The sequence below is a fragment of the Bidens hawaiensis genome, unplaced genomic scaffold, assembly GCF_021521415.1.
Source record: "Bidens hawaiensis isolate Kalapana, Puna unplaced genomic scaffold, B.hawaiensis_p1.1 tig00003141_1, whole genome shotgun sequence".
NCBI lineage: Eukaryota > Viridiplantae > Streptophyta > Magnoliopsida > Asterales > Asteraceae > Bidens > Bidens hawaiensis.
Genome location: NW_027491170.1, coordinates 670,064 through 958,421, shown reverse-complemented (window position 1 = coordinate 958,421; position 288,358 = coordinate 670,064). Strand labels below are relative to the sequence as shown.

General features: G+C 37.6%; 2 protein-coding genes and 1 pseudogene across 2 annotated transcripts; all 3 read right to left on the bottom strand.

Annotated features, from left to right (window-relative positions):
* Positions 1-48,902: 48,902 nt before the first annotated feature.
* Positions 48,903-224,900, bottom strand: LOC143622458 (TMV resistance protein N pseudogene; annotated as a pseudogene).
* Positions 49,436-51,366, bottom strand: LOC143622445 (disease resistance protein RPV1-like). Its single transcript, XM_077093592.1, has 3 exons — positions 51,151-51,366; positions 50,907-50,995; positions 49,436-50,389 (listed from the first exon to the last, which is right to left on the bottom strand). Exons 1-3 carry the CDS (start codon positions 51,364-51,366, stop codon positions 49,534-49,536), a joined length of 1,161 nt encoding a protein of 386 aa, XP_076949707.1. The 3' UTR covers positions 49,436-49,533.
* Positions 86,785-91,275, bottom strand: LOC143622411 (TMV resistance protein N-like). The gene is made up of 4 exons (XM_077093570.1): positions 90,169-91,275; positions 89,779-90,072; positions 88,755-89,685; positions 86,785-86,876 (listed from the first exon to the last, which is right to left on the bottom strand). The coding sequence occupies exons 1-4, from the start codon at positions 91,093-91,095 to the stop codon at positions 86,785-86,787; spliced, it is 2,244 nt and encodes a 747-aa protein (XP_076949685.1). The 5' UTR covers positions 91,096-91,275.
* Positions 224,901-288,358: the final 63,458 nt, after the last annotated feature.

The window sequence follows — 288,358 nt, the reverse complement described above, 5'->3', positions numbered from 1 at the left end:
TAAGTACTCTAAAACTTTTTTTTGTAATACATGTAATAAATTGATTATTAATTAACGAGTATTTTAATTTCTTCAAAAGTCATATAACCACACGATAAACATTTGCCACAAATTGTAATTTGGCAAACTACCCATATATTTAGGGGTGAGTTTGCCATGCGGTAAACTTACCCATGAACCTTACCCACACTGATACCCACGGGCGGATCCACATAGGTTAGATCATACCGGGACCCAATGTTTTTTTTAAAAATTTTTTGACACAGTATATTAAATTTTGTAAGGACCCCACAAAATTAATACTTGGAACCTATATTGTTGAATCTGAATTGGTCGGGTGAAAACTCCCCTTGTTTCATCTTTAATTTAAGAGGTTACGGGTTCATGCCTCACCTTGTTTTTTTTTTCAATTTTTAAATCCTAGTCAATATTAGTTATTAAGTTAGGGTATATGTTCAATATATATAATGGCAACATGGGTTTTGCATGTTCTTTTAGTATTTATTTTGTTTATGCGTATTATAATTAATTATTTCTTTGTGTTAGAATTAGTTTTTCATGTTTTGTTCTTGTATGCAAAACTATATATACAGTTTACGTTTATGTTTTCTGGGTATTTGAATAAAAATGAATTAAAAAGTCTATTAGTTTTTCATGTTTTGGTTCCGTATGTAAGACTACATATATAGCTTACGCTTATGTTTTCCGGGTACGAAGAAAAATGAATTAAAAAGTATATGTTCCATCTAGTATTGTATTAATAAACTTCTACATGCTTCTATAAGTTACAACTTCTGTTGTAATAATAATTGATATTTATAGTGCCACAAACCTTGGCCTTTAGAGATAATGATAGAAACGGAAATGTAGCTGTTTGATTGAGCAAAGTTAAATGAACGGAAACAAGTAAAAGCCATTAATATTAATGTTTTGATTTTAAGAGGAAAAAGAGGGTTACGTACCATCAGTCAAATAGCAGGTGTCAAACAGCTTCCTCCGTATCTCTCATTAAAGAGATGTGCACCCAAAAAAGGCTGAAAGACTTATCATAAACTAAAAATGGCTGAAGGGCAGCTCTCAACTTTACCCGAATGAGACCAAATAACCTACTGGAAACTGATACGTGCCCACGTTCTAGTCTTCATGCACATGCAAGACCCTTTGGCTACATCCCACGTTCACCATGCAACTTGTTCTTTTAATTAGTTTTCTTTCAATATCTTTACTAGTTTGTTTATTTTATGTTAGTGAGAAGTTATCTTAGGTTAGTGGTTTAGTTCATGCTTATGTTAGTTTTACCTTTGCTTTTGGTTTATCACTTTCAAATGTAGCCTATAAAAGGAATTGCAAGTTTAAGAATGAGTTAGTAAGAAAATTGTTTAACAATGTCCGGTTCTCTCTATTATTTCTTTGGAGTCTAACCCGCTCAAAGGGTCATTATCTTGGGAGATTAGCCATCTCAAATCGGCCTCTATCAGAAACACCCGAGTCCGGAACGAAATCCAAGCAGTTGGGTAGTTTGGTTTGGTATCCGGAACAAAAGGGGCAGTCACCTTTTTCTGGTCACAATCCAGACAACAAATATTAAAAATAATGGTTTAAAGATGAAAATTCTCACAAGTGCATTTCGTCGAGCAGTGGAGCTCATAAATTAAATATGATTTGGACATATAGTATTTGATTCAGTTCAGCCTCATAAATATGGACAGTGTATGGATCAATGAATTTAATCAAGTTTGTGTTACAATTTCTTCAATCAGTTTAATATTAGAATAAAAAACTTAATAAAAAGTTGACCTTTGTAGACTCGTTTAACCGATTTGTTGCAGCTCGTCCACCCGTTTACAACTTGATTACAACTCACCAAAATCGCCACAACATTTGACTCATTAGATATATGGGTTACACCTTCATATTAATGTTCCACATTTTAAGCTTGTCCTTCGGGATACCAGATCAGCACCAGTCGGGTCGTTTTAAAATTGACATGGATCAAAAAAAGATTTTTACACAATTATAACCACCCGAAAAACCAGTTTTAAAACCCACCAAACTTGTCAACCTATTTACCTCAGATTCACAAGTTCCGGTAGCAAGGTGATTGTCGAACTTTTTATACTATTAGTGAACCAGCATACAAGTTCCTCTAAATCTTTATAGAAAAACTGCAAAAGTGTTATTTTTCGTTTAAAAGTAAATACCTGATTATTTTTCGTTTGATAATTTGACCTAACAAATCCAAAAAATAAAAAATAAAAAAACAATACATTTCATACAAATAAGAAAGACTTAATACAAAATGGGCCCAACATACGGAATTTTGATTTACCGTTTTCACCGAAAAAGAGTGTAAGAAGATATTAGACGTAGCTATCATGACTGAGATACTCATGTTATTCACAGCTCTACCCGGTAGAAGACGCCACTAATCAATTCTGTCATGGATGAAAAACCATTCAACTCAAGTTGCTCCCTGGACCCATAAATACGCAGACCTTTCAATTGATAAATGCTCTGTGGAAGACAACCCATGCCCGTACCATCTATGTCTAACACTTTCAAACATTCTAAACTCCCAAATTCCTCCGGCAATTTCTTAATTTTATCACAAAATCCGAGCTGTAAACATGTTAAACATTTCATCTTACATATGTTGTCTGGAATATCTAGTAACGATTTGCACATCCATATGATTAAGTTCTCTAAACACTCTAATCTGCATATATTCTCAGGTAACTGCTCAAGAAGAAAACACTTAAAAAGTTTAAGTGATTTTAGATGTTTCAACATACAAATGTTATCCGGAAGATGTTGAAACTGTGTCACCTTCAAAGATTGCTTCTCTAGACTTTCTAACCGCTGCATGTCCCAATTGCTTTAAATCACCAATTGTTGCTAAAATATACACGAGGTTTTCACAAATGCATGGACCAAAAGAAAGAAGTTTCTCAGCATCTAGGTTTTCATTGACTTGATTTCCTAGTAAAAGTTTAAACACAAATACAACTATTCTGTTATTTAGAAATTATTTAGAAGTTTTCGATAATTAGATAAAAGCATTTGCATTATAATAAAGTGCTCCAGGGACTTGATTGATCTTTTTAGAAATTTAAAGCTAAAATAGTGAATCATAATTTTAAACGTATTGTGTATCAGTTAAAAAATTAATTAGTTTAGCTGACAAACAATATATGAAATTTATTTATATATACTTTTATTTAACTTTAATATATTTTCCATATAACTCAACGCGGGGCAAGGCTCGTTTACACCCATTAGCCAACCCTCACAACATTGTGTGAATAAGACATTTTGAGCCGCTCTTCTCGACTCAAGATTAATATAGAGAACCTTGGGCTCTTATAGTGTTACTATGAAGTAGTTATAGAAAATCGGTTCAGTTTAAACAAATCTTTTTGAGGGGGGAGATATGATTGGTTCGGGTTTTAGCCGGTTCAATTCAGATTTGAGCGGTTTCAAATGAAGGTTAAGAAACCAATCAATCCACCGGTTTGGGTCAGTTGGAAACGGGTTTTAAAATTTCCTTAGGTTTGGGTTAAAATCAGTTCAGTTTTCGAGCTCCTTTTTCTGTTCACTTATTTGTGGATCTCTTAATTGATTTTAGGCAGACTTGACATTCATTAAAAAACAAGAGAAGAGGTTAATATAAACAGGAGCAACAACTTTTTTTTCGAACAGTAAACCGGAGCAACAATGGTGATATAATAAGGAACTTGTTTTGACCATTTTACTCATTTGATTTTTAGCAGTTGACATGTTATCACATAAATAAGATGAAGTTGTACCATCATGCCCCATTTTCAACTGTTCCTGGTCTTCTTCTCTTAAATATTTCCAAGATGAGTAATATGTACCATCAGTTGACATGAAGATTGAAGAAAACGGATTAATATAAAAATAGTTTTAGCACATTGTCAAATAATGAATCTTCAAATAAAAGTTACAAAAATTCTGGTTAGTATTCAACTGAAAGTTTCCATTGCGAATTGCAATTATTGGGTGTGAATGTATGGGTTTATGTGTTAATGTACACGCCATCTTTTAAGCATTCAATATATGAAATGGTATATGTTTGATATTGAGAAGGTTTATCAGAATAGAAATGAGATACTAAACCCGTCACCCGTTCACCGGCCCGTTTAAATTCGTTCAACCCATTTATATAATCCGCCATCCTGTCTAAAATCAACCAAACCCGTCAACCCGTTCGACTCATTCAGATATATGGGTTAAAATAAGTACATAATTCTAAAAAATATATATGTTTATAAATACTCAATTTTAGCATGGAAACTACTATGGTCATTGTCATTTTGGGCTATTTTGCCAAAATTGACTTTTTTTTTGTTAACATTGACTTTTTTGTGGTCAACTGCACATGTTGATGGTTCCTTATTGTCAGAATATTTCAACTACAATTTTGTTGCTGGCAGCTTAAGATCAATCTTGGTACACAATCACAAAATCAATCTATTAAAGCCATTGTCATAATGGAAGTTATTAAGGATCAAAGGTTGATTTTTGTGATTAGTGTTTTAAGTCAATCTTTGTCTGATTTCTATTAGACTGAAAATTCTGTACTAGAGGTCCTCACAGTACGTATGTCCAATTTTGAACTTTTTCATAGTAAGGGTATTTTGGTCATTGGGCTCTATAATATAATATTTGGTTTTGAGACGACAAAGTTTAAAGATATGAGTATTCAATGGCTTGTGTTGTAGGAATTCTTAACTAATAGCAGCATTTTGGTTAAACATGAGTTTTTGGTCATGTTTGACGTTTTGCTGGTCAAACATGACATGCGGAACATTTAAAAGATTTGGATCAATTTTGACAATAATTGGGGAATTTGGTAGATTAGTTGTATTGTTGATTCTTACAATACATGCAATATTGATACATGCAGGGGTAATTTTGTCATTTGGTACAATAGTCAAAGCTTAAGTCTAAATGGAAGTCAACAAAAGAATCTGCAAAATGGTAAGCAGCTGGTTTGGACTTATTTGACTTTCTTCTGGTCAAACTTGACATGGGGCATACTGTTGACTTACCTGATTTAATAGTTGGTTCAAATGGCATTAAACTAGTAACAGGACCGGATATGAATGGAGGGGTAATTTGGGAAATATAATTTCAGCTGTTACCAATTCCAGTACCCTAATGAGACCTAATAACCGACCCAAAAACCCGACCCGGACCAAAATTCCAGCAGTTCAGTTACTATCTGGTTACTGATGTGGGCATAAATCAGTTTTGGTTATGGACCAAGGAAACCGAAAACTTAACCTCTGTTCACATGACAAATTGAAGCTGAAAGCAGATTAAATAAGTAAATAAAACAAATACCAATATTAAATTACATAAAAGCCACTCAGAAATAAACTTACGGATACTTTAGAGATCCTTCATCCTTCAATCCTTACCATTGAGCCGGCCATGCAAACCATCAATATACGTTATATAAGAATGTATTGAGATTAATGCTACGAAATGTCAACACACAAATCATGGAATGACAGGTTTCGGTCAACTTCATTTTCATTTAATTGTGCACATCATAAAATGAAAGTACAGAAAAACCAAAAAGAGACAGAAAAACTCCTGCAGTTAGCAGGTTTACCCGAAAGAGACTGAATAAATATCGAGATCCCAGTAGCAGTTCTGATCTGTTCAAATCACCACATAAATGGAAAGTACAGAAAAAGATAAATGGTCCCCTGAAGACGACTTATGCCCGTGTATTTTATCCATGACTCTTTCAGACATTCTAAACTCCCAAGTTCCTCCGGAAATTTCTTAATATTATCATAAGAAATGACAAGAATTTATTCTTAAGTACTCTAAACACTCTAATTCGCATATACTCTCAAGAGCAAAACAATAACCAAGTTTAAGAAATTTTAGATTTGTCAACATACAAATGCTATCCGTAAGATGTTGAAACTGTTGCGTGTCCAAAGATGGCTTCTCTAGACATTCTAACCGCCACTGATCAGATCATGAGGAATACTTCCTTGAAGTTTAAGCTTTCTTAAATGTTGTAAATCACAAATAGTGGCACTTTTTTTCGTCTACCACTACAACCTTTGGACTTTTAGTGACATTTTTTTCCTACCACTACAAACTTTTGAACTAGTGACACTGTTTTCCTTTGCCAATGCAAACCTTTGACCCTTATTGCACTTTTCTAGTCTGCAGCTACAAACTTTTGAGCTTTTAGTGACATTTTTTTTTCTTTCACCACAAATTTTTGGGATCTTATTGCACCTTTTAACAATATAAAATAAAAATAAAACTCTTAAATATAGAAATTATAATCTCATCACCACAACTAAAAGCTCGATCACAATCCAAGCACATACCAAATGCCTAATAACTCTCGGATTAAGTCAAAATATCAAATATATAAAAAGAAAAGTAACATGTTACTTGAATAAAAACTGAAAACTTCACTGCGCTCATTAATCACTTTCACCATCTTTAATAATGCAAAATTAACAAGTACCAGGTCAATGACTTTCATATGGTGGGCTTCTAATGGGCCGGCTGGAGAAGCATAAGACAAGCCTTTCTTTTTAGCAGTAAGAATTAAAGACAAAAGCTGTAACCGCAGCTGCACGCTATGAACCCCAAGTCAGTACTTTTTGAGTTAAAAGCCGAGTTCAAGGCTGCCAATGCTGAAGCTCTTTGTGTGGGCTCACCTGTCCTGTTTGACTTATCTTGACTCTGTAAACAAGTAAAATAAACCTATAACTTTAGCCCACAACCATTAAACTCTTAAGATTCATTTACCTCTGCAGAATGGCCACCAAGCCCACTAACCCAGCCAACTTTCTGAGTCAACTTTTTATTTGAAGATCAAAATACCCTAAAATGCATCACAAATGTGTGCCGCTAAATGACATTTTTTTTGTAGTGTCCAACTATATATATCAAATTAAATGATTTAATTGTAAATATATACATACAAATCCCTTAATTTATCAAAAAAAAATGTTTTGTGGCCGTAGCCATTAATAGGAACCAATTGTAGAAATCATGTTACATCTGCAATATAAACATTTTTCATCATTTTATAAATGCTTAGCAACATGATTAGTATTATCATAATAACAACAATCATATCAACAAAATAACTGCAGCAACTTAATAATAGAAAATAAGAACCGAGGATCAATACTATCAAAATAACAACAACAATCTAGAAACACACAATGTGATCATTTCAGAAAGTTTCTTTCTTTTTACAATAGTAAACGGTGAGATCCCTTAATAAGCAAAACTTATTAGGAACAACAACCCACAAGAATGTATGACAAAATACAAAGTCTCAAAATCCATACAAGAGTATGTTGAGTCTCAAAACTTATTGGATTCTTTTTGCTGGTCAAACATGACATATGGAACTTTCAAAAGATTTGGATCAATTTTGAAAATAATTGAGAAATTTGGTGAATCGGTTGTATTGTTGAGTCTCATGCAATATTGGTATAGAGTTTAGGTATAAATGGAAGTCAACAAAAGAATTTGCAACTGTTGGCTTATCCTGGAATGACCTGGATTAATAAAGTTGTCAATATCTACATCATTTTCTACATCATTGGTTTATTGGACTGTATTTGACTTTCTCCTATATCCGGTATACAGTTGAATTATCCTGGATTAATAGTTGGTTCAAATGGCATATAATAGAACTGGATATAGATGTAGGGGTAATTCGGGAAATATGGAAAGTGTTATTTGGACTAAAGGCGTTCAGTTTTGACCATAAGAGTTGTGTTGAATTTATTATAGTCAAAATTGAGCAGAAAGGTATGAATTGGTTTTGGATCTTAATGCCATGATCACCTGTTTGCGTTATGATAGAAGAGACTACACTCCATGAAAACAAGACAACAAACGATAGGCGTTTGATTATGAAACCCATCTGCACTAAACTTTGTATTTTCATCATTTTATAAATGCTTAGCAACATGATCAGTATTATCATAATAACAACAATAATATCTACAAAATAACTGCAGCAACTTAATTATATGAAATAAGAACCGAGGATCAATACTATCATAATAACAACAATCTTGAACCACATAATATGATCATTTCAGAAAGTTTCTTTCTTTTTACAATAGTAGACGGTGAGATATCTTAATAAGCAAAACTTATTAGGAACAACCCCCCACAAGAATGTATGACAAAATACAAAGTTGCAAAATACAAAAAGACTCTTTAGCATCTCATATCTCTTTTCACAAGACAAATTGAAGCTGAAAGCAAATAAATAAATAACAAATACCAACATTCAATTATATAAAAGCCTCTAAGAAATAAACTTACGGAGAGTTTAGCTCTCGCACCATCAACGAGTATTATTGCAGCTAATAGTACAGAGCTCCGTCAATCCTGCAATGAGATTTCCCAGTCCAATTTAGACTCCTAATAATATTGTTGGCCCTCAAAGATGGCCTGCAAACCATAAATTTACAAGTTTTATACGTGTTTCAAAACACTGCTTAGCAAACATGACATAAGTATTTATTGAGATTAATACTGATTTAGAAAGAAAAAAATAAGGCCTGAAAATGAAAGAACATAACAAGGTCTTTTCATCGATTTTGATTTAAAGATGAAAATTTCTTACACAAGCATTTAGTCGAGCAGGTGGTGTGCATGAATTAAAAAATACGTGAATATGTATAATTTGATTCAATTGAGCCTCATAATCACGAGTGTAAACAGACAACATCGTTAAATTGTGAATTGTACCTGATTAAGACAAATACTCATGTTGTGGCTGACAAGCTTATTTACAGCTCTACGTAGCACTTGGTCCATGGTGGATTCAAGATTTCCTCCGCCAAAATGGATGTAAAACCATAGGATTCAAGTTGCCACATGGACCCATAAATACGCAGACCTTTCAACTGATAAATGCTCTTCGGAAGATGACTTATGCCTGAAGAAGCAGATATATCTAACACTTTCAAACATTCTAAACTCCCAAGTTCCTCTGGCAATTTCTTAATACTACCACAAGAGCTGATCTCTAAAAGTTTTAAGCATTTCATCTTACATATGTTTGAAAATTAAATATTCTAAACTCCCAAGTTCCTCTGGCAATTTCTTAATATAACCAAACAAGATTCGAGATCTCGGTCCTCACTAGTGATTTCCGCTATCTAGTGGGGAGGTTGATCCAAGTAGACTAGTATTCGTGTTGTTTGATCCGTCCAAGGGACCTACATCCCTTTCAAGTATAAACATTTATTCTCTGCACCCTTCCTGTACAGAGCCAGCTAACAAAGATGGCATTCTCATTCAGAGGTCAATGTAAGATCTTTTAGTTTTGTTTTAACGAATCTTATTTGCCTCAATCGTTCTTTACATGTTTGAAAATTAAAGCTTGTTTTGCAAAAAAACATATTTGTGAATTTTTAATTTTGATGTTTTTATGAACATATATCCATTAATTTAGTTGCTATTTAATGTAGCATATTTACTTATGTTTGAGAAACTAGTAAATCGATATCAGACACATTTCCTTTAATATTTTGGGAATTTTGTTTCGCTACGTGCATGTTGTGATATAGATCTCAAACAATGGATGAATAATTTGTAATGGAAATATCTTTTTTTGTTTCATATTTGGTATGCTTAAAATATTGGAGATTTAACGTTTTCTACTTGTTTTGTCCAATTTAAATGTGAGGTTTGATGTTACGCATCACACGTTACCGACAGATTTGGGTAATCAATTAGGAGGGGATTATAGCATGTTGGTTGTTTATAGAGTCTTGATGGTCATCATTCAGAAAGGTAACAAGATTCTCGACTTCATTCTTTATGGTCTCATAATTAGCAACCAACTTTATTATGGTCGCAAAAAGAACAACCTCAATAAACTTTTTCTTTTATGTTTTTTATTCTTTCAATTTTTAAGGTAGCCAAAGGGAAATATATTACAAGTATTCTTGAAGTCCAATATATATTGATCTCTAAGCAGAAGTTTCCTTGTAGTGTAAAATGTATTATATCATAATTCAACTTCTTTATGTAACATGACAGCAAAGGAAACTTTGACTTTGTGTTATTTTGTTGATGCTGACAAACCAAAAATCTTGACTGGTCCCCAAAATTCGATTCTGCAGTTAAAAGGTGGCTCGTAGCCAGATAAAACAGACCCAAATTAAGTGAACTAAACAATTGACAGACATCTCTGTTTTAGTTTTGGGAATAAAAACACGAATTTAACCAAACCAACAAGTTAAAAACCGGTGCCAGTCAGAATGGGTGCAGGACAAAACGGGCCGATTTAGAAAATGGTTACTCACCAAACCCATCAACCAGTTCATTGTTAAAAGTTCTTACAGGTTTTGCTTCATAATTTGTTTATAAATTTAGCTCCTTCCTAAAAGCTTTTAATTTTTCACTATCATAGTAAACAAATATAACCAAAAATCTAATAAATATATATTCAACCTAAAATACCATGCAAATCTAATAAACATAAATTAACTAGAATTTTTTAACCAGTTCTTTGTAAGCAGCTCGGTTAGTATCTGGTTACTGATCATATAGATACTAATCTGGTTTTGGTTTTAAATGGACCAAAAAATTAGGCAATGATTTCTTTTTCTGGCCAGAATCAGGACATAAATATTTTAATTTTAATTCTGATTAGAAGATGAAAAAAAAATCGTAACAAACATCTTAAGCACCAGTGTAAACAAACATTTTGAATTGATTAATTGTGATAAGATATTCAAAACATATGTGCAAATATATGTAGAGATTACAGGCCCTTATTTTGACTAGTTTGTGGTCAAAACTGTTTTTTTTTGTTTATTTTATTATTTTATTTTTTTGTCAATTCTGAGTTTTTTGATCAAAATTGACCTTTTGACTATGGTTGACTTCCTTGTGGTGAACTGCACATGCTGGTGGTTCCTTATTGTTAGAATATATCAGCAACTAGTTTTTTGTTGACAACTTAAGATCATTCTTAGTATACCCGGTACATAATCACAAAAACAAACTATTGAAGCCATTGTCTTACTGGAAGTTATTAAAGATCACAAGTTTATTTTGGTGATTAGTGTTATAAGTCAATCTTTTTCTGACTTGTATTGGGCTGAAAACTCTGTATTGAAGGTCCACTTTTGAACTCTTTCATAGTAAGGGTATTTTAGTCATTGGGCTGTATAAAAAAGTTTAAGGATATGATAATTCAGTTTAATTGGGAAGTGGATGAATTGTTACTTAATAGCAGCAATTTGATTAATCATGACTTTTCACAAGACAAATTGAAGCTTAAAGCAAACAAATAAAATAAATAAATAACCAACAACCAATATTCAATATTCAATATTCAATTATACAAAAGCCTCTCATAAATAAACTTACAGAGAGTTTAGCACCATCAACGAGTATTATTGCAGCTAATAGTATAGAGCTCCATCAATGAGTATACGTGTTGGCCCTCAAAGATGTCCTGCAAACCATAAATTTACAAGTTTTATATGTGTTTCAAAACGTTACTTAGCAAACATAACATAGTATTTATTGAGATTAAATACTGATTCAGAAAGAAAGAAATAACACACACATCATGGAATGACAGGTTTCGGTCTACTTCATTTTCTTTTAATTATGCTTTACTAATGTTCTCGGTTTACCCGAATAAATGACATGATAAACCCGAGCCTGGGTCGAAATCCCAGTAGCAGTTCGCTTGGTATCCGGGAACTAATATGTTCCAATCACCATATAAAATGAAAGAACATAACAAGGTCTTTTCATCGATTTTGATTGAAAGATGAAAAACTCTCACACAAGCATTTCGTCGAGCAGGTGGTGTGCATGAATTAAAAAATACGTGAATATGTATGTATAATTTGATTCAATTGAAGCATTCATGATTAAATTGTGAATTGATTGCAAGTATAAATTCGTATATGATTAATAAAGAAGTGATTATTCTGTTTTGATGTACCTGATTAAGACAAATACTCATGTTGTGGCTGACAAGCTTATTTACAGCTCTACGTAGTACCATGGATTATTTTCATCAGTCAAAATGGATGTAAAACCATACGACTCAAGTTGCTCCCTGGACCCATAAATGCGCAGACCTTTCAATTGATAAATGCTCTGCGGAAGACGATTAATGTCTGTATCTTTTATCCATAACTCTTTCAAACATTCTAAACTCCCAAGTTCATCTGGCAATTTCTTAATATTTTTACAACAGGAGAGCTCTAGACGTTTTAAACATTTCAAACTACATATGTTGTTCGGAATACTGAGCAATAATTCACAAGCACTTATGATTAAGTTCTCTAAACACTCTAATCTGCATATATTCTCAGGTAACTGCTCAAGATTTGGATCAATTTTGAAAATAATTGAGAAATTTGGTGAATCGGTTGTATTGTTGAGTCTCATGCAATATTGGTATAGAGTTTAGGTATAAATGGAAGTCAACAAAAGAATTTGCAACTGTTGGCTTATCCTGGAATGACCTGGATTAAGATAATGTACTTAAGTAAATTGAGAGAGTATAGTGGGAGTGAAAGAATACCTCATAACGATTGAGAGGGTATTTATAGCCGAAGGGTGTGGGAAGATGATTGAGCCAGCTGTCCATTTGGAAGATACTTTCGTAACCACCTAGACACGTGTCCTCATGTAATAGGTTCATTTTATACGTTGCATGTGCATGTATAACAACCTGGACACGCGTCTTCCTATAATAGGGTAGTGGATTATCCCTTGCCATGTGCACGGTTATAACGGCCTTGCCAGGTGTCCTTTTCTGGTTGGTTGAGAGATCACGTATTGCTCAAGAAAGCATCTTGGTAGATCTTCTAGAATGTCACTAGTTAATGAAAGCTGTCCCGGGACATTACCTTGCAGTTATTTATGCGGATGCTTTCTCCGTCTTGCGGCTGACTTTTGAGGGTGCCAGGATGCTTTCGCATGCCTTGTGGGGGTGTTTCTCCCGCCAACAATTATGCGGGCGTTCCATATGTTCCGCGGGTGCCTTATGGGGGACTTTTGGTTGACCCGCGGGTAACACTTAATGGTATTTGGGTCTTTTTAGTACCCTACCTCTATAAGTTCCCCAAGTCCAGTGTTTCTTCCGTGTGAAGTATTTTATGCGGGTGAAATTCTGGACTTAATGTGTATTTGGGGATTTTTTATTCTGCAAGTTGGTGAGAAATATCTTTTGTTGCTGTGGATAATCATGAAAAAGGACAAGTTGACCACTCGCAAGCGCGTGTGTCAGAGGATATGAAGTCTATGCCGGCTGTCACTGTACCCGACTGTTCACCTTTTTCTCTTTTTCGAATTTCCCGCGTGATGTGGCGTTCATCTATTGGGTGATTTTTCTTCTCTCTAGTGTTCATATCCCATCGTATTAATTGCGACGGGTATAAATAGTGGAGTTTAACTTCTCGTTGAAGTTTTATTACCTTTTGAATCCTGAATGTTGCCTTACATTCTTTATTTGAAAACGTCGATTAGTCACCCAACCATTTGAAATTTTATTGAACCATATTATAATGACGAGTACACAGTCTGAAATTGACGAGATAGAGGTCCAATGGGACCAGCCTGAATATCAGAAACTCCTTGAGACGTATGGTATTCCACCAGAATGGGGGCCGGAGTTCCCTTCTGCTAGTTCTATAGCCAGTTTCCCACCTCCTGGGAAAATGGTTGTTTATTCTGATTTCTTTGTCCATGGAAATTTCCGTTTCCCTGTGACAAAGTTTTTTATGAGGATATTGGGTGCTTTTGGGGTCCATTTGTCCCAGTTGCATTCTCGTGCTGTCATGCGAATTCGTCATTTTGAATTCGTGTGTATAGCTCACGATATGGTACCACGTCTTGACCGATTTGTTGTCTTTTACCGGATGATCAACCGGAACGGGTGGTTCACCTGCCAAGCTATACCGGGTAGGCGAATCGGCCAGGAGGTCGAGGACGGTTCTCCGAATTGGAAGAACAAGTTCTTCTGGATTTCCGAGGATGTGGTACCGGGCTGAATGATACGCCGTCCAGTTAATGAGGCGCTTCTTGATATCACCCCTGCCGCCCATGAAGGACAAGAGTGGTTCCGCGTCCTGACTACCAATCCAACTCCTATGTGGTCATTACCCGAGGAAGCCCTTGTATGGGCAGGCATGAGCCTTCTATTTACATGGAGCCTGTTTTTATCGGGCTAGACGAACGTAAGTTGTCTTTCTCCTCTTATTACAAGGGAATTATATGACTGATTTTGGTGTTTTTTCTCTCAGGTCCCGGACCGATGTTGAACGCACTGTTTGATGACAGAGGGCATGTTATGAAAAGTATCTGAAACGCAAAGGATATGCCTGTCCTTGAGAAGACAGCAAAATATTTCCTTTTTCCCGGTGAAGGTGCGTGCCGAATCCGTTGTTTCGGATGCTACCTTTCAAACAGGTGCGTACACTCTAAATCCTCTTCCTCTTACTACGCTTACCTCTGAGGGAGTATTCGTCATTCTGTCGTCGAGTGATGATTCATCGTCCTCAAAGGAAGAAAACTTTGACGATGCTTCTGAGGTTTCATCTGTGTCGCACTTGTTGGCAGAATTAGCTCAAAAAAGGACTTTTGGGTCTGTCCAAGCTAACAAAGCAGGCTCGAGTGCTGCGACTACTGCAGATGAGCCGGTGACTAAGAAACGACGGACGCGTCGTCCTAGGCAACCCCAGTATGTTCTTGCGAACCGATTGACGACGGTGACTGGTATGCGTTTTATTTTCTAACTCTTATTATTTTAAGACGTTATTTGAATGTGATCTTCTTTTGTAGATCCGTCTACAGCTAGGGACGACAATTCTGAGAAGTTACCGACACCTACTCCTATGGCTGAAAAACAACCATTTCCTCCTCCGCAGAAGGAGGCGGAAGGCAAGTCTGCTACCCCTCCTCTTGAAACACATGTGGAGGGGTCCAGTGTTCAAAACGGAAATAACGAATCGTTGGACTACCTTTTCCAGGCTGGAGGAGCCACTAGTTATGAAGGAAATAACCCAGCGATGGATGAGGCTGGGTTCAGGATTCATGAGTCTCCCTCCCGATCTGCTCCTCAGATGTTCTCTCCCTCCTAGCCATTGACGACGGGTGCGGGAGGTGGTTTCCAATTTGGCCCATCTGTCCATGAGGTTGGAGGAGGTTCAATACAAGATGGTCCACACCCTTCCTTCTCGATCCCTACTCGCCTCGAGACTTCAAGTTCCCGGTACTTTTGGGATGCGGTTCTGGGAGGAGGTTATAACCTATTTGTCCCTCCTTGGGACATTGTCAATGGGTCCCGGTTTTCTGAACCCGGGACTTGTGTTAATTTCATCAAGCATTGTGTGCCTCCGGCGGAGATGGCGTATTTGGTGACGGACTTCAGTGGGTTCCACATCAAAGAATATGGGGTAAGCAGTCTGCTCCTTTGTCTTTTGGCACTCGATAATCTGTACGAGCTCCTCCAAGCACCATGATGAAGATGCATAGTTCTTGGAGAAAACAATGATGTGAAATCTCGAGTCTTTAATGGATCTGATGAGTTGCTCACTTATTCTTTCCCCTTTCTGGATTTTTTCATCATCTTTGTAAGTTATAATGCCTTTCTGGTGAAGAGCATGATAAAGATGATCAACAAAGTTCTTGCGGGTGTCTTCACCCCGAAAGCTTAAAAAGACATCATACTTGAAGCTCTTTTGAACTAATGAAGCTGAAGTAGATGCCATTGAATGTATGCTTAAAGGGTCAGATAAAACGAATTTGTTTATATGGGGAATTTGTATAATCAGAATGCAAATGAATTAACTTGTAAAGAGATGATCAAATAAGACCTCACAAACTGATATTTTGAGTGGAAAATTTGTGCAATTACGTGGAGGTAGTAAAACCTCTTATTTGGTCAATATAAGATAAGGATCCTTAACTGAATTAAAAAAATAATAATAAATAAAAAGAAGTTATGCTAGTCTGTTATAAACCTAAAATAGTAAAATAATTATATTAAGCATATTAAGTTGATTATAGAAAAAAAATGAGACACACTTTAAACACTGGTACAAAAATGATTTATTTGGGCGGTTGGCTAAACTATTTTGGGCGGTCCATATCTTAAAACCGCTTGAAACATGTATTGTTTATTTCCTACCCAAGCTAACCGCCCTAAACAAAGAAATGACAGCCTAAAATACTTATATTTTCAACCTACAAATGGATTTTGAGCGGTGACTTTTTGAACCGCCTAAAAGAGTTCTTTTTCATTGGTTTAATTTGATGCCATAATCTCCAATAAAATATTTTATATAATTTTTTAAAAAACCTTTAACAACTAATTTTGGGTGGTTTATAGTTTAAAAGAATAAAAGCCATAAATAACAGCTTAAAAATATCTCCAACTGTTTCAACATATTTTGGGCGATGCCTTTTAAAACCGCTCAAAAGGATGGTTTGTTACCTATTTTTTAGTATTTTTTGATAAACTCTAGATATTTTTAATATAAACTAGAAATCCGGCTAATGATCTCATCTTCATACTCCCATACTCTTAGTCACTTCTACCTAGGTAAATTCACTCTTTCTTCACTAAAGTCATTTTTCATAATAGCAGGTATCAAAATATAAACTTTATTATATAATTTATTGTTCATATATTTAACTATTGATTTTATATGTATTAACTGATTGTATTTTGTTCATTGTAGATAATCAAATAGTTGTAGCCTTTTCTTTTCTTTATTCAATATCACCGCGTTAAAGGTACGAACAATTTTAGCTTCATTACTGGCCTTTATTGTTGATCTATATGTGTTATATGTGTGTGTATATATAAAATTGACCTTTAGAGTATACCGTCCAAAATTGATCTAATAGAGATAAATTTTGAATTGTCCCTGTTGGGAACTGCTTTTTGAATATTCAATCTCATTAGGACGTGTATACATTTTAACTTGTTGACTATTTAAGAAAAAATCGACAGTTGTTTCTTCTACTCCTTCGGGTGTGTGGCTTATCCGCATACTTGGGGAGTTAAGGGGAAACGTTGCCGATTTTTCTTAAATAGTTAACAAGTTAAAATGTATGCAAATGAGATAGAATGTTTAAAAAGTGGGTTAGGATCCACCGCCTTATGTACCTATTAATGACCCGTGCATAAATTGCATATAACTTATTTGATTTTATTTTATTTTCATATGGAATGTAGAGAATATTGGATGTACAAAAGTGGACGTCCTTCTGAAATATATACGAATGGCTTTTATACTTTTCTTAAGGCTGCTGAATCCAATCGGAGGAATGTAGGCTCTAAAATGATATGGTGTCCTTGTGTGACTTGTAAAACTTTGCAGAGATTTGAAAATATTAATGGTATAGAGCATCATTTGATTGTGAATGGTTTTATGCCTAATTACACATGTTGGTACAGGCATGGGGAACAACGGATTGACGGTGTCACAACATCTGTTAATTTAAATGATGACAATTTAAATGAGAACAATTTAGATGACATGTTTAAGGATATAGAGAATGAAAATGTTGGCAATTTAGATGACATTTTTAAGGATGTAGAGAATGAAAATGTTGACAATTTAGATGACATGTTTAAGGATTTAGAAAATGATATTGGCGATGATGATAAAGAAAAATTACAACATCTATTTGAAGATGCACAAAAGCCATTATATAACGATTCTGAGATTTCAAAACTTGAAGCTGTTTTGATGTTGTTTAATGTGAAAGCGAAAAACAGATGGAGTGATACAAGTTTCACAGATCTATTATATGTTTTGCATATTATGCTTCCGAAAAGTAACGAGTTGCCAATTTCGTTTTACCAAGCAAAAAAAATGATGAATCCAATGGGATTGGAAGTTGAAAGAATACATGCATGTCCGAATGATTGCATGTTGTATAGAAATGAGTATGCGAACAATCATGAATGTGTTTACTGTGGTGCATCAAGGTATAAGAGGGAAAATAAAACTGGTAAATATGAAAATGATGTGAAGAAAAATGGACCACCGGCAAATTATTGTGGTATTTTCCCATTATACCGAGACTAAAACGATTATTTTCAAATGAGAAAGACGCAAAATTATTACGTTGGCATTCAAATGAGACGCAAAATTATTACGTGACGGAAAATTAAGACATGTGGCAGATTCACCTCAATGGAAAAATATTAATAGAAAATACCCAAATTTTGGTAATGAAGTTAGAAACATAAGATTTGGGCTTAGTTCCCTTCGGACAATTTCGTAGTCAGCATAGTACGTGGCTGGTTTTTCTTTGCATCTACAATCTTCCACCGTGGTTATGCATGAAACGAAAATACATAATGATTTCGTTGTTGAATCAGGGTCCGGAACAACCTTGTAACAACATTGACGTTTATTTGTCCCCTTTGATTGCTGACCTAAAACTCTATGGAGTTCTGGTGTAAATGTGTATGATGCTTATAAGAAGGAATATTTTTGAATTGCATGCCATGATATTCTGCACCATAAATACGAAAGGTAAGAAAGCTTGCCCTGTTTGTGAAGATGAGACAAGTTCAGTGTGGTTAAAAAATTGTAATAAAACAGTATACATGGGACACCGAAGATTCCTTCCAACTGGTCACGGTTATCGAAAAAACATGACGGACTTTAATGGAAAGACCGAGACCGGAAGAAGACCCTTGATGCTTTTTCAAGAGTTAAAAATCTAAATATTGTTTTGGGAAAACAAAAACGAACTAGCTCTAAGAAAGGATCCATTTGGGAAAAAAGCTCACTCTTTTGGGACTTGCAAGAGATTTAGAGGTTAGACATTGCCTAGATGTTATGCATATCGAAAAAAATGTATGTGATAGCTTGCTCGGGTTATTGTTAAACATTCCTGAAAAACAAAAGATGGTATCTATGCTCGTAAAGACATGAAAGAAATGGGAATACGTAAAGAGCTTGCCCCTGTTGATACCGGTACTCGCGTTTATCTACCCCCCGCGTTTTATACAATGTCAGAGAAAACAAAGTTTTGTAAATGTTTACATGATATTAAGGTTCCATCATGCTATTCTGCAAACATTAAAAGGTTGGTGTCCATGAAAGAAAATAAACTACTTGGTATGAAGTCTCATGATTGTCATGTTTTGATGACACATATGATTCCTATTGCAATCCGTGGATTGCTACCAGAGAGCACACGACATACCATCACAAAACTTTGTTGGTTTTTGAACATGATTCACTCAAAATGTATTGACCCCGAAGAATTGGATGCATGGCAAAATGAAATTATCATCACACTTTGTGAACTAGAGAAGTACTTCCCACCGTCCTTTTTTTATGTGATGGTTGATCTCGTGATTCAAATTGTTGGAGAAATCAAGGCTTGTGGTCCTGTATTTTTGCGTTACATGTACCCTTTTGAAAGATACATGGGGTTCTTAAAATCCTAAGTAAGAAATCGTAATCGGCCTGAGGGTAGTATTGTTACTGGATATGCTTCCGATGAGGTGATTGAGTTCTGTACAAGTTATTTGGAAGGCGTTAAAAATATTGGTTTGCCACAATCTCGTCACTGTGGTAAACTTCAAGGGGAAGGAGGTGTTGGTATGAAATGGCTCAACCCAGCTAAGGAGAATTTAGAACTTGCACATTTTTATGTTCTGAAACACATGACTTCTCTTGCTCCGTATGTTGATGAACACTTAAAGTTATTACAATCAACATATCCGAATAAGAACAAAATGTGGCATGAAATTCAGCATAACAAAGAGTTTTCTTCATGGATGAAAAATAAGGTCACTCGTTGATACAATTGTGAAATCATTGGGGCAAGGTCCGGAATTTAGAGTAAAATCTTACCAAGGGTATGACATTAATGGGTATACATTTTACACAGAAGACCAAGATGAGAAAAGCACAATGCAAAATAGTGGAGTTACAGTAATAGCAACAACAACCAGATTCGACAGAACAAATCGTGATACAAGGTTAGAAATCGCCAAAGACTCTTATTATGGTGTCATCCAAGAAATATGGGAGCTGAATTAATGAATTTTCACAATTCCTATGTTCAAATGTAAGTGGGTGAATAACAAAACAGGTGTTCAAGTTGACAAATATGGTTTTACACTTGTTAACCTTACAACAAATGGATATGCATCTGAACCGTTTATTCTTGCTTCACATTGCTCACAAGTGTTCTTTGTAAATGACCCGAGTAAACCAAGATACCACATTGTATTGCAAGGTAAACGGTGTATCCTTGGTGTTGATAATGTTGTCGACGAGGAAGAATACGACCATTTTGACGACCTACCACCATTTTCAGTTGGTGTTGAACCGTTAGATAATCCAACTGACGGCGCTACATACTTACGATCTAATCACAACGATGGGATATATGTTGATCCACTGTCAAACTAGATGATCAAGGTTTGTAATGTATATAATTCTTTTGGTATTGAACCGTTAGCATTTCTATATTATCTTTTAAATTGTTGTCGGTAACTTAGATTTTTAAATAATTGTAGGATTTTGAAATAAAGGTGCACTTCAAGAATACGTGGCTCAAGTAAACAGGATCGAATTGAGAAATATTTTTAGCTCATTATTTTTTTTATTTTTTTTATTTTATTTGTTTATTTATTTTAAATACTTTGGTTTGGCAAGTTTATTATTTGGGTTTATTCCAAGAACCATTTTGAATATATCCGCTACCAGTAGATTTCATGTAGAGTCGTCGTTGCAATACCCACGTTTTACTGATTGAATAAAAACCGTTTTAGATGTTTTTTTATGTATATAAGTTATACGAGTTCCGCTACTAATATTATTGGTGTGGACTTAGTGCGGGTACCCCAACAAACCTAACCAACAAAGACTAGGGATGAGAAAAATTGGTACCGGTACCGATTGGTACCGGGACGGTACCGGTACTGATTTATGTACCAATTTGGTACCGTCGATACCATATCAATACTAAAGTTTTAAGTTCCGGGATCGGTACGGTACCGGTATTTCCCGACTTTTTACCCTCGGTACCGTACCGATACCGAACTTTAAAATGATCTTATGACACCGGGTCTCATTTACTCAATATATATACATGTATATACAGAAAGGAAAAAGAAAAATAGATAAAAACTCAAATTACAAAAAGACCAAAAAAAATTAAATAAAACTAAAAACTTGAGTGGGGGTTTGCACATCCGCCACTGCCATATAAACTCTAGAAGACTAGAACTATCTAAAACACACTTTATATCTTCTAATTCCACTCCATCCCTTTCTTCTTTGAACCCCCAAATTTAATCAGTAACCACCCAAATCAAGCCTAAACCCGCCACAATTTTCATCCTCCCATGCACGCACATGACCAAAATTAAAAAGTCCTAACTCACCATCGCAAAACATGTACAGTTACATTCTAATTTTGCGCAAAATTTAAAGAAGCCCATAATTTTCATCCTCTATCGTTACGGCAATGGTAAGAACCCTTCTTCTTCATTGTCCGTTAATTTTGAAAGAAATTCCATGTTGTTTGTTGTGGAATTGTGTAGGAGCTTATAGTGAAAAAATTGGTCAATTTTGAGCTTTGAAAGGTTACGGTTTCTCCTTTATGTTTGGGTGATTTAGATTTGTTGTGGACCCTTGATGTCAGATTATATTATGTTCTTGAGATTTACTCAAGAGCCATTATGTGCCCCATGTATGATTTTAGTGCATATGTAGAAACCAGTACCTGTTAATTTATGAATCGGTGAACCCTTGAAACCGGTATTTGTAAGTATATTAATTTCCTCTTTTAAGTGTTTAGTTTAATATTCTAGCTAGTTTTGTGTGTAAGCATGTCCTATTTGTTTCTTAATTTGTTTTTGAATTGCTGTTTAGTGGGTAAAATGACGCAACGTAGGAAACGTAAGGGTGCTACCTTTTCAAAGAAGGACTGTGATTACACAACTGAATTAAATAATGATATGCAAGCAGTAGGGAAGAACACAAACGATTTCACTACATGGTTCGGAGTGAAATTAAAGGCCGACTTTCCTTACCATATTATGTGCGATAAAATTGAAAATCATAAATGGGAAGAGTTATGGATGGATATCAAGGTATTATATATTATATTATTTTTTATAATTTATTAGAAACATGAATTATATTATGTACAGTTTTTTGTTTTATAAATATTTAGACAACATGGAATATTAAAAGTGATGCTCCTAAACATATGATGCTTAAAAAAACAAGAAAAGATTATACATGATTGGCGAAGTTATCTTACAACACACTATGTAAAGAAGCAACTAAAACCTTTCGACATGTACCCAAATCTCGAAAAAGAACATTGGGAAGACTTCGTTATCGAAAGAACTAGCCAAGAATTTTTGGTACATGTGAATTAATTATTAGTATAATTATAATTATTATTATTATTACTATTATTATTATTATGTTATATATCTATAACTAATAATAACTATTTGTTTATTTATGTGAAGAAAAAAAGTGGAAAGGCAACGGCAAGTGCGAACGCGAACATAAATCATAATTGCTTAGGGAGCCATGGGTTTGCAAATTTGGACGTATATGGTTTCAACTTTTACCAAAGTATACATGTCTTCAAAATATTCAAGACAAGCGTCCAAAATGTGGATTGCGAGCAAAGCAACAAGAGACAAATTAACTAACGAGTATAAACTTGAAGAAAATACAAAGACATCATCTGAATATCTAGTAAGTATATATGAATATATATATATATATTATAGTAAGGTTTAAACGGTTGTATATGTGCGGGCGGATCGTCATCTGCATCATCCCACGGGTCCACAGGCTGCTACTATGTGATAATCAACAAGGCTGGGAGCGGTACCTGCAAGGCAGTAAATAATAATCGAAAATAATCATCATAACGGGCTCGCTGTGCCATTTGCTCCATCTGCATCACCAACTACTGCTGATAAATCATAGCCAATGTCACTGGCCGTTGTGGCTACTGCTGTGATGATGATGATGATGCCTCTCTCAGTGGATGTTGCTGCTGAGGGCACTCAATGCGCGGGATCCAAATGACGATGAGTAGGAATCCCCCTCTGCATAGCCATATCAGCTGCACTACCCTCTGGTGGCGGTACCTGTGGTCCCTGTCAGACCGGGATGAGCCTTGGTGGATCGTCATAGTCATAGATCCCGACCCTCCGAGCATCCGCCAACCCAAACGGCTCTGTAGCCGGGCCCGGGTGAAGTACTCGACCAGATATCTATCAAATACACCCTGGCTCTGCAATCCTGGTGATATATGACCCCAATGCTAACTGGGGCATCGCACCCTGTAAGGTCCGGCCTCTGGTAAAAGATGTACGGAGCAGCATTGCGATGTTGGCCTCCCGATGATAGACAGGAGGCACAACAGATCTAAGTTGCTACACTTATCGCGGCCCGAATGACGACCAACGATAGTGAAAGGAACTATGCGGTGTAAGTATCGGTGGACGGGGTTCCTGATAGCGGATGCCACTACAGAACTCGAGTGGCCCCGCCCGCGATCTGCCCCAAAACTGAGCCAACTGAGGCTCAGTGAGCCAAAACTGTCGATCCCGCTATTGATGCGTCGTGTAATCGCGAAATCTCTCTAAGAACGCGGGAGTCTAAACATACTCCCGCGTGTAGAAGCTAGTCGCCACAGCAAAATCAGGGACCGACATCTCATACACGTGTCGTCCAAGTGAGAATGACACGACATGTGGCTCGTCGAAATCGGTGGCCGTGAATGAGAATGTCGAGTAAAACTCGCGTGTGAGCTCGACATATGATCTCGAGTCACACTCGAGTACTGCCAACCACCGATCCGTCATCAATCCCTGAAGCCTGGTCTCCGCCTCTAAAGTACCAACCCCAATCGAACGTCCTCATACCTAATAGCTGCATACCTGGAATGCAAGTAAACCGTGTGTACTTCTCGGTCGTGATGAGGAGCCTAAGCACCTGGTGCTGCGTACGGCGTGCATCGGCCTTGATATCCGCTGGATCGATGCCAGTGGTAATCGGCACCTCCTCACCATCGTACCGTATGGTGCGGGGCACAGTCCTCTGTCTCTTGCGCCCAGTAGCGCAAGAGAAGACTTCTGAGCGTCAGACATATATGCAAAATCAACATGTAAGTTACATATGTCAACGATCAACGTGGCGACGACCGTATAGCATTTCAGTCGCGGTCGTCCCACCTAATAAAATAATATTAAAATAATATAAATAAATAAGAATAAAAATAAACGAAGACGAAAAATTCGGGGACACCCTTTGCTTATTTCTCAAAACCGGATTATCGTGAAAAACGGTATAATCAATTTTCAATTCAAAACCAACTACTTTCAAACTATCAAAAGCTCCCCGTGACTCGATTAAAAAACGCACAATCGACACGATTCGACTAAGTACAAACGGACGCTATTGATAATCTGACACAACAAATGAAACAAAACATAACAAGCCAACTACTCGAACAAACCAGACGAACAAACAGACTGACTCGATTAAAGTGCAAACAAAACAATCAACACGTCGGTTAAAATGAACTTATGCGACGCTTCGGATTTAGGATTAAATGTATTCTCAAATTAATTTCAAAAATATTCTTTTTAATTCCGCACCTTCACTATCATTAAATTAATAATAAAATAATGATTTTATACTTTTGAACTTACCCGACACGTCACATTAATTAGTTATAACAAAACCACCACTCAATGACTCATTATTCAACCACCCAACAAACCCGGCAAAACTAACTATTCAACTACCCACAATCAAACCAAACCGACCCAATATGAATTAACAACTTCAACTAACCCGACATCCCTTCAAACACGCGAACCCGACTATACTTACACGCAAACTTTCGATTATCAAACTAACCAATCAACAAATCAACCCCGACAAGAAAATTATAATAAAGCTGAAATTAATACCTCAATGTCGAAAAGAAGGAAATATGAGTGAAGATGAGAATACCGACAACGGTGGCCGGTGGTGACGTAAAGGGTGTGCGAGTGGACAGTGGAGGTTTGTGGCAGTAGTGATAATGATGTGGGTGGTTGCGGCGGCGGAAGAGATGGCGGTGAGAGGGTAGCAGTGGTGGTGGGTTACGGTGGTTGGGAAGGACCTAGATGGACGGCGGTGAGTTGTGAATGGCGATGAGGTGATGGAATGTTAAGTGGTGACGGCGATGTATGGTGGTGGTTGAAAGAGGAGTGTGACGGGATGGTAGAGGTAGGTGATGCGGATGAGCGACGGTGGTGGAGTGGTACTGATGGTGGCCGCCGGTGGTCGGAGAAGAAAACGATAAGATTAAGACGGGAAGAAGAAAAGAAAAGAGAAGAAGAAGAAGAAGAAGAAGAAGAGACATTTAATATAAAGGATGAAACGGGTCAACCACGACCCATCGCGATACGCGATGGGTCGCCGCCAGTTGTAATTCAATTAAGGTTTTGACCCATCGCGATACGCGATGGGGTGTTGGTGATGACATTGCATATCACGATGACATCATCAATTCTGGGATGCCCGACCTCCGTTGCGATACACAATGGAGGTAGTAACAAGCCCATCGCGGGGCTCTATTAAAAGAAACAAAATTTTACAAAAACGCACTTTTCGGCATCCCGGCATCACCCTGAACATGTTCCAAACTCAAAATACCTTTACGTACCTGGAAAGACGTGTAATTTGACCAACGCTTACCGAACTTCTCAAACTTCCAACTCTTCAATGAGCTTCCCCACACTTGGCGTTTGCTGCACAAAATTCGAGACGACACTAAGTACAAGACACAACAAAATGAAAACAAACTGGACAGACACTTACAAACCCCGGGTTGCCTCCCGTAAGCGCTGAATTTAAAGTCTACAGCTCGACATTGCCTCGAACTCAATTATCTTCATAAATCGGTGAAGTCACAATAAAATTCACCAATTCCTCATTCATCTCGTGTATTTCTTTCATCTCTAAATATGGCTTCAGTCTATAGCCATTTACCACTTGCCTCAAATGATCATCAAAGTCTTCAACCTCGTACTGACCATGATTCCCGACTCTTATAATCGAATACGGGCCCGTCCACTTACTTTTCAACTTACCCGGGAAGAGCTTCATCCTTAGGTTGTACAACCACACTCGTTGACCAACTTTAAAATTCTTTAACCGGATGTTAGTATCGTGAACTTTCTTCATATTTGCTTTGTAAGCGGACGCGCAATCGTATGCCTCGTCTCTCAACTCCTCGATCTCGCACAAAGTCAATTTTCTCTCCTTACCTGCATCATCGTAATCCATCTTAACCTGTTTAGTAGCCCTAAACGCTCTTTGTGCAATTTCAACCGGTAAATGGCAATCCTTTCCGTACACAATTCTATAAGGAGTGGTTCCAATTGGCATTTTATAAGCGGTTCGGTAGGCCATAGAGCATCGGTCAACTTGATTGACCAATCCTTTTGGTCCGCCCGAACGGTTTTCTACAAAATATGTTTTATTTGCCTATTGGAAACCTCAACTTGTCCACTCGTTTGTGGATAGTAAGGAGTTGCTATCCTATGATCAACACCATATCGTTTAAGTAATTTCCCGAATTTAAAATTCTTAAAATTAGATCCCCCTCACTTAAGATGGTTCGGGGGACTCCAAATCTAGAAAATATGTTACTTTGAATGAAATTGCAAATGACTATGTGTTCATTTGTCCTAGTAGCTATTGCCTCAACCCATTTAGACACATAGTCAACAGCCACTAGGATGTACAAATTATCGTGTGAATTCAGAAACGGGCCCATGAAATCGATCCCCCAAACATCAAAAATGTCAACAACTAGGATCGGGTTCAAGGGAATCTCTTTCCTCTTAGAAATGCTCCCGAGTTGTTGACACTTTAAACAGTGTGTCGCAAACTCGTGAGCATCCTTAAACAATGATGGCCAAAAGAAACCACTCGTTAAAACTTTTTGAGCGGTTTTCTGGCCACTAAAATGACCACCACACGCAGACGAATGTGCGTGTTCCAACACCGATCTGACGTCCTCCTCAGGTATGCATCGTTTGATCATCTGACCTGCATCAATCTTGAACAAGTCTGGATCATCCTAAATGTACTGTTTAGCTTGGGATATCAATTGTTTCTTCTTTCTCCTTGGCCAATGCTCCGGTAGGTCACCTGAAACTTTAAAATTAACAATATGAATAAACCCGGGATTTTGTGAGACTGCCAAGATGTGCTCGTTTGGGAAGGACTCGTTAATGGGCCCGTATGTGTTCCCATCTTCCAACATTATTCGAGACAAGTGATCTGCAACAACATTTTCAATTCCTTTCTTGTCCCGAATCTCTAGTTCAAATTCCTGCAGCAACAATACCCATCTGATGAGCCTCGGTTTTGCGTCCTTCTTATCCATGAGGTACCTTACTGCAGAGTGGTCAGAATAAATGATTACTTTACTTCCCTAAATATATGACCTGAATTTATCTAGAGCATATACTACTGCCAGTAACTCTTTTTCGGTTGTTGTGTAATTCAATTGTGCATCCGAGAGATTTTTACTCGCATAGTATATGGCAACAGGTTTCTTGTCAACCCGTTGACCCAAAACAGCCCCTACCGCATAATCACTTGTATCACACATTATTTCAAAATGTAAACTCCAATCGGGTGATTGCAAGATCGGGCTTCAACTAATTTCATTTTCAAAATATCAAAGGCCTTAGCACATTCATCATTAAAGTCAAATGGGAATCCTTAAGTAATAAACTACATAGGGTTTGGTAATATCATTAAAACCCTTAATAAACCGTCTATAAAACCCAGCATGCCCCAAAAACGATCTAATGCCTTTGATATTGGTGGGATGAGGTAGAGTAGCAATGACTTGGACCTTAGCCCGGTCCACCTCGATCCCACGACTCGACAAAACATGGCCAATACAATTCCCTTTTGGACCATAAAATGGCTCATTTCCCAACTAAGAACCAAATTTGTTTCAACACATCTTTTCAAAACTCTTTCGAGTTGATTTAAACATGACTCAAAGAATGTGCCAAAAATCGAAAATCATCTATAAAGATTTCCACCATATCTGAAAAGATACTCATCATGAACTTTTGAAAGGTGGCGGGGGCGTTACATAGCCCGAATGGCATTTGCCTAAACGTGAATGTGCCATACGGGCATGTAAACGTTGTCTTCTCCTGATCTTCAGAATAAATAGCTATCTGGTTATTCCCGGAATAACCAACTAAAAAGCAATAAAATTTCTGACCAGATAGCATTTCGACAATTTCGATGTTGCCGCATTCAGTTTTAGATAATCAATACAAATGCGCCACCCTGTTACCGGCCGGGTGGCGACATCGTTACCCGAGTCTTCCTTGACAACTTGGATGCCCACCTTTTTCGGTACTGTCTGTGTCAGGCCCACGTGTTGTCTGAGATAGCAAAAATAATCCCAACATCCAACCATTTCAGCACTTCTTTCTTCACCACTTCCCTCATGTTCGGGTTCAACCTCCGCTGAGCATCGTGTGCGGGTTTGACAGCCGGATCTGTTGTGCATTACAATTGAGGGACCGATTCCCTTCAAATCCGCTATCGTCCACCCGATTGCTTCCTTGTTTGCAACCAGCACCGCCATCAAAGCATTATCCTATTCAACAGATAAGTTAGAAGCTATAATAACAGGTAATGTATCATTCTTACCAAGAAAAGCATATTTTAAATGCTTTGGGAGCTCTTTCAACTCAACTTTCGGTGCTTCCAGCATTGATGGTTTCAACCCGGTATAAATCTTCTCGGGAAGCGGTTCCACCTGAACTGACCATGGTGGGCGATTTCCTCGAACAGCTACGATCAACATCTGTTTCTCCTCCTCTTCCAGCAACTTGTCGGTTTCCACCTGTAACCTATCAAACAAAAAACACGTCTCCGTTGTGCCATCCGTGCTGACAACAGAGTCTTATAGCGGGATGCACTCGTCAATGACATCGGCCATGAAGCACTCTTCATCGACCGGAGAATTATCTCCACGTGTGAAAACATTAATCCTCAACTTATGGTTACCGAATATCATGTCAACAGTTCCATTTCTACAATTAATGTTGGCATTTGTGGTAGCCAGAAATGGTCTACCGAGGATAACCGTAGGCTGTTTGATCCTTTCACCCGAAACATAATCGATGACCAAAAAGTCAACTGGAAAATAAAAGTCTTCCACCTTAACAATAACATCAGTCAGTATTCCTCGGGGAAGTTTCTGTGTCTCAGCCAGGACAACCGTGGTGGCGTCTGCCCGAAGCGGTCCAAAGTCATATTGATCGTATAGACTTCCCGGGAGAATACTGATGCTAGCTCTAAGATCTAAAAGCGCCCGAGTCATTTTAAAATCACCCACTTGAATGGTATAATGGGCGTTCCCGGATCTTGTAGCTTCGGTGGAAGGAACATGTGAGAATTGCACTCACATTGTCGGTAAAATCAATTTGTTTACGAATCTTATGACTCCTTTTCTGTGTGCATAACTCTTTCAAGTACTTAGCATAGGCGGGAATTTGTTTTATGGCATCTAAAAGAGGAATGTTAATTTTCAATTGTTTAAACGTTTCCCACATTTCTTCTTGTTGCGGGCCTCGTTTTGATGCCATCTTCGCCTTCGATGGCGCCAACAAAGCATCGGGATAGGGAACTGTTTTCACATTCTCCTTGTTCTTAGAGTTGTTGATGTCATCCTTCGGAACCGATTTGTTAATTTTAGTTTCATTTTTATTAGATCCAGTTAATTTTACCGGTTCTGGCTCGTCATCATTAACGAGATTTTCATTAATTTCTTCCACCAGCCCCCCCCCCCCCCTCAACCAATGGTGGTGGAACCCCAACTTTATTATCATACTTTTTACCACTATGTAAAATACTTACCTGGTTAATGTGCTTTTTCGAACTCGAGCTGTAGTAGTTCGGGTTGATCGTGGTGTCGCACGGGAGTTGGCCCGCATTCTTATGTAACTTTGCCATGTCTTCAGCGAGCTGACCGATCTGCTTCATTATTGCCTCTGGCGACTTATCCCGTAACTCGAACTGTTGCTTCGTTTCGATTTTATGATCAGTCATCACTTTCAACCACGCATCCAACTTTGAGTGCACCGACTCACCCGAATTTCCCGAAGACCCTTTCTGATGATCCTGATTACCCGAAGAATTACCACCCCGGTTATAGTCTCTGTTATATCCCCGATTCTGGTTATACGAACCCTGCTGATAACCGCTCTGGCGGTAATTACCCTGCGATTTGTTCTGGCTCGACCCCTGAAAGTTCGGGTTCAACTGAGAAGACGCGTTCCCGTAACGAAAGATCTGGTGATTCCTAGGCTCGGGTGATATGTGTTTGAATTGAACCCTTAGCCTTTGGAATCCCCATAAGCATAGTTAACCTCCTCAGTATCATCCTCCTCGTCATCATAAAACTCGAGACAATTTTCTGCCTTATGCCCGAGTTCACCACAATCTTCACACACCGGGAATTTAACATCAAATTTCCCGACTTCTTTCTTCTTACCCTTTCTATACCCAGCCAGTTCACGTTCTAACTCAGAAATTCTTTCAAATTCACTCGTGACTGACTTAACTGACCTGGAGGAATTACCACGTCTTCGTCTCTCAGCTGTTGTTTCTGATTTCAAGTCTTTACACATAATCTCAAAAAAATCCCAATCATGCTCCTCATGCTGATTCAGTAACTGACCATTACACGAGGCCTTAAGATGCTTTCAGTCCTCGTATGTCAAACCATAAACAAAACACTTTACCAGTTCCCACAGTTCGATTTGGTGATGTGGGCATTTTCTGATCATATCTTTATACCTGGTAAAGGCTTCATGGAATAATTCGCCAGATAACTGTGAAAAGTTGCGAATTTCCGAACGGGCCTCGCTAGTCTTCGAATGTGAATAAAACTCGTTTTGAAACACCTGCTGCATCTCGGCCCAATTTCTGATACTATGCAGAATTAAACCAGAGTTTTGCTTTGTCTTTTAAGGAAATGGAATAATCGCAACCGGACCTCATCCTGATCAAACGTACCATCACCAATAGACCCGCAAATAGCCACAAAATTGGTCAAGTGAGAATACGGGTCCTCCGAAGCCATCCCGTGGAAATGAGGAACAATGTTGATGTATGATGGCCGGGACTTAAAAGTTTGATGTCCCGACACTCGTTCCTGTGGGACCAACGGGGATGCTCCATCTGAGATAGCTGGTCTGACTGTTAACACCATGAACAGGGGCCATATAATTCCTCCTGAGCCCCGGGGTTCGCCAAACTGCCCCGGTTAACCTGAATACCACGAACTCTTTCGGGCCGTTCCGCCCGATTCACCCTGTCTCGACCCCTTCTGTTTCTGTTAACTGCTTCAGCCCGTCTACGATTAACTGACTCTTCTACCTCTTCATCCCCATTATCATCACCCACTTCTTCCGGCTCCACAACCTCGTTCTCAGGCTCAACCGCCCGATTTCTCCAAACCCACTACCTCGTGTTCAATCTCAAAATCCTCGTTCCTATTATTATTTTCCCATCTTCTTCATCTTCTATCGGAATACTCGGTTAAACATCATCGATATTTATCCGCACTTTGCAGTTGGAGTTATTATTTGGAACTGATGGTCCGACTTGGTCAAAGTTGAGGTTTAGTTTTTGGTATAGATTTCGGTTTCAGTTTTGGTTTGGGGTTCTGGAAGCACGAGCTGAGTGATTTTGGTCATTTTGGTTATTGAAGTTTGGTGGGTCAGGTATGTTGTCTGGTGAAATGCGTTATTTTGTGGGAGTGGGTCTTCGTTTTGGTTTTCGTTCTGGTTCTGGTTCGTTTTGGTTCTGGTTTTGGTTTTGATCTTCCATATATGAATTTCTGTTTTGAACTTGGTTCTGCCGATCTGACCTCTCGATTTTGGGCTCGAAAATTAACGGAGACTGTCGGCCCGAGTGGCGGGTGCGCATAAACCTGTTATCTGTACAACTAACACAACCCGCGTAAAATAAAGAAAAAAAATTAAAACTAAAACTGAAAATCAAATCTAACATTAAAACTAAAATAAACACAAAAATTAACTAACACGAACAACACTAAGCGCACTAACTCCCCGGCAACGACGCCATTTTGATGACCGTCGTTTGAGTCAATCAAAAACCTAATTAAATTACCTAGATATGATAAGTAAGGTATCGTATCCACCAGGAGTATGTGGTCAATGTGATTCGTGTACAGATTTAATATTATGAAGTAACTGATTTTTAGTGCTGATCACACAAGCGAATAAAGTGGATTTATGGAACTGCGCAAGTAAGCAAATAAACGAGTTTCAAGAAATTAGCAAAGCAAATCACACCCGGGAATTCAAGTAAGCAACCTACAGTAATCTCATGCAACCTAATAGATAAATTATTAATGATTAACTACAGACTGATCAATCAGACAAAACCTTAGATATCAACAATCACTTTACACACGACACTGGTTATCAAACAGTCCTTGCCAGTGTGACTCAGTTAAGGGCAATCATATGTTTTATCTTATTCAATCTAACCAACAGTCATATGATCAGTTAGCTAGCAACTGGTAACAAATTATTCAGACTAACATAAACCTAAACCGATTGAGCACACAGAAATACTAAACATCAATAATAATATATCAACCATCAATAATTATACAAGAATGTTCTTAATCACATGAGAAAAACTGTAAAATTTACAAACTATACATCCCGGGTGAGATTCGAGGAAATTAGTTGAGCCTTGACATTGTTAAATTATCAATATGGATGATATGGATCATGTGTAAGGTCTTGGCACGAGCTATGATGGTGAAATCGCCTTTTGGAGTTGTTGGAAACCGCCTCTTTTCGCCGAAAACGAGTTAGGGTTGTTTATGATGAAAAGTTTGATTTAAAACCCTAACTCCCGTCTGACCACCCCATCGCGATACGCGATGGGGTCTTCAATGTATCGCGATGGACCAGAAAGTCAACAGATAATTTAAATCCCATCGCAATACGCGATGGGTCCTCAAGCACACCCATCGCGTATCGCGATGGGTCTTGTCACCAGAAAACATTATTACTTTGTCTCGTTTCGCGTTCTGGACGTCCCGGGTCTTCATTCCGTGTCACAATAGGTCCAAATTGAGTACTTTAACGCCTGTGACCTGAAATCCAATAATACATGTATGAAGTATTGAAGTTCCTAAAATAAACGATTAAAACTAAATAATAAACTAACTAAAACATGTACAAATTAACCAACCATCATGCGGTCACGGGTCGAGTCAAAACCGCGGTCATCAAGAAAACCCCATGAACCGAGAAAACCGTGAGCATAAGGGAAAAACCTGGGACCTCTCAAAGGTTCAATGTTATCGATGTGATGAGTTTGGACATTTTGTCCATAAGTGTCCCAGTCGAAAACAAAAAGTTAAAGGTGAAGCAAAGCTAGCTGAAGCATCCGGGACAAGGAATCCTGCTTTGTTTATGATGAAGTGTGTTCAAGAAACGGTGTTCTTGAATGAAAAGAAGGTTATACCCGGAAACTACGAGTCTAAAGATGGTGATGAATGGTACTTAGATAATGGCACAAGTAACCACATGACGGGTAACAAGTCTTTCTTTTCTGAACTTAACAATCGTGTCATGGGAAAGGTTAAGTTTAGCGATGACTCTTATGTTGATATAAGCGGTAAGGGGTCGATTTTATTTGAGGCTAAAAGTGGTGAACATCGTTTGTTTACGGATGTTTATTTTATACCGAGTCTTCAAAGCAATATTATTAGTCTCGGTCAAGCCTCGGAACACGGATGTGATATTCATATAAAAGATAACTACCTTACGATGCATGATGGGCAAGGTAGGTTATTGATGAAGGTGACTCGTATCGACTATACCAGATACAATTAAAGATTGGTAAACCGGTTAGTTTACTTAGCCAAATTGAAGAAACAAGTTGGTTGTGGCATGTTAGGCTTGGCCACATGAACTTTGAGTCAATAAATCTAATGGCTAGGAGGGATATGGTTGAAGGAATGCGTGGCGTTACCCATGAAATCAAGTTATGTGAATCTTGTTTGGTCAGGAAGCAAACGGGGCAATCCTTTCCTAATTTGGCGGTGTTTAGGGCAACTCGAGCCTTAGAACTTGTGCACGGTGATCTGTGTGGACCGATTACCCCAACAATAGCGGGTAACAGGTACGTTTTTGTTTTAATCGATGATTACTCACGATTTGTTTGGGCGTATTTGTTGAAGGCTAAAGATGAGGCATTTGATGCTTTTAAGAAGTTTAAGGAATTGGTTGAAAGTGATGTTGGGAATAAGATCAAGAAGTTTCATACCGACCGAGGTGGTGAGTTTACCTCAAATGAGTTCAACCAGTTTTCTAACATGGAAGACATTCAAAGACATCTAATGGCACCATACACACCTCAACAAAATGGGGTAGTTGAAAGATGGAACCGAACCTTATTGGAGATGACACGGAGCATGTTGAAAGCAATGGGTGTTCCGAATTACTTATGGGGTGAGGAAATCCGACATGCAACGTACATTGAGAATCGGATTCCTACTCGTGCCCTAAAAGAGAAAACGCCATACGAGATGTTGAAAGAAAAGAAACCGAATATTGCTCATCTAAAAGTATTCGGTTTTATGGAGTATGCAAAGATAGTGGGCACTCACTTGAAAAAGCTCGATGACCGTTCGAGGATTTTAGTGCATATCGGAGTCGAGACCGGGTCCAAAGCTTACCGGTTGTTCGATCCGAAGCTCGTGATGTGGTTTTTGATGAGAAGAAGACATGGGTTTGGTCTAATTCGATGCAAAACAATAAAGAAATGGATCTTGCACCGGGTTTATTTTGGGTTGATTGGAACGGGGTTATTGATACCGGAGTTTGGGCAAGTTGTAACCGAGCCTATTGGAAGCAACAGCATTAGCGACGACTATTCAGCTTTGTCGCCAAATTCTGAAACAGAATCAGCTACAGCTTCTGTCGCTAATTCAAACAGCCCATCAGCACCTTTAGCGACAGATTCTGACACTCTGGTCGCTAATTCCAACAACTCAGCATCCAGTTTAACGACACCAGCAGTAACTGATTTAGCGACATCAGCACTTGTTGAACCAGAAAGTAACTTACAAAGATCTACACGTGTTCCGATCGCACCGGTTAAGTTCAATGATTAAGTCCTATGTTCAGAATTGGAAGACATTGAACTTCTTTTGTTAGAAGTTGGTGAACCGAGGAATTTTGGTGAAGCAAAATCCAAACCGGAGTGGATAAAGGCTATGCAAACAGAACTCGAATCCATTAAACGAAACAACACATGGAAGTTGACCAAGTTACTGAGAGGGGCTAAAGCTATCAGATTGAAGTGGGTTTTCAAGGTGAAAACAAATGCAGATGGCTCAATTAATAAATATAAAGCAAGACTCGTGGCAAAGGGTTATGTGTAACGACCCGGAGTCAATTTTGACAAGGTCTTTGCTCCGGTGGCGAGACTTGAAACCATATGTATGCTCATTGCCATTACAGCTACTGAAGGATGGCAATTACATCATTTGGATGTAAAGTCGACATTTTACAGGGAGCTACAAGAAGAGGTCTTTGTTTCTCAACCCAAATGGGTTCGTTAAAACCGGGGAGGAAAACAAGGTCTATAAGCTAACCAAGGCTTTATACGGTTTGAGGCAAGCACCACGGGCGTGGAATACCTAGCTTGATGGTATTCTCACGGGTTTGAAATTTGTGAGGTGTTCGAATGAACAAGCAGTTTATCGGAGATTGATTGGAACCGATATTATTATTATCGGCGTGTATGTCATTGATTTGGTCCTTACGGGTTCGAACAACGATCACATTAATCTGTTCAAACTTGCGATGTCTAAGAAGTTTGAAATGTCTGATTTTGGAATGCTCACTTACTATCTCGGAATCGAAGTCTCATAGTTAGAGAATGGGATTTAAATCCATCAAAGTGCTTATGCTCGAAGGTTATTGAAAGAAGCCGGGATGGAGGATTGTTATCCTAAAGATGTACCCATGGATCCTAATGTGAAATTGTCTAAAGCTGAGGGATGTTGAAAGTTGGTTGGGTGTCTTCGTTACCTGTTAAACACTCGACCTGATTTGGCGTTTTCGGTTGGCATGGTTAGTAGATATATGCAAACTCTAAGAAGTCTCACTTGGCTGTAATTAAGCAAATTCATCAGTTTATTCAAGGAACTGTTGGATGGGGATCAGGTATAAACGAGGTGGATCAAAGGAGTTGATCGGGTACAGTGATAGTAGCCATAATATTGATGAGGATGATGGAAGAAGCATTACCAGTCATGTGTTCTATTATGGGGGAGCCCCGATTTCTTGGTGCTCACAGAAGCAATGCACCGTATCACTTTCATCATGCGAGGCGGAATACATGGCGGCGAGCTCAGCTGCGGGACAAGCCATATGGTTAGGTGAATTGTTGGCAGAATTGACCGGAAGGAAATTTCAAGAAGTGTTGTTAAAGATTGATAACACATTGGCGATTGCCTTGGTTAAAAATCCCGTTTTTCATAGTCGGAGCAAGCACATAAAGTCCCGATTTCACTATATACGGAATGTGTGGAGCGGAAGGAGTTAGCGGTAGAGCATATTAGTGGCAAGGAACAACGAGCTGACATTCTTACGAAAGCACTTGCGAGAATCAAGTTTGACGAGATGAGAAGATTGCTCGGTGTTGAAGATCTCCTAGTTTCGAGTAGGAAATTAGGGGGCGATTGTTGGTAATTTTCATCAATATCGGCCCGTCACGTTTAGGTGACCGGGTTGGACCTATTGGGCCTATGGAATTCATTAATGATGTAATGAGTTTATGGGGTTACAATTGGGCTTTACCTTTGGTAATTACTTATTGACCAAGTTAGGGTCTCTCTATATATACATAGCCATGTTAGGGTTATTGTATAAGTGAGAGTAATTATTGTATTCAAGTTTTGTGATAGTTTCTTGATTATAACAATACGTGAGTTTACCCTAAATATTGTGTGCTCGTTTGTGTTTCCGTTATCAATTCGGGAAAGTGGATGAATTGTTACTTAACAGCATCATCTTTGTTAATCATGAGTTTCTGGTCATGTTTGGCTTTTTTTACTTGTCAAACATGACATGTGGAACTTGGTGGATTTTGGATCAATTTTGATAATAATTGGGGAATTTGGTGGATCAGTTCAAGTACAAGGTAAACAATATAATCTTAAGCTGCGTAAACTGGTTTGGACTTCTAATAAAGTTGTCATTATCTGCAGTTGATTCTACATATTTGACTTTATCCTCGAGTGAAATTTTGAGAACAATATTTTGTTTGATTTGTGTATGTATTTATTTTGTGACTTTATGAAAAAGCAAAAGTAAAGCAGAATTTCAGAATTTTGTAAAAAGTTGAAAATAATGCCGGGTATAATCTTAAACGGTCAAGTTGGTCAGGGGTTCAGAAGTTAATGGGTCAAGTGGTGTAGGATCGAGTCAAGCTGGATTAAAGGGATTTATGTTTGTTTTGAAGTGTATGTTGCTTTGCATTTTTCTTTGTTTTATTGTTTATTATAGTTATTAAGTAACATAACTCTTCTGGTAGGTAAACAGTGACCATCTTCTGTCGTACATAACACACTTAACATATTTCCCAAATTAACCATCCATCCATATCCAGTCCTTTTACTATTCTTATGCCACTTGCGCAAACTATGGGATAACTCAACAGTATACCACCAGATGCCAAGTTTGAAAAGGAGAAAGTCAAATGAGTCCAATAAACGAAAGATGTAGAAATTGCTGCAGATATTGACAACTGATCCACCGAACTCCCCATTTATTGTCAAAGTTAATCCAAATTTATTGAAAGTTCCATATGCCATGTTTGACCAGAAAAAAGTCAAACATGACAAGAAACTCATGATTAACAAAAATGCTGCTATTAAGTAACAATACATCCACTTCCCAATCCAGTTGAATGCTCATATCCTTAAACGTTATCTTCTCAAGCAAAATTTTTCCAGAGCCCAATTACCAAAATACCCTTTCTTTGAAAAAGTTCAAAATTGGACATACCAACTGTTTGGATCTCTAATACGCGTAAGACAAGCATTTGTTGGAAAAGTGTCCCAAAAACAATCAATTACATGTTTCTTTTGCAAACACATGTTAGATTTTTGTGTAGTTTCTGGCCTGAACCAGCATCATTGACTTATAACAATAATCACAAAAATCAACCTTTGATCTTTAATAACTTCCATTAAGACACTGGCTTTAACGGATCGATTTTTGTGATTATGTACTATATGAATGATCTGTAGCTGCCAACAACTGAAAAGTAGCTGATATATTTGTTGGATATCAAGCCTTTAAACCTCACTCTCTCAACTCACGAATAGAAATGAACAGATAACTTGCAAAAGGTAAACTGTAACAATTCTCAAATATATATATAAAGAGATGTTTGAAACATGCTAAAAAGAAAAGATTCAAAGGATACACTACTACTTCATACTTTATTGAATAAAGATGGGGCTATTTATAGCCGGTACAAAACAAACGTGCAACAATACCAACCAATGAAAATACTAGTACTCCTAGAGAACCGGTACACCTAATGACCCACTCCTCAGTCCTCAACGTCCACCTCCATAATATCCGGTCAAATAAGAACATACCAGTTCTGACTTACAAACTATTAATTATACCATAAAATGAAATCACAAATAAATGCTTTTGTCTTCAAGTCCACTCATGCAACATCCACGTGACCTTTGAATCCTAGCTTATTCCATGCAATCACAAATAACCTTAAACCATAAAATACTTAATAATAAAACTAATAATAAAACCAATAGTCAAGATTAAAACCCAACAATATTATGACAAGAAAGTCCACCATAGTCAAAAGGAGTATTTTGACCAAAAATCGGTTTTGACCTAAGAAAAGTCAATGTGGAAAAAAAAAGTCAATTTTGGCAAAATAGCCCAAAATGACCATGACAACAGTAGTTTCCATCCAATCCAAATTCCCAGATTACCCCTACCCCTGGCAGCCCATATTATTACCAAGATGGCCAACCTGTCATAGTGTCATGTCACACAAATCAACCTCATATAAAAAATAAAATAATATAAAGACAAAATAAATTTATTAATTAAAAAAATCATATTAAGTAATTGATTAATTACATTAATCATGCAGCCTAGATAATCGGTTTATTGTTTGGTTTTTCACTAGAAGATGATGTTGTTTGTCTGTATTCATATTGTAATTCAAACTAAAATTTGTCTATTTTTTAACGATCTAATTTATTTTTTTTACAAATTAACTTTAGTGAGCAATGCATGCTAGTAAGAAGATGATGTAATTCTCTTGGGCATTCATCATTAGACGATTACTCAATTGCTATATAGCCCTTGACCGAATGTTGTTTATGATATCATTTCAAGAAGATGATATTTTTTATATGCAACAAGACAAGAAAATGGAATTGATCTAGTAAGAAACGGAAATACTTTGCGAAACCATATATATATAATCTTATGTAAATGAACTAAGAGTGAAAAGGGTAATAGATAGAAAGTAAAAATATAGGGGCCAAATTAGAGGACTAAGTTCACCACCGGATTGCGTCACATACAATTATAAAGAAAACCCTAAGCCTCATGTATTTTCACAAGTGACGTCTAATTAAATGTTTAGAAATCGATACATAAGCGAAAAGCTCCAAATACGGAAAAAAATCTTTATTCCCCACTACTCTAAATGATGAAAGCACGAATCTTGACGGGATACGAAGTGAAATATTAATAATTAAGAAGAATCTAAGAAATCTCTCGTTCACTTCTTTTGTGATTGTTTTTAGAGTGTAGCATTACTATCTACACTAGCCAGCATATGTAATACAACTTGAGGAGAGACACTTCTTATGTGGGAGAAGTGTGTGGTTGGCACGCCAGTATAAGTAATTCTTTATGTACGTGAATGTGTAATTAAGACGAATTTGGTGATAAGTAAAATATAATACATACAACTATTAGCTATATATATGCATTTAATGGTTGTTATAAATCAAAAACCAGAAAAATGAATAGATTAAGAAACTAAATAATAACAATAATAATAATAATAAACAAAAAAGAAAAAAAGTAAAAAATTATTTTTTATACGGACTGGTGAGCCTATATATAAATGTAACCCTAATACTCTTTTCATAAACACATAAAACCCTAATCTCTGGTGCTTATAACGCCGCACCTGCCATTGTTTGATTGTTTATGGTGGAGAGAACTGAAGAGCTGATTGTTAATTACTAATAACATGTTGATTGTTCATAGGGTTTTACACAACGAATTAATCAGGTACGTATATACATCCTATAATAATGTTTACTGAACTTTACTTCTTAGATTATTAACTCATTGTTACAGATTGTTCCTAACAATACTTATTAATTTCAGATGGGGTTGTGAGATTACATCTAGATTCTTGTCAGCTTCAGGTGCGTATATTTATGTCAGTTGTTCTTAACATGTTCAAACGTTAATTCATCCAAAACCTGAGATTCCATACGGTGTTAAAAAACATGTTGTTAAGATTTCTCAAATTGATAAAATTAATGTTTGAAACCTCAGCTTTTATCCGAACACCTCAGATTTCATGTGATGTTGAAAAAAATTTGTCTTAGCATTTATTCTCAATAATCATCTCATTTTATAACTAGAATGTACTTCTATTCATTTTATGCTTGCAAATATAATTTGTCATCAAAATTTAATATCACGCAACCCGTTTTATTACATCTAATCACCTAATTCTAGTATTCTTCATTATCTATACATCCAAAATGCAGTAAGGGTTGGGGTGGGGTGTATATGGTCCGGTCTGGTCGGTTTTGGGCTAAAACATAACCAAACACCAAGAAGTCGGTTTTTGAAACTGTTGGGTTTTTATTTCTTTTGGCTACCATTTGGGGGAAAATTTTAGGCCGAAAGAAAATTGGCCAAAATAATGAGTTTAGGTCTTATGTTTTTACCAATTAATGATTAATTGATTATTATATATTTGGGCTTAAATATTTGTTAAACACTACTTGTTAAATTCTTACAAAATTACTTAACATTAATCTATATAGTCTGCAGTTGTGTTTTATTTTTTTAACATGCAAAACCGAAAATGAATCAAAAATTCAGTTTTTTCGGTTTCATGCAAGCCAATAGATTGTTGTAATAGTTAAATTAAATTGGTGGATAAGTTGTTAAAAAAATACGAGCAAGAAAAGACAATATCATTCCCATATTTATTTATTTATTTTTTTTTTGAATTTCAGGCTGAAAGTTTTGGGCCTTAACCAATAGATTATCTTTTCATGAATGTGGGCTTTCGTCGGTGGTTATAACAAATTATGGATTAGGGTTACGCAAACTTTCTATATATACAAATGAAACTCCATTGTTAGGCTCATTTTGTGATTAATCTTTCGTATTTGTTTGTAATGCTATGTCCATGTATGTTAGCTACTAGGTTTGTGTTTATTTGTATGTTTGGGGCAATGCCATGTATTTTGGAGCCCATTGGGCCGTAATAACTAATAGAAAGTGCATGAGCATACATTATATATAATGTGTATATCTTATGCACACAATAACCTTTTGCTATTTGCTTATCTAATCCACAAGTTCAAAACTTCTTCTCTCTTCTCGTCTCTAACTTTCACGGCAATAATAACCAAACAAGATTCGAGATCTCAGTCCTCATTAGTTTTTTCCGCTATCTAGTGGGAAGGTTGATCCAAGTAGACTAGTATTCGTGTTGTTTGATCCGTCCATGGGACCTACATCCCTTTCAAGTATAAACACTTATTCTCTGCACCTTCCCTGTCCCGGCTACCAAAGATGGCATTCTCATTCATAGATCAATGTAAGAGCTTTAAGTTTTGTTTTAACGAAACTTATTTGCCTCAATCGTTCTTTACATGTTTGAAAATTAAAGCTTATTTTGCAAAAAAAACATATTGTTGAATTTTTAGTTTTGATGTTTTTATGTACATATATATCCATTTATTTACTTGCTATTTAATGTAGCATATTTACTTATGTTTGAGAAACCAAGCAAATCGATATCAGACACATTTCCTTTAACTAGTATTTGAGCCTGCGTGTTGCGGCGGGGAGGAAATGGTTTTTATAAAAGTATAAATATGATATATATAATAAAAGTTAAAAAATAATAGGCTCACGAACCAGCTCGAGCTTCACAAGTGAAGCCCGCGCTCGTTTCTGAAACATGCTTAGCTTGACTGGGTTGAGCTTTTAGCGAGCCAATCTCGAGTGCTCAGGCTTGGGTCTTGTGCACCCACTGAACCGAAATGTGCACACTCATATCAATATGAGAATATTAATATTCTGAGAGAAGGAGCTTGCCTCATGACATTGCACTGCAGTTAGCAAGTGACCTTAGGACACTTAATATCTTTGCATTTGTTGTGCTAACACTTTTGCTTCATCACACAACCTGAAAGAAGTTGATGTTAAATATTATCTAAACTTCAAAATTGCTACAAGTACTGGAGAAGCTTTCAAAAACGTGCAAGCTAATGCAACTAGTTGTGTTTCACCACCGCTAAGCTGTAATTAGTAAAAACATCACAAAGATAAAGATAGAAAATAAATAACAATAAAAAAAACAATTATATTCTTTAACCTTAAGGTCTCGCTCGCTAACAGGTGTGACACATTGTTGATGGAATTTCATTATTACCTTTTATTGTATGTTTTAAAAGTTAGTTTTTTATTCGAAACATAATCTTAACATGGCCTTTTCATAGTCTTCTCAATTGAGAGTCCTATTCAGAAAAGTTCTTTATTGTTTCAATCTGTCACACGATATCATTGTTTCAACCTGTCACACAATATCATAAGCAATTCATATTTAAATTTTTATATATCATACACACAGTGAGATACAAATACACACTTATATACATCAGTAGCTATGATTTTTACCTGCTCGACAAGAAATTCACTCCCAACGAAGTTTGCCATTTGTGGATCATAAAAAAGTTATTATATTATTCCAATGATAGTTAAAGTAATTCAAGGAATATGAAGTGTTATATGATGTGTACAATTTTTATCAACTGGACTCAAACTTGTGAACCATTTCAAGTGCCAATTAACAGCTTCAAAATTTACAGTGTATCTTGAATTAGGGATTTACCAAAAACCAAATTGAGTATACGAGCAAGAAACCAAAGAGATATGGATATCAATTTTCAATTAGGGGTTTAGCAACAAGAATCGGCAGACAATCTAAAATCGGAGAAAAGGATTACATACCTGGGTTTGGTGATGCGATTGGGGGTGGGGGCTGAAACGACGAAACATACTTATAGCAATGAACGGTTCGTAGTAGAAGAAAATCGTCAAACATGATGTGTAACGGCGCTCTGACCTAATGTGACCTAAATCGTGTGGTTGGGTTCAAACATGGAGATTCAATCGGCCCGTTTATTGCACCATAATGGATGAAACTGATATTGATTGCAATTGAAGTCACCTCTGAGTTAATATCGCTTGAGATGAGTTGAAAGGTCGCCGAAGAGGGACGATTGCAGTGGAAGTCGCCAGAGTCAATGAACTACATTTAATTTAACGGCGTCTCCCCACAGATGGTTTAATTACTATTTTATCCCTTCAATATGCTTTATAGATAATATATAGATATTTTGGGAATTTTGTTTCACTACGTGCATGTTGTGATGTAGATCTCAAACAATGGATGAATAATTTGTAATGGAAATATCTTTTTTTGTTTCATATTGGGCATGTTTAAAATATTGGAGATTTAATGTTTTCTACTTGTTTTGTCCAATTTAAATGTGAGGTTTGATATTACGCATCACACATTACCGTCAGATTTCGGTAATCAATTAGGAGGGGATTATAGCATGTTGATTGTTTATAAAGTCTTGATGGTCATCATTCAGAAAGGTAACAAAATTCTTGACTTCATTCTTTATGGTCTCATAATTAGCAACCAACTTCATTAAAGTCGCAAAAATAACAACCACAACAAGATTTTGCGTTTATGTTTTTTATTCTTTCAATTTTTAAGGTAACCAAAGGGAAATATATTACAATTATTCTTGAAGTCCAAAATATATTAATCTATAAGCAGAAGTTAACAAGTGTAAAATGTATTAATTTATAATTCAACTTCTTTATGTAGCATGACAACAAAAGAAACTTCGACTTTGTGTTAATTTGTTGATGCGGACAAACCAAAGTATCTTAACTATCATGAGTTAGTGATGAAACTGGTGAAGGTGAATGGGTTCATCGTGTATGACAACACACTCTGGAATGGATTTGTTGCCATGTCTAAGGATTCTGTTACAAGGCAACTGAACAAAGCCGAATGGATACTTCAAAATTTAACAAAGCACCTTGCAACGAACCCTCACGTGAAGATTGTTGGAAGTTTTAAGTGTGTGAATGAAGGAAGTGGTGGAAGTGGTGGAAGTGGTAAAGGTTTGTCCCACATCGGTTTGGGAACAAAATAATGAATGGTTTATAAGGTAGTGATCTTACACCCATTTGATTTTTTTATAACATGTTTTACCACAAGTCCTACGCGCGCGCAGGGGGGGGTGCAAATTTGGGTTTCTGGACTAGAAATCCATCGAACTCTTGCGTGCCCAAAACCCGAGCCCGCGTATTATTTAAGTTTCAATTCTGCACTAATGGTCATTAGATGATCTTTTGTCAAGACACACCAACGAAAAATCACACTTCATCTTCTTCCTTTTTCTACAACAACATTGTTACGGTTTTCGTTTCGGGTAAGTGATCAAGTCCGGCAGTACTACGCTTCTGTTTCGAACCGGAGTACCCTGGGAACAGACCGCGAATCTTTAGATGATCTTTTGTCAAGACACACCAACGAAAAATCACACTTCATCTTCTTCCTTTTTCTACAACAACATTGTTACGGTTTTCGTTTCGGGCAAGTGATCAAGTCCGGCAGTACTACGCTTCTGCTTCGAACCGGAGTACCCTGGTAACAGACCGCGAATCTGTTTAAGGGAATTGTGTTAAACACAAGCCCGGTTTACCGTGTCGATTATTTCTTATTTCTTTATATTTCTTATTATTATTAATACAAGATTTCCAACAAAGATCTCATGGCTCTGTTAGGTAATGGTATCACCATTTACAGACATCTGTATTAGATTCAAGTCGTTCCTTTTGTGTTTATTTTGTTTTTGAAGTTATTGTTATGGCGTATGCCTGTTAATGTTTTAATTATGGAACAATGTTTGATGGTATTGAGTGAATGGAGTTATATATGGAACTTAATGATGGTGGAGAATTGATTCCTTTGATAACGTGTCGGTTAAACGCATACTTTTAAGAAATACGTTTGTGAAAAACATACTTAAGTTATATAAATAAATGTTGTAAACACGTGATCCAAGTTTAAGAGACAGAGTAAGTAAATTTTGTATTTTTATTTTTATAATGAGACTCGAATTTAGATAACCCCCACGAATTAACGCTGCACATGACATGTGACTCATTTTCCTATTAGCCAATGTTGTATTTTTCATTGTATTATTTAATAATACGAATTTTATCAGTAAATGATGGATTACTTACAGTTACTTAGTGGTGAATTTTATCAGTAAATGATCGATTCTGCATCGTAGCCAAATAAAACCGACCCAAATGAACTGAACTAAACAATTGACAGACATCTCTGTTTTAGTTTTGCGAATAAAAACACGAATTTAACCAAACCAGCAAGTGATTATGTTAAACAGGCCGATTTAGAAAATGGTGCCAGTCAGAATGGGTGCTAGACAAAACGGGCCGATTTAGAAATGGTTACTCACCAAACCCATCAACCAGTTTTAACCTGTTTAATATAACTCACCAAACCCGTTAAACTCATTTAGATGTATTGTGTTTTTGTTACAAGTTTCTACAGGTTTTGCTTCATAATTTTTTATAAATTTAGCTCCTTCCTAAAAGTTTATAAATATTTCATTATCATAGTAACCAAAAATCTAATAAATACATATTCAACCTAAAATACCATACAAATCTAATAAACATAAATTAACTAGACTTTGATAGTTAAATATTCATCATCATTTTGACTATTTAAAAGCTCTAACAAGATTTTTATCCAAAATACACGGATAAAGACCTAAGACATTGGTTGAAAACAAAGGTTAATATAGAGGGACATCAACTGCAGGAATCATGATACATATGCAATGCATACATTTTACATCATTGTATAGATGCTTAGCAACATGATCATAAAACTTCTTATAAACACTTACAGTTGAGAGTATTTTGTGTTATGGAAATTAAAGTGAAATAGGGATAAGACTTTAAACTCCACAACAATATCAACAAAATAACCGCAGTAACATTATTATGGTAATCACAGCAACAATCTAGAACCACATAATTTGATAATTTCAGAAAGTATCTTTCTTTTTACACTGTTTGAGTTTGATGTTAAATCAGCTTTTTTGAACGGTGAGATCACATAGGAAGTCTATGTCAAACAACCAGAGGGTTACATAATATGATAGTTTAATAAGCAAAATATACTAGATGAACCTTGGAACCTGCTTTTTTAAACATAGTTTGAGCCAAATGAACAAAACAATCTGCCAAATTTTGGTGACTCAAAAGCCTTTTATTTATTTATTTTTTTTTTGAAAAACTCAGAATTAACACAGAAATAAATAAAAATTCAAAGCAAACAAATGCATGACAAAATACATGTGGCGTGGATGATGTTGACATCACAAAATACAAAATGTCTCTTTCAGAGGACAAATTGAAGCTGTGAGAAATAAACTTATAATCTTATTATTGCAGCTAATCATTTAGAGCCCCTACAATCTTACCGTTCATATGCAAGTGTCATACAACCACACGTAAATATTGTTGGTTCATGACACTTTGAAACACAGAATACACAAACTATTGAACTGAATATAACTTGCAGAGAAGAAAGCAAAAAAGGGGTACTATTTTAATTAAACAAATAAAAAACAGTGGATAATAAAACAATTAACTACGAATTTCGATCCTAACGAATCAGTACAAGTAACTGACTGATTCTTTTACCCAACGTGCACCCTAACATCCATTACTAAATCCAACAAACTCGGTCTGCTCTTATTCCCACAACAGCTGACCCATTAACCCTTTAATCTGTGACCGTAAACGAACCAATTAACCCAACAAATATGATGAAGGCACAACTAATGTTTTACGGGGAATGTATGAAGAAGGTAATAAAATCAGAAAAGATATATTAAGAAATTCTCACACGTGCATTTCATCGAGCATTCATGATTATGTAGAATTTGATTCAGCTCAGCCTCATAATCACCAGTGTAAACAAACACCATTATTAAATACAAGCATTCATGATTAATTGTAAATTGATTGTAAGTATAACCTACTGCATATATGTTTTTGACATGATCAGAGATTAAAAATAATAATGAGGAGTTTTGATGTAGCGTTCTCACCTGATTAAGATATTAGGCGCTGGACTAACTGAGTCAACGTCTTATTCACAGCTCTATGTACGCGTATTCTAAACTGACTTCCACAACAGAATCAATGACTGATGTAAAACCATACGACTCAAGTTGTTCCCTGGACCCACAAATACGCAGACCTTTCAACTGATAAATGCTTTGCGGAAGAAGACTTATGTCGGTACCTTTTATCCATAACTCTTTCAAACATTCTAAACTCCCAAGTTCCTCTGGCAATTTCTTAATATTTTTACAATTGGAGAGCACTAAATGTTTTAAACATCTCATCTTACATATTGTGCTAGGAATATCTCGTAACGATTCAGAACCAATTATGCGTAACACCTCTAAACACTCTAATCTGCATATATTCCCAGGTAATTGCTCAAGAGCCAGACATAAATAAAGTTCAAGTGATTTCAGATTTTTCAATAGACAAATGCTATCCGGAAGATGCTGAAACTTTTGCCACCACAAAGATAGCTTCTCTAGACTTTCTAACCAATGCTGAAACTTTTTTCAAGTGTAAGCTCTCTTAAATGTTGTAAATCACATATAGTTGCTAGAAAATACTCTGGGTTTTCACAAGCGCATGGACCAAAACGAAAAAGTTTCTCTAAATTTCCACTCCATGAGGATCTAGGTTCATCATATATACATGTAAACTTAAACCCTAGAAAATCATTTGTAGCATGCAGTGGGTATACATCTACACAACTTACATTAATTTCTACTGTATCTATTGAAGCTGATTCATGTTTTTTGTCAACAGTATAATATACAAGATTTAAGCATTCACTTGAGAAAAGGTGGACAAGCTTTATTAGACATTCCACCGGAGCGTGAATTTCTTTAAGATGAGAGCATCCTTCAAGATATAATCTCTCAAGATTTGGAGTCAGCCCAATGTTAAGGTTAATTACCTTAGACCGACTTAGGTTGAGGGATTTGAGGTTCGGAAACTCAACTGGCATGCAGAGTTCTACAAGGTCTTCACATCTTGTAAGATTTAACAATTCAAGATGTGGAGTTATGCTAAGGTCAAAGGTTCTTAACTTCGAAGAATTAGTTAGGTCAAGGTATTTAAGCTTATTAAAAACCTGCATAAGAAAAAATATAGGATGAGAATCAGTGTGATGACAATATATAACATATATGCATTATACAGAACAACCAATCAACCATTATTCAACCTTTCTTTCTCCACCTTCCCACAATTCAGTTATATTGCTATGACACATATCAAGGTTAACAAGGTTATTTGCTTGAAAAGTTTCAGGTAAAGACTGAAAAGGGTAGTTAGTCCAACAAAGATATTGTAAAGCATCAGGTAAGTATTTGTTAACTTCATCAACTTCTGTTACTTTGCATTGCACATTAAGTAGTCTAAGTTCTTCTATCTTTCTAATACCTTTCGTAATAATATCCGAATGGAGATTGGAATATCCCAGATTTATACTTCTTGTTGCTTTGGTGCCCTGTACATAATAAAAAAAATGCGGGTGTGAAAATTTGTCATAGAAAATAAAATTTCCTAGTTGTTCACATTTCATATAAACTTAAAATTTACCAAATCCTTAACCAATATGTCTTCAATTTCCTTTTTAATCCATAATCGACTATGTCTGCTAGGCTCGTTAGGATGCAAACGACGTACTATATTCCAGCCCATTTCTTCTATATGGTCATGGAAACTTGTACGGTCAAAATCAGAAACAGTTATCAAAGATTTCTGCTCAAGAACACTTAAACCAATTTCAGCATAATATCCACAACCGTCAAGTATTCTGATTGCATAATCTTTTCTCTTATATTTCAGCATGCAACAACATCTAGAAAGATTTCTTTCTGATCGTCCTCTAGACCATTATAGCTTATCTCCAATCTTTTCAAAGTTTGAGCTTCAGGGATAGTTTTTAGCCTTTCTATGGCACCTTCCCATATATGATCACTTCTACCGCAAAGACGTGAACCCAAAACTTTGATTGTTATGGGAAGCCCAGCAGCATAGCGTACAACTTTTCTAGACATATCTTCATACCCTTGATATGGAATCTCTCTCCCAAATGCATACCTATTAAAGAGGCAAATTGCTTCCTCATCTGATAACAGATTAACATCATGAATGAAGTTTACTCGTTGTGATATCAACACCTGTTCATCTCTTGTTGTGATGATGATTCTACTTCCTGGCTTAAACCACGTAAGCTCACCAGCTAACGCCCCAAGCTGGTCAATATCATCCACATCATCTAGAACAACAAGTACCTTTCTATTCGGCATCATCCTTTTCATCGTATTTTTCCCATCAGAAACGCCTGTTACGACTATGCTTTGATCATTTAAGACATCTGACAGCACCTGTTGTTGTAATTCCTTCAAACCAGATATTGAGCCTTTTGAGACTTCTCTAACATTCTCAACAAAGCTTTTAGCTTCAAACCAAACAGATATTAGATCGAAAACAGCTCTTGCCAAGGCGGTCTTCCCACCACCTCCCATTCCCTTGATCCCTATCATGCGAACATCATCGGAATCAGTTTCTAAAGATGAAACTACACTCTTTACCCGGGTCTCCATGCCTACTAACTTCCCATCAATGCTCGAGTTAATGAAATGTAGCTTTAGTGAAATTTCTTTAACAATTTGTTGGATAAAATTTGCTTCATGCCTGTGTGTTCAAGAAGATTCAATCGTATTACTTAAAATCCCACATGAACAGTTAATTTTAAATATATAACATACAATGAACAAGATAATGTTATTAATAGGCAGCAAAATCTTGTTTACCATGACTTTTGAGAATGGATGGGACACTATTCAAAATTTTGAGGGGGGGGGGGAGGGGGGGGAGGGGGGGGGGGGACCTGAAAGGAAATATGACAATCTTGAGATTTCATAAGTAACTAAAGTTTTAATATACTTTAACCATCATAATAGAAGTATTTATGAACCAGTGATCCTTTTTGTTGTTAATATTGAAATTTTAATCTTATTTTATCATCATTTGTTGGTCTTTAACCAATGTATATGTTTAACAGGGCTCATTTTGACACGACCATATTTTGCCTCTTAAGAAAATCATCTATCTGCCACTCCATAAAATCATACGTGGAGCATCAATATAGTGATATACCCATCAAGATTCGAGTTAGAATTTGACAATAAAAATGCAAAGAAGGAATTACCCATCAACTGTATTATTCAATTCCCACCCAACGAGGCCGGCTGTATCTTTCATAGCAGTTCTCCATCTTGAAACATCATCTTCATTTTCCTGTGTTCGTATAGTGCAAAACCTTCTGAGTATTAACAGGATTTAAAACCACAAACACTAAACAATTGATCAGAAAACATCGTCTACTTTAAAACATGAATTGTTCACGATTAACACAAATAAAACATATACAGATGCACAGATAAAGATGTTACTGAATCTGCTATGAATCCGTTCAGTAATGAACATTTGTTGCAGCAAGAGGCTACAACAGAACAAATACAGTCGAGAGGTAAAACAGAGCTCCGACTGCCCCTTTCATGTTTGGCAAAGGCATTCCCATCCGCCCCACTTTGGTGGCGGACTTCGGTGGATTCCACATCATAGAAGATGGGGTAAGCAGTCTGCTCCTTCGTCTGCTGGCACTCCATAATTTGTACAAGCTCGTCTAAGCACCATGACGAAGATGCATAGTTCTTGGAGAAAACAATTATGTGAAATCTGGACTCTTCAATGGATCTGACAAGCTGCTCACTGATCCTTTCCCCTTTCTGGATTTTTTCATCATCTTTGTATGCTATAATTTATTTTCCTTGAAGAGCATGGTAAAGATGATCGACAAAGCCCTTACGAGTGTCTTCACCCCGAAAGCTCAAAAAGACATCATACTTGAAGCTCTTTTGAACTGATGAAGCTGAAGTAGATGCCATTGAATGTAAGCTTAAAGGATTGATAGGATAAAATGAATTCTTTATTGATTGGGGAAACGGTTTATGAAATGAATGGAAAAAGAGATGGAAGAGAAGGTCGAATAATTAACTTGAGTGGAAAAACATGTGGAGAAAGTAAAGGTTCTTTATATGCATTTCAACCAAAATATAAGAACAAGAATAAGAATTTAGAAAAGATAAGATTCTAAATAACACTTAAACCAAATATTTGTTAAATAGCTCTGTTACTGTTCAATTTTCAAAGTAATTATATGAAAAGGAAGAACTCAAGCACTCGCATGCCTACTACTTGCTTGCATTAACTTGTTTGTTAATAAAGGTTTATATACAAAAATACTAATGTTAAACATTAAAATAGAATAGCTGAATTTATAAACAATATAAAATACAATTATAAAATATATTATTAAAATTTAATTTCGTTTCATATAAGGTTCCATATGCTTTAAGAGAATTCAATCACCATGACTCTAGGATCCATCATAATAGAAGTATATATGAACTAGTGATCCTTTTTGTAATTACTATTGAAATTTTAATCTTATTTTATCATCATTTGTTGTTTCTTAACCAACGTATTTGTTTGGCACGGCTCATTTTGACACGACCCATATTTTGCCTCTTAAGAAAATCATCTATCTGCCACTCCATAAAATCATATGTGAAGCATCAATATAGTGATATACCCATTAAGATTAGAGTTAGAATTTGACAATAAAAATGCAAGGAAGGAATTACCCATCAACTGTATTCTTCAACTCCCACCCAACGAGGCCGGCTGCATCTTTCATAGCAGTTCTCCATCTTGAAACATCATCTTCATTTTCCTGTGTTCGTATAGTGCAAAACCTTCTGAGTATTAACAGGATTTAAAACCACAAACACTAAACAATTGATCAGATAACATCTTCTACTCTAAAACATGAATTGTTCACGATTAACATAAATAAAACATATACAGATGCACAGATAAAGATAATACTGAATCTGCTATGAATCCGTTCAGTAATGAACATTTGTTGCAGCAAGAGGCTATAACAGAACAAATACAGTCGAGAGGTAGAACAGAGCTCCGACTGCCCCTTTCATGTTTGGCAAAGGCATTCCCAACCGCCCACTTTGGTGGTGGACTTCTGTGGGTTCCACATCATATAAGATGGGGTAAGCGGTCTGCTCCTTCGTCTGCTGGCACTCCATAATTTGTACAAGCTCGTCTAAGCACCATGACGAAGATGCATAGTTCTTGGAGAAAACAATTATGTGAAATCTGGACTCTTCAATGGATCTGACAAGCTGCTCACTGATCCTTTCCCCTTTCTGGATTTTCTCATCATCTTTGTAGGTTATAATTCCTTTCCCTTGAAGAGCATGGTAGAGATGATCGACAAAGCCCTTACGAGTGTCTTCACCCCGAAAGCTCAAAAAGACATCATACTTGAAGCTCTTTTGAACTGATGAAGCTGAAGTAGATGCCATTGAATGTAAGCTTAAAGGATCAATAGGATACAATGAATTTTTATTGATTGGGGAAACAGTTTATGAACTTAATGGAAAAAGTGAAGGAAGAGATGGTCGAATAACTTGAGTGGAAAAACATGCGGAGAAAGTAAATGTCCTTATTTGGTGAAGATAAGAATAAGATTCTTTATATGCATTTTCAACCAAAATATAAGAACAAGAATAAGAATTTAGAAAAGATAAGATTCTAAATAACACTTAAAACAAATATTTGTTAAATAGCTCTATTACTGTTCAGTTTTCAAAGTAATTATATGAAAAGGAACAACTCAAGCACTCGCATGCGTACTACTTGCTTGCATTGACTTGTTTGTTAATAAAGGTTTAAATACAAATACTAATGTTAAACATTTTATAAGTTAAACATTAAAATATTATAGCTGACTTTATAAACAATATAGATTACAATTATAAAATATATTATTAAAATTTAATTTCGTTTCATATAAGGTTCCATATGCTTAAAGAGAATTCAATCACCATGACTCTAGGATCCGGTTACACAGTCGCATGGTTATAAAGACGAAATCATTCTTTAAACGGCTATTGGTTCTTGAGCATAGGTATATAGTATATCATATTATGAGTTCACTATAATTGTTGATCATGCTTTACTTTATTAAAGATTTTATCCAAAATGATTTCAATTACACTGATCTGGTCCAGAAGGGTGTTAATGGTGTGTAAATGTGTATAATATTATCACACATTATCATTAATTTATAAGGAAAACACTTGATAGACGAAATTCCTAATCAAATAGACTATTGGTGTTCCACAAGACATAACAATCCATTCAAACAGCCAGGGATTAAACAAGTGTAACTCAAACCGAGACTAAAACATGGGAATTAAAGAGCTTACTCGGGTCAAATGCCTCGTGTTCAGGTCAGCAAATATCATGTTTAGTGTAGTTTAGGGGGAAATGTTAAATTATAAACTATAACTCCTGATTATTCAGTTTATGTATATACGTTGTAGGATTGAATAACTTTATATTAGATAGAGTTATGCATTTATTTGGTCACAGAAGTTGATAAACATCAAACTTCTGGTACTAGCGGTTATTGACAATTTCTGTTACACAAAGCGAACTGGCGTAATATCGTTGTATGCACCAGTTCATAGCCTGTACATGAGCACAAAATTGTAAGATTCTCGGATCAATTATATAACTAAAAATGGTCTCTTTGACTTTCGCTGGCAAGCTAGATTCATCATAACGATTCCACTATTCTTGATTATAAATTTATAATCTTGCATATATGGATGACTAGTTCGTGATTGAGTGTTCTTGATTACCAACAGGGTTGGGGAGAAATGGTTCTGCATTACATAATAAAAAGGTTAAAGCAAATAAAGATAAAGAGTATTTCCTTGTCATTTTAGTGGTTTTTTTTTCTCGGTAGTTGTTAAAGGTGTGTAAATGTATATAATATTATGAGCTCCTTGAGAATCGTTGATCGTGATTTACTTTATTAATTATTTAACTAAAAATACTTTAACTTACAATTGTCTTGGCAGCGAAAACCTGGTGGAAGGCAATAGGTCCTTTTATGCCTTTTGTACTTTTCACTTTTGAGCCTTTGGTTACTGAAGTACTGGGAAAACAAGGACAGATTGGTCATTTTGGTAATAATATGGGTTGCCATGGGTAATCTGGGAATTTGGGACTGCATGGAAACTACTATGGTCGTCGTCATTTAGGTCTATTTTGCCAAAATTTACTTTTTTGTCAACGGTCAGGTACTACTTTCTTGTTAGCAGCTTAAGATCATTTTTGCTGTACCTAGTACACAATCACAAAAACAAGCTATTGAAGCAATTGTCTTAATGGAAGTTATTAAGGATCAAAGGCTGATTTTTGTGGTTAGTGTTATAAGTCAATCTTTGTCTGACTTGTATTGGACTGACAATTCTGTATTGGAGGTCCAAACAATTGGTATATCCAATTTGAACATTTTTTCATAGTAAGGGTATTTTGGGCATTGGGCTCAATGGTAAACTTTTCGGTTTTGAGAAGAGAAAGCTTAAGGATATGAGCATTAAGTTGGACCGGGAAGTGGATGAATTGTTACTTAATAATAACAGTATTTTTGTTAATTATGAGTTTCTGGTCATGTTTGACTTTTTTTCTGGTCAAACATCACATGTGGAACTTTCAAAAGATTTGCAATCTGCTTTTAAAATTGCCTTTGGTTCGGGTTAAAAATAGTCCAGGTTTTGAGCCCCTTTGTTTTCACCTCTCTTAATTGATTCTAGTCAAACGTACATGACAATCATTTTGAAACAGGAGAGGTGGTTTAAATAAACCGGAGCAACAACTTTGATTTTACCCATTTGACTTTTAGCAGTTGACATGTTATCACATAAATGAGAAATTGTACCATCATACTTTTAGCAGGTCTTTCTCTGAAATATTCCCGAGCCGAATAAGAGCAAAAGCAATGGCTCCCAAGATTTTTATAATTTGCTGATCAAGAAGAACATAATCAACCTGTCATGTGTGAGACAATCATCCCCGCAGTATTTATAAGAACGAACTATATTTGACTACCGAAAGTAGTTAATATTTTGTGATCAATAACACATAAAATTGAGCCCACGTTATTGAACGGTTGGAATGCACGATGCATCCGATATTTCATCTGTCTAAGTGAAACAACCAGTGAAAATTGTAAATACAGCTTCAAAAACATTAGTTATAAAATATGTGAGTCAAGTAAACCAATATTTTTTTTTAGAAAAGGAGATTGTGCCTACATTAATTGAGATTCATCACAAAATGGAAATCATGATCAAAAGGCTAGATTCGGTACACTCATAAGTCATAATCACAACTTACCAAGTTATAGAAACAGTTAAATAGGAGAAATGCATTGGATTCAATATTCAATTAGTTTGACGGTGCACTCGATCAAGAGCTTGATGAAATGCCCAAGAGAAAAATTGAATGCAACAAAGGTGATTTTGAAGAATCGGTTATTAAATGAAATGGATGTCGATGTTACAGAAAATGAACACAGAATAAAACAAATGTAGAAACAAATAAGAACGAGAAACTGGAGTGTTTCGATGTTTTGGAAGAGGGTGTGTCACTGGTTGATATTGATGATAAATTGATCGGTTCGATTACTGAGGTTGCATTGGAACATGCAGACATCAATATCCTCGTTGAATCAGCATTATTACTCGACGTTTGCTCATATGATGTGTGTTAGCAATTTAGCATGCTCAGTGGCAGCCCAAGGTTTTCGGAGGCCTTAATCGAACTAAAAAGTTGGGGCCTTTGATAATAAAAATGTCGTAAACCATCTTTCCCCGAACTTGGTACCGACAATTGAATTATTAATTTAATAGTAATAAATTTTAACTATTCAACAAAGTTCAAATATATAATGTTTAAGTGTTCAACTAAGAAGTAGAGAACAAATTAACAATATTCTAATCATGACGTAGCAAATAACAAGCAACTCAAATAATTGAATAGATAATTAGATTTATATACCCAACCTTGAAAGTTTGGCACAGTCAATATGAGGGTTCTAAACCTTTGGTAATTGGCAATTCAAAATTTGACCCACACAAAAAATAAATAAATAAATAACGGTAGGTCCCGTGACCGGATCAAACAACACAAGAAACTAAGTACTAGTCGTTCTTAGATCAACCTCACAACTAGTTGGCGGAAACAACTAGTTGGACCGAGATCTCGGATCTTGTGTGTGTATGGGAGGCCGAAACTTGAAGGTGGGGTGAAGGGTTAGAGAGTTTTGGAGTTAGAGAGAATACTTGGATGGAAATAAAATGCAAAAGGTTGTATTCACAAAGGTTGTGGAAAAATGGGTTAAGTGACCTTATATAGGGTCCCCATTTCTCCAACAATTACATTTTGTCCTTACAAAATAAACGTACTGAGGTACGTACACTCTAAGCAAATATAAAGACATACGCAATCCTAAAACTAATATAGAATATTGGCCCTACAATCTCCCTCTAGGATTGTGTATGTCCAGAAACCTTCAACAATTTTTTTGCTTCGTCTTTATTTCTAGAAATCTAGTAGTTGTCTTGATCCAAGAGCTTGAACGAGATTGGATCTTGACAATTCTTTATTTTCCGATCTTGAAGACTTGAACTTCAATCTTATTTCCTGGGATGAATCGGCAACGGCAAATTTTAGAAACATCAGATGCGGGAGGCTCGACATTTAGTTTTCTTTTGTTGACTTTCTTGTGCGAATTGTTTCTTTGCTTTGTCCTTTGACTGATCTTAGACACGATCAGTTCATTTTTGGGTTCAACCGCCAAATGTCACGTTCTTGTTTTCTTTTAAGCGCTTCAGCATCGGCAACTTCAGTCTGTGCAACCCAGGACACTTGATCTTGATCTACCTATCCATGTACTGCTGTACAAAACTTAGAGCGAATAAGATTCGTTCACAGACCCTCTTGAGGGTCAAAGAAGAATATTCTTTTTCAAAACATGCCCTTAGTTTGAAGTATTTGCAGAATACCACTGAAATTTTATTTTATCTTGACTTTTCGTAAAATATTAATTTCAGTCCCTTAACTTGTAAATGATTTATTTAAGTTCCAGGTTTCCAACGAACTTTGCATAAACGACCTTGACAACAAAACACATGATTTGAATAAAACAAAGATTAATAAAATATGTACCAACTCATAAAAACTTAAAATATTTTTGGAATTTCAAATATTATAATACTTCGAATATATATATATATATATATATATATATATATATATAAATACATAATATTTTGAAGTTGACACATAAAATAAAACAAGACAAATGAAAAAGATAGAAGTAAAGATGAATTTAATATTATATAACAATAATATTTACATAATTTTCTAATGACTTTAATATTTTTGCGAGAAAGATCACAACATGGAATCACGTTGTCTATAATGTCCTAGATCACACTTCTATTTGGATATTATTATGCCAAGAACCCAAAGTCGATTGTAGATATACTCGTCCACTTTAAACTTAACAAATATTTTGATTTCATCGTGATACGTTAAGGTACAATTTGGCACAATACTTGTGTGGTCCCCTGTTGATCCGACTCGTTACAAACTCCATCATACCTCGGGCATAGTTTGTGTTCATCAGTATCACCCCGAATTGACTCAGACCCCCTAATGATTGATCAAAACATTTTGAGCTTCGTATAATTTTTGCAAACTTTTCTTTCAAACAATATGTAAAGGTTGAACCATGGACTTACTAGCCTTGTTGGCTTATGCCTTCATATAAAGTGTTTAGGACTTACTTGTTTGCCCCACGTTACGTGGTTCTAATATAGCCCTTTTTTGTTTGATAAAATTATCAACATTTTTGTTGTTGATTTTGAATACTTTTTGAGTATTTTGCAGTTTTTCTGCTTTTTCAATAATTTTTTTTTATATTTTCATTATTTGAAGCTAAAGCAAGAAATAATTTTTCATTGTGACCAATCACTAACAGACTCGTGTATGACTGACTATTAGGATTTTTGCCTTTCATTAATATGACTTATGAGTCAGCAACCGCTTCATAAGAGTGTAACCACTAGCATATGCAGATATTTAAGTTTATATCACTATGATACTTACTCATTTGTTAAGCCTATCTACACATTAATCAATGATTTTGTTGGCTTTTGATATACTCTTCTCATGTGCTAGGATCACCTAAGACACTTTTCTATCATTTTCCAAAGGTCGGATTAATTTCTCAAAATTTTTTGATATTTTAATGTTATCCGACTCCCTCTAAGCAGGAGCTCCCTCTAAATGAGAAACTATATTTTTTTAAAGTCTTTTTCAGATTTTCTTAAACAAAATAATAATATAAAATATTTTTGAAAAGTCAAGTGACTTAATTTTTGTTTTTCTTAACAAAGGTAGAATCTTTTTGGCGAGTTAAAGTTAACTCATTTTCAAATAATAATATAAAATATTTTTGGACAGTTAAGTGACTTAATTTTTTATTTTCTTAACAAAGGTAAAATCTTTTTTGGCGAGTTAAAATTAACTCATTTTCTCCCTCTAAAATTGTGACATATTTGAAAAATATTTACAATTTTATATACAAAAAGATAGATAGTTTGTTTTAATCAAAATTGGACGATGGCTTTAGTGAAAAGGTCAGCAAAGCTGTTGTCAGATGGACTACCATAAGTATGCATTATCACATCATATAACAAAGTTGAAGAGATTCAAACCGAAGCCCATGAGCTGATGTTGGATCCATCACTTAAGAAGCGCTCGACAAGTTGTGGTTGGTACATTTGAACATGGTTGGCATTGTTGAAGCACAAAGTATGAAACATTTCCCAGTCCCTGAAGTTTGTCATCCCATGTCGCTTATGAAAGACTCGAATCCGCCATCGAATGGTTTAGCATCAAATAGCAAGGGTTCGTCTCCCATCATATGTCGTAGGGTGCAACCACTATCTAAGTACCGAATACTCTCGATAGTCCTCCTTGATTGACCCTACATGCACTAAGCGTTTAAATGGACACAGGTTCCCGAGACTTAGTTGTCTCGGGAAAGTCGACCATAAATCGACAAAACTTGATTTTATTTCTTGAAAACAAATTATTTCTTGGCGTCTCGTCGCTTGAAGAACAGTCCTTAGGAATCCAAGCACAAACTTGTTCCTTGATTTTGGCAATTTTGGACTTTTGTTTTCTGAATTTTAAAACTGTTTTTGTGAATCTTCAGACTTTTCAGTCTTAGGATTCTTTTTGATTTTATCCTTTTTAGATCTCCAAAAAGGTTTTCTCTTGTGTTTTACTTAATTGACTTTGGATCTCACATCCAGTTCACTAGCTTCACTATCAGCTTGATCAGTCCTTGAATTTGGGCTACTAAAAGCACCTTTTGTGGACTGACTAAGCCGCCTTTGAATATCAAGTTATTGCTTTAACCAGTGCTTGCAATGTCTTGCAAGGTGAGACGGATTACCACACACAAAGCAAAGTTTTCTTCTATCTTCCCTATAGAAACCGTCAGAATGATAATACATGGGTTGAGGCGAATAAGGAGATGGTTATACGGGAACAAACAAGCTGTCAAATCTATGACCTCGATCATCAAAAAAATTTGTATAGAAAGAGTTAACATAATCTTGTGGATAATAACCATAGTAGCTATTATCAAATTGATTGTACAGTTGAGGTTGATAATATTGATTAGTAGATTGATAAAAATTGTTTCTATGAGGTGGGACATATTTACCCGATGTACTTGCATTTTCCTTTTCAAAACAATTTTCATTAACTTTGGTTTCCTCAACTTTACAACTATTTGGCGAACAACTAGGTAAGTCAGTATTCACATATACCTTTTCATGCACGTTTTTATCAATAATGGTTTCATCAAAAGTAGTTTCACAGTCACTATCAGAACTGGAATCATCATTTTCATTTTCAATAGTCGTGCCAACATGAACACTCTCATCAAATACATCATTGTTCAAAATGTTTTTGGAATCAATAGATGAATCAAAAAGTATGTTTTTATCTCCACAAACCTTGTCTGTTTCCACACACCCCTTATCTTCTACACAACCCGCTACAGAATATGAACTACTATTAGGACTACTAACTTAAGGAACAGCTGAATCAACAGTCTTTGGAGCAGCAGGAACAAATGTCTTTGATATGGGCACATAACCAATACCATAGACCATTTCTTCCTCTGGAGGAGAATTAAAGTCAAAGTGAGGAAGGCTAGTATAGTTATTGTTAAACGATGGAGGTACATCAGAACTATCATAGCCTAAACCAGTCTTTAATCTTAATTCCATTTGTGACCCAATTAGTTTATTCAGTTTCTCAGAACTAACTCAAAGTTTTCTATGGCAACTTTTCTTTGGGTTAATTCAATCTCTAATTTGGAAATTTTAGCGTTTAGTTCAATTACATGATTTTCATGACGTTTTGCCAAATTTCTAGCAATGGAAACTTGTTCCCTAAGATCGGCCGTATCATTACCATGAGTGTTAATTCTGATAGTGTAAATCTTTGTAGCCTTTTTAAGATCATCATTTTGAACTCTAATGCTCTCAATTTGTTCAAGAATTTTAGCATTATAGTTTCTATAGTGAAGAACTTTATCTATGCAAGCTTATGAGCAAAGTTTGTGTACCTCGGGAATGAGAGAGGCAGGTGTAGGAATCCCATTAGTGGAGCTTGACGAGGTGTTTGCTTGACTACTTCCACTTGCAGCACACTCGGGGATTATAGGACTTTCTTGACTGCTCACACCCGCATCACTAGTCTCATATTTATTTTCTCTGCACCAAAACTTGATGGTAGAAGTCATCTCTGAGATTGTTAAGGTATCCAGGTTTATCATTCTCTTGATGATAATCACACTGCTATTCCATGTATAAGGCAATGAATCCAACAACTTCATGTTGATCTCAGACAACTCATGGATGATATCGACACTTCTCATTTTAGTAACGAGTGACTCAAATCTGTTGATGAGAGAGGCAACCGATTCTACTTGAATATGTTTAAAGTTGTTGAATTCTTCTTTTAATATTCCTTTGCGGTTGTTTCTCATTTCCAGGTTCCCTTCAAATTTGTTCACTAAGGCATCCCATAGACCCTTAGCAGTGGTGTAGTCTCTCAGTGTCAATGAAATTTCTCGTGAAAGAGATACAGTTAGAATACCAAAAGCCTTTTGATCTTCGGCAAGCATTCTTCGATCATTATCATTGTAGTTAGTCACTGTTTTGGGAACCTCACCATCAGTACCAGTTGTCATAGGACGGTGTGGACCCTGTTCAATAGGTCTAATAAGATTGTAATCAATGATCTTGAGATAATTGTAAAACCTCCACTTAAACTCATCGAAATCACAGTCCCATTTCATCAACTTTGGAGGCTTAGAAGTGGTTCCGGCCTCGTTCTCAAACATCACATATTGAATAGCTTCAGCACTAGCAACAGTGGAAATTGGATTTGCCATTTCTTAAAATCTGCCAAAAACTAAGCTGATCTAATGAAAAGTGATCCTTTTGAAAAGGGATCTAATTTTGAAAACTGAGCGATTTGAAAACTGAGCGATTTTGAAAACCGAGCGATTTTGAAAACCGAGCGATTTTGAAAACCGAGCGATTTTGAAAACCGAGCGACTTTGAAAACCGAGCGATTTTGACAAAGTAGGCGAAAATTTTAAACAAATCTAGTAAGTCACCAACCCACTTTCCTTGTCACCTTTCTCAACCATATCCAAATACATGCAACTATACAAACACAATTTCTTGAGAATCACACACCACAAACACAACCTTTAACCCATTTTCAACATCTTCATGAACAAAAACAACTTAAATTTCTTAAGAACTTGAAGAACACAAAAATCCGAAAATCACTTATTTTCTCGAAAAATCCGTCTTTTCACACACAAGACCAAAATCCAAGGTTGTGACCCAAGATCTACAACTAGTAGAGCCCGAAAGCTTTGATACCAATTGTAGGTCCCGTGACCGGATCAAACAACACAACAAACTAAGTACTAGTCGTTCTTGTATCAACCTCACAACTAGTTGGCTGAAACAACTAGTTGGACCGAGATCTCGGATCTTGTGTGTGTGTAAGGGAGGCCGAAACTTGAAGGTGGGGTGAAGGGTTAGAGAGTTTTGGAGTTAGAGAAAATACTTGGATGGAAATAAAATGCAAAAGGTTGTATTCACAAAGGTTGTGGAAAAATGGGTTAAGTGACCTTATATAGGGTCCCCATTTCTCCAACAATTACATTTTGTCCTTACAAAATAAACGTACTGAGGTACGTACACTCTAAGCAAATATAAAGACATACGCAATCCTAAAACTAATATAGAATATTGGCCCTACAATCTCCCTCTAGGATTGTGTATGTCCAGAAACCTTCAACAATTTTTTTGCTTCGTCTTTATTTCTAGAAATCTAGTAGTTGTCTTGATCCAAGAGCTTGAACGAGATTGGATCTTGACAATTCTTTATTTTCCGATCTTGAAGACTTGAACTTCAATCTTATTTCCTGGGATGAATCGGCAACGGCAAATTTTAGAAACATCAGATGCGGGAGGCTCGACATTTAGTTTTCTTTTGTTGACTTTCTTGTGCGAATTGTTTCTTTGCTTTGTCCTTTGACTGATCTTAGACACGATCAGTTCATTTTTGGGTTCAACCGCCAAATGTCACGTTCTTGTTTTCTTTTAAGCGCTTCAGCATCGGCAACTTCAGTCTGTGCAACCCAGGACACTTGATCTTGATCTACCTATCCATGTACTGCTGTACAAAACTTAGAGCGAATAAGATTCGTTCACAGACCCTCTTGAGGGTCCCCATTTCTCCAACAATTACATTTTGTCCTTACTAAATAAACGTACTGAGGTACGTAATACACTGACTCTAAGCAAATATAAAGGCATATGCAATTATAAAACTAATTTAGAATATTGACTCTACAATAACTGAAGGCAATTGGCAATTAATATGGAGTGGCAGATGCTAATTCCGATTTATGTTAATTTCCAATATCAATTAAATGCACTTTAATTTGGAGTAATAGCAATTTCCATTTTGACAACATGCTTGGCGTTCACGTGTCTGACTTCTCAGCATCTTTTCTCGATCAATATCGCAAATAAAAAAAAGAAAGAAAAGCCCTAATTTATACAAAAACAGTTTTAATAAAATGGGGGCCTTTTCTTGTTTGGAGGCCTCAAGCTAGGGCTTGGCCCATTAAAGCTATTGGACCGGCCCTGAGCATGCTGCTGATCATGAGATGCAACACAAACAGGTATGGCCCAAAGTTGGTTCAAATGATGGCCTGTATATAAAAAGGCTTGAAAACGTAAAACGAGAACAAGATATATGCACCAACATAATGAACTGGAGCTATTTCTGCCAATTACTCTTAACGCATCAATTAATCTTTGTTTATCAAACAAAAAATCATTACTAATATGTAATGTAAAATTTTAGTTAGTGAAGTGTGGGTCGGTCAACGTAAGATTTTATTGATATATAATGTAAGATTTTGTTAGTTGCATTTCTTGGCATGTTTTATAACACTTAAACACTCAATTTTCGCCATATATAATGCGTTTATCGTACATATATCAAATTCTTTTGTGAATATCTTGTTTCGTGGAGTGGAGTCTACTTTGGATCGTTTTATTGTTTTGTGTAGGTGCGGGGCAGTTGGGAGTGACAACAAGGGGTCTTAGAAAGAATTGACAAGCCAAAACGTGTGATCGGTTTCAAGAAAAACGAAAGTAAAGAAATTAAGTGAAACACGAGATACAAAGATAAGCTAGTGGAGTATGGAGCTCAAGATAGTATGGGCTGAAACTTATAATCTAATTATTCAAGTGGAACTAAAGTTATATCACAAGATAGCTTATAAATCGTTCATGGGCTGCGCAAGGAATTTAGACGAAAGATTAAAGATGGGCTCTATTTAATAAGTAGGCTTGACAATTAATTAAGAGTGACCAGATCATGCACTTGGGCTAGTGGGCCTCAATCGAAATTTATTTGTGTGAGCAGCAAGAATATTAAAGAAAACATTCGTTAGGGATTTGGGATGGATCATCGTTTTGACGGCAGAGAGCATACAACCTTTGGGTTTTTGTTTCTTGTTTTGTAAGCTTTATTATTTTTAATGTTTTGTTTATTGAACTTTTTGATTGTTTTAGCCACCATGTCCGGCTAGATCAATTTAATTTCAACACTAGGGTTTGATTGATTCGAAACTTATGTGAAACGTTTATGTGATTCGTTTGTTTTAATGGTTTGTTTGTTTAATTCTTGTGCTTAAACGAGGTTCTATTCCGGTATATATTAGATTGTTAATAAACTTGATCACCTTATTAATTTTTCTAATAAAGTTTATCAATATTTAAAACCCTAATCAGTTTTTAAGTTTTGGTAAAAGAAACAAATAATATTTTGTATTTGTCTATGAACCCAAAATCATTATAGAATTAAACAATATAATTATACACTCCGAACGGCGTGGGTGTTTGATTATAATCGATATTTCTATCACGCGACCCGCACACTAAGATCCGAACGGCGTGAGATTGGAGTAGCGGGTTGACTCTAATCACTGAACGGCGTGTGATTAGACATTAGATAGAGTGGATGTCCGAACGGCGTGACGTCTAGTATTGATACAAACCGTTCAACTAAAAAGTCATTGCACCATAATTGTTAATGATCATAAGCTAGAATTAAATCAAGTAATTGCCTTAGTGTTGGAATTAGTTTTTATATATTTGAATTCACTTTTCTTTTATAAATTTGTTTTCGTTAATTTCAAATTTAAATCAAAACCCCCTTTTAAAACAATCGTGTCTAGACCTGAAATATTTCTGGTATAATTTAGTTAGGACACGAACCTTACTTTCGCTCATACTATTCTTAGTGTGTTAAGTTGGTTTATTTTATTTGCTGGATTCGACACCCAACAAATTGGCGCCGTTGCAGGGGATACGGCGATTTTAACCCTTTTATGCCAAGATTCTTTCATTCAGGTACATCCAGGTCTTTTTGTTCAGGTACACCGCTTGAGATTGACCCAGAGATTGAGAAAACTTCTAAGAAATTAAGAAAGCAAGCAAAACTCCAAAAGAAGTCAGCAAGCTCCTCAAACTCTACATCCTCATCTCTCGTCATCAACACTAGGCAAGACACTCCCTTGCAAGTGAACCCGAAACCGTATCACCACAAATAACTCCACCATAATCACCAACCCCAGAACCTAACTCACCTACTAAAACCACCACCATGGCAGCTGAACAAACCCTTAGACAATGGGGCACCCATGATGTCACCCAACAACCACTTTGCATTAACTACCCTGCTATGGAGAACTTCGAGCTGAAATCCGGTCTCATTCACTTATTACTCTCCTTCCGAGGTTTAGAAAATGAAGACCCTCACAAGTTCCTCAAGGAGTTCCATGTTGTGTGTTCTGGCATGAAGCCACACAACATCACTGAAGACCAAATCAAGCTAAGGGCATTCCCCTTTGCTCTCCAAGACTCAGCAAGAGAGTGGCTCTATTACCTACCACCGGGGTCGGTAACTACTTGGAATGGTCTTGCAAGGCTTTTCCTAGACAAGTACTTTCCAGAAGTTAAAGCATCCCTCCTACGTAAAGAAATTATCACGATCAAACAAGCAAAAAGGGAAGCTTTACACACTTACTGGGAAAGGTTCAAGAAATTATGTGCAAGGTGCCCCCAACATGGCATATCCGAGCATCAACTCCTTCAGTACTTTTGTGAAGGATTGGCACCGATGGAGAGATGTTTAATAAATGCATCTAGTGGAGGGGCTCTACTCGATAAAACACCAACTCAGATCCGAGCCTTAATCACCTCAATAGCCGAAGATACAAAGCATTGGGCACAAGAAGACGGATGGTATGATGACACACCACGAGGAGTCAATGAGGTGAACACTCCTCGCATTGAAACTCAACTTGCTGAACTAACGAAAGTCGTCATGCAATTGAAAAGCAAAGGTACAGAACCACAAGCCCAAGCTTGTGGTATATGTCTACAATTTGGGCATCCTACAGATATGTGTCCCACACTACAAGAAGATGTTGAACAAGCACAAGCAATGGGAGGTTACTCGGGACAAAATTCAAGACATTATGAGCCGCCCCGAGGTAATTTAGGGAAATACTTCTAATATGAGCTACTTGCAAAGACCTCCACCATATCACTCACAGCCTCCATTCCAAATGCCTATTCAATAACATAACTTCCAACCTCAACAATAAATACCCGCACAACAACAAGTGAGTAGCTCAGGTATGTCTTTAGAAGATATCGTGAAAAGTCTAGCCACAAGTACTCACACTTTCCAGCAGAAGACTGAAGCTAGCATCAAAAACTTGGAACAACAAATGACTCAGCTTGCTAGCTCGGTGAGCAAGATAGAATCTCAAGGTAAATTACCCCCACAAACCGAGAAAAACCCAAAACACAATGTTTGTGCCATTACCTTGAAATACGGTGAGGAAGAAGTTGTTATAGAAGAGAAGGATAATAAAAAGGATGAAGCATCAAAGCCGGTTAAAAGTGAAGCAAAATTTTATCCTCCACCTCCATTTCCTGAAAGACTTCGAGGCACAAGGAAAGAACGGAAGAACAAGAAATCATGGAGACGTTCCGGAAGGTAGAGGTAAACATTCCACTCCTTGATGCCATTAAACAAGTTCCACGGTATGCAAAGTTCCTAAAACAACTGTGCACATCAAAGAAAAAGCTCAAAGGTACTGAAACAGTCAAGGTAAGTGAAAATATTTCAGCAGTGTTACAAAAGAGATTACACACAAAGTGCAAGGATCCGGGTGTTTTCACCGTTCCTTGTAAATTGGGGAATATTACTTTGCCTCATGCTATGTTGGACCTTGGAGCCTCTATTAACGTCCTACCCTACTCAATTTTCAAAACACTTAATGTTGGACCGTTAAAGAGGACCGAGGTGACCATTCAATTGGCCGATCGATCCGTAGTATACCCAAAAGGTGTATTAGAGGATGTGTTGGTCCAAGTGAATGAACTAGTATTTCCAGCTGATTTTTATGTGCTACACATGGAAGATGATGACAAACCAAATTCCAGTTCGATTATACTTGGTACGATTATACTTGGTAGACCATTTTTAAAAACTTCAAAGACTAAAATCGATGTTTATAATGGCACTCTTTCAATGGAATTTGACAGGGATGTTATAAATTTTAATATAGATGATGCTATACGTTACCCGAGTGATGTCTCATCTTTGAATTATATAGATTTCGTTGAACCACTCATTGATAAATGTGTTGAGTTGTCTAACAATGGTGTTTCAGTCTTAGTTTTAAACAGAAGTACATATGGAGTTTCATCAAATGAGCATAATGAAAAATTCAAGCTTGGGGAGGAATTGACGGAAATTTATAAACAGAAGAAAGAAAGGCCAAAAGCACGAAAACTAAAGTTACCGAATATTGGCAAAAGGCTTCTTCCGTTTATGGTGGCACCCGATTAAACAAAACTCTAACGAGGAATAAGTCTAGCCAAAGACAATAAAGAAAGCCGCTTCACGGGAGGCAACCCGTGGTTTCGTTTTTTTTTTATTTTTGTTTAATTTTAATAAAAAAATTATAAAAAAAAAAGTTTTCAACCAGGTGGTGTGAAAGTAGTTTTGGTCAGAACGTTTACCCCGCTGTGTTAAAATTCTCTACAAAAGTGACCCGGCCGCGTAGAAATTTAATAAATCATTTATACCACTGACCTGGGCGTGTCAAAATCTACCCGGCCGGGTAAGGGTTCTTGAAAAAAAATAGTTTTGTTCTTGAAAACCCTAACACCCAGGTCTTCAGGTCTTCATCACAACTTGTTTATCCCAAACCTAAGTCTAGCCACAGCCTACCTTCAACACACCACCACCGATGAGCCTCACAAGTTTCGTCTCCGATTACCAGCAAGCCGACCACCACCACATCGGTCACTGTTAACTCCGCCTACCTTCTCCACCCCGGCTGTACCTCTGTCGCCGCCGCAAACCGCCATCTCACCCACAGATTTAAACCCTGAATCCACACCTCTATCTTTGTCCAGCTTAAACTTCAAGCAAGCTTCAAGATTTTGATCATCAGTTTTGGGATTTAAAATTGTAATCACACAATTTCAAGAGTTTAATAATCACTTTCGGTGGTGACCATGTTCACAGAAGAGTTCCTTTATTCCTTATTTTACAACTTGGTATTGCATCACAACCACTTGGTTCTGTTGGTCGTTGACTCATGGGTAGATACAAAAGATTGGTTTGAACCGTTTCGCCACCACCGGCTATTTGTTTGTTGAAAGAAATTTCAATCCGAACTGCTCCTTCCACTTCAGTAGTTCCGTTTCACGCCTCACTTCAAGCCTCGAGGACGAAACCGAATTTTAAGCTTGGGAAGATTAAAAAGGTATTTTCGTTTCATGCATTGAATTTAAAGTTGTATATAATTTGCATTAGTACCATATGTGAAAAAAAAGAAAAAAAAATGAAAATGTTTTAAAATGTTCCTTGAATATAGTTTTTTGCGTTAAAGTGGGAGATGATGATATTTATCGGAAATTGGTTTTTCAAATTACAAATAATATGAGATAAATAAAAGAAAACGTACTTAACTTGGGATGTGTCGGTAGGCTCAGCCTTGAAAATGAAAGGGCAATTTTATAAAATGGGTCGGAAATCTCTTGTGGGTAAAACGTTTTGTCCGTGGAAGATAAGTAATGAAAGGTCTGGCATACTCAAGCCTCAATTCTTGGTATGAAAAATGAAAATATTATAAAGTTTTAAAATTTGAATACGTTATCATATGATTCTTGGGTAGGTTTAACGTTAGAGTATGTCGTGTAGCCTGTGATATAAATCGTAAACTGCTTAGCTTTAGTGTTTTACACATCATTGGCGTATGGTTTTATAACCTTAAATCTTGTATTGATGGGATGCCCGGGTCCGGAGACTATGGGTCTGTATGCCGACTATTCATCTAGGTATTCACAATTCCTAAGTGGGGTTGTGAATATTTAAAATAAAGCTAAAAAAGAGCAAACCCGCAGTTTTCTACCACATAAGTCTTTAAACATGATCACAAAAAGTACAAAGTACAAATACATTCCAGACTTGATCATCCACGCTGTTAGCCATGTGGGGTCCCCTTGCTCGCGTCTCATTACCATTAAGAAACGGACCACAAGGGACACGCCAAATGTAAGCCCTATGGATGAAATTTTGCATACTCACCTATGGTAATGGTTCGGTGTATTGCTTGATAACGAGGGTATGTTATGTTGTGGGGAACACTAGCTATTAATTAACTGAACCTTAATCATATCTAATGGCTGCTTGGTAGACTTTGATGCTTAGCTTAGGTGGATAAACAATAGCCTTGATCATCTTAACTATTCATTAAAAATTAGAGCAACAAAAGTTTTAAATTTGCTAATTTTGAGGTTTAAGTCAACTTGGGGTGGTCTGGTCCGGTAAAAGCTGAAAATAAGCGGGTCTTAATTGTGCAAACCACTAAGTAATGTTAATGTCGGATCATATTTGTCCCGGTAAAGATTAAGGCATGGGTTTAAGTGGACAACGGTGATCGCGGTTTTTGTGTTTTTCTAAGCTTTAAAAATTAACCTATATGTTTTTAAGACTGAATTTTCCGATTATGATCCAACTGCATCAACTTTTTTTCCGGACGCATAATATTAAGAATCGTAGTTACATGTGTCGGTACTTCCCGAATTCAAATGAATGAAAAATGACATGTTAGTTATGATCTCATTACAAATCATTCCGGTACCAAAACGGGCTTTAAAAAAATGAAATAAAAAAAAAGAAATTTCCCCTAGATTTTTAGTTCTTGGTTTATACTATTTTTGACTTCCTTGAGGACAAGGAAAGGTTTATCGTACATATATCAAATTCTTTTGTGAATATCTTGTTTCGTGGAGTGGAGTCTACTTTGGATCGTTTTATTGTTTTGTGTAGGTGCGGGGCAGTTGGGAGTGACAACAGGGGTCTTAGAAAGAATTGACAAGCCAAAACGTGTGATCGGTTTCAAGAAAAACGAAAGTAAAGAAATTAAGTGAAACACGAGATACAAAGATAAGCTAGTGGAGTATGGAGCTCAAGATAGTATGGGCTGAAACTTATAATCTAATTATTCAAGTGGAACTAAAGTTATATCACAAGATAGCTTATAAATCGTTCATGGGCTGCGCAAGGAATTTAGACGAAAGATTAAAGATGGGCTCTATTTAATAAGTAGGCTTGACAATTAATTAAGAGTGACCAGATCATGCACTTGGGCTAGTGGGCCCCAATCGAAATTTGTTTGTGTGAGCAGCAAGAATATTAAAGAAAACATTCGTTAGGGATTTGGGATGGATCATCGTTTTGACGGCAGAGAGCATACAACCTTGGGTTTTTGTTTCTTGTTTTGTAAGCTTTATTATTTTTAATGTTTTGTTTATTGAACGTTTTGATTGTTTTAGCCACCATGTCCGGCTAGATCAATTTAATTTCAACACTAGGGTTTGATTGATTCGAAACTTATGTGAAACGTTTATGTGATTCGTTTGTTTGTTTAATTCTTGTGCTTAAACGCGGTTCTATTCCGGTATATATTAGATTGTTAATAAACTTGATCACCTTATTAATTTTTCTAATAAAGTTCATCAGTGTTTAAAACCCTAATTAGTTTTTAAGTTTTGGTAAAAGAAACAAATAATATTTTGTGTTTGTCTATGAACCCAAAATCATTATAGAATTAAACAATATAATTATACACTCCGAACGGCGTGAGTGTTTGATTATAATCGATACTTCTATCACGCGACCCGCACACTAAGATCCGAACGGCGTGAGATTGGAGTAGCGGGTTGACTCTAATCACCGAACGGCGTGTGATTAGACATTAGATAGAGTGGATGTCCGAACGGCGTGACGTCTATTATTGATACAAACCGTTCAACTAAAAAGTCATTGCACCATAATTGTTAATGATCATAAGCTAGAATTAAATCAAGTAATTGCCTTAGTGTTGGAATTAGTTTTTATATATTTGAATTCACTTTTCTTTTATAAATTTGTTTTCGTTAATTTCAAGTTTAAATCAAAACCCCCTTTTAAAACAATCGTGTCTAGACCTGAAATATTTATGGTATAATTTAGTTATATTTCAGGTATAATTTAGTTAATCTGTATCCCTGAGGACACGAACCTTACTTTCGCTCATACTATTCTTAATGTGTTAATTTGGTTTATTTTATTTGCTAGATTCGACACCCAACAGATTTTAGTATTAAATATATTAAAATGTTAAAAAAACATAAAGGTAAAATTGATATATAATGTAAGATTTTATTTTTTATTCTAAAAAAATAAAATATTACATAAGTTACAAGTCTTATGTATGTAAAGACAAAATTATATACATACAAACATGCACATTATCAGTATTTTAACCAAGTGTTGATTGATATTCATCGGCGGATTTAAGGGAGGGTCAAGAGGGTCCATTGACCCTCCGGCCAAATTTATAGTAGATCGGAGTAGGTTTTTTTTTCTTTTTTTATAGCTTGACCCTCTCGTTTACTTCTTACAAAGTGCTTAGAGTAAAAAAAAATAAGTAGATATATTGTGTTTCTGGCAAGTGTTGGCCCTGCAAAACTATGAAAGTGAAGAATGAAGAAGATGAAAAGAGTTGTGGGCATGAAGAAGATGACAAAAGTTGTTGGCTCCGTATTCTTAAATTAAATGGGTTTATGGGAATGTGGGCCATTTAAATGAATCAATTTAATATAAGCCCATATTCAAACCTAATATCTTATTGGTAATTTATTTTCACTTTTCACCTAGTGCATAGTAATCAGAAGTCAGCCGTCACTTTACAACTACTACTTTTCAATTTTTTTGGTGTTTCTTTTCCCTACTGTGGCCCCATCTCAAAAGACAATATGAAGTAAGTTAACTCTATTGTATTTTGGTTTCTGTTTTAATTAATTGTTATTATATAGTATGTTAATACTTTATGATTTTAACCATCGTAAATTAGGAATGTTGTTGTGTAGTTATCTTTTACGTAGTTAATTTACAAGATCGGTTAATATTTTATATATGATCTAATCTTGAACTTATTGTTTTATATAATGATTGCGATATTAGTTTTTAGTATTTGTGTATGTAGAAACGCTTCCATCACAAACTATTTTGGTAAAACACCCCAACCAAGCGTCGAGACTCCATCAAGTTCGTCAAATGCCAATGAAAATAATAATAAAAGAAGTCGAGAACAAGTTGAAGTATTGGAAGATGAAATTGTTGGTGACGCAGCCTTGCGCAAACCAATAAATGATTATTCGATTAATATCTGAGATGGAGTAAGGAGACGTTATATAACGAAAGGTGCTTGCCAACCGAAAGGTCATAATTTTCCCAAAACACAAATTTGTGGACAATTGAGGAAGGTTCAAAAAACATGGTTTGATCGTTTTTGTTGGTTAGAATATAGCGCATCAAAAGATGCGGCGTTTTGTTTGTGGTGTTATTTGTTCCCTACCGGTAATAGACATGGGGATGAAGTATTTATCAAGCATGGTTTTAGAAACTGGAAAAGGGCATTTGAAAATTTTCGTGATCATGAAGGAGGTCAAAATAGTAGACATAATCATGCTAGAGTTCAGTTTGAGTTATTTAAAGATCAAAGGAACAATCTTGAAAATGTATTGTCACAACAATGTAAGCAAGATGAGATTGTTTATCGTGTTCGATTAACCGCTGTTGTTGATGTGATTCGATTCCTTTTAATTCAAGGTTTGGCTTTTCGCGGGCATGACGAGTCTATAAGCTCTAATAGTCGAGGTAATTTTCTTGAACTTGTCAAATGGTATTGTGAGCGTAATGAGGAAGTAAATAAGGCGTTTAATTCAAAATCACATGGAAATAATCAGTTGACTTCGCCTAAAATCCAAAAAGAAATAGTTAATGCATGTGCTACTGAGGTAAGAAAGATTATTGTGAACGAGGTTAAAGATAAGTTTTTTTTCTATTTTAATTGACGAGTCTCGTGATTGTTCTATAAAGGAGCAAATGGCGGTGGTTTTGAGATATGTGGATGATGGTGGAGAAGTGATTGAACGGTTTGTCGGGGTAGTACATGTTACTGACACCATTGCATCATCCCTAAAAAGTGCTATTGATAATTTTTTTGCAAAAAATAATTTAACAATGTCAAAAGTTAGAGGTGGAGCTTCCAATATGCGTGGAGAGCTAAATGGATTGAAGTAAAAAATTTTAGCTGAAAATAAGTTTGTGTTTTATATACATTGTTTTGCACATCAGTTACAACCGGTAGTTGTGGCCACGTCATCTAAATATGCATCTACAAGTTCTTTTTTTGATTACCTTACAAAGATTGTGAATATTGTCGGAGCTTCATGTAAAAGGAAAGATTTGATTCAACAAAAACAACATGATGATTTTGTGAAACGAATTGAAATGGGTGAAGTATGTACAGGAAAAGGTAAAAACCAAGAAATGAGTTTAGCCCGAGCTGGTGACACTCGTTGGGTTTCCCATCTTAAAACTATACTTCGACTTTTAGACTTGTGGAAACCAGTGAGAGAAGTGCTTATTTGTCAAGAGAGCACTGATGCAAAAACTCGAGGCAATGCGCTTGGTATGGCTGAGAAAATGAAAACTTTGAGTTTGTCTTTATTGCCCATTTAATGTTAAACTTGTTAAGAAAGACAAATGACCTATCACAAGCCCTACAATTGAAGAATCAAAATATTGGTAGTGCGGTTCGATTGATTGAAGATATGAAATATGTTATAAAAAAATACAGGGATGATGGCTGGGTGGAGCTATTGAATGAAGTCACCACATTTTGTTCTAAAAATGAAATTTATTTGCCTAATATGGAAGACGTTATTCCAGGTCGAGTTAGAAGGACAATTGATGATGAGCCACAAACATATCTCCATCGCTTTCGCGTTGATATTTTTTATCAGGTGCCTTACTCTCATTTATTTTTGTTTTTGTTAATAAAGTTCAGCTTATAACATTTTTTGCTAGCAAACTTTTTATATTTTATTTCCACATGATTCTAGGTTGTTGATCTTCTTCTTAATGAAATGAATGAGCGTTTTACTAAGGCAAACTCGGAGTTGCTTACATGTATAGCGTGTCTAGACCCTAGAGACTCATTTCAAACTTTTGACCATGAGAAGTTACTACGGCTTGCTGAGTTATATTCAGATGATTTTAATGGTTTTGATCTCGGACAACTAAGGATACAACTTGATTAGTACATTTCAAATATGAAAAGTAATGAAGTTTTTTCCGGTCTTCATAATATTGGAGAACTTGCAAAGAAAATGGTTCAGATGAAACATCATATTACATATGACCTTGTTTATCGACTAGTTGAGTTGGCTTTGGTCTTGCCGGTTGCAACAACTCCTGTTGAAAGATCGTTTTCCGCGATGAAGTTTATCAAGACTGATTTACGTAATAAGATGGGTGATAATTTTCTCACAGATGCATTGGTGTGCTATGTAGAGAAAGATATCTTTGCAAGTGTTGAAAATGAAGCAATTCTTCGACGATTTCAAGCTATGGACCTCGAAGATGCCAGTTACCGACTATCGGTAAAAAAAGTAATATGTGTACACTTTTGAATTACGAATGTAAAACAATTATATTACAACCCCCATTTGGAATTTTCTGGTTCCTCCACTGTTGATATTGAATACGATAAGTAAACTATAGATGAAGGTAATAGACTCAGACTTCTCAGCCGCTTGGCAATGTCCTTATTCAACTTGAACCCCTTAAGAACCGGTAGACCCAATCACCCATATTAATTTGAATTACATGTTAATACCCTCCCTTAATTCAAATTCCTGAACTCCCAACTGATGTTTGAAGTACACAAACTTTTCTAGAATTGACCTTTTTATCAACGTTGACTTTTTTTTGGTTAACTGCATTGTGGTCCATATTGACTTTTTGACTATGGTTAACATTCCTGTTGTCAACATCACAACATAATGGATAACAAAAGCATTCTTGGTATGCCCGGTACACAATCACCAAATCAATCTATTGAAGCCATTGTCTTAATGAAAGTTAATGAAAGTTACTTAAGATCAAACATTTAACTCAATAAATATATGGATTATATGGGCAGAGTTGTGGAGATTTTAGCGGGTCGGTTCGGGTTTAGAATTAGCATCGGGTGGAAAATTGATAATTTGGGTAAAGGCTGAAAATAAAAAAAAGGTTGAGGGTAGTTCTCAGCTTTACCCGAATGAGACCGAATGACCTACAGATAAACCCGAGCCCAGAACAATATCCAAGCAGTTCGGTTTGGTATTCGGAACAAACGGGCCAGTCACCTTTTGCTGGTCACAATCCGGACAACAAATATTGAAAAAGCTGATTTTAACATGACAATTTTCACACATGCATTTCATCGAGCAGTGGTGTGCATATATTATATACGATCAGAACAGAATTGGTTATCGTTTTTTATTTCAAGTATAACCTGTAAATATGTTTTTGACAGAATTGATTATTGTTAGTTCAGCACATTCGAAAGTATATTTCGTAATTCTATACAAATTGTCCATAAATTTTTAATAAACTACTTCAAATTTACTTGATTAAATTTTCAATAAAACATTACACCTTCATGATATTGCTTGACAAATCCCTAAATAAAGAGAAAATTTTGAATAAATCGATAACCTTTATTTGTTTTAAATACTTGTATATTGTAACCGTACATTATTACTAAATTTACTAAATTAACATATACATTTTAAATTTTTATAAATAATATTTTATTGTTTTAATTTATAAGGTCAACGAAATTGTATGTTAATACAATGTACAAATTAAATTACGTAATAACGTTTTTAAATATATTTTCAAAAGTTAAAAATATTATTTTGAAAGATGTTATATATACTTGTGCTGTCAATCAACTAAACTGTTGGGATTTCGGTTCAATGCGTTACTTGGCGTGCAATGTTAAGTAACATGATTTAAATATGGAGTGGATAATTGCAAACAATTAAATGTGCTTAGATTTAATTGTTAGTATAATTATTATGTCCTATTATTTGGCAATCATAGTTGTAGTCTAAACGCGTGCTTTGGGGTTAGAGATTGTAATTGAGTTTTGTGAAGTTTCTCAATAATAATATTCGTATTCGTGTGCGAGTTCGTGTTCGATACTGGTATCAGAGCCTTAAAGAAGAAGACCTGCGACCTGCATCTGTGATCACATTCATACTCCAACAGTAGCCTGCAATCAACGATCGACGTGTACCTGCCACCGGAAACAAAACCCGCGACGTGAGGGAACTTTGTCCGATTATCAGAAACCTGCAATTGTGCAATTGTCGAAGGTTCGTTCAGCTAAATCAGAGCAGTAATAACCTGAGTTCTGATTTGGAGAGTTCAATCGGTGGACGATTGAGTTGTTTGAATCTGGTCAGCAAAAGAAAAGAATATCAAGTGGTGGTTGGTGATTAGAATCCTGTTATTTTGTTGAGGTAACTTTAAAGAAGGTACAATTATCAAGGTGGAGGTTGTTCAACCTCTCACGTGACTTATGGTTTGTTTTGACCAAGGAGTTTAGTTTGATAAAAAAAACCATTCAGTAAAGTGAATTCCATTATTGCATTATTTATTAATAATTCACCAAATAAATAGAGTCCATGATCTGGAAGGCTCAAAAGCAAAACTAGTGCTGTTTCAATTGAAAGAGAATCACTTGTGTTTGCTTCTGAAACCGAAAGGCATGTTCGGGTCAGATTCGGAATTGGGTTTAATCGTGTAGGCTGGAAAATTGAACCAGTTACACCAAAGGATTTTTCAAAAACATGCAGCCGTAAAAACAAGATGGGTGACGCGAGCCAAACGGGAAAAGAGACGATCTCTGGTCGTTTAAGTGTCCACGTTTGAAGAAAACGAACTACATGATTTGGAATATGCATATGGAGGTTATTTTTGGGATTCATGGAGTTTGGGATGTAATTAACCCGGGCTCTAATGACGCGAAGAAAAATAACATTGCGAAGGCGCTTCTGTTTCTGTCGATTCCCAAGGAACAAATACTCCAAATCGGTAATTTTAAATTGGCAAAAGAGATGTGGGATGCCATAAAGTCAAGAAATATGGGTGCGGAACGTGTGAAGGATGCTAGACTTCATACGTTAATACATGAATTTGACGGTATGATGATGAAAGAAACCGAAACCATTGACGAGTATGCCTCGAGAATGACCGCGACCCTTCTAAAGCAGCCACACTTGGACAACCGTATGAAGAAAGGAAGCTAGTCCAGAAATTCTTCACAAGCCGGCCGAGCCGGTTTATCCAAGTTGTAGCATCCCTCGAGCAAGTGTTAGACCTTAAAATAGTCGGTTTTGAGGATGTTGTCGGGAGGTTCAATGCTTATGAGGAGCGTATCAAAGGGCACGTGTTGCGTTCTGAAGAAGGTAAACTTTTGTTTAATAATTTTGAATCCTCTTCGAATTCGAATCAGTTTTCACGCGAATCGAGTAGGGGCGCGAGAAAGGTTCGAACCGATGACGTGGTAATGGACGTGGTGGTGGACGTGGGAGTTAGAACCGTGGTTCACAAGGAGGGTCAACGAAGGGGATAAACGAAAGGGTAAAAAGGATTACTCAGAAGTTCAATGCTTTAGTTGTGATGTACTTGGTCACTTCGTTTCGAGGTGTCTGGTACGAAGGAAAGAGAGATAAGCACATTTGGCCGAAGCAAAAGAAAAAGACCCGTCCCTCTATATGGTGCAGTGTGTTCAAGAAAAAGTGTACTTGAATGAACATAAGGTTATACCAAAATATTATGAGGGTGGTTCGAACGAACAAAACTTGTGGTATCTGGATAATGGAGCGAGCAACCATATGACGGGTAGTTTATCTATTTTCTATGAGTTAAATAAGCGTGTTAGTGGCAAACTTAAATTTGGAGATGGGTCTTATGTTGATATTTGCGGAAAAGGGTCGATATTGCTAGTCGATAAAATGGGGGAGCAACAATTATTGACCGACATTTATTATATTCCTAGTTTATAAAGTAATATTATTAGTCTTGGGCAAGCAATGGAAAGTGGTTGTGATATTCGTATGAAAGACGATTACTTGTTGATGTATGATGATCAAGGAAAATTGTTGATGCGGGTTACTCGATCCAAGAATCGTCTTTATACGATAAAATTAAAGACGGGAAACCCGTGTGTTTACAAGCCGGGATTGATAATTTGAATTGGCTTTGGCACGCGAGAATAGGAAACCTAAATTTCGAGTCTATGAAACAAATGGTGAAAAATAATATGTCGTTAGAATGCCAAAAGTTGATCAAGAAAATCAAATTGTGACTCGTGCTTAGTCGGTAAGCAAACGAGGAAACCGTTTCCGAAGTCGGCGAATTTTAGAGCAACCTGAGCGTTGGAACTAATCCATGGAGATTTATGCGGCCCCATTACTCCTAGTACCATAGCTGGAAATAGGTATGTGTTTGTCTTGATAGATGATTTTTCACTTTTCATGTGGACTTTTTTGTTGAAGGAAAAAAGTGAAGCGTTTGATTCCTTCAAGCGATTTAAAGTCATGGTGGAAGCGGAAAATAGTGAGAAAATAAAGACGTTTCGATCGGGAACCGATTGAGGGGGAATTTACCTCTCGTGATTTCAATCGGTTCTCTGAAAACGAGGGGTTTATTGGCATTTAACCGCTCCATATACACGTCAACAAAACTGTGTCGTGGATAGGCGAAACCGCAAGGTATTGGATATTAGTCGGAGCATATTAAAAGCGAGACAATAACCGAATTATATGTGGGGTGAAGCGGTGAGGCATTCAACCGATGTGATTAATAAAATTCCAACTCGATCGTTAAAAGACAAAACACCGTATGAAATGTTACAAAAAAAGAAATCGAATCTTAAATTTCTTAAAGTTTTTGGATGTGTTGCGTATTCAAAAGTAGTTGCGGGAAATATTAAGAAGTTAGACGATCATTTGACTCGTTTAGTTTATCTCGGGAGTGAGAAAGGTTTGGCGGCGTATCGTTTATACAATCCATCGACTAAGAAAATTGTTGTGAGTCGAGAGGGTGACACGATGATTGACGAAAAGCAAAGTTGGGATTGGGTAAAAGTACCGAGGCAATCAATGAGAAGGATCGATCACCTGGCATGTTTTGGGTTAACTTTGGTGATGAAATTGATACCGGAGAAGGAACCGTTAATACCGAAAACATCGGGTCGAGCCCTGAGTCAAACTCTACGAGTTCAAGTGGTGACGGGGGTGAAGAAGACGACGAAGAACCGATAGTCGAAAATGCTCCAACAAGCCCGAATGGTACAAGCAACACAGTTACACCTGAGCCGGGTGTCCGGAGATCATCTCGAGCCACGGTTACCCCGGTACATTTTAATGATTATGTCTTGAATTCGAGTATAATTGATGAAGATTTGTTATTGCTTGCTGATGATGAACCGGTTTGTTTTGATGATGCAAAATCGAAACCGAAGTGGGTGTCGAAATTGAGTCGATTAATAAAAATAATACGTGGACGTTGACCGAGTTACCACGTGGTGCAAAGGCGATTGGTTTAAAGTGGGTTTTCAAGGTTAAAAGAAACGCGGATGGCTCGCTTAATAAACACAAGGCGAGACTCGTGGAAAAGGGTTATGTTCAGCAACCCGGAGTCGACTTTGACGAGGTTTTTGCACTAGTGGCTAGACTCGAAATGGTTCGTTTATTATTATCTCTCACAGTGAATGGAGGTTGGGAATTGCATCACCTCGATGTCAAATCCGCGTTCCTACATGGCGAGTTAAAAGAACAAGTTTTTGCTACTCAACCGCTCGGTTTTGTTAAAAAGGGTGAAAAGCACAAAGTATATAACTTATCCAAAGCGTTGTACGGCTTAAGGCAAGCTCCGAGGGCGTGGAATACAAAGTTGAATGGTATTTTGTTAAATATGAAGTTTCACCGGTGCATAGAAGAACAAGCGGTATACCGAAAGAAAATTGGAGCCGATCTTTTAATAGTCGGTGTGTACGTTGATGACTTAATCGTGACGGGTTCCAATTTAAACTTAATTATGGAGTTTAAGCGCGAGATGGCTTTAAACTTTGAGATGTCGGATTTGGGAAAGCTAACTTATTATCTCGGAATTGAAGTTTCACAAAGCAACGATGGGATAAAAATTAAGCAAGAAGCGTATGCGAAGAAAATTTTAGCAGAAGCGGGAATGGAGATTTGCAATCCTGATCAAATTCCGAGTATAAAAGTTTCTATATTTGAAGACGAAGAAGATTTTGATGCTACGAGATATCGAAAGATTGCCGGGTGTCTCCGGTACCTTTTACAAACTCGTCCCGACTTGGCGTATTCTGTAGGAGTCGTAAGCCGGTACATGCAAAGCCCGAAGAAATCTCATGCAACTCTTATAAAGAAAATTCTTCGTTATATTCAAGGTACTCTCAGTTTTGGTATTTTTACACTCGTGGGAAAAACGTGTTACTTGGTTATAGTGATAGTAGCCATAATATTGACCAAGACGATGGAAAAAGCACTACGGGGCACATGTTTTATCTTGGGTCTTCACCAATTACTTGGCGTTCTCAGAAACAGTGTACGGTTGCACTCTCATCGTGTGAAGCAGAGTATATGGCGGCAACTCGGCAAGCGTGATCGATGTCGAAAGTTCAATCAAAAACATTTATAAAACCTTTACTAGCTAGGGCAAGTAAGGTGTCTAATCCACAGGGAATCAGTGGAACGTGTTAATCAAGTTTAATGGCTTTCTAATTAATTATTCTAGGGTGGAAAAACGATGTCAAGTAGATTAAATAATGATTTGTTTGTAAACAGTTAGAGAAAAGTAACCAAACTCCAGGTTTCAGGTTGTGAAGCAGACTAGACCAATTGTTAAACCTATCTGGGAAACTCGATTGATTACACTTATAATCAAAAGACTAAATATTTGACCTCACTAATTGACATAACTTAATCCGAACAATTGGTTTGGATGAATAATAACATGATTGATTACCAGTTTTAAGGTTTGATAAATGTAAGTGATTTAATGGTAAATGATAAATGGGCCAATGACTCAAAGAACTTAATCCTAAAAGTTGATGACCACAAATCAATAAACTGATAAAAACACAAACATTCAATTATGAAAACTTGTTGAATGCATAAACAAATGTATAGATTCAACTAACCGAATGATTAACCAAATCCAAATCCAATATTAAGGTTCAAAATACCAAAAGATCTTGCTTACAAACACCACCCTACGCCCGAAGATGGTCACTAAAACTTTAGCCTAGCATATGCATCTTGAAGATCTTGATTCTTGGTTGAGATGATGAAAACATGGATGATTGTGGTGATTGGTAGGTGTTAGGATGGTATATGATGGCCTCCAAGAAGTCCCAAGACTGATTATGATTGAATGATTTCGATATTAGGGTTTTTTGGCCTTAAATATGGAAGAAAAATCACCAAAATCTCTTTTTTCGTCAGACCAGACCGTAAGCTACTAAGCTACGACCAGACCGTAAGCTACGGTCTGGCCACCGTAAGCTACTGTCAGACCGTAAGCTATGGTCTGGTCACTCTGCCTTACGGTCCTTCTAGGCCAAAACTGTTTTCTTCATAAAATCTTCGTTTCAACTCCGTTTTCCTCCCCGTTTGCGGCCACGTCTTCGTATTTCAATTCTCTATATTCTCATGGATCATCACTTTCATTTCACTCCATCATGAATGCTCCAAATTAGCTCTTTAAGCTCCGTTAAGCTCCGCACACCTATAACCACCAACGCACTCAAAGTAATCATGTTCACAATATATAACTAATCAAAACACACGACTTTACACACTTAATACACATATTTCTACCCACACATCACATCCCCACACTTATCATTTGCTTGCCCTCAAGAAACTCTCATGCAACATATACACCTCGATCGACGGTTCATCAATTATAAGTATTAATACTAGTGAGGTATAAGGTCATACCCGATTCCCAAGAATTGACACTGTCAAGGTTGATAACCCACCAAATAATTTAATGATACATTTTAAAACTTTTGAAACTGCCCAAACGAGTGTACTTTGTTTCCGGTTAAGGCACACATGGTCATACCCCTCATAATATAATATCTCTCCTCTCGGTTTAATATCTGGACTAGCAAAAGATGTGCTAGTATCATTCTGCTCTCAATATCACTCATAAGCAAATATTCATCCATAAAGCTGCTTTGACACAAATGCAAATCAAGAGGTCTTAAAAAGGGTTGTAACGGGGCCAAGTGTAACGGTATGGAAAGGAATTTTTGAAGTAGCTAAGACGATCCGATCTGGCTTATTACAAAACAACTAAATAAACAATGAATTAATTTATTCCAACGACTAAACAACTAAACAAACTCACTGACTTTCATTTACAACCAATACTGACTAGAACATTGACTCTTTTTGAGCTTTTCTTTGACTTTTATTATTATTATTATTTTGCTTTTTTTTTTCTCCTTTTTTTTTACATAAACAAACTACTAAATACATAACTGAATATACATTGACATATTTTTGGCTTTTTCCTCAATTATTTTTAAAATCATAACAATGAAATGCTTAATACCGGAACAAATACAGATACACAATCAAAAACAAATGCAATTACAAATAAACCTAGTAAGCCGGATTGTCTCGTAACATAATGTCGGGGTTAACCAAATTAAAAATAAGTCCAGAAAAAGGTTTTCTAAGGGACCCAACCCCCCGCCCCTCTCATTAGCCATCCTCATATGTATAATGTATGTGGCCCCAACCCCCCAGTACCCACACTCTCGCTCATCCAGATGAGGCTTAACCTAATTGCCTCTATCACTTTTGCATTTTGCCAACTACGATCCCGTAATCCATGAACATCAATGAAAGCACTCAAATGACATGTGTGTACTATATATTATATGTGTATTATATATATTTGGGTCAACTCACACACGTACCGGAGGAATAGGGTTGACGATATAAACATGTGTACCTGTTCCCATGACTCGTTATGCCCATCTAGACGGTTCATTTTAATTTTCTATTTTTGAAAACCATTTGCATGGGAAGACTTTCGAGAAGCTTAAAAACTGACCATGACCAAAGACCTCTACTTGACATTAATACTAGCAATTAACAAGTTAGAATTCCGCTATTTGCGCACAATCAAGGTACTCTAAGGCCAAAATTTTCAATTTTCCCCATCCCCACACTTGAGGTTGACATTATCCTTAATGTTTAAAAATATAACTTTTAAAAGAACATTAACGAGGACGGGTTAAAATTCACTGCTTATTATTTTATTTTTTTAAAACGGGCGTAATGTGATTGTCATAACAATTTATACAATTACACTTTTAACAATGCAACTAATAAAACAAAGAAAACTATGAAAGCGAAATCACCTGATATAGGTAACTCGTGTGCACTCGTGCTTGCTCCAGATGAACATGTCTCCTCAACTCACTCAACAATATCTGCAAACTCTCACACGTGTAGAAGCATGCTTCTCACAATACTAGAATATGCCTTTTAAACTGTTTGCAAAACTGTTGATTATAATTACCAAGCCGAGTTAAATAAATTTCATAATTGAATTTGTTAAACGAGTAAAAATGTTAAAAGACCTAACTCACTTTCGTAGGACTCACGATTGCATTTAGCATATGCAACAAGCCCTTTAAACCCCCCGTAGCCCGGGTGGACGAGTAAGGTCTCGTGAGGGTTTATAGTGAACTACACCCACAAAGTTCAAATACAACAAAAATATACACGTACCTGAATCAACTGTAGCAAAGGGAACATGAAAGCACGTCGGATATCCGAAACCTCATAACTTAAAATTCTTTCATCGAAACACCATAAAACTCCGAATTTTCCGTGTGGCATCCCCACACTTGAATTTTTCTACAGTGGTACGCTTGAAATAAAACGGTTAAACAAACAAAAAAATAAAATAAAATACAAATTGAAATTAAAATCCGGGTTGCCTCCCGATTTGCGCTAAGTTTTTGTTAAGGTCTTCAGTCAGGCCGTTACCTGGTATGACATTTACGGTGGTCTAAGCGGACACTTTCCTACCGAATTCCCTGTAAAAGCTCGGTAGTTGACACATCTTGGCTCCTCTTCTTCCTTCATGTTCAAGATGTCTAATAAACAATTATGAGTCGATGTGAATGAACATTTACCTTCAATGTTTCCCACATATGCCCGGCAACTCACACATCGAGCCCACACCCTCTTTCTTGAGATTAAAACACTAGGATTCGATCGTGGTCGAACCAAACATTTTCCCATCGAATTTCCCTTGTATGCTCGGTAATTAAAATTTTGTGCCCATACCTTCTTCTCTGTGGTGGACATGTGTGTAAACCGAATACAAGGCTACTTCACCATATTTTGTTCAAGGTCTTCCAAACTCACTTTCCTCTTCTTTGAACTTGCACCATTACCCCAATCTTCATTTATATGCGTGACCAAAATGGGAGAACGACTGGGATTCACCTTCACCTGGACCTGGGTTACTTCAGTCACCGGTTCTTTAAAGGTTACTATGTCTTCAATCGGGTCTAAACATTCAACTTCATGCCCCAAAAGATCCAAACTCTCCCCCTTTATATCCTCATCATTAACCACAACTGATGCATTCATTGGCTCTTCGGTAACTAGAGGAATTGGTGTGGTATTATTCTCCAAAATCAGATCCTCAAATTCATTCTCTGAAAGATCTAGAGCCTCTTCTATCACTTCCTCATTAACCATGGCACCACTAGCCAACTTTTCTTGTTCTCGTTCAATTTGAGCCACCTCTTCTAATAGCTGACTCACCAGTTTATCTTGAGCGTCATTAAACGTCTCCTGGAGTTCTAACCTCTGATTATTGTGAGCTTCTTGATCTCTCTTCATCTCCTTCAGAAAATCTATAACATCTTTCCAAAAAACTTCTTTGTTACCCGAAGAATCTTCTTGATCTTGTTGATAATTTCTTTGATATGTACCACCATGATTATAATGTTGAGGTACTTCCTCGTATATTGGTTGAGGATGTTCATGGCAGTAGTAGTCATCCTCCTCTTGATAACTTACAAAACTTGGCGTATCGGACCCTTCACTATCATAGTCCGAATCATCCTCAAACTGGTAACAATTAATTCTCTTCTGAGATTGAGAATTACTTTGATACGAGTTTTCGTGGTTACCTTTTGTTGACCCATAATAACCCTTATAATCAGATTGAGGCGATGAATAATTTTGGTACCGCATGTTGCGACCCTACTCGTTGAAGCTCCTTTGGTTATGACTTGTAGAAGCCTTGAGAGTTTGGTGAAGGTGGGCCATGATATGAATGTGTACGTTACGGGTCATCATCCTTCACGGCCTTATATCCTTCATGTGGGTCATAGACCCAACTCCACGTCATACTGAGTGCACATGAAACACACAAATACCAAACATAAAACTGACAAAAATAAAATAAAACTAAAAGTAAACAAAACACTAAACTAACACTTTGCGTGTTGATTCCCCGGCAACGGCGCCATTTTGATCGATGTCGAAAGGTCAATCAAAAACATTTATAAAACCTTTACTAGCTAGGGCAAATAAGGTGTCGAATCCACAGGGAATCAGTGGAAAGTGCTAATCAAGTTTAATGGCTTTTTAATTAATTATTCTAGGGTGGACAAACGATGTCAAGCAGATTAAATAATGATTTGTTTGTAAACAGTTAGAGAAAAGTAACCAAACTCTAGGTTTCAGGTTGTGAAGCAGACTAGACCAATTGTTAAACCTATTTGAAAACTCGATTGATTACACTTATAATCAAAAGACAAAATATTTGATCTCACTAATTGACAGAACTTAATCCGAACAGTTGGTTTGGAGGAATAATAACCTAATTGATTACCAGTTTTAAGGTTTGATAAATGTAAGTGATTTAATGGTAAATGATAAATGGGCCAATGTCTCAAAGAACTTAATCCTTAAAGTTAATGACCACAAATCTGATAAAAACACAAAACATTCAATTACGAAAAACTATTGAATGCATAAACAAATGTATAGATTCAACTAACCGAATGATTAACTAAATCCAAATCCAATATTAAAGTTCAAAATACCAGAAGGTCTTGCTTACAAACACCACCCTACGCCTGGAGATGGTCACTAAAACTTTAGCCTAGCATATGCATCTTGAAGATCTTGATTCTTGGTTGAGATGATGAGAACATGGATGATTGTGATGATTGGTAAGTGTTAGGATGGTGTATGATGGCCTCCAAGAAGTCCCAAAAGACTGATTATGATTGAATGATTTTGATATTAGGGTTTTTGGGCCTTAAATATGGAAGAAAAATCACCAAAATCTCTTTTTTTGTCAGACCAGACCGTAAGCTACGGTCTGGCCACCGTAAGCTACTGTCAGACCGTAAGCTACAGTCTGGTCACTCTGCGTTACAGTCCTGCTAGGCCAAACTGTTTTCTTCATAAAATCTTTGTTTCAACTCCGTTTTCCTCCCCGTTTGTGGCCACGTCTTCGTATTTCAATTCTCTATATTCTCATGGATCATCATTTTCATTTCCACTCCATCATGAATGCTCCAAATTAGCTTCTTTAAGCTCCGCACACTTATAACCACAAACGCACTCAAAGTAATCGTGTTCACAATATATAACTAATCAAAACACACGACTCTAAACACTTAATACACATATTTCTACCCACACATCAAAGCGCAGCCGCGTGTCAGGCAGTTTTGCTAAAAGACTTGATAAGTGAGTTATTCGACAAGGATATTCAAGCAGTGGTGTTACGTATTGATAATACATTAGCAATAGCTCTTGTGAAGAATCCATTTTTCCATGGAAAGACCAAACTCATTAAATCTCGGTTTCACTACATTCGGGAATGTGTTGATCGTGAAGAGGTAAGTGTCGAGCATGTTACTGGTGTTAAGCAATGTGCCGATATCTTGACGAAGGCTCTTGGGAGAATCAAATTCAAGGAGATGCGGGAATTACTTGGAGTTGAAGACTTGTCGGTTTCGAGTTCAAAATTCCGGGGTGATTGTTGGGAATTTCGGTTCAAGGCGTTACTTGGCGTGCAAGATTAAGTAACATGATTTAAATATGGAGTGGATAATTGTAAACAATTAAATGTGCTTAGATTTAATTGTTAGTATAATTATTATGTCCTATTATTTTGCAATCCTAGTTGTAGTCTAAACGTGATATGTTAGATTATAAATACCCTTGCTTTGGGGTTAGAGATTGTAATTGAGTTTTGTGAAGTTTCTCAATAATAATATTCGCGTTCGTGTGTGAGTTCGTGTTCTATACCTGGTACCAGTTCCATTACTAAACATATGGTTACAATGTACAAGAATGTACGTGTTTCTATCTATAATCTTTACGAAAGAGTCACAACATGGAATCTGTGTTGATAAATACTTTTAAAAAGTTGCAGGCTTAAGTTAAAACTTAGGATCAGATTATTTGTTGTAAACCTGGCAAACCGATGAGGCTGGTCAGGACGAGTCGTTTTAAAAAAATAGCATGGGTCAAAACGGGTTATTTTACAAATTAGAAAGAATTACTGATAAGAAAAATACAAGGGTTCTGAAGCTAATTTGTCTATCATCATACTAAATACATGAAAAATGAACAATGAAAGTCGCTTTATTGTGAAATCAAAGCTAAAAAGAGTAGCGATTAACATTGTAAGGAGATACTCATGTTGTGACTGATTAAGACCGAGTATCTGTTGCACCACTGTTCTTTCAAGATGGTTGTAAAACCATACGACTCAAGTTGCTCCCTGGACCCATAAATACGCAGACCTTTCAATTGATAAATGCTCTGCGGACGACTTATGCGTGTACCTTCTATATCTAACACTTCCAAGCATTCTAAACTCCCAAGTTCATCCGGCAATTTCTTAATATTATCACAAAAGGTGATCTTCAAACGTTTTAAACTTCTCATCTTACATATATTATTCGGAATATCTAGTAAAGATTCAGAACCCGTTATGCGTAAGACTTCTAAACCCTCTAATTCACATATATTCTCAGGTAACTGTTCAAGAGCCAAACAAGAATAAAGTTTAAGTGATTTTAGATGTTTTAACATACAAATGCTATCTGGAAGAAGTTGAAATTGTTGCCTCCACAAAGATAGCATCTCTAAACTTTCTAACCGCCACAGGTCCTGAGGAATACTTCCTTCAAGCGTAAGCTCTCTTAAATGTTGTAAGCCACAGATAGTTGCCAAAATGTACTCAAGGTTTTTGCAAACGCACGGCCCAAAAGAAATAAGTTTCTCAAAATTTCCACTCCACGAAGGTCGAAGTTCAACATATTTACATGTAAACGTAAACGTTGGCAAACTATGTTTACGATGCAGTGGACATAGATCAACGCATTTTACATCTATTTCAAATGTAGCTACAGAATCAAGATAAGCTGAGTCATGCTCTTTGTCAACCCTAAAATATGCAAAATTTAAGCAATGCTCTAATTTAAAGTCGACTAGGTTTTTTAGACATGCCACCGAAGCATTAATTTCTTGAAGATAAGAGCATCGTTCAAGATATAATCCCCGAAGATGTGGAGTCTTCCCAAGGTTAAGGCTACTCACCTTAGAATGGCTTAGGTCGAGGACCTTGAGGCTTAGACATTCAACGGGCATGAGGAGTTCAACAAAGTCTCTGCATTCTCTAAGATTTAACATTTCGAGATTTGGAGTCATACTAATGTCAAAAGTTCTCAACTTTGAATTACTGAGGTCAATGAACTTAAGCTTATTGAGAATCTGTCATAAGGAAAAAAATTGATGATTATTAGGGCAATGACAAAATATAACATTAAATGCGATATGCAAAACAACCAATCAACCATTATTTACCTTTCTTTCTCCCCCTACGCAGAGTTTTGATATATTTCCACCACGCATGTCAAGGTTAACAAGCCTATTTGCTTGAAATGTTTCAGGTAAGGACCGAAAAGGGTATCCATGCCAGCATAGAGATTGTAAGGCATCTGGTAAGCATTGGCTAACTTCTTCGTTTTTTAAATATAAATATCTAGAATCCATGTAAAGTAATCTAAGTTCCTTCATCTTTCTAAGACCATTTATGTTAATGATTTCTCGATCAACATACGTAAAATTTAGTTGTATACTTCGTTTTGCTTCGGTGCCCTGTAAATAATAATAAAAAGAAGTTGTTATGAAAATGTGAAATAGAAAATAGAAAACATTCTAGTTTTCCACCATTCATATAAGCTTGAAACTTACCAATTCATTGACCAATATATCTTTAATTTCCTCTTTAATCCATAATCGACTATGTTTGCTAGGTTCGTTAGGGTGCAAACGCCGAACAATATTCCTGCCCATTTCTTCTATATGATCATGGATGTCCAAACCGTCTCCATTGGAAATAGTTATTAATGATTTTTGCTCAAGAACTCTTAAACCAATTCGAGCATTAAATCCACAACTTTCAAGTGTTCTGATTGCTCTGTATTTTGTTTCACCTTTCAGCATGCATACAACATCTAGGAATATTTCTTTCTGGTCATTTTCTAGACCATTATAGCTTAGTTCCAATTTTTCTAGAGTTTCTTTCAACGGAATATTTTTTAGTCTATTTATGGCATCTACCCATTCAAGTTCACTTCTACCACAAAGATGTGAACCCAAAACTTTGATTGTTAAGGGAAGACCAGCAGCGTAATGTACAACCTTTTCTGATAACTCTTTATACCCGTTAATTGGAATCTCTCTCCCAAATGCATGCCAACTGAAGAGGCAAAGTGCTTCCTGATCTGATAGCAGATTGACATCATGAATGTTGTTCACTTTGTGTGCTTTCAGCACTTGCTCATCTCTTGTTGTGATGATGATTCTACTTCCTGGCTTAAACCAATTAGGCGTACCTGCTAACGCAGCAAGGTGTTCGATATGATCCACGTCATCTAGAACAAGAAGAACCTTTCTACCATGTATCATCTTTTTCATCATACATTTTCCATCATAAACACTTTTTACATCAAGTTTTTGATCATTTAAGACATCTTGAAGGACCTGCTTTTGCAATTCCTTCAAACCAGAGCCTTGTGAACGTTCCAGGACATTCTCAACAAAGCTTTTACTTTCAAAATGAATGGATATATGATCAAAAATAGCTCTGGCCAAAGTCGTCTTTCCACCACCTCCCATCCCCCTGTCCCAATCATAAGAACATCATTGGAATCAAGTTCTAGAGATGAAACCACGTTTAATAGCCGGGTCTCCATGCCTACTAAGTTGTCATCAACATTCAAGCTGATTAAATGTAGCTTTGGTGAAATGTCTTTAATAATTTTCTCAATGAACTTAGCTTCATGCCTGTGTTTTAAAGAAGATTCAATCAGATTAGTGAACATCTCACATGGACAGTTATTTCAATTCTATATCAGAGCACCGTTATTGGACCCACCTTCTATGAAAGGCAAACTACAAAGATAATTGTTGAAAAGATTTTTTCGTTAATGGAAATCAGACAATCTTGGGATTTTATAGAAGAAGTATCTTTGAAATAGTGATCCTTCTTATAATTCCGACTAAAACTTAAATCTTTTTGTTATTAATTTATTAAAAGAAGCAATATTTGAATAAATAAATCTCATGGGTGGCTTTGAGGAGAAATCAAATAATAATTTATTTATTATTTATTAATTAATAAGGTAGTCTTATTTCAGTTTAGTCTTATCCTAAACTCTATTTGTATTAGATACAAATTATATACTATTTGATTAGGATTAGAACCGTCTGGGTGTATGTAATTACGATTGAGTTTTTAAGTTTGTAATTTATCAATAAAAAAATTGAACCGTTTGTTGGTGTATTGTGGTGTTTTATTAGTAGCTTGTAGCCAAAGGTTTCTTTTGTTCGTTCAAGAAGTAAATGCAGGTTGAAGGTTCGTGTTCTTGTAATCTTATTTGTGTTGCAGAATCTAGCTCTTCTTCTACTGTTAATCACTAGTGAAACCGGTTCTAAGGTTAACACATTTCTTATTTTTTAAACAGATTTTGAAAAACCCTTATTTTTATTGCCCTGTGCGTATATACTCATGTTTAAACTAGGAATATGACAATATAAACGAGATGAAGGTATTGCCCATCAAAGGTATTCGTCAATTCCCATCCGGCAAGACTGCTTGCCTCTTCCATGGCACGTCTCCATCTTGCAACATCATCTTCATTTCCTGTTTAACAAATTGCAAAACTTTCTTAGTATTAACTTCTACAACTATAAAACAAAAATATTTTTATTTTTTATGTTAACAAATGCAATATGCAATGATAAAGATACTACATCTTCCACCATCCTCTTCCTCTTTCGAGTGAACCACTTAAAGAAGGAGAACAGCCCGCTGCCCTTTTCATGTTTGGCAACAAGTTTTGCAAAGGCTTCTCCAACTGCCCCACTTTGGTGGCGGACTTCGGTGGGTTCCACATCATAGAACACCGGGTAAGCAGTCTGCTCTTGCGTCTTCTGGCACTCCATAATCTTTACAAGCTCGTTTAAGCACCATGATGAAGACGCATAGTTCTTGGAAAAAATAATGATGTGAATTCTCGAGTCTTCAATGGATCTTACGAGCTGCTCATTGATTCTTTCCCCTTTTCGATTTTTTCATCATCTTTGTATGTGGTTATGCCTCTATTGCAAAGCGCATGATACAGATGATCAACAAAGGTCTTACGGGTGTCTTCTCCCCTAAAACTTAAGAAAACATCATATTTGAAGTTTTTTTCAAATGATGAAGCTGAAGTAGAAGCCATTGAATGTACGCTTCAAAGCCTTAAAAGGATCTTAATAAAACGAAATCTGATTGCAAACAAACTTGTAAGAAATGATAGAATAACTCTTCAAGGGTTGATATTTTAAGTTGAAAAACACGTGCACTAACGTGGAGAGAGTAAAGCCTCTTATTCGATCAGATAAGATTCATGTTCTTTGTAAGTTGTAATGCCTTTTTGGTGGAAGGAATGCTTAAAGGCGGATAAAACGAAATCTGTAATAACATAAAATAGAAAGATTAGTTACACAAATAACACATAAAGTACATATGTGGAAAGTAGATGCCTTCAAGAGCTGATATTTTCAGTGGAAAAAATTGTGCAGGTCATGTGGAGAGTAAAGGCAACTTTTTTGGTCAAGATAAGATAAGATTCCTTGTCTGCTTTTATAACAAAAAAAAAGAGTATAAATAATTAGTTACACAAATAACACATAAAGTAAATGTGTTAAATAGCCTTGTTACTGTTCAATTTTCTAAGTAACTCCTGAAGTATATAAGAATATATAAATATTTGATGTATTTTAGGAATCATAACAGGGAAACAAAAACATATATTTAATGTAGGACCATGATTAAAAACATATATATTGTATGAAAAGGAAATAACAGTTTAAAGAAATCACAGACCTTGCTAACTACTTACTTCTTCATTGACTTGATTTCTTAGCAAAAGTTTAAACACAAATACAACTGTTCCTTTATTTAGAAGCTTTTGATAATTAGATAAAATCATTTGCAATATAATAAAGTGCTCCAGGGACTTGATTGATTTTTTTACAAGTTTAAAAGCTAAAATAGTAAATTCATAATTTTAAACATATTGTGTAACGGTTAAAAATAATCAGTTTAGTTGACTTAAAAAAATATAATTGTAGGAAAACCTTAGGGGTCTGCAGGTCAAATGGTCAACTATAAGAGAAGTATAGACAGGAGACATACTAGCAATTATAAGAGGAACTGGTCAAATGGTTTAAATCATGGTTTAAACTACTTGTTTAAATATTAGTTGTAAACTTTAGGGGTCTGCAGGTCATTTCTCAAAGTTGTTAGAAAGGTAATGAAAGTACTAGTTTGAGTTATATTGTTTTATTGTTCTCACTAGGTTATTAACCGTGTACGACACGAGTGAAAATATTGAAATTTTCAAACTAACACGTGTCATTTGAAAGGACAACATAAGTTGTTATATTTTATTCAGGACGACAATATACTTTAAGTTGTAAATAATATTTGTACGAAAACAAATGATTGTGAAATACAAAGATAAACCAAAATAACATTCAAATTACAGTAAAAATATAATCAAAAGTTAAAAATGTAAAATACATAAGCTATTAAAAAGACTTCCTTATAAACCATATTGATTCTTTATTTGTAACTCTGTCTTCCTTTTTTAATATAAGAATTTTGACACAACTCTTCGCTCTTGATAAAGCTACATAGAGTTGTCCATGTGTAAACACCGGGTCTCTGAGATATATGTCAACTTTTGCTAGAGATTGACCTTGACTTTTATAACTACATTCACTTCAGTTTAACCGAAAGTTTCTTATCTGAAGGTGTTACACCGTAACGAATTATATAAGTGCAATAACCAGTATTAGTACTTGAAATAACTTTTACTTCAACAAAACACCTACCCAAATTAATTACTCGCAATCTAGTTCCATTACACAAACCGTTCTTCTAATCCATATTCTTTAGTAACATTATTGGCACATCTTAGAACCAATCTATGAGTCAAAATAATTTTGGTCTTTCTGATTTATTTAGCATAATGTGTTTTTGAAAATTTTAGTTCAAATTAAAATATAAAAATGTAATTGGTATGGTCTTAATTAAAAACCAAAAAATTGATTTTTTTATATGGAGCACAACTAAATTTGTTAATTTTGTTGCTAAGTGTGGAAACAATATAAATTGAGTATACCAGATATAAGTAAAAAAAATAATGGAGAAATATCTTTGTGCCTCTAATTAACAAAAAATTATTTGTACACACATCTTAATTAAAACATATATTTTAATTGGTTTTAAGAAGATGAAATAGTATGGATAACTGGTAATTATGTTTCCTATCAATTCTAAAAAACAAAATAGAAAAAAGAAATATGTAAACATACATTAAATGTTATTAAAAATTCGTTTATTAAAAAGTTATAATGTAGTTAATAATAAAAATATCAAAAATCGTTTATAAATTTCTGTTACAAGTGTCAAATTTTTAGGTAATAACATATTAATTTTTATTTCCTATTAAAATTAAACCGGTTAATTTTAATTTTATTACATAGAAGTCATTCCCTAATTAAAGTCTATTAAAGTGACTGCAATCTAAGGTAAATTATGTTTTAAACTTTTTAACATCATTACATTATTTAAAATCAGTTTCATTATATAACTATTCTTTCAATTGTATACATTAATCTGAACATTTATGCGTAATTAAAAATTGTTCAAATATAAAAGATGGAAACTTTGTTGAGATTGGAGACTATTAAAAAGTACAAAAGAGTTGTTAAATTCGGTTATTAAAACATAAATAAATAAAAGTGTAAATGATTGGAATGTATCATTAAAATTAAAGATGATGATTATTTAGCATTAATAAGCAATTATAGTGAATATCTAAGATTTTTAAAAATAAATTTGAAATAAGTAATTAACAATATATTAAATTGGTCAAATAGATTAATGGGTATTTAATAAAAAATATATTAACTTTTTAGTAAAGTAAATTATTTAAATTTCCAATATACATTAACTTTGTTATTTATGCTAATTAAAATTTGGTCAAATATAAAAGATGGAAAGTTTGATAACATTGAATACTATTAAAAACTATAAAAGATTGTTGCAAAAGTCGTCAATTTCGGTTTTGTAAAAATATAAATAAATAAATGTGTATATTATTATAAAAAAATTACCATTTTCTTGGAAATTCAGTAACTAAACAATATACTGTTAATTTTTTTTAATTATCACGCTATTATTGTCAACACTTTAGCATCATTACCTTATTTAACAATAAATTTCATTAGATAATTCATTTTTTCAATTTTATACATTAATCTTGACATTTATGCCTAATTAAAAATTGGTCAACTATAAAAGATGGAAAGTTTTATTTTCTGTTTACTTTATTAGTTTATTTTTTAATATAGCCTAAATAAATTAGACAAATTGGTAATTCTTGACATTTATGCCTAATTAAAAATTGTTCAAATATAAAATATAGAAAGTTTATTGAGATTGGAGACTAATAAAAACTACAAAAGAGTGTTCAAAATTTGGTTCTTAAAAACAGAAATAAATAAATGTATAAATGATCGGAATGTATCATTTACAATTAAAGATGATGAATATTTATCATAAATAAGCAGTCATAGTGAATATCTATGATTTTTTAAATATAAATTTGAAATAAGTAATAAACAGCATATTAAATTTGTCAAATAAATTAATGTGTATTTAATATAAAACTTATTAACTTTCGAGTATATTCAAAAGTAAAGTATTAAAATTTTTAATATATATTAAATTTGTCATTTATACTAATAGAAAATTTGGTCAAATATAAAAGATGGAAAGTTTGTTGACATTGAAAACTATTAAAAACTTCAAAAGATTGTTGGAAGAATGCTCAATTTCGGTTTTTAAAAAAAAAAAATAAAAGTAAATATTATTATAAAAAACTTTCCTTTTTTAGAAATTTACTAACTAAACAATATACTATTAATTTTTTTAATTATTACGAAATTATTGTCAAGACTTTAGCATCATTAACTTATTTAACAATAAATTCATTAGATAATTCTTTTTTCAATTTTATACATTAATCTTGACATTTATGCCTGATGAAAAATTGGTCAAATATAAAATATGGAAAGTTTTTATTTTCTATTTAGTTTATTAGTTTATTTTTTAATTTGAATGAAATAATTTAGACGAATCGGTAATTCTTGGAATTAATGCCTAAACAAAAATTGGTCAAATATAAAATATTTAAAGTTTATGGAGATTGGATAATATAAAAATTAAAAAAAGAGTGGTCAAATTCGATTCTTAAAAATATAAATAAATAAATGTATAAATGATTATAATGTATCATTAATTTAAAATTAATGATGATGAATATTTTAAAATAAATAAGCAATTATAGTAAATATCTAAGACTTTTTAAATATAAATTTGAAATAAATAATACACCATATATTAACTTGGTCAAATAAATTAATGCGTTTTTAATACAAAACTTATTAACTTTCAAGTATACTCAAAAGTAAATTATTTAAAATTTCCAATATATATTAAATATGTCATTTATGCTAATTAAAATTTGGTAAAATATAAAAGATGAAAAGTTTGTTGAGATTGAATACTATTAAAAACTAAAAAAAGATTGTTGTAATAATGGCTAATTTTGAATTTTAAAACATAAATAAATAATTGTAAATATTATTATAAAAAACATTCCATTTTTTGAAAGTTCAATAAATAATTGTTAAAACTTTTAATATAAGATTCAAAAATTTTAACACACAAAAAATAAAGATTGTTATTCATATAAAAATGAATTAATGTATATAAATTATCTAAACTACATAAAATAAAAAATGATAGAAAATTAATAACTAAAATACATTAGTAATGACTAAAACAAACACAACCAACTTACTCTACATCAAATACTTTTTTTCATGCAATTAGCCAATTTACCAATTTGGGCCGTCATAAACTAAAATTATTAAAAATAACGTAATGTTAGATATACTGAACTATTAAAAGCAAATTAGTAACAATTATCAATGAATATAATCGGAATCATTAGCATGATAACTTCGATAATGAAATAAATCAACAATATTTTCGTATATCTCAAAACCTTCAACATGCCTATTGAATCTTGGAAGAAGTAGGTGGAACTTTGGTGATCCAGTCCTACCATGGCTAGAGCTAGTCTCCAAATCGTCCTTAAACTGTAAATATAAATAGAGAGAGCCCTCAACATATAAAAATAAAATTGTAAATATGAATTTCAAGAAATCTTACATCAGTAAGAACACGCATTTGGTGACCAGGTCCTACCATGGCTAGAGCTATACTCTGAATGGTCCTCAAACTTCATGTTACTTGCCGTATATCTCATAAAATTTTAGATCTAATAAAAAAATACGGTTATAAAATATTAACATTTTAAATCAATTGATGGTTTATAAAAACATTATTACCGTTGGATATGATACGCAATGGTTGTCTAGACGATGACACTGCACGTTTTGCAAACAAAATTATTATTATTATTATAACATAATATTTAGAGAGTAACCTTAAATTATTAAACTCACTAACCATTTGTATTATTCCTCTTATTGGAAGATGATGATTAAAAATTAGTTCGTCTCTTGGATCTTGAAGAAATCTAAAATATAAAATAAAAAATAAAAAAATACGATTAACATGAGAAAATTTTAGAAATCTTATATCATGCAGAGAACAATAAGTTAAATAGACTGACGTATAATTATATCGATTATACAAAGTAGCGTATTTTACAAACAAATCGTACATACCTTCAAACTTATAATATCATTCAATTTAAAATGTTATCAACACTTCCAAATTATTGAATCTCCGAGTTAATAACCCACCAAGTATTAGGAGTGACAATTTAAGAGTGACATATTTTGTAAGCTCAAGTATTCAATATATAGGCTTGAAGTTTAAGTGTGAAAGTTTATGGTAAAAGTATTTTAAGGGAAGACCAAGTTTCTATGGTTAACATAAATTATGTTCTTTCTATATAAATAATAATTCAATAAGTTACGAAAAGTTTGTTTGAATTTTAATTTGCATAAATTAAGTTTCCTTTTTTGAAATAATCATTATGATTGTTCAATTTGTTTGACCAAATCAATATACTATAGTATATGGTGTATTTTATATAATATTGAGTAGGTTGAAAAATTAATTTTCAACTATATTTATTAAGAATTAAAAAGAATGACCGAGATTTTTGTTAATAATGACATATGTAAAACAAAATTATTGTTCATTATAAATAAATAAAATCTAATTACCATAAATTTTGATGATAATTTGAACGAAAAACTTAAATGAAATTACATTTATTGATGAATTTGGTCCAATTTTAACTAATTAAATGTGAACATTAAGAAAAAATAACAATCTACATGATGAATTTGTTTATATTTTAAGTGATTGTTAGTTACAAATTATATGTAACTCTCAAAATAAAAAAGTAGTTAAAATCTAAAATTAGAAACCGGTATATTGAACTAAATGAATACATTAAGTATTTTAATTATTAGGAATAAAATTTATTTTTGATTTATTTAATTGGTAAGAAAAATAGAGAAGTGAAAGATAATTTTGGAAGGAAAGGCAATCGTCGCAAACGACATGTGGCACCAAGCTAATTTGTTTTAATAGTATAGTAGGATTACTCTTCACTCATCGATTAATCTTACTTTTATTGCATACCTTTGATATATCGTCTAACTTTCGGGATTCTAATAGCCATGTGTGATTATGATATGTTATAAATGTTATAAAGATAATGAATGACATTGTTTTGTCGGTAAAGTTGCATATAATCAGCTCATCGCTGCTGGCTGAAATACTTATTGTAATAAATCTTAGGACAAATTTTTATCTCTGATAATCTCTGTTAATCTTGACAAGCTCGTCTAAGCACCAGATGCATAGTTCTTTGAGAAAACAATGATGTAAAATCTCGAGTCTTCAATGGATGTGATGAGCTTCTCACTGATCCTTTTCATCATCTTTGTAAGTTATAACACGTTTCTGTTGAATTTAACGAAAACAGAGTTGGAAGAGATGATGAAATAAATCCCTTATTAATTGGGAAACGTTTATGAACTTAACAAAAATAGAGTTGGAAGAGATGATTAAATAAGCCATTAAGAGCTGATATTTTGAGTGGAAAAATCTGTGCAAATACATGTAGACAGGGGCAGATCTACGAAGGGTTGAGGGGTAACCACCTTGTCAGTAAGGACCAAAATTAGTGTAAAATTATTTTTTTCTTCTATGTTTTACATACGGGTTACCCTGAGACAAAGAGAAAGTGAATTGTAAAGTTTGTATTACCGGGTTTCTTTTCCGTCGTGGAATTGCAGGTGGCAGGAGAGGCATGATATTCATGGATATGCATATTGTTGGAGGAGAAAGTTAAAAAAAAAAAAAAAAGTCTTTACATTAATGGTTGGAAATTTAAAAAGTGTAAAATGGCATAGCAAAAAAGTATAGTTGGTGGAAACCTTATTTAACATTTACTATATTTAATTATTATTTATAAGTAATAGGTTATAATTAGTAATCGAGTATCAAAATTCAAAAATAAAGAGTTTATTATTTTAGTAACGTATTAATTTAGTTCTTTTTTTTCCAAATTTGATGACATTTTTATTTATTTACAAAATTTTCAACTATCTTATTAAAAACATAATAGTAAGTGTTTAACATATTTTTAAAATACCAATAATCATTACCAAGAGAGGTAAAAGAGGTTTAATTATTAGAAATTTTTGTTATTAGTGATCGATGTCGAAAAGTCAATCAAAAACACTTATAAAATACCATTACTAGCTAGGGCAAGTAAGGTGTCGAATCCACATGGAATTAGTGGAAAGTGCTAATCAAATTTTGTAATAAAAAAAATTAAAGCGGACAAACGATGACAAGCGATTTAAAATAGTAGTTTGTAAACACTGATGTGAAAATAACCAAACTCCAGGGTTCGGGTTTTGCAACAAGTTGAGGAATTGATAAACTTCTTTGGACGGTTTCTTGTTAAAATATGTAAATCAAAAGACTTAACTATTGGCTATGTTGATCGTCAGAACTGAATCCGAACAATTGACACGGCTTAATGAAAATCTAATTGATAATTGGTTTTACTTATTGAAACACAAAATCAATAATATGGTTAATGATAAACGGGTCAATGACGAAAGAACTTAATCCTAATTGTTGATGACCACATAACTGACAAAAGATTAAGAACTCAATATATAAAAACTGTTTAAGCACAAAAGCAAACACAAAGAATTGATCAACCGAATGATTAATCAATTACAAATCCAAAGTTTAAAGTATAGAATATCAAAACCTAATTATGAAACTCAACCCTACACCCGAAGATGGTTATGAAGCCTTTAGCCTTGCATGTTGATCTTCATGTTCTTGATTATGATGTTGGAAAAGGTGTTCATGGATCAATCTTCTTATTAGAATGAGTTATGATAGTGTTTGATGGCCTCCAAGAAGTCCCCAAACTGATAATGAATGAATCGCATCGACCCTAGGGTTTTTTGGGCTTAAATATGGAAGAAAAATCACCAAAATCCCTTTTTCCGTCAGACCAGACCGTAAGCTACGGTCTCGTAAGCTACGGTCTGGCCACCGTAAGCTAGGGTCTGAAGAGAGTGCCTTACGGTCCTGCTGGGCCAAAACTGTTTTCTTCATAAAATATTCGTTTCAACGCCGTTTTCCTCCCCGTTTGCGGCCACGTCTTCGTATTTCAATTCTCTATATTCTCATGGATCATCACTTTCATTTCCACTCCATCATGAATGCTCCAAATTAGCTTCTTTAAGCTTCATTAAGCTCTGTTAAGCTCTGCACACCTGTAAACATAAAACCTATCAAAGTATTTGTGTTCGATACATATAAACAAGTAAAACACACAATATAAAACACTTAAGGCGTGCACTTTTACCCACACATCACATCCCCACACTTATCATTTGCTTGCCCTCAAGCAAACTCTCATGCAACACATACACTTCGATTGACGGTTCATCAAGTATCAGTATTAATACTAGTGAGGTATAAGTCATACCCAATTCCCAATAACTGACACTGTCAAGGTTGATAACCCACCAAATAATTTAATGATACATTTTAAAACTATGAAACCGCCCAGACGAGTGGACTTTGTTTCCGGTTAAGGCACACATGTTCATACCCCCTCATAATATAATATCTCTCCTCTCGGTTTAATATCTGGACCAGCAAAAAATGTGCTAGTATCTCTCTGCTCTCAATACCAAGTATGAACACAATGTAATAAGCTTGGTATTAAGTCATATCTCCACCCATTATCCACCGGTTGCATAGAGAAAAGAACTAAGGGTTTTGCTGTGGCTTAGATTAGGGTGTGGAAGTGGATTTATTTAATGACTTATGGTGGATGAAACCTAATTTATTGACACCAACAAACAAACGAACAAACAAACTCACTAACTATTATTTACAACCAATAACGACTTTAAACACAACTATTTTTGAGTTTTTCTTTGATTTTTCTTTTTTTTTTCTCTTTTTTTTTTTCATTTTTCATATTTTTTAAACAAAAACTAACATCAATATACACAAACAAATGACCCGAGACATACGTACATTGTGTATTATGCTCGACAAACAACTTAAATACAACTCTTAACATACCAAGTTTCATCCACTGGGTTAAAACAAAAGGCCAAGGCAAACACGGCTTGTAATGTGGGTTTAAACAAACGAAATGGAAAAGGCACAAACTTGGCTCCTAAGGGATAATGTAGGGTATGGAGTATTATTTTGTTTTTTTTTTTTAATATGTAAGGCCAATATAAAGGGTTTTCTACAGTTCTATTTTTCCATACAGTTGGTGGTATTAAGATCTCGAAATGCATGAGACAACCAAGTTCTAGATATCATGGACATACCGTTACTCTCGATAATGGCACTCAAATGTCATGTGTATATACTATATATTATATGTGTGTTATATATAAAGAAAATCTCACACACATACCGTAAATTAGGCTGCCGACATGAAACATGTGTACCTGTCCCCATGACTCGTTATCCCCATCTAAACGGTTCATTTTAATTGTCTAACCTTTGAAAAACATTTGCATGGGAAGACTTTCGAGAAGCTTAAAAATTGACCATGACCAAAGACCTCTACTTGGCATTAATACTAACAATTAACAAATTACAATTTCGGCTTTTGCGCACAATCAAGCTACTCTTAAGGCTAAAAATTTTTAATTTCCCCATATTTTTCCATCCCCACACTTGAGATTTACATTGTCCACAATGCAACTCAGATTTTCAAAAACAGATGCAAACACGGGATATTCATACCAATTTCAATTCAAGGGACAACCAATTACCCATCTCCGAATTTAAATAAAGTTGCATACCATTAAACGAAACACATAAAGTTTTTAAACATAAGCATAAACACCACCCGCACTACCAAAAAGTTCATCACGCCACCCAACCACCCATAAACACAAATATTAAACAGTCAACAGAAAATAAAAGATAGGGAGAGACACATGGACCTGATTCAAATCTCTTATGTCAATCGGGTCCTGTTGATGAGTACTTTTGCAACCTTGACCCATACTTCTTGAATATGATACGACAATATCTATTTCACCGAATCTTGACAAAACCACCATGAGCTTCCCCACACTTATGGTTCACTATGACCATAAAACACAAACAAAAAGTAACACACAAAAAGAAAACCAAAAATAAAGAAAACAAAACAAAACAAAACAAAAGATCGGTTTGACTCTCGATCAGCGCTAAGTTTTTGTTAAGGTCTTCAGCCAGACCATTACCTAATTTGGCGATTATGGTGGTCTAAGCGGACACTTCCCTACCGAATTCCCTATAAAAGCTCGGTAGTTGACACATCTCGGCTCCGCTTCTTCCTTCATGTTCAAGATGTATAATAAACAGTTATGAGTCGGTGTGAATGAACATTTACCTTCAACGTTTCCCACATATGCCCGGTAATTCACACATCGATCCCGCACCCTCTTTCTTGAGATTAAAACACTAGGATTCGATCGTGGTCGAACCGAACATTTTCCCATCGAATTTCCCGTGTATGCTCGGTAATTAAAATTTTGTGCCCATACCTTCTTCTCTATGGTGGACATGTGTGTAAACTGAATACAAGGCCACTTCACCATATTTTGTTCAAGGTCTTCCAAACTCACTTTCCTCTTCTTGAACTTGCACCATCACTCCAATCTTCATTTATATACGTGACCAAAATGGGAGAACGACCGGGATTCACCTGGGTAACTTCAGTTACCGGTTCTTTAAAGGTTACTATGTTTTCAATCGGATCTAAACATTCAACTTCATGCCCCAAAAGATCCGAACTCTCCCCCTTTATATCCTCATCATCAACCACAACTGATGCATTCATTGGCTCTTCGGTAACTAGAGGAATTGGTGTGGTATTAGTCTCCAAAACCAGATCCTCAAATTCATTCTCTGAAAGATCAAGAGCCTCTTCTATCACTTCCTCACCATGGCATCACTAGCCAACTTTTCTTGTTCTCGTTCAATTTGAGCCACCTCTTCTAATAGTTGACTCACCAGTTTATCTTGAGCATCATTAAACGTCTCCTGGAGTTCTAACCTCTTATTTAAAGCCTGATTGTGAGCTTCTTGATATTTCTTCATCTCCTTCAGAAAATCCATAACGTCTTTCCAAGACACTTCTTTGTTACCCTAAGAATCTTCTTGATCTTGTTGATAATTTCTTTGATATGTACCACCATGATTATAATGTTGAGGGACTTCCTCGTATATTGGTTGAGGATGTTCATGGTAGTAGCAGTAGTCATCCTCCTCTTGATAACTTACAAAAGTTGGTGTATCGGATCCATCACTATCATACTCTGAATCACCCCAAACTGGTAACAATTAATTCTCTTCTCAGATTGAGAATGCATGTTGTGACCCTGCTGGTTGAAGCTCCATTGGTTATCTTACTCGTAGGAGCCTTGAGAGTTTGGTGAAGGTGGGCCATGATATGTATGTGTACGGTACGAGTCATCGTCCTCCACGGCCTTATATCCTTCATGTGGGTCATAGACCCAACTCCACGTCATCTTTAGTTACCTGCACACATGAGACACACAAATACCAAACGTAAAACTGACAAAAATAAAATAAAACTAAAAGTAAACAAAACACTAAACTAGCACTTTGCGCGTTGATTCCTCAGCAACGGCGCCATTTTGATCGATGTCGAAAGGTCAATAAAAAACACTTATAAAATACCTTTACTAGCTAGGGAAAGTAAGGTGTCGAATACACAGGGAATCAGTGGAAAGTGCTAATCAAATTTTGTAATAAAAGAAAATTAAAGCGGACAAACGATGACAAGCGATTTAAAATAGTAGTTTGTAAACACTGATGTGAAAATAACCAAACTCCAGGGTTCGGGTTTTGCAACAAGTTGAGGAATTGATAAACTTCTTTGGACGGTTTCTTCTTAAAATATATGTAAATCAAAAGACTTAACTATTGGCTATGTTGATCGTCAGAACTGAATCCGAACAATTGACACGGCTTAATGAAAATCTAATTGATAATTGGTTTTACTTATTGAAACATAAAATCAATAATATGGTTAATGATAAACGGGTCAATGACGAAAGAACTTAATCCTAATTGTTGATGACCACATAACTGACAAAAGATTAAGAACTCAATATATAAAAACGGTTTAAGCACAAAAGCAAACACAAAGAATTGATCAACCGAATGATTAATCAATTACAAATCCAAAGTTTAAAGTATAGAATATCAAAACCTAATTATGCAACTCAACCCTACACCCGGAGATGGTTATGAAGCCTTTAGCCTTGCATGTTGATCTTCATGTTCTTGATTATGATGTTGGAGAAGGTGTTCATGGATCAATCTTCTTATTAGAATGAGTTATGATGGTGTTTGATGGCCTCCAAGAAGTCCCCAAACTGATAATGAATGAATCGCATCGACCCTAGGGTTTTTTGGGCTTAAATATGGAAGAAAAATCACCAAAATCCTTTTTTCCGTCAGACCAGACCGTAAGCTACGGTCTGGCCACCGTAAGCTACGGTCAGACTATAAGCTACGGTCTGAAGAGACTGCCTTACGGTCATGCTGGGCCAAAACTGTTTTCTTCATAAAATCTTCGGCTCAACTCCGTTTTCCTCCACGTTTGCGGCCACGTCTTCGTGCTTCAATTCTCTATCTTCTCATGGATCATCACTTTCATTTCCACTCCATCATGAATGCTCCAAATTAGCTTCTTTAAGCTTCATTAAGCTTCGTTAAGCTCTGCACACCTGTAAACATAAAACCTATCAGAGTATTTGTGTTCGATACATATAAACAAGTAAAACACACAATATAAAACACTTAAGGCGTGCACTTTACCCACACATCAATTAGCGTAAACCAATTAACGAAAAATAGACGAAAAAGTAAGCATAAGATACTTGATAAAATGTTTTTGGCATACCCGTGTATTGTTATGGAAACTCTGAGAGACTAGTGCTAAAATATTTTATTTTATTATGAATTTATAATTATAATAGACATGTTTTTATTATTTATTAGAAAATTGGATTTTTATCTATTCATTATGTAACACGAACCTACCTGATTTTGTTTTTAACATTTAGGGATAAATCAACAACTCAGCCCCCCACCCCCCCCCAACGGGAAATCGACGGCTCCAGGACTAATTTGTTTTGGGTTACCCCTGACGTATTTTTCTAGATCCGCCACGATAAGATAAAGATTCCATATCTGCATTTACAATGAGAAAAATAGGAGGCTAAATAACTAGTTACACATATAACACTTAGTGTTCAATTAAAATAATTTGGTTGAGTTTATAAAGAATATGAATTAAAAATCATTTTATTGAGCTTTAATATATATATTCATATTTCCGTTCTATGGGGATAAAAAAAATCAGTCTTCATGACTCTTGAATTTGGTCACACAGTCGCTCGGTATATCAATTCAAATATAGGCTCGAGCTCGGATATATGTGTTGGTTCAGGCCCCTTAATTTAATTAAGCACACAAAACACACGTATGCGAAGATAATATGCAGATATAACAAAACCTTGTTGTATTCGATAAAGGGGCTACAATTAAGAAAAGTAAATAACTCTTAAATAGCTAAACAATTAACGTAAGCCGCTAAAAACCACCTAAAGACTCGGACTTGATAAACAAGTCCCGCGAACCTATTAAAAAAACTACGAATAACATGCAGATACCCCTGGACCATTTAGTATTTTGACCTACAATCTGCTGATACATTTGACCCGCTGACCCGATCAAGATTATTCACAACATTAAGCTCCTTTAAGTAGAGCTTAATTCAAATTTGTTGGGCCTAGTTTTGTGGTTTGAGCTTGTTTGCACTTAGTTATAGTTGTTTGGGCTTGGGTTTTTGGGTGTATGTGTAAACCGAGAACACTCATGTGTTCTCGATGGGATTTTGGTGTTTGGGCCGGCCTATTGGTTGTTATGACTATATATAGAGATGTGATGTATAGGGTTAAGGTTGTTCATTCCTATTCTTATCAAGTATTGTAAGTGCTTAAGCACCCGACGTATTCAATAATGTACGTGTGTTTTGAAGCAGTTCCGTGTATTTACTTGTTCGTGTTTGAGTTCTTGAATCACCGAGTGTTGGTATTCCGCACCAATACTCGTTAGGTTGATATCAATTTGTAGTGATCCAAATTCGGGACTTACAATTGGTATCATAGCCTTTGACGAATTCAGGCTCGTTATTGTGATATCAACGATTCAAAGATATTAAGGTTGGGTAGCCCTTTGCGTTTTTCGAGCGAGTAATTTGATCGGAGAAGAAAATTGAATTGTTTTTGGGTAAAGATTGACTTTGATTTGGAAACAAATCAAACATCCAAATTTCTCGAAAGTTTGTTGCAACAAAAACTGGAAAGTTTGGAGTATTCGGCCAAGATCAGTTCCATTAAAACATTGGTTTTCGGCTACAATTAGTTTTCGGCTGAAATCTGCTCAAAATCAAAGATTTCGGTTAATTGATTTGGTCAAAATACCTAGTTTTCGGTCAAACAGCTTATCAGCACTTTGAGTTCTCGGCCAAAGGTGGTTTTCGATCAAAGAATTGGTCAACGTTGGTGTTTTCGGTCAACCCTTGTTTTCGGCCAAAGAGTGTTCTCGATCAGCTTTTGTTCTCTGTCAACAACTGTTCTCGGCTATCTGTAGTTCTCGGTCAAATTTGGTCTTTACCTTGGTTCTCGGCCTACGAGTTTGAGTGTGCTCAGCCCAGTCTGTTGATTTGGGCTTATTTTGTTGGACTTAATCTTTAATTGGATCTAAAACAATCTGTAATTAAATTACAATGGCCCAGTTAACAAATGGCAGCAATTCAACCTACTCGTCACTTCACCAAGAACTTGATTCAATCATGGGTACTGCTACTCGTGTACCTCGTTTATTATCCCCTGAAGGGTTCAATGAATGGAAATTCCGTTTTGAACACTATGCCAAGATGAAAGACTCAAAATGTTGGAAAAGCATTGTGAGAGGACCTCAAAGAATCACCTACCAAAAGGATGGATCAACCGAGGTCCTTATAAAACCAGTTGCTCAATATGATGATGCTGACTTTGAAAAGGTCGAAGAAGATGAGAAAACTCTTTCAACTCTAACTATGGCACTCACACCCGAGATTGCGCTTCAGTTTAGAGAACTTCAATCAGCTAAAGAGTTATGTGCAGCGCTGATAGAAGTTTATGAGGGAAATGAGGATATGAAAAGAAGTCGTCAAGATCTGCCGCGTCAGAAGTTTAATATGTTTAATCATGTTCTAGGAGAGACACTGGAATCCCAGCTTCAAAGGTTTATATCCCTTGTAACTGAAATGAGAACTGCAGGAATCTTTCTACAAACCTCAGAGATTAACAACAAGTTGGTGAATTCTCTGCCAAAGAATTGGGACATGCATGTTGCAGTCATTAAAAAGACCAAAGATCTTAACAGAATGAGCATGACTGAAATGATTGCAACTATTAAGGCCTGCGATATTGATGATAAACAGCGGGCAATAAATCATGCCTATTCTTATAGCGCTGCTGGATATAATGTTGCTTCTAACAGTGCTCTCGTGTCTCAAGATAGCTTCTCTCTATTCAAGCCCTCTCAACTACCACCATAAGGAAACTTTCAAATGTTCTCATCCACCCTCGGTCAATCATCGTCATCAAATTCACCTAATCCAGCTGTTTCGGTCAAAAATTAATGAACTAACTTTTGATCAAAATCGTGCGTGAGGCTAGGTGCTAAATGGTAAAAAGATTGAACACGAGGATATGACTACGAGGGAAAAAACCCTTGAATATAATAGTCTTCATTTCGGTCAAGAGTTTACAACTTAATCTTTAGTCGAATACCTTCGGTTAAAGATTATGAGCCTAACTTTTAGTCGAATTACGCGTGATTATTATAATATCCGGCACAAAAAACCCCGAACGGTGAAAACTATCACCGTCAAGATTATTAATATCAAAAACGGGTGATTATAGAGGTTGGAACTGATATAATATTGAGAGCTAAGTGTTACAGTGATTGCTAGTAAGCTAGATGAGCGAAAGTGTGTGTGACCTATCGATATTATCAGCTCAATATATAATAAGAGATTACAACTATTATCCCGAAATATCCGGAAACCCTAGACTACTTCTTCAACAAGCCGTTACTGCCCACGTTGTTATTTGACGAAGTTCAAATAGCATTCTGTTGCAATCCACGTTCTCATAAACATATTTAACACGTGATCTTATCTGCAAAACAGTTAGATAATATAGGACAATTGAATTAGTCAACGTACCTTCCTCAGAATAACCGTTTGAGTCAACATCCCTAAGTTAAGCTCAATTCCGAGGATAAAAATCTGCACCCAACAATTGCCCCCAATTTTTACTACATGACAGCTGTAAAAATTTCAAATTTCAAAAGCAATAATATCTCTGAAATGTGAAGTGACGTGCGCGGGAATCAAGGAGACTCTAAAACCGCCCTTCTAGGTTATAATTAAAGCCATTTCCTTCTTCTACACCACAATCCTCTTCCACCGATCCATAACCAGGTTAGTTTCCATCTCCCATCTTCTTTATTTTCTTGAAATTTTTCTTTCGATCCATACCGAAGATGAGGAAAAGAACCCCTCGTGCCCCCAATCCTTTCTCTTTCGCGACCTCAGACCATTTCGTTGACCAAGGTCTCATCCCGGCGACCGATGAAGATCAATGCCTGTTCAAAGATTTAGATATTAGGTTTCTGAAAGAATCGGGTTTATTACCTGTGGAAGCCGTCATTAGGCCGTATGACCCCCAAACCAAAGCCGATTTTTCTTTAAAAACCTGGGTGTGCTTCTTCTATTATCCCTTTTCGATTGGCCTTTCATACCCATTTTCCCCTCTCATCCAAGAGTTCTTTGACGTAACCGGATTCTCGTATTCGCAAGTCATGCCAATGGTGTCCATAGGTGTGCCCGAGATAGCCGCAACTTACAACCTTCGAACCCATGGATCCTTCCGCTATTGCCTCCAATCTAAGTCCAGTCGTCTTTACATGATTCCCAAGGTGTCTGGTAGCGATCCCGATTGGAAAAACACTTCTTTTTCGTTCGTCGGGATTCTATTCCTGATGGGTTTAGCTTGCCTACTAAATGGGTTCATAAGGGTAGGAGATTTGTAGGATAAAGCTTTTTTTGTAAATGATTTATTCTTATATGGTTTTGTTTTTCGGCAGTTGTATTTGAAGATTTGATAAAGCTTAGGAAGGACACGACGAAAAGGCTCAAAGAGTTGTTCAAGATTCCAGCAGAGGAAAGGGAGTTTTGGTTAGAGGAAGAAACAGGAGAAACGAGTGTGATTGCTGAGAAACCTGCTGAGAGTATGACCTCTGGTAAGTGTTTTGGGGATTTTAGGATTTCTAGGGATTTCGTTATTTTGAAAATAACTTGATAAATTATTGTGTAGGAATGCCGAAGCCAAAGTCTTTTAGCTTGGTGGTTTTGGATGATTTTATTGAGGATAGGCCTGTGGTGAAGCAAGAACATTCCAAGACACTTTCCCCTTCGGTGAGAATTCCAACTACTCGCCAAAAAGGTGTTGCACAAAAGAAGAGGAAAGCCACCACTTCGGCTGAAACTGAGCCCTTTGCTGATATGACCACCTACGATGCTGTAGAGAAGCTTCAAGCTCTTGCTAACGTCAGATATCCCAAGATGTTGAATTGTCCAAGAAAGAGGCCGAAGCCAAGCTCGCCGATCTCCTGAAAGCTGTTAGCATCAAGGACTTACTGCTCAAAAAGAAGGACAAAGAGATTTCGGATCTCAAAGCCTCATTTGAGTCAGAGAAAAATGAGTTTCTTGAAGATGCTAAGAAGTGTGCAGCTGCTAGCATTCTGGAGTACATGATCAAGATGTCCAAGAAAGTACAAGCGAAGGGTCATGTGATGGAGTCTTGGAATTCTGGAGCTTGGAAGAAAAAGCTCAAGGTGCTAAGAGGGGAAAATATTGAAGAGGGTGAGACGGCTGGGACTTCTGAGGTGATCAAGGATGCTGGAGCTGGTGAAGATGTGAAGGAGACTGTGGTTGGGGAGGCGACGGAATTTGAGAAGAAGAAAGGTGATGATGCTGAAGGTGGAAAAGCTTGAACGTGGTTTCCAGGTTGTTTTTATGTGTTTTGAATGGTTGTTCTGAACAATTTCTATTTTGGTTGTGTATGGATAATGTAGTATGCTAAGGATAATGGTTTGGGTGGAGGGATCCTGGTTCAGGACGAAGCCCAAACTGCTTTTTACTTTCTGCACTAAAAACAATTATGATAGTTCGGGTGGATGGGCTCTGTTTTGAGTGAAACCCGGACTATCTTTTTCTGCATAATAATATTAGTATAACTTTTTATGACTTATATTGGCATGCTTTCATTTTTTCCGTTTTTAGAAAAATCTAAGTTTCATAAAAAATCCCTTAGTAATAGTTTAAATTTACCAATAAACCAATATTAAGTCATAAGCTTTAAATAAAATGATAAACGAAATATTTGCAAATAGTAAATCATACCAGAACCGTGTATCAGTAACCCTGAAAACTGTTCAGGCCATCTTATCTTTGAAATAAAATCATCGTTTGGGATATTCTTCTAATCCTGGGAATATAACAATATGATTGTAATATTAGCATTATTTTGAAAATATTCTTAGAAATTCTGGCGACAATGCCCTTTAGAAGAGATGTAAATCTCTTAAACCTTAAGAATGAACTGGCGTCAAGGCCTTTTAGAAGAGATGTAAATCTCTTTAACCTTAGATTATGGTACATCTACCATAAACTTATGATTCAAACCATTAGCCGAGGATAACGAGGTAACAAGTCGCTATATTTCATGTGCTGGCCCCGCCTCTCAAACTAAGGCCGAATAAATCATGCGCTACAGGCGTCTTGAGAAGAGATGAAGATCCCTTGAACCTCCAGATCCAAACCATTAGCCTAGGATAACGAGGTAACAAGTCACTATATTTCATGTGCTGGCCCCGCCTCTCAAACTAAGGCTGAATATACGTGCTCTACAGGCGACTTAAGAAGAGATGAAGATCCCTTAAACCTTAGAAGAGGTGAAAACCCCTTATACCTTAAGGATAAGCTGGCGACGAAGGCCCAAGTTAATCTACAAATTAGTCAACTCTAAGTGAGGGGTGGGTGTTAACCTTGCTAACACCCCTCCGATGCTTAAGTCAGTATCTTGTTTGAAGAATAATAATAATAAAAAAAATGAATAAAAGTTTAAGTTTGAATACATACCTTAACTGTTTAGTATAACAGTTATCCTCGGGATAGAAATCTTACATGAAATATTTTTTGAGATGAATAGCATTCCAAGCCCTTGGTAGTAGGTCACCATCCAAAGTAGATAATTTGTATGCCCCCTTTCCTGCTTCTGAATCGATTAGGTAGGGACCTTCCCACTTTGGTGCGAGCTTTCCATCCGTAGGATTGATAGTATTCTGAAAAGCTTTTTGGAGAACCAAATCGCCTTCTTGAAACCTTCGAACTCTAATATTCTTGTTGTAGGACTTTTTTATCTTCTGTTGATAAGAAGCCATTCTAATTTTTGCCAAATCCCGGAGTTCTTCTACTGCATCTAGATCTTCAAGTAGGCTTCGAGTGTTATCTTCGGGATTTTGATGAATGATTCTGGCCGTTGGGATAACCATCTCTGTGGGGATAACTGCTTCAACTCCAAACACTAATGAGAAAGGAGTCTGACCAGTAGCATTTTTCGAAGTGGTTCTATCTGCCCAAAGAACTAAAGGAAGTTCCTCGGCCCATTTTCCTTTCTTAGACCCCAAATTTTTCTTCAGCTTATTGATGATGATTTTGTTGCTTGATTCGGCCTGTCCATTAGCCTGAGGGTGGACTGGTGTTGGTGTGATCATCTTGATTCCCCAACTGGCACAAAAGTTGGTTGTTCTCTTGCCGATGAATTGCGATCCATTGTCACATGCTATCTCTGCCGGGATCCCAAATCTTGTCAGGATATTGCGCTTGATAAATGAGATAACTTCTTTTTCTCTGACTTGAACAAAGGCTTCCGCTTCAATCCAATTCGAGAAATAATCTGTCATAGCCAACATAAAGACTTTTCCTCCTGGAGCTCTTGGCAGTTTCCCCACGATATCCATCCCCCACTTCATGAAAGGCCAAGGGGATATAATAGGAAATAATGGTTCTGCTGGCTGGTGCAAAATGTTGTTATGTCTCAGGCATGCATCACATTTCTGAGAATAATTCATAGCATCCCTCTTCATCGTTGGCCAGAAGTACCCTGTCCTCAGGATTTTGGAGAATAGAGCTCTGCCTCAGTGTGGTTCCCACAATCTCCATCATGGATATCTTGAAGAACTTCTTGAGCTTCTGCTTTCTCCAAGCACCTAAGATCAATGTTGTAAAAGTAGGTCTACAAGGTCGTGTACTCTCTGAGTACTCGCTACAAGGTATGGTGCCAAGGGGAGTTTCTTTAACTCCGCCTAATTGCTAAAAATTGGTCAAAGGTGGTCAACATTAGACTGAATCACATCTAGTCGGTTAACTTGGTTCTATTTTGACTTAAAAAGTACAACATAATTCGTATTTCTATAGTATTAAAGAACGAATATAATTATTTTTAAATAATGATTTAACATTTTTTAGAATAATTTAGTGTTTAAAAATGTATTTCTCTTATTTATATTGATATCCATTTATTTTGTTATAAATATTAATAAACTTATGATATTTGAAATATATATATTACCCAAAATCTAATTTTCTTTATATTTATAATGTCCAAGTACTCTCCGAGTACTCCCCGAATACTCCGAGTACTCCCTCCAAGGGGGTCGGCCGCCTAGGGACCGCCTAGCGACTTTTGCAACCTTGCCTAAGATATGGTCCTGCAAGAGATTTTCTGTATAATATATCATTCATTATAGTATATGGGATTACCTTTGTGCGAAAAGCTCTTGGGTTTTCATCCTTGGGGATAACCCCGTCCTTAATATATTCTTTGATTGGGATAATCCAGGAATTTTCACTATTCTCGGGATTCTTGGCTCCCAAATCTTCGCCATCTTTTGATATTTCATTGACACCTTGCTCTTCTATTGCCGGGCTCAGGATATGTACGATAGGGATCTTGGCACCTTCTGGTATCCTGAATGATGAAGCCAAATATGCTAGGGCGTCTGCTTCAACATTCTCTTCCCTAGGTACCTGGGCAATATCAAACATTTCGAAATACTTTGCTAGTTTTTTTACTAGCTCTAGATATTTCATTAGTCTTTCTCCTCTAACAGTATATGAACCATTAAAATGATTAGTTAATAACAATGAATCAACATGTACTTGAATAAACCTGATTTTTATGTCGATTGCTAGTTGTAATCCTGCTATCAAAGCTTCATATTCTGCCTCATTATTTGTGGCTTGAAATCCGCAGGATATGGATTGAGGTATAATGTCCCCCTGTGGCAATTTCAGCATAATCCTGAGACCTGTTCCTCTAACATTTGAAGCACCATCAGTGTATAGAGTCCATTTATCTTTGGTTTCTTCAAGTTGTTGGACTTCCAAGTTTGCCTTTTCTTTTAGTTCGCTGGTGAAATCAGCCACAAAATCTGCTAATGCCTGGGATTTGATAGCAGTCCTAGGTTCATATGTTATATCATATGCACTTAGCTTTACTGCCCATTTTGCCATTCTACCTGACATTTCTGGTTTTCTCAAAACAAACTTAATAGGATAGTTAGTTTTAACACATATAGGGTGAGTTTCAAAATAATGTCTAAGTTTGGTAGATGCCATAATAAGGGCTAAAATTAATTTCTCAAGATAAGAATACCTGGTTTTAGCATCCAAAAGACTTTTACTTACATAATATATGGGTGCTGTTAACCTTCGAGATCCTTAGCCAAAACTGCACTTATAGCATTATTTGATACAGCAAGATATAGAGATAGAGATTCACCTTCCTCGGGTTTTACCAGTAGAGGAGCAGAAGAAAGATAAGCTTTTAAGGATGCTAAAGCTTCCTTATGCTTACTGGTCCACTCGAACCTCTTGTTTTTCTTCAGGATATCATAAAATTCTTTGCACTTTTCTGAGGATTTGGATATGAATCTGTTGAGCGCCGCTATCCTGCCGGTTAGCCTTTGAACATCTTTGACCAATTCTGGGGATTTCATATTTAGGATAGCTTGTATCTGCACTGGACTCGCCTCTATCCCCCTTTTGGTGACCATATATCCCAAAAATTTGCCAGCCTTCACTCCGAAATGGCATTTCGAAGGATTCCGCTTCATGTTGTATTTTTCGAGGATATCAAATGCTGTCTCGAGATCTTGAAGGTGATCTTCAGCTTTCTTGGACTTCATCACCATATCATCAATATAGACCTCCATTGTGTCCCCCAGTTGCTCTTTGAACATCATGTTAACTAACCTCTAATAGGTTGCACCTGCATTTCTAAGTCCAAAGGGCATAGCAATATAATAATAAATACCTGTGGGAGTCATGAAGGCCGTATCTTCTTGATCTGAGGGTTCCATCTGGATTTGCTGAAATCCTGAGGATGCGTCCATAAATGTCAGCATCTCGTGGCCGGCTGTAGCATCCACCATTGAATCGATGTGTGGTAGAGGGAATGGATCTTTGGGATAAGCCTTATTCAAGTATGTGAAATCTACACAAACTCTCCATTTTCCATTCTTTCTCTGTACAACCACAACATTTTCTAACCATCAGGGATATTGAACTTCCCTAATCATTTTTGCCTTCAAGAGTCTTTCTACTTCTTCTTGAATAATTATATTTCTTTCAGGTGCAAACTTTCTTCTTTTTTGATGGATTGGCCTGAAAGAATTATCAATTCCAAGTTTATGTGTTATAATATCTTTGGAAATACTTGTCATATCTTCATGTTTCCATGCAAATGTTGACAGTCTTGAATTGAGGAAATCGAGCAATTTTGACTCAATATCCTCAGGAATGCTAGTTCCTATCAGCATTTTGACTTCAGGATCCTCGGGTAAAGAGGTACTTCTTTAATTTCTTTTTCCCTGGCCTCCATTACGCATCGTTCTGGCTTCTATAATTTCTACGCTTGCTGGGGTTTGGCAGTACACTTCATGGAAGACGTGTAGCAATTCTTTGCGTCTTGTTGGTCACTGATGATTTTGATAACTCCCCACGGACTTGGGAGTTTCACACATTGGTGATAAGTGGAGGGAACTGCTTTCATCTCGTGTATCCAGGGCCTGCCTAATGTAATATTGCAACAAGACAAACAGTCAATAACACAAAATTTTTGCATTTTATTTACCCCTTCGACATATATTGGGAGCTTAATCTCCCCAATAGTATTCTTAGTTTCTTCACTGAATCTAACCAATACTGAGGAACTGGGAATGATCTCATCCTCAGGAATATTCATCTTTTTCAGCACGTCTAATTGAATAATGTTGACAGAGCTTCCGCCATCTATGAGGATCCTGCGAACATAATGGTTAGCCACATATAAAGTTATTACCAAACTATCATGATGAGGATCCTGAACATCCACTCTATCACTTTCATCGAAGGATATAATCCTCTCTTTAGTGAGAATAGATGTCTTTGTTGGCCGGTCAGCCACTTCTAACTTTCTTTGGTCAGCATTTCTCTTTGCAGCAGAATAAGAGGTTCCACAGATGTCGGATCCTCCGGATATGAACATGATTGTTCTCGCATCTGTTGGTGGAGGAGTCGGCTTTTCAGGAATTTTATCAGGATCCTGCTCTCTTCCCTTCTTCTTGCCAAGTAGCTCTTTCAAGTGGCCCTTGCTGAGAAGATAGCTGATCTCCCTTCTGAGTGCATGCAATCATCGGTAAGGTGCCCAAAGTCTTTGTGGAAAGCACACCATTTTGATTTGTCTTTCCAGGCTCCTGGTCTCTCCATTTTCCTTGGCCACCTGGCTTTCTCACCTAAATCCTGCATAGCACACATTAATCCACCAATATCAACAGAAAAACAATATTCAGAGATCTTAGGATATTCTTCATCATTTTCCTCATCTACTGCATTAATCCTGGGGTTATCAGGCTTGTAGTAAGGTTCGCTCGATACGATTTTCCCGGAGATTCGGATTTCGTGTTCGTCTGGTTATACTTCAAGATATCGACTTTGGAGTTTTTCTTGTCGTCTTCTAGCCTGATAAACATTAAATCCCTGCTTCTTGCTTCGTCTAATGACCTGCATGGAGTCATAACGAGACCATCATAGAAAGAGAAGCCTTTTTCTAACCCCAACTTGAGAGCTTCTACTGCTGAAGCTGTGTTTAGATTCGGAATTTCCAACGACTCCTTACTAAACCTGGTAATAAAATCTCTTAAGGATTCCCCAGGATTCTGGGTAACCCTATACAGATCACCTGTCATTTTCTCAAAAGTTCTACTGCAAGAAAACTGGTTATTAAACAGGTTAACTAAGTGAGAAAAATAGTTGATAGTGTTAGGAGGAATACTCAGTAGCCATTTCATGGCTACTCCGGTCAAGGTGGATCCAAACCCTTTGCAAAGACATGCCTCTTTGATTTCCATAGGGATTGGATTGACCTCCATACGTTCTCTATATTGTGCGACGTGTTCCTCGGGATCCGTCGAGCCATCATACAGCTTCATGTTCGGAGTTTGAAATCGTTTTGGGATATGTACGTCGCTAATCGATGGCACAAACCGGGATATCCTGTGACTATCAGTGAGAACTTCAGCTATGGGACGGATTACGCGGGGACATTCAATATCATGTCCTTAAGTTTCTGCAATTCTCGGGCTAAGCCCGGACTTATGCCTGCATCCTGCAAAAATCCTTGATTAGCATTAAATGAAATCGTATTGAAAGAGTTACCCTGGTTAACATTCTGAGGAACGGTCTGGGCGTTGTAGCTCGTATTCCCAAACATAGTATTTCCAGGATATGTAAGTGGAGCAGTTGGAGTGTTAGCTTGCATCGGGATAAAGTCTACCTGGTGCACATCAGAGGATCCCGATGGCTGCTGAGTTTGAGCTAATCCTGAAGATGCCGCCTGCTGACAAGGACCAGCCTGATGGAACAATCCTGAGGATCCGGACTGTTGGAACAATCCAGAGGATCCAGACTGTTGAAACAATCCTGAGGATCCAGACTGTCGAAGCAATCCTGAGGATCCTCCCAGCTGTGACAATCCTGAGGATCCTAGATGTTGAAAACGCCCAGCAGATGACGAATACGGGTATCCTTGTCACACCCTCAAAATCCACTAACGGAGTTTTACCGTCAGAGGGTGTGAACTAACATGATCGGAATCATTAGTTATAATCAAACCATAAAAACGTTTAAATGAAAATAAGTGCGGAAGCGTAAAAACCAAAAGACAAAAGTTACGTCACGCATGACGACTTAAAAACCCAAGTAATAATAGTTAAAAACATGTTTGCAAATCAGAATGTTCAAAAACCATGCATGATCCTATACCGCGTGCCCGCCTCGGCTACCTGAGAATAACATACTAAAAGTGTCAACACGAGGTTGGTGCGTTCACAAGTTTATATAAAATAAAGCGTTTAGCGTTTGCGTTCAGCGTTTTGCGTTCAGCGTTTTGCGTTACCAGATAGTGTTAAATCAATTATATATCGATAGGTAGCTAGCCTATACAACAAGTATTACTAAGTGTTCGACACCGAAGCTGACTGTTTATCAAGTGCCTTGTCACCAGGTCATCCAGACCATGGTACGTGTTAGCCAAAATTACACCCGCTCGACCTCCAGTCGAGTTTAGCATTGGGTGGGGTTTGTCAAACCCGGTAGTACTACTCAACAGTGACTCGCTATTATCCAAATATTAACCGGTTCGATGTGTAGGACTTCAATTGTTTCGTTTGCCACTTAGCCTTTACAAGTGATATATAATTTACTAACAAAATCTTAAATGCGTTTTTCGGAGTATGTTATCTCCCCTAAGTGAAAAGCGTTTGAAAACAGTTTAAAGGGGTAAGTGAAACTCACTGTTTGCGAAGAATTCCCAAAATAAATCACCAAAGGATGCGCGTCACAGAAAAACTCTCTCTAGCGTTCTAAAACAACAAAGAGATTTTTTAAGTGTCGGAACTATTATCGAGTCTCTAGACTCGGCACATAATAACTATGCACACAATATGTTTCGTGTTTCGTTTGTGAATCGTGTGTGACTTTAACAAGTACATCTGTGATACATTACATGTGTGAGCAATTATTTACGTGTCATGTATTAATAATGTACATCACTAGCAATTACTCCCCGTGAGGGCAATTTGGTCACACATAACAATTAACTAGCAATTATTCCCCGCAAGGGCAATTTGGTCACTTAACTAGCAATTATTCCCCGCAAGGAAATTTGGTCACTTAACTAGCAATTATTCCCCGCAAGGGCAATTTGGTCAAAACACGACAAGTAGCTAGCAATTACCATGTTTCATGCAACTTTTACAAAATTCAGCAACTAGTTTCTTAACGACAGAATTCTACTTGTAAAACTAGTCTATTCCACCGATCATAGCATCTCAATTAATTTACCAAAAATCATCACAAAAGAATGTATGTGTTAGGTTTCCAGAACATATTTTGTTGTATTTTTATTCCATATATATTTTTCACAATGATCGATTTACCACAGCAAACTCATAACAGTCAAATTTATGCGCAACAGAATGTTATTTGAAATTCCTGTTAAACGAAAAATCCAACAAATGCAAGACCACTTGGGTTAGGTTCCTAACTCAACAAGTCAACTTCCAGAAGTGGAACCAACCCAATTGGTCTCGTAGTTCATGAGATACATTTACAAAACAAGCTAACAGCAGGTCTAACAACTCAGCTTTGCACAACGTTTTTGTAAAATCATAAAGGTTAACTTTTACACGTCCAAAAATTGCAAATTTATATTCTTTAGAAACTAGACTCAACCTAGTTTACTGTAGTTTCAATAATCTCAACCAATTTTCAAATTTACACCCCGTTACAGTCAATTGAACATCAACAACATAATCTGTTCAGAAACTATTTGCAACAAAACTCAACCTATTAACTATCTATGGACCATAATCCGTTCATATGACCTTATAGACACCATAATCTTTATCCATGCACATCAAATACACATTACATCCATGATTAGGGTTTTACTTGAACTCAAAATCAAGAAACAAACGATTAACATGCAATAACACCAATACTAGCTATCAATTCAACAATCAATACATCTTTCAATCAAAACAAGACATATGAACATCATGTATATAATTTCCAGATTCTAGGGTTTATAATTATACCTTCCAAAGCACAAAAATAAGCAAGGGGAAGGTAGAAGATGACTAGAATCGGGTGTAGGATGCTTCAATTGTGAAAGATGAGATCAAACAATTGTAGTATGTGTGTGTATGAGGGCCGATCGCAAGGAGAGGGGGGGGGGGGGGTAGGCTGCCGTCGGGTATGAGAGGAAGAGAGAAGAGAGTTTAGGGTTTAGGTTAATATTAATAATAATAATATAATACACTTTGGTCCCCTAACTTTCAAATGTTACTTTTCTAGCTTAATTAACTAGTTCTAGCAAATTGAGTTAACGTTTATACAAATGTTATCACATAACACATAAGTCTAACACATAATTATCACATAGTTATTGTTTTGACGTTTTTCGTTTTGTCACCAATTGTTTGCGTCAACTCGTTTGCGTTTCGGTGCAAATTCCCGAAAGACTACACGTGTAGTAATTGTCAAGCGTCATTTAAACCCTAGCTTAAGTGTAGTGAGGTGTGCGTTATAGATTCAATGGTCTTAAGTTTTAATTGACGGAGTTGAGTTAACGGAGTTAACCTGAAATTGACGATTGTCACATCATTCCCATGTTAAAGAATTTTCGTCCCGAAAATTTGAGTCAAGTTGTGCTGAGTGTCTGAAAAAGTAAGAAAAATTTTCAGTTTGTCATATCATCCCCTAGTAGAAAAAATTTTCGTCCCGAAATTTAATTCATACCTCCGGTGATTTCTGACGGTTTGTCGGGTTTCGCGGTTTTCTGTGTTTGGTCAGCCCTTCAAAAAGGTGAGGATACTTTTTCATCATTTGATCCTCGCGTTCCCACGTGAACTCTGGTCCACGTCTCGAGTTCCAACAAACCTTAACAATTGGAATTTTGCTGTGCTTGAGCGTTTTGGTTTCCCAATCCAAAACCTCAACTGGCTCTTCAATGAAGCGTAACTGTTCATCAACTTGCAGTTCATCCAAAGGGACTACTTGGGTTTCATCAGATAGGCATTTCTTCAAATTGGATACGTGGAATACATTGTGTACGCCACTGAGTTTCGTTGGTAGGTCCAGTCGGTACGCCACCGGACCAATGCGTTCAGTTATCCGGTAAGGACCAACGTATCGTGGGTTGAGTTTGTTTCGATTCCCAAAGCGAACCACACCTTTCCAAGGTGAGACTTTGAGTAATACTTGGTCATTCACTTGAAATTCGAGAGGTTTTCGGCGCTTGTCGACGTAACTCTTTTGGCGATCTCGTGCTGCTGCCATGCGGTTTCGGATTTGAACAATCTTTTCCGAAGTTTCGAGTACCAGTTCTGGACCAGTGATTTGGCTGTCACCCACCTCTGCCCAGCAGAGGGGTGATCGACACTTCCGTCCATACAGTGCTTCAAACGGCGCTGCTTTAATACTTGCGTGGTAGCTGTTATTATACGAGAATTCTACCAAAGGTAAGTGAGGTTCCCAACTTTTTCCGAAATCCAATACACATGCACGCAACATGTCCTCTAAGGTTTGAATAGTTCGTTTGCTTTTCCCATCCGTCTGAGGATGGTATGCTGTGCTCATATCAAGACGGGTGCCTAGTGCGCTTTGTAGTGACTTCCAAAAGTGCGAAGTGAAACGGGAGTCTTGATCGGAAATGATTGAGACAGGCACTCCGTGTCTAGACACCACTTCTTTCATGTAGACGCGAGTCAATCTTTCCATTTTGTCTGATTCCTTAATCGCTAATAAGTGTGCTGATTTAGTCAACCGGTCAACAATCACCCAGATGGTATCGCATCCTGTCGGTGTTTTAGGTAATCCCGTGATAAAATCCATTGAAATGTGTTCCCATTTCCACATTGGAAGTTCCGGTTGCTGTAGCAGGCCAGATGGTTTCTGGTATTCTATTTTGACTCTGGCACAAGTCAAGCATTTGCTCACATAGGTGGCAATGTCGGCTTTCATATTTGGCCACCAGTAAAGTGCCTTTAAGTCATGGTACATTATATCTGAGCCAGGGTGGATAGAATATCGGGACTTGTGTGCTTCGTCCATCACTAGAGTTCTCAACTCTCCGTATCGTGGAACCCAAATCTGGTTCTCAAAGTATCGGACCCCGTCCAATTTGGTTTCAAGTTGTTTGTTCATGCCCCGCATGAGTTCCGATGGAAGATTATCATCTTTCAAAGCTTCGAGTTGGGCATCGCGAATCTGATCGGGTAAGTTGGTATGAATCGTGAGTTGCAATGCTCGCACTCGCCTGGGTTTATCGGTTTCTTTTCTGCTGAGGGCGTCGGCCACTACATTGGCCTTGCCATGGTGGTACTTGATGGCACAATCATAATCCTTAATCAGCTCGACCCAACGACGCTGTCGCATGTTCAGCTCCTTCTGATCGTAGATATGTTGGAGACTCTTGTGGTCGGTGTAAATGGTAAACTTGGTACCGTACAAGTAATACCTCCATATCTTAAGGGCAAACACCACAGCTCCGAGTTCCAAGTCATGGGTTGTGTAGTTCTTCTCGTGAACCCGTAGTTGTCGAGAGGCATAAGCTATAACCTTCTCGAGTTGCATCAGCACACAACCGAGACCTTGTATCGATGCGTCACAATGTACCTCAAAATTCTCTGTTCCCTCGGGTAGGGCTAGAATAGGGGCGCTACAGAGTTTGGTTTTCAACAGTTGAAAAGCGGATTCTTGTGCGTCACCCCAATTGTACTTAGTGCCTTTGTGAGTCAAAGCGGTGAGGGGTTGAGCAATCTTTGAAAATCCCTCGATGAAACGCCGGTAGTAGCCGGCCAGTCCTAGGAATTGCCGCACCTCAGTCGGAGTCTTAGGTGCTTCCCAGTTTTTGATGGCCTCTACCTTACCGGGATCGACATGGATTCCGTTCTCGTTGATCACATGTCCTAAAAAGTGAACCTCGCGAAGCCAAAATTCGCATTTCGAGAGCTTAGCGTACAGTTGCTCCTTCTTCAATAATTCCAGAATTACCCTCAAGTGTTCTTCATGATCTGCCTTGTCCTTGGAATAGACCAGGATATCATCAATAAACACAATCACAAACTTGTCGAGGTACGCCTTGCATACTCGATTCATGAGATCCATGAATACGGCTGGTGCATTGGTTAAGTCAAAAGGCATAACTGAAAACTCATAGTGACCATACCGAGTCCTGAAAGCCGTCTTTGAAATATCTTCTTCGCGTACTCTTAGTTGATAGTAACCAGACCGCAGATCGATCTTCGAGTAGTAACTCGATCCTTGGAGCTGGTCAAACAGATCATCAATCCGGGGTAAAGGATAACGGTTCTTGACCGTCACCTTGTTCAACTCCCGGTAGTCGATACACATGCGGAAAGTCCCGTCCTTCTTTCTGACAAATAAGACAGGGGCTCCCCATGGCGATGAGCTAGGTCGGATAAAACCTTTGTCCAATAAATCTTGCAACTGAGTGGACAGTTCTTGAAGCTCCGCCGGTGCGAGCCGATACGGGGCTCGTGCTATGGGTGCTGCACCGGGGGTCAATTCAATTTGGAATTTGACTTGTCGTATAGGAGGCAGTCCGGGCAAATCCTCCGGGAAAACTTCCGGAAAATCTCGCACAATCGGTATATCTTCAATTCGTTTCTCCTCCGCGGGTTTCTCAACAATCTGCGCCAAAATTGCCGGATGACCCTTTCGTAGATACTTCTGCGCCTTCATGAGGGTAATGACGCTGGTGGTCATGCCGCTTCTCTCACCTCGGATCGAAATGATCTCGCCGGAAGGGGTAGTAATGTGGACTATCTTGTCGTGACATATAATCTCCGCTCGGTTCTCGGATAACCAGTCCATGCCGACCACGACATCGAAACTACCAAGCGTAAAAGGAATAAGGTCGATATCAAAAACATGACCTGACAGTTTTAACTTACATCCCGCAAGTACATGAGTCGTTTCTACAGACTTTCCGTCGGCTAATTCTACTGGAAACTTAGCATCTAACGGGGTTGGAGTTAAGTCTAAGAGTTGACTAAAGGCTTTCGACACAAAACTCCTATCAACTCCAGTGTCAAACAATACCGAAGCAAAACAATCGTTCACAGGGAACTTACCAGTCACCACGTACGGATCATTGCGGCCTTGACCCGACCCAATAACAAAAGCTCTTCCTTTACCATTGTTTCCACCACCACTGCCACTTCCATTACCTCCATTGTTGTCGTTCGGTTTCAGCCTGGGACAATCTTTCCTGAAATGACCTTCCTGCCCACATTCGAAACATCCCTTCGTCGTCATAGATGGTCTAGGAGCACCCTTTTCCGCAAGGTCTCTTCTACATTCCTTTGACTGGTGACCCATCTTTCCGTATCTCAGACACTTGAGACGGTCACACGGGCCAGCATGATGATAGTTACACCTGTTGCACTTCGGGTACTTCCCAGCATAGCCGCTCAAACCCTGCCCGCTACCGTTGTTATTGTTGTTGTGACCCTGATTGTTGAAGCCCCGAGTGAGTTCGGGCTTAGGGTAGTGTTGTTTCTGTGGAGGGTTCGAGGATAAGGATCTGGTGTTGTCAAACTTTCTCTTTCCATTGCTCGGGTTATTGTTTCTGTTGCTGTCAGTACTCGGGTTGTCACGGGCTTTAGTGGTTGAACCCCTAGGTGGTAACGCACCTTGGGTCACAGCTTGATCCGTCAGTTTGTGAACTAAACGGATCACTTGTTGAATCGTGGCTGGTCTGGAAGACTGTAGGTTCCCTGGACGGATCGCACGGGATATCTCGATCTACTCAGGTGCGGAATCCCTGCGTAGGTCGTTACGAGCGTAGAACACGAATCAAACAAACACACGATACGAACAACCGAACACACGTTATATTATAACTCAAACACGTGATATAATCACTGAATACACGTCTCTCGACTCACACACTTCTGTATCGATAACTTGAACAACTGAACAAACAACTCGATTAACCTCTAAACAATCCGTAACCTAGGAATATATATACACATCAACTTCGCCTGATATGTTCAGGCGAAGTTGTTGCTAACTTCGCTTAACTAACAAGTTCGCCTGATAAGCGAACTTGTCAGTAACTTCGCTTAAACATATAAAACATAATTAATCATTACAGACTCGATTACAGACACTAGACTATGAACTACTGACATTATGCACCAACAGACTCCCCCTTGGCAGTAGCTTCATGTCTTGATCTTCAAGCACGTGTCTTGTAATCTTCAATCTCTTGGTCTTCATGCATGTACTCCTTCTCTCATGCATACCGTGACTACTCGCTGATATTTCCTCGCTTCGTCTTTCCAAGCCGGAATATAAAATATCTTCTTTTCATTTAACACCTGCAGATCAGCTTTCGATAAATTAACAAGATGCATCGGATCATACACTCTTAGCACTTCTTGTTCATCTTCGTCTTCCATCACGGCTTCAGCAGTCTGGCAATCTACATACCACCATTTAAGATTCTTCAACACATCTTGAGGCATTGTCTTCATTGGAACCTCCTTAATGCATCGAATCGGTTTGTACTTCATTACCATCCATGGCTTGCCATCTGCTCTCATCCCTCTTTCCTTATCTTCCACTAGCTTTCCCTTCTGTGGCTTCAATAACTCAAACCTTTTCTCTTTAATACTTTCTTTCCACACAATTTTCCCAATAACTCTCGCCATGTTGTCGTCGCTTCTATTAATCAACCCCAATCTAGCCAAATCCTTTACCTCACATTCAGGCAATGTATTGAGAGACCTCAACGTCCTCTTAAAGTATTGGATCCCATCATATCTTTTCACCACGAACACTTTTAACTGTTCATCATATAGCCAACAGATAATTCCTTTCTTCGACTCAGCGTACCCTTTAATATTATAACTTTTCTTGAACATTGTAGGTACCACTGGCTTCTTCGTTTTGATAAACCAATGAGCATAGCCTTCCTTCCATCTAGGCTGCTCCTCCCATTCTGTATCATCAACTACTGTATCTTCACATACATTTGACTTTTCAACTTCAGGGATCTCGTGTTCAACATTCTCCTCTACTAATTCACCCTCTTCAAGATCATCTTCAATTACTATTTCAGCACCAATCTTTTCAATCTCTTCGACTGGTAGAACATCATCTTCACACACATCATCAACATCAAACATATCATCATCCAACTCCTTCAAGGCATCGATCACATCATCTCCCATCTCCTCGTCATCTACCATCACCACCTCATCACCACCAGAACCGCCAGCTTCACCTGCAGACTCCCCCTGAGCTGTGGAAGTCCCAAGAGCTTGAGTAGTTCTTGGCAACTCACCACCTGCACCTTTCGATGCATTGGGATCATCGTCTCTGTCATTCTTCTTCTTTGTCCTGAGCTCGTCGCCTTTACAGCTTGTCTCCCCCTGAGATGCCAAGAACTCCTTCATAGCATCTATAATTTTTCCATGTTCAACCAGGAGGGACGACTGTAGTTGATTTTCTGCTACTAGGCGCTGAATAGCCTGGGTCTGGATAAGATTTATCCTCGTTTGCTCTGCCACGACCCGTTCAAGTGCAGCTATTCTTTCCGAGTCAGATAGGGTTGCATCGAAATCAAACCTCATGTGAGATATGTCTTGAGTATACTGAGGAGGGATTTCAAATGAAACCGGGACATCAGAAGCAGGCGTAACTGCAGGTGGTATCATACCTGATAACCCTGCAGTTGCAACGACTGTCGACTCAACAAATCGTGCAACCATCTCTGAAGGAGTAAGAGTTGGAGGTGGTAAAGACACAATCTCCGGAGTCGTCAGGTGGAAAGTAGTGGATGGGATGCCGAAAGAAGATGATGTAGCCACCACGGGAACATCCGCAGCGCTTAAACTTGTAACTTGTACTGATGTAGGGACAATCGACATACCGGACAGTGCGGGTGGAGCGAAACGTACTACTCTTGAACTCTCACCTGCTCCCATACCTACACATGTCCTGTCCCTTCTTGAACGTCTGATCAACTTATGAATGTCTTCTTCTTCTTCTGACTCACTGTCATCATCTGTCCTCTTTCTCTTCCCATACGTCCTTTCTTGAGTCACCATCATACGTCTTGCCTCATCCATTACATCATCAAAATCTGAGTCAGCCACCGTCGTAGCTGCTCTAGAACATCCACCCTCGAAACTTGTGCTACCGAGACCTGTACATCTGCTTGAGGATCAACTCGGTCCATATCGAAGTAGCCTTGACCTCCAAACACTTCATCAAGGTCTATGTTCTCCTCTATTGACACAACAGGCGCAACAGGTACAGCTTGAGGTGCTCCCGCCTGTTGTGGTTGAGGATCTCTAAACTCGTCCCCATTGGCAGGAACATACTCTGGGTTGATTAAATACCCAAATAGTGGAGTATGCCTAGGACGGAGCTCAGGTTTGCTCCTCGCACTTGACGTCCTGCACTGAGCGAAGATACGTTTGTTCACACTCTCCACGTATCTGATCGGGCGTCGCTGAGGTAGATTTGGAGCCACATGGTTCAAGATCATCTGGATGAATCTTGGATACATGATGAACCGCTCACGCGCCACTGCCCGTCTTTGTCTATCGATCTCATAGAAGACCATCTGACTAAAGCTATAGCGTTTATTATAAGTCAGAGCAGTCATTGCTGACTGCATGGTCGCGCCCATCCCGTCAGTGCCCGCCTTCCTCCCTGTCATGTAGACAATCATTACGTGCATGAGGAAGCGCCACTGATCGAGTAGGAAACCCTTCCTTCTTTGTGTATCGCCTAACGGACCAGAATAGCCCATTCGTAAAAACGCTCCATCTCGGAAAGGAGCCACAAAGTCCGTCGGGTCATCCCTGGTCTCATTCCCGAAACGTAAAGCCGCCCGAATTTGTTCAGAAGAGAACTAAACTTCTTGATTGTTGACGGTTGCTCGCATAACCGGGGGCTCAACGCGGCAATCGTATTCCACCGTCTGCCAAAAATCCTCAATATTGGGTAAGGATATGGGCAGAGTCGTAGTGATTGCGTGGAATATCCTCGAGCGAAGGAGGAATGTGATTATCTCGCGGTAATCCTCAACACCGCTCGCTTCCGGGTCTAAGGTGATATACATGTTGTGACCCGGGAAGAATTGCCTCTGATTATCTCCTCCATCATCTCCTCCAGCACCTCCAGCACCTGCTACTACAGCCATATCTGCAACAAACGAACCAAGTTAGATAAACGTTAAGGCATAACACAAGTTCGCTTGTTACCATGAGCGAAGTTGTGATAAAATCTGTATAGGCGAAGTTAAAGGTGAGGCGAAGTTGGGAACAACTTCGCTTCATCTTTAAGTTCGTCTAATAACTGAAAAGTAAAAAGGTCCAGGCGAAGTTAATGATAACTTCGCCTCACCACAACATCGCCTCAGGCGAAGTTAAGCTTCAGGCGAAGTTATGGATAACTTCGCCCAAACCCTAAGTTCGCCTGAATCTGAATCGGCGACAGTAAGCAGATTCAAACTCGGAAATCTGATGTTTCATGGTTAGTTTGACGATTGAGGGGTCCGAAACACATGTTTTTAAGGTTATTTAGACGATCAGGTTGATTAGACCCACGTAAAACAAGTTTGAAAAATCCGATTGAACGGTCCGACGGTTCGAGGTCCATAACCGGGTTGAAACGACCTTTGATAAACAAGAAAGAACATGGGTTATACGATATATCGACACCACGAACCTTGAATCGTAACGGAATCTGGAAAAATAACAAGGAATCGGAAAGAACGACAAGTTCGCCAGAAAACTGATAAATTCGCCGATAAATACGGAGAATAAGTTCACTGTGTTCTTGGAATAATGAATCGTTTGACTTTAAAAATTCCTTTATATAGGGGCGGAGTTATACAGACGAAGTTGTGGATAACTTCGCCTAGGGAGGCGAAGTTATTCACAAGTTCACCGAATTTACAAAATAAACCCCTATAGTTTGAACATTTTGCATTTAAGTTTTAAAACTTCCCTTTAAGAGGTAAATGACACGATCAAGTCTAAGTAACCAAGTATAAAATCATACAACTACATAAATAGGAAAAACTTTTTTTTTAAAAAAAATTAAAGTACAAGGGATCAAATTTCAGTCTAGGCAGGGACTACCATGTTTTAGAAAAGATTCGAACAGGAATCATACTAATTACGTGACTGTCACATAGATTCGTGTTTAGCTGTATTATGACATAAAGAAACAGGTTGTAAGCAGGTAAATAACTTAAAATGGTTTTCATCATTTCTGTGATAAGAGTTAGGTTCAATTATGCCTCAAAATTTAAGTGGGCAACAACTCAGAGATTATGATGCCTCCTATCTATTCTCAAAGCGTATTTGGCTTTCCCCAAGTCACCCCGAATTGACCTCGACCCATAGTGTCTGATTAAGTTTGTAAGTACTCTTCATCTGCTTCCCGTTCTCTTTCTTACTCCATGATTGAGAAGTCTTGACATTATTAGCTCTAGAATGATTCAATAACTCATAAGGTTTTTTTTTTTTTTTTTTACGATAAACATTTACATAGACTTCAGAGTAGTAAACAACTGCAAGTCCCGAATCTGGATCACTGCAGTTTCTTGAAATGCTATCTTCACGGGAATCAGAACACTTACGGGCTCGTGTATGACTGGGTAATTGCTTTTCTGCCTATCATTTGGAAAGATATATATGAAGACAAGCAAAACTCTTAAGGAGTTTCCACGTAAAATCGAGTAGATTTAGTTTGAATCACATCTACTTTTACGCAACATAAAAAGCTACCATGACATACAATGACTGTTCTAAAGCCTTTTAAGCCTAATAACTTCACTAGTTAAGCACACAGAATCAGTATATCTATCATTTTCCAAGGTTGGATCAATTTTCTGTTAAACATAGCAAACGAACTTCATACGAAGTAGTAGACTTGAAAAATAATTTCATTTCCCCCAAAGAAAAAAGAAAAATTTAACTTCTATCGCCCCGACCAAATCAAAGTCTTCAGGTTAACGGCTATCCCGAAGATCCAATGGATCAGCTGGACCGACCACATACTAGTATGTGTCCTTTTAACTAAGTATGATCGACTAATTTTAAGCGAAAGAATGAAAACTCATCATAAACCGCATCGGTCACTTTCAGTCATCTGGTTAATGGCTATCCTCATATTCTACAAGTAGAAATGAGGACCAAACATATCTGAGGATATGTCCTTCAAACTGAGGTAACCGACATAATTTTAAGCGATAGTGACATTTTTTTTTTTAAACGAACATAAAAAAAACATGGTTACTCGGGATTGATCATCCCATTCAGCTCAATAAGGTTTTGAAATCTTGATTGTCAAACGCTTTAGTATATAAATCAGCGAAATTATCAAGCGTATCCACCTTTTCAAGCACAATCAGTTTCTTCTCAGCACAATCCCGTATAAAATGATGACGTATGTCAATATGTTTAGTTTTACTGTGCTTCACGGGATTGTTAGTTACTGAGATAGCAGCTGTGTTATCAATCCAGTAGTTGACTTCCGACTCTGATTGCACCCTCCATAATCAGAATCTGTGTAAGCGACTAGCTCCAAGTCTCCTCCTCTCGGGTACCACAACCCTAGCTTCGGCTTGCCCTTGAGATATCGCAGTATCCTCTTCGCACCCTTCAAATGAGATTCTTTTGGGTTTGCCTGAAAGCGTGCACAAAGACAAACAGCAAACATTATATCAGGCCTAGAAGCAGTTAAGTACATTAAAGAACCTATAATAGCCTGATATTGAGTTGGGTCCACGTCTGCATCGTTGTCTGAATCAGCACCCAATTTGTGATTGACGCAGACTGGAGTATCGAATGGAGTGTTGTCCTCCATCTTGAAGTGTTTGAGCACATCATGGACATACTTGGTCTGATGAATGAACATCCCATCCTTCTTCTGATCAACCTGCAATCCTAAAAAGAAAGTTAGTTCACCCATAGCACTCATTTCAAACCTTTTCTTCATGACGGCCTCAAACTCCTGACACATGGAGACTTTTGATGCAGCAAAGATAATGTCATCCACGTAGACTTGCACCAGCAGGAAGTCGCTTCCTTCTCTCTTGAAGAACAACGTGCTATCTATCTTCCCTCTCTCAAACCCATTTTCAAGCAAGTAATCTGATAAAGTTGAATACCAGGCACGAGGTGCCTGATGTAGTCCATACAACGCCTTGCTTAACTTGTACACGTGGTCTGAAAAGTCTGGGTCAGGAAAACCCGGAGGTTGCTCAACATACACTACCTCATCGACTTTCCCATTCAGAAACGCACTCTTCACGTCTAACTGAAATACCTTCATCTTCTTATAAGCAGCAAACGCCAAAAACAATCTAATGGCTTCCAATCTTGCCACAGGAGCGAACACTTCATTATAATCAATTCCCTCTTGCTGATTAAATCCTTTCACAACTAGCCTCGCCTTGTTCCTTATGATAATCCCTTTCTCATCTCTCTTGCACTTGAAGACCCATTTTGTGCCTATCGCATGCACATTCTTTGGTTTTTCAACCAAAGTCCATACTTCCATTTTCTTAAATTGAGCCAACTCCTCTTGCATGGCTTCGACCCACGAGCTGTCCTTGAGAGCCATTTGATAATTCTTCGGTTCAATCTGGCTGATAAAGCAGGTGTACAAGCATTCGTTGATTATGCCTGTCTCCTTAATGCTTGTGTAAACACAGGTGTGCTCATTCAAGCTACGTCTTGTTTGTACACCGGAGGACACATCACCAATCACATTCTCCAAAGGGTGATCTTTATGAATTCTCGTGGTCGGAACAGAACCGACATGCAAATTGTCTTCCAAGTTAGAAGAGAGCTCGTCAATGGTTGTTTCTTGCTGAGAGTGAAACGGATTGAAAAATTCTTCTTCAGGAGAGGTAGCAGGGGTATCGATAGCATTTGATGAGGAGGGTTGACATTTATCAAACAGCTGTCTTTGCACTAGATTTTCTTCCTCATCCAGGATCATCTTCGTAGCAACTCTCTCTTCTTCTTCTGCACTATCCAAGTACGGTATATTAAAAGACTTAAAAAGTCTAACATAGTCGAAAAACTCAGCAGGTCCGTTGCTTGGTTTTGGCGGTTGGTAACTTGTGATATCGGTGTTACACACCACCTCAACCTTGCTGGTCGATGTATTAAAGACACGTCTGTTGAGAGTCCCAACAACATAACCGACTAAGATTCCTTCATCGGCTACTTCACCAAATTTAGAATTTGTCTTTAAAATCGAACAATGGGACCCGAATGGTTCAAGACCACTCAAGTTGGGTTTCTCCCATGCATAAGCTCATACCACGTTTTATTAAGTCTTTTAACAGTCAAGACTCTATTCAGGATATAACAGGCTTTAGCAACAGCTTCAGCCCAGAACACCACAGGTAGCTTCGAATCAGCCAGCATGGTTCTGGCTCCTTCAATTAACGTTCTATTCTTCCTTTCAGCCACTCCATTCTGTTGTGGTGTATACGGAGCGCTGTATTGGTGTTCAATCCCTTTCTGAAGGCAGAAGATCTCCATCTCAAAATTCTTGAACTCCGTTCCATTGTCACTCCTGATGAACTTAACCCTTTTATCCATAACGTTCTCAACTTTGGTAATCAAATTCTTCACCATCTGAGCCGTTTCATCTTTTGATTTCAGGAAATATACCCACGAATATCGTGAGTAATCATCAGTGATCACCAAGCAATAAGAAGTACCTCCTAGACTTTTTGCATTCACGGGACCGAAGAGATCCATGTGAAGCAATTCTAGAGTACTGACAATAGAATTGACCTTCTTGGTGTGATGGGATTTCTTGTGCTGCTTTCCCTTCTTGCACGCTAGACATTTGTCTTCAAAGTTGAAACTTTTCAAGGGAACGTCCAGCACAAGTCCATTCTTGACAATGTGGTTCATCTTCCGAAGATGAATGTGCCCCATTCTCCTATGCCACAATTTGGACTCCGATTCGCTCGCTTTTGACATAAGACATGATTCTTCCGTGGCCATTTCAGTCGACCTCATATCCATAATATATGTATTCCTCTCACGTGGAGCCTTCATCACAATCCACTCCTCTGGTATCTGAAAACCAGGATGTAACACAATCGCCTCGTTCTTTGTAAAATGTACGGTGTACTCCTTATCACAGATCTGCGACACACTCAGCAGATTGTGCTTCAATTCTTCGACAAAGTTTACTTTCTCTAGAGTCATCTTTCCGTTAGACACCGTTCCCATTCCTGTAATCTTGCCTCCACTTTCTCCGGCAAAGCTCACTCTCCCTCCTTGAACAGGTTTCAAATCGTGTAACAAGTTTTTGTTACCCGTCATGTGCCGGGAACAGCTGCTATCCACAACCCAAAGATTATTGGCAGCCCTGTTCAACTGTTCCTGCACGATTAAAGCAAAAGATTAGAATCTAGGGACCCAAGACCAATTGGTCTTGGATCTATACATCCCGAACTTTGGCTTTCCAAAGTTAGTCACTGGATAATTCCTGTAAGTCCTATTAGGATACCTCCTTGTAGATTGATTGTGAGGCCTTCCAAACCTTTGTGAATTGAAAGAATTATAACTTACGGTTTGGTAATTAGCAGTGTAAAACTGAGATTTGTTTCTATGAAAACCTGAATTAGTCACATTTCTGAATTTTGAATGGTTTTCATTTTTACCAGTATTATGATTACCATTAGTCTTATTCTCAGTTTTAGTAGGCCTCACACCTCTGAATCGCTGCTTCGGAGGGTAATCTGCAACTAGGTGCCCTAATTGATTACACCTAAAACAACACCTATGCTCAACTTTCTTTTCAACAGTTGTTTTGGATGTCGAGGCTGTATTACCGCCCGTTCGTCTCACATAAGGTGGGACATACGGGTTTAGTGGAGTACTATTTTTATTTGTTTTATCTTTCTCTCCACCATTTGGCAATACCGCCTCCTCTTTTGCCTTACCAGGCTCGGATGACTTATCCGAACTTGATGAGACTGGACTCGGATCAGAAATTTTAACACTTGAAACGGGCGAACTTGTTTACTAGATACCTTAATTGGAACTGTCTGAACAACCTCAAAGTCAACAGATTTCTGAACACTAGGATTAAAAGTGTAATTATGGTTGTAAGGTGGTGGAACCTCATGATAACCAATTCCTCCCCTCTTAGCAGAGGAACCTTGATCACTAACAAGGTGATCAAGAATAGCAGAGGAATTTCTGAACTGCACAAGTTTTCTATTCAGTTCCACCACTTTCACCTGGTGATCAGCAATCTGTTTTTCTCTTTCAGCTATTAGTTTGGTTTTTTCTTCCAAAACTTCATAGCTTAGATCAATCACTTCAATTTTTTTAGCAAGTTTTGCTTTTAGACTTTTAATATCTTTTTCACAAGCTTTTATTTTAACTTTATAGCTATTTTCTCTTGCTTTTGTAAAATGATGATCTTCTTTTAGAGTTTTAAATTCAGCATCCAAACTAACATACTGATCAGTTATAGTTGCTAATTGCTCAGACAAGTTTTCACATTTAGAACAAGTAGGTTTAGAACATACCTCGGAGAGCTGGTCTTTAACATCAGCCATGAAAGCTTTTTCTTCTCCGGTAACCTTCTCACTTCCTTCAGTTTCAACCTTCGCCAAATTGGCCTGTTCGAAAGTTTCTTCAGAATGCAGGTCCAGTTGTATTCACCATCTCCTCTGGAAATCATGGCACTATAATCTTTAGAACCCCCACTTTGCTGTGTAGACCTGCCCTGACTTCGTTCTACACGCTCATTCCTGCATTCCTTTGCAAAGTGACAGTTTTGCTGACAATTGTAGCATCTTACCTTCGTCTTGTCAAACCCTGGCCTTCCACCGACAAACTTTCTTCCGGTCTTTTTCATAAACCGTTTCACCCTTCTCACGATCATAGCCATCTGCCATTGCAGATCCATTTCTTCCATATCATCAGCATCAATCTGGTCATAATCTTCATCCAACATAGCTGGATCAACAATCTTCACCTGAATGTAGTTCTCATAGGAAGCAATAAAAGAAGCATAGAGAGCAAACTGCTCTTCAGCAGATTTGACACTCATAGGCATCTTAGAGTAGTTGTTGCTAGGAATACTTGGAGAGCAACTACTCTTGCTTGCTTGCGGTTTAGAAGCACTAGATCCACCTGCTACAAAGCAAACATCACCATTTGTGTTGACTGACACATGCCCCTCATGTGATGAGTTGGCGCCCGACTCTCCCTTCGAGTAGTAGGCAGCTGATTCAGTCTTCGAACCTGAACTAGAGTTGACTTTAGCACCATACATACCTGGATCTTGAACCTGATCCGTAGGTGTCTCCTTTCTAACCATGTTAAGCTCAAAGGTTCGGAGCTTGTTGACTGCCGTTTCCAGATCATATTGGGGAAAGTCTTTGTCTTCCCTCATCAGCACCGTGTACATCTCCCATTTTGGTGGGAGAGCATCAAGAAGCTTCTCAACTATCTCTTCTTCTCGGTAAGAAATTGAATAGTTGCTCAGTTCAGTCATCAGATGATAATATCGGGTGATGATATCATCTAGAGATTCATTCTTCAAATACTTGAAGACTGAGAACTGGGTTTTGAGCAATTTGATCTTCGAAGCACGGATTCCCACATTTCCTTCAAACTGGTTCTCAAGAGCTTCCCAAAGCTCTCTTGCTGACGTGTACTTTCTAAAAGTATGAAGGATCTCTTGTGGAAGAGCCAGAGTGATAGCAGCATGAGCCTTGCTCTCGGCCTCATACATCTTTTTCTCTTAATCTTCCATTTTGCTCTACTTCTTGATCTGATCACGACCTTCGTACTCCATAACTGGTGGAATATAACCATCCTGGATGCACACCCACATCTTCGCATCCTGGTACTTGACATATTGTATGAACCGATCCTTCCATGCAACGAAATCGGTTCCCTTCAGCAACCTTGGGGCCTTAGTAGCTGACCCTGCTTCTACTTCCATCTTTACTAACTCAGAGATGTTAATTGACGACATCCTTTCTCGAAAACTAAGAAACCCGAAAAATTAAAAAAAAAAAATTTTTGAAAAGTACTGTAGGCGAAGTTACGGATAACTTCGCTTAAGTCTTAACTTCGCTGAAGAACTTCGCTGATTCTGGATAACTTCGCTTAAGGTAAGCGAACTTAGGAGGTAGGCGGAGTTGTAGAGAACTTCGCTGAGTTAGGCGAACTTGAGAAGGTAGGCGAAGTTGTGGATAACTTCGCTTAACCTTATATCTTCGCCGAAACCCTACGAACAGTGACGGCAACTTCACCTGATGAACACGGACGTTTCTGCAGATCTGAAATCTGGATTTTTCGAGGTTTTTGACGGTGTAAAGGGTTGAATACGATGGTAGAAGGTAAGAATGACACAAAACACAGAAAACACGTCCCGCGAATAGTCGAAACGGGACGATTTCTACACCCGCGTGAATATCCCGAACCACACAATCGAGCAAATGCTCTGATACCAATTGTAGGTTCCCTGGACGGATCGCACGGGATATCTCGATCTACTCAGGAGCGGAATCCCTGCGTAGGTCGTTACGAGCGTAGAACACGAATCAAACAAACACAATACGAACAACCGAACACACGTTATATTATAACTCAAACACATGATATAATCACTGAATACACGTCTCTCGACTCACACACTTCTGTATCGATAACTTGAACAACTAAACGAACAACTCGATTAACCTCTAAACAATCCGTAACCTAGGAATATATATACACGACAACTTCGCCTGATATGTTCAGGCGAAGTTGTTGCTAACTTCGCTTAACTAACAAGTTCGCCTGATAAGCGAACTTGTCAGTAACTTCGCTTAAACATATAAAACATAATTAATCATTACAGACTCGATTACAGACACTAGACTATGAACTACTGACATTATGCACCAACAAAGACGTCACCATGCCCTGAATTTGCGGTGCCAACCCATCAATATACATTTCAATCCTCTTACTCGGCGGGTCTACCATCCGTGGACACATCACAGCTAACTCGTGAGAACGGGTAGTGTAGGCTTCGATTTCTGAACCCACCATCTTCAATGACCAAAACTCTGACTCCAACTTTGCAATCTCCTCTCTCGGACAGTACTCTTCTCGCATCATGTTTTTGAACTCCTCCCAGTTCATAGCGTTAGCCAGTTCCAATCCAAGGATCTGCACGTTTGAATTCCACCAAGTGAGGGCAGAATCTTCAAGTGTTCCAGCAGCAAATTTGACCCTACTGGCAGGGGGCAATTACACATTTCAAACGCCGATTCGGCCTTCTCAGTCCAACGCATGAAGCCTATAGCTCCCTCAGTGCCCTTAAACGTACTGGGCTTGCAGTCAAGGTAATTCTTGAAGGTACACGTTCCAATTGGACCTCCAGCTTGGTTCTGAACATGTGCGGCTAGAGCGGCCGCCGCGTGGTCATTCAGCAGAGTTTGGAGTTCTGCTGCAGTCAGGTTGATGTTACCACGTCCGTGTCCAGCGTTTCTTCCTGCCATTTCCTAGAATCACAGCATAAAATGTTAAACATGAATTTTTCTTTCATATGCAACACGCCATACATGTAATAAAAAGATAGGTCAGAGAGAAATAAGAAACAAACATCACATCACAACCATATATTAATCCCAATAATAATTCATGATTAAAACCATTGTATTCGCTACAAAGTATTTAAAACCAATCCTTAAAATCATAGAAAATAATAGTTTGGATGGAGACAACCCCTCCATCTAGGTGTTATCATCACTAGATTTCATCATCTGAGGACACCTCTAAGTGTGCCTCCTCCTCAGCCGGTTCTTCCTCCGGTTCTTCTTCAGGTTCCTCCTCGGGATCTTCCTCGGGATCTTCCTCGGGATCCTCCTCAGGCTCCTCTTCGGGATCTTCTTCGGGTTCCTCTTCAGGCTCTGCCTCAGGTTCTGCCTCAGGCTCTGCCTAAGGTTCGGCTGCGTTCTGAGCAAGTTGCATTTGTAAGACATCGCAACGCTCTAAAGCTATCTCGGTTCGAGTCCTTGCTACTTGGAGTTGTTCTTGCAAGTCTATCATCTCGGCTTGCATCTTTCTCATGATCTTCATCTGTTGATCACTAGCCTCTTGCATTTCCTTCATGGCCGCTGTCATGCGAGAAATTTCCTCTTTAGTCTCGGTTCCATCTTTTAACAGTCCAAAAACGTTAGCTCTCGTATAGCACATGTAACCCACGTCACGCTCCAAACAAGAAACAACAGCTGCGAGCACACGCTCTACAGGTTCGGTTATGGGTGGTAGGGTGTTGGGGTAAGCAGGATGGTTCGGGTGAGGTAATGGGGGAACTTGTTCACGATAAACCATACGCCTGATCATATTAGGGTACCAATCCCAGCTAACTTCGTTTTCGTACATGCCTCCGGATAAGCGATACCTCTTCGGCGCAGGAGCTTCGAGTTCCGGGACTACACGGGGTGGGGATGAGGTACGTAATTGCGGTTCCTTCCCATGAGCATGAGTCATCGGATTGGATGGTGATGATGGTGGCGTCGACATCCCTACAGGTAAGCCGTGTATGCGCGCGTATGAGTGAAAGGGGTAAAGAGATAAGATAACAAAGACTATACAAATCTATGCAGTGCGTATCATTATAACTAATGGGTCACCGCGGTTATAGTCTAGTATGCATGCAGCTTCTAGTTCGCTATAACCAATGGCTCTGATACCAATCTGTCACACACTCAAAATCCACTAACGGAGTTTTACCATCAGATGGTGTGAACTAATAGGATCGGAATCATTAGTTATAATCAAACCATAAAAACGTTTAAATGAAAATAAGTGCGGAAGCGTAAAAACCAAAAGACAAAAGTTACGTCACGCAGGACGACTTAAAAACCCAAGTAATAATAGTTAAAAACATGTTTGCATATCAGAATGTTCAAAAACCATGCATGATCCTATACCGCGCGCCCGCCTCGGCTACCTGAGAATAACATACTAAAAGTGTCAACACGAGGTTGGTGAGTTCACAAGTTTATATAAAATAAAGCGTTTAGCGTTTGCGTTCAGCGTTTTGCGTTCAGCGTTTTGCGTTACCAGATAGTGTTAAATCAATTATATATCGATAGGTAGCTAGCCTATACAACAAGTATTACTAAGTGTTCGACACCGAAGCTGACTGTTTATCAAGTGTCTTGTCACCAGGTCATCCAGACCATGGTACGTGTTAGCCAAAATTACACCTGCTTGACCTCCAGTCGAGTTTAGCGTTGGGTGGGGTTTGTCAAACCCAGTAGTACTACTCAACAGTGACTCGCTATTATCCAAATATTAACCGGTTCGATGTGTAGGACTTCAATTGTTTCGTTTGCCACTTAGCCTTTACAAGTGATATATAATTTACTAACAAAATCTTAAATGCGTTTTTCGGAGTATGTTATCTTCCCCAAGTGAAAAGCGTTTGAAAACAGTTTAAAGGGGTAAGTGAAACTCACTGTTTGCGAAGAATTCCCAAAATAAATCACCAAAGGATGCGCGTCACAGAAAAACTCTCTCTAGCGTTCTAAAACAACAAAGAGATTTTTCTAAGTGTCGGAACTATTATCGAGTCTCTAGACTCGGCACATAATACCTATGCACACAATATGTTTCGTGTTTCGTTTGTGAATCGTGTGTGACTTTAACAAGTACATCTGTGATACATTACATGTGTGAGCAATTATTTACGTGTCATGTATTAATAATGTACATCACTAGCAATTACTCCCCGTGAGGGCAATTTGGTCACACATAACAATTAACTAGCAATTATTCCCCGCAAGGGCAATTTGGTCACTTAACTAGCAATTATTCCCCGCAAGGAAATTTGGTCACTTAACTAGCAATTATTCCCCGCAAGGGCAATTTGGTCAAAACACGACAAGTAGCTAGCAATTACTATGTTTCATGCAACTTTTACAAAATTCAGCAACTAGTTTCTTAACGACAGAATTCTACTTGTAAAACTAGTCTATTCCACCGATCATAGCATCTCAATTAATTTACCAAAAATCATCACAAAAGAATGAATGTGTTAGGTTTCCAGAACATATTTTGTTGTATTTTTATTCCATATATATTTTTCACAATGATCGATTTACCACAGCAAACTCATAACAGTCAAATTTATGCGCAACAGAATGTTATTTGAAATTCCTGTTAAACGAAAAATCCAACAAATGCAAGACCACTTGGGTTAGGTTCCTAACTCAACAAGTCAACTTCCAGAAGTAGAACCAACCCAATTGGTCTCGTAGTTCATTAGATATAACATTTACAAAACAACCTAACAGCAGGTCTAACAACTCAGCTTTGCACAACGTTTTTGAAAAATCATAAAGGTTAACTTTTACACGTCCAAAAATTGCAAATTTATATTCTTTAGAAACTAGACTCAACCTATTTATTGTAGTATCAATAATCTCAACCAATTTTCACATTTACACCCCGTTACAGTCAATTGAACATCAACAACACAATCAGTCCAGAAACTGTTTGCAACAAAACTCAACCTATTAACTATCTATGGACCATATGTTGGGTTTTATACAAGTTTATCAAAGTCAAGTTAACCATATTTAACTAGAAAACGCAACGGAAGCTTAGATTTTAAATCTAGTTATGAACATACCATTATGTTAAAATCAAAACCCAATGAACAAGGATCAAAATTACAAGAACAATATGCTCACAAAATGTAAATGTACCTTCTTCTACCTTTAGAAGAATAAGTAAGATATTGAAGATGATGGTGGATGAATGGCAAGCCTCCAAAGAAGAAGACCTCAAGATAGTGATACCCCAAGCTATTTGTGACAACACCAACTTGATTGCTAGGATTTATGAACACTTAAACAAGCTCACCAAGCTCTCCCAAAATCCCCAAATGAGCCGTGGGGTGTATAGAGAGAAAAGAGTTTGAAAAATTCAAAAGTTTACTTGAGAATCCAAGAAGGGGACAAGACACAAATGCATGTAATTTGAATGGAGATATAAAGGGATGGTCAACACAAAAGGACAAAACATTTGGTTGGACCAAAACCTCCACCCACATGGGGTGGCCGGTTTTTTTTTTTTTTTTTTTTTTTTTTTATTTATTTTACTTTTGTTTTAACCATTAAAACATCTCCAATTTATTTTATAAAACTCATTTCATAAAATGCACATACATTTATATAATTATTTAACCAATTAAATAATTAATTTATATAAACAAATTATCCACATAATTTATTTAAATCCTCAAGTTTGTTTGTTTAGAAAACCAATTTTCTAAACAAGTAGTGTTCGGTATTCGTTTAAATGATCAAATCACTAAAAGAATACATTTGGTGTCGTCTAGCTTGTTATTGGGTATGACCCGACTTGGATCAAACACAGTTAGCCACATTAGTATAAGTATGTGTCTCGGGCATACGTAATTCCAACAATCTCCCACTTGCACGAGATACATAGAAAATTAATGCAAGTGGTGAATACCGCCTAACAACAGTTCACCACCCCTAATGTGTTTGACGAAGTGCCATTCAATAACATCATCCCTTCAAGTTCCTTACTTGATATGATTTAGGTGAATCTATCATTATATCCCTTTGTTACTAGATGTCATGTTGGATCTAAGAGACATAGGCGATCATTCTCTTTACAATTCAACTTTATCAGGCCTTAGACATCTAAACTCTCAACACATAAGAGGAACAAATTCCTTCTTGACTGTATACGCCTCTCACTATCACTTTTATACTCCACCTGAGCTCATCCTTATGTACCATCTTTTACGAATAGCGAAGGGGAGAGTCAAAGTGTAATACTTGGTGAAAATCAAGACCCAATATACATCTCAGGTCTAAGGATAATATGAAATTCTCCTTTACTCAAGATTACTAATGATCAAGTCAATCGACTCCATGTAGTAATATTGAGAGCGGGTCAGTCCAATATTTGTATCCCACAAATATCTATGAACTTTGGCAGCAAACCTATGCTCCATATTCATTTCTTATGAATATCCACCAAACCTAGTTCATAATAGTCTTGCTTCATATTTGTTCCCACAAATGTGATCGACTACGGACTTTTAGAATAAGATAACTTATTCATGGATTAAACATGCAAAATTAGAATTTAACTCAAGATTCCATAATCATATAAAAGAGTTAAATTACAAAAGTCTTTTAAACTTTAATACAAAATAGATCAAATCCAATTACTAGAATATCGAAGTCCTAAGCCACTCGCATGACGCTCATGTTTAGGTCTTTCTAGGAGCTTCGTGAATGGATCCGCAAGATTTTGATCAGTTCCAACTTTGCGAATACATATCTTTCCCTTTTCAACTTCATCCCTTATGTAGTTGAATCTCCGCTCTATGTGCCTTGTCTTTTGGTGCGAACGAGGTTCCTTGATTTGTGCAATCGCACCCTCGTTGTCACAAAAGATTTCTAGGGGGTCTTGAATGGAAGAGACCACCCCTAGATCAGTAATGAATTTCTTCAACCATGCAGCTTCCTGAGCTGCCAATGAAGCGGCGATGTATTCTGATTCTGTAGTGGACAATGCTACCACTTCCTGTTTTGAGCTCTTCCAAGAGACAGCTCCTCCATTAAGTGTGAACACATACCCAGACTGTGATCGAGAATCATCTCGATCAGTTTGGAAGCTCGCATCCGTGTAACCTTTTATAGCGAGTTCCTCCTCACCAGATCCATATATCAGAAACATATCCTTAGTTCTCCTAAGGTATTTCAATATGCTCTTAACAGCCATCCAATGACTGTTTCCTGGATTCTGTTGGTATCTGCTTGTCATGCTCAAAGCGCATGACACATCCGGTCTAGTACATATCATCGCATACATGATGGATCCTATAGCAGAAGCATATGGGATTTGTTTCATCATCTCTTGCTCACCCTTTGAGCTTGGACATTGATCTGAACTCAATATGGTCCCTCTTTGAATAGGTACAAAACCTTTCTTGGAGTTTTCCATCTTGAACCTTTTCAAGATCTTATCAATGTATGTACTTTGGTTCAAACCTATCAAGCGCCTTGACCTATCCCTATAGATCTTTAATCCCAAAATATAGGCAGCTTCACCAAGATCCTTGATGGAAAATCTACTTCCAAGCCAAGCCTTAACGCTTTCCATGGTTGGAATGTCATTTCCAAATAGTAGAATGTCATCGACATACAATACTAAGAAGGTAATTATACTCCCACTAGCCTTTTTATACACACAAGCCTCATCAGCGTTCTTGATGAATCCAAAATTTTTGATTTCTTCATCAAAACGATGATTCCAAGTTCTAGATGCTTGTTTCAATCCATAGATTGATTTCTTTAACTTGCATACTTTATTAGGATGTTTTGGATCGACAAAACCTTCAGGCTGAACCATATAGACATCTTCCTCAAGATATCCATTTAGGAAAGCGGTCTTGACATCCATTTGCCAAATTTCATAATCATAATGTGCAGCTATGGCAAATAATATCCTAATGGACTTTAGCATTGCCACAGGCGAAAAAGTTTCATCATAATCAACCCCTTGAGTTTGAGTGAAACCTTTAGCTACAAGTCTTGCTTTATAAGTATCCAAGTTTCCATGCATATCAGTTTTCCTTTTGAAAACCCACTTACTTCCAACAGCTTTGGAGTTGAGTGGTGGTTCAACCAATTCCCAAACTTGGTTGTCATACATGGATTGCATCTCAACGTTCATGGCTTCAAGCCATTTGTCACAATCATTCTTGGACATTGCATCACGGTATGTGGTCGGTTCATCCGAATCTACCACGTAGCAACCTTCTACAAAAAATCCATATCTTTCGGGTGGATTGCTAACTCTACCAGATCTGCGAACGTTTTGTGTGTTTTGATCAACCACTTGATCACTTTCAACAACCTCTTGTTGAGTGCTAGTATCAACCAATTGTGTATCATCTTGTGATTCTTGATCCTCATCAAATTTTACTGTTCTACTATTAGTTCCTTCCTGAAGGAACTTAGTTTCCAAGAACTTACCCTTTCGAGCAATAATAACATTTTGCTCACTAGGATCGTAAAAGTAATATCCTATATCATCTTTAGGGTAACCAATAAAGATACACTTAGTGGATCGGACTTCTAATTTGTTTGGGGTGTATTGCTTTACATAAGCTTCACAACCCCAAACTCTTAAGAATGATAGCGATGGAGCCTTTCCATGCCATACTTCAAAAGGTGTCTTCTCCACTTTCTTGGTTGGAGCCATATTCAATATGCGAACAGCGGAAAGTAAAGCATAGCCCCAAAATGATAGAGGTAAAGTGCTTCTAGCCATCATCGATCGAACCATATCTAATAGGGTACGATTTCTCCTTTCAGACACACCATTATGTTGTGGTGTTCCAGGTGGAGTAAGTTGTGAAATAATTCCACAACTCTTAAGATGATCTTGAAAAACACCACTTAGGTATTCACCTCCTCTATCACTACGAAGTACTTTGATTGTGGTCTTGAGTTGTCTTTCTACTTCAGTTTTGAAGTCTTTGAACATTTCAAAAGCTTCATCTTTGTGTTTCATTAAGTACACATAACCATATCGACTATAATCGTCAATAAAGGTAATGAAGTATCTTTCACCATTCCTAGTCATTGGTCTAAAAGGACCACATACATCCGAATGTATGATACCCAATAATTCTTTTGACCTTTCAAAAGTTTTATTAAAGGGTTGCTTTGTCATTTTGCCTTGTAAACAAGATTCACATACATCAAATGAATCAAACTCATTGGTTTCTAGAATACCACTCTTGCGAAGAGTTTGCATGCGATTCTTGCTTATATGTCCAAGGCGACAATGCCAAAGATAGGAATCACCCAAGTCCTTCTTGAGTTTCTTGGTGTTGACATTGTACATTGAACTACTATGTGACATACCACTTTGATCTATTTCATATATACCATTCATGGGTATAGCTTTAAAATAAAACATGCCATTCATCAAAACATGAATATCACAATTTATAAATTTAAGATCAAAGCCACATTGTTTTAAAAGAGACACGGAAATAATGTTTCTCCTTAACTTAGGAGCATACAAAACATTCTTCAAAATTACTTCCAAACCACTTGGAAGCTTTAACAAGTAGTCTCCTTGGGCTTGGACTTCAACTCTTGCTCCATTGCCCATAAAGAGACTAATGTCCCCTTTGTTGAGTTGTTTACTTCTTTTGAACCCCTGCAACAAATTGCAAATGTGAGTTCCACATCCGGTATCAAGTACCCATGTATTTGAAGAAATAACATTTAGTTCAATATGTATAGTAAAGATAATACCTGAGGTATGCCCCGCATCCCTCTTATCTTTTAACGCATTGAGATAGGTCGGACAATTCCTTTTCCAATGACCTATCTCTCCACACTCAAAGCATGGATCTTGCGCCGCAACCTTTTGCTTCTTTTCCTTCGGTTTGATGGGCGTGATGGCTTTCCTCTTTCCCTTTCCTTGGACGTGGCCCTTGCCCTTAGCAACACTTGCTTTGGGGTTGGAGTTATGTCCCCTTTTCCCTTCATTGATTGTTAGAACGGGTAAAACCCTTTTACCCATTCCCGCTTCGGCCGTTCTTAGCATTGCGTGAAGCTCACCAATGCTTTTGTCCCATCCATTCATGTTATAATTCATGACAAAAGTTTCAAACCTTTTGGTTAATGAGTTGAGGATCAAATCCGTAGCCAACTCATTAGATACGGGACAATTCAACCTACGAAGCTTTTCAATGTAGCTTTTCATTTTTAGGACATAAGATGAGACGCTTTGGGTTTCCTCCATACGACATGCATGAAACGCTCGAACCGTTTCGAAACGTTCCGCTCTAGCTTGTTGAAGGAACATTTCCTTCAATTGAGTTATCATGTCGTATGCCCCATGATGCTCGAAATCCTTTTGGATTTCGGGAATCATAGTCCCTAACATGAGGCAAGAGGCTTGCACCGAATCTTTGGTGTACTTGACCCAATCGTTATAAGCCTCCTCATCTTCCACGTTAGGCTCGTCGGGAATGGGATCGTCTAAGACATATGATATCTCTTCTTGTTTGAGAACTATTCTTAAGTTGCGATACCAATCCATAAAGTTATTATGGTTTAGACGATCCTTTTCAAGGATGGTTCTTAAGGATAGGTTACGGGTGTTATGGGTAGAGGTGTTTGCATTGTTAGCGGCCATCTACAAAATTTAACAAAGTTTTATTTTAGTATTATAAACAATTTAATTATTAATACCCTTTTATTCCAAATTTTAAAATAATAATTAAATTCTAGAATCCAACGATAAATCAAATTTCGGTTAGGTGACCTTTATCCCGTTATTTGATTTAACAAGGTAGTCAACCTTGACAATTGCAACCCTTTGCAACTTCTAGAGGTATGGGACCATTCGAAATCCTTATTTCGTGTTGGCATGTTTATCCCATCAACACCATTGGACCCCATGCTTAGGTGACCTTTATCACATGGTTTCCAATTCAAGTCGTCCTACTTGTATAAACATGTAAGATTAACATACAAGTGGTTAGGTGACCTTTATCCCACAAATATGTTAATATTACCTTAAGTATATTAGTTTGCTCTAAAATGGTTAGGTGACCTTTATCCCATTTAAAGTTTCCTAATACGTTAAGTGTCTTACAAAAGGATGGTGTTAGACTTGTTTCCTTGGTAATTATGAAAAAGGGATTTTTAAGTTTTCCAATATTCTAGTATGAAAAACATTATGCCATATCCTAACATGCATTTAGAAATATGGCGATTTTGAAAACCAATTTTCAAGGTTCTAGTTATAATAAAACCAATTTTATTATATGTGAGTAATCGCTTAGTTTTAATAAACCCATTTAATTAAACTAATTGACGCGATATTACCAAATATATATTAGAACCCGTTTTATGCTTGTTGTCGTTCCTATGTGACGGTTTGGATATCCTAATATCTATCAACCACACATTACATAAAGTAAAACAAACAACCAAGCATACACATGCAAAATATAGTCATAACCGAGAACCGCTAAGTTTGACCATACTTGTTAGCCGAAACAAGTATAGGTCATAGGTCACACCTAAGGGACAAAACATGACACAAGGATGGAATGTTGACTCCCACTTGATCTTGCATCCAAATGCTTCAAGTATCCTCTCCAAGTTGTTGTGTTCTTGTTGGGCTTGTTAATGGGCTCCAAACTTCCAAAAGTCTTCTTGGGCCCAAGAGTGAAATTTATGGGCCTAATGGGCTTGAATCCCATGATGGGCCGGTGAGGCCCAATAAGCCCAAAATTTTCGGCCCAAGGCCCAAATCCACCAAAACTTGCATCTTCAAAATTTTTTTTTTTTTTTTACAAAATGTATCCTAATACATATTTTTCTAAAAAAGGAAAATGCAATTAATCTATTTATTACAAACCAATTTATGAATAAATAAATTACACAAGCCTAAGATTATGAATTATTACAACCATATTGAATAATAAACATAATCAACATACACAAACAACACATCCAAGGTCTAGGTTTCGGTTATGACACATCCAAACATACCAAATGTTCTAAGCATGCAACCTAAGCAACCAATGCCCAAAACCACCAAATAAAATCGGCCCCCCCCCCCCCCCCCAAGAGGCTACGGCCCAAATTATTTTATATATATTTTTTTTTTATATTTTCAACATCCAAATGTTAATAATGGTTTCCTAAGATCTTTGCATGCATGTCAAGATCTTACAAAACCATGGGGTAAAATCCACCAAAAATTCGGACCCCTTTTTCACCCATGAAAAACCCGAAATCTATGAACATGCAAGGAGCATAAGTCCTTGTAACCGGCTCTTGATGCCATTGTTGGGTTTTATACAAGTTTATCAAAGTCAAGTTAACCATATTTAACTAGAAAACGCAACGGAAGCTTAGATTTTAAATCTAGTTATGAACATACCATTATGTTAAAATCAAAACCCAATGAACAAGGATCAAAATTACAAGAACAATATGCTCACAAAATGTAAATGTACCTTCTTCTACCTTTAGAAGAATAAGTAAGATATTGAAGATGATGGTGGATGAATGGCAAGCCTCCAAAGAAGAAGACCTCAAGATAGTGATACCCCAAGCTATTTGTGACAACACCAACTTGATTGCTAGGATTTATGAACACTTAAACAAGCTCACCAAGCTCTCCCAAAATCCCCAAATGAGCCGTGGGGTGTATAGAGAGAAAAGAGTTTGAAAAATTCAAAAGTTTACTTGAGAATCCAAGAAGGGGACAAGACACAAATGCATGTAATTTGAATGGAGATATAAAGGGATGGTCAACACAAAAGGACAAAACATTTGGTTGGACCAAAACCTCCACCCACATGGGGTGGCCGGTTTTTTTTTTTTTTTTTTTTTTTTTTTTATTTATTTTACTTTTGTTTTAACCATTAAAACATCTCCAATTTATTTTATAAAACTCATTTCATAAAATGCACATACATTTATATAATTATTTAACCAATTAAATAATTAATTTATATAAACAAATTATCCACATAATTTATTTAAATCCTCAAGTTTGTTTGTTTAGAAAACCAATTTTCTAAACAAGTAGTGTTCGGTATTCGTTTAAATGATCAAATCACTAAAAGAATACATTTGGTGTCGTCTAGCTTGTTATTGGGTATGACCCGACTTGGATCAAACACAGTTAGCCACATTAGTATAAGTATGTGTCTCGGGCATACGTAATTCCAACACCATAATCCGTTCATATGACCTTATAGAGACCATAATCATTATCCATGCACATCAAATACACATTACATCCATGATTAGGGTTTTATTTGAACTCAAAATCAAGAAACAAACGATTAACATGCAATAACACCAATACTAGCTATCAATTCAACAATCAATATATCTTTCAATCAAAACAAGACATATGAACATCATGTATATAATTTCCAGATTCTAGGGTTTATAATTATACCTTCCAAAGCACAAAAATAAGCAAGGGGAAGGTAGAAGATGACTAGAATCGGGTGTAGGATGCTTCAATTGTGAAAGATGAGATCAAACAATGGTAGTATGTGTGTGTATGAGGGCCGATCGCAAGGAGAGGGGGGGTAGGCTGCCGTCGGGTATGAGAGTAAGAGAGAAGAGAGTTTAGGGTTTAGGTTAATATTAATAATAATAATATAATACACTTTGGTTCCCTAACTTTCAAATGTTACTTTTCTAGCTTAATTAACTAGTTCTAGCACATTGAGTTAACGTTTATACAAATGTTATCACATAACACATAAGTCTAACACATAATTATCACATAATTATTGTTTTGACGTTTTTCGTTTATTCACCAATTGTTTGCGTCAACTCGTTTGCGTTTCGGTGCAAATTCCCGAAAGACTACACATGTAGTAATTGTCAAGCGTCATTTAAACCCTAGTTTAAGTGTAGTGAGGTGTGCGTTATAGATTCAATGATCTTAAGTTTGAATTGACGGAGTTTAGTTAACGAAGTTAACCTGAAATTGACGATTGTCACAATCCTTGAGATCCAGATAAGTGCAATCCCGCAGACCCCAAATGCTGGAAAGATGGGAGCCCAGAGTTGTACGCTATGGTTGGCTCCGGATGCACTAATCCTGAGGATCCTGGAGGAGTGAAATCCAGAGATCTCGGGATTAGTGGTGTCAATTCTTCCGCTGGCTTCTTGGCTTTCTTGAAATCTTCTAGTTCCCTTACGAGCATCTAGTTGGTCTTGTTCTGGCGATCCATCTGTTCCTGTAGCCGTCTGTACAGAGACAAAAGGTCGTTGTTGGACACCATGATGGGATCTTGGGAAGATGGTTTCGATCCCGAGAATACAGGAGTAGTAGTCTTCTTTTGGACGTTATCTGGCTTCTTCGGGATACCACCAGTAGGAGGAGGCATGGGCGGCCTCGCTGAGGATTCTGAGGCTGCAGCAGAAGATGAAACAACCTTGGGTTGTAAAGACATATTGTGGATATTGAGAGTAGGGTTTCGTTTGAGAATAATGATCAAAGCACCGTTTTCCCCACAGTGGGCGCCAAATTGTTTCGTTCAAAAATTAACAAACTAACTTTTGATCAAATTAGTGCGTGAGGCTAGGTGCTAAATAGTAAAAAGATTGAACACGAGGATATGATTACGAGGGAAAAAACCATTGAATATAATAGTCTTTGTTTCGGTCAAGAGTTTACAACTTAATCTTTAGTCAAATACCTTCGGTTAAAGATTATGAGCCTAACTTTTGGTCAAATTACGCGTGATTATTATAATCTCCGGCACAAAAAACCCCCGGACGGTGAAAACTATCACCGTCAAGTTTATTAATATAAAAAACGGGTGATTACAGAGGTTAGAACTGATATAATATCGAGAGCTAAGTGTTACAGTGATTGCTAGTAAGCTAGATGAGTGAAAGTATTTGTGACCTATCGATATTATCAGCTCAATATATAATAAGAGATTACAACTGTTATCCTGAAATATCCAAAAACCCTAGACTACTTCTTCAACAAGCCGTTACTGCCCACGTTGTTAGTTGACGAAGTTCAAATAGCATTCCGTTGCAATCCACGTTCTCATAAACATATTTAACACGTGATCTTATCTGCAAAACAGTTAGATAATATAGGACAATTGAATTAGTCAACGTACCTTCCTCAGAATAACCGTTTGAGTCAACATCCCTAAGTTAAGCTCAATTCCGAGGATAAAAATCTGCACCCAACACCAGCTCCAGTATTTTCACAAAATCTGGTCAGTCTAGCAAAACCACTCCTAGTGTAAACTCCAGCCAAATTCCCACTATACCTAAAGAAACTCAAGAAAATATTGCTCTAATGGCAGGATTTATGAATTGTTATCATGCCTTTCTGGCCGGAGACTTGGTTCAACCAGTGGTTACTGCAGAACTTGATCAGATTCATCCTGATAATGTTGAAGAAATGGATATCTCGTGGCAAATTGCCATGGCATTTTTCCATGCAAAGAAATTTACTAAGAGGACTGGTAGAAATAACTGGAACATGCCTAATAACCAAAAGGTGGGTTTTAACAAAGAGACCCTCAGATGTTACAACTGTCACGAGCCGGGTCATTTTGCTTGTGAATGTACTAATCCAGCTAAGGAAGGAAATACTGAAAGGGCATTGGTTCCAGTTGGGAATGCTCGGGGTGAGGCTGGAGGGAGTTCGGGAAATGGTGAAAGGGGTATGGTTGCTCAAACTTTCTCGTGGGAAGGGCAGATGGCAGCGCTTAACATTGGAAATCAAACAGCAAATCTTGCCACAGTTGAGGAATCTGAAGAGGAAAACACCACTGAAGAGAAGGTCAAGGAACTCCAGTTTGCATACATGGCATTCTCTTCTCCGAATTCATTAGAGGTAGGTTTTCAACCATGCTCTCTTAATTGTGGTGAGAAAATTGAAATGTATCAACTTCATAATGAGAGATATGGAAAGAATAAAATCAGAGAATTTTAAACATAAGAAAAATGAAAAGATTTTTCTAGACAAGATAGAATCGCTTAACAAAGACATTAAAAAACTTAAGTCCGATTTTAGTATAAAGAGCTGTCACCACCTTGATGCTAAACAAGAAATCGTTGAGTTGACTGCTGAACTGGAGACCGCCAGATTAGAAATTTTAAATTTAACTAGCAAGTTTAAAAAAGCTGAATTTGATTTTAAGAAATTCGATGGGTCCTGTAAAATTGTCAACTCAATGATCGAAAATCAGTTGTGGTGGAAAGAAAATAAAGGTGAGGGGATAGGATTCAGTCAAGTTCCCCCACAATTCAACCACAACTATGTTCCTACTCCTGTCACCAAAGAACAGGAAGAAAAGATAAAGGACTTGAAGTATGGTAAACAAGATAAGGGTAAAGGGACCGGTCCTACATGTACCGGTCCATCTACTTCAAGTATGAACGATTCTAATATGTCTACTTCATGTGCAGAAAAAGTAATTGTGAAGGAATGGAATGATGAGGATGACGACCCTAGCTTTGATTTTGATAATAATTTTGCTTCTAATGTTTCTTTAGAACTTCCTGTTTTGAATTATGTTATTCCGACTGTTTGTGTGGGCTCTGTTTTAAAGAGCAAGGATTCTTGTGTGGGTTGATTCGGTTGAAATTTTAAACTCTAATAATGTGGTTTCAAATAAAAACAAAATTTCCAAGAATTCAAAAACATCAAAAAAATATATTGCACCTAAGTTTGTCAAGGAGGGATGCTCTAATGACAAACAAGGTGATAAATTCAAACATGGGAACTTGAATTCTCGCAAATCTAAGCAAACTGGTCCACACAACCAGTCAAGACAAGGAGTTGCCTAGAATGGAGTCTTCATAAAACGTCAGACTTGTTTTAACTGTGGCACTCCTGGTCATATTGCCAGAAACTTTCCACATCGTCCGTACATTCCCTACTACGGATTTTATCAAAGGAATATGCCATATGTGCCTCGAAATGCCTACAGACAAGGGTCCAGGCATTATTCAGCTAGTTCCTTTGATGATGATTGGATTCAAAACAAATCTGGCAGGTTTGGTCCTCATCAGACCAAACCAAACAGGTCTAAAGAAATTGTCAGGAAAAATGATTCACAACTAAAATCTGACAAAAAATACTAAGGCTAAATCCAAACAGAAGATGAGGGCGAACTCATTGGTATCCCCTTATACGTCCAAATCACCGGAGGTTATGACAACCATTCGTACGTATAACTCCAAGTCACACAGACACAAATGGTTGCCTAAATCTCCGGCGAAAATCTCTACAAAATCTATTTTTGATGATCAGAAGGATATGTCATGGAAATCCGTGTCAACTGTAGATGAATCAGGGTCACCCAGTGTAAGTATGGACTGGGTACCAAAAACTAACTAATCTCGCATTTCGTGCAGGGACAGCTATGGAGGAATATCATCAGACCTTGGTATGTTGATAGTGGTTGTTCCAGGCACATGACAGGAGACATCACCCAGCTGCATGACATTCAAACATTTAATGGTGGGTATGTGTCCTTTGCGGGAGGAGAAAAAGGAAAGATCACTCAAAAGGGTACTGTAAGTAACGGTGTTTTAAAATTTGAAAATGTTAATTTTGTTCCAGAATTGAAGCACAGTCTTTTAAGCGTGTCACAAATTTGTGACAAAGATTTTTCAACTCATTTTACTAAAAGGGAGTGCTTAATTCTGAAACCTGGTATAATCATTCCAGAAGAGTGGATTCTTGTTCGATCACAACGAAAGGATAATGCTTATGTGATCGACATGAACAAAAATGTTCCTAACGAAATAACTTGCTTGTTTTCAAAAGTGTCAGAACATAATGCAATGCTTTGGCATCGTCGGCTTGGCTTAGTCATGCTAATACAAAAAATCTTAATCGTCTTGCTAAAAACAATCTAGTGCGTGGTCTGCCTATCAAAGATTTTGTGACTGTTGAAAAATGTGTGGCTTGTGCTCTGGGTAAACATCATCGAAAATCTCATTAGCCTAAATTAATTAATACCATCTCGTCAGTTTTTCAGTTACTTCATATGGATCTCTTTGAGCCGGTTCATGTTTTAAGTTTGTCTCGTAGCTCTTATTGCTTGTTATTACTGATGACTACTCACGTTTTACATGGGTGTTTTTCTTGTCAAATAAGAGTGAAACTGCAGAGCTGATCAAGAGGTTTGTGGTATTAATGGAGAATCAATTGAACTTAAAACTGAAAGGAATCCGTTGTGATAATGAAACGGAATTCAAGAACGCAGTTCTGAATCATTTTTGCTCAGAAAAGGGAGTGCTTCGTCAGTACAGTACTCCGCGAACGCCTCAACAAAATGGTGTCGCTGAAAGAAGAAGCAGGACTTTAACTGAAGCAGCAAGAACGATGTTATGCGATTCCAAACTACCACTGTTCTTCTGGGCAGAAGCCATCAACACAACCTGTTATGTTCAGAATCGGGTGATAATCAACAAGTCCAAGATGAAGACTCCGTATGAGATTGTTTATGGTCATAAACCCACTGTCGCACATTTCAGAGATTTCGGGTGTCCGTGCACTTTACTAAATCTAGAAACCACTCCAAAGTTTGGGGCAGCGGCAGATGAATGTTACTTTGTTGGTTATGCGGGAAATACATCATATAGGGTCTACAACAAGTCAACCAAGCAGATTCTAGAGTCTTATGAAGTTCGTTGGTTAGAAGAAAATGAGACTGATGCCCGTGTTGGTCCCGATTGGTTATTCGACTACAATGAACTCTTTAGGCCATTCAATGTGTTTCCAGTCATTAACTCAGAATCTCAAGGTGGTCATACAGTGGAAACTACACAAGACAGTTCTCAGTCACTGTCTCACATTTCTCCGTTACTGGATGATGTTGTTACTGAGATGACAAGTGTTTCGCCAGCAACCGATAACAAGCCTAAACAATCTTCAGAGACCGATTGTTCACCTATTCCGTCTGAGTATACTGCAAATGTTGAGAGGGAGAGTTCTGTTCGTCAGATATTTGGGAGCACACTGTTCCCCGACGCCATTCCAGATGAATATGTTGCCGACACCTCGTACTCTCATAGTACAGCAACGTCTGGGTGGAAAAACCCTCTCATTGATTCCGGGGAGAATGTGACAAATCTTCAACCTAACAGTGATGTTTCCGATCATGTGATTCCATCAAGAACTCAAAAGAATCATCCGATTGAAAACGTCATAGGTCCCATTGAAGCAGGTGTGTCCACCAGAAATCAGACTGGACACGTAAATAGTTATATGTTTTCCTGTTTCATATCTCAAATCGAGCCAAAGAATGTTGAGATGGCCCTTCAAGAGCCCAGTTGGGTTGATGCTATGCATGAAGAACTGAATCAGTTTGATAAATTGAAGGTATGGAGATTGGTTAAGCTGCCGAAAGGAAAGAAAGCTCTTGATACTAGATGGGTATTCAGAAACAAGCAAGATGACACTTGGGTTATTGTTCGTAACAAGGCACGATCGGTGGTTCGCAGGTTTCGTTAGGTTGAAGGGTTAGATTACACAGAGCTCTATGCTCCTGTAGCTAGACTTGAGGCAATTAGAATTTTTCTGGCCTATGCATCGTACATGGGGTTCACCGTATTTCAAATGGATGTTAAAACAGCGTTCTTGTATGGTGAGGTCAAAGAGGAAATTTATGTTGATCAGCCACCGGGTTTCGTTGACTCTAAGAAACCAGATCATGTTTACAAGTTAGACAAGGATCTGTACGGGTTACATCAGGCTCCACGGGCGTGGTATGCTACACTGACCGCGCACCTTCTTGACCACGGATACAAGCGGGGAACGATTGATCAAACCTTGTTCCGGAAAACTGTCTGAAAGGATTTGATTTTGGTCCAGATATATGTTGATGACATCATCTTTGGTTCAACCTGTGATGATCTGTGCAAAGAATTTGAGGGTGTTATGAAGAAACGATTCGAGATGAGCTCGTTAGGTGAAATGACAACATTTCTGGGGTTATAGGTTCGTCAAGGCCCGACGGGAATTCTGTTGCATCAAGGAAAGTATGTTGAAGATATGTTGGCTAAGTTTGAGCTTCAAGATTCCAAGAGTGCCAGTACTCCAATGGCAGAAAGACCGCTACTATCATCTGATCCTGAAGGGAGTCCTGTAGATCAAACATACTATTGATCGATGATCGGGTCTCTGATGTATCTCACAGCTAGCCGTCCTTATAAAATGTTCGCAGTCTGCCAATGTGCTCGCTTCCAAGCTAATCCTAAACTCTCTCATTTAATTGTTGTTAAACGTATTTTTAGATATCTGAAGGGACAACCAAAGTTAGGTCTTTGGTATCCCAAACAATCAGAATTTGACCTTTAAACTTTTGCTGATAGCAATTATGGCGGAGATGACATTGACAGGAAATCCACGTCAGTTGGTTGCCAGTTTCTCGGAGATCGGCTTATCTCATGGCAGTGTAAGAAACAACAAACAGTGTCCACCTCGACAGCCGAAGCAGAGTATGTTGCTGCATCTGCTTGCTGCTCTCAGGTTATCTGGATGCAAAACCAGTTGCTGGATTACGGTTTGGAATTTCTTGACACTCCTATTTTTTGTGATAATGATGCGGCCATTGCTATTGTGAAAAACCCAGTCCAACATTCAAAAAACAAGCACATCGATATTAAAATTCATATTATTCGTGACTGTTTCGATTGGAAATTGATTCATCTTGAACAAGTCCACACTGATAACAAAGTGGCGGATTTATTTACAAAACCGGTTGGAACAGCAAAATTTAATGTGCTTGTGAGTTTTCTTAAAATGCTTCGTTTCAAGGATTGAGCCTTTTTGGGGATAAATTTGTACATATTAGTTTGTTTTTGCACAAATTTAGGGGGAGAAAAATCAAAAGGACAAAAATAGTGTGTGTGTGTGTGCGTTTTTTTTTTTTAAATAAAAATAAAAAAATATTTTTTGAGCTTTTCAAGTTTCATCTTTGCTTAAAATTTTGTCGGTTGCTCAAGTTCGAAGGACATATACTTGTATATGGTTGGTCCGGTGTTCTACTTGTAGGTTCACAGGATAGCCATTTACCTAACAACTGAAAGCACCCGGGGCGATTATGATATGTTTTTGTGCTTCGTGTTTTTTCACTTAAAATTATGTCGGTAACTCTGAGTTGGAAGGACATGTGTTTTCATGCATGTTTGGTCCAGTTAACCACTTGTGGTTACAATGGATAGCCATTAACCTGAAAGCTTAAAGTGACCGGGGCTGAATGCTTAACACGTGTGTTTTACTTAACTCTCTGGGAAGTGATATTACTATTCAGTTAAAAGCTTTTTAGAAGCTTTAAAGTATTTTCAAATGGAAATTGATCCAATCTTTGGAAAGTGATAGAAAAATTGTTTATGTGTGCCTAACGGGTGAAGTTATTAAGCTTAAAAGGCTACAGAACAGTCATTGATGTGTATGGTACTTTCCACGATGCGTAAAAGTTAAAGTGATACAAACTAAATTTGCTAAAATTAATATGGAGAGTCATTTTGAAGACAGGTGCACGAGCCCGTTAGTGTCTTGATCACCAAAAATACTGTAATCGTCAAGCTATTGCTATTATTATTATTATTATTAAAAATTGTGATTAAAGTCATTTATGTCTATTAAAGTTATTTCATTATCAAGGCTTAAAGGGTCAAATTAGAACTACAGAGATGGGGGCACACAAGTAAGTCCTGTCATGTCTCGAATGAAAGGCTTGTCAGTTTACTGGCACTAAGTCCAACGTTCAACCTTAAAAACTAAGCCCGCTCGTATAAATTTATTTTGATCAAGCACTAGGGGGTTGGAGTCAAATTGGGGTGATCTGGGGTAAGCCAAATATGCTTTGAGAAGAGATAGGAGGCATCACAGGTCCATGAGTGATGTCCATCTAAGCTTTATGCCCAACTGAACCTTAATCATATCACTGATGCGATGAAAGATCATGCTAAGTATGGGATACACGCTATCAATCTGTCTCTTAATGTCATAATAACGCTGAACATGAATCCTTGTGACAGCCTCTTAAACAATATGATTTCATGTTCGGATCTTTTCAAAAAAAGGGGGCGGCAGTTTTACGTAGAACTGAAATTTGTTCCCGGCGTTAATAAAGGGAGTTGTCTTACTTGTGTGTGGATAATTTATTTATGTTTTAATTGATTTTATTTTATTTTATTTTATCTTGTCTTGTCTAATACTGCCTTTCTTCAAAATTACTCTCCTCGAAACGTTTGTATAAATCATGTTTTCTTAAACTTGGGCCTTGAAAGATATGGATCTATTATGGGTTATGTTTCTGTTTTGGACTTACGCGTGTTCTCGGCCTGCTTTAAGCCCACTAAGGGTATTTTCGGCCTGTTTTGATTTTGGTATAAAAGTATCTCAAAGTTATTATTTTCAACTATTATCTTCATCTAATTAAAGAGAACTAACCTCTTCTCTCCAAGTGCTTCAGCCGAAATCTAAACTCTTGTTACTAATTATCTTCTAGTGTGGTCCTGGTTGTTTAACAGGTAATCAACAAGTTCATATGGAACCTATGTACCAACAAAGGCATATATGATGATTGCCATGGATGGTTTGGTGAATTAAGAGTGGATTTATGTACCAAAAGGGAGTTTTGATGGATTTATTAGTGTTAATTAAGGGTTTTCGGTTGACTATGTGTGAGCTGTTGCAGGTTTAATGGAGGTTTTAGGGATCTCGGTGGGTTGAAGGCGATTACACGTTTCCCAAGGTGGAATCCAAAGGGGTTTTCTGTCTCTAGCTGTCAATGAGTTCTTGGTTGACTTTCGTTGACCGAGAACCCTCTATCATGACAGAAAACTTCGTTCTCGGTCAAATCTTGACCGAGAACCCCTGTTCTCGGTTGAACGCTGACCGAGAACCTCAGTTCTCGGCAACTCTCAATGACTTTTGTTGACCGATAACAAATCTGTTGACCGAGAACCCAACTGTTTGACCGAAATCCCTTCTGCTGGGCCTAATTTTCACTGCTTGGGCCCAAATTTTCACTGTGGTATAATGTTGGGCCATTCCATGTAGCCTGGACTGCCACATAAGTTTACTAGGGCCAACCTATGCTTAATAATCCAAGTGTATCTTAATTTATGGTTAACATGTCCATTATTATTATCTAACTTGTTAAGTTTGGTGCATATATGGCCGATCAGAGCTCGTTAAAGTATGTTGATACTCATAACATAGCTGGTCACTTGTATGATCCACCATTGGCTCACAAAGAGTTCAAGTCGATGATAGTCGGACTCAATACTTGCAGGATTTCTCATGCTCTTCGAGAAAATCTTATCATTTGCAAGAAGATGATTACTGATTTCTGGAACAACACAAAGATCAATTCTCAAGGGGCTGATGGAGTTATTTCAATCAACTCCAAAATACAGATGAAGCCAGTTACTGTCACTGAAGCCATTATCAGAGAGGTACTTTTGTTTGGAGATCAACCTGACTACCCAACAGAGTACTCTATAGCTGAAGTTACTGAAGTGATTGCAAGAATGGGGTATGAAGGCACTTATCCACCGGCAATCAAGAAGTTGTTTCACCCTTACTGGAGATACTTATTGTACACGTTCTTCACATGTATCTCGGGTAGAAAGGGGGGTTAAGATGAAATCAGTCACACTCAAATGTCTGTCGTTGCTGCTCTGATCATGGGCTGGAATTACAACTATTCCAAGTCCGTCTTCAATGAAATGATGAGCAATCTAAGGGAAAAGAAGAAGGATCTGTTTTTTATGTATCCAAGGTTCTTACAAATGATTTTTGACTCTCATTACCCCGACTTGGTTAAAACTGTTGAGACCTTGGATATGAAGTCTATGTGACCCAGTTCCTTTGGGTTAATGAAGCAGTCAAGAAAAGGATCCAAAGTGGTTTATAGGGGATTGAAACCCCTGGTAAAATTCAGCCATTTTGCTGAGACCGAAGCTGAGCCTGTCGTAGCTCAGGCTGCTGACGAACATGTGGTTCCCACTCAACCACGCGCTGCTACATTTGAAATTTCCGATGATGAAGAAGATGAAGAAGATCACCGTCAGCCCAGTACTCTTACAAATGATGAAAGATTAACAGCCCTCGAAGCTGCTAAAGTCCTATTTCAGTCAACTGCTCGGAAGCCTCCTCTGACAGTTACTGAAAACACTGAGGAAGATTATGTTGAAGAACCAATTGATCTTATCCATCATAAACGAAAAAGGGATGATTCAAGATCTAGCGAGTTGGCTCATGAAGTCGAAACAACCACAGCTACACCAACACCAACACTCGCACCAGCGCCAATATCAACCACCAGCCCTCAACAAAACAGCGATCAACCAGAATCACATGCTCCAGAATCGCAAACTAAACCAGTTGCATCCACTACTGAGCCAACATTTATGGAGCTGTTATCCAGTGATTTCGGTGATGATTTTGATTTTGAAACAGATATTCCACACTCCGATACTGAAGATATTCCCACTGGGTCTTCCGGTCAATTTGATCAAGGTCAGTCTAGTTCAGGTGTTTCCGAAAAGGTTGCTCAAATCCTTGCTATGTAGGAAAGTTATCTTCTGAACAAGGGAAAAGGAGTGGTTCTTGAGAATGCTCCTGTAGACATTCAGGCTCTACAACGACGAATTTTTGAACTTGAGCAGGATTCGGTAATCAATGATGTTCGTATTTAGGAGCTTGAGGCCAGCAATTCAGATAAAGACTCCAAGATTAAAGAATTGCAGTCCGGAATGGGAGGTTTGACAGCTATGTATCTCGATCTCCAACAAAAGCTATTTCAGAAGTTTGGAGATGAGTTCAAAAGTAATGAAGATATGGTATATCAAACTCCCACTGCTGATCAAGACAAAGATTCTAATGCTCATCCAGACGATAACATTGGTTTTAGTCGACAAGAAGAATCAGATTGAATCATATTCTCTGAAACAATACTTGGATGCACCATCTGTTACAAAAGAAAAGTCCGACAGAATTAAGAAGAAACTGCTTGAGAAGGGAAAGAAGAAGCTGCTGGTAAATACGGTGATCGGTCTGGAGTTTTATCCTGGGGTTTCGATGCAGATAAGAAAATGTGGTGGGTTAAGAGAAACTCAGGAACAATGGAGTACTATAAAAAGATGAAAGACTTTGGTTCCTGGACTAAAGTTGATTTGAGTGACTTAATAAATGCTCCATTTACAAATCCATCAAACGACAAGCGGGGCACAGATTTATGGAACTTTCTCAAGCGTCAAGTTGATAAAGGTTTTCCAAATATGCCAACCGCTGAATCATTCCTGAAGAAAGCCAAAGGAGTCTTGGATCCACGAACTGGGAAAACTATGGTAAATGTGATGTGGCCTCCCACAAAGAAAGCTACTTACATTCCCGTACCAGGTGCCATTCCCGATGGTACATTGGATAACATGAGATTCTGGTTCTTTGATCCTTTTACTGCCACAGCTGTTGTCAAACTACAAAAAGGGAAAGGTCAATATCGCTTTGTTGACCCTAAAGATTTTTTGAAATTTCATGAGAAGGATATCAAGACACTTAGCACGCATCAGATTGTTGCTGATGGTATTTTTGAAACAGCCGCCAAACAATACACAAGAATGGTGGCATCTATCATCAATAACAAGTTTTGGGTTGGAGGATTGAAATATGCGGATATTGATTACATGGAGGAAGAGTAAAGATAAAGCTACAAACCAAGGGGGAGATGTTGGGTCTAGTTTTGTGGTTTGAGCTTGTTTGTACTTAGTTATAGTTGTTTGGGCTTGGGTTTTTGGGTGTATGTGTGGGCTTTTGGTGTTTGGGCCGGCCTGTTGGTTGTTATGCCTATATATAGAGATGTGATGTATAGGGTTAAGGTTGTTCATTCCTATTCTTATCAAGTATTGTAAGTGCTTAAGAACCCGACGTATTCAATAATATACGTGTGTTTTGAAGCAGTTCCGTGTATTTACTTGTTCGTGTTTGAGTTCTTGAATCACCGTGTGGTGGTATTCCGCACCAATACTCGTTTGGTTGATATCATTTTGTAGTGATCCAGATTCGGGTCTTACAAAATTGTTTAGTAACTCAATGAGGGACAAGGAAAGGTTCGCTTACACCCTAGGTTAACCTAAATCCGTACTAAAAAGTAACTTGTTTTAACTCGATATAGGTTTGATCAACTACTCATTAGCCAACTTACTCAAGCATGTGTAAATCTTTTGAGTCTGCCTTTTTATCTTTCACTTTTAAATATTTAGTTACTGCTTATTTTGGTAATAAAATGAGCTACCACGGGTAATCTGTGATCATGGTCATTTGGGTTAGGGATGAGCTTTTTTTCCTAAATACCCGTACCCGTACCTGTTTAGTACCCGTACCCGTACCTGTACACATCTTTTGGATACGGGTATGGGTACGCAAATTTACTGATTATGGGTACGGGTACGAGTACAAGTACGGGTATAACGGGTACTACTACCCGTTTAGAATATGTAGGGGTTTTTATTAGGTTTCCAACACTTATGACTTAGCTTTCAAGCGGGATTTCAAAACATGATATATATATATATATTAGTTGAATAAGTTCATTCTCAATTTATACGTGTATATTCATATATTGTGTATTCGTATAATTTTATTTCATTAAAACGTATATGTGTAATTGTGTATATAATTAATAAGATGTATTAACTTTCTCTCACTTTTTTATAGAAAATGAGGAAGCAATAAACTAAGAAAAGGAAATGGATTTTATATTGTGGTTAATATGTTTCATGTTTAGTTTTGGTATTATGTTTTGCTTGCGGTATTACGGTTTTGGTATTATAGATAATTGATTTTCGGTATCGTACCGTTACCGATACCTAGTTTACTGAAGATTTTTTTTTTAAAAGAACAAAGAGGTACCAAAGCGAGTACCGTACCCAAAGTACCTATACCTGAACCGTACCTGTACCATATAATTCGGGTACGGGTACCAAGATTTACTGATTTTAGGTACGGGTACTTTCGGGTACATGTACGGGTATAGGTACGGGTACGGTCCCGATCTCATCCCTAATTTGGGTTATTTTGACAAAATTGACCTTTTTATCAACGTTACCTTTTTTGTGGTCAAAATTGACTTTTTGTCTGTTGTTGACTTGTGGTCAACAGCACATGCTGGTGGTCCCTTATTGTTAGAATATATCAGCTACTAGTTTCTTGTTGGCAGGTTAAGATCATTCTTAGAATACACGGTACACAATCACAGAAACAAGTTATTGAAGCAATTGTCTTAATGGAAGTTATTAAATATCAGAGGTTGATATTTGTGATTAGTGTTACAAGTCAATCCTTGTATGAACTGTATTGGAGGTCCAAACTGTTGGTATATCCACTTTTGAACGTTTTCACAGTAAGGGTATTTTGGCAATTGCATTCTATGATAAAGTTTGTGGTCATGTTTTGCCTTTTTTTTCAGTTAAACATGACATATGGAACTTTCAAAAGATTTAGTGGATAAGTTTTATTGTTGATTCTTACAATACATTCAATATTGATATATGCAAGGGTAATTTAGTCATTTGGTACAATATTCAAAGTTTAAGTATAAATGGAAGTCGACAAAATAATCTCCAAATAGGTATGACTAAACAACTGGATTAGCCTATTAATAAAGTTGTCATATCTACAGCAGTTTCTACATCTTTGATTTACTGGACTTATTTGACTTTTTCCTGGTCAAACGGACCTGGCATCCTGTATCCTGTTGACTTAACCTAGATTAATAGTCTGTGCAAATGGCGTAAGAATAGTAAAAGGGTTGAATATAGATGGAGGGGTAATTTGGGATATATGGAAAGTATGTTATTCAGACAGTGAGAGTTGTGTTGACTTTGCTATAGTCAAAATTGAGCAGGCTCCTAAGAATCGAAACTTTGTTTTTAGTAGGATTGGGTTTGCTATCCAAAAGGGGGTTGCGGCGCAGCTTGTTGCCCGCTTACCTGCCACTTCATTGTAAATCGTTTGGATGTTTCTATAATTCAATAAAAAACTAAAATGCCAAAAAAAAAATAGCTAAATGTTTACAAATTGAGCTGAGAGGTATGAGTTGGTCACTTTTTACCGTTGGAACCAAGGATCAATATTATCATAATAATAGCAACAATCTAGAGCCACAACATATTTGCTAATTTCAGAAAGTATCTTTCTTTTTGCTACATAAGACCGCGAGATCCCTTAACTAATAAGCAAAATATATTAGGAACAGCGTAAATGAACCTCGGAACCTGCTTCTTAATGTAAGTTGTCTTTAGAGTTTACAGATGGTTCGATCTAAATGAACAAAACAATCTCTAAACATATTTTGTTGACTCAAAGTCCTTTTAGTTAAAACTCAGAATTCACATAGAAATAAAATTCAAAACAAACAACCAAGAAAGTATGACAAAATACAAAAGTCTCTTTCGCAGCTCATCTCTCTTTTCAGTTTGCACAGGACAAATTGAAGCTGAAAACAAAATAAATAAATAAATAAAACTAATACCAATATTTAATTATATAAAAGCCTCTCAGAAATAAACTTACCGATACTTTAGAGATCCTTCAATCCTTACCATTGAGCCGGCCTGCAAACCATCAATATACGTTATATAAGTATGCATTGAAATTAATGCTGATATAGAAACGAAAAATCAACACACACATCATGGAATTACAGGTTTCGGTCAAGATCATCTCCATTTAATTGTGCTTTTCATAAATTACTATTAATTTGAACAGGGCACAACTAACGTTTTACTATAAACTCCTGCAGTTCTCAGGTTTTCCCGAATGAGACCACATAAACGACCAGAAAAACCCGGATTAGTAGTAGTTTGGCTTTTATCAAGTTACTGATCTGTTCAAATCACCACATAAAATGAAAGTACAGAAAAAGGTAATATAATGACAGACAACAAATTCTGATTTCAAGATGAAATTTCTCACACATGCTGATAGGACCAAATTCGATATGGTCAATCTCCAAGAATACTAGAAAAGAATAAGAGACGTGAGACAATTTTCTGATAATTTTTATTAAAAACTCAAAGGTATTTATAGAGTTACAGAAATAACAAACTTGAAGAACAAGAAACAAATCTTTTGAAAAAAACTAATATAACTGAAAATAAGGAAAGTAAATAATTTTTGTTTTATCTCTTTGGCATCTTCTGGAAGTTGTTTGCAATTATTCTTGGAGCTTAAGAGGTAAACGAGTGGCCCGTTTGGGTCTATGATGGGCTGATGCTGCATGAGTTTGGGCCTCCACTTCTTGAACCGTTTCCGACGTATCAATATTCCCCCCCCCCCCCTTCGAAAACAGCCTTGTCCTCAAGGCTGGTAGCAGAATGCAGCAGGTCAGGTGGTAACGGAACACGACCAGCAGGCCAGTCACCTTTGCAAGGACGGAGCAACGAAACATGAAAAACCGGATGAATACGAGCTCCGATTGGTAAATCAAGCCGGTAAGCAACCATCCCAATACGATCTCAAATAGTAAAAGGGCCATAAAACCGACGACTGAGCTTCTCAACACCTCGAGTAGCAACTGTCTTTTGACGGTACCTGCGAAGTTTTAGCAAAACTTTGTTGCCGACGTTGAATTGCATGTCACGACGGTGTTTATTAGCTTGATTCATCATACGTTGGCGGTCTTTTGGAGGTTGTCCTTGAGTTTATCAAGGATGGTTTGATGCTCCAGTAAGGTGTCTTCGATAAGTTTTGGTTCGGAGGCCGACCGCGTATAATGAGGAATAGAAGGTGGTGAACGACCATAAAGGGCTTGAAATGGGGTCATATCAATGGCACTATAGTAAGAAGAGTTGTACCAAAATTCTGCGAGGTAAAGAAACTTAGTCCAACGTTTAGGTTCGTCACAAGTGAAACAACGCAGGTATGTTTCCAAAGTACGGTTAACGACCTCCGTCTGACCGTCTGTTTGCGGGTGGTACGCTGTTGAATGTAACAACCAGGTACCGATCGATTTAAAAAGTTCTGTCCAAAACCGACTAAGGAAAATAGGATCACGATCAGAGAGAATACTTTATGGTAACCAGTGTAATTTATAGACTTGTTATAGAAAGATAGTTGCCAAGATTTGAGCTATATAGTTCGTTGGAAGGGCAAAAAAATGAGCAAATTTAGATAACCGATCCACGATGACCCAAATTGCAGTTTTACCATTTGATGATGGCAAGCTTGTAATAAAATCCATTGATACGTCCTCCCAAACTTTTTGTGGAACTGGTAGTGGTTGCAACAACCCATAAGGCTTGTGTGTGGAGTACTTTGTTTGTTAAAAAACATGACACTCCGCAATGAAACTGGTGACCTCCTTTAGACCATGAAAAATTAGCATTAAGTCGTTTGACGGTGGCGGTAATGCCCGAGTGACCACCGAAGGTTGTCGAATGGAATTCATGTAACGACTTAAGACGTAAAGATGGCAGCTCCGAGATAAATAAACGTTGGTTATGATAAACCAACCCATCATGAATGGTGTATTCTGGTTTGGAAGAATCCAAGAGACTCGTAAAGAATGATCGGCCAACCGGGGAAGTGGTGTAATAATCTCGCAATTCATGTAACCATGGAAAACCCGGAGTTGAAACCGTGAGCATGTGTAAATTGTCGATTCGACTCAAAGCATCCGCGACTTTGTTTTCCTTTCCCGGTTTATAGTGGATTTCAAAATCATATCCGAGTAATTTGCTAGCCCATTTGTGTTGTTCGGGGTCTGTATGACTTGTGTCAAAAGGTGACAGAGGCTGTGTTGATCGGTAAAAACTCGGAAACGGCGACCGAGTAAATAATGACGCCATTTTTTTATTGCCTCGGTGATAGCGAAAGTTCCCGTATGTAGGCGGACGCTGCCAACATTTTCTTGTTAATCTTCTGGCCAAAGAAAGCGATGGGTTTATCCTTCTGAGAAAGAACAGCACCGATGCCGAAATCTGACGCGTCTGTGGTGAAGTAAAAAAATTGGGAAAAATTGGGTAGGGTAAGAGTCGGTAGTTGAAGCATGGCTTGTTTTAGGTGTTCAAAGGCCTTTTGGGCATCATCCGACCAAACAAATTTACGTGTGTTTTGCAACAAATCGGTTAAGGGTCTGGCAATATGGGAATATCGTTTCACAAATCGACGATAGTATCCGGTTAAGCCAAGAAATCCACGTAGGGCTGTTTGAGAAGTAGGCGTCGGCCAATTTTGAATAGCTGACCGTCGGTTGCAACCCCTGAGATGATATCACATGCCCTCAGTAATGTACCTCGGACACCCCAAAGACACACTTAGAAAATGTAGGTCCTGTGACCGGATCAAACAACACAACAAACTAAGTACTAGTCGTTCTTGGATCAACCTCACAACTAGTTGGCAGAAACAATTAGCTAGACCGAGATATCGAATCTTGTGGTGGAGCTATGGGAGCCAAAAGTTAGGAAGAGTGGTTGAAGTAGAGAGAGTTTTAGAGTTGGATAATATGTTTTGTGAAAGGGTTTTTGTTGGTGTATGAGATACACACCTTATATATGTGTGTGTTTACTCATACATCTTTTTCATTAATAATGCCCAATGGGCTCCAAATACAAAGGCCTCAGCCCAAACATACAAACGTAAACGAATAAACAACGTAAACGTACACTAGTTACAAATACGAAAGACTACTAATGAAATGGACCTTACAATCTCCTTCTAGTCTTTTGTATTTGATTTATTTCCTTCTCACCACTCGCACTCGGACTCATAGTCGAATACATCGTCTGGATCTTCTTCAAATGGTTGTTTTTCAACAAGTAATCTGGCAAACTTGTTGAATTTTCCAACGATGTCGTCCGTGTAGTCACGACGAACATCTTCGACTGTACAGAGGGGTGACTCTATTAGCTTCTTGAGGTCCCGGAGTCCAAGTTCTGCCAGTTCAAGCTCATCAAAGAACGTGACTCAATTAGCTTCCTGAGGTCGCGGAGTCCAAATCCAGTCAATTCATGCTCATCAAAGAACGTGAGCTCGTGACTACGAGAGCAATGCATGATAACATCATCAAATTTGTTGTTGACTTTGACCTTGCTTGCATGTTTCTCAATATGCTCATGTTGTAGTATTTGATTCCTCTTCTTGATCGACTTCTAGCAGGATCAGCAACAGGAGCAACAAGATGCTTGTCAACGGTTGGCTCAACATTCGTCCCAGTTGGTGATGAGTCAGATTCGGGAGAATAGTTGATGCCGTCATCATCATCTTTATTTTCTTCACTGGCTTTCTGAACTGAAGGAACGGTACCTGCAAAAGAACAAACATTAAGTAAGAAGGCGACCTCGGCCTCCACCGCGGCTTCTGTTTCCCTCGTTTTCTCAGCCTCTTTTGACGGCTGAGCATCAGCCGTCTTATTTCCGGTAGCCTCACCGCTACCAATTCCAATACCACTACCATCACCACGAGTATCATCATAGCTATCATACTCATCCTCATCCTTGTCATCTCTCTTCTGAATCATCATCGTCTCAATCCAAGCACTTTTCAAGATATATTTTATCAGGTCAATACTTAACAAACAATGCAATGAGGACCTTATTGTAAACAAAAACCATTTTGACTAAATACTTAAAAGTTAAATTAAAATTTTAAAAATAAGATAAAATTAAAATTTTAAAATAAGTTAAAAGTAAAATAAAATTTTAAAGGTTTAAATTAAAATGAAACAGAAAATGAAACTTTTTAGACAAAAATGAAATGTATACAAAATTTAAAGGAAGTTTTAAAATAATTACAAATATGAAAACAAAAGTAAAATAACTTAAGAAATAAGAATAAAATAAGATAAAATCAAATAAGTTTGAAGTAAAGATAAAATTTAAAAATAAAGTTAAAATGAACATTAAAAATTTCAAATTAAAAATTAAGACATACACATGATTTATACAAATCTTAAAGAAAATAAGTTTAAAATTTAAAGATTAAAAAAAATATAAAAAAAAACAAGATGGTAAGATAAAGTTGAAATAAAATAAATTAAGATAAAATCAAATAATTTCAAAAATAATTTAAAAAGAAGTTAAAATAAAATAAGATAAAATAAAATTAAAAGAAATACAAGTTATACTAATTTTAACATGTAAAATAAAATAAAACAAAAACTTAAAAGTGACCTAAAATTTAAAATAAAATAAGGAGAAAGTTAATAATATATTAATCATATTAATTAATTTACAAATCTTTATGGTACTTGTTTTTTATGAGAAAGATCACTACATGGAATCATATTGTCTATAGTGTCATAGATCACACTTCTATTTGGATATTATTATTCCAAGAACTGGAAGAACATCCACTGCACCTACTTTCATGAAATTGAAACAAAATTAAGCAAAACTAAACCTAATTTCATGAAATTGAATTTTTTTTTTTAGCAAAACTAGACCTAATTTCATGAAATTGAAGCAAAATTAAGCAAAAGTAGACCTAATTTTATGAAATTGAAGCAAAACTAAACCTAATTTCGTGAAATTGAAACAAAATTAAGCTAAACTATACCTAATTTCATGAAATTGAAACAAAAATACGCAAAATCAACGCTACATACAGTTACAAGATGTTAGGGTGAAGATTCCGATGAATGCGGCGAGGCCTATAGCTGAAATAGGAGAAGGTTTGTAGACGCAGTTTGAACGGAGTTTGAATTAACGTGTGACGTAGATCAGTGGAGTTGTGGACGCGGTTTGAATCGATTTAGGGTTACTACTCTTGGAACAGAACTGAGCGCTAGAGTTCTTCCATCGATGGGTTGAGTCGCCTTCAATTTTTTAGGGTTAATTTTAGAGAGGAAATTAAATTAAACATGTTTGGAGTTGCCTGCTCACTTAATAGTTTAAGTGTTTTGATTTCCGACCGCTATTACGGTAGCAATTCCAAAATACCATATTTTTGGAAATTGATTTAGGGCTACAACCTAATGTGGATGTTCAAGTCCAATTTAGGCAATAATTAGATATGACGTCATTGTATTCACCGCTTAGTTAATCTACAATTTTGGAAATTGATTCCGTTTAAAACAAAGTCCATGACGAACCCAATACACGATCGGACTATTGGTTTTACCTATTGCTGACGTCGTTGATAAAAAAAATTCCAAACACTCTGACGGCTTCAGTTGCAAAAACTCCGACCGCTTAGCTTACGGTAGCAAAAACTACGACCGCTTCAACTTACGGTTACAAAAACTCCGATCGCTTAGCAGCGGTAGCAAAAACTCTGACCGCTTCAATGGTTGCAAAAACTACAACCGCTACAACGGTTGCAAAAACTCCGACCGCCTAACCAACGGTTGCAAAAACTCCAACCGCTTAGCCAACGGTTACAAAAACTCCTACCGCGAAGTCAATGGTTGCAAAAACTCCGACCGCTTAGCTACCGTATCAATTGATTTACATTTTCGGTAGCAAATTAGCTAAATCGGTCGGTAAATTTGCTACAATTCTTTTTGGTAGCAAATTTTGGTCGCAATTGCCCAATTTTCCAGTAGTGTGGATTTTTTCATCATCTTTGTAAGTTATAATGCCTTTCTGGTGAAGAGCATGATAAAGATGATCAACAAAGTTCTTGCGGGTGTCTTCACCCCGGAAGTTCAAAAAGACATCATACTTGAAGCTCTTTTGAACAATGATTCTGAAGTAGATGCCATTAGCTTTAAGCTTTGAAGGATCGAATGAAACGAAATCTTTATTAACGGGATAAATTTATATGAACATAATTAGAGATTAACAGACCAGTAGAGCGTTTAATAAGAAGACAAGAAAAAGTTTATGGTGGTTGGGGATAAAAGGTTCTGCATTACATTAAAAAAAAGGATAAAGACAATAAAGATAAAAAGCATCTGCTTGAAAATTATTATTGATTACGCGTGATACAATTATTGTAGTTGCATTTTGTTAAATTTCTGATTGTTAAAGGTGTGTAATATATATATATATATATATATATATATATATATATATATATATATATATATATATGAGATCCCTTATTATTCTTAATAAAGAGTTACTTTATTTATTTTATTAATAAACCTGTTGGAAGGCATTGGGTCTGGATGAATTCGCAAGAAAATGTGATGAAAAAGAGAGTAGTGGACAAAAGTAAAGATTAATTGAGCTTCCGAGTAAGATAAATATATATACATAAAATAGACTTCCCACTTTCTAATAACTCCTTTGGCGTATTCATTTTCTGGTTGTATTGTCTCAGACCCGTTTACAACTTCCCAAAGATCTTGGCCTGCAAGTATGTACGAACTAATGCATGTTAACCAAGAACTGTAACTCTGTTTATTTAAGTTTCTTTACACCAAACATGATTACAGCCCGCCAAACTCGTCAACCCATTTGACTCATTTAAACATATGGGTTACATAGTCATATTCATGTTACAGAGTTATTTTCTAAAGAACTGTATCTAAAGTCATGCAAATGCATACAGATATAAATCAAACAAAGAATGTCAAAAATATTCAAAATTTTACACAAACTGTCCAAAACAGTTGTATCTAAAGTCACATAATGAATGTTGTTGTTCTATGGGGTATCTGCCCAGGTAAAGTAGATGTATATAACTTATAAGCTCATCGTTGTTGGCTAATGTTCATAGTCATGACAGCTGAATATACCTTCTTTTATAGTAGCAGTTTTGTTAACAAATCAGTTCTGGACTTTGCATTGAAGAGATTGGCTTTTCATCCGTGAGGGGTAGAATGGTCATTAGACAATTTTGTAATTCTCTTTATGTTTTACAAGAATCGGCTTTCCAGTACGGCCAAAACAGTTTAATTGGACGATTAATGAGATTTTAGAAAATGGATATGTTTAGGGCAGTTCCGGTTGTATGGTCAAGTTTGAGCTTTTCTTTGTCAAACCGAATACCTTGAATGTTAGTGCCTACTGGTGGGTCCAGAAAGTATAATTTTTTACTATAAAGGGCAACAATTTCTATTATTAATTTTTGTTTAATACTGCAAAACTGGGAGCTCTAAAATCAATTCGTCAATATAAGAGTAACCACAAGTAACGAAACCCTATCAATCTGATTGAACACCGAAGCGACAAAACACCCAAAGCAAAATCACAGATAAAATAAACTTCAACTCAATTCAAGACCCAGGTTTACCTTTACCTGAATGAGAAGACGTCAATCGAAACAAAAAACACGTACAACAAAAACAATAGTAAAAGGAATTGAAGAAACGTGGATCTACTCACTGGTAGCAGATCTACTTTCCTCGGGTATGATTAAACTGTTTCACCGATGGTTCCTTTGAATCCGTGTTCTTCCACCTACAAAATGAACAGCGCCGTTACTTACCCCTCAGAAAGGGACAGAGGGGTCCTCTTTGGGGTAACCCTCCGGCGTGAGAATCAGTATCTTTTGGAGAAGATAATAATGTTGTATGTAAGTGAATCTCAAGAGTATCGCTGAATCGCTGAATACTCTTGATTTGTGTGACTGTGTGTTTTTTCTGTAACTGACTGTTAGTGAATATAATTCAATATGATTGAATGTGATATCACTGCTTGTAACTGTCAATGATTGAGTGTGAATGAATGTGTCATCAAAGTGGAGTTGATGCTGTATTTATAGTGCTAGGGTTTCCACTGGTTGGGCTCAGCCTCGTTGGCCTCCTCCAATCGCACTGCGCCATGTGTCCTCTGGGACACCTGGCGCTTTCTCGTTGGTTGTAATCATGTGGTAGCACATGTGTCATGCTGAGTTGTCGACCTTTCATTTGGCAGCTGTCAACATCAGCATATTCTTACTCCTTAAAAAGATGCCTTCTAGAAGATTGTCTGACGTGCACAATCAAGGTTGCCCTAATCCTGATTTGGATAAGGACGAGGTTGATTATGTGCACGTGTGATATGCGCCCATCCTGAGGATGCGCGAAGTCTTCTTTTTATTCTCACGCGCAGATATTTCATGCGCAGGTGTGATATGCACGAGCGTGTGATATGCGCCACGCGCTGGTGCGCCACGCGCATATGTGACGCGCGAGCATATGTGATGTGCAAGAGCATGCGATATGCGCCGCGCGCATATGTGATGCGCGAGCATATGATGCCTGAGCATGTTTTGTATGCGCCATGCGCCTGGGTTTTGGCTTTGTGCCTTCATAATGTCTTTATCTTGTGGGTTGACCCGCCTTGCTTGGTGTTGAGGCGGGTACATACCTCTTCAAGCCCCCCCAGTCTAATGTGTGTCTTATCTCGCGCGAGCGCGGTAAGATAGATATTAGACTCACTGAATTGTCCTTTTGTAGGGGGTTTTGTCGTTTTCTTGGTTGTTTCCATCGTCGCGCGAAGTTCTATCCATTTGGTTGAAAACGAAAGGTCCAAACACGTGGTTGGTTGGTGATGACGTGCGCCGTAAACATGTCAGACGTTTCGTGTGCTCGAGGTGCTACAGTTGCCTTTCACGTCCCCTCACAGCTGTCTTGAACACGTGTCGCACTCGCATTGGTTAGTACCTGCGAGTGGGGGCGCGTGTCTGTTCCGTGGCAGGTCGGTTTGTCACCTCACACAGCTGTTAGGGACACGTGTCGCGCCTTCGTTGGGTTGCCCCTGCGAGTGGGGGCGCGTGGAATCCGATCAGCTGCCACTTTTCTCTCTCCTGGTCCTATAAAAGCAGGCCCTTAGGAAATTTTTATCTTCATCTTCATTGTTGCTAAAATTCAAATTTCTGCTTTCACATTCTGATTTGAGTGTTTACATCGATTCGAATCCTCGATTATCGGCTATTACAGTTGTATGTCTGATAGTTCATACTCGTCTAGCCCTTCAATCACCTCCGTTGCCTCTCGAAGACGCCGTGTGAAATCTGTGGTGATGTCGACATTGAAGCAAAAAGGAAAGGGGAAGAAGGTTGTTGAAACCACATCGGAGGAAGTAGGGAGGACCAAGGCCACCAAAAGGTGGAATGAAATCCCCTGCAAATTGAAGCAGGCCGATCTCGACAACCTCATCGCCTCTCAGGGCTTTCCCACCCTGTTTGGCTGCATGTTGCCTAGGTCCGGGCAAACGGCGGCGGACCCGCCTGCCGGCTATATATCCCTATATAGCCACTTTTTCACCCACTGCAACCTTCGTCTCCCGATGACAAGGTTTGTGGGTGCACTGTTGAAGTTCTATGGGATTCACATATCCCAAGTCCATCCGTTTGGACTCGTGCGCGTGACTCACTTTGAGTTCATGTGCAAATCCCAGCGCGAGGAACCCACTCCTCGGCGCTTTCAATATTTTTATAAGGCCAAGATCCAAGACAATTGGATCTCTTTTATTCCTCGCAGTCAGAAGGTGAAGTGCTCCACTGTTTCATTCAAGAGCCTTCATGACTGGTCTGAGAGGTTTTTTTACATTAAGGCCGGTGTGATCCCCATCCGTATGACCATGCGCTCTATCACTTCTGCGCCTGCGGATGAGGATGTCCTCAAGAACCCAACTGGCGCGTGGGTTAAGAAACTGACCGCCGAACCATCCCCCGCGAAGAAAATTTGCGAGGAGGCGCTGGTTGGGGTCGGCATGAGCAGGCTCTGGGCCGACAGCGCGCTTGAGCCCGTTATCCAAGTCGACGGGTTGTGTAAGTTTTTTTTTTTTTTTTTTTTTTTTTTTTTTTTTTTTTGCGCGAACATCGTTCTTTTGCTGATATCATTTAACTTGTCTTTGCGCAGTCACCAAGGATTACATCCTTGCCGCTTATGATGAACATGTGGAGGGCGGCTCCGTCGAACTTGGCGTTGGGGAGGTTGGTTTCCCGGATCGCTTCGATGACATGTTCATCCCAGTGGATCTGGATTTTGACTTTGACGGTGACGCGCCTGGTAAGCCTTCGCACTCCTGCTCATTCCTTTAGAATACCCAAGTTTGTTAACAGTTCTGTCGCTTGTTTTTGTAGATGCGCTTGAAAACTACGAGCTAGAACTCGCGGAAGAGGAGGAGGAGGAAGAGGAGGTGCCTCTACTAAAGCGCAAAGCTAAGGGGAGATCTGGCGCAGGGGCCAGTAAGAAACAAAAGAAAGATGACACCCCTGTCGCTCATCCCCATGCTCAAACAAAGGGACCAAAGGAAACCCAGGTGTTTACCACCAAGGTCTCTTTATCTTCCCTCCCTGTGAAAGTGGGCAGGCCTCCTGTCCACTTGAGGTATGGTGCCGTCGCCTCCTCCGTTCGCGCTGCTGAAGAGCGAAGCCGCGCCGCGCCTGCAACAGGTATACTTTGCTTATCTTCATCTGATTGAGTTGTTATTAAACCGTTGGTTATTTGAATGTTTGCAGAGCCGGCGACGGTAACGGATCAGCCGCAGGCGCCACAAGGTGCCACGGCTGCGCCGGGGACTCCATCGAAGTCCCCTGTTCTACCCTCTGAAAAGGGTAGAATGAATTTTATGGCGATGTTCGACGCGCGAACAGAGTTGCGCCAAGGTAAGTTTTGCACATTTGTCTTCTGAATTTTTCCTTTTGGACTTAGTCATAAACCATTTTTCCTTGTTTATTTGTTCATAGGAGTTGTAGCTGGCACAACAGTTGCTGGTGATACTCCTGGCGCCGCTGCCGGCGCCGCTGGTTCTGGTCCTGCTCCTGCTAGTGCTGAGTCTCCCCTTGTTGGGATAACCAAGGAGCAGGAAACCTTACTGCGCGCCGAACTTGCGGCGTCGAGACCTCCCTCGCCTCCTCCCGCGCGAAGCCCTCCCCGCGAGGCTGACTTGGAGCCTTTCAGGTCGCAGGAGAAGAGGCCTGTTGAAGAAGATGAGGGGGACGAGGGGGTTCAAGTTGAAGACTCCTTGGGAGATCGCGCCAGCCCTGCGATGCCGCAAGTGTTTGCAGCGCAGACCTCTGGTGGGGCTGGCGCAGACTTTCCTGCTTCATCCCCGCAGGTATGTATTGATTTGTTAGTCCGCTGCGCGTATCTCCATATAAGTATCTTTTATGACTTAGAACTTTTCTTGTGTTTTTGCAGGAAGGTGACCACGTTTACCGCCCGAGATGGAATATTAATGAAGAAAGTTCCTTTCAATCCATGGGCGTATGCGAGGACTTCTGGGCTCATGCCGTGCCTCCTACTGAAAGGAGGTATCAAGAGGAGCGCACTCGCGCGGACTTGCTGAACGACCATGTTTTCGCTGGGTCGGCTTTTTTCGCTGCTTCCCAAGAGCTTCGTCGTGATTATATTAAAGTACGCGACGCTCTTGTGGAAGCCCAGCGAGAGGCTAAGGTGGCCGCCTGGAACTTGTCTGATGCTCGGGCGCGAGCTGAGAAACTCCAGGCGGAGCTCAGTGAAAACCGAGCAAGTGCCAACACCGCATACATCAAGCGCGGGCATGAGCTCCAGGCTGCGCGGGAGAAGCAGCAGTTGGCGGAGGCCGAAGTTGCCAAGTACGCGCGCAGAGTGCGTGTCTTGGAACAGCAGGCCGAGGCGCGTGACCAAGCTATCATCCAGAGTATTACTGAGAAATCATCGTTGGAGAGCGAGGTTGCGCGCCTTAAAAGGGATTTGGCGGCCGCGCAGGCCGATAGAGATGAGGCCTTGGCCACGGCGGCGTCCAGCCAGGAAGCACTTGGTGCTGCGCAGGCGGAGAAAGAAAAAATTTTGGCGGCAGCAGCGTCTGACAAGGAGGAACTAAAAAAGGCTAAGGAAACTGTTGAGTTATTAAACTCTCAGGTTCCTGCCCTCGAGACGTCTGTTGCTGGCCTCGCGCAGGATCGCCAATGGCTGGTGTCACAGGGCATGGCTCGCTGCGCTTTGGCGATGAAATATTCCGCCGAGTTTCAAGCCCTTGTGATGGACTGCAATGCCGCCGCGCGTTTGGTGGGCCGAGCTGAAGGGTTTACGGATGGGTATGAGTATGGCATGTTGAGGAAGAACCCATCCGAGTACCCTTACAAGTTCGATGCGGCCTGCGCGGACATGGCCGCGGTGGGGGAAAAGTATATGAATACTCCCATCCCCATCCTTATGCAGGTACCTTGATCTTAATGAGTTTTACTTTACTAACTTTTCTAAGTGTTTTGTACTCATTACTTTTCTAATGATTTGCAGATAGCTGCGCTTGCTGACCAGCCCGACCTCGGCGCGCTAAAGAAGTTGCTTGATGATTGCGAGAGGGCTAGCGGCGATGATGGTGGCGCGGGGGATGTTGCCCCTGCCAGCGGCTCTGGCGCGGCGAAAGAATCTGCTCGTGACACCGTTGTGATCGAAGACTCCAATGAGGAGGAAGAACTCGACTATGGTCAGTTCGGGGATGAGGAGCAGACCGCGCCAGATGCTGCGGGAGATGATGAGGGTGATGAAGCGGCTGACGTCGACGTGGAGACTTGAGAAGCCCTTCATCAAATTTTGTATATTTATTTTTTATACTTGTAATTTGTAACTCATCATACTTGTAAATTTCGATCCAATGAAATGAAACTTGTTCTCTCCTTTTCGTATCTTGCGCATTTCCATTCATCTCTTCATGTTTGGTTGTATAGATATAAGAAATGCTTGAACGTTAAAATAAGAACAAGGTTGTAAGGAAATTATTCACTTAACCTCTGTTATATTTTGTTTGTGGTTATCACAGTATCTTGCTCATGCTGACATGCGCGCTAATTTTTCGTTATTTCTTTTTCGCGCGTTGTTGTCACGCGGTATGGAAGTATGAGTTTAGCCATTACATGTCAGCTTGTGTTACTCAGATATCCACTATGGTTCCGCGCGCGGCCTCGACCTGAGACCTTAACATGATATGGCATGTACTTTGCCTTAGTTTTGTTTAAGGATTTATATGATCAGGCTGCGCGGGGTGTAAGATGGATGTATGTGAGTGTTTTGAGCTAAGGCTCTTTGTTTTGGGCTAAGGCCCTGACGATTTTAGAGTTAAGACTCATTAACGTGTTTGAGCTAAGGCTCGTAATTTTGGGCTAAGGCCCTGACGTTTTAGAGTTAAGACTCGTTAACGCGTTTGAGCTAAGGCTCGCGCATGTATGTTTTACTTCGCTTTATTTTGTTTTGAAGTCAATATAGTGTTGTCATATTGTTCCAATTTAATAAAGGAAGTGTGAAACATGTATGCAAAGGTAATAGAACCAATATTGAAAGATAGCGCGACAAATATTGAAAGATAGCGCGAATCAGCATTCATGATGGCTTAAAAGCCTTGATTACAAATTTGAACTTTTTACATGAAGCATTTTCTAAGTTGTGCCGCGTTCCACGCGCGCGGTATCTTTTTTCCGTTCAAATCTTTTAAAGCGTACGCGCCTTTCCCCAGATCTTCTGAAATTTGATAAGGTCCCTCCCAATTGGGGGACATTTTTCCTGGGGGTATTGCGCGACTAGCTTCATTGTTTCGAAGGACAAAATCATTTTTCTTGAAGTGGCACTCTTTAACGCGCTGATTATAATATTTTTCCAGCTTTTTCTTGTATCTGGCCTCAGTAATGATAGCCGCTTCTCTGCGCCCTTCAAGCAAGTTAAGGTCCAATCTTCTTTCGCGGTCGTTATCAGTTTTGCTCATCATGAGTACCCTATGGGATGGGCATCCAATTTCCGCTGGGATCATAGCCTCTGTCCCATAGGTTAGGCTGAACGGGGATTCGCCATTGCTAGTTTTGCTTAATGTCCTGTGCGCCCACAGGACATTAGGTAACTCTTCGACCCAAGAATGGGATTCTCCCTCCAATCTTTTCTTCAGCCCATTTAGCAAACTTTGATTCGCGCGCTCCACTTGGCCATTCCCTTGAGGATGGTAGACGGACGTGAAGATTTGGTTGATGTGCAATTCTTTGAGCCAGCTTGATATCTTCCTGTCAGTGAATTGTTTGCCATTGTCGCTCACAATTTCCAGAGGAAGGCCAAAACGACAAATGATGTGGCTCCAGATAAATTGCTTCATCGCCTCAGCTGTGATTTTTGCTAGTGGCTTGGCTTCAACCCATTTTGTGAAATAGTCTATCGCCACTACCAAAAATTTCACTCGCCCTTGCGCTTGCGGCAGGGGCCCCACAATATCAATGGCCCATTTGTGGAAAGGCCATGCTGAGGTGACTGGAATCAAGTTGTTTTTTGGACGCATGGTGTTTGGCGCGTAGCTCTGACATGCCTTGCATTTTTGGATTTCTTTTAGCGCATCCAAGTACATGCCTGGCCAATAGTAGCCTGAGCTCATCGCCTTGGCAACCACCATGCGCGGACCAGCGTGAATTCCACAGATTCCTTCATGAATCTCCCTAATCACATAGCTTGCTTCTTCAGCATCCAGGCATTTCATGAGCGGTCCAAGATAAGAGCGCCGATACATTGTACCATCAAGTAATTCATAGTTCTGCGCCTTGTGTCTTATCTTTCTCGCCTGAGCGCGATCGTCCGGTAACTTTCCCTCCTTCAGGAATTCCATTATTGGAGTTATCCAGGATGAGGGGGTTGTATGAATTACAAGGACTGATTGCGTTTGCACTGACGGGCTGCTCATTATTTCCACCCTGACATCTTTGCCAAAGTGATCAAAATTAGTTGATGCCATTTTACTCAACGCGTCAGCAGACTTGTTTTCGCTGCGCGAGATGTGTATGATTCTGAAGAAGTCAAACTGCTCAACGAGCTTTTTTGCCTGCTCTAGATATAGAGGCATTGTGTTCTCCTTGGCGTCATATAGGCCGTTGACCTGAGCAGCTACCAAGTAAGAATCAACATGAGCCTCTAGCCTTTTAACTCCAAACTTGCGCGCAATGCGCAGACCAGCCAGCAGGGCTTCATACTCAGCCTCATTGTTGGTACTCTTGAAGTCCAACCTAATAGCATAAGTATATTCATGATTATCAGGGTCCACCAGTTTGAGGCCTGCGCCGGACCCCTCGTTGTTGGAGGATCCATCCGTGAATAGCCTCCAAACATCTTCTTCATCATTTGCTCGCGGAGGATCTACCTCGCGCTGAGCTTCTTCAACCTTTCCCTCTGGAATTTCCGTGATGAAATCCGCTAAAACTTGACCCTTTATTGCTGGACGGGGCTTATAGGTGATCGTGTGTTCACCTAATTCCAGCGCCCACTTTGTCAGCCTTCCGGAGAGCGCGGGGCGCCGCAAGACTTGCTGGATGTTGTAATCAGTCAGAACTTCAATAGGATGACCATTGAAATATCTATGTAGCTTGCGCGACGCGTGTGTTAGTGACAAAACTAATTTTTCCATGATGGAATAGCGCGTCTCAGGATCTGTGAGCACTCGACTCACATAGTATATTGGCGTTTGGATCCCCTTGCGATCCACCAATAATACTGCGCCAATGGCGCGATCTCCAGCTGACAAGTACAATGTAAGGGTTTCGCCAGGAAGTGGGGCTGTGAGCGCGGGCAGCTTTATGAGACATTCTTTTATCTCATTGAAAGCTTGCTCAGCCTCAGGCGTCCACTTGAATTGGCTCTTCTTCAAACAGTTCCTCAAGGTGTTAACGAATGGAGTAGATTTGCTGGCGTGGTTCGCTAGGAACCTGTTGATTGACACCAATCTACCATTCAGCTTCTGAACCTCTTTCATGGTGGATGGTGAAGGCATGTCAAGGATGGCTTCCACCTTTTCAGGGTTCACCTTGAAACCATCCTTAGTGACCATTACACCAAGAAATTTCCCCTCTTCTGCGCCGAAAGTACATTTGCTCGGGTTTAGCTTCATGTTAACCTCCGTTAGGCGCTGAAGAGTTTCCTCGATGTCTTTGAGCATTTGTCTCTCCTCCCTGCTCTTGATCACCAAATCATCGACGTAGACTTCTAGATTTCTTCCGATTTGTTCACTGAAAACCGAATCCATAAGTCTCTGATAGGTTGCGCCCGCATTCTTTAAACCAAAGGGCATTTTTGTGTAACAAAAAACACCCTTGTCGGTTCTGAAGGCCGTCTTGTCTTCATCCTGTGGTGCCATTTGAATCTGGTGATAGCCTTTGTAGGCATCCAGGAAACATTTGAGCTTGAATGGCGCCACGGAGTCCACCTTTGCGTCGATGTTTGGGAGGGGGTAACAATCTTTCGGACATGCTTTGTTGAGGTCCTTGAAGTCAATACACATTCTCCATGACCCGTTGCTTTTCTTTACCATCACAGGATTGGCTACCCACGTCTGGTATCGGATCGGGCGGATAATGTTTGCGCGCAACAGGTCCTCAACTTGCTCATTCATGGCCTTCGCCTTTTCATCCCCCATGATTCTCTTCTTCTGAGCAATTGGCTCCACCGACTTGAACGTGTTAAGAGAGTGTTGCGCCAAGTCTCGCGGGACCCCAGTCATATCGGAGTGTTGCCACGCGAAGACCGACATGTATTTTGTGAGCAACCTTTTCATTCTCAATCTCGTGTCGTCTGAAATGGTAGCGCCAATTGTGACCGTTTGGTCGGGGAATTTTGGGTTTAAAATCCACTTCTCTGGCGCATTGTCCGCCGTTGGAAGTTTCATTCTCCCTTCCCGCGGCGTGGTTGTCACTGCGCACAAATGATCGCGGTAAACAAATGCTACGCCTGTTGGTGTAGGGATCCCCAATGCGCCGTGCGCTGGCGACGGTACAGCATTAAATTGGGCAATTGTTCCCCTACCCAGGATCATATTGTGGCATGACGTGGTGGGCAAGACCAAGAAGTTGACAACTTCGGCTCGCTTGTGCTCATCATCCCCCATAGTTAGTTCAAACTGAATCTGGCCTAGGGGATGTATGATTTCATTTGAGACACCACAGATTGGTGCGTTCACAATTTCGAGCCGAGCTTGGTCTGCCGGGTCTAACTTTCTGAAACACTGCTCATACATAATGTCAGATTCGCTTCCAGTGTCCACCAGGACCTTTGACACTTCGTAATGAGCAATGTGTGTGGTAATGACGAGAGGACTGCTTATTGAAGGGCCTCCCCTGATTCTTGGGAAGATGACTTGCTGCTCGCGCCAATCTCCGTGAATTTGCGCGCCTCTTTTTCTTGACGTCTGCCCTTGTCGTCCCCCCTCAGCCACACAGATTCTTTTGTACTTCTTGCTGGCAGAGGCTCCCTCCGGTTGCTCATCTTCTGTTCTTTGGTTTTTTACCAAGTGAGCCAGCCTGCCAGACTTTACATCCTTCTCGATCGCATCCTTTAAATGATGGCATGCGTCGGTGTTGTGGCCCGGAGACCCTCAGAACCTGCTGTCCATCGTTAACACCCTCACGTTCAATATCCTCCAGAGCTTGATCAACGTTACGAACTCCAGAAACCATGGTGATTGAATTTTTTAGATCTGGATGAGATCTGATTGCCGTTTGTAACAGTGGATGGCGCCAATGAAGAAACGTGGATCTACTCACTGGTAGCAGATCTACTTTCCTCGGGTATGATTAAACTGTTTCACCGATGGTTCCTTTGAATCCGTGTTCTTCCACCTACAAAATGAACAGCGCCGTTACTTACCCCTCAGAAAGGGACAGAGGGGTCCTCTTTGGGGTAACCCTCCGGCGTGAGAATCAGTATCTTTTGGAGAAGATAATAATGTTGTATGTAAGTGAATCTCAAGAGTATCGCTGAATCGCTGAATACTCTTGATTTGTGTGACTGTGTGTTTTTTCTGTAACTGACTGTTAGTGAATATAATTCAATATGATTGAATGTGATATCACTGCTTGTAACTGTCAATGATTGAGTGTGAATGAATGTGTCATCAAAGTGGAGTTGATGCTGTATTTATAGTGCTAGGGTTTCCACTGGTTGGGCTCAGCCTCGTTGGCCTCCTCCAATCGCACTGCGCCATGTGTCCTCTGGGACACCTGGCGCTTTCTCGTTGGTTGTAATCATGTGGTAGCACATGTGTCATGCTGAGTTGTCGACCTTTCATTTGGCAGCTGTCAACATCAGCATATTCTTACTCCTTAAAAAGATGCCTTCTAGAAGATTGTCTGACGTGCACAATCAAGGTTGCCCTAATCCTGATTTGGATAAGGACGAGGTTGATTATGTGCACGTGTGATATGCGCCCATCCTGAGGATGCGCGAAGTCTTCTTTTTATTCTCACGCGCAGATATTTCATGCGCAGGTGTGATATGCACGAGCGTGTGATATGCGCCACGCGCTGGTGCGCCACGCGCATATGTGACGCGCGAGCATATGTGATGTGCAAGAGCATGCGATATGCGCCGCGCGCATATGTGATGCGCGAGCATATGATGCCTGAGCATGTTTTGTATGCGCCATGCGCCTGGGTTTTGGCTTTGTGCCTTCATAATGTCTTTATCTTGTGGGTTGACCCGCCTTGCTTGGTGTTGAGGCGGGTACATACCTCTTCAGGAATACATTTAATAAAGCCAAAATAAAAGACACTCCACACAGCCACGGGCTCAGTTAACAGAAACAAGAAGTTAGAGTCAACAGAACAGCCATTCGGCCAACATCAAAGCTATTATATGAAATACTAAAACATACAAATTCTACATTGTGCCGCCAAACTTCTCCCTTATACTAACTAGTAATAGTAATATACAAAATACAAATACACATATAAATTAATGGTTCAACAATGTAGTCTAGTTTTAGCCACAAACAATAAGTAAATAATATATTTTTATTTTTTATAACAAAAATACGAAATACATATAAATTATATAAATAGAGGTTTCAAATATGTGGTCCAGTGAATATAAATTTTGTATATTTATTTATATTTATATTTATATTTATTGAGAAGCATATAATGAGTCTTGACTATAGAACACCAACTAGCCATTTGTGTCCCCCCTCCCCCCAAAAAAAAAAAATTATCACTCCACATGGCCTGTCATGAATCTTTAAGATTCGGATGGAGTGAGCAGAGAAACAAAAGGTTCTCACAACCAATTAAATCCGACCTAACTAAACTTAATTAAACAATTGATAGACGCTTCGGTTGACATACTTTAAAAAATGAATTTAGCCGAACCGACATGAACCACAAGTGAGGGGAAATGGGGGGCACGCCGGGTCAGATCGGTGCGGGTCAGAACGGGTCAATTTAGAAAATAGTATTTAAAACATGTATCTGCAAATTATAGATAGTATTAACATTGTGTAGGTCCTCTTTGGATGGATCTAACAACTTTACTCGGATCAATCCGTGTTGTTAGCTAGCGGAAATCACTAACAACACTCGGATCTCGAATCTTAGTTTGTAAGAAAGAAAAGATAAAAAGTGGGAAAAGTGGTGTTTGGTAGAGAGAGAATCTCTTTATTTCCTTGGAAGTGTTTTTGAAATGTGAAGGGTTGTTGGAGAAATGGGGTAAAGTGACACTTTTATATGGTCCTTATTTCTCCAAGTTTACATGACATGGTTACAAAATAAACATACCGAAGCACGTAATACACCAACTTTAAGCAAATATAAAGATATACACAATCCTAAAACTAATATTGAATATTGTCCCTACAATCTCCCTCTAGGATTAAGTTTGTCTAGGAACCTTCATCAAGTTCCTCTGCATGTATGACACAACCTTTTATCAAACTTTTGAAGATTTTCACTAAAACCAAGGAATTCACCAACTCAAAACACCTACTTTTGAATATTTACACACCACATAAACAAACTTTTGAAGATTTTCACTAAAACCAAGGAACTTAGAACGCTTTATTTCTTGAACCTTTTTGAAGAACACATGAACCCGAAACCCACTTATTTTCTTGAAAATCCATCTTTTCACACACACAAGACCAAAATCCAAGGTTGTGACCCAAGATCTACAACTAGTAGAGCCCGAAAGATCTTATACCAATTGCAGGTCCCGTGACTGGATCAAACAACAAACAAACTAAGTACTAGTTGTCTTGGATCAACCTCTCAACTAGTTGACGGAAACAACTAGCTAGGACCGAGATCTCGGATCTTGTGTGGTTGGTAAAAGTGGCCGAAAGTTAGAGAAGGGAGAGAGAGTTAGGTTAGAACAATATTGTTTTTGCAAAAGGTTAATTTGTGCATGTGATACACACACTATATATATGTGTGTGTATTCCCATACACTCATCCATTATAATCGGCCCAATGGGCTCCAAATACATAAGGCCTCGGGCCCAAACATACATAGTAAACAAACTAGAAACATAAACGAAACCGAGTACGAATACGAAACTCTAAAACTGAAATGGGCCTAACATTTCGTCATTGATTGTGTCTTTAATACTTGACATCGTGTCTTTTTTTCTTTATATTGTGTTATATTACTTAACATTGTGCTATATTTTGTTTGACATTGTGTTATTTTTGCGATATATTGTGTCATTTTTTAGTTATAATTGTGTATTTTATTCATTTTCGTCATTGTTCTTTGATCTTACCATTGTGTCTTTTCGTCAATTTTTTTTTAACTTTTTTGTACTTTTTTATTTTTTGTTGAACGAGAATGATGGCGGAAACATTTTAGTTTTTTAATTTTTTTCAATTATTATTTATATTTTCAGTTATGATATTTTATTATTTTTTTTGAATTTATTTTTAAGAAGTTTTTTGTGTGGTCATAAATCTTTTTCACATTTCTCATTTTTGTCTTTCTTTTTATTTTAACGTTACCCTTCCTATTTCATAGGGTTAGTTTTAGCATCAACAATGTACAAAAAATCTGCTTAATTTTGTTTCCTTTTTTTCTGGCAAAACTTAAAATCCACACAAAATCCATAAGCAAACAACCGACAAGAATGTCTTAAAAAAAGACATAAGGTCGCAAAATCCACACATGACTTTTAACAAACATGTGATGTCCATATATGTTCACATCACAAAATACAAAAAGTCTCTCACAGCTCATATCTCATTTTAGACCACTCCAATCGGCTTAATTCTGTTCGGTCAGTTGGGTTAAAAGTAATAAAAAGAAAATAAAAACTCCAATTTTGAATTGACTTTTGACACACGGAAAATGCTAATTCGTTGATTACATAAATACTTCTTATAAAACCTATTATCTAAAACTATTTAATATCATTTGATTCAAGAAAACATAAAAGAAATACCATAAGTTATCACTTCTAATCACTACGTGAAAATCGCCTTTTAGCCACACATGTGGTCTGGTCGATTTGCCACACTTCGATTTAAATGTGTGGCTAAAAGGTCATTGACCACGTTTGAAAACCTTCCAGACTTGTTTTGGCCACACATGTTTTTCTTCATGTGACCATTCTATACCTACTCAAGTACTTTTCGCCACACTTTGAAATAAAACTGTGACATAAGCTAGTCACATTATAAAAATGTGTGGCGAAATGTGACCTACAGTCATAGTTTGTTTGATCTTTGATACATGTGACCAAAACACGTGTATTAGCCACATTCTAAGAGAAAACTGTGACATTTAACTAGCCACATGTTTTAATAGTATGGCCAAATATGACGAACGGCTGCTGTATTGATAAGAGATGTGTCTAAAAGGTAAAAGATATAGCCACTTATATTACGTTGTATGACCTAATGTCACATTTATTAGCCACATTTTTAATAATGTGGCGAAATATGACGAACAACCATTGTATTTATTAGTAATGTGGCTAAAACGCTTAAAATATATGGCCACTTATACGAGGTTGTGTGACCAAAGAGTAGTTTAGTTTTATATGACTAAAACGCTTTATTTTTCCTAAGTTATTTTTCCTGACTAATAGAGGCAGCAAAACAACAAATGTGACTATTATTAGTTAATGGCCACACTTTATGCTTCATGTGACTATCACCTTCATCTCCTCCCAATTACAAACCTAATCCATAAACATCGATTGAAGCTCATTACTCTTCTTCATCACTTTGAATCTTGCTCCAAACTTCATCAACCATCATGCGATAAAATCTAACGGGGTTTTCACATGATTAATTAGAACCCTAGAGATGTCATAAACATGTTAGGGTTTGAGTTTTGTTGAGAGCAATTGGCTGACATATTCTTTATCGTTTATTGATTGGTCTGTAACTCGATGTTAAACAACGATTATTGATCGATTCTTGATTTTAGGATATAGCATTCTGAGTCTAGTTTCCAGAAAAGTAAATTTTGCAATTTTTGGATGAGTGTTGAATACCTTTTCTGATTTTACAAAAATATATGTCAAAGCTGATTCAAGGAGTTATATTATGGTCCATTTTTCGGACACCATAACTCCCTAATGACAAACCCAAACGGGCTGGTTCCACTTCTGGAACTTAGTATTATGAGTTTAAAAGATAACCCAATTGGTTTTACACAATTTGGTTTAATGAGTTGATAGAACCATTAAAGTAGTTTTTGTTGCGCAATCTGCTGAACTGTTAATACCTATCTGTAATGGTTGAATTATTATGAGTTTTCTATGCATGAGAAAAATATAATAAAAGTTTTTTGAGGAACCTGATTCATATATCCTACTGTGGTAAATTTTGTAGAATCTATCATTCATCTTTTCTTTGTTAATAAAATCAGTTTGTACATGCCAGAATCCTTATTGGGAACTGAATGCTCATAAGTTATGTTGTATGATGAATATTTGGTTGCTTTGCCATAATATGATGTGTGGAGATACATGTTAGGAATATTGGTACTGTTGACATTACTTATTATCACCAACGATTCGTCAGGTCAAGTTTGTGTTTGTGTGTGAGTTCAAACGTGTGTCTTAGAGTCATGTGTTGTTGAACATACACTCATAACTTGAAACACTTGTACTAGGTAACAATTAGCGAGTCAAATGCATTCATTTGGTTTTGAGAAAACTCTATTACACACGACACCAAGTTTTGGATTGAAAACACGGATATACTTAGATACTAGTTTTGAAAATACTAAACATTTGCCTATACTTGTTTTCTGGGTTGAAAACATAAAACGTTTTGAAGTATTGGTTATGTAACCTGCTGAAACGGGCAAAAACGAGCTGAACTGCTGATTTTTTATTGTTAAATTGCTGCAAAACTGGTCAAAATGCGTTGAAACGATCTGTTAAGTTCTGAAACGAGCTGTTAAGTGCTGAAACGGACTGAAAAATCCCGAAACGAGCTGTTTAACATGTTGTTCGCTGTAAAAATGAGTTGTTAAGTGCTGAAACAAACTAAAAACTCACTGAAACGAGCTGTTTAACATGCTGTTTGCTGTAAAAAAAAGAGCTGTTAAGTGCTTAAACGAACTGAAAACTCGCTGAAACGAGCTGTTTAACATGTTGTTTGCTGCTAAAACAAGTTGTTAAGTGTTAAAACAATCTTAAAAATTGTTGAAACGAGCAAACACGAGTGTTCGCACTCGACGAGTTGGGTTTCGGTTTAGGCTCATTTCTTAGTTTTTTTTCGCTGAACGTTGACATGAGAGAAAATGTTTTAGTTTGTTTTTTACTTATTTTGTTTTTAACGACTCAAAACTCGTTTTGACCGGTTCCAACCTTGACCTATTTTGACCCGGACCCGTAATGACCCGAACCTTTTGATCATGACTCGTTCCGACCCAAACCATAACAACCATTTTTTTAATTGACCGTTCCGACACTGACCCGTTTCGACCCATAACTCGTTCCGACCCATAACCCGTTTCGACCCAACCCAACTCATTTTCCACCCCTATGTTTAATGTATATCGACGTGTTAGGAGAGTTGTACCTCTTAAGACACAATTTAAAAAAATATTCAAAAATAAAAAAAATCATAAGTTAAAATTATATAAATAAAAAACGGAAAAAGTAAAAAAAAAACTAAAGCATTTCCTCCGTTGTCCTTGTTAAAAAAATGATCTGAAACCCGTTTTAACCCGTTCCGATCTTGACCCATTTTGACCCGGACCCGTTATAACCCAAACATTTTGACCCTGACCCGTTTCGACCCTAACCCATTTCGACTCTAACCCGTTCCGACCCATAACCAGTTTCGACCCAACCCAACTCATTTACCACCCATACGTTTAATGTATATCGACGGGTTAGGTGAGTTGTACCTCTTAATACACAATTTAGAAAAATATTCAAAAATAATAATAAAAAAATCATAAGTCAGAATATAAAATAAAACGGAAAGAGTTAAAAAACTAAAAAATTTCCTCCATTGTCCTTGTTAAAAAAAACGACCCGAAACTTGTTTTGACCCATTCCCATTTTGACCCGGACCCGTAATGACCCGAACCTTTTGACCCTGACCCGTTCCGACTCGAACCATAACAACCCTTTTTTTAATTGACCCGTTCCAATCCAGACCCGTTTCGACCCAAACCAACCCATTTACCACCCATATATCGACGGGTTAGGCGGATTCTACCTCTCAAGACACAATTTAAAATTATATACATAATGGGCCATTATAGATTTCAAGGCCCAATATGGTCCTTTAGGACATGTATGACTTTTTTTGGTCTATTATGGTCTAATATAACTCCCTATAACACGATATAACCCTTAAATATCTAATGTTACATATCACATGCCATAATAGGCCACTAAGAGATTTCAAGCCTAATATGGCCCATTAGTGCGACTATGACATGAAAAAGGCTATAATGGGCCACTAACACCAACAAAGCCCAATAAGACCTATTGATGAAAGTATCACATGTTATCGGCCATTAACATCTAACTATGACTAATGACATTTCTATACAACCTTCTTAGAGCAACTATGATGTGATAAATGTTATAATGGGTCACAAACACCAGTTAAGGTCCAATAAGGCCCATTGATGAAAGTATGACATATTATTGGGTGTTAACCAAACTATGACTCACTAAACTCATATTCAACCCTTTTAGAGAAACTATGATATGATAGAGACTACAGTGGGTCACTAACAACAATCAAGGCCCAAGACGGTCCATTAATGCAAAGTATGACGACCAACTATAACTCACTACACTCCTATACAACCATACAACCTGTTAGCGTAACTATGACATGATACAGACCATACTGGCCATTAACAACAATAAAGGCCCAATATGGCCCATTAATAAAAGTATGACATGTTATTGGGCGTTGAAACATGTCTATGGCTTACTGTACTCATATACAACCCTCTTGTAGCAACGGGGACATGATAGATGCTATAATGGACACTGACATGGTCTAAATTATATATATTTTTATATTAATATTTCCTACTTTTTTTATATACTTATGAGACATGTCTTTATTGAATATTATTATTAATTAGCTCATATGTGAGTTTAATGATTTTGAGAGACACGAGCTAAAATAGAGTAATTATTAAATTTGAGACCAAAGAGTGAAGAATTGAACACATTTTAAATATATTACTAGACATTATATAATATTACTATGTAAGAAAAGAAAAAAAAAAGAAATAAAGTACTAACACTAACGTCGTTGGTTTTGTGTGGATGTAAAGTAGGTAACATGGGCTCTCAAGCTTGGTGTGAATATATAAAAGAAAGGACATTGAATCGGTAAAATAAAGAAAAGGAAGGGCCCATTACAGTGAAGTTGGCAAGCCTACAAGGAGTTAGGTCATAACAAACAATTTATTTATTGGCTTGGTCAACAAGTTTGAAAGGAGGATGGCAGTATATTAATCTCTACATCACCGCAAGACAGATACACACAACATATTACTATTATTATTATTATTATTATTGACGTGAGGGTTTGGAGAGACAGTGGAGGCACAGCAGGCGCACAAAGAAGAATAATATTATTCTTGGCTACTGTTGGAATTAAAGAAGCAAGCAAGGTCACTTTTGTTTTATTATTTTGAACATGGTTATTGGCTAAACACTTTTAGTTATCTAGGCTTGTGATGATGTTTTGTTGATTATTTTGGACTAGTCGGTTTTCGGGTTTTGTTTATGGGATTTTGATTAATTGAAAGTTTTGATTAGTTTTATTGGATGTGTCTCATGCGTATTTACTTTTGATTTGTGTCTGAATGAATGTTTCACATGTTGCTTGATTGATTGTCTTTCGATTATAGTTGCATGTTAGGGTTGTTTACTGTGTGTTCGCAACTTGTTTATGGTTTATTGAGCTCATTTACCATAGAAACTGATTTTTGACATATTATTAGAAGTTTATATTCTTACTAGCTTAAATATCCGGCGGGTGATATGTTGTCGGGTTTGTCTGCGTTGTTAGGGTTTTAGGTTAAATTATCTGACAGGAGGTTTGCCTATTTTTTGCCTTAATTTCACTATTTACCCGTGTCCTTTAGACTGTTCAAAAACCACCCCATGTACTTAGATGCATTGAGATAGTGAAACCGACGGGTTAACTGTTTTCTAGGGTAATTAATCATAGTTGGTGAACTGACATGTGAACTAATAAGCCGGTGTTTTTACATGATCTCTAAAATTCTTTTTTTTGTGACACCTTGAGAGTGATTAAGGATCCATTAAGTTTCCTAGAGCTTCATACTTTTAGATTCCCGGTTCCCGTAGCATTTTCCCATAACCGATAAAAACCCGAGTCGTCACAATTCGGATTCCTTGCCTAGGTAACTCTTGCTCCCATATTTGAATTTGCTAAAGTCTTATTCGGTAATTTAATTTTCTAGTTTACTTTAATTTAATTAAGTAATTAGTTTAATTAATTATTAGTTTTAAAATAAAATAAATAAAAATCCAAAAATATATATTTTCTTAATTATTACTTTAAATTAGCTTTCAGAACTAGTTTCGTTAATCTAATAAGTGTTTCTAGGGTTCGATATTCCCGGTCTTCCCATAGCTATTATACACCCGATAGGTTCACTTGCCTGTTGCTAGTGGTTTGGTTTAGGGTATTCTAGGTTTTTATTACTCGTTGTGCTTGGTCATTATTTGCTAAATTTTTATATACCACTTTACGCACATCAGACACTAATACCAATCAAGGCCTACTGATGAATGTATAACATGTCTAGGGTGTTAACATTGAATTATGACTAATGATAGCCATATAAGGCCTATTGAAGAAAGTATGGTGTGTTTCAGGCGTTAACACCTAACCATGACTAATAACACTCATATACAACTCTTTTAGAGCAATTGTGACATGAGAGATGTAACGGGACACTAAAAACGATCAAGAACTAGTATGACCCACTAATGAACGTATGGTTTATTGAGCGTTAACACTGATTACTACACTCTTATACAAACTCTTTTAGAGCAACTATAAATATCACTTGTATATTTTTTTTATTTAAAATACAATTTCTTATAATATTTAAGGTTTAATTAGTTTTATATATATATATATATATATATATATATATATATATATATATATATATTTACACTAACAACTCTTTATTTTAATTATTAAAAATAAAAAAAATTAATTCTATTTAGCTCCTACTAGTAGTTGTGCTCGCGCGTTGCGGCGGGATGCAATGGATATGTGTTCTGTATGAGCTCGGTTTACAGTGCGGGGTTGATGCAATGAGAATTTGGACAGACTTAATTAGACTTGTGGGTCGTCTAAATTAAGAAATGACTACAAAGTTGAGATACGAAACTCTTCTAATTAGAGTTTTATCTAATGGGTAAACTTTGAGCAAAACATAACTATACGACGTTTCAAATAATATTAAATGAAAGTTGCATGTTGCTCCTTGTGCATAATAGGTTAACAATTTGTTAGCTACAATTCCTTGCTGCAAATTGTTGGTTCAAATTTCTTAGGCTAATTTGCATATCATCCTTCATTGATATTATTGCTAATCCATCAAATGATGAAAATGTGCATTTATGACTTTCAAACTCTAGACCTTTTATCATCACTTTCTTGATACTTTTAGCACACATTTGACATACTTTTTTGCCATTTATATTCACTTTCTTGATACTTTTAGGACATAGTTGATTTCATTCAGATTGTTTTTTATCTTCACTTTCTTGATGCATTTAGCACACATTTGATACTCGAGCTCGGATCAATAAAAAGCTCGAAACAAGGCAAGCATTTACGAGCTCGAGCGAGCCTGAGCCTCAAATAAATCTCGTTTAGTTATCGGGCCAAACTCGAGCCATGTATTGGAAACTCATTTATCATTTTGTACTTCTAGGCACTAACTTCGCACAGCGACCGAGCTCGAGTTGAGCTTAGGCTCATTTATGGTTTTTTCAAAATATATGAACCAATCAAATGCATATATAAATTAATCAATGTATATTAAACAAGATGAGCCCGAGATGAGCTCAAGCTTGGTAAAGCAAGTCACAAGCCGAGCTTGAGCTTTTGAAAAAAGAGCATGAAACGAGCCGAGCTCGAGCTAGAACCCTCGTAAGTCAAAACGAGCCGAGATCGGGCTTTATTTAAGTTCTCATGTCATACTTCTGAAAAGAGTACATAAGAAACCATAAAGTTACTCGGCAACAAAATGTGAACTTGTTATTTCATACTTTATTAAAAACTTCAGCAGGATCAGTGTGTTCAACCATGTCTTCATAACTCACAACACAACCATACACTTGGAAAGCTCTTCTGGATTGAGAAGCCTAAAAGCAACACTAGCACAATAAGTGTAACGTGGTACCAGCTCACACCAAGATCTTCATTATTTTTAATACCAAGCTTCTCCTGCAAAAGTACATGACATCTCACATTACATAAGAATATTTGCAGCAACAAATATGTATAATAATAAACATTAATAATAAATTTATCAACGAACATTACCATTCGACCATTCAATCGTCAGCTACTACATACTCCTCCACCTCCATTGAAAGCAATCGGGAAATCGAGTTCCCCTCTTTTGACCAGTGACGACGCCACAATGACTAACCATAACAATGGTCGACTATCGGAACCCTAACTTGAACACAACCATCACCACAACACAAACAAACAATCAAAGGTGCAAAACGAAAAGGCTCAGGTTGGTTAAACGGATGCAACATACATTGCCACGCTAGAATCCCGAGCATCATCACAGCCATCAACGAACACTGAAATGAATCCCATCTTTTAATAACTTTATAACTAACTACCTTGTTGGTTGCAACAGTATGCTCGGCTACAAGCTGGATTGAATCCGAAGACACAGTAAGGAAAAATCTAGCAACATAAAAGTACTTGGCCTTCTCAACTGTCAAAAACAATTAATCTTAGCAAGTTGAACAATGCATGAACAAACGATAACCTATAAAAACTTAAAAATCAGTACCGAGTGCCCTCTCTGGACGCTTCAAGTGCTCTGACTTGTAGGCGTGTTGCGCTGGGCTGATAAAAAATGGTGCATTGCAGTGGTACAGGACACGAATTTGGCCGGTCTTAGTTTACGGCAGCGAAACTAAACAAAAAAATAAATTAATCATCAAAATCCGTCACGAACAAAAATAATATAGGATGGGGTTGCGAACCAACGCATATTAGGTCAGTATCGATGGTGATGGCATTAAAAACACATAAAAAACTGCGACGAACAACGCATTGTGGTCGCAAACCGATGCGAATTTAGCTAGTTACTAATGACAGTAATAAACTAATAACTAAAAAACAAAGAAAATATATAATTTAATAAAAAAGAAAAAAAGGCGGACCACTGAGGTGCCGTAAGTGGCCTATTAACATAAAAAAATACAATTTAAAATGCCGTTTATTCGATCGGTAAAACTCGGACATTAGAAAACTTGAGCGTTGTCAGTCCTGGGTGTTGACGCGAATTCACACGGTTTCTGACCAGAATTCAAACAAAAAAAAACTTTTGTTCGGTAAAATAAAACCCGAGTCTTGTCGGTCCAGGCGTTGCGGTAGTGAATAGACGCGAATTTGGTCGGGTTCGGTTACGTTAATTACGATGACGAAATTTAAAAAAAAAACTTAGACAAAACAAAAATAAAACTGATATACAAGTAACAAGCAAGCATCCATCCTGGAATTGTGATTCAATTTTGTGAAGTAAAAAACCACACCAACTCACCTATTAAAACTTTTGAAGAGCAACAAACAAGGGGTAAATTACCTTTTTCACATGCATTAAAGTTCAAATAAAACAGCCATTCATCGAGTTCTGAGTAGCACCTCTAGCAATGTACTCTACGGTGTATTTAGAAGCCATTTCATCATACCTGAAATAAAGCCGAAACAAAATAAAAATCATCAAAATCAATAACATAAAAAGATACACGCAACATGTGATCATAACTGTCAATTATAATCCCATTAAATTGTATAATGCAATAAGATAGCACTGTCAATGCAACAAATTAAGATGAAGAACACTTACATGGGTGAAGAGGTAGGTCCCAGCAGAGCCCAGTTGGACCCGCAGGACTCACCTTAAACAGGGACGTCTGCGCAGAGACCAACTGGATCCGCAGGACCAACTATGCTCAGAGACGTGACGTCCTTACGCGCAGTACGCAAGCTGGTCTCGCAGGAAATGCCTCCCAATGGTGAAGGACTCCGCCTATTCCCGCATCCTCGGATACAAGCCATTAGGGAAGGCCACCCGCGCAGCAAGGCTACACGCACAAGGCACTTAGCTCTCCATCACTCAGTGTCACCTGAAGGAATGAGCAAAGCCGGGAGCAATCCCGCACAGAGGCGGGAGGGGGAATACTCCCGCCCAAATAAGCCAGTCCGTACACTGAAGGATCTCTTACTGTACCTGACGAGGTATGGGCAAAAGATCTGATCAGGGATACGACAGCTTACTGACTACAGTATGGCGAGCAGCATGCTCCTGCACTGTATGTCACTATTAGCCGCTGCCTACTCACCAACTACTGCCATACCACGTGCGTAGCCGGCAGTTGGTGGAAAGGGAATAGTGTACAGTAGGTCTGGTCTCTATCAGCCACTGCCTACCCACCAACTACCAGCAGGGCACGTGCGTAGGCTACTGTTGGTGAACAGGAACACTGTGCAGCCGGCCATACCTCCTTGGAAACCTACCTTCGGCTATAAATACCCCAATGGTATGATCATCTCAACACATGATTACAATATCTTACATTCATATTATACCTGATATCTGCTCTAGCAATCTCTTAATATACTTTTATATTTAAAGAGCAATCTAGTCTGATTCTCACGCCGGAGGGTGGTCACAAGGAGGAACCCCCCCCCCCCTTCTCAGTGACGAGCTCACGGTGTCTGTTTTGCAGGTTATCAGAACCATCTTAGGGTCTAACCCCTCGTGGGAAACATCTATCTAACCCCCAGGTTACTCGTAATCTGCCCGGGGTCCGGTTAGTGTTTCTTCATTGGCGCCATCCGTGCATAAAGCTAGAACAACATTTTTCTCCAGTTTTTTCAAACTTCAGAGATGGTTAAAGAAATTCCGGTAACCACAACCCCATCTACTGGGGGGAACACCGGCAACACAGTTTTTACAAACACTACCCCGGTTAACCAGGCCGGGGCAAGTGAAGTAAATTTTACGAACACTACCCCAGTTACTCAAGCTGGGGCAAGTGCAGTAAACGATCGCCTACTGGGGTCCACTGATACCCAGTTTGAGAAACGAAGACTCCCACGCCAAACTCTCGATGAAGTCAAGGCGTGGGCGGAGGCACGACAAAAGGAATTCCAGGCTGAGTTGGACGAACGCTTGCGTTCCGTGCAACAGGCCGACGAATTCGAAAACTTTGATGACTCGGAGGAATCCGACTCCGACGCGAACCCTCGCCATAGGGCAAAAGGGAAGCGTAAGGAAACGGAACCCCAACCGAAAAGGCATTTTGGACAAGCCTTCAAACCAAAAAGTACAGGTGGAAGTCCACGAGACTTCTCCAAAACGTACAGACCGAACGTTGCAAATGCGGGAACGTCCAAATTTGTAAGGGACATTGCGAAAGCAATTGCCCCAAAAAGTGCCAAACAAATGCCCAACATAGGCACATATGATGGTATATCTGATCCAGACGACCATTTGAACAGGTTCATAGCGGGGGCAACCGTCAGCAATTGGACGGAATCCACGTGGTGTTACATGTTCCAAATGACGCTGGTGGGGGCTGCTAGAGCTTGGTTTGATCGTCTACCGGTCAACCACATCTACGACTGGGCAGACTTCCAGCAGAAGTTTAGCCAACACTTCAGCCAGCAACGAAAGTATACCGAGGAGAAATGGACAATCCTCAAATGCATACGGGAGGAAGATGAATCTCTGCCAAACTTCATCACTCGCTTCAACTCAAAGAAGCTAAGTTTGGGCAATATCAGCGAAGATCTCGTTCGCGCTGCCTTCATCCAGGGCGCGCATGACCCAGAGCTTATCCGCACCCTAACGGGTAAAGATGGAATGCCATCCACATGGGATGGCATAATGACAGCAGCAAAACGCTATGCGGAAACGGAGAAGCAACTGGGTAGAGATCTCCCGCAGAGCACAAACCTTTACACCCAGAGGACGAGAGAAGACAACGTCCTCACCGCCCGACTAAACAAAAAGCGGAGGCAAGGCATCTGGCAGTCAAGGGTAAACTTTGACACCTCATCCGGCTTGCAACATCGATTGGGTGAAAGGGATAATGTACAGCCGCACCGGAACTCCAGATGGACGCCACTCACCAAAAGCGTTGCTGAGGTATTCGCCACTGAAGAGCTCCCGTGGCCAAAGCCTCCAGTAATCCGACATCGTCACGATGCTGATCGGAGCAAGTACTGTGACTATCACAGGACAAAAGGCCACAACACTGAAGAATGCATAGATGTAAAAGACATGGTCGAAGCATTCGTCAGAGATGGGACGCTCGCGCACCTCGTGGCGCAATAAAGGCTGAGCAGGCGGGTGCGTGTAGAACCCCAGCTGGGGAAAACACGAATAAAAAATTCCAGCTTCAATGTGGAGACTACATGCTGCGTAAAGAACGAGATCCCGAACCAGGTGCGTATCGGCTCGATGGCACTCCCATCCCAACAACATGGGAGTTCATTTACACAGTTTGCATGTAATCAATTCCAATTTGTACAGAAAAGGCCAAGAGCCACTTCTAATGGAAATGATTCTCTTTAGAACATCGAAGCTGATGATTTTACATTATACTTTTGTGAACACTAATATGCCGGTTCTCACCGCATAATTACATAGAAAGTCATTGCATGGGAAGGCGGTCCTACCCGCACGAACCCAAAAGCATGATAAACCTTCACGCAGGTCCGTTGAAGGGGAAAAGTTCAGTTATCAAATGAAAGTGCCGGTCTATCCGCATGAATCATGAAAAGAAACTGAACACTAACCTATCAACAACCGCGCGTCGAACGGTTAAACTACAACAATAGTGACGGCATTCACATTGCGTGAAGTCGTTGCGTGGGAAGGCGGTCCTTCCCGCACGAACCCAAAAACAAGATAAACCTTCACGCAGTTCAGTTGAAGGGGAAAAGTTCAGTTATCCCATCAAATGAATGTGCCGGTCTATCCGCATGAATCATGAAAGGAAACTGAACACTAACCTATTGACAACCGCGCGTCGAACGGTTCAAAATTCTTAAAAGGGTGAAGAAAACCTACACGCAGGTCAGATATGGGTAAAGTTTTGCCATCCTACTAAGTGCAAGTGACGGGTCTACCCGCACAATCACGAAAGAGGAAGCAAAACTTCACACCTACTATCAACCACGTTCAAAGGTTAACTTATCCTCAAAAGATAAAGAAAACCTACACGCAGGTCATATATGGGTAAAGTTTTGCCATCCTACTAAGTGCAAGTGACGGTTCTACCCGCACAATCACGAAAGAGGAAGCAAAACTTCACACCTACTATCAACCACGTTCAAAGGTTAACTTATCCTCAAAAGATAAAGAAAACCTACACGCAGGTCAGATATGGGTAAAGTTTTGCCATCCTACTAAGTGCAAGTGACGGTTCTACCCGCACAATCACGAAAGAGGAAGCAAAACTTCACACCCATTATCAACCACATTCAACAGGTTAACTTATTCTGAACACTTGGAAAATTGCTAATTTAAACTATGCAAGTCATATAAGTTTATAAAGCAAGGAACCCAAAGAAGGAAATAACAATCTTACACGCAAAAAGATTTATATTTCACAAACGAGTAATTACAAGAATGGCTGGGTAACTACCCGCCTAAAAAGAAATCTATACAAGTCTATCAAAGTAATGGGAAGGGATCTTCAAGATCAAGCTTCAGGGCCGCTTCCACTTGGACCCGCCCCGTCAGAGGAGCGGGGTGGTTCGAGGAAAGCTTTGAGGACAGCTAACCCATCATCAGCAGCAGCTATTTCATCCACCTTCTCCACCACTGGATGCGGGAAGGCGGCGTATTGGTTCACCGCTTGGTCATAAATGGCTTCGGTATCTACATCGAACAAAGGGAAGTTGGAAGGCGGGACGCCTTTCTCAGCAAACCCTAGACCAAGCAGGAAGCCGGCCTTCTCCCCATCCTCGTGAGAAGCGTTGAGGGCTGCGCTCATAGCGTCATCGTAAAAGGTCTCTGAAAAGACCCGACGCACAACCTACAAAGAAAAATACAAGTATTAGAACCTTTTCTTACAAGGAAAAGCGTGAAGACAGTTAAAACATACCTGAGGCAACGCTTCTCGAAGAAGCCATTGGAGGGTAGCTTGAGTATCTTTGCAGGCGCGTTCGGCTTCGCTTTTATTAAGATTGGCAAGTAGAACTTCCTTTGCGGCAGCCTCTTCAACGCCCTTAAGCTTCCGCTCGGTGTGGTCAAGCACCCCCCTCTGGTCCAGGATTTCTTGGAGTTTCTTGGCATCTTCCATCGCCAAGGCATCATGAGCGCGTTGGAGAGCCTCTAATTTGGCCTTGAGCTCTTCATTCTCCACGCGCAGAGGCTCAGCAACGGCTTCAGCCTTGGTGGCCCTCTCGGTCGCGTTCCTCGCAGTCTCCTTAGCCAGCCGAAGCTGTTCATTAACAGCTTGGGCAGCCTTGGAGCGGGCCTCGAGTCGCGCTTGAACCTCAACCTCGAGGGCCTTGAAGGCCTTCTCCTTCTCCGCAGCCACTGCGGTTAGCCTTTGGTTCTCCTCCCGGAGAGCCCGCGTTTCAGGTACTTCTTTGGCGCGAGCCGCTTTCAACTTGTCGTTTTCACGACAAAGCTGCACGACGCGGGGCTGCATCCGGGCTTGGAGAACCCGAAGCTCATTGGTTAGCCTACCCTCCTGGTAGCTAGCCATGGCTTCCCCCAACGCACCATGAGGAGCAGCATGGCGAGCCCAGTCCACGCACTCAACAGGGGTGCGAAGGGTTGTTCCTCGGCGTATGTTCCATCTTGGAACATACACTTCATTGGAATCCGACACTGCAAAGGAAACAAAGCAGTTAGGAAAAGATGAAAAAATATGTATAAGGGCCAAAAGAACCCTACGTACCTGTAGGGTCAATGACAGGCCGATAGCCGCCAAACCCATCACCTGAACCTAAAGGAAATCCATCCAACAGGTCAGGCAGACGGGAAGGTGGCCTAGATCGGCGGGAAGCCCTGCGCGTACCTGATGGTCCGGCCGTCGGTGCCGGTGGCGCAGGCATGGTGGCAGCCGTCGTGGTTGCCGTTGTGGGCGCCGCCTCATCATCAGCAGCAGCAGTAACCGCCGGCTCCGTGAAGGATGCTGTAAAAATTGCACTCACGGCCGGCGGTGACGTCATCTCGACTGGAACAGTCTGCTCAGGAGCAACTGAACCAGCGGAAGCAGGCGCAGGGACCTGGGTCGACGCCTCAGGTAGGCTGACCGAACCTACCGTCATCGGCGGGGAGGTACCCTTCTGCGCTCCACCCTGGAATGCGTCAACATCCACGCCTGCGTAAAGAAGAAAGTGTTAGATAAATTCATGAAATGAAATCTACAAAAAGACAAATTATGATTGTACTTACGGGTTTTCTTGAGCCTGAACGTACGGACGGGCGGGGAGGAACCCGATGGAGCCGGCCTCTTGGTACCGGTTACCGTCGTCACTGGTTCTCCGGAGGTAACAGCCGTAGCCTCCGGAGCAGTCTTCTCACCAACGGGGTTCCCCGCCACTCCTTCACTACCTGACTCGGTGTCAGATAGCACCACCGGATCAGCGGTGGAGGCCTTCTCCTTCCCCTTCCCGCCGGCAGCCTTCCTCTTCCGCACCAACAGAGGAGCATCTGAGGATTCCTCAGAAGAAGACAGGTCAGGAATTCCAGCAGCGGGTACAGCATTGAGGAATTGAGGGTGGAAGATCGCCTTACCTGGCCGCCGGTGGCTCAGGATCTCGTGGCCCAGCGGATAGACCTCCACAAACCTATCCGCTGACTGCTCCAGGATGGGCAACTCGCCCTCGTCTAGGGCACGAGTACCCATCCGCACGGGACTGTCAGCCTCCCGCGGATGCAGGAGCGACTCCAAATCATTCCCCTCTGAAAGAAAAGAAACAGTTAGAAAACAAACTTATATCAAAAAGAAAGACAAGACATACCATAGGGGATAGAGTTCAAACCGTATTCAAGAAGAATGGGAACCTGGGAAGCATCTTTCCAGACCCGGCTCATCCCCAACATGACCATCCCGGACTCCGCAAACCGGTAAACCGGAGAGTGAACCCGGGATATCCTCGAGAACCATTCCGCCTCCTGGTAATTGGGGGCGTGAAGGCTCGGGATAGCTTGGCCATTTTTGAATTTCATGGCAAGGGGGATGGCACGGGCAGAAATGTAGAAGAATTCCTGCTTCCACGCGCGAAGACTGCGCTTGGTGTCGCAAATCTTCAAACCCTTGATACGGGTTGTCAGGGTGTACCACCCCTGGATGCACCTCCAAGTATAGAAGGTCATCAGGCGGTCCACATGGGGCTCGATGCCCAGAATCCGGCACACCCACTCAAAATGGCGAATCTTGGCGATCGCCATGGGGTGCAACTCGGTCAAGTGAACACCGTGCCTCTCAAGGACACGGTAAACAAATTTTGTCAATGGGAATCTAAGATTCCCATAGACAAAAAATGCAGCATATACCCCGATCTTGCCTCTGGGGGCATCGTACACGGTCTGGTGGGATTCAGGAAACTCAGGCTCGAGATGATCGAGCATGAACTTCCTGACAACATACCGGTACTGATCACTGGGCAGAGTACACTGGCACTCGCCAGCAGTACTCCTGTCGTCGGCCACAGCTTCAACATCACGTGAAGACATCTTGCAGAAGGAAAAAGAAAGCGATTTCAAGGGAATGCTCGACTGAATAGAGGAGTATTCACCGGAAATCACTGTAAAGATGAAGAGAAATTGTGAAAGTGTGAATTGGAAAGGAACCTCCACCCTCTTTATATAGTAATCGCAATTAATGCGGTGAATTTAATGCGGAAGAGAGAGAAATCAAAAGGTGCAATGAAACTATGACGCGTGGCAAAAGCAAGCTGGCAACAGCTGTCAAAAGGACGTGCCAGTAATTTCGCGGCCACGCGCCCGAAAAATCACGCCCACGCGCCTGAAAAAGCGACTGGAATGACCATGTGCTGTCACGTCACCATAACTTCCTGCACGTCCTGACAAAGTCAGAAGAAACCGTCGCACGACGTTTCAGAGGTTTGGACTGTTCCTATCTTTCCACCAACCTTTCGAATTTTGAAATTCAAAATTTAAAATTATTAAAAAGTAAGCGGGAAAATACCCCTTACCTTGGCAAACAAGTAACCATAAGCCGGGTGCGGGTACAGTGTAAAGGCAAAACCCTTCACATACCTAGTACCCGCAGGGAATTGAAGCCAAGAAAAAACCTTGGCAACCAAGTAACCATAAGCCGGGTGCGGGTACAGTGTAAAGGCAAAACCCTTCACATACCTAGTACCCGCAGGGAATTGAAGCCAAGAAAAAACCTTGGCAACCAAGTAACCATAAGCCGGGTGCGGGTACAGTGTAAAGGCAAAACCCTTCACATACCTAGCACCCGCAGGGAATTGAAGCCAAGTAAAACTTTGGCAACCAAGTAACCGTAAGACGGATGCGGGTACAGTGTAAAGGCAAAACCCTTCACATACCTAGCACCCGCAGGGAATTGAAGCCAAAATATTCCTCGGCAACCAAGTAACCATAAGACGGGTGCGGGTACAGTGTAAAGGCAAAACCCTTCACATACCTAACACCCGCAGGGAATTGACGCCAGGAATACCTTGGAAGTAAAGTAACCGTAAGACGAATGCGGGTACAGTGTAAAGGCAAAACCTTCACATACCTAGCACCCGCTGGGAATTGAAACCAAGAAGGATCTTCTGGGCAATGCTTGCGGAAGCGGAAATAACACCCCCGCATAGCGGGAACGTCGAGAACTACGTTGTCTGAAGCTTCAGGATGGAATTGGTGGTTTTAACATAATTGATCACTATGTTCAAAACTACCAAAACCTCATGGAGAATCCACACAAGTAGGACTCAACGCTCCCGACTTGCGAGGAGGTTACAGACCTACCCGCATCATACCCAAAGACCAAGCAGGAAACTCGGGAATTTCTGCAAGTGACAAGGACTTCCGCGGGAAGAATCCCCATGGAAAACCTTACAAACCCCTTTTCAAAAACCCTCTGCTTAAGTCCAAAAGTTCACCTCACTTCATTAAACACGCATGAGAAGAACATTGGACTGGGGGGACTTGAAGAGGTAGGTCCCAGCAGAGCCCAGTTGGACCCGCAGGACTCACCTTAAACAGGGACGTCTGCGCAGAGACCAATTGGATCCGCAGGACCAACTATGCTCAGAGACGTGACGTCCTTACGCGCAGTACGCAAGCTGGTCCCGCAGGAAATGCCTCCCAATGGTGAAGGACTCCGCCTGTTCCCGCAGCCTCAGATACAAGCCATTAGGGAAGGCCACCCACGCAGCAAGGCTACACGCACAAGGCACTTAGCTCTCCATCACTCAGTGTCACCTGAAGGAATGAGCAAAGCCGGGAGCAATCCCGCACAGAGGCGGGAGGGGGAATACTCCCGCCCAAATAAGCCAGTCCGTACACTGAAGGATCTCTTACTGTACCTGACGAGGTATGGGCAAAAGATCTGATCAGGGATACGACAGCTTACTGACTACAGTATGGCGAGCAGCATGCTCCTGCACTGTATGTCACTATTAGCCGCTGCCTACTCACCAACTACTGCCATACCACGTGCGTAGCCGGCAGTTGGTGGAAAGGGAATAGTGTACAGTAGGTCTGGTCTCTATCAGCCACTGCCTACCCACCAACTACCAGCAGGGCACGTGCGTAGGCTACTGTTGGTGAACAGGAACACTGTGCAGCCGGCCATACCTCCTTGGAAACCTACCTTCGGCTATAAATACCCCAATGGTATGATCATCTCAACACATGATTACAATATCTTACATTCATATTATACCTGATATCTGCTCTAGCAATCTCTTAATATACTTTTATATTTAAAGAGCAATCTAGTCTGATTCTCACGCCGGAGGGTGGTCACAAGGAGGAACCCCCCCCCCCCTTCTCAGTGACGAGCTCACGGTATCTGTTTTGCAGGTTATCAGAACCATCTTAGGGTCTAACCCCTCGTGGGAAACATCTATCTAACCCCCAGGTTACTCGTAATCTGCCCGGGGTCCGGTTAGTGTTTCTTCAATGGGCAAATGCGTTTCTTCAGCAAGGATAACATTGTTCAACTTGACATCATATCTAAGATTTCATGCATATTGTAGAATAATGTCAAGATATTGATACCACCTACATGTCCTCTCGCATTTGTCTGGGAATCACATTAAAAAAGTACTAACCATTCACCCATATCTGCAACACTTGCAGAAGCATAAAACACAGAGATTGCTTCGCCAACTTTTTGATAGAAAATTTGAAAGTCAGAAAGTAAACATGTAAATTAGGGTTAGATAATGACGAACCAATTGAATATTCGGACTACATTAACACATAAGAGACTCACTGAGTAATTTAAATACACGTGGAGAAACGATTTCGAATGGTAATTTCAAATAATTGACACTAAGTTGTACTAATACCAAGATTAATCGCATAGTTTAGCATACCAAAGTTGCTTTAACCATAGAAACCGAACGATAAACATACCAAGACAGGGGAAGGCTTAAAGCCTGATGGAGCGGACCACGGTGGATTTAGTAACTGATTAACAACGAATCATAATCCCAAAGAGAACAAGAATTTAATTCCAAATCAAAACTTTTAAAATGGAAACTTAATAGAAAAATCAAAATCAAAATCAAAATCAACCCTAAGTAGGAACCAGGCATAGAGTGTTCACCTCTGTTGATTCGTTTTCAAGAAATTTGGAGGAAGATAGCTTAAATTGGTTGTTGGAGGTCTCGACATGTTGTACCAGTGCCGTAGATTGAAGATGATTGCAAAGAATTCAATTGGATTGAGTCGGTGGATGGAAGGGAAGCGTACGTATAACCCAATATGTGTCACTGTAACCCAAAAGGTATGTATTTCACCACTTCTTCACGCTGCATCACAAATAAGATTATGAAACCAATTTTATGGTCGCATTATAACAATTCAAAAAGTGTCCCAATAAAAACATATTAGGACACTTTAATAATGTTCTGACACGTGCTCATCTATGTATAGGCATTAAGTTCCATGTTATTAAAAATATTTGTATCACAAGTTTAACAAATACATACCGAGATGAATGGACAAGGCCTTACAATGGATGCACCAATACAATCTTGAATTGTGGAAATAACCCATATGGTCTCACCAAATTTTCATCTATTTTTATGGTATTTGAACATTTACCTCACACTAGTTTGGTCCAATCCCTGTACCACCAACTAGCACCTTTGGGTCCATTGAAGAATAAAGAACATATATGTAAATCATACCAACATAAAAATTCTTATTGAGAACCAAAAAATGGAAGATAATTTACAACATAAGTACATCAATTTTTGTCTAAATGCTAAATAAACAAAAGATTGAGAAAACTACTATATTGTTTCTACCAGGCCTGTTCGAAGTAAGCTGTACAGTTGAAGGTTCAATTTCTAAACCACCCTTGTGGTGTCATCCTCCACAAAGCAAAGTGATTTCTTTGACAAATTAAACTCTCATTTCATGGCGAAACTGTTGGTTTCAAGGGACAAAGATAGAACTCATACCCTACAAGATAATAACAAATAAAAGAAATTAAGAGATATATAAAAAAAAAACATAAGATACACATGATTAAACTAACAAGTAATATGCGACTCCAAGAATCAGTCCACTATGAACTTTCATCTTTTTTTACTTGCATGGTTAAAGCTTAAAAGTAGGGGGTTAACAAGGCAAGCTCAAGCTCACCTCGTTTTCTCTATTTCTAAAGCTCGAGCCTAACTTAGGCTCGTCCCTATTTTTTGATTATTCTAATTATATTTACAGTTATTTAAATAGATAGCAACAACAAACTACATAGTCATTTTTATCGTAACTGTATGTATAATAACTAGTAAATAATATATACTATATTAAAGTCTATAAAAAACTAGCTCGCTTATTGAACATGTTTGCTTTTAGGCTCGAGCTCGGCTCAATTCGAGTTTTTTCAGCCAATCTCGAGTAGCTCACAAGTGGCTTGGCCATTTACATCCCACGGTAATAAAACCGACAATTTGTAAACAACATGGCATTTAGAGCACTGACCAGAAGACAAGTAAAACAAACAAAGTTGTCAAACAAAACAATACAATTTAAACTTGACTTGCCTTGACATGTACGTGTAGTAGCAGATCCAAGATAGTTAGTGAGGGAATGCAAGACAAGGGAAAAAAGCAGATGTTAAATAAAACTTTATTAATATTGTTAACAATAAATGTCAGTAAAACATTCTGCCACAACCCCTAGTGTAAAAGAATTAACCAATTAACCATTAAAATTTTAAAAATATAAAACTTACTTATGAAAAAACTTCAAAGATCATTCCTTATGCAATCAACTCAGCATAAGGGTATATAGAAAAAAGCAGACATCCACCATATATGCAATTATATTCTTTAATGGAACCTCTTTATTTCTCATGGCCTACTTTGATAATTCTTAATCTACGGAAGAACATCAAGACACTAACACAATAGAACATATGCAGCAAGGGTAAAAAATATTGAGTGTGCACATCACATATATGCAAATAAATCCTCTCTCATGCTTCAAAATGTCAGTGTTTTCAATTTTTCATCATTGGGAATTTCCTTCATCCTACAAATCATAAAAATATTCGAATTCTTTTCGTGCAAGAAGGTTAGTTGCTATCATCAGACAAGTTTATCTATATTTGCAACGTAGAAAATATGTAATGAAATGAAACAGTAAGATCAACAACAAATCAGCAATCACATGTAGATCTTGTATGTTGATTAGTTTACGGACTTTGAATAAACAGAAATGTTTTTAGGCAAAACTTCTCCTTAGAAATAACATATACAACATAATTTTTACAATGTTGGGTGCCTTATCCCTACTTCTGCTTTTAGGATATATATTTTTATAATGTGGAGCATCTCTGTTGACCTATACATTAAGACAAAAAGTAAGCAATAGTGTACATGTAGAATATTAGTAATTGAATAGCACCACGACAACATTAAATACCAACAACTCAAAATTTCTAAAAGTAAATAACAATGTACATGAAGAATATTAACTACCTAAATTTGAACTAACTGAAAAATGGTGAATAACCTAGTTAGTATATTAAAAACAACAAACCTTGTATCGTAGCTTGCACCGTCGGTTCTGTATCAAAAGTAGTGGCGATAGTGGCAAAATTGCGGAAACTTCTTGGTCGGGAAAGTCGTTCCATCCTTGTGGCTTCCATACCTTTGGCTTAGTTCCTTTCTTCATCGGATTTTAGGGTTTGCTAAATGGAGGGCTTTGCAAAATCGAACAAAGAGGGAACGATGATTATCCAGGTGAAGATTTTACGAGAAAGAAAATTGAAATTGAAAGAACCAAAAATTTAATTTTGGGAAACAGAGGGAAGGCAAAATTTTACGAGAAATTGAATTTTTTTTTAAATCTTTTTTCCCTAATTTTTTAAATCAACATTTTAAAAAACTCTTACTTCTATTTCTATTATTTTTTTTTTTGAAATTTAAAAATAACATAGCCTAAATTAGTCCGAACTATTTGAAAAAAGTTAATTCCGTTTATGTGAGAAAATTAAAACCCTTTTTGTTTATAAAAAAGTGAATATCTGTTTATAAATCATAATAAGTTATTATCAGTTTTGCAGTTTGAGTAACTTTTTTCTTTTACTGTTTATAAAAGTTAACGACCAATTTTACAAACCAACAAGTAGGGCTGTCTAACTTATGACACATACTTGTTATACATTTTTTAAAATGGTAGAATTTTTGTCAAATAATAGCAGACCAAAAGTTACTCCTAAATTCTTTTCATATTGAAAAGGTGTTTAATGTTGAATATCAGTCCCAAGCTCAAATTGTTTATGAGATATTAAGGACTGATATTTAGTCTTTACTATGTTTCTTCCTTATTAGAGACTGGAGAACAGTTACAAATAAATCGACACAATTTTTAACTACACAATTTTTACTATGTTTCTTCCTTATTAGAGACTGGAGAACAGTTACAAATAAATCGACACAATTTTTCACTACAGAGGGGACGTATTTGAGACTGAAATTCAGTCGCTATTAGGTTTCTCTTCAATACCAAAACCATAGACTACACATACATATATATGACTACATTTTAGTATCAAATAAGGCGTCGAAATATTAGTGACTGATTATTAGTCACTAACATAAATATCATAAGCATCAGTCCTCAATACTATCAGGGACTGAGTATTCGAGACTGATTTATCAGTCCCTAATACTCTAGTCTCTATTGATCACATTTTTTGTAGTGCGTCCTATAAAGTTAAAGTTATAAGACTCAAATGTCAAGTGTCCTGCAAAGTTATGTTATAATAAAACTATAGCGAATAAGCATCGTATAAAACAGATGTTTTATGACTCAAATATCAAATGTCCTATTACGGTGTATTATAATAACACCATAATGATTAAGCGTCTTATAATGGTTAAAGTTATAAGACCATAGTGTAAAATGTCCTATTAAGTTATGTACTTATATGACTTCGACTAGAAAGGGTCCTATAACACCGGACATTTATAACTTAACTACAAAGTGTCCTATTAACTTGTGTTATAATAAGACCTTCAGTGATCAAGTGTCCTATTACATTACCATATAATAGGACACCAACAACTACATATCTTATAAATTACTTTATTAGGATTTACATTTTAAGTGTCTTATTAAGTTATAAGATAATACGACCCCAAAGAATCATCCATCCTATAAAATAACTTTTTAGGACACTGGTCGTGTAGTGTATATTGTAAAAGAACCCCTGATATTCATTTGTCCTATTAAATAGATTTTAGGACCCTATTTTACAAGCGTCCCACACAAAAGGTCTTAAAAAGCCCCTTTTGTTGTAGTGTCATCTCTATACACCTCATCTTTAATTCTCTAACTCATTCAATTCTTAACCAAATTCTTTGATTCCAGTCTAATCTTATTATTTTTGCGAGAGGAATTCACATGTGGCGTCGGTTTCCATCAATTCTATCTAGATTTTTGCCGGATTCGTGTTGAGTGTAAAGAACCCTAAGTGTTATTTCTTGTAATTGAAGCTTAGTAAATCTTTTTTCATCGCTAAAAAGGTATGTATTTCACTTATTTTGATTAAAGATTTATAAGTTTTGAATTTTGATGACAACAGTTTGCTGACAGATTTGTTTTCATTTATTTATTGGTATGTAAATTGATGTTAAACGATGATTATTGAATGATTGTTGATTCTAGGATATAGTACTATGAGTCTAGTTTCCAGAAATGTAAAGTTTGTAATTTTTGGACGAATTTTGAATAGTTTTTATGATTTTACAAAAATACTAGTCAAAGCTGATTCGGGGAGTTATAATCTGGTCTGTCTTTCCGACACCATAACTCCCTAATGAAAAAACCAAACAGGTTGGTTCCATTTCTGAAAATTAGTATTATGAGTTTTGAAGACAACCCAATTGGTCTTGCAGAATTTGGATTAATGAGTTGATAGAACCATTAAACAAGTGTTTTTTGTGCAATCTGCTGAACTGTTGGTACATATCTGCAATGGTTGAATTATTGTGAGTTTTGTATGCATGAGAAAAATTTAATAAAAATTGTTTGAGAAACTTAATTCATATATTTTACTGTGGTAAATTTTGTATAATTTATACTTAATCTTTTATTAGTGAATAAAATCAGTTTGTACATGCTATAATCTGTCTCGTGAACTAAGTGATCATAAGTTAAGTTGTATGATGAATGTTTGGTTGATTTGCCATGATACGATGTGTGAATACATGTTAGGACTTTTTAGTACAGTTGACATTGATTATCACCAACGAGTCGTCGATTCTAGTTTGTGTATAGATTATGTCTAATGTGATTGTGCGTGATAGTCGTCGTGCTATGCGTGGACGTACCACGGTACCTAGGAAGGGTGAAAACCATCGTGGTGGGGCATCACTTGCCGGATCACATGAGGGTGAAAACCATCGCGGTGGGGCAAAAATACTAAAACACTCACACAAACCCTAAACGCTCATAAAACGCTCAAGAAACGCTCAAAACGGTTTTCGTGAAAAAAAGTGAAAAATTGATCGATTAACCATCCAAATTTTTTTTTCTGGTGAACCAATGTTTAACTAGATATGTATTAACGATTCCGAGATGTTGTGATGTGATTTCATGGACCCATGAATAAATGCTTTGTGGATTTTGGATCAAGTTTGATAATAATTGGGGAATTTGGTGGATCAGGTCAAGTACAATTGAAGGTAAACAATATAATCTTAAGCTGCGTAAACTGGTTTAGACTACTAATAAAGTTGTCATTATCTGCAGTAGAACAATATTCTATTTGATTTGTGTATGTATTTATTTTGTGACTTTATGAAAAAGCAAAAGAAAAGGAGAATTTTAGAATTTTGTTCGAAGTTGAAAAGAATGTTATATATGTTGGGTATAATCTTGAACGGTCAAGTTGGTCAGGGTCAGCAGTTAACGGGTCAAGTGGTGTTGGATCGAGTCAAGCTGGATTAAAGGGATTTATGTTTGTTTTTGTAGGGGTATGGTATTAAACCCGGTTTTATAATCCTAAATTTATTATATATTTGGCTTATCTTATTATATGGACTAATACAATGTTATTGGGCTGAGGGGGTTTTGTGGAGGTAACCCTAATTGGGCTTGGCCCATTTAGGGTACCATGATGGTGGCCATGAGGCTCTCTATATAAGGAGGTCTTCACCTCCTTATTAGGGCCATGCTCAATAAGTGCCACCACCAGTTTTTGTGTCTGTGAAAAAGAGATCTTCAAGATCATCTTAGCGGTCACCTCCACACCCCCAAAAAAGCCACCGCAGGTCCGGATCAGCCGAGGGAGAAGACCAAGATGCGGTTCGTTCATCTCAAAATCCGTGAAAACATCGTCATGGATCAGGTCAGATTCATTTCATGCTTCGACATTGGCGCCATCCGTGGGACGGCAATGAACTGCACGTTGCTTCTCGTCTCGGCCCTCCGATCTGTTCATTGATACCTCGGATACGCGGTTTCTTCTTTCAGATATGTTCTACGGAAATCCAAAAACCCGTAGATCTAAAGTATTTCCAGATCTGGAAATGTACAGGAAGAAACCGCCGAGCTTTTGGGGAAAAACCTTTAGATCTGAGAAACACAGATCTGGGTTCGTTTGAGCAGCAGCCACACTGCATATTTGTAAGTCCAAAAACCCTATCAGATCTGTTGGTTTTTTCATAAAACCTACAAAATTGGATACTCAGAATCTTTGGATCACCCACGCCAAGGCGGGCCGCACGCGCGCCCCGGCGATCTCTCCGCCAAGGCGGGCCGCACGCGCGCCCCGGCGATCTCTCCACCAAGGCGGGGCGCACGCGCGCCCCGGCTGTCTCTACGCCAAAGCGGGACGTATACGCACCCCGGCTGCCTCTACGCCAAAGCGGGACGTATACGCACCCCGGCTGTCTCTACGCCAAAGCGGGACGTATACGCACCCCGGCTGTCTCTACGCCAAAGCGGGACGTATGCGCGCCCCGGCGGTCTCTACGCCAAAGCGGGACGTATACGCACCCCGGCTGTCTCTACGCCAGAAAGGGACGTATGCGCGCCCCGGCGGTCTCTACGCCAAAGCGGGACGTATGCGCGCCCCGGCGGTCTAAGCCACAACGGGTCACATGCGCGCTCCTGGCGATCACTACGCCACAGCGGGCCGCATACGCGCTCCCGGCGATCACTACGCCACAGCGGGTCACATGCGCGCTCCCGGCGATTACGCGGCCGCATACGCGCTCCCGGCGGTCACTACGCCACAGCGGGTCATATGCGTGCTCCCGGCGATCATGCCACAGCGGGCCGCATACGCGCTCCCGGCGGTTACTACGCCACAGCGGGCCGCATACGCGCTCCCGGCGATTACTACGCCACAGCGGGTCGCATGTGCGCTCCCGACAATCGCTCTACGCCACGGCTCACGCATGTCACACGTGTACGCATCACGCATGACTCACGCATACCACGTATGCTCACGCATCACGTATGCTCACGCATCTCCTATGCTCACGCATCACATATGTTATTGGGCTCCACGTATGCTCATGCATATCAGATGCTCACGCATCATGCACGCTCACGCACCACATCTGCGCGTGAGAATAAAGGAGGCATTGCGCAGGCCGCGCGTAAGCGACACAGGTTGGGGATCCTCATAATTTCCCATACGGCTCCGCGCCATACTTAAGGGCTGGGAATCCTGATAATTTCCCATACGGCTCCGCGCCATACTTAAGGGCTGGGAATCCTCATAATTTCCCATACGGCTCCGCGCCATACTTAAGGGCTGGGAATCCTTATAATTTCCCATACGGCTCCGCGCCATACTTAAAGGCTGGGAATCCTCATAATTTCCCATACGGCTCCGCGCCATACTTAAAGGCTGGGAATCCTCATAAATTCCCATACGGCTCCGCGCCATACTTAAGGGTTGGGAATCCTCATAACATCCCATACGGCTCCGCGCCATACTTAAAGGTTGGGAATCATCATAAACCCGTTGGCCACGCGCCAGCTTTATTATTATTAGCTCGTAAGACGCCTCGCGCGCAAGCTTTATTATTCTCATAGCGCATAAGACGCCTCACGCGCACGCTTTATTATTATTAGCTCGTAAGACGCCTCGCGCGCAAGCTTTTATTATTCTCATAGCGCGTAAGACGCCTCACGCGCACGCTTTATTATTATCAGCTCGTAAGACGCCTCGCGCGCAAGCTTTATTATTCTCATAGCGCGTAAGACGCCTCACGCGCACGCTTTATTATTATTAGCTCGTAAGACGCCTCGCGCGCAAGCTTTATTATTCTCATAGCGCGTAAGACGCCTCACGCGCACGCTTTATTATTATTAGCTCGTAAGACGCCTCGCGCGCAAGCTTTATTATTCTCATAGCGCGTAGACGCCTCACGCGCACGCTTTATTATTATTAGCTCGTAAGACGCCTCGCGCGCAAGCTTTATTATTCTCATAGCGCGTAAGACGCCTCACGCGCACGCTTTATTATTATTAGCTCGTAAGACGCCTCGCGCGCAAGCTTTATTATTCTCATAGCGCGTAAGACGCCTCACGCGCACGCTTTATTATTATTAGCTCGTAAGACGCCTCGCGCGCAAGCTTTATTATTCTCAAAGCGCGTAAGACGCCTCACGCGCACGCTTTATTATTATTAGCTCGTAAGACGCCTCGCGCGCAAGCTTTTATTATTCTCATAGCGCGTAAGACGCCTCACGCGCACGCTTTATTATTATCAGCTCGTAAGACGCCTCGCGCGCAAGCTTTGTTATTCTTGTAGCGCGTAAGACGCCTCACGCGCACGCTTTATTATTATCAGCTCGTAAGACGCCACGCGCGCAAGCTTCATTATTCTTGTAGCTCGTAAGACGCCTCGCGCGCAAGCTTCATTATCCTCACAGCGCGTAAGACGCCTTGCGTGCACGCTTTATTATTCTTATAGCTCGTAAGTCGCCTCACGCGCGCAAGCTTTTATTATTATTATAGCGGGTAAGACGCCACGCGCGCAGGCTTTTATTTATTATTCTCATTGCCCGTAAGACGCCCCGCGCAGGGTTATTATTTTCATTGCCCGTAAGACGCCCCGCGCGCAGACTTTTATTATTCTCATTGCCCGTAAGTCGCCTCGCGCCCAGGTTTATTATTTTCATTGCCCGTAAGACGCCCCGCGCGCAGGCTTTTATTATTTTCATTGCCCGTAAGTCGCCTCACGCGCGCAGGCTTTTTTAATCAGCTCGTAAGTCGCCTCGCGCGCAAGCTTTATCGTTTTTATAGCTCGTAAGCTTCCTCGCGCGTAAGTTATGACGCGCATTCTATCTTTTATCAGCCCTGCGCCACTATTATTATGATGCGTGCTATATCTTATTCATACTAGCGCACCATCATGTCGCAAAACCACAACACGTCACCATCATGGAGAAAATCTCCCAAAACTCAAAGACAATAAGGATAAGGCCGGAAAGAAGGGAAAAAAACCGCCCTAACACACCTTATAAAGTCCAACGCTCCACCTAAGCGCTTGCGCGCCCAGGAGCAGCGCTGGACTTGGGGGGCTTGTAGGGGTATGGTATTAAACCCGGTTTTATAATCCTAAATTTATTATATATTTGGCTTATCTTATTATATGGACTAATACAATGTTATTGGGCTGAGGGGGTTTTGTGGAGGTAACCCTAATTGGGCTTGGCCCATTTAGGGTACCATGATGGTGGCCATGAGGCTCTCTATATAAGGAGGTCTTCACCTCCTTATTAGGGCCATGCTCAATAAGTGCCACCACCAGTTTTTGTGTCTGTGAAAAAGAGATCTTCAAGATCATCTTAGCGGTCACCTCCACACCCCCAAAAAAGCCACCGCAGGTCCGGATCAGCCGAGGGAGAAGACCAAGATGCGGTTCGTTCATCTCAAAATCCGTGAAAACATCGTCATGGATCAGGTCAGATTCATTTCATGCTTCGACAGTTTTGAAGTGTCTGTTGCTTTGCATTTTTCTTGGTTTTATTGTTTATTAGAGTTAAATCTTGGTCAATTTGTAGGGGAAATTTGTTTAGTTTCGCTAGGTCCATAGTGCCAAACTCAGTTTTATAATCGAATAAAAGGACCAGTTCATACCTCTCACCTCAATTTTGACTATAAGAAAGTCAACATAACTCTTTTGGTAAAATATGACCATCTTCTGTCCAAATAGCATGCTTTCCACATACTTCCCAAATTACTCCTCCATCTATATCCAATCCTTTTACTATTCTTATGCCATTTGCACAACTATTAATCCGGGATAACTCAACAGTATACCACCGAATGCCAAGTTTGAAAAGGAGAAAGTCAAATAAGTTCAATAAACGAAAGATGTAGAAACTGATGCAGATATTGACAACTTTATTAATAGTCCAGACCAGTTACCAGTTGCAGATTATTTTGTTGACTTCCATTTATATTTAAATTTTGATTATTGCACCAAATGACTAAATTACCAATGCATATATCAATATTGCATGTATTGTAAGAATAAAAAAAAAACTGATCCACCGAACTCCCCATTTATTGTCAAAATTAAGACAAATATTTTGAAAGTTCCATATGTCATGTTTGACCAGCAAAAATTCAAACATATCCTTAAATGTTATCTTCTCAACAAAAATATTGCCAGTGCCAAATGACCAAAATACCCTTTCTTTGAAAAAGTTCGAAATTGGACATACCAACTGTTTAGACCTCCAATACGTGTAAGACAAGCATTTGTTTGGTTAATTGGGTTTGAAACATGTTCCTGGTTCTGCGGTTCAATATCAGGTCGCGGGTTCTGGGTCATGAAACGGGTCTGAATTGGTTTAATACTTACAGCAGGAGTTGAATTGTGGCGCTTAATATTTGTTTTTAATAATTTAAGATCGATAGTGGATTAAGTCGTGGGTTGTTAAACTAATTTGCAGGCTAGTTAGTTTGTGTTTTGCTTTGTTTTTTGTTGCTATATACGTTGAAGTATGCGAATGGAAAAGTGTCCCCAAAACAATTAATTACATGTTTCTTTTGCAAACATACGTTAGTTTTGTGTGTAGTTTCTGGCCCGAACCGTGTTTTTACCCACACATCAGTAATCAAAGAAGCCACAAACGAATTGGTGATTGTTATTGATAAACTTATGATTCATTTACAGCGTTACACAAAAACCCATAAACGTAACCATGATTCCGCATGCCTAACGGGCCTACTTACATAATTACATTACAAATTTACATTTACATAATAATACACATATTAAATTATATCCTAAGTATTATATGTGATTAATACTTCATTGTCACCTTCAGTCACAAACAAACTTAGTGTTGGTATGGGCATACACTCACGATTAATACAAGAATGAATAATCAAATAAACAATAGATTAACTCAAACGGTTGATTGATATAAGTACATAAAAAGGAATCATACTTGAACTTAAATACACAAAAGAAAATACTATAGAAGAAGGTAAGTTGGAGTTGCCATAAAGGCATGAAAAAGTGCTAAGTTTGAGTCATCATGGGAGATGTTTTGAGGAGCTGAGTAAGCTGGAGTGCTTAATGGGGCTTTATTCCCATGAGCCTTTAAGGCTTGAGCTACGACTTTGTCTACAGCATTCTGAAATGAAATAGAGCTTGAACTTGATGAAGCTTGGTGTCAGCTTGGCTTGAACTTGAACTAGAGCTTGAACTTGATGAACTTGATGAAGCTGGAGTGCTTAATGGGGCTTTATTCCCATCATGGGAGAGCTTGAACTTGATATAGCAGTAGTGTTGGCTTGGCTTATGAATGTTGTGCTCACACTTGTTCCAGTTGTCATATCGGATTTGGAAAGAAAACTAATATGATTTTTCATCCTCAAATTATCATCCATTACAAACGATTTGATAACTGAGGTCAGATCAGACAAACTGATAACATGAAGATTTGATGTTCTTCTGATGGTTATAATATTGTTGCTCCATGAGTAAGGGAGAGAGTTGAGAAGCTTGTCATTGATCTCAATTTGTTCATATTCAATTCCAGCACTGTTGATTTTGGTAATCAACATTTCAAATCTTGAGATGAGACTAGCAATTGTTTCTTCTTGAATATAGTTAAACATATTGAACTCTCCCCTCAACATCCCTTTCCGGTTGTTTCTTATTTCCAAGTTGCCTTCAAACTTGTTCACTAAGGCATCCCCAAAACTGTTGGCAATGGTGTAGTCTCTCAAGATCAATGCAATTTCCCGTGAAAGACATATAGTCAGGACACCAAAAGCTTTGTTGTCTTCACTAAGCATTCTTCTATCAGTGTCATCATAATCTGCCACCGCTTTAGGAACCTCACCATCAGTAGTAGTGGTCAAAGGAAGGTGTGGACCTTGTTCAAAGGGTCTAAGAAGATTGTAGTCAATAATTTTGAGATAATTTTGAAATCTCCATTTAAACTAATCAAATCACAATCCCACTTCATCAGCTTTTGAGGCTTTGTCATTGTTCCTGCCTCGTTTTCAAACATCACGTACTTCACAGCTTCAGTACTAGCTTCAGTGTTGGAAGTTGCCATTGCATCAACTAATCTAAGCTCAAAGACACTCGAAACAAAATCTGCTTAAAAACACAAGTCAAGGGTATTCGAATAGGGTATTAGAATGGCTTATTAGAATGGGAATTCGAATAAGTGTTCGAATGGAATCCAACTAAACAAAGTATTCGAATGAACCAGTAGCCCTTTTGAAAAATAATCTTAAGTATAATGTATTCGAATATTAGTATTCGAATCGAATAGAATCTTAATCGAATGAGTATTCGAATTAAAAGGGTATTCGATTAGAATAATTTTGATTCGAATGGCTGGGTGATTCGATTAGATTATCCTTGTTTAATTTGATCACAAACGTATTCGAATTGCAGTCATTCGAATGGCAGTCTCTTCGAATGAAGCTATGTTCGAATGGGATTCAAATGAAGCTATGGCAGTCTATTCTAATGAAGCTATTCTTGGTAAGTTTCAAAGTATCTTTCCTGTCACCTTTTCAAAACACTCCTTTTACGTGTATATCACAACTTTTGAGCAAACTTTTTGTGAATATACACATGAACCAACATATTCACCAACTCAAACAATCTTTTGAAGATTCAAACACCATTTTATCACTCTTTTTGTAAACTTTAACATAAACTTTAAGATCTTGAAGCTTTGAACACACTATTCTTGAACTTTTAAAGACCTTTTTCTTGGACTAGTGAACCCGAACCCACTTAACCACCTGAAAATCCATCTTTGACACAAACAAGACCAAAATCAAAGGTTGTGACCCAAGATCTAAAACTAGTAGAGCCCCGAAAACTCTGATACCAATTGTAGGTCCCGTGACCGGATCTAACAGCAAACAAACTATTACAAGTTGTCTTGGCATTTCACCGAGTACACCATCGAGTAAGAAATTTATTTTTCTTCTTGTTGATGATCACACGAGGTTCATGTGGGTATTTTTGTTAAAATCAAAAGACGAAGCTTTAGATTATTTCAAAAAATATAAAAGTTTGGTTGAAGGTGAAAGCGGTTACAAAATTGGAATTTTTCGAACCGACAACGGAGGAGAATTCACATCTTGTGAGTTCTCAAAGTTTTGCACAAGTGAAGGAATCACACGACATTATTCTGCCCCATACACACCCCAACAAAATGGTGTGGTGGAGTGGAGAAATCGAACCGTTATTGACACAATTAGAAGCATGCTCCATGTCACAAAAGTTCCAAAACGGTTTTGGGGAGAAGCAGCGAGACATGCTATTTATATCCTAAACCGAGTACCGACAAAATCACTACGAGAAGACTCCCTATGAAGCCTATAAAGTTGTAAAACCCAATCTTGATCATTTACGTGTTTCGGGTGTGTTGGTTATGTGAAAACACCTCCAACTACTTTGGTCAAAAAGATTGACGACCAAGTACCCCTATGGTTTATCTCGGTACCGAACAGGGAAAAAGGCATACAGGATGTACGATATGGTTAGACATCAAATTCATGTTTCTCGAGATGTTATTTTTAATGAGAAACAATGTTGGAATTGGTCTAAAAGTGGTGAAAACTCGGCTGAAAATTTGGTAGTTAATCTGGAACAAGTTGGTAACGTTATTAACTTGTTTCACGAAAATACCCCTAGCGAAATCAGCCCAAACAGCAGCCAAAACAGCCCGAACAACACCGATTTAAGCTCAAACAACACCCAAAACAGCCCAAACAGCACTGATTTCAGCCCAACAGCACCGAAATTAGCCTGAACAGCAGCGAAAGTAGCCCGATCAGTACCAGTTCAGCAAACTGTTCATATCAGCAGCCCGTTTCACCAGTTTCAGCAAACTGCGCGCATCAGCAGCCTGTTTCAACTAATTTACATGCTGACCCAGGTCCATCTACCCCAAGACGGTCAAACCGAACCGCAATTTTACCTAAAAAGTTGAAAGATTATGTGTTAAATGTTGAGTTTCCATACGGGGAAGAAAGGGATGAAGGGTTTGAAGATGAAGAATTATTTTTGACTCAAGATGGTGAACCGACGAGTTATGCCGAGGCATCCGGAGTAATTAAAAGAATGGGATAATGCAATGAACGAGGAGATTGCATCTATTGAACGAAACAAGACGTGGGTACTTGTTGACAAGCCAAACGGGTTTAAAGCGATCAGGTTGAAGTGGGTTTATAAAATTAAAAAGGATGCTATGGGTAGAATAGTAAAATACAAAGCACGGCTTGTGGCGAAGGGTTATGTTCAGAAATTTGGTGTGGATTTTAATGAAGTTTTTGCTCCTGTTGCTCGAATTGAAACGGTTAGATTATTACTCACCTTAGCCGCCCGAGAGGGGTGGGAAGTACATCACTTGGATGTGAAGTCGGCGTTCTTACATGGTGAGCTTGACGAGACCGTGTATGTTAGTCAACCGGAAGGTTTCGAGAAGAAAGGAAGTGAAAATAAAGTTTATTTATTAAAGAAGGCCCTTTACGGGTTAAAGCAAGCACCGTGGGCTTGGAATGTGAAACTCGACAAAGTGTTGCAATCGTTTGGTTTTTACCAATGTCAACGAGAAACGGCGGTGTATCAAAATATATAGAGAATGACATATTAATAATATGTGTGTATGTTGACGATTTACTTGTCACAGGTTCAAGTAAGGATGAAATTCTTAAATTCAAGAAACAAATGGAGGAACAATTCGAGATGAGTAATTTGGGTTTATTGTCATTCTATCTCGGAAAAGAAGTCTCACAATCCGAAACCGGGATCGAGATCAAGCAAGAAACCTATGCCAAGAAGATCTTAATAGAAACAAATATGGAGATTTGTAATCCTACCAAGTGTCCACTTGAACTGAGCACAAGGCTTTCAAAAGACGAGAAGGAAACCCGTTGATGCTACCGTCTACCGAAGAATAATCGGGTGTTTAAGGTATTTGTTACATACGAGACCGGATTTGAGTTTTTCTGTTGGAATAGCGAGTCGGTATATGCAAGAGCCAAAGGAATCTCACATGGATGCGATTAAACATATTCTTCGGTATGTTAAAAGAACCGTGTCTTACGGTTTAAAGTATTCGAGGGGTGGAAGTCGTCACCTTTACAGGTATTCCGATAGTAGCCATGGAGTTGATGATGACGATGATAAAAGTACTACCGGGTATGTCTTTTACTTTGATGATTTCCTGGTTACTTGGTGTACTAAAAAACATCCAACGATAGCTTTATCTTCGTGCGAAGCGGAGTTTATGACAGCAACCGCGGCTGAGGGTCAAGTCGTTTGGCTCCAAGAATTACTTAGTGAAGTAACGGGATGGCCGATGGAAACCGTAGTATTATATGTTGATAATACATCTTCCATTGCACTTATGAAGAACCCGGTGTGGCATGGTCGAAGTAAACATATAAAAACAAAGTATCACTTCATACGAGACTGTATCAAGAACGGGGATGTTAGAGTGAACATATTCCCGGAAGCGAACAACGAGCTGACACGTTGACGAAGGCTCTAGCTCGTATAAAGTTTGCGGAGATGCAAAAGCTACTTGGAGTGGATGATCTCTTGAAAGCCAAACCGAAATTAGAGGGGTGATTGTTAGCCATAATTTGGTTTGGTCCGGTCCATCGAGCCTATGGTGGATCAGATCCTTGGAGACCAAGTTGAGCACATGATTTGGGCTACAAGTTATTTATTAATTATTATTTAGATTTGTTTTTACCAATTAGTATTTGAATATGATTATGGTATATGTATTCTAGTCTAGTTGGGTTTTGAAATCTAAATTAGTATATATACCCGAGCTTGTGGGTTATATCATTATGCATTGTAATTTTTCGAGCTAACGAAAGTTACAAGGATCGAGCTTATGATCTAAATTCGTTTTGTGTTTTTGATTCTAGTTACCAAACTTCAACAACCACCTAAAGACTTGGACTTGATAAACAAGTCCGGCGAACCTATTCAAAAAAATTACAGAAAACATGCAGATACACCATGTGTCCAAAGAATCCTTCAGCCCACGTATAGAATCATTCACACGTTCAATTCAACCATGAATTACTATTTTACCCCTGGCCGATCAAGATTTTTCCCAACATGAAGTACCTTTAAGTACGGCATAATTCAAATTTTTTAGCACTCCTATCTCAAGTAACTACCCATTAGCCAGCTTACTTAACCATGTGTAAATCTTTTGAGTCTGCCTTTTTAACTTTTACTTTTGAGTCTTTAGTTGGCCAGCTTACTCATTTTGGTAATAAAATGGGCTGCCATGGGTAATCTTGGAACTTGGGACTGCACGAAACTATTGGTTCATGGTCATACTGGGCTATTTTTGTCAAAATTGACCTTTTTGTCTACGTTGACCTTTTGTGGTCAAAATTGACCTTTGACTATGGTTGACTTTCGAGTGATCAACTTCACATGTGTCAAAATCTTACATATGTTGTTCGGAATACTGAGCAATAATTCACAAGCGCTTATGATTAATTCTTCTAAACACTCTAATCTGCATATATTCTCAGGTAACTGCTCAAGAGCTCGACAATACCGAAGTTGAAGTGATTTCAGATTTTTCAACATAAAAATACCATCCGGAAGATGTTGAAACCGTTGTAACCACAAAGATAGCTTCTCTAGACTTTCTAACCGCCACAGGTCCTGAGGAATGCTTAGTTCAAGTGTAAGCTCTCTTAAATGTTGTAAATCACATATAGTTGCTAGAAAATACTCATGGTTTTCGCAAACGCATGAACCAAAACCAAAAAGTTTCTCTAAATTTCCACTCCATGAGGATCTAGGTTCATCATATATACATGTAAACCCAAACCCTGGAAAATCATTTGTAACATCTTCACAAAGTACCTTTATTTCCACTGTATCTATAAGAGAAGCTGACTCATGTTGTTTAACCTTTAAATATGCAACATTTAAGCAATCACTTAAGCTAAAGTAAACAAGCTTTTTAAAACATCCCACCGGAGCATGAATTTCTTTAAGATGAGAACAATCTTCAAGATATAATTTCTCAAGATGTGGAACCATCCCAATGTTAAGGTGACTCACCTTAGAACGACTGAGGTTGAGTACTTTGAGATTCGGGCATTCAACGGGCGATTGGAGTTCTACAAAGTCCCAACATCCTTCAAGATTTAACTCCTCAAGATGTGGGGTCATGCTAAGGTCAAAGGTTCTTAACTTCAAAGAACTACGGAGGTCAAGGAATTTAAGCTTATTAAAAACCTATCATAAGAAAAGAAAAATAGATGAGAATCAGTGTAATCACAATATATAACATTATATGCATTATTCTACCTTTCTTTCTCCTCCTTCCCAGAGTTCAATTATATGGCACCCATGCATTTCAAGGTAAACAAGGTTATTTGCTTGAAATGTTTCAGGTAAAGACCGAAAAGGGTAGCAACTCCAACATAGAGATCGTAAAGCATCTGGTAAGTATTTGCTAACTTCATCAACTTCTTTTGCGTTGCAATACACTGTAAGTAGTCTAAGTTCTTCCATGTTTCTAATACCTTTCATAATAATATTTGAATGGAGAAAGGAACTTCTCAAATACATACTTTTTGTTTCTTTGGTGCCCTGTACATAATAAAAAAAAATGCTGGTGTGAAAATTTGTCAAAGAAAATAATATTTCCTAGTTGTCCACATTTCATATAAACTTAAAACTTACCAATTCCTTAACCAATATGTCTTCAATTTCCTTTCTAATCCATAATCGACTATGTCTGCTAGGCTCGTTAGGATGCGAACGACGCACTATATCCCAGCCCATTTCTTCTATACGGTCATGGAAGCCTAACTTGCCATCATCAGAAATAGTTATCAAAGATTTCTGCTCAAGAACACCTAAACCAATTTCAGCATAATATCCACAACTGTCAAGTATTCTGATTGCATCGTCTTTCTTGTTATATTTCATCATGCATACAACATCTAGAAAGATTTCTTTCTGATCATCCTCTAGGCCATTATAGCTTATCTCCAATCTTTTAAAAGTTTGATCTTCAGGGATAGTTTTTAGTCTTTCTATCGCATCTTTCCATACATGATCACTTCTACCACAAAGATGTGAACCCAAAACTTTGATTGTTAAGGGAAGACCAGCAGCATAATGTACAACTTTACTTGATAGCTCTTCATACCCTTGATTTGGAATATCTTTCTTAAATGCATACCTGCTGAAGAGGCAGAGTGCTTCCTCATCTGATAACAGATTAACATCATGAATAATGCTCACTCCATGTGCTACGAGCACCTGCTGATCTCTTGTTGTGATGACAATTCTACTCCCCGGCTTAAACCAAGTAAGCTCACCAGCTAACGCGTCAAGTTGCTCTATATCATCCACATCATCTAGAACAACAAGAGCCTTTCTACCAGGCATCATCCTTTTCATCTTATTTTTCCCATCAGAAACACTTGTTACATAAATGTTTTGATCAGCTAACACATCTATAAGGACTTGTTTTTGCAGTTCCTTCAAACCAGTCGAAGAGCCCTTTGAAACTTCCCTCACATTCTCAACAAAGCTTACACCTTCAAACCAAATGGAAATATGATCAAAAACAGCTCTCGCCAAAGTTGTCTTTCCACCACCTCCCATCCCCTTGATCCCTATCATGCGAACATCGTCGGAACCAGTTTCTAAAGATGAAATCACACGCTTTACCCGGGTCTCCATGCCTACTACTTGGATAAGAAACGTCTTCTGCACTGAAACATAAATCGTTCACTGAATAATACATTATACATATACAAGTTCAATGAAAAAGATGTTACCGGATCCACTATGACACCATTCAATGAAGAAGATGATCCGCTGCAACAAAATGCTAGAGTGGAACAAAGATAGTCGAGAGGTAGAACAAAGCTCCTACTACCCTTTTCATGTTCTGCAAAGGCTTTTCCAAATGCCCCACTTTGGTGACGGACTTCAGTGGGTTCCACATCAAAGAATATGGGGTAAGCAGTCTGCTCCATCGTCTTCTGACAATCCATAATCTGTACGAGCTCATCCAAGCACCATGATGAAGATGCATAGTTCTTGGAGAAAACAATGATGTGAAATCTCGAGTCTTTAATGGATCTGATGAGTTGCTCACTTATTCTTTCCCCTTTCTGGATGTTTTCATCATCTTTGTAAGTTATAATGCCTTTCTGGTGAAGAGCATGATAAAGACGATCAACAAAGTTCTTGCGGGTGTCTTCACCCCGGAAGCTCAAAAAGACATCATACTTGAAGCTCTTTTGAGCAACTGATGCTGAAGTGGATGCCATTAGCTGTAAGCTTTGAAGGATCAAACGAAACGAATTTGTTTATATGGGGAATTTTGTATAATCAGAATGCAAATGAATTAACTTGTAAAGAGATGATCAAATAAGACTTCACAAACTGATATTTTGAGTTGGAAAATTTGTGCAATTACGTGGAGGTAGTAAAACCTCTTATTTGGTCAATATAAGATAAGGATCCTTAACTGAATTAAAAAAATAATAATAAATAAAAAGAAGTTATGCTAGTCTGTTATAAACCTAAAATAGTAAAATAATTATATTAAGCATATTAAGTTGATTATAGAAAAAAGACATCATACTTGAAGCTCTTTTGAATGGGTGATGCAGAAGCTGATGATGAAGGAGAAGCCATTGCTTGAAAGATCGAATGAAATGAAATATTTTATGTTTGGGGAAATTTGTGCCGACTGATAAGAGATTAATTGTTTGGAAAACCTTTACATTGGGGGCTGGGGACATACAAAAGATTCGTGCTTACCATTGAGAAAGACATATACCAAACCCTTGTTCTAAATTATTGATTAGGCACATTCACAATTAGCCACCATGTTATTGTGAAAAAAAAATCACAAACTTGGGCCCTTGTTCAAAATAATTGGGATAAATTAAAATGAGCGGATGAAGACAATTGTTTGTTGTGATGGGTTGGGGACAAAAGATTCGTATTTGAACATTTGAATAAAAGATAAAGACATATACCTAACCTTGTTTAAAATTATTGATTACCAGTGTAGTTGACTTTATGGATGCTTAAAATTATTTTGTAAAATGAGTCTAGTTAGTCGACATATATTAGGGCTGTCCAAACTGCTCCCCGCTCGTCGCTCGTTCGTCGTTCGCTCGAATTTTGTTCGAAAAAATGCTCGTTCGATTTCGGCTCGGTTTGGAAGTAAGCCGTTCGGCTCGGTTCGGTTTAAAAGCAATCCAAGCACGAGCAAAGCCTCGCTCGGTTTGGTTCGGTTCGTTTTGCTCGAATTATTTTTTATTTATTAGTTTTATATATAAACTTTATGTATATATATAAAAGAATATTATTTTTTAAAGTTTTTAAAATTTTCCTCTTTTGTGTTGAATTCAAAGTTCAAATGTAAACCATAGCCACTCGTTTTATATATGTTTTGTTGTTAACTATGAGCTTTATACATTTTAAAGGTAAAAGTTAAGACAATTTAGAGTTGAAAGTCTTAAATTAATGATATTTTAAAGTTTTAGAAAATTAAAATTGAAAATTTTGTACGAATTCAAGCAAAACCAAACCGAACCAAGCCGCTCGGTTTCAAAACCAAACCAAGTTCAAGCATAAAGATATCGCTCGTTTCTTTAAATTCAATCCGCTCGGTTCGCTTTCAAACCAAACCAAGTATGAGCATGCCCGCGTTCGGTTCGGTTCGGTTGGTGAACAGCCCTAACAAAGATTACTTAGTTGCCGAATTAAGAGAGATCAAATCATATCTTTCTACACAAAATTATAGGCTATTAGAAAACATTTTACCTTAAATTGACATTTTCCCAAGTCTCATTTAACGAGGGGAGGGGGAGGAAGGGGAATTATGACAGGAAAAAAAGGTAGGGGAAGGAAAATATGTGATTTTATTTCGTGTTCCCGAGTTTAATGAAAAGGAAATAAAAGGAAGAAAAATAAAACATTTTAGGTGTTCCCGAGTTAAGAGGAAAAGAAAATAAAGATTCATTTTTCTATTATACCCTTTAAGTAAATTATTACATGGAGTTAAATATAAGGGTAATTTAGGAATTGATAAAAGTTATAATTAGACACAAATATTTTCTCTCTTAATCTCTCCAATTTTGAAGGATGATAATATGCTTAAATTTTCTAGCATTTTCCCTCCTTTCCCCCTCCCTTTCTTACAAAATCTCTGGAACATGATTTTTTTATATATTTCCTTTCTTTTCCTTCCTCTCCCCTCGTTAAATGAGACTATGGAACACAATGTACATGTCATGGAAGGGGTTGAATTTTACCATAACGCAATTTAGAGGAGCCAGGTCGTAATCGTTAGATGCTGTGAGAAAAGCTAAATTTGGGACACACTTATTTGAAGAAATTATGCAATTGATCTATTTCAATTTTTTGTATTTTTAAATATTTATTAGTTCTGTAAATCATGACTAATTTTTATAGGGGCTAGATTGGGCTAGTAGGTTTTGTTACCTCACTACAAGAAATCTCTCCATTAGTGGTGACACCTTTAGTGGCGACACGATTAATAGCGGCGACGTAGTGAAAAAAATAGGCGGGGTTATTTCCCCAGCGCGTCTCCCCCAAATTAACACTAAAATCCCATTATCTCTCTTCCAAATTCATTTGTTTGATCTCTCTCTTTCCTCCACACGATTTCACCGCCATAACTTCTCTCCCAAATCTGTTGTCTCTCTCCCTCGATTTGCTTCGATGCCGTCGTAACCACTGTACGCCGCCGCCGCTCACCTGCTTATTCCAACCGCAACCCTTTCTTGACGCCGCTCAATTCCAACGACCTAGCTGCCTGCAGAACGTTCTCCGGCCACCACCGCATCTTAATTCTGGTAACCACTGATTCGTAATACATGCAAATAATTGGGATTTTAGGTATAACTAGCAAAAGTGCTCGCGCGTTGTCGCGATTTCATTCAAATTATCCCCTGTATTGGTTTGTAGTGTTTGATATGGTTTGTAATGGTTTATCGGTGCGAACATGAGTAACTGAATATTAGGGATGAATGCAATGAGAAGAAAGGTGATATCGTGGTGAAGGTCGGTTGGAACAGGCTTGTTTGGTATTTGGATAAATATTCCATATTTTATAAAGGTGAATAAGTAATATAACGACCCTTTCTTTTTTGCATTTTTCATTAAATTGATTGTTGTTACTGTCGTGTTTTGAGCCATTACACCGACATGATGTAGTGTAACATTCTATGACAATATGTTCGGATCGTAACGTTATGGAAGGTTGGTGATATAAATTTGCCTTTTGATATCATTTTATTCATTTTGTTAACCATCAGATGTTATAGAACATTGACGAAAATAATATGTTATCCGGATTTTAGTGGTAATTGTAATGAGAAGACATTCCGTAGTTGTAAAAAGGTGATTAAGTAATTGGTTTTTCTTCATTCCGTATTAGGTAGAAAAATGCTTCAAATGTTGACCCTTAAGAAAATATAAGCGCTAATTATAACGTCTATTATACAATTGTAACGGCGAAGTAGATACTAAACATTAATAATTCCATAATTATCTCAAAAAAGGATCTGCTGGTCTCGTAAGCTTGAAAGTCATGGATAACGGTCCAAATTGGTTACCCACCATGCATCATTCCAGTCGTTGTCTTTAGTTGGGCAGACCGGTATGATGGTTATGAGTGCGGGTGATGCATCAATACATGCAATGTTGTTTCCTCTTCTTTAGTTGTGTTGCCGCTGGATCTGGGTGTTGCTGAGAACCAACACTATTATTTTTGTTAATAAAAACAAAATGTATAATTTGTAGTTAAATCATATGAGTAGTGAAATATGTTGTAGGTGTACCGAGGTTCAGTCCTTTCTGACGTTTTCTTGTTGAACCCTTTGTTGAAGCCGAACCCGTGTTTGTGTTGCTTAAGGGTATATGAGTTTTTCTTTTCTCATAGTGCTTTCCACTACGTGAATATTGACCTTCGGCCACACATGTGGTTTGGGCGATTTGCCACACTTCGGCTTAACTGTGTGGCTAAAAGGTCTTTGACCATGTTGGAAAACCTTCCAGAATGTTTTGGCCACACATATTATTCTTCACGTGACCATTGTAAACCTAGTCAGGTACTTTTCGCCACTCTTTGAAAAAAACTGTGACAAAAACTAGCCACGTTATAAAAACGTGTGGCGAAATGTGACCTACAGTCATAGTTTGTTTAATCTTTGATACATGTGACCAAAAACACATGCATTAGCCACAAACTGTGACATTTAACTAGCCACATGTTTTAAAAGTGTGGCCAAATTTGACAAACGACTACTGTATTGATAAGAGATGTGTCTAAAAGGTAAAAGATATAGCCACTTATATTACGTTGTGTGACCTAATGTCACATTTTCTGGCCACATTATTAATAAAGTGGCGAAATATGACGAACAACCATTGTATTTATTAGTTATGTGGCTAAAACGCTTAAAATATATGGCCACTTACACGATGTTGTGTGACCAAAGAGTAGTTTACTTTAATTTTTCATAAGTTTTTTATTGTCATGGACACACATATTATGTGTAGCTATAAGTAATAAATGGTCACACTAAAATACTTTTAAGCGTGTCTAAATGTTATTAATGGCCACTTATACTAGGTTGTGTGACCAAAGAGTATCTTAGTTTTGCTTTTTATAAGTTTTTTATTGTCACGGATACGCTTATTATGTGTGGCTATAAGTTATAAATTGTCACACTCAAAGGATGTTTTTGTGTGTCCAAATGTAATTAATGGCCACTTATACGAGGTTGTGTGACCAAAGAGTATCTTAGTTTTGCTTTTTATAAGTTTTTTATTGTCACGGATACACTTATTATATGTGGCTATAAGTTATAAATTGTCACACTTAAAGGATGTTTTAGTGTGTCCAAATGTAATTAATGGCCACGTATTCGAGGTTGTGTGACTAAAGAGTATCTTAGTTTTGTTTTTTATAAGTTTTTTATTGTCACGGATATAGTTATTATGTGTTGCTATAAGTTATAAATTGTCACACTTAAAGGATGTTTTAGTGTGTCCAAATGTAATTAATGGCCACTTATTTGAGGTTGTGTGACCAAAGAATATCTTAGTTTTATTTTTTGTAAGTTTTTTATTGTCACAGATACACTTATTATGTTTGGCTATAAGTGATAAATGGTCACACTATAATATTCTTAAGCGTGTCCAATCGTCATTAATGGCCACACGTTGATTTGACGAGTGACGACGTCATCATTGCCTTTACAGTTTCTTGTGCCGCCAAATTCAAATTGTCAGGGAGATGTACCGGCGCTTTCCGATGGTCTTAAATACCGGTCACAATCACAATCCATAATTAGAATCCACTATCAGAATCACAATCCACCTTTCTTCCGATTATAATTTCCGATAATGGCTGCAGCTTGGCTCGAACGTGCACCGGGTGCTCAAGCCCATCTACTACGACCCCACATTCTTCACGATACGATTCCACTTTTTTTCCGGCGCCGTCCAGAGGAATCAAAGGGTGAGGTATATTGACTATGTCAACCCTCAAACCTTCACGTACCAACAACTTAACCGAATGGTTAGGTGGCTTGGGTACACGACTCTTGATTATTTCAGCACTGAAATGGTAGTGCCGGGAATCGAGGTGGCGTACATCGAGTTGAACGACTTGGAGCACTTCAAGGCGGTGTCCGTTTATGGGGCATTCCATTCTCAGGTGAACCTTCGCCTCCATAGGCTTAGGGACTCCACCTACACATCGGACGACATGTGGGAGAGGATCATGCCCTCTCATACTCCAGAAGATAATCCGGATGTAGATTCGGATACGGAATCTGATGGCAGGACTCCAGACTCCGATGTAGATTCTGATATGAAATCGGATGCTAGGAGTTAGTTATGTGAATGTTATTTATGTATTTTGGTTAATTTTATATATTAATGTAAATGTATTATTATATATTGTAAATGTTATTATATTTTGGTATTAATATATATGTTATGTGAATGTTATTATTAACTATAAAATAGGATTTAAGATCCGCTCTTCGGGACGGGACCGTTAAATCAAACGAAAAAACATAAGTAAAAACGTTTAACTATAAACTCGTTGCAAGTCAGCGCGAAGTTAATCTGTATCAAGTTACGACATCGAAACTAAACAAAAGAAATAAACCCGTCAATGTCAATACAACAAATTATCATATGTAGAACCAAAAAAACCGACACGTTACAGCAGCCATCCACACAAATTCGATTAGTATCAGCGTATACCAACACAAATTCGTAAACATAAATTAGTAAGCCAAATAAACATTTTAAAGGCGAGGTATTAAACGTTGAAACGTGGATATAAAACCATGCGGCGGCGCGATATTTTTAAATCATGATAAGAGTTTCGATAATTGTAAAGACGAACTATACGAAAATATGAAAGCAAAGTTTAAGTAAATCGTTTAACCGACAAATAAAACATGTAAAGCCGACCATTATCCAACTTTAGTGTTTAAAGATAATATGGTTTGTTAAATATTTTAATTAGTTGAAAAAAAAGTAAAATAAAGAAAATGAAAACTATTATTTTATATATGAAATTATGGATAGTGAATTAGTGATTAATAAAATATTATAAAATTGAATAGTAATTTTGTGTGGAGAATTCAATCTCCTATTTATATATATATATATATATATATATATATATATATATATATATATATATATATATATATATTAATGTTATTATTATATTTTGGTTGCGTTTTTTAAGCGTAGTTGATGTTGATTTTTTTATAAATAACTTTAAAATAGATGTTAGTGTGAGTGAATAACAAAATAGATCTAAAATTTAATTTTTGGTAGTTGAGACAGTAATTTGTTGTAGTTCAGTTGATTTGTAGCGTATCTAGTAAGATAAACTAGTTTTTTTTATTTTAATTAACTTGAATGTAGGCTATTATTACATAAATATATTTCAAAGATTTTCTGACAGGTATTTAAAAGCGTGTGATATACATTTTGACAGGTAGTATGCAGTTATACACTCAACAACCAACTATATAACAACAGAGACTTTAATGACTGCAATAAAACTGGTGACTGAAATTTATTACACTTCTATATATGTTATGTGAATTCCAAACTTGGCCAAACAGAAAATATCTATGGTTTTCACAGATCTTAAACTTTCCAAAGATGTTAGATTTTGATAAAATCCTTTCCAAAACTCAATGCCGTCACCAAATCTTAAATCTAAGGTTACTGGTGACGGCATTGAGTTTGGAAGTGGTTTTTCAAAACTGAATTTTATTTGTTCAAAGGCTTCTTCAAGTCTGGTGGGTACAACTTTGGTATGCAAGTTAGTGAAAAGAAGGGCATAATGGTCTTTTTTTATAAAATGAGTTGATAATGTTTTGCAGGAAACCAGCTGTTGAAAAGTATGTTGAAACATAACCAAATAGAGGTTGAGCAAGAAACAAAACCATCAGACGAGAAATGATGCATTTTTGGGCTTTCTTTGTATTAATGTAACTTTGATATAGCACGAGTCAGTTATGAGTGTAATGACTTTATTGATCTTATGGTACACTACAAGTCAATTGTGACTTTTATCGATGTAACATGATGTATGTTTGAACTTGACACCAATTGACCAAAAAGTCAGAAGATGAAATGAATTCAACAAACCGGCCTGTACGTATAAGTAGTAATAGTATTAAAAACAACCAATATATTTTTAGTTTGAATTAATAAGTACAAAGTAAAGAAGGAAGATATCATGTATCACAACTATATTTAAACATTATTTACATCTAACTAGCCGAACAAAGACAACTGCTGGGTCGAAAACCCCGACATCGGTTTCAATATCCATTACGAATAGTTGTAGGCTTTTTCCCGGGCCGCCAGTAATCATCCGGGGACTCATTACGAAGCAGTTGATTTGGTTGTACAAGTGGCAATGTATTACCCTCATGAGGGAAAGTTACCGTACTAAATTCCTCATTGACCTCGTCATACGAATGCCTATAATTCTTCGGTGGAGTCATGAGGACAACATGCTTTTTTCTATCCAGCTGATCTTGAACATAAAACACCTGGCGTGCTTGCGAGGCCAATATGAACGGATCATCCTTGTGGCCAAATTTGTTTAGGTCGAACGACGTGTAACCAAGAATATCATGTTTGACATGTTTACGGTCAACCCATTGGCACATGAAGACCGGAATTCTTTTAGTATGATAATCTAGGACCCATATCTCTTGCAAAACCCCAAAATAAAAGTTTTGTCCATACGTCACAACGTCTTTTTTTTATGTGCATGTCATCCGCCTCTACACCAACCCCGCTGTTCTGGTAAACTCTACCATCATGAGATTTTGTATGAAATTCAAAACCGTTGATGTCGTACGAGTCGTATTTGTAAACGTTGTGGTGTGCTCCGTGTGCAATCCACTTTACGGTTTCCGATACAGAACCTGGGGAGCCCGCTAGCTCTCTTTCAACCTGAATTTCATTACAAGGATTAGATTCTTCACCTACATTGCAGAAACTATAAAAGAATTTTAAAAATTATAGAAGACTTAATAAATTGATCTACCTTGTCGCGTAACCAGTCACCAGACTTTAAAGTATGCTCCTTCTCCAGCAATGCTTGTCGTTTACTAGGCATTTGGTTTTTCAAAGAGGTCTTGTGTTGTCTGGAAGTAAGAGTATAATATATTGCGAATTAATATATATATATACATACATATATATATGTATATGTATATATTAATTTTGGGTGCGTTTGCTTAGCGTTTTAGGTATTTAGCTTTGTTTTTTGTCTTTGAACGTCTCGCGTAACTACCGTACGTTAAGGCATTAGCGTACAGTAACTGCACCCTATATATATTTATAAATATATAATTTAGAGTATATATGTTAGTAATACTTACTCGAACTGCAGCACATAGAAATGTGCTCTCTTGAAAAGATTAGGAGAAACTTCAACTGATTTAACGCCTATGACAGGAATTGTCTCCCTATTATCATCATGCTGATCATGTGGAATACCAACAGTACTCTTGATGTTTTTTTGGTATTCGCTCAGAAACTCGATTGTTTCTTCTGCAATGTTCTCCTCAGCGATGCACCTTTCTGGATAAGTTTTGTTTCGCACATGCCCTTTGATAACCTTCATACACCTTTCAAAGGGATACATCCAATGAAAAGCATGGTGACCCATATAATTTTATCTCTCTAACAAGGTGCACGGTTAAGTGAACCATGACATCAAAAAATGATGGTGGAAAGTACTTCTCCAGCAGGCACAGTGTAACTATTTGCTCTTCCTGCATCTTATCAAGCTCTTCTACAATGATTTCTTTGCTACAAATTGACTTGAAAAAACAACAAAGCCTGATTATAGCATTTCTCATTGGTTCTGGCATGATGGACCGTATTGCAAGGGGCAGAAACTGTTGCATAAGCATGTGATAATCATGTGATTTAAGGCCTTGTAGCTTCCTTTCTTTAAGATTCACCAACCTAGAGAAGTTAGAACAATACCCTAGTGGATCCTTCAGTTTATACAGTGTTTCAAGAAACATGTCTTTTTCTTGCGCTGATAATGTGAAGCATGCTGCAGGCAGTTCTGTATTGTTGCCTTTTGCTTTTGGTTGCAATTCATTTTTAATCCCTAAAAACTCCAAATCCTTTCTAGCTGCCAATCCGTCTTTTGTCCTACCGGGAATGTTCAGCAACGTCCCGACAATACTTTCTGCCACATTCTTTTCAACATGCATCAAATCAATACAATGTTGGACAGGTAAATACCTCCAATAGCTGAACCGTTGGTACCATATGTTGAACTTCTTCCAATATTGGTGTGGCGTGGTGTTATCCCTTTTCCACTTACTCCCACTTAGGGATTCAGATCCCTTTCCCCGTTCATTGTTAATGTTTTTGACCTCATCGTATATCTCTTCCCCTGTCATAGGCTCTTTAGCGGTTCTCATCTCCTCTTTTCCGTTGAACGTATTTGTTTGTTTTCTGAAAGGGTGGTCATGTGATAAATACCTTCTGTGGGCAGCATAACTCTGCTTTTTTGTGTGATAAAGTCAAACACACTGAGTGTCGCCCCGACACACCACACAACCTTTGAATCCACTGTAAGGGCAACCACATAGTGTACCAAGAGTAGGGTAATCATTAATCGTCCATAACACAACTGCACGTAGTGTAAACATTTCTTGTGTATATGCATCATATGTTGGCTCCCCGACCTCAAATAAAGATGCTAGATCGTCAGTTAAAGGCTGTAAAAACACATCAATATTTTTTCCTGGCACTCCGGATATTAATAAGGAAAGCATGATAATTTTCTTTTCATACACATCCAAGGTGGAAGGTTGTAAATGACTGCTAAAACAGGCCAGACACTGTGGTTTCTGTTGCCTCTATGTACGTCGACCCCATCAGTGCAAATCCCTAGACGAAGATTTCTTGGATCGCTTCCGATGGTATCGGAGTACGTGTCATCTATGGCTTTCCATGCTGGTGAATCTGATGGGTGGCGTAAAACACCGGGTTTATTGGTACTCGTGGCGTGCCATGTTAAATTCTCTGCTGTGGTATTTGATTGAAAGAGGCGCTTGAATCATGGAATAATGGGAAAGTACCACAATATCTTAGCGAGCGTGTTTATGTAAGTTTTGTTAGTCTTCTCATCCACCTTCCACCTTGACTTGTTACAAACTGGACATGCTTCCAAATCCTTGTAATCCTTATAGTAAATAATGCAGTCATTGATACACACATGTATCTTTTCGTATCCTGAGCCCATTGCCTTCATCATCCTTTTGCCCTCATACATATTATTTACCATTTCTTTATCTGCAGGTAGCATCTTTTTCAACAATTTCAGAAGTTCATCAACCAACTTATGAGATACCCCGTGCTTGCTCTTCAAGTTGAGTAGTTGTACTAATGCAGACAACTTGGTGAAGTCAAGACATCCTTTATATAGGGGCTTCTCAGCGTCAACAAGTAGTTGTAGAAACTCTTGATGCTTCTTGTCGCCTTTGAAATTATCTTTTGTAGCATTTACTATTTCTACAGTTTCACAGGCATCTGTTGGAATGTTGGTGTCAACAAACCCATTATTATCATAATTAGTTGGAATGCTGGTGCAGGCAAACCCAGTATTATTAACATAATTAGTTGGAATGTTGGTGTCGGCTTCTCCATGTTTTATCCAAGTAGTATAATTCTTATCAATTCCAAACCTGTACAAGTGATGTTCTACCTCGTCTACACTAAGAGATACGTGGTTCACACACTTAACACATGGACATGAAACAGAAATTGGTGGTGATGTCTCCTTGCAATTACGAACTGCAAAATGTAGAAATGCCTTAACACCATCGCTATATGATTTACTGCACATGTCGCCTACTGACATCCAAAACTTATCCATCTTCCAAGAATTTTTTGATTATCTGTGTCATCAACGATATATATATATACTAATTAACGCCAATAAATGTAACTGACTAAAAGCAAAAATATTTGGTACTCACATGAGATTAATGAAGCTGTTTGGTAGGATTGAGATTGATGAGAGTTCAATAAATACACTAGCAGATCATTTATTAGGGTTTGGTGAGATTGTGAGATTTTATTTGGTCAATACTAATTGATTTGTGAGTCTTCCAAAAGATAACTCAATTAATTGGCGGGTAAAAATGAAAATTTTAAACTTCTAAATTTCGTTATATAAATATTAGAAGAGGTTCTATTACGTTCTCAGGGTGTAGCTCAAACGGTTGAGGCGCTTGGGATTAAACATAGATTGCTAATATCGCGGGTTCGAAACTTAGGAGGGACATATTTTTATTGATTTTTGATGATAACCTTTTTTTAATGAAATATTATAATAACCTCTTTTTAATGAAGTAAATACACTGTGATTTTGGAAACACTCAAACTAAACTACGGAAACACTCAAACTAAACTACTCATTAAGCCTTTAATTGCGTTCAGAAACATAAAAATACATCATGATAGCTGTTCTAAAATCATAACAAAGTTTCTTAGCTTTTAATTACAAAACTAATTAAAAGCCCTAAAAACAACAAGAAGCAAATAAAATACAATAACTTCACTTTTTTTTTTCTAATTCAATCCTTGAAGCTACACTCCTTGCAAGTTGATCCTCTAATGACTTATTTGCTCTTATTAAGATAGGAATTATGTCTGTACATCTTGTGCACACATCAGATCTTGTGGACGAAGCACAATCAGACCATATAAAGAAATCACATTTTTTGCCCTAAAAGTTGAAAAAAATATAGGGTTTATGGTCAACAATTGTAACCTGAGATGAATTCCAACTTTATTTGCAATTTCACTAACCTGAGATGCACAATTGTAGAACCTCCGACCTGGATTTTTGGTGGTGCTTTATGTTCTTTGAATGGCTTCAACTCCACAAAAACAATAAACCTGAGATCGATTGCTTTTGTTACTAGACGTGGTGGTCCTCGATGTGATTTCTTCCATGGTGAAAAGGAGTTTTTATTGAAAACAAAACTAGATATATAAGTATATATATATATATATAGGAGGGTTTGGAAATGAGTTGTTGTACACATGCTTTTTATTACCGTTTTAGGATATTTATATGTCTTTGTACAGTAGCGGGTTGCAAGCGTAATAGACTCTTTTGAACAATTATATTACATATTTTAACCAAATTGATTACATGCATTTTTAACAAAGAAATATGAGAACCATTAATCCATATTTACCATTCATCAAAAGATGCATCACAAATTTACCCTTAATTACAATACATAAAACATGTTAAGAAAGCATTTTAAGATAATATATATTTACCATTCATCAAAAGATGCCATACAAAAAGTACCATTAATTACAATTAATACATCACAAAAAAACAAAGACCAGCAAAGCTAACATCACCATCACTCTGCCTTGTCCACAATCTCCGCCCCCATCTCCTTAAAACTCATGTTGGTTGACACCGTAGTCGTAGCATTCAGACTGTTGTTGCTGATAATCAGCAACCATTGCTCGAAACTCAATGTCGTCTTCCCACAACATGAGGTTATAACAGGATTGGAAGGTGTTTGTTTTTTCGGCGGCGAGTGTAGCCCTAATCGCTTCGACTTTCTTCAACAGAGAGTCGTCTTTGTCTTTATGAAAATCCATCGTTTTTTTCACGATGGCCTTCACGGTTTTCTCAGAAGAATTCATTTTTATTATCTTTCTAAAACTGTTAGTGTAATTGAATAACCAAACATAATGTAGTTAAGTTTGATTTGTAGTAAGATATGGTAAGATCTAGTAAGATATAGCTTAACTTTAATGTAGGCTATCATTACCATAATATTTTTTCCAGACATTTTTGACAGGTGACGTATAATTGTGATTAATTAATTCTGACAGGTGATATAAATGCAAGTAATCTCTAGATTAAACAAAAACACATGAGACAAATTGGTGCGTTTCCCAAGCGTGGGACACCCTTTTGTTTTTTATTATATTTACTATTCGTCTGTGAGCATTTTGGTTATATATACCTACACCACATATGTGAAACTCATATACCTACATAATTTTAAATTATTATTTTTAGTGAATAATGGATTGCTCATCATCATCATCATCCAGATCCTACAAGGCTGCCCTCAGAAGGCGAATTGAGGCTCAAATCGAGGTAGATAAAGCTTGTCGGGAAACTCTTACTGAAGAATTTGTAAAGACTATCAACAGCTTGGATGCCAGGGATCTCATTACAAAAGTTCTTACTTGGATGCCCGCTAGTTGTATCCGAGAATCTTGATGTTTTGTTTATGGTTGATGTAGGACAGAGAGAGCTCGACGAGTTAAAACTTTTGGGCAAGACAATTCTTGAACTGAATTGCTCAATGGAATTGAAGTTGAAGTTTCTTATGTCATTCAGAGATTAGTATTTGATGGTGTTTCATGGTGTGTTTTTATGTGTGTCACTCAGAGATTAGTAGTAACATAATTTGTATGTTTGTGATGGTGTGTTTGTATGTGTGTTTTGGTAATAATAAAATTTGTTGGTTATGTGTTAAAACATTGATTCAACATGTAACTATTATCTTAAAGTGGTAATGTACATAGCATAACATAACAAGTATCTTAAAGTACATAGCAGTCACTTTTGAAACCATTCAAATTTGTTGTTGCCATTTCTTAAGTTCATCAATCAACTCTTCTCCGATTAAACGAATGTCGTCATTTTCATGGAATAGCAGTGCTTTCTTGATAAGAGTATTTCTGTGTTGGTTTGTATCCGAGAGGAGGATTTTGCACAAATACTTTAACCTCAACCCTTTTAGCTGTCTTTGTTGTTCAGGGCCTTCCGTTTGGAGATTACACCGCCATGGTCACTTCCCATCATATTTCTCCATGTGTCTCATAGCAAAAATACCACAATCTATTCCATTACTTTTTGTTCTCCATGTCATCTTCAATCTATTGATTGTTGCTACTTGGATTTGCTGGGCAATGGGGTGTTTGATTGTTTTAAGATACATGCAAATGACGTTTCTCTACACAAAATAGAAAGAAATTTAAGTATTTTGACAATTTTTATAACAGGTATGTATGTTTTTTGGGTTAATGGTATATATGTTTACCAGTATATCAGGAGTCTTTCCGTATCTTTCTTCAAAACTCTCTCTAATTGCTTTTGATTTGTCTACTAAGATTTTAAACTTTGCATCAGCTGGTATTTCTTGGTTTGCACTGTTTTCAATTAAGTCTATCACTCCTGTTTGAAGATTGAAGGCAACCACAACGAAATGATCGTGTTGTAGAATTGGCACGAGCACTATTGCAACCTCCTTGAGTGATAGAATTCAACTTTCTCTTTCGATGTTGTCTGAAAACACATCCAGTCTTTCTTTGTCTGTGAAACCCCTTGACTCAGAATAATGGTCACTTGTCTGTATAATAATTAAAATGCAGATGATTAAAGCGTTTATTCAGTGTTTTCTAATAGTACAAACAAAATAGATTAATTTGTACCAGCACATTGCTTGAAGCAAAGAATCTGAACGGTGATGCTGCAGATTTTTTTTTTCTTCATAGTTCATTACATAGCTGAATGCATCCATTGCATTGGCGGCTATATAAATGCCAGGACAGAAGCTTTCATAGACCACCTTGAACGATTCTATGTGAGTGGACTTGTAAGTGGACTTGTAGACCTCCTCCCAAATGTCACCAAGACAAAAAAATATATACTCTGAAAAGTATTTCTTCATCTTCAGTGACACTAGCGGATGCGTCAACCTCTCTCAGAAGATATGTAGAGTTCATGAGGCTATCACTTGTTGACAATCCGGTGTCAACTGTTAAACATAAAACAACTCACATTAAATTTGACTAAATTAATTGTAACTATAAGTAAATAGCTTATTTGCCCTTTTGGTTTTTATTTATAATTACATACCCTCTTTTGCTCACGCAACCACTGTATTAATAACTTCATCAATATCTGCGCACGAGACATTGTTTTCTTGACCTACATCACCTGCATCATTTTTTACTACAGCCAAAGATGTAATATATTCAACTGTGATTATAATTAAGCTGGTATATAATTAAGCTGGTAAATATATGATATACCTTTCTGAGCAGCCACTGGACCACCAACACCAACATCTGAATCAACTTCATCACACATATGTAATAAGTTTAAAAGAACAACATAAGTGTTTTAAAAGCGTTTTAACTATACTAATAATTAGTTTAACCCAAATACCTTTTAGAGCAGCCACTAGACCACCAACACCAACATCTAAATCTTGTGTTTTAGGGACCACATTATTAGTGAATCTGTTTTTTCCATTCACAACATCTAGCAAAGATATTCTCATTTGATGGATGTCTATCCTTTCATTGACGGACCAACTCATTGATCTCGGAGCAAATTTTATCAAATTTCTTCAACTTGTTATCCATTGCCTTATTCCAAGACTGTAAAAAGAAAATATAGTTTGGGTTAATTCAAAAACATTTTCAATTTATCCCAGCCAATTGTAATTGTTGGAATTGATCTGCCCAAGACACATATTAGAGTTGATGTGGCTAGTACGTATTGATCCAAGTCGGGTCATATCCAATAACAAGCTAGACAAACATCGAGAATATTTGTTTATGTATGATATGATCATAAGTAAATGAATATTGACACTTGAGTTATTTGGAAAATGGTTTCTAAATAAAAATGCACTTGTGTAATAAACAAATCATATGGATGATTTATGTTTTATGAGAGAACATTACATGTTGTTAATTAAGTTGGTTAAATAAAAATATGTGAATAATGGTTACTAAGCATGTCACCCAACATGTAATAAGTTTTGTTATATCTTATAAATATATATATGGATATATATTTATGTTATAAAACAAAATTAATAATATTAATAATGTAAAGGAATCTCTTACATTTGATATTATTTTATTATTAAAGTTGAGGTAGTGGAGACATGCAATGGATATCATTGGTGGAGAGAAAGACGATTTTGAATAAAACCAAGTCTTTCTCTTTCCTTCTTTCATAACACATAATTAATTATACACAAGTAACAAAGGTTTCTCTCTTATCTTTTCCTCTTGGATTTTCGGCCAAGGAAGAAAGGCAAGGAAGAAAGGGTTATCAAGTGTTCAAATCATAGCTAGAAGTGGTGTCTTGTTGTAGCTTGGGGTATACTAGCTTGAGGAGCTTCCATATTCAAGTTCTTGCCTTTCAATCATCATCCTTTTCACACTTCTTTGGTTACTTTAATGGTAGTTTAACATGCATGAACTTATAGTGACATGCATGTGTTTGATAGTGTGTAATTCGTATTTGGATCCGGGTTTTGGGTTTGCATGTATTGAATTGGTTCTATACACTAAAACTAACAAGATTTAAAACTTATATCCGCTGCGTTTTTGGTAAAATAAGGATTTTATCACTTTGATAATCTTGTTAAAACCCAACAATGACATCAAGAGCCGCTTATACGAATGCATGCTTCATTAGACCTAAAATTTTTCGGTTTTATGGTGGGTTTCACCATTTGGCCGAAAATTTTAGGGGTTTTGGTTACCCCATGGTTCTTCAAGGTTATACTTTACATGCATGTGGTAATCTTGAAAAACCAAGTCATTTGGATGATTGTTTAGTTTGTTTGGACAAAACCCGAAACTTTCGGTTTGCTTAAGCTTGGCCGAAAGTTTTGAGGCAAAAAAGGGGAACCATTTTGGTCTTGTATTATTGCATATTTGGGTGTGTAATAGATGTTCATAACCTAGCCATGGCCTTGTGTTTGGTTGAATGATTGTGTTGGTTGTTGTCACACCCTCAAAATCCACTAACGGAGTTTTACCGTCAGAGGGTGTGAACTAACAGGATCGGAATCATTAGTTATAATCAAACCATAAAAACGTTTAAATGAAATTAAGTGCGGAAGCATAAAAACCAAGAGATATTGCCTTGCCACCAGGTCTATCCCGACCATGGTATGTGTTTAGCCAAGATTACACCCACTCGACCTCCAACCGAGTTTAGCGTTGGGTGGGGTTTGTCAAACCCAGTAGTACTACTCAACAATGACTCGCTATTATCCAATATTAAACGGTTCGATGTGAATGAAGGACTTTAGTTATTGCGTTTGCCACTTAGTCTTTACAAGTGATATATAATCTATATTAACAAAATCTTAAATGCGTTTTCGGAGTATGTTATCTCCCCCAAGTGAAAAGCGTTTGAAAACAGTTTAAAAGAGGTAAGTGAACTCACTGTTTGCGAAGTATTCCCAAAATAATTCACCAAGATGCGCGTCACAGAAAAACTCTCTCTAGCGTTCTAAAACAACAAGGAGATTTTCTAAGTGTCGGAACTATTATCGAGTCTCTAGACTCGGCACATAATACCTATGCACACAACATGTTTCGTGTTTCGTTTGTGAATCGTGTGTGACTTTAACAAGTGTATTTGTGATACGTTACATGTGTGAGCAATTATTTACGTGTCATGTATTCATCATGTACACCACTAGCAATTACTCCTCGTAAGGGCAATTTGGTCAACACATAACATTTAACTAGCAATTATTCTCCACGAGGGCAATTTGGTCAAATCATGACAATCAATTAGCAATTATTCCCCGCAAGGGCATTTTGGTCAAAACACGATAATAAATTAGCAATCACGTTGTTTCATGCAACTTTCACAAAATTCAGCAACTAGTTTTTTAACGACAGAATTCTACTTGAAAAACTAGTCTATCCCACCGATCATAGCATCACAATTAATTTACCAAAAATCATCACAAAAGCATATATGTCTTAGGTTTCTAGAACATATTTTATTATATTTTTATTCCATATAGGTTTCTCAAAATAATCAAATCATTACAGCAAACTCATAACAGTTAAATTCATGCGCAACAGAATGTTATTTGAAATTCCCGTTAAACGAAAAATCCAATAATTGCAAGACCACTTGGGTTAGGTTCTTAACTCAACAAGTCAACTTTCAGAAGTGGAACCAACCCAATTGGTCTCGTAGTTCATGAGATATAACATTTACAAAACAGCCTAACAGCAGGTCTAACAACTCAGCTTTGCACAACGTTTTTGTAAAATCATAAAGGTTAACTTTTACACGTCCAAAAATTGCAAATTTACATTCTTTAGAAACTAGACTCAACTTAGTTTACTGTAGTATCAATTATCTCAACCAATTTTCACATTTACACCCCGTTACAGTCAATTGAACATCAACAACACAATCTGTCCAGAAACTGTTTGCATCCAAACTCAACATATTAACTATCTATGGACCACAAATCATTCATATAACATTCTAGACACTATAACCACTATCCATGCATATCAATTACACCATACACACATGGTTAGGGTTTTATTTGATCTCAAACTCAAAGACACAACAATTAACATGCAATAGCACCAATACTAGCTATCAATTCAACAATCAATACATCTTTCAATCAAAACAAGACACATGAACACCATCACATATAAAAATCAGACCTAGGGTTTATAATTAACCCATTAAAATCGAAATTAAGCATAGAGGATGCATAGGATAGTTGTTTATACCTTCCTAACACCTTAATCTTCAATCAAACTTGAACAATCTTAATTGTATGTGTGTATATGAGGCCGATCGCAAGGGGGGGGGGGCATAGAGCTGCCTTCGGGTTTGGGAGGGAGAGAAAGAGTGTTATGGTTTTAGTTTATGTTATTATTTATAATAACATGTTACACTTTAGTCCCTCAACTTCCAAATGTTACTTTTCTAGCTTAAATAACTAGTTCTAGCACATTGAGTTAACGTTTATACCATGTTATCACATAACACATAAGTCTAACATATAATTATCACATAATTATTGTTTTGACGTTTTTCGTTTATTCACCAATCGTTTGCGTCAACTCGTTTGCGTTTCGGTGCAATTCCGGTAAGACTACACATGTAGTAAGTGTTAAGCGTCATTTAAACCCTAGTTTAAATGTAATGAGGTGTGCGTTATAGATTCAGTGATCTTTAAGTTTGAATTGACGGAGTTGAGTTAACGGAGTTAACGGAGTTAACCTGAAATTGACGATTGTCACAGTTGTTTGTTCATTCGATTTGGTTGTAATATTTATTTGGGTTTGTAATCTATTTATTCATTCATATGGCTTGTAATAATAAGTAGATTAGATGTATTTCTTTTACTAGAAAAATGTATTAGGATATATTTTGTAAAAGAAGATGCATGGATGGAAGCCCAAATAAAATGATGAAGATCACAACACCGGGAGTAAACACTTGGAGCATATGGATGCAGAATCAAGTGGGAGTTCACCGACACAAGTGCATGTTCTTTTGGGTCCCGTAGGAGAGACTTTTTGACACACTTGTCTTCGGTCAACAAGTGTGGTCAACATTAGGAGGCTATGGTTATGAACTTGTGGTTGTGTATATTTTATGCTTGCATGGTTGATTTACTTATTATTTGCAATATGGTTTGCTTAACAACTTAAAATCAACTAGCATAAAATTGGTTCCTTAGAAATCGTTAGGTAATAAAAATAGGTTTTATTAATAGCTAATGATTTCATAATAAAATGGGTTTTATTAAAAGGAATTTTGAAAATGGGTTTTTCAACTAAGTACCATACATTTGAATGCATGCAAATGAAAGGTACAATAAATAGTTTTCCAATCTAGAATTTAGAAAACTAAAATCCCTTTTAAAAACAAGTTAAACACCATCCTTTTATACGACACTTAGTCACTTGTAGACTTGATAGTGGGTTAGGATCACCTAAGCACTTTTAAGAAAACTTGTGATCTTAAGGTGATTTTACAAGTACTTTTGGCATTAGGATCACCTAACCACTTGTATGAGTAAACTCACACGTGTGTATAAGTAGGACGACTTGATTTGAAACCATGACTATAGGATCACCTTAACATGGCGTTCAAAGGTGTTGATGGGATTTAACATACCAACTAAACATATGATGTTTAACCGATCCCATAAAACTAGAAGTTGCAAAGGGTTGCAATTGTCAAACGTTGACTACCTTGTTAATTCGAATAGTAGGATAAAGGTCACTTTTATACGACACTTAGTCACTTGTAGACTTGATAGTGGGTTAGGATCACCTAAGCACTTTTAAGAAAACTTGTGATCTTAAGGTGATTTTACAAGTACTTTTGGCATTAGGATCACCTAACCACTTGTATGAGTAAACTCACACGTGTGTATAAGTAGGACGACTTGATTTGAAACCATGACTATAGGATCACCTTAACATGGCGTTCAAAGGTGTTGATGGGATTTAACATACCAACTAAACATATGATGTTTAACCGATCCCATAAAACTAGAAGTTGCAAAGGGTTGCAATTGTCAAACGTTGACTACCTTGTTAATTCGAATAGTAGGATAAAGGTCACCTAACTACTATTTGAATGAAACGTTGGGTTCTAGATTTTAATCAATAATTGTCTTGGAGACATTAAAGGGTATTAAAGATTAAAATTTTATTAATATCGAAAATACTAATTTGAACTTTGTTAAAATTCTTTTAGATGGCCGCAAACAACGCACCAAACGCAATTATCCCACACGTGCATAATCTATCACTAAGATCCATTCTGGATAAGGATTGTCTAAACTTTAACAACTTCATGGATTGGTATCGAAACTTGAGAATTGTTCTCAAGCAAGAAAAGAAGTCTTATATATTAGACGATCCTATTCCCGATGAACCCGATGTCAACAACTTGGATGCCTATGCGGATTGGCTGAAATACAACGAGGATTCGGTGCAAGTTTCTTGCCTCATGTTGGGAACAATGATTCCCGAGATCCAAAAGGATTTCGATAATCATGGGGCGTATGACATGATTACCCAGCTTAAGGAAATGTTCCTTACTCAAGCTCGGGTTGAGCGATTCGAAATGGTTCGAGCGCTTCATGCGTGTCATATGGAAGAAACCCAATCTGTTTCATCTTATGTACTTAAGATGAAGAGCCACATTGATCGGCTTGAATGGCTTAACTATCCCGTCTCAAAAGAGTTAGCTACGGATTTGATCCTAAATGGCTTAACTAAAAGGTTTGAGATATTCGTCATGAACTACAACATGAACGGATGGGACAAAAGCATTGGTGAGCTTCACGCAATGCTTAAGACAGCCGAAGCCGGCATGGGTAAAAAGGTTTTACACGTTCTTGCGATCAATGAGGGTGGCTCAAAGAAAAGGCATCATCCGGAACCAAAGGCAAGGGTTGCCGTTGGCAAGGGGCAAGTCAAGAAGGGGTTCAAGGGAAAGGCAAAGGCGGAACCAAAACCAAAGAAGCTAAAGGTTAGCGCTGAGGATCTGTGCTTTGGTTGTGGTGAGATAGGTCATTGGATGAGAAACTGTCCGACCTATCTCAAGGAGTTGAAAGCTAAAAGGGATGCGGGGCAAACCTCAGGTACAACTTTCATGATTCACATTGATCTTAATATTATTTCTTCTAACACATGGGTATTGGATACCGGATGTGGAACTCATATATGCAATTCATTGCAGGGGTTCAAAAGAAGAAATGAAGTGAAGAAAGGAGATATAAGTCTTTTCATGGGCAATGGAGCAAAGGTTGACGTCCAAGCCCGAGGAGATTATGTTATAAAACTTCCAAATGGTTTGGAAATTATTTTGAAAAACATTTTTTATTCCCCTAGTTTGACTAGGAATATTATCTCTGTTTCTGTATTAAGACAATCTGGTTATGACTTTAAGTTTGTTGGTAATTGTATTTATGTTTTCATGGATAATGTCTTTTATTTTAAAGCGATGCCGTTTAATGGCATTTACGAATTAATTCATGATGACTCATACATTGATAACTCGTTGTACCAAGCTAACACCAAAAGACTCAAAATGGATTTGAGTAATACTTTTCTTTGGCATTGTCGTCTTGGTCATATAAACAAGAATCGTATTCATACACTTCGAAAGAATGGTCTTTTGAAATCAAATGTTGATTCATTTGATGAATGTGAATCTTGTTTATTGGGAAAGATGACCAAAGAGCCCTTTAATGGAACAAATGAGAGGGCGAAAAACTTATTAGGTATCATACATTCGGATGTATGTGGACCTTTTAGGACAATGACAAGAAATGGTGAAAGATACTTCATTACCTTTACCGATGATTATAGTCGCTATGGGTATGTGTTCTTGTTAAGACACAAAAATGAGGCCTTTGAAATGTTCAAAGTCTTCCAAAATGAAGTACAAAATCAACTCAACAAAACAATCAAAGTACTACGTTCTGATAGAGGAGGTGAATACCTCAATGATGCGTTTCTAGAACATCTTAGGAGTTGTGGGATTGTCTCACAACTTACTCCACCTAGAACACCACAACATAATGGTGTGTCCGAGAGGAGGAATCGAACTTTATTTGACATGGTTCGATCCATGATGGCTAGAAGCTCATTACCTCTATCATTTTGGGGTTTCGCTGTGATCTCCGCTGCCCGTATTTTAAAATATGACACCAACCAAGAAAGTGGATAGGACACCTTTTGAAATATGGCATGGAAAGGCTCCAAAATTTTCATATTTAAAGGTATGGGGTTGTGAGGCTTATGTTAAGATCTACACCCCTGACAAACTTGAATGTCGATCCACTAAGTGTATATTTGTAGGATATCCCACGGATTTGATGGGATATTATTTCTACAATCCAAGCGAGCATAAAGTGTTTATTGCTCAAAAGGCTAAGTTCTTGGAAAGAAGGTTCCTTATGGAAGGAACTGATAGAACTGTAGAACTCGAAGAGGATCGAGAACTACAAGCCGATACACGTTTGGTTGACACTAGCAATCAACAAGAGGTTGTTGAGGATGATCAAATGGTTGATCAAAACACACAAAACATTCGCAAATCTGGTAGAGTTAGCACCCCGCCTGAGAGATATGGATTTTTCATGGATGGATGCTACGTGGTAGATTCGGATGAACCCACCACATACCGAGATGCAATGTCGCAATCTGATTGTGACAAATGGCTAGAAGCCATGAATGTTGAGATGCAATCCATGCATGACAATCAAGTATGGGACTTGGTTGCTCCACCTCTAAATTCCAAACTCGTTGGAAGTAAGTGGGTTTTCAAGAAGAAAACTGATATGCATGGAAACTTGGATACTTATAAAGCTAGACTTGTAGCAAAGGGTTTCACTCAAACTCAAGGGGTTGATTATGATTAAACTTTCTCGCCCGTGGCGATGCTAAAGTCTATTAGGATATTGTTTGCCATAGCCGCATATTATGACTATGAGATATGGCAAATGGATGTCAAAACTGCTTTTCTAAATGGGCATCTTAATGAAGATTTTATATGGTTCAGCCTGAAGGTTTTGTCGATCCACAATATCCTAACAAAGTATGCAAGTTGAAGAAATCAATCTATGGATTGAAACAAGCATCTAGAAGTTGGAATCATCGTTTTGATGACGAAGTTAAGAAATTTGGATTCATCAAAAACGCTGATGAAGCTTGTGTGTATAAGAAAGCTAGTGGGAGCATCATAACCTTTCTGGTATTATATGTCGATGACATATTACTGTTTGGAAATGACATTCCAACCTTGGAAGGTGTAAAAACCTGGCTTGGAAGCTGTTTTTCCATTAAGGATCTTGGTGAAGCCGCCTATATTCTGGGAATAAGGATCTATAGGGATAGATCAAGGCGGTTGATAGGTTTGAATCAAAGTGCATACATAGACAAGATCTTGAAAAGGTTCAAGATGGAAAACTCTAAGAAAGGTTTGGTACCTATTCAAAGAGGAACGATGTTGAGTGCTTCTCAATGTCCAAGCTCAAAGGATGAGCAAGACAAAATGAGTGGTATCCCATATGCATCTGCTATAGGATCCATCATGTATGCCATGATTTTCACTAGACCGGATGTGTCATGCGCCTTGAGCATGACAAGTCGATACCAACAAAATCCGGGAACTAGCCATTGGATGGCTGTTAAGAGCATATTGAAATACCTTAGAAGGACTAAGGATATGTTTCTAATATATGGCTCTGGTGAGGAGGAACTCGTTGTAAAGGGTTACACTGATGCGAGTTTCCAAACTGATCGAGATGATTCTCGATCATATAATCGGGATATGTTTTCGTTCTCAATGGTGGTGCTGTCTCATGAAAGAGTGCAAAACAAGATGTGGTAGCCTTATCCACCACTGAATCAGAATACATCGCCGCCTCATTGGCAGCTCAAGAAGCTGCATGGATTAGAAAGTTCATTACCGATCTAGGTGTAGTCCGTACCATTCAGGACCCTCTAGAAATCTTTTGTGACAACGAGGGTGCGATTGCTCAAATCAAGGAACCCCGCGCACATCAAAAGACTAGGCACATTGAGCGGAGATTCAACTACATAAGGGATGAAGTTTAAAAGGGAAAAATATGTATTCGCAAAGTTCACACTGATCAAAACATTGCGGACCCACTCACGAAACTCCTTGAAAGGCAGAAGCATGAGGGTCATACTTGCGCCTTAGGACTTCGATATTCTAGTGATTGGATTTGATCAAAATTTGTATTTGGATATTGGAACAATTTTATTTTAACTCAATCATATGGTTTTGGTTATGGTCATGTTCTTGAGTTATGTTCCATTTTAGTATGTTTAAATCCGTGAATAATTTGAATTATTCTAAACGTCCGTAGTCGTTCATATTTGTGGGAACAAATGTGAAAGTAAGACTATTATGAACTTGGATTGGTAGATATTCATGAGGTATGAATATAGCAAAGGGTTGCTGCCAAGGTTCATAGATATTTATGGGATAAATATTGGACTGACCCGCTCTCAATTTTACTGCATGGAATCCTTGGGATTTGTGATCATAAGTAAATTTGAGTAAAGGCGAACTTCATAGTATCCTCCGATCTGAGATACATATTGGGTCTTGATATTCATCGACTATTATGCTTTGACTTAGTTCTTCGCTGCTCTGAAATATGTAAGTACATAAGGCTAAGCTCAAGTATAGTACAAGGTGATAGTGAGAGACGTATGTAGTCAATATGGGATTTGTCCCTCTTATTCATTGAGAGTTAAATGTCTAAGGCCTGACAAGTTAAATCAACAGAGAATGATCACTCTGTGTCTCTGGATTTAACATGACATTTGTGGCAAAAGGATAAATCATTTTCAAGTATGGGACTTGAAAGGGATGATGTTATTGAATGGCACTTCGTCATGCGTATTAGGGGTAGTAAACCGTAGTTAGGCGGTATTTGCTACTTGCATCAATCTTATATGTATCTTGTGCAAGTGGGAGATTGTTGGAATTGATCTGCCCAAGACACATATTAGAGTTGATGTGACTAGTACGTATTGATCCAAGTCGGGTCATATCCAATAACAAGCTAGACAAACACCGAGAATATTTGTTTATGTATGATATGATCATAAGTAAATGAATATTGACACTTGAGTTATTTGGAAAAGGGTTTCTAAATAAAAATGTACTTGTGTAATAAACAAATCATATGGATGATTTATGTTTTATGAGAGAACATTACATGTTGTTAATTATGTTGGTTAAATAAAAATATGTGAATAATGGTTACTAAGCATGTCACCCAACATGTAATAAGTTTTGTTATATCTTATAAATATATATATGGATATATATTTATGTTATAAAACAAAATTAATAATATTAATAATGTAAAGGAATCTCTTACACTTGATATTATTTTATTATTAAAGTTGAGGTAGTGGAGACATGCAATGGATATCATTGGTGGAGAGAAAGATGCTTTTGAATAAAACCAAATCTTTCTCTTTCCTTCTTTCATAACACATAATTAATTAGACACAAGTAACAAAGGTTTCTCTCTTATCTTTTCCTCTTGGATTTTCGGCCAAGGAAGAAAGGCAAGGAAGAAAGGGTTATCAAGTGTTCAAATCCTAGCTAGAAGTGGTGTCTTGTTGGAGCTTGGGGTATACTAGCTTGAGGAGCTTCCATATTCAAGTTCTTGCCTTTCAATCATCATCCTTTTCACACTTCTTTGGTTACTTTAAAGGTAGTTTAATATGCATGAACTTATAGTGACATGCATGTGTTTGATAGTGTGTAATTCGTATTTGGATCCGGGTTTGGGTTTTGCATGTATTGAATTGGTTCTATACACTAAAACTAACAAGATTTAAAACTTATATCCGCGGCGTTTTTGGTAAAATAAGGATTTTATCACTTTGATAATCTTGTTAAAACCCAACAATGACATCAAGAGCCGCTTATACGAATGCATGCTTCATTAGACCCAAAATTTTTTGGTTTTATGGTGGGTTTCACCATTTGGCCGAACATTTTAGGGGTTTTGGTTACCCCATGGTTTTTCAAGGTTATACTTTACATGCATGTGGTAATCTTGAAAAACCAAGTCATTTGGATGATTGTTTAGTTTGTTTGGACAAAACCCGAAACTTTAGGTTTGCTTAAGCTTGGCCGAAAGTTTTGAGGCAAAAAAGGGGAACCATTTTGGTCAACCATACGATGTTATAGGGACGATGGTTATCGAACCCCTCAACAATTTGGAGACTATCGAACCCCTCAACAGTTTTGCTACTACGAAAAAACCTACAAGGGGGGTTGACGAGGTTACCTAAGCTGCGTACCCAATATGCAAACTCTGGTGGTGTCAAACTGGCAGTGGAGTTTGATAATCTGGGTAGGTTCACTGGCCAAAACAGATCAAAGTTTGCAAGTTTTTTAGGGATGTTGTAAGGGAAATAGTTGGCTTGAGACATTTAAGTTGGAGGGAGGTCACAAAGGAGCCTAGAGATAAACTGTGGGAACAGATAACGGTTATTCTTTATTTCTATTTGTGCATTTTATATTTTAAGATGTAATTTACCTTTACTGTATTATATTATGCATAAATATTTTGAGATTGAGGCTTGTCGCAGGCCTTCTGTGATGAATCGGCTCGGACACCTTCTTCGGGATTTCAGAAGAAAAATGTATGCCAAATACATTATGCCGAACATCGGTAAACCTCTGAAGCTGAAGGCGATACTCAAGGGACACAGGACGATGATCAGGCAAGAAGACTGGGATCGCTTCGTTGAGTACACACAATCAGAGCAGTTTCAGGTATAAATCCTCTACTCTGCAAACGTAGATTGATCGACAATATATGGTTTACGTTTTTTGTTTAAAAATAATGAAATGATTATAATGTGTGGTTGAAGAAAAAATCGGCTTCATCAAAGGGAGCTCGAGCAAAGAATGTTTTTGATCATCACATGGGACGAGGGGGTTATACCTACGTTCGAGAGAAACTGGTAATCACCGTCAGCTGCTTTCTCTCTAGTTCAATAATTTGTTGTTTATGTGTCTAACACATGACCGTCAGCTGCTTTCTCTTGAATATTTTACAAGGTCAAAAAGAAGGAAATTGGACCGGATGAGATCCCCGGCCGTGCATTAATGTGGATGAAAGGAAGGGAGGACAAAGATGGTGCATACAAGAATGTTGTTGTCGAAGGCGTGGCAACCAAATTAGTATAATTTTATTGATATTACAACTCTAAAATACCTTATGATGTTAACATTGATTTCTACTTATGATCGATTCTATAAAGAAGTCACTTTTAATATGTAAGCATGCTTTAAATACTTAGACCATCACCTAGACTTTTATAAAAATATCTATATGTTACTCTGTTATAAAATTTCTGGAAAAGTATTACGTTCGTCAAAGATTTCAATTCTTAGGATTTTGACAACTTTGCCATTCATGGTTTAGTTTAAAGTTGAGATTGTTAACTAACAATGGGGTTTCTCCTTTATTTTCCGAAAAATAGTTTTATATGATATATTTTCTGCCGAAATGTTAAGTTACGGGGATTTTATTTACGGATTCCATTATTTGCATCTTAACCTCGTTTTTCAAGGTAAACATTATAATAAATATAAAAATATATCAACGTAATGAATGCCTCTTGCACTAAAAAAATGAAGACAGAATTACAAATTTTGTCCTTTAAAAAAAGCCAAATTACGGTTCGTGTCATTTTCTAAGTTTCCTTGCAGGCGGTGTACTTTAAACTTTTTTTTTCTACACGTTATGTCCTTTACGCTAACTGGGTTAGAAAAACTCAGTTAAATGCCCTCACGTGAGGTTCATGTGAGGGCATATTGGTCTTTTTACCATCTTCTTCTTCTTTATTTCTCCCTTGTAAACCTTAAACACCATCTAAGCTCCATCATCACCACTACCACCACCACCTCCTCAAATTCCGGCCACTACCAGGATCTTTCTTCTATGTTACCGCCAACCACCCTCTGAACATCACAGCCGCCTAGAATCCGTCTAACTACCATCCAATTCACCTGTAACAATTACCTCCTAAACCGGATCTAAATCGGAAACGAACCCGCGGCTCTTTCTCGCTTCGTCTTCTCGTTTTTCCGGCAGCTTCTAGTCATGGTGGTATGAGTTGTTGCTCTTCCGATTGGTCTTGCAGGTGTCGATATTCAGATTTGGAAGGAAGAGATCCGTGGTTGTTGGTTCACAATAGGGATTCCAAGTTAGGGTATAGGGTTTTTGCAGGAAGATGGTGAAAAGATGATTCGTGGGTGGCGATGGGGGTGGTTGGTCGGAAAATTAATTAATGGTGAGGAGGCGGTGGATTACCTCTAGTCCAACTTCCTTCCGATTGGTCTTGCAGGTCTCAAATTCCGTTCGATTTGTTATTTCCTCGTATTATTTGGAGGGGGATTCGATGCATAGGCACTTCCACTTGGAAAGCGTTCACAGTTGCCATGGTTAATCGATTTGGCGTTGGTGACCAAGACGAATTCCCTTACCGCTCCTGTATCTGAGCCAATCGACATTCATAGAGATATGGATCTAGGCTTTGCATCAGGTGTGACTACAACTAATCTTTCGAATTCTGGTTTGGTTGCATCAAATACGAACAACACTCAATCAACAGATCCTCAATTGATTGATCTAAGTTCTTCACCACTCTACACCGATTCTATTTTTGAGCAGACCGACCTCAATCACGAGGATAATCTGGATCTCGGGTATGCTATCGCACCAACTGTGACCACTGGTCCTCCAATTTCTGGTTTGATTAATTCTCACAATGAGGTTGCCAATCCTCATTTGATTATGCACACAGTAGGTTGTAACAATTATCACCCTCACACTTCTGTGAAAATGAAGAAGAAGAAGTAGTTGCAGGGTAGGCAAAAAGACCAATATGCCCTCACATGCACCTCACGTGAGGCCATTTAACTGAGTTTTTCTAACCCAGTTAGCCTAAAGGACATAACGTGTAGAAAAAAAAAGTTTAAAGTACACCGCCTGCAAGGAAACTTAGAAAAGGACACGAACCGTAATTTGGCTTTTTTTAAAGGACAAAATTTGTAATTCTGTCAAAAATGAATTATAAGTATTATAAAAATGTTTTTCCACTAATAATGTTGTTAAGGATGGTGTTGGGTTTTATTATGTTTAATTCAGTTTATTTGTGCGGTCAACCCGTAAACCCAAATGTAGTGATTTCTCTTCCAAAAATCTTAAGTTCTAGTTATCATATTCTAGAAATAAATAATTTTATTATTGTTCATAAGTTTGTATGCTTTGTACATTTATACAAAATGGATGCGTGATTTACAGTTTTAGCATGTTTAACACGTGTGTACCCATTTTAATACATGAAATATATTTCTATTTATATATGTCATATTATGTAAAAGTAGTTATTCTTAAAATTTTATGAATGAATGATATCGTAAGTGCCTACAATGTGTGAAAAGAAATCGATGATTTATGCATAATAACGTCGTAAGAACGGGTTATGAATCGTTACCGAGCTTTTGGGGCTGATGCAAACGGGGATTCAAGATACGTCAAGAGGGGTCCACATATTCCGCAAAAAATGTGGATGTAGTTCTGTGAAAAGATTAGAACGAATGCTTGTGAAAAGGAAAGATACTTAGCAGGAAACGATTATTTCGACAATGGTTATGGGATGTACCTTGATGGAGATGAACCCATGTTTGTTTTGAGACTTTCTTGGGGTTGATTATGGCTGATACAAGTCAAGTAAGGTGGCTTCCAGGGGCTGTGAGTTTCTGAAACAGCATGTTAAGGATGATTAGGAAGCAATTGATCACAAAGAGGTTTCATAAACGTTCAAGAATGAAGTGTATATGATAACCGTTTGAAGGTGTTTTGGGGGATCCTTCCTGGGCTTAATGTGCAGCGGCAATACGAAATGATCAGAAGGTTCGTTGGATGAATTAAAGGCTGACTTAGAGTGGTCATATACTGAAATTAAGGCTAACGAGGAAGAAATACACAGGCAGGGAGCTTTCTTGTTGCTACAACGTGTGGGATAGATGGATACTATGTGGTTCTTCACGGGACTGATTAAGGGTTCCCTTGGAGTTGGATTTTGTGGCTTCATTGCCTGAAACAAAATTGAAGGCAGGAGAGTTTAGAGAGGAAAACGATTGAGATGATGATGTATGATTAGGCTTCAAGTATGACCAGGGTTTCAAAAGGCTGGAATCAAGAGAGAAATCAATGGAGTTTTGAGAGGGATGAATGGCCAGGGACTTTTTGTGAAGATCTTATAGAAGTGAAAAAGTCTATGTATAAATTTTGGTTGGCCAGGCTTTTGCATCGTGATTTCCCCACATCAAATGTTGGAATTAGAAAAGATATGGATGGATACTGGAGGATTCTTGTAGGGATCAATCTTGGTAAAATATTTTGAAAGGATTTACAAGAAACTGATTTTGGTTAAATCTTTGAAAGATTTAGGGAGATCTTGTAAGATATTGTAGGTTTAAAATAAATATATAAATATATGGCTAGAGATGGTGAGGGACGTTTTTTTTTTAAAAAGAGAGAAAGAGTCATGGTTTAGATTTTATAGGATTTTTAACTTACATATATGTGTATACATAAATATACCCAACAATCAAACTTAACATATGTTTTATATTAAATATATAATTTATGTGTCTGGGATGATTTGGGGATGGTAGTTCGATAAAGATTGTAGTTGATTTTGCAAAGTGCTAAGTTTACATATATTAGTTTGAAATATATATCTATAGGTTATGTAATATTAACTTATAATATCTCTACGTAGAAATTTAGTTGTCTTTATTTCACCTAACACATCATTGTGTGATTATATACATAGACAAATACTCAGTTCATGGGTCACATAATACATATTATTGTCTGACTAATTGTATTTACTGTTAAGATGTCATATGATTGTATCTTGGGGTCTCACGCGAAATATATAGGTTTGGTTTTAAGCTTCGTGTCAAATTTGGTTTCTTTCGAGTTGTAGATTGGATTTTTATTTTAATGGGTTTTGATATATGCTCTAAACTTTTCATTCTTAAATCAATATTAGATTTTTTCTCTAATGTCATATAGGGTTGTTATTTTTATCTACCTTAGCATAGCACGTAACACTAAATTAGATTAAAATAAAAGAAGAAAAAAAATTGCCTTAAAATTGGGGTTGTTACATACTCCTAATGTTAAAGAAATTTCGTCCTCGAAATTTAATTTTTGTTATCTTAAAAAAAAATTAGTCCATAAGTTATATGGAAGAATGATGAAAGAAATTAGCCAATGAAGGAATCGGAAGTTATCAACTAAGAATATGGAGTTAAAATTACAAGCATGACTCAATATTTTATAAATTGTGAATGCAATATCATTTTGGTTGTTATAAATTAGGAGGAGGTTTTCAGCGGCTATTTTTCCTATGGGTTTGCTATACCGATTAAAGACTTTACGCATCCCTAATGAAGGGATGATTGATCTTGAATTGGCAATACAATGTAGAATTTGATTTGTTATTCCAATGCAGGGAAGGAATAAGTACCAACTTACATTGTAGCTAGATTACATCATGGAAAGCAAAATGATGCTACTAGCGAGGGTAGTTTTACGAATTTGTGATCCTATAATCAACTCTATGAGGTAGACATCCTCATGAGTTTCAAATATAATTATAACATTATTACCGCATTTAATAATGGAGCTTTTGTAGAGAGGGCGACAATAATTGTTGGTCTTGAGCTTTTGTATGGAATTATTAATTTCTTGGACCAAGTCTTATGTTTACAACGGGAACTCGATGCTGAGATGGGAATCAACATTCACGTTGTGAGGAGCAAGAGATTATTTTTCAGTAGCAAATAACTCCCCAATACTTAATATTCGATTTAGAGATTTTGGGAGAAGAAGCGATTACGAGTTGACACTAGGGGGTCTACTGAAGAGGGGTGTATTCTATAACAATGGTCTATGTTCATTTGGGGATTATTGGGACCGTTAACGGATTGCTGAAGGTCTTTGTATATTGCTGGTCGTTGAAGGAACTTGCCAGATTTCAGATTCGGACAATAAGGATCATGAAACGAGAGAGTAAATTAGGCGGTATGTAGAACTATTAAACTTTCGAGTACGGTTTGTTGGTCTCAAATATGTTGGAAGGTATGCATAAACATAGTCCTTTTTCCTATTTGTTTTTAGTAAAGCAATTTGAAAGACTCATGAGTTGCAATCTAGCTTATTGATTATTTGATGAAGACAATTTTTAAAATAACAAAGTCATGATACTAATAATATTATTAGAAATAAAAATAGTTTTTATTAATTAAAGCGATTATAACAGTCATGGACATTTGAAAAAAAAAATAGTCATGACTATAAAAAAATCATTGTTATAACATGGTTTAAAAACTAAGTCGATTAGAAAAAAGTAATATTAATCTCAATAGTAGGTCTTATAAATTTGTAAGTAAAAAGATATTGTAATAATAGTAATATGTTTGTCAAAAGGACTAAAATTATGTTAAAAACTTTAACACTAATAATATTATTAAGAGATTAAATATTAGGCTGATAATAATATAAAAAAAAGTGTGTAGTAGTAATAATAATAATGATTTATCAAATTTCAAAACATTAATTTGATTATGTAAAATATGTGAAGTAATTAAACTTTATATATATATATATATATAGATATAATATTTTTTTTTATTATTTAGTTTTTTTTTACATAATCATGTGCAAGGCACATGGATTATCTAAGTGCATTTAGTAGCATATTGGGAACTCGTGATGGAGACGTCGATAAATTTGGGAATCTTCACGTGAGAAAATGAAGGACAAAAACGCATGGATCTTGAGCTAACTAGGTGAATGATAGAAGGTGGCGGAACATTGATATCAATTAGTGATAAGGAAAGGTGTGTCTAGTGTAGAAAGGAGATAAAGAAAGGTGGAACCGAGAGGTCACTTCGTGAGAGACGAAATAATCTTCGGTTTTCCATGTTAACTAGTGTTTCTACCAGGTATAATCCAAATTTCTTCATCATCTTCGAGATGGTATGAGATTTTGATGGAAGTTTGATTAGGGGTGCGGTGGTGTTGGAATAAGACTTACGCGCTTGACAATCAACACACGTGTTTTCAAATAATATGGTTGGATCCGATATACGAAGGAAGTATTATGATTGTAGAAATGCTACAAGAGGGAGTCCTAAATACTTTAAATAAGAATTCGAATAGATGGAAATATATATATATATATATATATATATATATATATATAATTTTAATTTTAAAAAAAAATTATTTCCACTGAGACAATGATGAGGGCGTCAATTCTGATTCCAAGATGATGCAATAATGAATAAGCTCATGGAAAAATATATTTTGTCAATGGTGATGGTTAGTTATTGAGAGTTTTAGGTTCAAATTAGTTTTATGTTAACTTTGGTGTTTGATAGTTGTTGCTATGACATGAACATATGGCGACCTAATAGGATTTCCAGGAATGCTCATGAGCCTGTAAAGTCACAATTATGTTCGCGACCATAATTGCTAGTTTACCTCACATGGCATTCTAGTATACTCCCATTGTAGTCATATTGTGTGTGTTTTTTGTATTTCTAGTTTATTTGTTATGTCATGGAACTATGTGTGTGTGCAACAAGTTATGAAAGTAATCATCCTAGGTATACACATACTCTTATCAACTAACATTTGTAACTTATCCGTAAAAATCCTAGAAATCAAGGCTTAGGAATCTAAGGTTTTCTTAAGGTACAAAAAGAAAGTCAAAACCTAAGCAATGTCGGCATCTTAATAATTTGGGTCCCTAAGGTGTTTTCGGTTAAAGCCTAGGAATCACTAAGGAAACCTAATTCGCTAAAACCGCTTGCTCTGATACCAATCTGTCACACCCCGACTAGGGGGGCTAGATGTGACGACTGAATACCAACCAAAACACAGCGGAAATAGGATAACTAATTTATATTATTAAGACTATAGGTCAAAGTTACAATCAAATGTCTAATACAACTACAAAGCTAGAAATTCAACTACCATCTAATTAGGTGAAAATGTACGGCTTCTTCAGGTTAAGCTCTACGGTTCGACATAAGTCTTCTAAAAGGATCTTCTATCTCCAAGCGAACTCTTGTCTAAGACTCTAAATCTCCATATCCGAATAAACGTACCTGAACACATGCTTAAAATAATTGGGTCAACTAAAAAGTTGGTGAGTTCATGAGTTTAAGTTATGAAAACATATATATAAATGACCTAAATAGTATGGTGCACATTAAGCAAGTTCACAATCAAACCTGTGTCAACGACCTGTGAACATCTAAAATAAATACCCCTTACCCATACCCCTTATTGTTATGGGTCAAATTACACTTATGCCCAACATAAGTTATAAAAAGGCACGGATATATGTCACAACATATACATTTTATCATTCAGCGGGTGGTCGTCCCATGATGTAGGCCCACTGTGTGCGGGGGTCTCCCAGATAGTACTACCCATATATCCCGTGGCTCCTTTCGGAGTTAATGATTGTGCTACAAAGTCGGGAATTGTTTAAGGCAGCTAAATCGGTCTTGATTAATAATACACCAATAAGTTTAAAAACATATAGAAGCATGTATCCACCCAAAAATTTAAGAAAAAGAGTAGTGCATGAACTCACCTTGGCCTATGCGTATGCGTGAAGATAAAAACGCTAAAGGATCTTGTATGCTAGTCGGGAAACGGCTCCAACTCATGAACATTCCTAAATTTATGTAACGTGTCACTAAAAGTAATATGTGTCATAGAAAATGTGCATGTGACTTAATTTGATTAAGGTTTTGCATATGCATATGTTATTAGAGTTTATAGTTGCATATTGTGACAAGAGTCATAACGAAGTTTCTTAATTTGGAAATATATAGAGTTTTATCTTTTGAGCCTATAATTAAGGTTCATACTAGTTTGATATATACCTAAACATATAGTTCATATATATCAATAAATTACTTTAATAATAATAGTTTACTTTCTAGTTTCAATTACTACTTTCGGTCTTATAATAGTTAGCGTTTCGGTTCTGAACATATTGCGCATTCGTAAACCTTTACTATTTGCAGTGACAAATAAGATTGTTGTTTTTTTTCTTAAAAAATAGTATTTATAATCAGCTCCAAATATTTGGTTAAGGGTTAATCTATGTAATTTAAAAAAAAAGAATTAAATTAATAATAATAGTAATAATAATAATGGTATAAGTAGCTAAAATACATTATTTATATAAAAAAAATCAGTATCAATAAGGTAAATTATCTCGTTTTAAGAATTATAATTTTATTGATATTACAACTCTAAAATACCTTATGATGTTAACATTGATTTCTACTTATGATGATTCTATAAAGAAGTCACTTTTAATATGTAAGCATGCTTTAAATACTTAGACCATCACCTAGACTTTTATAAAAATATCTATATGTTACTCTGTTATAAAATTTCTGGAAAAGTATCACGTTCGTCAAAGATTTCAATTCTTAGGATTTTGACAACTTTGCCATTCATGGTTTAGTTTAAAGTTGAGATTGTTAAGTAACAATGGGGTTTCTCCTTTATTTTCCGAAAAATAGTTTTATATGATATATTTTATGCCGAAATGTTAAGTTTCGGGGATTTTATTTTCGGATTCCATTATTTGCATCTTAACCTCGTTTTTCAAGGTAAACATTATAATAAATATAAAAATATATCAATGTAATGAATGCCTCTTGCACTAAAAAATGAATTATAAGTATTATAAAAATGTTTTTCCGCTAATAATGTTGTTAAGGATGGTGTTGGGTTTTATTATGTTTAATTCAGTTTATTTGTGCGGTCAACCTGTAGACCCAAATGTAGTGATTTCTCTTCCAAAAATCATAAGTTCTAGTTATCTTATTCTAGAAATAAATAATTTTATTATTGTTCATAAGTTTGTATGCTTTGTACATTTATACAAAATGGAAGCGTGATTTACAGTTTTAGCATGTTTAACACGTGTGTACCCATTTTAATACATGAAATATATTTCTATTTATATATGTCATATTATGTAAAAGTATTTATTCTTAAAATTTTATGAATGAATGATATCGTAAGTGCCTACAATGTGTGAAAAGAAATCGATGATTTATGCATAATAACGTCGTAAGAACGGGTTATGAATCGTTACCGAGCTTTTGGGGCTGATGCAAACGGGGATTCAAGATACGTCAAGAGGGGTCAACATATTCCGCAAAAAATGTGGATGTAGTTCTGTGAAAAGATTAGAACGAATGCTTGTGAAAAGGAAAGATACTTAGCAGGAAACGATTATTTCGACAATGGTTATGGGATGTACCTTGATGGAGACGAACCCATGTTTGTTTTGAGACTTTCTTGGGGTTGATTATGGCTGATACGAGTCAAGTAAGGTGGCTTCCAGGGGCTGTGAGTTTCTGAAACAGCATGTTAAGGATGATTAGGAAGCAATTGATCACAAAGAGGTTTCATAAACGTTCAAGAATGAAGTGTATATGATAACCGTTTGAAGGTGTTTTGGGGGATCCTTCCTGGGCTTAATGTGCAGCGGCAATACGAAATGATCAGAAGGTTCGTTGGATGAATTAAAGGCTGACTTAGAGTGGTCATATACTGAAATTAAGGCTAACGGGGAAGAAATACACACAGGCAGGGAGCTTTCTTGTTGCTACAACGTGTGGGATAGATGGATACTATGTGGTTCTTCACGGGACTGATTAAGGGTTCCCTTGGAGTTGGATTTTGTGGCTTCATTGCCTGAAACAAAATTGAAGGCAGGAGAGTTTAGAGAGGAAAACGATTGAGATGATGATGTATGATTAGGCTTCAAGTATGACCAGGGTTTCAAAAGGCTGGAATCAAGAGAGAAATCAATGGAGTTTTGAGAGGGATGAATGGTCAGAGACTTTTTATGAAGATCTTATAGAAGTGAAAAAGTCTATGTATAAATTTTGGTTGGCCAGGCTTTTGCATCGTGATTTCCCCACATCAAATGTTGGAATTAGAAAAGATATGGATGGATACTGGAGGATTCTTGCAGGGATCAATCTTGGTAAAATATTTTGAAAGGATTTACAAGAAACTGATTTTGGTTAAATCTTTGGAAGATTTAGGGAGATCTTGTAAGATATTGTAGGTTTAAAATAAATATATAAATATATGGCTAGAGATGGTGAGGGACGTTTTTTTTAAAGAGAGAAAGAGTCATGGTTTAGATTTTATAGGATTTTTAACTTACATATATGTGTATACATAAATATACCCAACAATCAAACTTAACATATGTTTTATATTAAATATATAATTTATGTGTCTGGGATGATTTGGGGATGGTAGTTCGATAAAGATTGTAGTTGATTTTGCAAAGTGCTAAGTTTACATATATTAGTTTGAAATATATATCTAAAGGTTATGTAATATTAACTTATAATACCCCTATGTAGAAATTTGTTTGTCTTTATTTCACCTAACACATCATTGTGTGATTATATACATAGACAAATACTCAGTTCATGGGTCACATAATACATATTATTGTGTGACTAATTGTATTTACTGTAAAGATGTCATATGATTGTATCTTAGGGTCTCACACGTGAAATATATAGGTTTGGTTTGAAGCTTCGTGTCAAATTTGGGTTCTTTCGAGTTGTAGATTGGATTTTTATTTTAATGGGTTTTGATATATGCTCTAAATTTTTCATTCATAAATCAATATTAGATTGTTTCTCTAATTTCATATAGGGTTGTTATTTTTATCTACCTTAGCATATCACGTAATACTAAATTAGATTAAAATAAAAGAAGAAGAAAAATTGCCCTAAATTTGGGGTGTTACAACACCAATGTTTAATGACATGTAACCGTATGATCGACGACGACCATGATAACGTATATGATGGTCATACTGATGGTAGCATGTACGACTGATGATGTCGTTTGATGACGACAACAATTCATAATATGGTGCCGACAGTGATCGCTAATATTGGGCGTTTTGTTTATGATAACCCATACGATGCTGACTACATCCCGTACATGGCAATCGGATGATGATGATGCTGCTGCTGATGATGATGATGATGGAGATGTGTGAAGATGATGACGACACTGATAGCGAGATATATACTTGAGCTCGTATGATCAAAGCCGACTACGATAGCCTATACAATGACCACTTTGATTACCCGCACGTCTGATGATGATGCCGTTTCATGGTGATTTCATGGTGATGGTGATTGATGATTATGATGATAACCACTATAATACATGATAACGATGATAACTTTATGTTGGTCATCATCATAACACATATGTTGATGATGATAACCTAGAAGATGATAATGATACAAAGTTGTAAATCTTATCCAGAAAATCTTACTAACGGTTAAGATAATACTTAAATAATGGATAAAATTCAAAATTTATTTAAAAAATACGATTTAATAAACGAACTCCTCTTTTAACTAAATTTAATACCGGAGTGTTAGTAAAAAAAACTAAAAGTAAATGTTTTTATACTATTTTTAAAAAGTTATAAAACAAAAAACCAAAATATATAAATAATTAAATGTGTAGAAATAAATAAAACCAAAATTCAAAACTCTTTTAACTTTAGAACCCTTTTAACTTCAAAACCCTAAATCGACTTCTACTTCACTTTACTGTAATTCGTAGACATCGCTTTACTGTAAGAACATAAAAATGTCACGTCTCAATAACGGAGTTAAGTCCTGGTAGATATCGACAGCGATTCCTTGAGTAGGATGGTATGTTAATATTGTTATCTAGTTAATTTTTTTTATGAAACATTTTACAGTTTTGCAACAAATACATTCTAAGAGCATTTTTTGTGTTACTTAAGCTTTTCAACCAATATTTGCTGACATGAAATCGAATACCGGCTGTTGTTTGATTTACGATCAAAGTGGTAGAACCTTTTCTGTTGTTATAATCAAAGTACCTGATGACTTTTAATTTGGAACCGATTTGACTGAATTAATCAGAGAATGTTGTATAGAAGTTGGAACATATGTTGTTTTTGAGATTAAACCAAGATTTATGTTGAATATGTTTACTTTCAAAAGAAACGTAAATGATCAATCCGGTACTATGATATGTATTCCAGTCGGAAACCGACACGTCCATTACTTCGTAAGTTTTAATTTCTGTTTTTAATGATTGTTTCCAAATTCAAATGTCCTTTAATTAACATGTTTAATAGGATTTCCCTGAGTGGTACGTGATTCAAGAATTTGGTGAAAATTACATGAATTCGCTTTTCGAGCTTATTGCTCCAGATAGATATATGTTTAAAGTTTCATGTCTTAGGGATGGAATGGGTTGTAGGCTAGAGGATATCTGGAATGAGGTTTTTAAACAAACCAACTTGAAAGGTGGCTCGTTTGTTGTGTTTGAAATCATTTTAGATAAGACATTTCATATTAATGTCTTTCATGAAGATGGCATAGAATTTATCCTTCCTGGTCCAAATCAGCTGTTTCTCAACTATCAATCAAGCAATCAAGGTAGTTCCTCCCAAAACCCAATTCATCTTGATGAGCAAAATGATGACTCTAAAATCGTCTTCCACATGAACGTCACCAAGAAATTGATAAATTGAATTTTTAAGTTTCTTTTTTATTTACAAGTATATTTGAAATTTGCTTTTCACAGCGTCTTCCGCGTCACATTGCCACCAAGATTGATGCCTATGATGGAATGCCAATCACTTTGGTTAATCCCGAAGGTCGTAAAAAGAAAATGAGACTTCACGGTGAACTGTCGGACCTGAACTTCAAATATCAGTTACCAAAATAGAAAAATTTCATGGTGGAAAATGAAATACAGATTGGTGATAAGTGCAGATTTGAATATGACTTCAGTGAAGCTACTTTGTTAGTTTCAAAAGTTGATTAGTGATTTGGTGATGTTTGGAACATTTTGGAAATATTTGATGATGTGTTTGGTGATTTTTGGAACATTTGTGATTTGGTCACTTTGGATAATATTTGTATGGTTGTATTTGTTACACTTTTTAGTTTATTGTGTTGAATGTTGGTTGGTTAATTAGCTTTTAAATGCTTTAATTTTATAGTTTCTTGTATCATCTATTTTGTTATTCACTCTTATTTTTGTTTCATGGAATGTATTGTAATGGTGCCTTTTGTATGAAAACTTTTAATGAATGGTAATTATGGTTAAATCTAAAAATAAAACAAAAAACACTTTGTTAAAAAACACTATTACGCTTGTCACGCGCTAATGTACATAAACATATATAAATATCCTAATACGCAATACACGCTTATCCAACCATCTTCTGGCAAAGTGCCTATTTTCAGCCACAGGTTCTCTGCCGTAAAAACTATGCCAATAATTAATTAAAAGGGATGTAAAACTCAAAAAGCTCCAAAATATTGGCTCCAAATATTCAAAAACTCCAAATTACATTTAACACTCCAAAAATCAAGTTACACTCCAAATTATTAAAAATTTTCCACTCCACAAATCAGCCAAATTATTAAAAAAACAATCGAAGATGAAGCTTATAGATGAAAGAATCGAAGAAGAACGCTACTCCGACGAGGAAGCCAACTACGACGACGACGCTCAATCAGACGACACTGAAGGCTGCTCAAGCGAGGAAGCCAAAGACGACGACGGTTAACCATACGATGTTATAGGGACAATGGTTATCGAACCCCTCAACAATTTGGAGACTATCGAACTCCTCAACAGTTTTGCTACAACGAAAAAACCTACAAGGAGTTTGACGAGGTTACCTAAGCTGCGTACCCAATATGCAAACTCTGGTGGTGTCAAACTGGCAGTGGAGTTTGATAATCTGGGTAGGTTCACTGGCCAAAACAGATCAAAGTTTGCAAGTTTTTTAGGGGATGTTGTAAGGGAAATAGTTGGCTTGTGACATTTAAGTTGGAGGGAGGTCACAAAGGAGCTTAGAGATAAACTGTGGGAACAGATAACGGTTATTCTTTATTTCTATTTGTGCATTTTATATTTTGAGATGTAATTTACCTTTACTGTATTATATTATGCATAAATATTTTGAGATTGAGGCTTGTCGCAGGCCTTCTGTGATGAATCGGCTCGGACACCTTCTTCGGGATTTCAGAAGAAAAATGTATGCCAAATACATTATGCCGAACATCGGTAAACCTCTGAAGCTGAAGGCGATACTCAAGGGACACAGGACGATGATCAGGCAAGAAGACTGGGATCGCTTCGTTGAGTACACACAATCAGAGCAGTTTCAGGTATAAATCCTCTACTCTGCAAACGTAGATTGATCGACAATATATGGTTTACGTTTCTTGTTTAAAAATAATGAAATGATTATAATGTGTGGTTGAAGAAAAAATCGGCTTCATCAAAGGGAGCTCGAGCAAAGAATGTTTTTGATCATCACATGGGACGAGGGTGTTATACATACCTTCGAGAGAAACTGGTAATCACCGTCAGCTGCTTTCTCTCTAGTTCAATAATTTGTTGGTTATGTGTCTAACGCATGACCGTCAGCTGCTTTCTCTTGAATATTTTACAAGGTCAATAAGAAGGAAATTGGACCGGATGAGATCCCCGGCCGTGCATTAATGTGGATGAAAGAAAGGGAGGACAAAGATGGTGCATACAAGAATGTTGTTGTCGAAGGCGTGGCAACCAAATTAGTATGTTTTAGTATTAAAATTTTTAAATCATGTTAAAGTCAATTCATTGCCTTATATTGGTGTAAAAAAACTTGAGTATGTGTAACTTGTCTCAACACTTTATGTGGATACATAAGCATGTTACAGGTGTATTAGAATATTTGTTTTCGTGCAGGTTGAGCATGAGCAGCAGATCGCCTCCGGAGCCCTGGCACTTCAACCGTGCACAGATGCCGTCACCTTAGTGCTTGGAAAAGAGAAAGGTGAGTTTTTAAAAGGGATTGGGTACGGATTGACAACAGTTAAATATTGGGATGTGAGTCGGGTAAAAGGCTCGTTTAAGCAACGGATTTCCCAACTTGAGTATGAGGCGGTACAGAGAGATGTAGTGGTGAACAGGTTGACGTCTCTACTTGATCCACGAATGCTATGCTAGCAAGCCGTGAGAAGGAACGGTTAGCATTTAAGGCCAGGTTCAGACATCTCGAAGGATTGTTGCCGGAAATTTCGGCAAGTCAAGTAAGTGACGTATGCTACATATTAATTGATGCATTCGACATACATAATTGGCACTGTTTTTGTCACAATTTGTAGGTAAATCATGTTCCCAACAAGGTTGGTTCTAACCAAAGTACTAGTGCTGTGGCGCAAAATAAAATGCCAGGACTAGTAAGTATCTGACAGTTTCTTTGTTTTTTACAACTTTCCATGTGATTTTCATTTTCCATAACCTAATAAATTGATTTGTATGCCAGTTCTGTGGGAAACATCTTAACCTCAGGTGAGGCTGTGCAACAAGAATCCGCTTCTCAGGTAACCATTTGACAGTTTGATTGATTTGTTTTAATAATTAACTTTCTATGTGAGTGTGCTGATTTTGCATAAGTTAATTGTAGCCCAAGTCTGCGGATAAAATAGTTGTCGAAACGCTACCCGCTCCCCATATTGCGACATCAGTAAGTATTTGACAATTTCAGTACTGTTTATAATTCGTTTCCAATGTGAGTGTGCTCATTATCTATTACCGAATTGCAGGCCAAGTCTGTGGAAAAAAGTGTTGACCGAACGGTACCCGCTGCCCATATCGCGACATCAGTAAGTATTTGACAATTTCTATACTTTTTATAATTCGTTTCCAATGTGAGTGCTCATTTTATATTTACCGAATTGCAGGCAAAGTCTGTGAAAAAAGGTGTTGACCAAACGGTAGTCGATCCCCATAGCGCGACATTAGTACGTATTTTGCAGTTTCAGTTTTTATATTTTATAACCTAATAAGTCCAAACAATTCGAATTTCTGTTATATTACCAATGAAGCCTGTAGAGAACAATGTTGACAAGCATTAACACAACTACACCACACTCCGGATAGTAACGGCTCGAAAAATCCATCAGTAAGTATTTGACAATTTCAGATTTTCCTTTAATTGTTGATTGATTCATTGAATGGTTTTTAGGTAAAACGGAGAAGCTGTAAAAGAAAAGCTGATGTATCTACGGATGAAGCTTCCCAACCTGCTGAAATAAAGGTATGTGCTGCGCGAAACATTGTTAATTTCCCACCAACATGGGTATATACTTATATATTGACTTCAACTAAGCCATCTTAATTTCACATGCTGGTTTTTAGGTGTATGAGTGTCATTTGTGTGTGCATGACAAGCGTAACAAGGTAGCAAATGGTAAAGTTTATTGGTCACCGGTTCCACAACAGTTGCACGGAAAAGCAATCCCGGAGGGTTGCTATAAAGTTAGTATTGATGGAGCCATAAAGGAACAAGCAATTATTCCATGTGAGGCAGGTTAAATTACGACTATGGCAACGCAATTGGTACTTTCGTTGCTTGGCCAGAACACCTAATCATATGTGACCAGGAGGTTTGTTCCCTTTTAACTTAACCAAACAAATATCTATGTTCTTTTGATTTAGTTTAAAAAATGAAAACTTGTGTTCATTTATGTTCGTTTGTTTATAATCTAAACTAACATAATTGAACAAAGATAAACGAACATAAACGAACTTCCCGCCAAAAGGTTCACGAACAGTTAAACAAACGTTCGGTATGTATGTATGCATACAATGTTGTTCTATTCGATAACAAAATACGACATTAATTATACATATTTGTTTTTCATATTCTGTTGTTCCAGCTACCACCACTCCCGTCGTCAAAAGAACTGGACAGAGCTGGCAAGAAGGCAAAGGCAAAGTACACAACGATAGACCGGGTGACCAAACAGAAGACAAGGAGCAGTGCCAAGAAAACCGACGCCTTAGCTAGTATATAGGTAGTCGTTATTTCTGTATTTTGTAAGATATTTTGCATATACATTTGCTTAAGTGAATATTATTGTTAATATAATAATTTTGTTTTGTTGCTTATAGCTGTTTTATATTATTGCGCAAAAAATAAAAATAATTATATATTTCCTAATTACACACAATTTGGCCACATAGAACACATTAAATAGGTGTGGCCAAAAGTAAGACAATAGCCACACTTGAAATTACAAAAATTAGAGTCTACAAATGACCATTAGCCACTACATAAACATTTTTGTGTGGCGAAAAGTTTGACAATAGCCACACTTTATATTACAAAAGCATTATGTGTGACAAATGGTAAAGACAATGACCACACCACAAACTACAAAAGAGTGTTTGAGTGGCAACTTCACAGTTTTAGCCACATTGACAACAACCTCCATTGTCTATATGATATTATTAGCCACACGGTACCTCCTAACTATGTGTGACGAAAAGTTTGATAATAGCCACACTTTAAATTATGAAAAGCATTATGTGTGACAAACGGTAAGACAATGGCCACACCACAAACTACAAAAGAGTTTTTGACTAGCAAGTTCACCTTTTTAGCCACATTGAGAACACCCTCCAGTGTCTATATGATATTTTTAGCCACACAATACCTCAATATGTGTGATGAATGGTTTGACAAAAGCCACACTTTAAATTAGGAAAAGCAATATGTGTGACAAACGGTCTGGCCACACCACAAACTACAAAAGATTTTTTGACTAGCAAGTTCACATTTTTGGCCACATTTATAATAATCCCCAGTGTCTATAAGATATTATTAGCTACTCAGAACTTCAATATGTGTGACGAAAAGTTTTACAATAGCCACACTTTATATTAGGAAAAACATTTTGTTTGACAAAGGGTAAGACAACTACCACACAATAATCTACAAAGGAGATTTTGAGTGGCAAGTAAACATATTTAGCCACTTTGAATGTAATATCTAGTGTCTATATCATATAATTAGACACCCTATTATTAAATTTAAGTGGCCATTTCTTTGCTATATTCACACGGTATAGATCAAAATGTAAGCTTAATACAAACATATTGGCCACATTAATATAAAATTCATGTGGCTGAAACATAAATTCATGTGGCTATATAGATGAAATGGTCACTCATAGTAAATTGATATGTGGCCATTTTCTATCATTTAGCCACACTTATTGGAGAGGCTTCTTGATGGCCAGCAACTAATGTCTGTACCCTTTAGCCACACCTATTACCACATAAGGCCACTAAAAACTGTGTGTGGCCATATCATACCCACGGTGTCGCGACCTTTGGCCACATATGACCTGAACCAAATGTGTGTGGCTAAAGGCCTACGGCCACACTTTTTTTGTGTGGCCGAAGGTTAATATTCACGTAGTGTTCGTGGTGTGGGTTTTGTTTTTCATTTGTACCTTGATAAATATATGAATTAAAATGGTGTGTACATATATAAGATGAATGTGTCTAGCGGAGCTTTGTACTTATCATTTTCTAAGGGCTTTGTTTCTTCATATGTTCCCTGGAGCCGGATCAATGACATCCTTTTTCTGAAACTTTGTGATTTCTATTTATGTATGCATTCAATGGAAATTTCATTTTCACCAACACGCCTATATGGTCCCACTGCTCATAACTAAAACCAAATTCTACACATCGCAAGTTAACTCCCATATTATTCATGTCTAGTCTTTGTTGTCAACATTGCATCTACCATTCTTCTGATTTCTAATTCTAATCAAGGTATTACATATAACACTTTCAGGATGTCAGAAATAAACATCGCCTCTCCCGTACTTCAGGAAGAAAATAGGTACACCAACCATTATTCAGGCCACCCTACTTGATAATTTTTTACATTATATGTGAATACCAGGTATGGTGGGTAAAATTTCAATTTTATACAACAAATTTACATGGTCCTTAATATTATGATGCTATACCAACCAGTTATTTCGTTGTCATTAAAGTTTACAAACCAAATTTCTCTTCTATGTTAGTGCACGGTTTAGTGACCGATGATTTGCGGTTAAAATATTCAAGATTAAAGTATTCAATAGCTACGGAAAAGGGGGTGTCTGTTAGTGCACGAAATTGTTCTCCGTAGCATTCGAATAAGTTATACATAGTCTAGATTGTTTATTATTGTAAATGGCTCATTCGCTATGGTTTGTATAGCGAATGAGGTCCATTCGTTAGTAATCTAGGCTAGTTCGTTAATGTATCAGTCCATTCGTTATGGAAGCATAACGAATGAGGGCTGGTTCGTTAAGTTAACACCATTCTTCATGGAATGTTGACGAATGGAGTCTAATTCGTTATGGAGGCATAACGAATTACGCTTAACTTAACGAATGGAGCATGTGGCCTATAAATAGGTGGTTCCATGCTCATAATTAAGTGAGTTCACACACATGAGAGTTGTGAGGTTCTCCATAAGTTATTATTATGTAAATTATCCATATTTATCAATAAAGTAATAATTTAACGTTTAGATCTCATGCATAATCGATGTATCGTATTAGCGGCTAGATCCGTGGCGGGTTTCTACATTCTACAACTATTGTCTGAAAGTGTCCAATTCTAAAAAATATGAATAATGACAAAATTCATTTCAAATATAACTTTTAAATGTGCTTTGTTCTTAACTTGCTCATTCTTAATTTCTTTTAAAAATCGCTCATAATTGGGCTCGTTTAGTCTGGCGACCCTACTCGTGATCGATAAGTGAATCTCAGGGTCGCTTCTTAAACAAGATTATTTCTAGGCTCGAGTTGAGCACAAGCTCTTTAACTTACAAAAGTTCGAATTATGGAAAATAAAAATTTATATCTTCGATATACCAATATCTAACTGAATTTAGTTGACAACCTACATACCATGTCAAATTTGAATCTCTCAAGTGAGCTAAAACTGTGAAACAAAACCGTTATTAATGGTTCAATTTCGTTTTTCAATAATAAAAATTGTTAGTAACGGTTGACACCATGTTTCTGTCATTAAATGCATGCATCAATTGGTGTTAATTGGTGACTTGAAGAGTTGATGAAGTGTGAGTTGGATCATGGATACTAATACCGAATAGATTACAAACAGTGCACGCTTAGTGGCGTGACCTGTGGCGGGCTTACTCTTAGCCGAAGGGGGCAACCATCCCCTTAGTTTTTCATTTTCAGTTATATATTTGTGAAAATTGTGATCCCCCTCTTAAAATATTGCAAGCACCCCCTTAAACTCGACGGATCTTTGTTAATGAATATAGTTAATCGGAGTTGGCTGTATTGATGTTTTGAATGTTGATTAAAAATGGTAGGGATTGTAGGTTATTTTTGATTGGAAGAAGATATAGATGCAGTCTTTAGGATAGTTTTTTAATTAAGACATTTAACTATTTAACTATTGTTTTGAAGTCTGAGTAGTATAATGGTTTTTTGAACGACCAACAAATATAGAATGCCTAAGTACTTTGTACGGGGTGACCCGATGGAAAAAGGCCACCGCTAGCCGGCCCAACCAAGCCGTACGGGTCCCTTATGCGCCTCCAAGTTATCTCATGTTCCGGGAAAAACCCATCCCAAACGCCCTCATGATCTAACCGAAGATTTAGAAAGATTTCAGGAGTCTTTCATTGAGACAGCCATGTCTTTCATTGAGACAGCCATGTCTCCCTAAAGTGTTGTAAGTGAAGATTGAACTTGGGTCTCCATATAGAAACCCAAGCTTTCTATCACCACGCCACGTTAGAGAGGACAATATAATGGTTTTTAGTTAGGAAATTACTTTTTACTTTGCCCATCAAAGGAGATTTTCAGTTATGTAACTTATTTTTATATTTTAATAAGTGTATGCCTCGTTACTACTTGTGAATGCTCTTTGAGGTTTGAAATTCCAATGTGTGACTTATTTTTTTAGCTTCTAATTTATAAATTATTTGGTGGTACTTGTTAATTGCTAAAAAGTAAATTCTTTATATGTACATATTACAAATGACATTTGACATATAAGAGTTTTAAAATTAACCAATTAGCATTATTTGACTCCTATTATTATATAGGATAAGGTTAAAATACAAACTACAATAAAAGTGAGTCATGTGAGTAGGAATCTAATTCATTGATCCTAAATTTGGATTACGAAGATTAATCTAAGAATAAAAATTGATGAGAAAAGGTAATAACCCACTTATGATGACTTATTTCTGTTCAAATGTAAGTCACATGTCAACCACCCCCCCCCCCCCCCCCACCTATCATTTTAAAACATCCATAATTTTTTCATATGACATTTAAAAAGAGAAAACCATAATAACAGGCGTTTTTAAATTTTTTTATTTTTATATAACAAAATTAAACTTATATTAAAGACAAAAAAACGCTTGTTAATATAATAAAATTCTTTTAAAACAATATTATATGAAAAAGTTATAAACGTTTTAAAATGTGTAGAATAATTTAACATTTATTATACATAATGTTTTTTTATTTAATGTATTTTAATTTATTATTATAAATTTTAATGCATATGTTTTATTTATAATGTATATATTTTTATATATAAAATTCGACTACACACAGTTGTGAAGTTCTTATTTTTCTACGATGTGTTTCTTTTTATTTGTGTTCGATAAAAATTTTATTTAAAATGAACAATTCAATCGATAATCGATCTAGCCTGTGGATCGTAACATATCTGGTTAAATCTCCAGTCTGGTTTTTTAAATAATTGGTTATGGTTAGATTTCTAAAATGAATGCCCGTAAATAACAATATTAAAAAAATATATTATTTTAACTATGTGTTTGTAATGACGTTTGTTGTACTTATGTTAATTATACAAACTTAGTTTGATTATGTTCTCTTATATGACCGACCAGACCCAACCCAAACCGGAAAAAAATAATATATAGACAAACAACCCCTAAAAATCCACCCCCCACCCACGAAATATATTCATGTGTCTACCACAAGATGTGACCAAAGCTATATGAAATTAAGCTATATGAAATTGCAATGGTCAGCAAACCGTTAGATCATGCATGCCACATGAATTGGTTTAGCAGCGACAAGACATCGTGTTCATCGAGACAACTATAACTCACTTTACATACTATGATTAACCTATCCTTTTTTTAATTTCCAACACAACGATGATCTACATTATATGATTACCCGAATAATAACATTGTCCTTTCGGATTTTTGTTTATTTGTATTTCCTTGTGTTTGTTAAATTAAACGATTATAAAATAACAATAAATCTCGCACAAGTATTCCAATCAGTTATACGCATCTGCTGCTGTTTTTGAATCCAAAAAACTCTTTTCGATATCCACCATTATCTTGTAACTCGAAAAATGATCTACCATCGAACCCTTTCTGGTTTCGGGCAGGGCAAAATGGGTGGCACTGGGCATAAAAACAACATATGCAAGAAAATGAGACACTAACCATAAAGACTACATCCCTTAAGCGTCCAGGAGGACACTATGCAAATGGTCGCATTATATATCGTAGGAAGCCATTTAGCCATTTTCCACATGAGTTAGCCATCACCAAATGATGATTCAATTGTGGTATTCAATGAAGAAATTAAATGAAACGATGGTTCAAAACTTGAGTGTATATAACCCTTGCCCAATTGGTATAAATTATCTCCCAACCTTAATAAAACTATTACAAAAGAACCTTATAATCATCCAACTTTTGTCTTTCTAGTTCTTGAAAACATTGTTTGGCTATAAATGGATCAACACCACCCAACAACCACAATCATTAGTTACCACTACCATCTACTAATCACCACTGAGACCAACATCCAAACCCTTTTGTCGCCGTTGTGACTCCACCCACTCCCTATTAGGAACTGGGACCACAAGAGCGAAATCAAGCTCACCAATATGGAGCTTATGCCTTCGTATTCGAGAAGTGCCTACTGATAAAAAAAATGATAAATAGTGTGTAAACAATTTATCATATTTTTTTTTCACACATTATTTTAATATAGTACAAATGAATGAATTAATGGCATTGTCATTAATAGTGGGTAAGCAATTTATCATAGTATTATATAAGTTAGAGATCCAAGAAAAATTCAGAGAATAAATGAAAGTTATAAATAAAAGTTATTGTAACTCTAAAACAATGTAAGTTGTAGTGATCCAATAGCATGCAATAAAAACAGAAACAACAGTTTCATAACAAGTAAGCACAAATGATTTTCACATAGGAAAACACAATAAATAACCTATAATAGTGGTGCTAGAAAGGAAAAGAGATGTTGGAGGAAAGTAAGGATAATAACTTATATAGTGTAGATTAAACAAGGGGAGGTACTTTTGTAATTCAATTGCCATTTAATTGGCAATTGAATGTTGAAGTTCAACGCATGCATAAATAGGTGTTAATTGGTGACTTCGTGGAGTGTGGGTTTCATTTCATGAATATAAAATGATGAGTTATTTAATTTAATGACTTTAAGGCATGAATTTAAATACATACAAAGTTGAAACGGTTCATCTTTTGAACCAAATTGAAAATATTTTGACAAACCAAATTGCAAAACATTATTTGAAGCATTATTTGGTGTTTTTTTGGACAAAAATTGTCAAATACAAATTTACTGTAACTGTAACAAAAAAAATGGTCATTTTTTGTGTGTATGGTGTAGTGCTGATGAATTTAATAAGGTTATTCAGCACTAAATACATATTTTCTTGGTTATATTTGCTTTTGTTGGTTATAATTTCATGTAACCAACTGTTTTTGGTGGTATAGGTTTTCCCAGATGTTGTTTCCATTGATCTTTCACAACCCCAAATGAGGCTACTGCTAACAAAATTGTCAAGAACCGTGGTTTTGCTTTTGTGAAGTTTTCATCTCATGCTGTAAGTTATCTGTTTACTTATCTCATCATCTTATTGACCGGTCAAAGTTCAGTTTAGACGAATGTGATATCACAGGCCGCATCACATGCATTTAGGCTTGGTTCTAAGCCAGGTTTTGTTCTCGGTGATTCAATGCATCCTTCTGTTAAATGGGCTGAGGAAGATGTGGGAGTTGATCAAGACGAACTTGCTAAGGTGTTAATTTATTTCATTTTGTTAACATGCATTGTTTGTTGTACACATATTTATACTTTCATTTTTGTATTTCCATATAAAAATAGCATTTTTCATAAACTTACCCTCCAATACTGATGAAAACTACTTGAAGTTACTCTTTGGTCCCTTTGGAACGGTCAGAGATATATATACATCAGTTCATATAATTATATCTAACTTTTCGTTACATTAATTGTAAATTTTGATTGTTTGCATGTTGTCTTTCGGATAGAAAAAGTGGTGGTGCATAACAAAGGCTCTTCTTTAGTTGGATTTGTTCATTTTGTTGAAAGACTAGCAAGTGACAAAACTGATAAAACTTACTTTAACACTCAGTTAATTATAATTTCTAACTTGGCTTCTATATATAGCACCTTGATAGTGCGATAGGGGGGCCAAATGAAAAAGTTGTCTCAGGGCCAAAAGGTGGTCCATCATTTAAGCTACAAGTACGGTTAGTGTTAGTTACTGTAGGTTTTTAGTTAGGTATAAACTGCATTTAATGCGGGTAATGTGAAAAGCATTAGACTAATTATCTAAAACTATATATTAAAGATAAACAAATAAAATTGTCAAAGCTAAAAGGTAAAAGAGTAATTTCATAAACCATGAATGATAAAATGTCTTTTTTGTCCTTATCATGCAATTACGAAATGAACTAAGCAAAATGATAAAAAAATGTAATTTCATAATCCATGAATTATGAAATGTCATTTTTGTCTTTGTCATGCAATTGTGAAATGGCATTTGTGCTCATCACTCTTCCTTTATATATAATATAGATATAGATAATGTTAATTTTGGGAATTTTTGGTACAATACGTGTAAATTTTTGGGATTTTAGTTATAATAATGTTAGATTTAGGCCTTTTTGGTGTAATACATGTTAATATTTGGGATTTTAGGTCTAATACATGTTAATTTTGTGTTTGTGTGTATGTGTGCATATGTATCTTTCCGGCGAGACTTGCTGCTGAGCGAGTTTGATATTTGCTGTCTCGTGGGTTTGACATCGCTTGACAAGTGGTATGCCAATTGATCTTTTTAATTTCTTTACTTTTTTCATATGTACAGATTTTGAGTTTATAATGATTTGTGATATATATAAAATGGGCTGATTTTTGGCATATGTCATGTTAATTAACAATATGTTAGGATATATGTAGTATAATTTAGCCTTAAGTTGAACATACTCAGAGACCTATCAAATTTCTTATAAAGAGTTTTTCATTTGTTCTTTATTTGTTTTGTAACAACCCCAATTTTTGGGCTATTTTTTTATTCAAATTAAATGTCGCATACTACAGAGATACACAACATACACTAAAGAAATATAAAACACAAAGCATGATCCATCAAGGTTGCGAACCGGTTCTAGACTAAGTTAAATGGCAAAACTATAGAATACCGGTTCGACTCAAACTAATAAAACCCATCAAACATATATTCATTCAAAAACTCAACTATATATTTAACGAAATAAGTTCACTAATTTAGTATGGCGTATAAATTACTAGTAATTTGGATACATATACGTGTATATATATAAGCATTAGTTGATCCATAAATTTATCATCACATAATCATTTATGTACATGTGCAATTACATGAACTCGTTACTTACAATAGAAGTCTGTCACAGTATATTTTGTTATCCTACATATGTACACACTATTACACACATAACTTGCACAACACTTTATACTAACTAAAATTCCTAGGTTAACTTGTTAAAGATAGTATATATGATATTATATATATACTTTATATACAACCAGCATCTAAATTATTTGAAGTTCCAGTGTAACAAATCTAATTAACAATGCTACCCATAACCAAATTATTATGGCCAGGTCCTGCTTCTATATTCTTTAATTAAATTATTGGTATTATTTAAATATTCAATTAAATCTACCAAGTACCAAGTGTAAAATAACTAATGAGAGTTTACATCATCCTCATCCAAACCATGTGCATGTATACAACTGTACGAATTTCTTATATTCATCATTCCTAATTTTTATGAGCATTTAATTAACTTGGTAAACTTTTGAATAATAATCCCTTTATACCCTAATATATGAAAATAACATAAATTTGCAAAGTAATCTCCTTCTTGTCTCTCCTAGATGCATCGCCCCTGCCTCCCTACCAGGCATTGACTTTTTCCTTCTTCTAGATGGTCATTGACTTAAGCAAGATATTATGAAGATCCTTAAATTTCAAGGAAGCAACGTATCTTCCAAAATCTCTTATCCCCAATGCCTGCAAACCCTATAAGTCAACCTCTACTTCATACAAAGAAATCCCTATAAGATATCCAAGTCTCTAGCAATTCATCCTCACAAAAACCTCCAGATTCTTTTGGTTCATGAAGAAACACTAAGTGACCCGGGGCAGATTACTGGTAACCTGGGGTTAAATAGATGTTTCTCACGATGGGTTAGACCCGGCAAAGATGGTTCTTCTGATAACCTGCAAAACAGACCGTGAGCTTGTCACTGAGAAGGGGGGGTTCCTCCTTGTGACCACCCTCCGGCGTGAGAATCAGACTAGATTGCTCTTTAAATATAAATGTATATTAAGAGATTGCTAGAGCAGATATCAGGTATAATACAAGATAGTATATGATGATATAATGTTGTCAGATAATGTGATCATACCATTTGGGGTATTTATAGCCGAATGTAGGTTTCCAAGGAGGTGTGGCCGGCTGAATAGTATTCCTGTTCCACCAACTGTGGCCTGCGCACGTGCCCTGCTGGTAGTTGGTGGGTAGGCAGCGGCTGATAGTGACCAGGCCTACTGTGTACTATTCCTTTTCCACCAACTGCCGGCTATGCACGTGGTATGACAGGAGTTGGTGAGTAGGCAGCGGCTAATAGTGACATACAGTACAGAAGCATGTTGCTCGCCATACTGCTGTCAATAAGCTGTCGTATCTTTAGTCAGATCTTTTGGCTATACCTCGTCAGGTACAGTACAGAAGATCTTCCCGTATCGTATGGACTGGCTTTTGGGCGGGAGTATTCCCCCTCCCGCCTTTGTGCGGGATTGTTCCCGGCTTTGCTCATTCCTTCAGGTGACACTGAGTGATTGAGAGTTAAGCCTTGTGCGTGTAGCCTTGCTGCGCGGGTGGCCTTCCCTGATGGCTTGTATCCGCAGCTGCGGGAACAGGCAGAGTCCTTCACCATTGGGAGGCATTTCCTGCGGGACCAGCTTGCGTACTGCGCGTAAGGACGTCACGTCTCTGAGCATGGTGGGTCATGCGGATCCAGTTGGTTTCTGCGCAGACATCTCTCTTCAAGGTAAGTCCTGCGGGTCCAACTGGGCTCTGCTGGGACCTACCTCTTCAAGTCCCCCAGTCCAATATTCTTCTCATGAATGTTTAATAAAGTGAGGTGAACTTTTTGACTTAAGGGTTTTGAAAAGGGTTTAGTTTTAAGGTTTTCCATGGGGATTCTTCCCGCGGAAGTCCTTGTCACTCGCAGAAATTCCCGACTTTCCTGCTTGATATTTGGGTATGATGCGGGTAGGTCTGTAACCTCCTCGCAAGTCAGGAGCGTTGAGTCCCACTTGTGTGGATTCTCCATGAGGTTTTGGTAGTTTTGAACATAGTGATCAATTATGTTAAAACCACCAATTCTATCCTGGAGCTTCAAACAATGTAGTTCTCGACGTTCCCGCTATGCGGGGATGTTATTCCCGTTTCCGCAAGCATTGCCCTGAAGATCCTTCTTGGTTTCAATTCCCTGCGGGTGCTAAGTATGTGAAGGGTTTTGCCTTGACACTGTACCCGCAGCCGTCTTACGGTTACTTGGTTGACAAGTTATTCTTGGCTTCAATTCCCTGCGGGTGCTAGGTATGTGAAGGGTTTTGCCTTGACACTGTACCCGCATCCGTCTTACGGTTACTTGGTTGCCAAGGTAAGGGGTATTTTCCCGCTTACTTTTGAATCTTTTTGAATTTTGAAATTCGAAGAGTTGGCGAAAGGATAATGTAGGTTCCTGGACGGATCGTACACGGGATGTCGCTAACAACGCAGGTGCGGAATCCCTGCGTAGGTAGATACGAGTGTAGAGTATGTATTAATCAAACACACGAGCAATAAACCAAACACGTTATATTGATAACACGAACACGTGACTCGAGGTCACACTTACAGACACACGTTCACTGACTGGAACAAGCTCTCAAACACGCTCACACTATCTCACGAAATGCACAAACTGATTAACCCTAAACTGTTACGGCTGAACAGTTTATATAGACACGACAACTTCGCCTCAAGCGAAGTTGTCCATAACTTCGCTTGTTCAACAAGTTCGCCTGAGCGAACTTGTTGACAACTTCGCTTGTTTGACAAGTTCGCCTAGGCGAACTTGTTTACAATTTCGCACATACAAAAACATAAACATAATCATAAATACATTACAGACTCGATTACAAATTCTAGACTATGAACTACTGACACACATGTACCAACAGACTCCCCCTTGGCAGTAGCTTCATATCTTTATCTTCAAAGCTTGAGTCTTGTAATCTTCCATCTCTACGCGTGAGCTCCCTCTCTAACACACACCGACACCACCCCTTGATATTTCCTAGCTTGATCCTTCCAAGCAGGAATGTAGAAGATCTTCTTCTCGTTGAGCATCTTCAGATCAGCCTGCGACAGATTAACAAGATGCATCGGGTCGTAAACCCTAAGCAATTCTTGTTCATCCACATCTTCCATAACCGCCTCAGCTGTCTCACAGTCCACAAACTACCATTTTAGGTCTTTGAGCACGTCCTTGGGCATGAGTTTCATCGGTACTTCTTTAAGGCACCAGATCGGTTTATATTTCATAACCATCCAAGGTTTTCCATCCGCTCTCAGACCTCTATCCTTGTCTTCGACAAGTTTTCCCTTCTGTGGTTTCAGCAGCTCAAACTTCTTCTCTTTAACGCACTCCTTCCACACGATCTTCCCAATGATTCTAGCCATGTCATCTTCGCTTCAGTTTATCAACCCCAATCTGGCTAAATCTTTTACTTCACATTCAGGCAGTGTGTTTAGAGATCTCAACGTTCTCCGGAAGTACTGAATGCCATCATATCTCTTGATCACGAAGAGCCGCATCTGCTCATCATATAACCAGCAGATAATTCCTTTCTTGGCTTCAGCGTATCCCTTAATATTGTAACTTTTTCTGAACATCTTAGGGACCGCCGGCTTCTTCGTCTTTATGAACCAGTGAGCACAACCCTCCTTCCAATTCGGTTGTTCCTCCCATTCAGTATCTTCCACCACGCTCTCATCACCCAACTATGGTCTCTCAACCTCCGGAATCTCGTGTTCCACGGAGTCATCAACAATCTCCCCTTCTTCTAACACGTTTTCAACAGTAATCTGCTCTCCGATCCTCTCGATCTCATCAACCGGCAGCACATCATCTTCATTCATAAACTCATCATCATCCTCATCCAACTCTTTCAACGCATCTATAACATCTTCAACATCAGCATCATCATCAACATCTACCACGTCGTCACCGGCTGCACTCGTAGACTCCCCCTCAGCTGTGGAAGCCCCAAGAGCCTGAGAGGTTCTTGGCAGCTCACCACCTGCACCTTCCGGTGCATTGGGATCATCGTCTTGATCTTCTCTCCGTTTTGTCCGCAACTCATCTCCCCTACAAGTCTTCTCCCCCTGAGATGCCAAGAATTCCTTGAAGGCATCTATTACTTTTCCGTGTTCAACCAGGAGGGCAGCTTGTAGTCGATTGGATTCCACTAGGCGTTCAATGGTCTTTGACTGTTCAGCAACAATCCGCTCTAGCGATGTAATCCTTTCGGAATCTCCGCTCTAGCGATGTAATCCTTTCGGAATCTGAAGTAGGCGTTGGAGTTGGCGGGACATCAGCAGCAGAAGTGACCGCAGGTGGTACACTTGGTAACCCTGCAGTAGTAGTGACGGTGGACTCAACAAATCGTGCTTCGACCACCAATGGAGTACTCGATTGGGGTGGTAGAGACACAATTGTTGGAGCTGACGTCTCGACGGCAGTAACCTGTGCTGTAGTAGGAAAGATTCTTGATCGCTGGAGAAACGTGATAATCTCCATGTAGTCTTCTACGCCTCTTGCGTCTGGATCTAAAGTGATATACTGGTTATGGGCCGGAAAGAATTGTCTCTGATCATCACCTTCGTCACCACTAGCACCTCCAACAGCTGCCATATCTGCACAAAACAAAACAAGTTAGAGAACAGTTAAGCAACTCACAAGTTCGCTTTGTACCACGAGCGAAGTTGTGATTAAACCCGTACAGGCGAACTTAAAGGTGAGGCGAAGTTGGGAACAACTTCGCTTCGTCTGTAAGTTCGTCGTGATAACAGTTAAGTAAAGTTGGTATAGGCGAAGTTGATGTTAACTTCCCCTTATCACAACATCGCCTCAGGCGAACTTGAGTTCAAGGCGAAGTTACGGATATCTTCGCCTCAGGCGAAATTAAGCTTCAGGCGAAGTTGTGGAGAACTTCGCCTTAGGCGAAATTAAGCCACTTCGCCTAAACCCTAACTTCGCCTGAATATGAAACGGCGCCTGTTCAGATTCTTTAGCCCAGATCCGATGATTTTGGACAAATTGAAGATCCAAGAGTGAATGACAACACATATGAATGGTTATTAAGACGAAAAGCTCGTCCAAGAACACATATCACCGGCTTTGAGAAACAAGGTATTGAAAGTCCGACGACCCGAGGTCTCGAACCGGGTAAACTGTAAAGAACAAGTATGTTTGGGAAGGATATTGACAACACATACCGTCAATGAATACTAGAAACTGGAATGAAAGATCGAAATCGGAAGAAAAAAGTTCGCCGGAAAAATAATAAGTTCGCCGGAGATTATCGGAGAACTTCGCTGAAGGTTGTGGAAAATATGAACTGTTTGATGTTGAAAGTCCTTATATAGGGCAGAGTTGGTTCAGGCGAAGTTACGCTTAACTTCGCCTAGGCGAAGTTAAGCACAACTTCGCCTAATTCAACAACTTCGCCCGTAATTTCAAAAATTACCCTTTAAGTTTGAAGAATTTTACAATTTACATTGGAAACTTCCACAAAGAGTTAAACAAATATGATCATGTCCAAGTAACCAAACATAGAAAAACTTATAAAAATTTAACGAAATAAGGGATCAAATTTCAGTCTAGTCAGGGACCACTACGTTTTAGAAAAGATCCTAACAGGAATCACACTAACTACGTGATTTTCACTTGGATCCGTGTTTAGCTGTATTATGACATATAGTGACAGCTTGTAGGCTGGTAAAACTTAAAGCGGTTTTCATAGTTTCTGTGATGCAAGTTAGACTAAGACTCAATATTTAAATAGAAAATAACTCAGAGATTTCGATGTCTCCTATCTATCCACGAGACGTATTTAGCTTTTCCCCAAGTCACCCCGAGTTGACTTTGACCCATAGTGTCTGATTAACTTGTACGTATTCTTGATCTGTTTCCCGTTCTTCACTCTTACTCAATGATAGAGAAGTCTTGAAATCTTGAAATCTTGAATGTTAAAGTATCACATAAGTACGAATTTTAATATATATTTCTTTTTCTTTTTCTTTTTCTCCTTTTTTTTTTGTTTATTAATAACATACTTATTGACTTCCGAGTAATAATCATCTGCAAGTCCCGAATCTGGATCACTGCAGTGTCTTGGAATGCTTTCTTCACGGGAATCAGAACACTTATGGGCTCGTGTATGACTGGGAAGACGCTTTTCTGCCAATCATGCGGAAAGATATATACGGACACATGGAAAACCCTTAAGTAGTTTCCACGTAAAATCAAGTATATTTAATTGTATCACATAGACTTTTACACACCATTAAAAAATTTACCTTGACATACAATAACTGTTCTAATGCCTTTTAAGCTTAATAACTTCACTAGTTAAGCACACATAGTCAGTATATATATCATTTTCCAAGGTTGGATCAATTTTCTTTAAAACATAGCAAAGAACTTCTTACGAAGTATTAGACTTGAAAAGTAATTTCATTTCCCAAAAAAAAATTCTTGATTTCAATCGCCCCGATCACGTCAAAGTGTTCAGGTAAACGGCAATCCTGAAGATCCAATGGATCAACTGGACCGACCACATACAAGTATGTGTCCATCTCACTAAGAATGACCGACTAGTTTTCAGCAACTGAAAGAACACACATCATAACTGCCCCGGTCACTTTCAGTCTTCTGGTTAATGGCAATCCTCATTCTCTAAGTCGAAACGAGGACCAAAACATATCCGAGGATATGTCCATCAAACTGAGGTAACCGACTAATTTTAAGCAAAAATGACTTTGGTTTTTTTTTTTTTTTAATTTTTCAATAAGCTCAAAGACATGGTTACTCGGGATTGATCATCCCGTTCAGCTCAATTAGGTTTTGAAATCTGGATTTATCAAAAGCTTTTGTAAACAAATCAGCAAAATTTTCCAGTGTATCAACCTTTTCGATCTTGATCAGTTTCTTCTCAGCACAATCCCGTATGAAGTGATGACGAATGTCAATATGCTTAGTTTTACTATGCTTCACGGGATTGTTAATTACTGAGATGGCAGCAGTGTTATCAATTAAAATAGGAGAGAGTAAGAAATTCAGACCATAGTCGCGTAATTGTTGCTGAATCCACAAAACCTGAGAGAAGCAGTTGGATGCTGCCATGTATTCAGCTTCGCATGTTGAAATAGCAACTGATGTATGTTTCTTGCACTGCCAGGAAACTAATCTTCCTCCAAGAAACTGACAGCCTCCTGTAGTTGACTTCCGACTCTGATTGCATCCTCCATAATCAGAATCTGAATATGCCACTAGTTCAACGTCTCCTCCCTTTGGGTACCACAACCCTAGCTTTGGCTTGCCTTTGAGATACCGCAAAATCCTCTTCACACCTTTCATGTGAGATTCCTTTGGGCTTGCCTGAAAACGAGCACAAAGACAAACAGCAAACATTATATCAGGCCTAGAAGCAGTTAAGTACATTAATGAACCTATTATCGCCCGATACAGAGTTGGGTCCACATCTGCGTCACCATCTGATTCAGCACCCAATTTGTGATTGACGCAGATTGGAGGGTCATATGGAGAACTGTCCTCCATCTTGAATCTCTTCAGCACATCATAAACGTACTTCGTCAGATGAATGAACATCCCGTCCTTCTTCTGATCAACCTGCAATCCTAGAAAGAAAGTTAGTTCACCCATAGCGCTCATCTCGAATCGTTTCTTCATGACAGCCTCAAAATCCTGACACATGGATACTCTTGATGCAGCAAAAATGATATCATCCACGTAGACTTGAACCAGCAGGAAGTCACATCCTTCTCTCTTCACAAACAACGTACTGTCGATCAATCCCCTTTCAAAACCGTTTTCCAGCAAGTAGTCTGATAACGTTCAATACCAGGCACGAGGTACCAGCAAATTAGTATGTTTTAGTATTAAAATTTTTAAATCATGTTAAAGTCAATTCATTGCCTTATATTGGTGTAAAAAAACTTGAGTCTGTGTAACTTGTCTCAACACTTTATGTGGATACATAAGCATGTTACAGGTGTATTAGAATATTTGTTTTCTTGCAGGTTGAGCATGAGCAGCAGATCGCCTCCGGAGCCCTGGCACTTCAACCGTGCACAGATGCCGTCACCTTAGTGCTTGGAAAAGAGAAAGGTGAGTTTTTAAAAGGGATTGGGTACGGATTGACAACAGTTAAATATTGGGATGTGAGTCGGGTAAAAGGCTCGTTTAAGCAACGGATTTCCCAACTTGAGTATGAGGCGGTACAGAGAGATGTAGTGGTGAACAGGTTGACGTCTCTACTTGATCCACGAATGCTATGCTAGCAAGCCGTGAGAAGGAACGGTTAGCATTTAAGGCCAGGTTCAGACATCTCGAAGGATTGTTGCCGGAAATTTCGGCAAGTCAAGTAAGTGACGTATGCTACATATTAATTAATGCATTCGACATACATAATTGGCACTGTTTATGTCACAATTTGTAGGTAAATCATGTTCCCAACAAGGTTGGTTCTAACCAAAGTACTAGTGCTGTGGCGCAAAATAAAATGCCAGGACTAGTAAGTATCTGACAGTTTTTTTGTTTTTTACAACTTTCCATGTGATTTTCATTTTCCATAACCTAATAAATTGATTTGTATGCCAGTTCTGTGGGAAACATCTTAACCTCAGGTGAGGCTGTGCAACAAGAATCCGCTTCTCAGGTAACCATTTGACAGTTTGATTGATTTGTTTTAATAATTAACTTTCTATGTGAGTGTGCTGATTTTGCATAGGTTAATTGTAGCCCAAGTCTGCGGATAAAATAGTTGTCGAAACGCTACCCGCTCCCCATATTGCGACATCAGTAAGTATTTGACAATTTCAATACTTTTTATAATTCGTTTCCAATGTGAGTGTGCTCATTATCTATTACCGAATTGCAGGCCAAGTCTGTGGAAAAAAGTGTTGACCAAACGGTACCCGCTGCCCATATCGCGACATCAGTAAGTATTTGACAATTTCTATACTTTTTATAATTCGTTTCCAATGTGAGTGCTCATTTTATATTTACCGAATTGCAGGCAAAGTCTGTGAAAAAAGGTGTTGACCAAACGGTAGTCGATCCCCATAGCGCGACATTAGTACGTATTTTGCAGTTTCAGTTTTTATATTTTATAACCTAATAAGTCCAAACAATTCGAATTTCTGTTATATTACCAATGAAGCCTGTAGAGAACAATGTTGACAAGCATTAACACAACTACACCACACTCCGGATAGTAACGGCTCGAAAAATCCATCAGTAAGTATTTGACAATTTCAGATTTTCCTTTAATTGTTGATTGATTCATTGAATGGTTTTTAGGGAAAACGGAGAAGCTGTAAAAGAAAAGTTGATGTATCTACGGATGAAGCTTCCCAACCTGCTGAAATAAAGGTATGTGCTGCGCGAAACATTGTTAATTTCCCACCAACATGGGTATATACTTATATATTGACTTCAACTAAGCCATCTTAATTTCACATGCTGGTTTTTAGGTGTATGAGTGTCATTTGTGTGTGTATGACAAGCGTAACAAGGTAGCAAATGGTAAAGTTTATTGGTCACCGGTTCCACAACAGTTGCACGGAAAAGCAATCCCGGAGGGTTGCTATAAAGTTAGTATTGATGGAGCCATAAAGGAACAGGCAATTATTCCATGTGAGGCAGGTTAAATTACGACTGTTGGCAACGCAATTGGTACTTTCGTTGCTTGGCCAGAACACCTAATCATATGTGACCAGGAGGTTTGTTCCCTTTTAACTTAACCAAACAAATATCTATGTTCTTTTGATTTAGTTTAAAAAATGAAAACTTGTGTTCATTTATGTTCGTTTGTTTATAATCTAAACTAACATAATTGAACAAAGATAAACGAACATAAACGAACTTCCCGCCGAAAGGTTCACGAACAGTTAAATGAACGTTCGGTATGTATGTATGCATACAATGTTGTTCTATTCGATAACAAAATACGACATTAATTATACATATTTGTTTTTCATATTCTGTTGTTCCAGCTACCAC

Coding starts and splice junctions, on each gene's coding strand:
- LOC143622445 (XM_077093592.1), bottom strand. CDS start 51,366: ATGGAGTGCCAGCAGACGAAGGAGCAGACTGCTTACCCCATCTTCTAT. Junction 50,996..51,150: donor ACGGATTCATAGCAGATTCA/GTAACATCTTTA, acceptor ATACGAACACAG/GAAAATGAAGATGATGTTTC. Junction 50,390..50,906: donor TTGAATAATACAGTTGATGG/GTAATTCCTTCT, acceptor TTGAACACACAG/GCATGAAGCAAATTTTATCC.
- LOC143622411 (XM_077093570.1), bottom strand. CDS start 91,095: ATGGGAGGTGGTGGAAAGACGACTTTGGCCAGAGCTATTTTTGATCAT. Junction 90,073..90,168: donor ATATATTGGTCAATGAATTG/GTAAGTTTCAAG, acceptor TATTATTTACAG/GGCACCGAAGCAAAACGAAG. Junction 89,686..89,778: donor GCGTAGGGGGAGAAAGAAAG/GTAAATAATGGT, acceptor TCCTTATGACAG/ATTCTCAATAAGCTTAAGTT.